General features: G+C 41.9%; 2 protein-coding genes across 8 annotated transcripts; one reads left to right on the top strand and one right to left on the bottom strand.

Annotated features, from left to right (window-relative positions):
* Positions 1-2,314: 2,314 nt before the first annotated feature.
* VWF (von Willebrand factor) lies at positions 2,315-148,767 on the bottom strand. The gene is made up of 52 exons (XM_074901829.1): positions 148,646-148,767; positions 147,081-147,135; positions 146,355-146,513; positions 144,600-144,702; positions 144,306-144,514; positions 134,493-134,617; positions 127,250-127,466; positions 125,028-125,150; positions 122,384-122,495; positions 121,355-121,401; positions 116,239-116,375; positions 114,701-114,839; positions 114,011-114,111; positions 110,801-110,996; positions 109,554-109,769; positions 102,903-103,143; positions 101,993-102,087; positions 100,522-100,682; positions 93,403-93,506; positions 88,040-88,178; positions 86,199-86,333; positions 83,018-83,164; positions 82,224-82,364; positions 80,470-80,589; positions 79,712-79,868; positions 78,996-79,154; positions 77,621-77,756; positions 73,643-74,979; positions 72,694-72,813; positions 70,357-70,500; positions 61,238-61,381; positions 60,169-60,333; positions 57,853-57,896; positions 53,280-53,457; positions 49,078-49,298; positions 47,878-48,070; positions 46,897-47,238; positions 40,021-40,226; positions 36,231-36,333; positions 36,047-36,121; positions 35,407-35,511; positions 34,726-34,931; positions 33,165-33,314; positions 24,602-24,712; positions 21,594-21,777; positions 20,672-20,712; positions 15,644-15,760; positions 12,126-12,224; positions 10,652-10,780; positions 8,889-8,928; positions 4,181-4,278; positions 2,315-2,656 (listed from the first exon to the last, which is right to left on the bottom strand). The coding sequence occupies exons 2-52, from the start codon at positions 147,133-147,135 to the stop codon at positions 2,468-2,470; spliced, it is 8,415 nt and encodes a 2,804-aa protein (XP_074757930.1). The 5' UTR covers positions 148,646-148,767; the 3' UTR covers positions 2,315-2,467.
* A 28,809-nt stretch (positions 148,768-177,576) lies between these two features.
* Positions 177,577-197,835, top strand: CD9 (CD9 molecule). Of its 7 annotated transcripts, XM_074901823.1 has the most exons (10): positions 177,578-177,776; positions 181,254-181,268; positions 182,532-182,552; positions 188,915-189,017; positions 191,848-191,945; positions 193,152-193,226; positions 194,159-194,255; positions 194,847-194,932; positions 196,727-196,810; positions 197,492-197,835. In XM_074901823.1, the coding sequence occupies exons 1-10, from the start codon at positions 177,678-177,680 to the stop codon at positions 197,555-197,557; spliced, it is 744 nt and encodes a 247-aa protein (XP_074757924.1). In that variant the 5' UTR covers positions 177,578-177,677; the 3' UTR covers positions 197,558-197,835. The 7 variants fall into 7 exon arrangements, with proteins under 7 accessions (XP_074757929.1, XP_074757924.1, XP_074757926.1 ...); XM_074901828.1 differs by lacking the exons at positions 181,254-181,268; positions 182,532-182,552 and having other exon boundaries at positions 177,577-177,743; positions 188,969-189,017; XM_074901825.1 differs by lacking the exons at positions 181,254-181,268; positions 182,532-182,552 and having other exon boundaries at positions 177,580-177,743; positions 191,851-191,945.
* Positions 197,836-238,381: the final 40,546 nt, after the last annotated feature.

Below are 238,381 nucleotides of genomic sequence, written 5' to 3'. Positions count from 1 at the left end.
TACCTCGGCTATGAGTTTGATCCTATAACCAAGCAGTTTTCCAATAAATAATCTGGACCTCCTTAGGAAAAAAATACTAATTGCTATGGTCTGAAAACCAATACCTTTATTTTAATCCATTTCTCTATTGAGACACTTAGAGCCACAAGATTTTTTCTTGTTAATTGAGGTAGAAGAGATGAAAGCAGGAATGCTTGCCTTTTTGTTGCACAGATCTGTCTATCCGTTGCTGATGGAAAATACTCACGGTGTGTGTCTGCTTTTCAGAAGTTCTAGAAAACCGTGGCTCCATCTCTGCCCCTGTGGATGCTCCTGTGTGTCCTACCCATGACGATAGGCTGGTGCCTGACTCATACAATTATCTGATTAGAAGACCTTCTGCAGCCATGAAGCCTTAGGCTGCAACCCTGTCAGCTTTCATGAGCTAAGAAAGGTCAGTAGGATGAGGTCAACAATGGAAACCAAGGGGCAGTCCAGCAATGGTAAGGAGGAAGACATTGCCTTTTACCCCTTATCCACTCCTTTTCTCTCATCCTCTCTGATGTTGCAGGCTGCTGTTCCAGGAATTGCTCATTTGCAGCTTCAGATGAGCTGCTATGCAGTTGACTGAGTGACCCAAATCCATCTGTCAGGGAGCTTAAGAGCCAGAGCCAGCTACAACAAGGAACCAGTGCAATGATGGACGAAAACTGGTGACAGAGATTTACTGCAATAAGTGAGGCTGGTGCTAACTAAAACTTGTTTTCTATCCCTGGGGTTCGTGTGGTCCAATAACAGGAGAAACAGAGATGCATAGAAGGCCTGCACTTCTCATAGCACTGTCCAGCAACAGAGGATGTCCTGAATGAATAATAAGGGCAAAAAGGGGCTACAATTCAATACGTGTTGAATTCACAGCTAAATGGCAAAAGAAAAGAAGCAGGAATCTACCTGGTTCTTCTCAAAAAGGAATGCAACTTGCCTTTTTAGTTGAAAGCACAGAGGGAGTTTTTGTTTGCACCCAGAGGGAAACATTCATGAAGATGGGGAAGTGTTTTGACCCATTTAATCAAGAGACATTGGCATTCATGTGAGGAGCAACAGCTCATCATCTCAAAAATTTCCTCCCCAGGGGACCGTGACCCAGGAAGGAAATGTCCTCTGAAACGCCTTCCATTTCTAGAGATGCCAACCTAAAAGCTGTGCAAGGATAACCTGATTTCCTGATCTTTTCTGTTAGGCTTCTCAGGAGCACTCTTACCCTTCAGAACTTTTATATATGCTTTTCATTAGTTCAAGAACACTTCTGCTAGAGCTGGAGAAACTATGATTTTTTTCACCCATAACCTATTGCTAAGCCTTAGTGAATCCATCAGAAACATATGGAAAGTTTGGGGTTGCCTTTTTTTTTCCCACCCAATATACCTCCTATATCTCATTAATATATTTTATTTTTTAAAAAAACGTTCATTCACTGAGATCTTTAAATATTTTTTGCCTTTCAAAAATGCAAATGGGATTAACAGTTTTCCCTCTTTCATATTTTTGAGAAATTAGTACTTCCCAGTGAACTGTTTGACTGGCACTAGATTCTACCAGAATCAATAACCCTCTGGAATATCTTTGGATCAGACCAAGTGGAATTTAAATCCTGCTAAATTTACCCCTGGTAACAGTAACCAAATTAAACCTGTCACTGACAATTCTGCATTTGAATAGCTTTTGTAGCTAATGCCACGGATGAAGTTTGGTATCTGGAAAGAAGGGAGATCACTGAGGACCGTTGTCTTCAAGTTGGTCTGTGGAAGTGCTGAAGTAAATAAGTAAGAGCAGTCCCTCAACGCCGTTCACAGGTACTGAGGACTTTTAGAAGTTACACACCCTGTCCCCAGCATGCAATTTCTTTACATTCAGCTTCAAGAGGCACAGGTATCTGCATTGCAGAAAGATATTTGGTTGCCTGAGCCATAACCAGTACTGCTTGTGTACTAAGAACATCACCCTGCTATGAAGTCTTACGCCATAATTATTGTAACCCTGACTGGGGAAAAAGAAGACCCAAAACCTAAAAAGTCCACAGTGTGTCACTAAGGTCTGAAGTAAGGAATGCAAGTGTAATATCTCTGAAGACAATGCTAAGTGCTTTGTGATATGTTCTTTAAGTAGAAGCAACTGTTTCCGTTACTGTGTTGTGGGTTTGATTTTTTTTGTTGTTGGTTTTGTTTTTTTTTTTTTTCAATAATGTGGCTTATTTTCCATGGTGAAGATGAAGGGGAACAATACAAGCTGCACTATCTCTTCCATAAACCACCCCAAGAACAATCAGAAAATGCTCTGTTGTGCTAGTAAGTTTTATTGTTTGCTGTGTTGATACAATTAGTTAGTCAGGATTCTACTGGATAAAATGGTCTACAGAGAGAAAACGAGGCTTGCACTGTAAAGTTCCTCCATCATAACAAGATTAAACAACTGGGCTTCTTGGAAATATTCAGTCTGTACACTTCCGAGAATAGCATTCACACTGAGAGGCAGAAGGGATGTAATACTGCACCACCGTCCCATTGGCACACTGGAGGGGGATCGTGACCATGGTTGTCTGAGTGGCTCTACAGCAGCTGCACAGGTCTTCCCACTTCCCTGTCTGAACAGAGTATCTGGTATTGCTTCTGCACTTGCCCTGAACGGAAAAAAGAGATACCAGGTTTGAACAGTGCCAGGACTCGGTGCAGTCAGAATCCAGGTTCTTCCCTTCAAAACATCCATGGATGAGTGTGTGCCTGGAGTTCTGTGCTCTGCTGTAAACCACGAACTCAGAAACAGGTATCTGATTCTGGAGTGGGGGGTGCCGGTCTCATCAGCATAAGCATAGCAAAGGACAGGTAAAGGAACTGGTCACACACAAAAAGCCTAAAATTAAAATATCATAAGTAATGTCCAGGGTTGTTGCTTCTAAGCACACATGGTTATCATCTCAGCTGTATGAGATCATGAATTCAGAAAGTGCTTTAACCCACATGTTGCAAGCCACACATCCGTTGTTCTGCTGGTTGCTATTTTTCCTTGTTCTACTTGCCTGTCCACTTCATTAATTTAGACCGAGCTGTCAATGCCTGTAGCTGTATGCTTTCATGATATAAAAACAAATGGTCCCACATGAAACTGTCAGAGTCCATTTCTTTTTTGTGGCTCTGAGCTCTTATTTCTGGGATTAATACAAAAAAAATATTTCATAACATTATCAGGGAGGACTTTGGAAAAACTATACTCAATACCAGCCATAGCAGAAGTATTTAATTTACTCGGTATATGGCCAGTTTCACAAAGTAAAATCTGTACTTTTGCAGAGGAAACTTCAATACATATGACTTTATGGCTAAAGAACTGATTATGACTTTGTGGACAGGACAAGAGGTCAATAATTATTTTTTTAATGAAAGGTAGGTAGTTGTGTTGTTGTTCTTAAAGCTTCCACTCTTAAGACTTCTGCAGCTAATGAAGGGCCTTCACCAAGTAGCTATCTGAAAAGCCTGGGCATGTATGCTCTTTATACTTCTTGCTGTTCTGATTCTTTCCTCAGTAGCCATGGGAAAGAAACACGCATTTTGACTACTGCCTTAACTAAAGGGAATAGTCAAGGGGCTGGGCACAAGCCGTCTTCTTGACTGCCATCCTTGTATGCCTTAGTTTGGATTGTGTACAAGGGCTGTATGCAATCCTTGCATGAAATGTGGTTGTCTCAGCTTGAGCAGTTGTCCTGCCATAACCTAGTCTGGGAATAGAATATTGTCATTGATTCCCAATCTCAGAGAGACGGGAACATCCAGAAGGGAAGCCATGCCCCTCTTCCAAATGGAAGTTGCTCTATAAGGTGTAAGCAGCGATGTGCAGGAAATACTTTTAATCTGATTATGGAAGAAATGCACAAGACATGAAGAACACAACAGCTTATTACGCAGACTAACAGAGGGGTCCCAGAGCTTATAGAGCACAGAAGTAAATCATAGCGCTCAAGTGTAAATGTTGTGTTAAAGTATCATGCATCTAAATAACTATTTACACTTTCATAAATCAGTTTCAGAGCCTGAAGACAGATATGTGCGCTTAAAGGTAGACTCAGATCTGAAAATCAGCTTCACTAATACTAAGGACAGGTCTTGGCAGGGACGTGAGGGGTGGGAGGCTGGTTGCTTTTGTTATTTACCTCACAATGAGAAATAGGCACCTCCTTTTCAGCCACACATCCGTTGATATTTTTATACTGCAGTCTGGTACTTACTGGTCGGCATTCCACTTCCACACCTACCAAGTTAAATTAAAAAAAAAAAAAAGTGTTTGACAGTGCTGACAATTACTTTTTTTAACTGCCCCTTATTACTGTAATTGCTGTTAGTGAGATGTCATTATGGTAAGATCTCTAGCAAGAGAATTAGGTGGGTCTCCTTAGAGTAATTATTGTAGATCTATGTGCCCATATCACACTGCAGCCCTAAAATTCCACTGAAGAGCAGAGTTTCCCTCATGTTTCTTTTAAAGTAACTGCTTTGGTTTAAAGCCATCTTGCCACCTAACATCTGCCTTCTGGGTTAGATAATTCTCCCTTTAAAGATAGATCAATGGTACACTGGGCAAGCAGGCACACAGGAAAAAAGATGACACACGTGAGAACCCCAATAACTTAACTGGAGAAACGGAGCACCCTGACCTGGCTCTTCCTGGGACTGTCACAGAAGAGAGATCCCAGTGTCTTGGGATGATGCCCTTCAAGATGAGTCAGTGGGAACAGCTCTCCAGATCACCTTACAGACTGAGGTGGGTCACTGCCTTCAGGACTATGTGGGACAACTTGTGCAATGTTAGGGAAGAACATTTCGGGATTCTACAAGACTGACTTTTCATGGGATTTTTAGGGGATGGACCAAAAGTGGGGGAAGAGATAGATTAAGGTAGTTTGAATAACAAGCATGGAAAAAATGGATGGATAAAGGCATAAAGGTGGCTAGTTTCATGTTGAACAGCTGCTGGTCCATACTTTTGTCTCACCTTGACCTATGTTTGATCACTGCGGTCTGTCCTGTCTTCTCATTAAACTCTTTGTCTAACTACTTGTGCTGGGTGATGGACTTTGTTCTGCGTGGATGTGTGCGCATGGAGGCATAAGTGGAGTTGGATCACAGGTCATAGGGCCCATGAGTCTAAGTTAGCAGGGATGTAAGACCAGTTCCTGGACAGAGCAAGTGCCTAAGACCACTAAGGACCTTCATCCTGATCAGCCAGAGAGGAGATGTGGAGAAGAATGTGGATGCTTTTTGTATTTGCCAGAGTACTGAGTTCCTCTGTATGTAAAGAGTGTGTGTGTGTGTGTTGTATACACGTGTTTGTGTGTGTGCCTACTGGGATACTGCTCAGCCTCACTGTTGCCTGGACCTGGGGCCATGGAGTTGTGGCAACCTCACCTTAATCAGGCTCCTACATTTGACAATTCCTAACAGTCCTTGCACGTGGGGAAGGGAAGGGAAGGGAAGGGAAGGGAAGGGAAGGGAAGGGAAGGGAAGGGAAGGGAAGGGAAGGGAAGGGAAGGGAAGGGAAGGGAAGGGAAGGGAAGGGAAGGGAAGGGAAGGGAAGGGAAGGGAAGGGAAGGGAAGGGAAGGGAAGGGAAGGGAAGGGAAGGGAAGGGAAGGGAAGGGAAGGGAAGGGAAGGGAAGGGAAGGGAAGGGAAGGGAAGGGAAGGGAAGGGAAGGGAAGGGAAGGGAAGGGAAGGGAAGGAAGGAAGGAAGGAAGGAAGGAAGGAAGGAAGGAAGATTCTGCAAAAATCTAACTTTGGGTCAACGAGAACTTTTCCACCATCTTCAGTAAGTCATGAAAAACTCTGATACTTGTTTTCCAACACTTTTTGCTCTTAGTGTTAGGTAAAATCTCCCTTCTTTCTTCCATCTAACGAGAAATCCACACAAGATCCGGTAGATCTGGATTTGTTATGTGTGGAGGGTGCAAGCTCAGGAAATGTGCTGATCCCTCTTTGTGAAGTGAGGTTGGTTTGCTATGAACTGTTAACTGCAGTAGTCGACAGGGACTCTGCTCCTCCACCTTGGAAGGGAACCTCGCCATTGACATGCTCAAATACAGACTAATCCAGAATATTTTGTTCTGAACGCTCTTGTCTGTTTTGGTCCCTATCTAAAGACTTGTGAAGGAGCTAACGCTTTTTAAAGTGGATATTGTATGCACTGCAAACAGCAGTTCTTCGTAGCATTAATATAGTGTTATGCCTCTGTGTAAAGACAGGCTCCTACTTTTACTCATTTCTAGGTAACCCATGGAATTTCTGTCAGAATACTGGACTATTTTTTACATACTACACAACATCATTTCAGAGACCAAAAGGAATTCAGCTGGCCAACTGCACAACTAAGTAAATACATAAATTGAAGAGATATGTATTCATCTTCCTAGCAGCAAACAGCTTTCAATACCTTTTCCATGGGAACATTAGTACCAAATTGGCTCTGTGCCTTGCTAAGGCTTTACATTTCATTAAAAAAAAAAAAAAAAAAAAAAAAAAACACCACACAACCAAGCTTGAAGAGTATTTCTGGCTCCAGCACTGGAGCTGCCAGTTCTCTTTCAATTATTTCATCATTTGATAAATCTTGTCCACCTGGAAGGAATACACAATTGTGTCCGCACAACTGAAAAGTCCAAACAAAATAATTGTCATCAGACTCAACACAGCTTCATCACCTTTTTTGATCCTGACTTATCGCCTTGTTCTTGAGTTATTTTACTCCTCTCATTTACTTTTTGTAAACTGTGCCTCCTTTGCAAAGGCAAGTGCTTGTAACTTAACAAGCCACATGCAATTGAGATCAACAGGGAAAAGAGGTAAGAAGTTCTTTGTTAAGTGGGAAAATAAGGAATATCCCTTGCAAATAATGAAGTCCTTTGCTAGTACCACAAAAATCTAATGAGAAAATGAACCTGTTCACTTATGTGCTCCTACACACTTAAAACTTGGAACCATGCCCTCAGACACACTAATGAGCTCCAATTGCCAAGACATGACATAGAAAGGGGAACTGGCTTCTTAAACAACCTTCGCTCAAAGCCACACAGGACTCTTCTGAACTAAAGGCACCATCCTGAACTGTGCTTTGAACTTGAGAGAACTTCTTTGCTCAGTTCTTTGTGGTACCGAGGTATATGAAAGACAAACTCTCTCAAGACCTGGGAAGGCAGTGTAACCTCTATCTAAGTCTCTGCATTCATGAGAAACTGATTATTCTCATATCTGACTTTTACGAATATTTAAATTACTCTGGTTTTACAAGCCTCGGCGTTCCCTGTAGAGTATGTAACAGACTGCATGTTGCTACTGAGTGCCCTGGTGGAAAAAATATAAATACAGAGGGGAAAGAAAGTTTGGTATCTAGAAGTATCTGATTCAAAGCTATGTGTTAATCACCATCCTTTAGCTGGTAACCCATGCTTAGCTGGCTGGATGCAGTATGTTGGCCTTTTCCTTCTGAAAGGCCCTGAATATAGAAGCGACCAGGAATAGCCCTGTAATACAGGGCTTTTCAGTTTTGATCTATATCCACACAAGCATCAATTGGAAAATAAGGGTTTGAAGGCTCATACAATATGGGTGGTTTTAGGCAGGTGATATTTCCCTTAGAACTGTTTGCTGCTGCAAGAAAATATCACTTTTAAATTACTATAACAAATAAATAGATGTATTGACCCATTTGGAACTGGGTTTCTCCTCTCTGCCACCCTGCCTTTTGAATCTTAAAATCTGGTTTTGTTAATAAATTATTTTCAGTATTCCTTACTTGAAGCCTGGTAGATTAACACTCCCCTAACTAAATTGCCTGTTTGAGCCATTTGATGACAGTCGATCTCAATAGCTTTCTGGCTTCTATTTCTCAAGCTGGAACTCAGTGATTATACAGACAGGCAATGGCTGCAAACCCTCTCGGAGTTAACGTCCTTCATCAGGGGTATTATTACAACAGTTACTGTACCAGTGTGGTGATGGGCTGCTGTGCTGGCCATCTTTTATTTATTAGCACATGCATAGAGAAAAAAAAAAACAACATATAACTGAACACAGGCAAAATGTTGATAGTCTGACCTTAAATGAGAATATCAATCTTTTGTTACTTTCTTTTTTTAAAAAAAAAAAAAAAAAAAAAAAAAAGAGCCACAGTATTATTAATTTTTTACTTACAAAGGAGAAAACTGAGCGGTTGTCTGTTCACAAAAGCATCAGAGATTCATTTTAGAAATGAGAACCCAATCCTGCAATCTTTCTTCATGTAAGCAAACCCCTCCTACGCTCACAGCCTGACTGACATTTGGTTTATCTACACAACGATGCATGAAATTAAGAGTTGCAGGACTGACTCCTAAACTGATGAATTTAAGGTGCAGGCAGGGAATGCACCTTTGACAAACATTTTCCCTACCATTTTTTGGTTATTACATTATCAAAAACCCAATCCAAATGACATTACTGCCACCGGAGTATTTTGGCAAACTCATTTTAGGTTGATTGGTTATTCATGAAGTGGTTGCCTCACATATTCAGTATCAGGTTATGTGACTTGTCAACCAGTGTCTGCAATACTGTTCCTGTTATCTTTAGATGAACAATAAAATAAAACATTCATAATTAACATCTGCATAAAATGTGGAGAGTATCTATTTCTTTCTAATCACTTGTGAATACTGTCAAAACACGTGTTCTAGTGGACAAACAAAACATGACAGCAGTATCCCAATTAGAGGGTAGACTTGTTCGATGGTTTATTTTAACCACATTGTTTAGCTCTTACACAAAATATACCCCCTTACCCAGTAGCTTACACTCTCTGCAATTTCCACACAGGATTTTTGGCTTATTTACTTACATGTGTCACAGCAGGTATTGCCAATCTTTGCAATTCTGCCCTAAAACGATCAAAAAAGAAAAATTCTATTTTGGCACAAGTAATACATATTTGTTCTGCTGGAAGAATACAATGGGATATTTAAAACAGAGTATTAGACAACAAAAATGGTATTTCTATATGCTACAAAAATATAAATCTACATTAGTAATCACCTCTTTATCCTTTTTAAGGTTTTGAACTTGTGATTTTATCTGTTGTCAGCTGACTTGAAACAATTGATTACACCAGCAAGTTCAATACCTGAAAATATTGCTTTCACCTTATATTAGGAGCTTTCTAAAGTAAAGACATTGAATAAATTTCTGGGAACCGGAATGATAAAACCACTAGCATTCTAGTCTTATGTCTGTTTAAGAAAGCAAGTTAAATAGTCCCTCACGATTTTTTTAGCAATATAGATGAAAGCATGCTTATTCCACGACAGCTGAAAACGTATAGGCAAATCCTTGTTAAACAGTACATCTGCCAAATGAGTTTTAACAGACAAAAAATTTATTTTTTCTCGTTTCATTACTACTGTGTAGAAAATAATTCTCAGAAATATATGTACGGTGGAAAATTACTGAAAACCCATAGTGAAAGGAAAAATGGAGAAATATTTATGCTGCAGGGTGATGCCATCATTGCATCGAACACTTGAACTTACATGCAAAACTTTGGAGGCTTTTTTAATTTAAAAAAAACCCTAAACTTTTTATCTGTAACTAGATGAAAACCACTAATTTTATACCTGAAATAGTTCTTTTTTTTTTTTTTTTTTTTTGGATGGCAGAAAAATAATTGCAGTTTGGGAAGTTCTGGTTAAAAAATGAACAATTCTTCATTGGTTTTCAAAGACGTTTAGAACATGATAACCCCAAGCCGGTAACATAATGCAGCATTTTTCTGGTTCTTTGTTTGTACAGCAAAACTGCGTGCTGCAGTGATTTCACAAAGTGAAAAATGCACCGTAGAAGCTTTGTTCTTCCTGCATCGTACGTATCAAATCCTCCATTTGCTTGATGTGTTTGTAGAGAGGGGCTTGGGCACAAGCCCTCTTAAAGGTTTCCAGCTTCCTGTTGTGCCTAAGAAAATGGGGGCAGGTGGATATTAAACACCTGCGTGATAACAGATGAGCAAAAGCAGGACCCCGTGTGTGACACCCCAACCTGCATCCTGTTCCTCAGTGTATGGCTAACCTCAAATCTCAGGAAAGATGGGTGGACCTGTTGAGTGGAGGTTTCATTATACCATTACACCAAACAACTCCAAATGTGGAAGCTTTTCTTATTGCGTTGTGAAAATTCCTTTCCCTAACCTCACAAAAAGACAGAGATAAAATGTCTTAGCATTTCATATCCATATTTGTAGAATAAAAGGGGCTGATCTGACTGTGTTCTCAGTTTGTGTAATTACCCACACAGTTTTGCTCTGGTTACCAAACTGAAAACACTGTTAGAAGAGGCGTTTTCTTATGTCTGCTGCTTCCTATGGAACAGAATTACCGCAAGCTCAGCATCTCCCCAGCAGTATAGTCCCACATAAAAAACAACATATATTTTAAAATAAAGAAAACTTACATTTCTCCGAATTTCAAAGAAAGTTCAAATTCAGTTTAGCCAAGGTGCTGGGAGAGGGTTGGGGTTTCCCACCCTAATACACATAAGGTACCTATATACAGAACCATAAACGTGACAGAGTCTATTAGGAAACCTGGAAACAGGACCCATTTCACTACTTACTCCTTCAGCCAAACATCTTCTGGAATCAAATGGAGGACAGCCAGTGATTCTCCTTTCCCAGATAAATTCTCCTTTCTCATTTACTTTACAGGAGTGACTATCACAGCCATCCTGAAGTGATTCGTTTGGCTATAAAGATTTAAGAGCTGTTAGCTTTACAGGGAAAAAAACACGGGACAGTAAGTTTTCAGGATACTATACAACCTGACTGTTCCTTTACCGATATTTCGATTAATGTACCATTGCGGTGAAGTTTATAAAACATGAAAATCTTTACTAAACAGACTTGTTTATCAACAAGATCGTCTTCTATTTATGTCCATTACCATATTGATTACAGCTCAGTCAAGACCGTCAAAACCTGACATAGCTCTTAACAGGGAAGAAATTTCCATTAACTTAAAAGAGAAACTAGTCTAGGTGGGAAACTTGGGAGTTTGGTTATGAATTGTCTTTTAAAGAGACAGGTATATAAATATTTAACTGCTGGCTGAGTTGGGAGCTTCTTTCAAAAAAAAAAAAAAGTACATAAAACCACCCCACTGTCCCCCACATAGAATCAAATATTCATTTATGTTGGAAAAGACCTTTAAGATCATCAAGTCCAACTGTAAACCTAACACTGCCAAGTCCACTCGTAAACCGTGTCCCTACGTGATGCATCTCCACATCTTTTAAATACCTCCAGTGATGGAGACTCAGCCACTTCCCTGGGCAGCCTGTTCCAGTGCTTGACAACCCTTTCAGTGACTAATTTTTTCCTAATATCCAATGTAAACCTCCCCTGGCACAACTTGAGGCCATTTCTTCTTGTCCTATGGCTTGTTACTTGAGAGAAGAGACAACTGCCTCACTACAACCTCCTCTCAGGCAGTTTTAGAGAGTGATAAGGTCTCCGCTTACCTTCCTTTTCTCCAGGCTAAACAACCCCAGTTCCCTCAGCTGCTCCTCACAAAACTTGTGCTCTAGACCCTTCACCAGCTTCATTGCTCTTCCCATACTCTCCCCATCTAAAACTTAGCTCAGGAATGGAATAAATGAAAATGTTTGAACCAGAATGTTTTAACCAGAAAAATACCCACTCCTGTTTAAGAACCTATCATACTCAAGAAATTTTTCAAAATCCACATTTTCAATTTAAATTATCCACTTCGCATTTAAAACGAGGTTTTTTGTTTCCTCTAAGTATTTGTTTGAGCTCATATTACATTTACAGTTCCTTGACAATACTCATGCTTCCAGGTGCATCTAGAATGTCCCTCTAGAATTTTGAACTGCGGTATGAAGTCTCCCTTTTGTCATTTACAAACAACAACAAAAAACAATGAACTTTCTTGAAAAATCATTCTGAGATATAAAAGAAAAGGCACTGGTAATACCATGCTGCTTAACCAAAAAGGAGATACTTTCCTTGGGTTCACCAGAAGCTATTTACATTTACTCATAAACAAATGAAAGAGTGTTTAAAACTTACCTGAAGGTATTTAAGCCTTCCATCTCTCAGCTTGACACCACAAGATGTTGGCACACATTTTCCACAGCAAGAACCAGGGATTTCCTGTCTTCTGTAATTCTAGAATGTAAAGGACATTTTTCTGGGTCTATTTTGTTTTAAGATTGCTTCCTACACTTATTTGTAGAGGTGGTGGGGTTTTTTTTTAAAAAAAATAAAATAAAATCAGTAGACAAAGTGATAGCCAGCAAAATGCTTTTTAAAACAGTAGGACTAGATTAGCTTAATCTAATTAGTTGCTTTTTTTTTTTTTTTTTGGTAAAGGCTGGCATTAATCCTTGTACTGATTTATTATACAATAGGGAGAGAAGATTATTTCCAAGTAGAAAGCCTGCTGTGTCCACTGAATTCAATATTCTTTGACTGTAACAGTTGCAAGGTCAGGTCCACTAAACAACACATGACAGTAGGAGAAGGTAAGAAACTTATTTAAATGATGTTTTGAGTGACAATTCGCATTTGTGGTGTCCAGAAGCTTCTCTGTAAAGGTCAGGAATACTACACAGTGTAACTTGGAAAAGTAGTTTGAAGTGCTTAAATGAGGAGAAAAGGGCAAGACAACCAGTAAGCAGTGGGCATGGAAAGGGAAGAAAAACTGAAGTAGAAAATTTGGACTATGCAAAGATAAAGAAAATTGGCCTCATAAAATATAATGTAAAAAGAGCATCAGAGAGGTATGATATAATAAAATGACGAAGGAAGGACGGAAGGAAGGACGGAAGGACGGAAGGACGGACGGACGGACGGACGGAAGGACGGACGGAAGGACGGACGGACGAATAATGCAGCCCCACAAATGGCACTGGAAGTAAAAAACAGCAGCAGGGAAAGGACCATGGGAGAATGAGCAGCACTAGATGGAGAGGGAGGGAGACAGGCAGAAAGACAGACAGGCAGAAAGACAGACAGGCAGAAAGACAGACAGGCAGAAAGACAGACAGGCAGAAAGACAGACAGGCAGAAAGACAGACAGGCAGAAAGACAGACAGGCAGAAAGACAGACAGACAGAAAGACAGAAAGAAAGAAAGAAAAGAACACAACACAGAATGGGCAAAACCAGAAAGGGACTGAGTTAACACATGAAGTGTCCCACAGTAATGTCTCCAGCTGCTACACATAACCAACAGCTGCTTATGATGAGCTGAACATTTTTAAGACGACAAACACTTTCTGGTTGAGTGAAGGCATGCATGTTATCCATATGTTTTTTATAGAAAAAGAATTTAGGAAGGGTGAGGGGTTACTATTAAATCAGTGGAAGAAAACATAGTTCATTGTTATTTAGGTGAACTTGCTCTACTGGCAAAAACGTAAGCACCTAAAGTAGGTCATAAAATGACCAAAGCAATGACCCTGATGAGCAGAACATGCTGCAGTTGGCTGCACTTCAATTACCAGTGCATTTACTTTCACAGCTTCAGCATCCAGTAGAAAGCAGGTGCTCCTGAGAGAGTATATACTCTTAACCCATCGTTTTATCCATTATGAAGGAATTGCTTTTAATCTGGGGATACCATGAAATCAGTGACTGAGACAGGAAAGATCCCGAGTATGTGTGTGAATCCCACTGGCCTTAGGGGGATGAAGACATTCTGTATCTTATTTGATTTCCCCCCCCCCAAAGCCCCACAGACTTATTACAACGGCTACAAAGGGATACATACACCTAGACCTACAACCTCCCTTGGGTAGCTGCACATCTCCTAAACACAACTTCATAGTGCTTAATAAGCCCAACTGGAAATTATCCTTTCTTCGGGGTTTTTTTGTTATGGTCTGTACTTTTGGGTCAGGTGGGGGAAAGGAGCTGTTTGGGAATTGTGTGGGTGGTGAAAGAAGCAGGAGAAGAATGTTTCCCCATTTTTTTTTTTTTAAACCGTGTATTTTATTGATTCCTCTACCTTTAACTTCTACAGCTGGCTTCTTGCATTGAAAAGCAAGAATTGATGTTTGTATATTTTTGTGTGGGAACATACATACGCACACATGTTTCTGGCCACAGATCATTCTAGTGTATCTGGGATTTTTTCATTGATCTGCCAGGTTACATTTTGAGGAAGTGAGGAGGATGCTCAGCACTGAGTTTGACCATTTATTTCCTTTCAAAAGCCTGAGTCTATAATCATACCTTACAGAAGGGATGATATTAGGGTCCAGAACCAAAGTATTCCACATTTTCCCTTTTGTCACAGGCCACATCCATAGCAGCAAATAAAGGGGGTCAAGGCCAGTTTTCTGGCCCTGCAGAAAAGTGGAACATGTATGTTATGTCTAAATTGAATCTTCCTCACAGAACAGGCTGGGTTTGGCTTGTCCTAACCACTGACCTGTGCCTGGGCGTTATTTAAAAGCTCGGTAGTTAGAACAGGCCAGCTGGGACACTGCTGATAATTCTTCAATGTAAGTGGTTGCAGAATACAATTTGAGCCTGCAGTCTTGCTCTGGTTAGTTTATCGGTACAGATCAAACCACAGAAACTTGACTTACTACATTGTCATTTCCAGTTCCACTTAGGGATGGAAGACTCATCCAAAACTCTGCTTCTCTCTTTTTCAGGGACCCTAGAATCCTCTCCTGGATATCAGCTGGGAATCCGATATGATCACGTTAAAGATGTTGGGGGTTTTTGTGCAACAGCCACTGCTTGCCCAGGCCCTGGGTTTGGTTGAGTCCATTGGGTTCCATCCATTATGCAGGGAAAGGCAGAAGAAGGGGCATTTCAGCTTTTTCTGTGAAATTTAGCTGCTGCCCTGTGCTTTTCAGACGTGGGGCGGGGAGGCACAGGATCAAGCCAGGCTCTGCAACTTGCTTAGCTCTTCTTCTACCTGAGGTATTGGCACTAAGAGAGAAAACTACATGACTGAGCAGTAGTCAGGCACTCCAGTCACACTGTTGGTCAGTGGAATAAAAAATAGGAGCTATTTGCCTCTGGCTTTCCCAGCCAAGTTCATTCCTTGCAGATGATGGCAGCAAAGCAGCAGCAAAGATTTCAAAAAGGCCAGTAGAACTGATGAGGACAATCACCTCAAATCACCTAAGGCATGGCTGAGAACCAGACAGAAATATTATTGACTCCAGCTTTTAGACAATTTGGAAGAGTCATAGGAAAGCCCTGAAGCTGCCAGTCCCTGGAGGGACAGATAATACTGTAGGAAAGGAGACACAGCAGTTCCTATTGCAAATGATTTGCTAAATCTTATTTTGCCCTACAGGTAAGTACTGTAAAATACACAATAAAATATGCCTGTGGACCTGAGTACTGCGAAAAGTTACCTTTTCTACACTGTGTATTTAGACCGCATATGGTATGTTGCATAGAATTCAGAGCAAGTAGAACACAGGGCCATGACTTCTCAGGAAAACTTTAAGACAACAGGTTCCAGAGCTGTACAGAACATAAACTGGTGGATACAACGAAGAACATGACCTTCTCATCAGACACATTCTTAACCAGAACATCCAGACCACTTGCACTTACTATTGGGCACGGTTCACAGGTTAGTTTTGTACACGTCAGAGTGTATTTCCGAGATGGTATTAGCTCCAGGGAGCAGTGGCACGTTGTGCATTGATCCACCATCAGGCGTCTCCATGGCTGAAACATTAGAACCAGTTGGTAAGTCAGTGACTGTCTCTTCAACAACACTCAAATAAATGAGCAATTTTAACTAGGTTAAATCTCTTCCATTAAGTCTTGCATCGCAAATCTTTCCAGGAGAAAACAGAGAAACAATGCCCCCCCACTTTCCAGAGACCCAAATTTATGCATCTGTAATTCCATAAACAGCATAGCATGAGCTATTCTTCACGTAAACCCTTTAGAATTCCTTAGTCCACGAAATAGCAGTGGCATTTCTTACTTTATTGCTTACAAAGCTAGCAAGCACGAAAGAATCCTTGGAAGTGGAAGATTTTACCACAAGCTACCCTGACTGCGAGTTAGGTGGTTGCCACCAGCTCATTTTTCCCCGAGCGTAAGTGAAAATTGCTTTGCCAACAAGATTCTGTTCTTGAGCCATGGCAGACCACAGATCATGGGCAGAAATTGTTACTGCTGTTGTAATAATACTGCTTAGAATCTCTAGAGGCCTAAAAGCTTAAAATTGAGAAAGGAGAAAGTAAAACAAAACCAGAAACAGAATTACTGAGTGAAGAACTGGACTTGTCCAGAGTTATAAGAAAATAGGTGGCTGAGCCGGCACACAATTCCAACTCCCTGAGCTCTTCCCCAGAACCTTGTTTGCTGGATCCCATCACATTTTTAAAGCAAGCAAAAACATTTAAAATGTAGAGCAAAAATGCCAAACTATTAAATGGGAAACAAAAGGATGTGGAATTAGTAACTGGATTCCTAGCACTGAAAGGAATTCTAAATACAAAGACTTTCTGCCTCCCAAGTGCAGAGTCTTTCATTTCAACCCCAAAATAACAAACTGTGGTTGAAGGGACAACATGGGAGGAGTGCAGTCAAGATTTTCACAAAGAACTTCTAAAACCTAATAAATAAGGTAAACAGACACTGAATACTACTAGATTATAAAAGCTTTGAGTTGTGCTTTAAAAGTCGACGGAATGTCACTGTTGACTTCATTTGGAACAGAAATTTCCCATGCTACATACTATGCATATCCTCAAATTCCTTTTTTTCTTGTTCCACAGTAGTAAACACTCATGGAGCAAATGGAGCAAAACTAAGAAGGTGGCCAGTGTAAAGGTAATGCGTTCATGCCTAGTTCAGAGCCAATACTCCAATATAGACGCTGAAGGATAAATGTTCTGGTTAAAGAATTTTAATTACATTCTTACTCTGCACCCCAGCACAACAGAGGTCTTCAGGCCTCAGTGTTTTTTCTATAAAGCACCAGCAATACCAATGGTCTTTTTCTTGTTTTGTGAAGGTCTAGAAGAAAGATCCTCCACATACAACATGATGGAAGTGGTACACCAAGAGGGAGATCCCTGTCTTTTAACAACTCAACTTGAGACCTCAACACAAGATTCTTCAGCTTTCTTGGTTTAATATTTTATAGTGTGTATCAGATCATTAATCTGGAGGGTTAAATGTCCTCAATGGATGCAGGCATGAGGACACACTCATAACATTTTCGTGTGGGAGAGAGATGGATAGCAAATGTCAGATGAAACTCCAGACTTCTTGTTTACTCTCAACTTCAGAAAGCGTTCAGACACCGTCGTGATAGCTCTAGTACAGCCTACACGGCTTCACAAGGGCATTCAATACACTGACACTAATATTGCTCTACCAGTTATAGCTCCACACATGCATGTGCACACAAAAGCTTTGCAAATTTGGAAGATGTGTTCACCATGATGACCTGTTACAAACTATGTTTGGGTTTGTTCTGTTTACTGTCATAATCATACTTAATTCAGGCCCTCTAAAAATAAATGCTTATCAGAGAATGCCTCAGTAGCTCTAGGCTTTCACACCATGAAGAGTCTGTAAAGCCACAACCGATATCACAATTGATATCCTCGTTGGATCTTCTAGTAGTTCTAACATTCCAATTAAACATAAAAAATATAAAGTTGAGTTTATCGTTAAATCACTGCTATGGGCAGGAACATAGGGCTTACTAGAGACATGTTGAAACAAAATCTTCACAAGTGCCTTGAACTTTTGGAGAAGGTCCTACCTTGACCCAAGGTTTGCATCACACCTTAGTTCTATATTTACTTAATGTATTTAGGGATCAGCATGCAAATGCCTTTAACAATGGTTTTCTGTGAACAAATGTAGCTTCACATGACAGAAATGAGAGAAATAATGGATCGATGCATCTTTTTCCCTTTATATAATATACCTATCATGTTTTCTTGGCTAACTTAGAATGAAATGTCAACATCTGCTAACCCAGTGTTAGTCAGCGCAACTAAAATAACCTGCATAAAGCCCAAATCTACTCAGATCTCCTTCAAAAATGCTACTCAGTAAAAGCCTGGGAAAACAGATGAGTGATATAGATAATCCTTTTGGTAAATACAGCCACCTGCTTGGAAGTCTGCTGTTAAAGCCCACAGCATTGTTAAGAACAGCAGAGTGAATGCAATACACCAAATTACTGGAATATAATATTGGTAACCAGATACAAGACAAAAATGTAAAGGGATTAAGGGCACAGTCAGTTAACAGAACTGCAGTAAAAGACTGAAAACTTGGAACTATTCAGTGAATGAGTTAATGGAGCAAAGTTTTCCCTTGATATAAAATGAAACTTGAAACCTGTTCTTAAAGGACCCAGAATAAAGGTTTTGAAATCCAGGAAGTATAAACTTCTGTGGACACCACATCTTCCTTCCTGACCAGAACTCTGGAACACTCATTGAAGTAGAGAATAGTGTAAGACAAAGTTGTAGTAACACCAGCTGCTCAAAAGCTTTCAGACATATAGCTAATTAGTTTACAATAAATCATTAAATGAAGCTAGTTTAATTCAAGTTCATTAATTTAACACAAGTTCTAATATATCTGCTCTACTTTTTTTTTTTTTTTAATCAAAATGGCCACTTTATTTAGAAATCATCCAAGATTATATCTCAAGTCGAATTTCACACTCTCCATCCTGAGAAAATATTTTGGTAACTGCGTTGTTGAATGTTAACTTCAGTAACGCTTGACATTTGCGACAGCAAGAGAACAGAAGTAACGTAACAGCTGGGGCCTACCTACACCCTCAAAATCTTGCACAGGCAATGTTTGATAAAATGACCAATTGTCAGGAAGAACAATAATACATTTTAGAAGCTGTATTAAAAAAAAAAAAAAAAAACAAAAAAAAAAAAACACAACAATATTTTCATGACAGATTTTCTATATACCCAGACAACAAATAAGAATGAGTTAAAAGGTGGTTCTGTGTCAGCTGAAACACTTTAGGAATTCACTCCAAACTGGGAAACTTTTATTAAGATGGGATATTTTTTTCAATAACATACAGATGAAATAGTTTATCTTTAAGTCTTCAAAACACAGATAATTCTGATTTTGCCTTCAACATGACATTTTGTTTCCAAATTTGCATATGCTTCACTTTACAGTATTTGAAAATATTTTATAACACTTGAAAGTAGAACAAAGATTTTACCTGACAGATCAGGTAAACATTTTGTTGGAAGAGAAAAAAATCAGTTGTTCATGAAAGAGCAGCATGCAACTGGAAAGACATTCTCTTTTTGTAACATGGAATATATATTTTTATATATACACACACGTTCATATCCTATATAACAAGAGGAGGCAGGAACTAGCAATTACTATACTGCATGACATTACCTACAAGTACGATTTTTATAAAATGCCACAACTAGTTTTGACAACACTACTGAGGAGACAAATAGAGAAATCAAGGAGAAAACAGATTATTTCAGATTTTACCACCTTAAAAACCTTCTCCCAGTGTTTTGACAAGAAAGGCAGAGTTATTCCTTGGATTTAATTCTACAGGGAAGTAATCCCCACACAATGATGGATGCTTGATGACAGGGCTTTAGCTCTAACAAACTGATAAACTTATGCCTATTGACTATGAAAAAAAAATCAAATCCAGAAGAAATAGATGGAGAAAGTTTCTCTCTGCCATACCTCAAATGTCCAAAGAGATTTAGGTAAACTTACCTTTTAAATAAACGAAAAAGAAAGACGTACATTGACAATGCAGGAATACGTAGGTTAAAAGTTAGGTTAAATGACTAAAAAGGACCTGTTTCCCTGGGGAATGATGAGAATATTTAGAGCTCCTTGACACCAGAGGTGCTGCCAGAATATGGATTTAGGGAAACAATAGACAATTGACAGAGCTCTCCAAAGATAAATTCGGCATAAATGAGATCAGATGCTTAACTCCCATCATTCCCACTGTCATGGGCTGGGTTAAATATGTCTTAATCTATCCATTAAATATGCAGTTGAGAAAAAATTTCCTCTGAGGGCGTATCAGCAGGGATCTTGAAAGGGGACAGAGGTCAAACAGTGAGAAGCTCAGCTTTCCTGTCCCTGCTAATAGCCAAGGAGGGATACCCGTCCTTCCACACAGGTGGAGCAACAGTCTCCATCCTTTTTTAATCTGCCTTATCCTCTAGGTAGAATACGGGAAGTTTTTCCTTCCCTGAAGTGGGCAAGGATCATTTCTGAGATTATCCCTCACAGAGAGTTTCCTGTGTGTTTGGTAGCCTGCAAGTCATTACACAACACAGATAACCAGAGTTCCTAGGCAATTTTCTCAAGCACTCTTTCAAGATAAGGAAGCGTTACTGTCCCCATTTTGCAGAGATACTCATTGTCATATAGGAAGACCGTGGCAGGTTCATGAACTGGGTATACATATGCTGAGCCCCTTGCCACTGCTTTTACCCCAAGGTCTTGCTTGCAGAGATTCTGTCTGAACAAAGCTGCCCTGTCTGCTTATGTGTATTCTGGCAAGTTTGTGTTCTTCAAAAGCTCATTCATATATCTAAATCACAGCAAATAAAAGGAATCGTGTCTTACCCCAATAACAGTGCCATTCAAAAGACAACCATTCAGAGGTACTGAAAAAGAAGATAACATTCCATTTAGCATTACCATTATTATGACATTACCAAGATTCAATAAACCACAGGTATGCTTTTTCAACTTATTAGAGTTCCAGCTGAGGACATTTAGATCCAGTTTCACTGTAAAGAGGCATATCGAGCTATCTTACATTATACCTTGAAAGGTAGCAATTTGTCAGAGTTATCCTGAATTCCATCTCCGAATATCTCTTGCTGAGCTGTTTTTTAACAAGTACATGGCACAAAATAATTGTTCCCCTCCAGTTCCAGCCTCACACTCTCAGAAGGTGCACTCACTTATAGTTATAGTGCACATTTCCCCTCCTCCTGCCACTGCTCACCCTGTGGTTGCGTATATACTGGTCAATTAAACATGACTGGGAGTCTTCCTAGATGGAGGCAAATTAACCAAATCTTCTGATTTGCACTTTTGACCCAAGACTATGCTAGGAAATAGCCACAGCCACAACGCTCGGAGGCATGCAGAAGACAGGATGGCTACATGCAAACTCCCTGTTCATAGCAGGCATTGGGGAGAGTGTTGAACCTTCCTAGGCCAAAAGTCTCTCAAGCCCTCTTTTAAATGCTTAAAAAATGCAGGTTAGAACTGTAGAAACATAGCCTGATATGTCTGCATGAAGCAATGCAAAAATAGCTTCAACAGTTAGTAGTTCACGAGGAGACAGGGAACATCAGTTGGAAAGAGAAAGTAATAGCAGCAGGTGCTATTGTACTCAGCGTCTAAATTATACAGGAGAGCTTAAAAGTAGTACTATACTTGCATAACATGCACTTTTGAAATTGCTGTTGAGAAACTGGAGATCAACATGAGACACATTCTCTAGTAATTCCATTTGTCATACACAAAACCTTACCACATCTGCAGGAAGGACAGCAGTCTATTATTTGGTTACAACGTAGTTCAGTTCCCTCTGGACAGTCAGGCACATCCATTTGAGCGCAAGAAAGATTCTTTTGCTGCACAAAAACCTCATTGTTCACCTGGACACACTCATTGATAACGCAGTGGTTGAAGGGGGATCGCCACTCTGTGCCGACCTGATGGGAAATTGTTAAAGGATTTAAGGTAGGCAGCAGGATTTGTGCCACTGGTTAGAGGGAAGACCACAACAGCCAACACGCTGGTTTGCAAAAGCACGTTCACTGCCTCAGGAATGGTCTGTTACTCAACAGTTCACAAATCCTCACTGCAACAATCAGTTTATAGAACAGTCTGCTGCTTGGCTTGAAGACTATAGGAGTTACAGGAGTATCCTCAAGGTGAAAAATAAAGGGGCAGGTGAAATAACGTGGTGAAGAAGAAAAAGTACTCTTAACTAAATTTAAATCTACCTTTGTTACCCAGTAGCTGGCTGCATTGCGTTGTGCTGTAGCCAAACTGACCCTCTTTCTGCTGGAACCTGCTCCAGACCAGCCCAAGGGAGGCTTTGGCGATAGGCTCTAGACCTGAAAATACTTGAGAATGTAGAAGAGATCGGATCCTGTTGACAGTCCTAATGATTATGATCACCCATGGGTCAGACAAGGTGGGAATTTCAAGTGTTATTATGGGAAGAGACATCACCACAGGCCAGAAAGAAGATGCTGTCACAGTTCAGCCCTGGGAGGAGCTGATGACTGCTTTGAAGATATATGCCCCCATTGTTAACACTCTTTGAATAGACTTCAAGAACAGTGAGAGTGAAAAGCAGATCCCCAGCTCCAGTACATTCAAACAGCTTTGCTCAGAAAGTTAGGGAATACTTCTCTCTCATGTGTTAAATATTTAGTTCTTTGTTAATGGCAAAAGAGTTGAAAGAGGACACAGCAAGAAAAAGACAGAAGGAGTATGAGGATCTATTGCTCCATTAGGAAAACAAAAATCAGTAAGACACAGTGGGACATTAAAATAGGCCGTCTGAAGGCTTGTTTTATGAAGCAGAGAAGAATATTGATCCACATTAAGAAACACGCTTGGTAGAATCAGGGAAGAGGCAGGCTGCAAAATGATACATTAACATTTTTTAAAAGACAGCAGCAGTCTGCTGTAAAAGAAGCAATTTTAAAGTTAATATTAAATATGCGAACATGAGAGGTAGATGAAAATGCAGACACATTATAAAGAACAATACTTAGGGAATAATAGATGGGGAGAAGGTCTATTATCTTAACCATACTTAGCTTACACTTCTTGTCTTTGTTAAATCCAAAACTCTACATAAGATTAAGCAACTTAATGCTACTGGGGCAGGTAAAGGCTTGCCAGGGGGGTTTGGCTTAGGGACAGAACAAACTGTCTTATAAATATAGGCAAGAAAAGAAACAAATATCCATGGAGGTTTCCAGACTGGTAGGGTATCTTCAGTGCATTTTAAATGACTGTTGCATGCACTCACTCCCCGTTGGGGTTTTTGAATCCTAAGGAAGAGGTTGTGAGGAACTGAAAGAAGTAATGCCTTAAGCATTAATCGACACAGAAAACCTCAAGGACAAGCAGTGGCCTTTGTGATTAGTCTAAGGAATGTCACCCAAGGAAGAAGTGTATGGAGGGATGCACCCCCGGCTCCCTTGCAGTTGTATTGACAAACTCCTTAGATAAGACTCAAAGGGGGGAAGCCGGACTGAGTGAAACCAAATGTTTCTCATCAAGCCCAAGTACCGCTAATCACTGGCTCTATTGTGTAAAACAGACACAATGCAGGCCTTGATAATAATGACTTTGTGCCTTCGCCATTGAAGAGGTGACAAGAACGGATAAGAGATGATAATTTCTGCCCCAGGAGCCAGATGACTGCTCAAGAAGCATGAACCCAGCAAAACTCTGTGGAAACAGAGGCAAAACCGAAGGTGGGCAGTGAGTACGACCACTGACTCAATTGGACAAGGGGTGGTGCACCCCATTTCGCCCGCAATGCATGTGCAGAACCCCTGCTCCACCTTTTTTCTCGTCTCTCATGGACATGAGTTTCTGGAATACCTTCCCCTCCTCGTCTAGTATGCTAATCAGCTGATAAAATTAATTTTAAAAGCGACAGAAAACTTTGCTGTATGGTGCACCCACCACCCAGGATTACCAGACCTGAGACAACACTGGATCCAGGGGCGGTGATTTTGTATTTCTTTGACTCTCTTTCTCTCTTTGTCTTTCTTCTCCTTACTTTTCTTTCTTATAGATTTATAAGAGACCACATTGCTTATTATCCTTTTCCAAGTTTAAATTGTTTTCTACCGCAAGTAAAACATTTTAACCGGTCATTTTGTGTTGTTTCACCTTAATTTAACCTGAGGGGATCACAGAACCCTTGTGACTCTCTGAGCTTCCAGTCCAGGTCATGTCAGAGGCACACTCTGAAAACAAACTATTATTTCAAGCAGAAAACAAGTGTGGCCTGGACCACTGCTGTCTGATCTGACATGCAGCAATCATCTTTAGCAAACGGAGAATAATTCACGTTTCTATCCTCATTTACTTCCTGATATTTCAGTGTGTACCAAATAGGATATCCTACTTGAATGGGATTGTGAAATTCAAGCAACCCACTACCCCATCTGCCTGCTGTCCCTAGAGCAATACAAATTAATTAGCATAATTTAAACAAACGGCCTACAACCAGAGAAGAATCATGTCCCACTAACATTCTTCTGAGCTATCATTTGTGAAATTATTAATTTTACACAAAAATACTGCTCCCTTAGAGGCCAAAAAGGGTGAGGAGGCTTTGCTTGTTAGAACAAAGCCAGATGCCCCTAAAAACATTGTTTGGAAGCGCTGCTAATGTATAGAAGAAATAGTTTGTATCTTCTTCACCTCCCTCCACGGAACACAAAATAATTCATGGCACTTCTGCTAGAAGAGGAAGTGTCCACACAACCACCATCTCACCTCATGCAAACGAGTATCTGCATCACCTCGGGACCAGAATAGCTGCTCCTCACAGGCAGTCTTCTGGCATCTCCCACAACACTCTCCTTCTTGTACAATATACTTGTAACCCTGTAGGAGAAAAGAGGAGGACTGACTGATCCAGGAATAGGAGACAAATGAGGAGATTAATCCTAAAAGAAAACACTTTGGAAAAATGCTTAATGTTAACAACTTTTTATGGAAAAGGGAGTTTGAAAACAAAACTGCAAGGCCACACGCTGCTATTACACAAACAAACAAGTGGCCACCCAGCTCAGCATCCTGTTAAATGGTTAAAATTATCTGTCAGAAAAAATAACTTAAAATGCATGCATTAGGAGCGGAAATTCTTATCTCTTTAGTTCCTACTTAATATATATTTTGAAGACATATTCACTTCAGCTACATGAACTAACTCTAGGTACTATCTTTGCTCAGGTCATGCTAACTAACTAACGAGCCTTCTGAGGATATCAGCTTCTCTAGTGTGGTATGGAGCACAGAAAATGTTGATGGTGCCTAACATAAGAAAAAAGGAAAGAAAGAAATCTGAAAACACCCAGAAACTTCTTCGTTTTGCTAGGATTTACTCAAATATATAATAGAACAAAGATTTGCCACAAGACAGAAAAGAACAATGATATAAACAGGCAGAAATGGAAAGGGAAGAGGTAAAAGAAAAATGCTTTGAGGGGACTCTGAGCCATTTCAACATCATTAAACGGCAGTCATTTCCAAATTTTAGTTTATTGTACATGAGCAGTTTCTTTTACGCATTAGCAAATTGTAAAGAGCAAGTCTTTCCAATAACATGGACTTACAGAGGCGTGCAAAAGGAAAAAGTAAGTCCACTTCTAAGGGTGATTGTCAGAATTGCTATGCTATTCGGTAGACTGAAAAAAACCTATATGTGAATGTTAAGGATCCAGTTTTAAAAAGCTCACTACATTAAATCACTTCTGCTTTTACATACAAATCTTACATAATTATGAGAACTTTTATTTGGTATTTAAAAAAATCTTTTACACATATATAAAATAGTATTTTACAAAAAAAAAAAAAAAAAAAGTAAAAATTGTTTTAGTGGCATCTTGGACATTATCAGCACTCACAACTTCTCTTCCCACTCCTGAGAATTCAAGGTTAGGATTCAATCTGAGCACATTCAGACATGTGAGTGCCCTGTGCTGGAGCAGAATGAAGGGGTTGGTCAGACATGTAGTCCAGGGACCAGTTTTTGACTGACAATTTCATCTTTTCATCTCCTGTAGCAACTAGACAAATATTCAAACATTGAAGTAGCTAAGGGAAAGAAAACAAGGAGCTTTAATCTAATTAGAAATAATATATTCTACATTTAATAGCTAGGCAGTCTCCAAGGAGAAAAACACAAATCTGATTTCAGTACAGAGTTGAAGATGTTCAGCCAAAGAAAATGCTGTTCATGTGAAAAATGTCAATGAAAATAAGCATCATTTTATTTTGGTCAACCCCTTTAAACTGAATTGCTGAAGTATTCCCAACTGCTCCCTCCCTCCATGAACTGTCCTTGGTTTGCAAGACGAAGCACATTAGCAAACCTCAACAATCAGCAGACTTTCATATGGAAGTGCATTTTGTGTAATGTCATAAAACGTAATACCAGAGTTTGACCTAGCTTGGTGGAAAAAGTTGTGCTGTTGAACATTTAATTTTATATGACTTTTATCTACTAAAAACGTGTCTGAGGCATCTGAAGTATTGGATACAACTTTTTATTTGTGTGGCAAACTCAGAGAATTAAAATCCATGAGAATAAAGCAAAATCCAGCTGCAGGACCCAAATTTCACCAAGTTGGTTTGAACAGAGACCTCTAAAGTACAAAAAGGTCTTGTGCAGCAAACTCCAGAGGTGATTTTCACCCTTAAAGCACTGAAAAACATGTTGGTTTTGGACAGTTAGACCTGCCTGAGTGGCCCTTTTGGTCCTTGATGTGTTCAAAGTCTGGGGGCTCTGACTCCTAAGGGGGAGAAACACAGGAGATCACAGCTGCCAACCTCAGCACCTGCTGAGCTTCTCCTAGCACAGCCCCTGAGCCACCACAGACGACAAACCTGCAAATTCTAGCAGTCTACAAGCTCCTCAGAAAGCAGAGCATCCATCTGTACTTAAGGAGTAAGGTGGACAGTGATTGCCCGTTGTGACAGACCCTCCATGATTTTCCTCCATATATTCTAGCATGAGAAATATTTCACCATCAGAAAACTCCACTCTATGTACCTCACGCCACAGGGAATTTAGGTCCACGGGAATAAAGAAAGGTTTATTAGGTTTAATTCTAAAGGTATCAATGTTTAAGGTTATATCTTAGAAAAGAACAATGTATTGTGAATTTTGAGGTGTTTTTTTATTGTGGGATTGTTTGGCTTTTTTTCCAGTTAGATGACTTATGTACAGAGTGCATGCTACCAGAATTATTCCTGAGCTGCACAGCCTTTGAATGTGAACATCTGACAAGTCTCAGATACTGTGCTGTTGAAGGTTGTTGGACTGAACCAGGCAGAGTAAGCAATATCCATCTCCTCCTTCATTATATTTAATTTGCTGGCGTATAGACACTAGCACATAGGGATGCCAGCGTTTCCCATGGTTTGTTCAAGGATCCACTTACAGTCAGTATTTTGCTCATCCCCTGCTTTTTCTGGACTGGATCTGCCGTTATATTCCTGCTTTTTTTTTTTTTTTTTTTTTTTTTTAAACACAGACTTCAAACTTCAAACGAGGAATTAAAATTCAGAAGCAGCCCTCGGTATGTGTCTGACTGTCTGTCACACTGAGAGGTAAAACACAGTCTTACAGGACTAACATAAATAAATAAATAAATAAATAAATAGATAAAATCACCCCACCCTGGCTGGTGAGGGATGAGGCAACACGAGGCACCCCTTGCATTCAGACAGGTGCATGGGAGCGATAACCAGCAGCTGTGACAGAGAACCTGACAAGTGTGCAGTTATGCTGCCAAATCGGGCTGTTTTATCAAACACAGAGATAAAGCTGATCTCCCACGCGGAGGGTGAAAGCATACGGAATAAGATATGTTATGTTGGGGGGTGGAATTTTGTGCGCTTTTGAACTGGAGCTTGGCTTGCAACAAACAAAAGAGGAATGCAGATTAATTCTGTAACATTCATAGACACACATTTTGGTTTCAGAATCACAGAATCATTCAGGTTGGAAAAGCCCCTCGGGATCATCGAGTCCAACCCTCAGCCCGACTCTACAAAGTTCTCCCCTACCCCACATCCCCCACAGCTCATCCCAACGGCCCTGAAACCCCCCCAGGGATGGGGACTGCCCCCTTCCTGGGCAGCCTGTTCCACTCTCTGACCACTCTTGCTGGGAAACATTTTCTCCTCCTGCCCAGCCTGACCCTCCCCTGTGGCAGTTTCCAGCCGTTCCCTCTTGTCCTGTCCCTGATCCCCTGGGAGCAGAGCCCAGCCCCAGCCTCTCTGCAATGTCCTGTCAGGAGCTGCAGAGAGGGATGAGGGCTCCCCTCAGCCTCCTCCTCCTCACACTGAACACTCCCAGCTCCTGCCCTGCCTCCTCACAGGATTGATTCTCCAGCCCTTCCCCAGCCTCGTTGCCCTCCTCTGCCCTCGCTCCAGCCCCTCCAGATCTCTCTCGGATTGAGGTGCCCAAACCTGGACACAACCCTCCAGGTGTGGCCTCACCAGTGCAGGGTACATGACCTACTCAAGGCTACAGGAGGGATCTGCAGAGTCTGTGGCTTGGCATATTTGTGCTCTCCCTCTTTTCTTCTAGTGTTGCTCAGGATACACAGTTCATCTTTTCACAGGTGCTAAATTTTTGGCTAGAAAACTCTGTCAGCTGCTTTTGGCAACAAGGCAGGAAAGAAAGAACAAAGATTATTTCTCAGTGTAGAATTTTTAAGAAGGCTCCAGTATTTGCCTTTTACATATTGAGTACATAGAGAGGGTTGGAAGAACCAGAGAGAATGAAAATGGCAACAGTAGACCAAGATAAACCCAGTAGCATGGATATAAATCAACTTGAAACGCTGAAAGCAAAATATTCAGTGGCAATGAATGAGCACCATTCTAGAGATTTCTCTGGAGCTGCACTCTTTTACCCCAGGTGAGAACTTAATTCTCCGTTTGCAAGTCTCTAGAACGTTAAGGTATCCTTTCCTAATTTCCATAATAAGTTATGCTGTAAAATGAAAGCGGGATGTTTGAAATCACCTCCCAACAAGACTTTCAGAGTTTTTAAATGAGATGCTGCACTTCTAATATGCAAACAACAGTCTTCCTTTTACATTAATTCCTTTCACCTCCTTAAAGTACACTATTAAGCTATCTACTACCCTGCCTTACATGCTAATTCAAAGGAAAATATCCATTTGAAATAATGGAGATTAAACCCATAGAGTTGGTAGTCAGCATCTATTGCAACCATCATTCACTATGCCTTTGCACGTAGGGTGCAAATGTTATTTATTTTAATTGCATTAATCAAGAGGCTGGAAAATCTAACTTAATTAATTTACACACACTTAGCCAAATGGCTTTCTCTTAAACACTTACCCCAGAAAATTATGCTTCATTCTTCTCATAATCATTTAATACTTTTAAATTATCCAATACTTTAAACCACACTCTTTTATATGATCTACAAAGTACCTAAATCCAAGAACGTTGACAGAAATTAAGCAAGTGCTCCCTTCACATTAGTATACTAGAGATTTTAAGGTGTTTTGAAAGCTGTTATTCACTTTATCACTATGATTCTCTGAAGGGATGTACTGTGATGTACTCTCAGATAAATAATTTCTGAAGAAGCTCCAGGAGGGAGACACCACTCCTCCTTGTGGCACATGCAATAATTGCAGCAATTATCTGCTTGCTTTCTCCAAACTTTGGTGAGAGATAGAAGAGGACAGAAAAAGTGAGACAACTATAACATACAAGGAAGCAAACCCACATCTGGCTTGCAAGCACGACCAGTGTATTTGCTGTTAACCTCCTCAGAGAACTGTGGGATTGGTTCATTTACATGAAACATCCACTCTTTTTTTTTCACATAGCATTTCTTTACACTCTAAAACTACAGATAGGATTTGAGTTTGATTCTGTCATGCTCAGGAGAACAGCAGCACTGATCATCCATCAGGGTGAAGGAGCTAGTACAAGTGTTACAGGTTTTTTATCTTTTTTTTTTTAGCTAGATAAAAAATTTTAAGCTGTTTTCCCAGACGTCGGATGACACAGTTGACAACGATACTGTACAACTTTAAGACCTGGCAATGGAATTAGTAGCCATGAGCAGCAGAGAGTTTGATCATCTTAGTAATGATTCATGATTAAAGATGTCTTCAATGTCAATACAACTTCAATGCCATCTAATCTGAAGTGAAGCTTTAAGGCCAATTCAAACTGGATTACAGATCTTCTGCTGTCCTTGATATGTATATCCACTGAATCAGGAATAAGCAAAGGAAAAAAAGAAAATCTGAGCTAGTCAGGTTCTCAAACAGCTACAGTTTTAGTAGTACACCTTTGATAACCATTAAAGGAACAAAAGAACTGGCAGATCCCCAAAAGGAACTGTCATGGCTTCCACCAAGGCTTGCTGTTTGTTTCAAAAAAAAGCTTTTTGACACTGCACTGCTTAAGGGTGATTTGTCAAGAAACTGGAGCTCTGCATTAATGACACCTTATTAGAATAACAAATTATTGGTAATGTTATGGCTATGAGCCAAAGCATAGCCAGATACTTTAGATGTAATGTTTCATAATAACTGTCATACTGGAAACAAGTCTCTTCTACAGATGGAAATCAAAGGGATTCATTTTCTTGCAACAGCTGAAAGCTCTCTCATCTGCTCTCATGGTTCTCACTGCTTTGGGCATCCTCAGGCTTTCTCACCAAACCCTACACTTTGCAGAAAGAGCACTAGTTTGGTTTGGGTTGGTTTTTTTTTTACAATGTTTTCGTTCTGGTCCTAGGGAATTTAAGACACAGCTGAGGAAAACAATATTCAAAGAAAGTTTATATTTTGTTCACACCTTCTCAAGTGCACATACATATATGCTGTCCAGCCTTGTTCCGATACAGGGGCTGGAAGTTAAATGATATTGAAACATAGTGGTATTAAGGCATTTGAAATTCTTTGAAAACCAAGGCACTATTAGGTTAACAGAATTCAGAGAAAAGACTTGCCTTTCAGATATTGGTTTGCTTAACTGAAACGTTCATGGTCACACTTCAATGCATGATTAACTGTTTTAAAATACATATTAGTGTAAATTCAAATGAGAATTTAAAACAAGTCAGATAATGCAAGTTTTCTACAAGAACGTTAACTCAGTTGTGAGGTGCTGCACGTGCCCTATGCCCAAGGTCAGTCTTTGACTCCCAGACACATTATTAACGATGTCTTTCCAAAAGCAAAAAGAATATCTCTTTACTTCTCATAACTGCATATACAAGGTTTGCTAATGAAGAACTTTCTTCCAAATGTGACTGAAAAAAAGCAAGGAGAAAGAAGAGATATCATGTGCTGATATGTCTTAGCCTCTGCTCCGAATGCAACTGCAAAAGTGAGACCCATAAAAAAAAAAAAAAAAAAAAAAAAAAAAGGGAAAAATCAGACCATAAAATGCTTAAAAGGTTTAGAAAGAGCAGTAGGAAAGAGTCTGCAAGGATTTAGAGACTGGGCAGCGGAAAGGAATGTGTATGACATATTTGTTTAGAGATTTCACTGTATTTCCAGCAAGAAGAGAAAAACCTACTCCTGGAGCAGAAATAAGCAAGTGATTCTCGTCTCATGCAGCACTAGAAACCCCAGAACATCACAGTAGCATCCCAGTCAGCCCAGTGTATCAACCACAGAAGCAGCACCTGTCCCTCTGAGATAGAGGGTTCTGCAGTTATTACTGCAGTGTGCCCTCTGCATTTCCCACTGACAAACTCCAGCTGGTTATCTGTAATGACACCACGGCAGTGTCTTGAGTCACAGGCCAACATGCAGACTTTAATCAGCTACTGAAAAAAACAACGTTATGACACACATTTGGAAACACTGCTTGGTCAACTGTTTGAATTTTGTGGGGGTTAATGTAATATATAGCCCAATATAAACATTTTAAAAGCAACTTGGAGGTCTGAATAGCATTAACCAGCTCATCTTTGTTCTGCACTGAGGAAAAAAAAAAATCAAATTAGCTTCTTCTGGGCTTCAGTTCATGGTTCAGGGAAGAACAAAGCCATAGGGAAAACCCTGGGTCAGCAAAAGACCTGCAGAGAATATTCTGAATCCCAGACAGACACATGTAGTTGCTCCACACGGAGCTTGCAGATTGTGAACACCCCAGAACATGGACTAAGGAAGAGCTGCTTCAAGTCAGATATGTCTTTTCCTGAATGGAATTGGCTAATACTATCAAGAACAATCTTAATCGTATGCTGAAAGCTTTACAAAGAGGTAGCATCTGACGTTTGACTCGCAACTCCTCTGATCACACAGCAGTTGGGGAGGGGGGGGTGTCAGCACATGGCTGGGCTCAGCAACCTGTTCTGCCTTCTTCTGCAGACTCAAGGTGTGCATTTCCACTGTCCTCACTGACTGACCCGTCCACGTTAACCTCATGAAGCAAAGACATGGGAATGCTCCGGGATTATGGATACAAGGTGCTAGATACCAGAGCATAAATGAAACTCTAGGGCATGACAGTTAATTTTACAGTGATTTTTTTCTACTTCCTTATTCTCCACATTATGTTAGGTGATGAATGTTAATTGAGTAGTTTAAAGGAAAAAAAAAAAAAATTTTGATCATTTGCTTGCACAAATCATGTTATGGTCAAAGTCATTTGATCTATGACCCTAGCAAGTGCTGCTGACTTTTAACCTTTGACCGTTCTAGAATTTTTCTACCACCTTTTTGTACCAAGTATCTATCTCCTCCTGTTGACCAGCTATGTCGATATAACAAAGCACCTTACACTTCCTTTGTGGGCTTCCAAAAGTGGACTACATAATTTTATAGCATGTAGCAGATGTCTGAGCATAATAAAGGCCACAGCATGTGATGTTATTACTGATATAATGGGCAGAGCTGTGCAATAGACACATCTGAAATGTTCTCTTCAGAAAGTGAACTTCAGCTATGACAGTCATTTGAAATTGAACTTCAGACATCATGACTACTTATTGTGGAAGTGGTAAAGTGCAAGGAGTAATGTGCAAGTGCAAATGGTAGACGCTTCAGGACGCAGTTCTCCTTTAATTGAAATATAAAATATAAAATAAACTTATCGCTGATTTCCTTAGAAGCAGGATATGATCCTAAAACAATAACCCTAAAATAAAGTAAGTAATGCTCAAGCCCTCTTAGACTCCGTTCCCAAGATAATTCGTTGCTACAACACTTATTTTCTATTTTTCTCTGGTTTCTCTAAACACACAGGTTTAAAAGTAATCAGTTCAGATCCCCATCAGGGCTCTGCTGGCTAATGCATTGGTTTAAATGTTACTCACCCGAGAGCAGAACGTGTTACACGCTTTGTCATGACACTCCATCATCTGAAGTCCTGTAATATCATCCCTCATACTAGTGCAAGAACATTCTCTGCAACCGTCTTCCCAGGTTGTCCCAACGGAGTAGACTATGTTGTTGTGCACGCAAACCTATTGAATGCAACAATTAATACATGAAAGAGCACACCCGCTGCTGTAAGGGCACACTGCTGGCTCCAAAAGGCCGCTTTTTAAGATGTGAAATCTACCATTAATTTTACGGAATATTTTGAACCCAGTAGAAATGCTACAGGTCTTAAAATTGTGGCCACTCTATTGATGAAAGGAAAATAAGTGCAACGAAAGATGCTGTTTTATAAAGAATAAATTAGAGAATCTTGTCTGGTGGAATTGCCCAAGGTCTGACTCAGTTTCCCTGGAAGTATAATGGCACCTAATATTTAGAGATAATAAACAGTGAATCCTGTAGAAGGAGCTGTGCACACAAAACATCTTCCAGCTAAATCAGCTGATCTGAAAAAGACCCAACTTTGACCTACCACAGAAGTAGTGCTATCTCTTACATTGCACTTACTAATAGAAAGTTTTAGAGCATGTTATTAAAGAGATGAACATTATTTATTTTTATAGATAGGGCAAGTACGTCACAGAGACATAAAATGACTTATGCAAGGTCATGAACTACTTAGCAACAGAAAATAAAGGCCAGATCTCCTGAGCTGAAAGACAGCGTAACCCTATGTTAAGTTGTTAGGTAAGGTTGCTTAAATGAAAAGGTTACATTGCCTTGCAACCTTCTCCTTTAATCAGCCTTATCTTGAACGTTAGGATAATATAAGAACTTAATAAAAGGTTGGCAAAATAAGGAAAAATATATCCTGGTGAAGCTTTGATGGAGTCAGGTGTTAATTTGGCAAAAATTTTAAAGTGGCAATATATTTCATATAAGCTACAATGCCACCTCAGGCAGAGGCAAAGCTAATCAAGGGGCACAAGGCATTTAGGTCTAAGGTGTCCCAAATATTTCAATAAAGTTAGTACAGGATTGAAAGAATATATAGTAACTCTACTGATCCAAAAGCATGTAACTCTGTTATCCAGAAACAAATCAAAAATTTTAAAATCACCTCTGAAATTCCTAATGCTTGAATGATCTTGAAGTTTCAAATGTTTTTGCTTTACATATATAAATATAAAATATAAATTTATTTATTTTATATTGGTATAAATATAAAATATGATTATATCAAAGGCACAAAAAGGTTAAAATAAATGAAATATAAGTTCATTATATTAATATTTATTTTATATTTATATTAATATAAAATATTATTATCTCAAAGGCACAAAAAATGGGTTGGTTATGTCAGAATAAATGTCTGTAATAAAACAAGCAACAGTGTCTTTCTGCCAGACACATTTAAATTAAAAATGCCCTGGTATCGTGATCCAGTAGTCTCACTGGGGGTTTGTTAACACCTAGCTACCCACTTACTTTGGTGCCGTTACTCCACGTATAAAGACACTCTCATCCATGGAAACGGCACTTCACTGCTCTTACCCTGCCTGGAACACAGGTGGTAGATACGCAGCCGCAGTCATTGGTGAGAGATCTGGATAGATATCCCAGGGGGCAGCTCACTGTTGAGTTTGTACAGCTGCAGGTACATTCATATTTATCACAGCACTCGGTCTTCTTAACAGTCAGCTCTCGATGCGGTGGGCAGGAAGGTCTTTGAATTAAGCTGCACGCTTCTCTGTTACACTCTAGCAGAAAAAGGTAGGTACCATGTCAAGCACAGGGCATTTCAGAGTGATACGAGTAAACAAGACAGCTCTCTGGCAGCAAGACTCTAATTGCTACTGCAAACTGTCACAAATCTATTCAAAGGCTAAGTAACGCAGATATAAAAGACCCAGGTCAGGGATTGTGCTGCAGGTTCAGGAAAAGTTCCTACCCTGCCAAAAAGTCTTGTGTCACATACAATCAAAAGATTTATAAAATAAGCATAAGGGTCAGAGCACACACGTCCAAAAGTGTTTTTTTCCCCTAATTCAAAAGTATACTCAGAAAGTGACAACCGTACCCTTCTTCTTCCAAGTCTGTGAAATAATTATTACATGTCCGTTGGGCTCCAAAATTAAACCTTTCAGAGGGAAAAAATAATGTCTAAAGGAAGTTGTCAGCATTGCTGAAATGCAATGTTCCAGTGTCACTCCCCGCTAAAAAAAAATATCTTACCACATGTGTAATTTGGTCTGCATTCTCCAGGGTTGGTCAGAGCAAGCTGCAGGCCAAACTCACAGACAGGGACAGGAGGCAAATCGCAGGAAACCAGATCACAAACTACGAAGAGAAATCGAGAGTGTTTAAGACCAGACTTGACTAGCTAGTCCTCAAGAAAAGACACACGCATGCATGCATGTCCTCATTAAACTTTTTTCCCCTACACTCACTTGCTATCCTAAAATATGAAGTAAGTTATTTGAGTTCAGCAAGTCAGGGTTTGTTTTCAGAATAACTTAGGGAACAGTTCAAGCTTGGGTTATGAGGATTAAGGTTCTAATATTATATTTAATGTGCAATTATAGACCATGCAAAAATAGATACTTCAGAAAAGACCATTCTACTGTCATTTAGACAAAAACAAATTGCTCCATTCCCTTCTTCATCTCTTACAGAAAGGGACAAAGTCAAACTGGAAGTGAACGGAGACTCACATCCTTGCGAGTTGTTTATTTTTCCACACAGATGATTGTACAGTCATCCCGTGGTTTCAAAAATGTAGCACTGCATTAAATAAAAAAACGGGATTGTATACCTTTGAAGCATCTGGTAAAAATAGGGACCAAAAAGATTCCAAGAGTTTATGAGAACCTACCGCACTCATACTCAGGGCAGCACTGGCTGGGGTCCCTGCGCAGCCGTGGGACTTCACAAGGACCACACTGAACAGCTGGATTAAGAAGAAAACATCCATAAAACAAGTTTGGATAAGTACTAGGAAACTAGCTAACAGAGACATCAATTCAAGTCCAATCATACTTAGAGCTAAACCAATTTACATTTGGCAGTAGGGCAAGGTTGGACCGTGCAGTTTACTTTCTTGTTATCAAGACACACGCAGATCTTGCAAGGCTCCTTGGTGGGAATCCATGTTTCCATGTACTGCATGAAAAAAAAAAAAAAAAATAAAATAAAAACAAAAACACAGAAAAACCCCACAGATTGTTAGAAAGAAATCAAATATTCCGGTCACTGGTGTGTTAGTGATGGGAATGTGTGATTTGGAAAAACAGAAGACTATGCAGGGTGGATTGGCTGCTCTGTCAACAGTAAGAACCTAAGGAGATGCATAATTCTGAAATGACTGTAGTTACCAATTTAGCAAAAGATGTAAAGAATGCAGAAATGGGATGAGGAATTACTATTGTTTTAAGTGTGAAAAATGCTCAGATGTTATAAACGCAACTTCAGGCTATTGTGAGTAACAGTGGACTCGTTCAACTACATACCATGATTAGATGTGCAGTGGTAATAAGGGAAACACATAGAAGTGGCTGCTTTCCCAAATTAGTAGTACTTAAACACAGAGAAATAAGCTGCGTATTTTTAATTATGAATATGTGGGGTGTCATCACTTGATTTCCCAGTGGACTGAAGAGTAGAAAAGCACTACAGCAACCCCAAATCTTAAACCACCACAGTGGTAATTACCTGGAGGTAATAAGCACAACCAGAAACTGCCAGTAAAGTGTATCACTATTCAACAACTGCTCCTTCTCAAGAGAAAGAGGGGAATCACTGATGTTAAAGATGTAGTTGCCTAAAAATAGCTATCAACATTTAACACCCATGTGAACAGGGAGTGAAAAGATGCACTGTGGGAAAATAATGTTAATTTGCACAACCGATCCAGGTTCTGGGTGAGAACACGTAGAGTAGGTCAAGATGCCACAAAGGGAAAAGTTGTCATCCAGAAAACTCTGTAGTTTAAAAATAACAGTTTACTGCAACTTTTGGTAAGAAGAAGAAAGGAAGGAAATATCTAAGCATACTGCCACCTGCACCCAGCGATATCGATGTATTTTAAGCCATCACAGGAGTCTGAAAAGACAGTTTACTTTCAAAGGTTGACAGCATGGCAAGAATCAGACACCAGGCATGCTAGAACAAGCCAACCAGAGGTTTAACAAAGCTTAGGAACCAAGTCACATAGGGTCAGTTAATCCATAGGAAATCTATTTTAGTCAAAGAAAGCTTGCACAGATGTATTGCTAGTAAAGAACATTATCTTAGGGCTTGGAAAAACAACACGGAGCCCTCTGCCAGAGCGTGTAAAGGCCTCAGGGTTAAAAAGTGCTGAGAAGGCAGCTGATAGAAAATGCCTACATATGCAGGTGGTGATGTGAAATGCAGGAGGACATTTCAAAACACAGAGGAAGAGAATCACGATTGCTCTAACATTTTCAGCAGCCTTGATTTTTACACAGGTTTTCTTTAGTGTAAGGAGGAGTCTAATCCTAGAAGAAATGAGAAGACACAGCATGGTGTTAGCAGAGCTCTATACGGGCGTTGGTGCTGACAATCCTGTAAACCTGAGCATGATCCAGGGTAGAAAGGAACAGAGGAATGAAGAGCAGAGGGAAAGAAGAGGGTTAAGGAAATCATAACCCACCACCACTTGCACTGCCTGTTGTATCGCTCACACAGCTAATCCTGCAACGGTGGAGACGCAAAACGTCTGTGTGAGCTGATCCTCCCCTGCCCTCCACCTCCCCATCCACACAGCAGCTGCATCTAAGCCTGGCCATTGGGGTACGGACGAGAGGTTTTCAGAGTTAAAACCCCATTAAGGGGCATGCAACAACCCAGAATTTCAGAACTTTAGCGGAAACAAGCAAATATCACCGCAGACATTCTTCCCAAGATGTGTGCTGAGTTTTTCCTCCGTGAGGGCTTGAAACAATTATTTAAATAGAAAATACACTTCAAAGCCTGAGGATTCAGGAATTTAAGGCACACAGATCCTAGACTTTAATCTACATTTGTAATAACCATTTCATATAGAATGATAATAGAATAACCGGAGTTGTCAGGGTCACAGAGTTGTGCACAATTGATCTGAGTTTAGGGCAGTGATTACATACATTGTAATTTTTTTTTTTTCTTTTTTCCATCAAGAGATATAAGATTTTTTTCTATTCCTTTTACCATAAAAATTACTGGTGGGTTGGGGTTTTCTTCCATTTTACCAACTCTATAAGCACTACAAATCGAGCGATACTGTATTTAAAACAAAGATGTAAAACAGAACACAAGGAAAAAGAACATGGCCATATGTATAGCAAAACTGTAAGCTTAAAATAAAAGATAGTAGAAGGTCCGTGTGCTCAAACCTTGAGAAAACTCTAACCTTTTGTTTGGAAAAACATCATTTGGATAATGCAGTTGTGGAATGAAAGAGCACATTTCCCCTCTTGCCACAAAAATCCATAGGGTATGTACCCCTGAGGGTACACCATAGGCTTAACGCCTGTACCAGCCCCTTGGCCAGGAGTAGGAAACCCTCAAAATCATATTTAACAAGTACTTTTCCAGTGCTTTGACAGTACCAGTGGTCAGCACTAAGGCACAAGCCCTAGCAAAGCAGGATCCTCAGACCCGTGTGGGCCTGGCCTGTGCAAGGGGAGGAAAAAATACTTTTGTCATTATGTTAATCCATGCAAACAGTATTTAAAAGAGATGTTTCTGCCACAAACAGTCTTTGCTTCCTTTCAGTTTAACTGTAACTCCTTAGAACACATTTCCTGCTGCATGAAATGTGAGCCTCAATTTTCATGTGTAGAATTACATTATTCAGAGTACATACGTTCATTTATTTTTTTAAATCTACCTTTTTTACTTAAAGAATAGACTATCCACATGCACACAGACTTCTGTTACTTACAGAAGATCTATGTTACAAAAACAATTATGTCTTTAACAGCACGTTTGGTGAGTATAAGACCATCCAAAAATCTCATTAAGAATCTGAAGCCCATAAAATACTGAAATTAAAGCCTCTTCTTCTTAAAGTCCCATAACAAAACCGTAGATTTAAGAGGACTGGCTGACTTAGATGAAAACTCTCAGAGTTGAGTAGCTGGGGGTGAAGAGGAACAACCCCTGTTACTTGGACCAGGGGATACAGGGAGGAGCTTGCGCACCCACTGCGCGATGCCAAAAGGGGAATCAACAGTCTCATTCACTGCAGTCTGGCACCCAGTAACCGTAGGTCTTCCCAATCCCATTCTGCCACAGAGATGTCTGATTTAGCTGAGGCAAGTGGGTTTTCAGTAAAAGTAAAATTATTAATTTCAAAGGAATGATTCTCATCCAAAAAAAAAAAAAAAAAAAGGGATGTAGGCTAATATGACTTGATACAAGGTCAGCTTGGTCTCACTGCTGCCCACCAACCACTGAAAAAAATCTTTCAGTAAGCTTTGCAAAGACAATACGATACATTTACGTAAGGGTTTATTTACCACACTGTCATTACTGGTAAAAGCTCGCTGAATGGAGGTGTTTATCTTGGTAAAAGTTGACTCGCGCCTTCCCTCTAGCCCTCCCTCCACACAAATTTGTCATGCATTTCCGGGTCCGTACAGTCCCAGCTGTGAATTTTATATCCGTCCCAGCCAATTTCACACTAGGGGAGCTACATGGGGCTGACAGCCGGCCGGTTATTAGGAACTGAGCTAGAAAATAAAGTATCCAAAGGGGAAAAGAGTTAGACTTATAAGACGGATTTACTCGCAAAAGGATGAACCCCGATCACTCACAAAGGTAAGCTGGCAAGCCTGTGGTTGTTACCTGATGGTGTGTGCCATCTTCACTGATGCATTCTGTGCAGACTTCTTCATCAACACAGCTGTCATTAAAAATCACCTGTCCGTCTGGACAGAAGCAGCCTTCTGTGGGATAATCCTTGCAGACACTGAGTTTGGTACTATTCTCACAGTGCTTTATGCAGGCTTTGCGGCAGTGATCATATGTCAAATATGTGGGACATTTCATTGCTGAGGAAGACAGAAAAAAAAACTCTTTAAAGAGATCTGAAATGCAGATAAACGTTTCCACTCTCACTTTCTTTAGAATTCTGTTCAGGTTTTTTAAATCCATCATCTGATGAATGTATTTGGTCCTCTGCAGTCACTAAATTATTTGAAAACACATTTTTAAAACTAGCAAAATCCACAGTGGAAAGCGATTGAAGGCATTTCATTAAGTTACAGTCCATGCAGAAATCATCAAGCTTCATTTTAAGGCCACATGAATCAACAAAGTATAATTTACCCTAATAATGACACCATGGCTTACATGAGCTGAACATCTTGCCTAACTTGGTTTTCAACACTGGGCAAGAGACATAAAACTTTAGAACAACCTTTACGTGTATTAGAGAAGCACTGGTAACAGTGCATGGTCAGGAGATATCCATGACAGACTAAAGTATTCAACAAAGATTTTTTTGACAATTTGATAGGCAGCAGTGTTCCCAAGCAACCAAAGAAGCTAACAAACAGAATATTTAGGTACTTCAAAACTGAACCCGCTGGATTTCTGCACCTTATTAACCGAATTGGCTTCTTAACAGAATTAACTGAATCAAGGAAAGTTGCATTGCCCCCTAAGCCAACACATAAAATTTTGAGTGATGAGTTGTTCCCAATACTGAGGGTATTTTCTCCAAAAGCAAACACAAAACTAAGGCTACGGCTATTTAAGAAACTTATGGACACAGCTTCTATACTGTGTACTCCCTTAAGCCTACTTTATTTTTCTCTACAGCTTCAATTAGAAAAAGTGTTTCTTATTTCCCAGTCTGTGACTGCTGTGAGGTTTATAAAACTTCTTTTTCAGTCCCCTGACAAAAAACACTGAAGGAAAATTACTCAGTGAAGACCTGAGCTCCCAACTAAATAAGCATTCAGCAGCTGAACTGTCTACACACACCCTTCTTAGCAGCCAAAGGAAACAGAAATGTCTTTAACATTAACCCTTTTCTGTTTTGAACCATGCTAAATTCAATTATTTCTGGTGTGTTGGGGTCTATGGCTGTGTGTGTATGTGTGTGGATAACCATCACAGTTCAGCAGATGCAAAGGAACTTGAAAAGCCACAGAAACATGATGGGGAGTCCAATTCCATCGTAAAATGCTTCGGCTGGATTCTGAAAACACAAAAAGTTCTATCCAAGTAAAACAGGAGAAATCACCTGCTTAGAAACCTGTACTAGCAGGTACCCAGACTATGCTGTGTTTTCCAGAAAAACTCATTTCCACAAACATTTCTCTAAACAAGGTGCCTTAGAGTAAGCCCCAGGGTTTATTGCCTGTGATGGTCTCATGTCAGCTCTAATTAATGTGTAAAAATACATCCACAGAACCTCTTAAGGTAGTGTGGAATTTACTTTTTTGTTAGTAAATATATTCACTACATTGGCTTTCATCTTGCTTACCTACCGCTAGCCCTAACGCAAATCTAGCAAACCTCCTCTGTACAAAATTAGGTTAATTTATTTTAGAGTTTAATGCTGATGCACATCAGCATAGAAACTGGACAGCTCTCAAGCAGAATGAATACCAATGCTAAAGCTTCTAAATGTACTTAATATAACAGCCCCTTCTCCTCCCTCCTCTTTGGCTGGTGTTAAGGAGCCAAGTGTGTGAAAAATGCAATGAAGAACCATGCCCCGCACTCAAGAGATGCTAAAAAAGCCTGTGTGCCTGTGTAAAATGGCAATGTTTTTTTTCAAGGAAGGAACGAAATGAGGTTCTTATGTTTTGCAAAGGAAATATAAATTAGATCACATGAATGCCCTTGTTTTGAAGCCATCTCTGTCCTTGTGGATATGGGAATAAGATGTGCATAAGCAGTGCCAAGAGATGGGATAAACTCCAAAACCTGGAAAATCTTCCTAACCATCCTTTCATCCTCCTGGCACAATGACAACCAGGTGATTGTGGAAAGCCACCTCAGACACATTGCTGCCCTTATGATCCAGAGATTTGGTCAGGTCTCTACATGTTACAGGTAACTCTGCTTTTTGTAGGGAAACTTCTGCCCGAGGTATGGAACGTGAGGAGGCATGAAGGACTCCCCACAGCCAGCCTCAAACACAAGTATTTCAACAAGCCACCCTCCTGACTGGTATTTCAGTGCTCACCTCAAATGCCTCTTGTTTCTCAATGAAAAGGAAAAGACTGTGGATATTGGCAAAAGAGGGAAATAAGGCTGAAAAGCAAGTAATAAAAGAGAAATTCTGCCAAAGCAGTTTCAAAAGAAATCTACGTCAAATACTAGCCTGTATGATGTTACTATGATCATGTATTAATATTGTACTCTGTTTGTTGGTTCCATTAAGACATGACCTTTTCTTTCAAACAGAGAAGAGAAGCTGGGGTGGGGGGGAACAAAAAAAACCCACAACAGTTTCCTGTAAATTATTTCAAAGCCAATTTAAGTACTGACACTTCTTCAGCTGCTTATTTTTCCTTTAAATTACAGTAGCTATTCCTAGTAGATACTGGTTGGGAGAAAATAACCTCTGTGAGGATCTACAGAAGGTGCAAGTCCATCAAAATAAAATAAACCACTTAACAAATTCAGAGTGAAAGATCTTGTGAGAGTTTGCACTGGGATTCACTCTGACTTTGTGGGTCAAACACCTGAGACAAGACAGAGCATCCCTGCTTGAAGGACTAAATGGATAGGGGATGGATGTTTTTCAAGCCTGTGACACCTGGAGAAATGCATACATCTTTTCCAGTGACAATGCCACTCCTTTCTTACTAGTAGTATAATTTAACACTCCTTTCTTCTTAGTAGCATAATTTAGCAAAACTTAGCTAGCTCCTGAGGTCACGTACTGCTGGCTTGCCTTTTGCCTCACTGTACCGTCGTGTGCAGCCAAAAGGACAATTAAAACCCCAGTGACAAGCTGGAGTGAACACTTCACCAGGGCCAATAGCTCATCAGCTGCCAGTCAACCTCCCTGCATTGCTCAGGCATAGTTTTCCTAAACCTCCCTTAAGGGTCCTCTTTATCCAAAGGAATAAGTTTAGAAGGGTTTTTCTAATGTTCTTGGGAGCGGTTTCAAGGCCACGTTAAACCAACTTGGATCAGTGCTGCGGATCAAAAGGGGCAATCCTGTCCCTTCCTTAATCTCTTCACCTCAGCTGTTCTTTCCTGCTGGCACTTTTTTTCCCCTTCTACAGCTAGTTTTCACAGTTCACCAAGCAGCAACGAGAGGACTACCACCAGCACAGAAAAAGGAGTGGGAATGCATGGCTGGAGGTGGAAAAGGAAGAGAAAAAACTGTCCCAGATCAGCTGTAGGCAGATGCAAAGCCACCCCCGTACTGCTGATTTCCAAGTCATGGTTTAAATCCTTCAGCTGTTATTGTCCTCACCAGAGGCACGCCCTGCTCGCAGAGTGAACCAACAGCAGTGGATAATCTCAGAGTAGCTCCACTACACAAATCCTTCCGTAGCAGAGGTGCTTTAAAGTTTTCTTGTATCCCGTTGCTTCTCTCTCCTCCTCCTGACCCTCATTCTTGCTTCTCTGCCAGATGTCACTGCCCCTCAGTTGAGCCGGCACAGCCTGTTACACGTTTGCTTTCTAACCTGGGCCTTGCAAAAGACAAAACATAAACCCCTCCAACAACTAGAACGGCTCATGAAAAATGTTGTTTTCAAACAAAATACTTTTCCAGGAATCCCTGCAGCCTCTGAGTGCCACTGGCATCCTCCTCAAAGAGCCACAGCTTTACTGAGCCGTACCGAGTAGAGGATTGTTTCATACACCACGCAAGCATCAACTACCTATCGAAATACAATTCATCTGCAAGCTAGGATTAGCAAGTGCCTAGAGAGCACATCCACACTGCACACAAATGAGCTTGAAGAGCTGCTGAGAAGCACTCATGGAAGCATCAGCATATGAAGATTAACAATTGCTGCTGTTGTCATTTATCTTCTGAGTATTTCTGCTTTCTGAGCAAAATTTGCTGACTGCTACTGTTACTTGAGCTACACAGTTCAAAGCTGACTTGGTCACCTCCACATCAGCTGTAATTTCTTTTGTAACTGCAGAATTAATAGATATCAGCCCATTCATTAATCACTATATAAACAATCCTATTTCCAGGTGAATAAAGCTTCCTTTCCACTGAATCCCAACATATGTCAATATTAGTAACGCAGTGATTTGTTAGAAATTCCTATGATCTTCCCATTAAGTTAAAGCCTGTACTGTCATTGAAGTGGAAACCCTATTCAGCAGGCATTCCCTGTGAGGGGGAGCCTGCTCAAGAGGGGCATATTCTATGCCTCAGGATTATAAGGCTATCAGTGGAAGCTACAGGCTGCTGCAACTTAAGTCTGCTAAGTGTGGGGTTTGGTGACAGGGTGGGGGAATTTAAAAAAAAAAAAAAAAGATCTTTTTCACTTGTGCATTCTTACCCTGGAGTAAAGTTTCCTTCCATCCATTGACACAAAGCTGGCGTCTACCAGATACCACTCAACACATCCAAAAAGGACCAAGGAAATCTCAGGCAGTGGAAGTGAACAAGCACAGGATAGAGAACAAGCCCTGTCTTTATCAGATATTGCGGTGAGTACACTCACCCATCCAGGCAGAGCAGTCAGGAATGACTTTTACTGCTTGAAACGTCCCAATATGGCACGACAATACGCCAAAACAAAGTTTACAAAAATGACAGGGATCCACTACAGTGGGAAGAGGGAAGCAAGGTATTCCAGAACCACACCATTGTTATTAAACATGTAGTGGTGGAGCGATTAAGCTGCACTCTGTCTATTTAGTCATTAATGTAACTTGTATGACGTCCCTGTAATTGCAATTTTATTGTTGGCAGTTGCACGCACGCACCTGTTTGAAGGAAGATGTTATTGTTAGGACTAGGACACTAACGACTGGTTTATGTAACTAAAGTTAAAATGGGCGACTCTTTATCTATCCTTGTACATGCTGTGTAACAAGATGGGAATCTGAAAACTGCAGAGTTATTAAGGTACTCCACAGACATTTGGCCTTGGACATTACAATTTGCAAAAGTGTGACTGAAGCACTGAATTTGGAAAATGGCTGGCAATATTCTCCCTCTGTTTTCTATGACTGTACTCCTAATGGACTATGTTGGATCTTACAAGATTCAGTCTGCAACAGTAACATGTTCTTCAATAATTTATCCTGGAAAGTTATTTTAGACACTAACTGGAGGTTCAGGCCAAGTTCACATTCACGTTCATGACCTCTTATCCCATCATTCCCTCTAGGTTTAAAACATGAACAAAACAAACACATGTAGTGAGTTTTTGTGGTATCATGCCTTTAGGATGCTGGTCCTCCACTTCTGAAATGAAAAGTATCTGGGCAGCAAGAGGGAAAGAAAGCAAGACAACAACAAGAAGTGACTAAACTGGAGAGGCAGCAGATGCAAAACCAACTGGGATATCAAGACACTACATGAATGGCCTAGCTGGGAAAGAAAATGTCTACATACATACACATCTCAGATGTGTTTCTGACTAAACCAGAAACACTCTGAGTGGATAAATGAATGTCTGTAACCATCACTGCAGACAGGCTAACAGGAGAAGGTGTAGAAGAAGCCACCTCAAGAGTTCCTTATTTGTACTTAACTACATGTTGCAGTTTTGGAAGATCTTTAGGTATGCCTCATAATAGGGCTGTCAGGATAAAAAAAAAATAAAATAAATAAAACAAAAGGAAAAGCCAGGAGGATTGAGCAGAACTTCTATAAAAATTTAGGAGAGTAGGTATACCAGGTGACAACCATCTGAATTTAGCATTGGCATGCTTGCCCTGCTTCTACTGGGCTCTGGGCAGTTTGCAAGACCCACACCCTGCTATACTGCTTTCTCACAGCACAAACTCTTCACCTTCAAAACACAAGAAAAACACAGCCAGAAGGAGACCTGGATTTGCAAAGCAAATTACACCTGGTTTGATTAGTGTAGCTGGCATGTTCTGGCAAGAAAAGACAGCACGGAGAGTGGCCATTCTCCAATTTTTCACTGCAGTAGGAACTTAAAATCACACTACCTCTTCCATCACAGTCTGAAAGGTTTAGGCTTTGGTTGAAACATGGGGAATTTGTGGAACTATTACAGAGAAAAGTCTTATTTTATGCCATTATGTGCAGTTACGACAGTGGTAGATTGGGAAGCAGTTCCACTAGTCCAAATTATGAGTTTCCCTGTCCGCTTTGTACAGATCCTCAAGTTTCTGTACCAAATGATATTTGCAGCTAAAACTGCCTGGCAGAATCAGAGCTCAGACTCTCAGTCCAAACCTGGCCCCACGATGGTTTGGAGCTGCAGAGTCAGGTGCTGTGCTTACCCGTGCACAGCTCTCACAGTATTTTTATTTCATAGGTTATCCGTCTACCCTTGCATAACTACCTTGCATTTTACTAGTTAGCAGCTTACTAAAAAAACACTTTTTCCATTATAAGCAACTTAGCAGCAGCAGAGTTATTAGATCTGTAATACGACTTGTACGGGAAACTTGATCTGGAGCTTCTGCCTCATTACAATGGCACTCAAAAGATAATATCACACCAACAAGATGGTCGTTGTCACCACCATCACCAAGTAAGGTAGTTTCTGTAACAGTTGTAATGGAGCATAAACGCCTTACGACAAAAATCAGGTGTTCTCCAGTCTATGCAGATCTCATATTCCATGCAGATGTGAGCGTAGGAAGTTATCATCTCGCAGGCTTCATCCTCATAGCAGCTGGTCTCTGTGCAGGCCTCGTAGAACATGTTGGGGGATATTACCCTGTGGCACTGTGCAAACCGATCAGAGAGCAGAAGGCGGCAGAGGCTCGTTGCGTGCTCAGGGCATCTGTCTTCTCTCTGGATTTCACAGATCTTCCCCGGCTCTTCCACTGTCCAGTCTTGGATAAACACGCTGCTGTCAGGAGTGACAGAGCCATCACGTAATGTGAAGTCATTGATGTGGTTCTGGTCACACACCCCTAGGAGGGTGAGTAAAAGGAAAGTAAAAAGTCTGAGTATAGTCAGCAATAAAATAAACCTAGAGAAAACAGGCACAGGACAGACAGAGCTGGTTGGGGCTGCTCAGTGAATGCCAACGGGAAGAGGAATGAACAATATCCCTTATAGCTATTATCAAGAGAGGCATAAAAACCCTGGGTCTTGTTTCCTGTTTCTTTATTACAGGAGGCATAGGTTATGCCACAGAGGTATAAGCTCTACAATAGATTCTACCATTGAGGACACCATAGAATTAATTCTCCCAGGTAGTAGTACCCCTTACAAACCTTCCACCTCCACTGCAAGCGCAGGTCATGTCTCTCACATAAATGTATTATGTAAAGAATGTAAAGTTAAAAAGTCTCCTTCAAAAGTTAATGTGAAGTAAGTAAAACATGAGTGATGTCTAGCCTGTTCTTTCTGAGGTATTACTGGAAGTCAATTAGCTGTTACATTGATGGTCATAGTAGAAAAACCTACATGGATTAGCAATGTGCCAGCAATGGGGGATCTGTTCAGCTAGAGGGTTTACAGGTTCAGGGCCACACAAATTACAATAACATAAATAGCAGTTCAAGCCCAAGTAGGAAGCTATTAAAATTACTGGCTTTCAAACTTACCACAAAGCCCTTGTGTTCCTGAAGAAAAGCTCTTTGAATTAAGTTTAAGAATAAATTCGTTGTTTCTTGGAGTAAATGTGAGATTATGTCCAAGATGGGAAAACTTGATTTCGTGCATTATTGCTCCATAGACAGTGACTTCAAACAAACTACTAGAATAGGGGATATGAACCCTTTCACCGTTAACAGCCACCTGTTTTCAAAAAAAGGCAAGATCATCACATCAGTTCTAGAGCGCAGTTAAAATCAACCCAGTCTTACAGTTGAGACGCATTTTGACATTTGACACAAGTACTTGAAGATCCAGCTGAATCTGGACATAAGAATCAATGGTGCAAGCTGAAACTTGCTGTTGAATCTAAAAACATACAGAACTAATTGACCTTCATTCTGTGTGTTATATGAACAGCCCTTTCAACATTTTCTTATATGAGCGCATTCCTTCAGCATCACATATTTACAGATGAGCGATCTAACGCCATGAAGTTAAAATGCTGCCTACAGACCCTGATTATCAATAAACCTCAGTGAAAGTCAAGGCTGTCCATCACCATGCAGAACTGGGTGCAGGTGTTTTCGTCCATCCTATTTTTCTACACCAGTCAGAAGAGATCACCTTTCCAGGCTAGCCAACTCATTTATGTCTGAAGAAGAGGCCAGAGACTGAAAAATGTGTCACACTGAATTTGAATACTTTGCCTATAAAATAGATGTAATGCATACTAAGCTGGCCCTTCTTCTAATACTGAGATCCATCTGCGCACAAGCTAAGAACCAACTCCCTAGCTCTTCAACTAGCTAGTCACGCATAGATTTGTGAAGAATAGACTGCTCTTCCATGCACCAAATGATAACATTGTTTAAAGGACCTGTGCCAAAAGAGAAGAATCAGAGTGCAGTATGTCCTGTCTATAATCCCTGCCTTTCTGGCAGAAGCATCAGGGAGACGTTGCCAAATCCCATATTTTTGACATTGTCATACCAGCACAACGGGGAGAATAAGAGGAGAAACATGCCTGGCTCATTATGTGAATGTAGATTGTATCATGAAATTGAAACAAGTCTTATGCTCAGAAGCCTAAGAATAGGCTGCAAGGGGAACAGAAACTGGATAAAGGGGAAAAAAAATTGTCCTCAGAACCTGAATTCTATAGCATGAGCAGACAATGCACAGATCACACTTCATTGCATTGAGCTTACTGCCATGTCACTGAAGAGCTGAACAGATACGCCACGATGTTTCACTTCAATGGAGTCCATGCAGTTCATCTTCGGCGTTGCTCTGCATGGTCCTTCATGGAGCAGAACTTCAACACCATGTTGTAGGTCTTTAAACAAGGTGTAGGAGCAATTGCCAGTCAGCTTAAAATTCAGCCCATCAAAAGTGACAATATGTCGAGATGAACTTCCTATGCAGACACCTGCAAATCAATGGGAAAAAAAAAAAAAAAAAAAAACAATATAGGCATTTGCTTTTGTTCGTATCAGACTATTTCTCCACAATCATTATGGGCATGTGGAACCAATTAATTGAGAGAGCTCGGAAGGTAATGAATTGCAAATGCTGCAGAAAATCGTTGATAAGAAACTTCGATAAATACTTCATCACATGGTTTTTTTGAAGTATCTTTGTCTGGAGCAATTAGTATTAAAAAAGATTTGGATAAACTCATAGAAAATCCCTTTCCATGAAATTATTCATATTGAATGTAATTTATTAATACCTTTGTTACGAAAAAGCAGGGAAAAATCCCTTCCATATTTGTAGAAAGACTGTAACATACTTGTTTTTAATTTTTTGCATTGCATTTTTATTATGGTACTGCATTTTATTCTGTACAATATTACATTTGGAACAAAATAACACTACTTCATTCTTACCAAATACATGTCACAAGTCGATACCAGGGGACATTTTTTTTGTCATCAGGGGAAGAGGGAAAGGGCAGAGAAATAATATGCATAGGCTAAACCAACGGTCAACAGACAGCCCAGTGTCTTGCTCATTAGGTTATAAACACTTCCTTGTCTTCACAGACTGGAAAACAAGGAGGATTATAATCTTACAAGTACCAACATAAAACCTGAGCAAAAGGATGCTTCTGACTCATGCGTTTGCAATCTTTTGCTTAAAGATAATAAGGACAATGAAAGCAGTATCAGCTAAACATGGAGGAAGAAAATTCTCATCGTTAATAATTCAGCTGCTTGGGTTCTGACTGAGATTTGAGAAGAATTTTTTTCCCATTCATTGACCTTCAAGCTTAATTTCCCAGGAAATTAAACAACTTCCCAACAAACAGCAACTTGTGCTTCAAAAAAGAAAGAAAACACACACACAAAAACAAACAAACAAACAAAAAAAAACAAACAAAAAAAACAACCAACCAAACCAAACAAAAAAAAACCAAAAAACAAACAAAAAAAAACCCACACCAGAAAGCACGACTATCTTGTGTACCGTCAGGCACCAAACTGTCAAGAGATATATTCCTTTGGAGCACTGGAACATTTTCAGATAATTTACTGTACTTGTTTACAAAGTTCATGTACAAACAACAGTGAAACAAGTTCACGATAAAACAATGTCTCTCCATCTTTTTTTATTCATGGACATCTGAAAAAATTCTAAGGATAATGGGAATTGTTTTAAATTTCTCACAGGTGTTCTGCAGCACAAAATATATTAATGTAATCCATGTAGACCAAACCCACCAAATAGCCATGAATCACACGTTGCAAATAATGTTACCATAAAATTTGTAACTAGTTCAGCAAGAAAGTGCCTTTATGGTGAAACTCCTGATCTATTTTCTGAACTCAGTTATATGACATAAGAAGAGTTTTTCAAGTGCTTCCTCTTTGCACAGGCGTTTGTCATATCATCTGCACTATCAAATAATTGTTTGAAAGTGTGCTTTGGCTCTCTAAATAATTGAATACTACTTCACTGAATCGTGAGGGTCAAGCCCACACTGTCATGCTCCTGCAGCCTCCATCCATAACAGCAAAGAGATTCTGAAGCACACTGACCTCCTACTAAGCACCTACTTTGCTATGCCCGTCTCCAAAGTCTATGGATTGCTGAGAGTTTCAGCTCTGACTTCAGCACATATGGCATCAGAACCAGCATCACCCTGGTTTCGCTGTGTAGTCATTGAAACAAAGGTACTTTACCCACAGGGTTTTGATCAACTGTGTGGGATCAGGGATTTTTTTATCCCCTCCTTCTATAACTTATGAAAATTTACTAGTTGTCCCTCACAAGCTGTAACATCTTGGGAGAAAAAAATAAAAGGTATCATGGCTGATTAAATTAATAAAGGGTTAGACAATTGTTAGCTCTTGTAAAACGGCATCAACCCCAAGTTAACTATAGGTCTTTTCATGATAATCAGCTAACGGTACAAATGGTAATTTTCATTTCATCCCTTCAGTAATTTTTTTATGAAGACATGTTTTGAATGCCAAAAGCAATGCCTTCATGTCGTTCTCAATGTAGTTAGAAAATTATTACAGATGCACTTCTTATAGGTAGGTATCATTAAGAGTATCTTTTAAATATTATAAAATATTTATGATTATTCAATTATAATCCTTCTACCTTTTTGAAGTACTTACATCAAAACAGAAATGTTAGCTTTAAAGGGCTTGGATAATGTGAAATGCTAAAACTTGGGGTGTTAAAATTTTGAATGTCTAACCAGCTCAGGTGTTTCAAGGAGTGCTGTGAAGAAATTTTTCTGCAAACAGCTAGTTCAGCAGAGGACATTTTAGATTGAGATTATACGTTAAAAAGAGAAGATATATATATAGGGTTTTATGGAACAGGGTTCTATAGAACAGGACATAGACCTGCTCAAGTGGGTCCAGAGGAGGCCATGAAGGTCTTGATCTCTGACCTCCCCTGTGAGGACAGGCTGAGAGAGTTGGGGGGTTCAGCTGGAGAAGAGAAGGCTCTGGGGAGACCTTAGAGCAGTCTCCCAGGGCTGAAAGGGGCTACAGGAAAGGTGGGGAGGGACTCTTGATCAGGGATGTAGGGATAGGGTGAGGGTAACGGTTTTAAACTGGAAGAGAGGAGATTTAGATTAGATAAAAGGAAGAAATTCTCCCCTGTGAGGGTGGTGAGACACTGGCACAGGTTGCCCAGAGCAGCTGTGGCTGCCCCCTCCCTGTAAGGGTTCAAGGCCAGGTTGGACGGGGCTTAGGGCAACCTGGGCTAGTGGCAGGGGGGTTGGGACTAGATGATCTTTCTTCAAGGTCCCTTCCAACCCAAACTGTCCTGTGATTTTATGAATCTGATTTACTTTTAAAAAGTAATCATATGACTTCAGATGTAAACCAAATTTTCAGAATTATGTTGGGGAGTACAGTCCTCTAATGCTCAAAGCCAGAGAGATTGAGGCTCTGAACATCATTTAAATGCTGTAACACCTACATGTTCCTGTTTTGGAGATTTCTGCAAATTTTAGCTGTAGTAGCATGCACGATTGGACTGTAGAAATGCATTATTTGCATAGTTACAACCTTTAAGGGTTACTGGACCTGATCTTTTTGACATCTAATTCAAAATAAACATTTTGACTAATTTTTCTGGAAATCAAGTATATGACTATTGTGCATTTGCCATGGAGAGGAAAGAAGACCCTGTCCCCAAACTCAGGCTGAGAAGACCCAGCGGCTGAGCCTACACCTCATCTGACAGGGCATCTGGCTGAGCACCGGGGCAACCTGGAGGCTTCAGCTTGTTTTTTTCTGCTTGAAATCATCATTCTTCCTTCCTCAAGTCTTCCTTTCACATATGTGGGATATTTCTAAGGTATCTCTCTTTTTAATAAATGGCTGAATCCCTCCACCCTGTAAATGCGAGTGGAGGCACTTAATTTCTGCCCCTGTCATCTCAGCCAAATAACACAGTGTTTACCACTTCTGCTCAGATACTCAGTGTCAGATTTTTATGGAGGCAGGGAACATTTTTTGTTTCTTTAATACATGTGCTTGACTGAGGTCAGGTCAAGCCCTCAAGCCTAGAGGTGGACCACGAATACATAACTTGCTTACAGCTTGCTAAGATAAATTTGTTTTCTTCCATGCATCCTCCTCACTTCACACAGCTTTGGAAATAGAGTGTGAGATTCTCCAATGAAACACTGCAGCTATGCTAATGTAAAAAAATAAGCTCGCAGTGGCCCTGAACTTGCAAATAGCATCACACATTCCAGGCCTCAGTGAGAGTCTCACACTCCCAGCTGTTTGTTTAACCAGCGTACAGCACCAGTTCCTCCCACCTCAGTCATCTTTGATGTGCACAACGACTGAGAAGCTCCATTCGGCATTATACATCTGATAAACATTTCAAGTGATGGGGAGGCAGAGGCACACGTGCAAAGATAGATACTCACATGGACACATCCATCGGCAGCCACAAGTTTCTTCAATCTTTACAGCAGGAAGATTACTGTGACATACTGGTTTTGGCATCCTCTCACAGTTAATTTGGTGACTCTCCAGAACTGTGTAATCTCCTGGAAAGCATGTCACAGTGTGGCACTGGTCCGGTAATGTCCATTTATCACCAGGCTAGATAGGGAGACATGGATATTGAAAAGAACATGGGCAGAGGGGAAGAAAATGCAAAACTTGACTGCTGCCACAATCCTACAGCTAGCAAGTAAAGTGACACTGACAGCAGTGCTACTCAAATTAGCCTTGGATAATTAAACAATAGAATGCAGTGCATTAAGGACTTCATGAGGATAAGAAAGTTTAAATTAGCAACACTGTAAGAAATAGACTCTGAAATTCCAAGCAAAAGATAATAGTCTAGAACAGGAGATGTTTTGTTACAGCAGAATGAAGTATCTGGTACTCCATCTATTGTTAGCTTAGCCATCCTACAGCATGCATGGATAGCATAGTCAACAAAGAATTTCCCTTAGCTTTTCTTTAAATGTCAAAGACTTCAGTTTTCATAAGCCATAAAATTATTTTAGAAAGAGCTCTGAGCACAGATGGTCATGACACAGCAGGAATTAACAATATTTGTTCCAAGCTAGAAAGGCGTGGAATACTCTAGTTATTTTATCCACAACTCCAAAACTTTAAAACAGTTCCTCCCTTCCCGAAGGGAAACTGTTCCTTTACCAGATTAATGTTATTAGACATACATAGTTGTTCTGTAAAATTAAAAACAAAATGTAAAATATACTCATCTTCTAAAGGACAGTCTAAATTTTAAGGCATCGGGGCTGCATACTACTAAATGACAGAGGAATAGATGTGGTCACAATCTGGAATATCTCAAGATTCATATATGCAAAAAGCTGAGCTCCCTGGCCCCAATCCCGCAGAGCTCTGAAGTCCATAAATAGGCTCAATGAATTTCAAAACAGTGTTCATCCCTGAGGTCTGCATTCCCAAGAACATCGCCAAATGTGGGAAACGGCCCTTTCCAGATATATACAGAGGTGAGTCCAGAAGCACTAGTAAACAAGTGAGGCAGCGGATCTATGAACTGGATAACATTTCTTGATATTCACAAGCAGCAGCATGTGGGGAAGAAAAGATGATTGTTATTGGGCAAGGTCACTTCCCATCCTTTTCTTTTCAGCTTACCCATCATCCCCATGAAAGAGAAGAGCAAAGTGATAAAATACCCAGGTAACCACAACATAACTCACAGACTATTCTTGGCACTAATGTGCAAACCAGGAATAGTGATGTGGAATTAGTGCTCTGTATCTCTGAGCTATGTGATACCATCAAGTCTAAAAGAGAACTGCCAGGTTTGCAGCCAGAAAAATTTACGTATTAAATATGAGTTAATTTACTCGACCTGCTTGTATGCTTCAGGACTTTGAGAAGGCAACTTGTCCTGAAAGAAGCTTAATACATTTCAGGCTTGTGAGCCTAGAGGAAGCTGTGAAAAAGCAACATGAGGAGCTTTAAGTATGGAAAAAATATTTAGATAGGAAGAAATTGAGTGTTTTTTAATTAGAGTTGTCTCGCCTACAACTCGCTGGAAGTGGAGCACCTGGAAGGGTACATTTACAGCTGTGCAAGTCTGGCAAAGAACCCTCTGGCTTCCACACATATTTAATTGTTTTCGCTTCACTCCTTAACAGGACATCTATTGGAAAACATCTAAGAGCTGAACAAGAAAAGCAAAGCACAGCACATTAAAACAAAAATATCAGTTGAAGGATCCAAAAAAGCCAGGAGTCCTGGGGCAGAGGAAAATGCAGGGACTCCGAAGACAAAGAAAGCCTAAATCCCAATTGATATGAAATCGTAGGAGTAAGAATAGGACAGAAAGGAAAGCAAAAGCAGAAGTTTCTAAATCGTGAAGGATAAGTCTGCTGAAACTGATGAGCCTGCCAGCACACCGGAGGAAGCCTCAGACTTCCTCTCTGAGGGAGCTCTGAACCCACGGACCTGGACTTGCACACGCTTTCTCTTACTGTGCATCTGCAGGAGGGAAAGCCACATTCCTCGACCAGCTTCATCAGCTGGCACCTTTTAATTTAGTCAGAGGTTGGTTGGTTTGTTTGCTCTTCTCTAAAGCAAGTGCTGAACAAGCCTAGAAAAGTCATGTTACAGAAACTGCTAGTTCAGGAATGTGGGTTTTACCACCATACATAAAGTAGAAATGCAGATCTCTATACAGATCTCTTCACGACGAAGTGCTACCACTAGAAGACAAGTACCTACACTTCTATTATCACCTTTATGTATGCTTAAAAGCATCAAAACAAGACTACTAATGAAAATGAACTACATCAAAAAACCCCTGTAATCTATCACAATCATTCACATATTCTGTCAGCCGGCAAATTCAAATATTAAAAGTGTTTCTTGACACAGCCTGTATTTAGCACTATTGGAACTCCTTGTCACTGGATGAGTACTAAAAACTTACATGGATTCAAAGAACGACTGAACAAATTCATGGAGGAGAAAATTATTGAGAATATCAAACCCAAAAAGGTGCCACTCGCAGCTCAGGGTGTCCCTGAGTCATAAATCGTTCAAGTCTAGGACAGTTCAGGGAATTTTCATATCTACTTACTTATGTTCTTCCCTGACTTCTGGTTTTGGCCACATAATACATGGGATTGCGTGGATTTTGGGCCTGACCTAGCACATTTGATCTTTTGTCCTTCTGCTACTAACAGTGACCTTAGCCACGAATCTTCCTCCAACAGTCATTTCCAGGGTAGAGGTAGGAACAAAGAAAATGTAACAAAGCATATCACTTATGAAACTGATAGGATTTAGGCTGAGATCTGCGATCCTGAAAACTCTGATTTTCTTGCAAAATGCAAAAGATCTGTTCTCACAACCTCCAGGTGCGTGACAGACATCCCACTTGGGTAACTGAGCCTCCTCCAGTAACTCTCCGATCAACACTTGAAATATTATGGATCCGGCGTAAGAACCTGTGTTTTCTGAATTAGAAAAGACCCTTGATTCTTCATCCCTGGGGATGTGAGGCAGCAGGGGAGCTCAGCATGTGGATGCTGAACACCAGAGGCAGAACACTTCCACAGGGTCCTCAGGCACCACGGGATGCTCAACAGCCTGCTCCAAAAGGCAATGGCTACCATGTTGGTAGTGTCTTCTAAAACCTTTTTTTTTCAAGCTGACAGAAAAGTTAAAACAAAATCCACCTCAAAGCTACCATTTGAAAGCGTAGTTCTTTTTTATGTGGACTGGAACCTGGCCTCTTTTCTTCCAAAAGCATTTTAGCCAGAACAGAAATTGTGCTTTAAGTTTATCACCACAAAAATGGAACCTGCCATGTCTGAAACTCAAGTTTAGCCTTGCCAGCACTTATCTACATGTACCTGTGTCTGCTTCTAGGAGCCCAGAGGCCTGGATACATGCAACTCAAATGAATAAACAACAAGAATCTGATTTTTTTTTTATTTAATTGGGACAGATTTTTAAGTTTAGTTTTTAGCTGTTTTTTTCTTAATTAGGTTGTCAGCGTCAAAGTCACCAGGTTATACCTAGTGTCTGATCTAGCTAAAGCCTTTCTGTGTTCTGGCCAGCTGAGTGAGGCCAATCACGTCAGGCAGCTTTGATATAAATATATTTCCTGTGGCTATACAATTCATAAGCATTTCTTTATTAGCCACATCCTTCCTTACGATCATGTCTTCACAAGGGAAAAATCAAAGGAATATTTTTAACGTACTGGAAGTTCGAGATAAATCCTAGGGTAGAACTCGTAACTGAACCCCCTACTAAAAAGCATGTAACAAGCTTATGCTAATATTTTTAAACGCATGAAGTATCATATACACTCAAAAACCTTGCCATTTCACCTGAGATGAAGGAACTGAACCACTTGTAACAGCTACATCATTCCTTTCTTAGAGTGGATCACTTCTGAGAGATCAGACAGGTTTACTAATATTTCTGACCATTTTTTTCAGGATTAATAAAAGATTTTCTGCAAATGAATATTAAGAACTTTGATTTCATTACTTAAGAGATGGTTTTCTCTAGAGGGATGACTATTACTCAATTTCTCTAGAGGGATGACTATTACTCAATTACTCAAGACAAGGTGCTTGTATTTTTAGCAGAAAGAAAGGATCTGGACAATGATGTTGCCTCCACCTCTACATGCACCTTTCTTTTGGTCATGTTTAGCTTTCCCAGAATTTCTTTCACCAGGAGATGGAACTACATTTTTGTTTGTCAAGGAAGACACACACTGTCAAAAGTTTTGGCTCTGCACTGCTTTCAATAGCATTCAACACACTGCAAGATCAGGTGTTGTTAGAGAAGGTCTCCCTTTGTGTGCAAAGTTATCCCATCAGTTCAAAAGCCAACATTTTCCACCTCCAAAATAATTCTTAATATTGTCCAACACTTTTTGTTTCAGATTCTCTATGAAGGTATTGATGGTCCTGCATGAACTTTGTAACTTGAAAGCCAGGTGGATGACCCAGGCAATACACTTACTTTCTTTTTGTTTCCATCCTCATCTATACATTCTCTGACAGGGTCTGAAAGAGAAACAGACATCTTTTAACCATCTCACTCCCTTAGCCAACCATTAAGTGCTGGTCACCAAAATACAGATTGCTCACTTAAAATCATGACCTAGGCTGCAAGGAGATTTTTTTTGTGTTAAAACATGAAAATCCCTACCTGAAGACTGCAGGCATCTGTCAGAGCATACCAGCTTTGTTACTATTAGCATTACCTGACTTCTGCAGTGACGTTGGTCCCAAAACACGCTGTGAGCAATAATTAGGCTGCAATAATACCGAACTCCTTGTACTGACATACAGCTCTGCCTAGATGGTACCTAAAAGATCATGGCTTTAACTCTGAGGCAGGGCCCAGCCTTACTTCTGAATCTTCTGATCAGTTGAGAATATTTCTGGTAATTATCAGGTAATGAGAATATACACACTCACGCATACACACATTTATTAAATGCAGAAAGATAAATCCAGTGAGTAACACCAAGATAAGATCTGTCAGCAAGTAGCATAGGTATGAAAATAGCTGCAATAAGAATACTCAGATTCAGTTTCCTTACATTCAAGCATTACTATGATGGACAGGTTTTTATAGAATCACAAGGCACCCACTGAATTGCAGCTTCTATGTTTACGTGCTCTCATAACACACCTAAAGATATATGAAAAGTAATTTCATATAAGTACTATGACATGACAATGTGATAAGCACGTGTCTAGGAAATTAAAACACTGACCAGCAAACTATATAATACTTGGCTATGCTAGCATCTATATGCTAAATTCTCTGTCTTTTCCAGGACAAATAATGTATTTTGAAAGCATTTAGGAAATCTTTTAAACCTTTTTAATAGTATTATTTTTGGTACGCTTCCATACATAAAGTAAGACTCCCTCCGTACAAAAAAATCCAACTGTATGAGTCTGGAGGGAAAAATTGTACTTTACAGATTGTAAGAAACTTAAGTAAAACAAAACTAAAATCTTAAAGAACACCAAAACCCAAACAAAACACAAAAGATAAGAAGATTGTTTCCTACCCTGTAGCAAAAGCTTTACCATCAGCAAAAGGGAGAGCTAAATTTTTCAGATCCAGGTATCTAAACTAAGATACCTATCATCCAAGTTTTTAGGCATAGGCTTTGTGCTGTTGGAAAAGCTTTAATAAAAATACAAGATTTCATCTCTAGTACCAATAGGTTATAGCACAGATTGCAATAAGAAAATAGTGACTGGTTTCAAATTCCTGTTCCCCATCCTATATCTTGGATCAATGTAATTTAGGGCAAGGACATCACATATTTTACAGTGTGAGGAGAGGAAATGCATCTTTAAAAGCTTATTTTAAAAGAAAAGAAAGAAAATGGCAGCTGTTTAAATCTAGAAAATGGCAGCTGTTTGATGCTCTGGAGAGATTTTAAAATGCCAGAAGTGATCCCAGTGGAGACTGATCGGATATCTCTAAGCTGGACTGTGCACACTCTGCAACTTCCTCATTCTTAGTGGTACTTGGCTCCGCAAAAAAGTCCACTTATTTTAACGGAGACGTAACTAAGCCCTTGTAATGCTGGTAAAAACCTGTGCAATGACTAACACGATGAGACAGTGGTTTGTGGAGAGGACACATAGATGCTATTGCAATATAAAAAACTACAACAATACGAGTAATAAATTTCTATATGCACAGAGACCAAGGAGGCAAAAGTAGTCAAATACTGGCCAGAGTTGAAGCAAGTTTCCTAAATGGGGGGCATTGTTATCTACAAAGAAGTGAATGCTTGTTTAATATATTTTACTCTTTTTTTCTAGTATTTGTTTTCCAGGAAAAGTTAATTATTATTTTTTTTCTTTTCTTTATTACACTTTGGCTGAATTCTTTGTGGACATACATGTAGCAAACGTGTTATTTAAAAAAAATATGTAATTTGAGATTTTTACTCGCAAGTAACTTGTAACATTCCTGATGCATGCCCTCATTCATTCATGACAGCTTGAGCTTTCCTGGTGTCCTTCAGTTAATGACCAGCACTGATTATTAATAAGACGGTAGCTTGAAAGTTCAGGCCTAAGCACTTTTTAAAATCTTCCTGAAATTTGGTTGGTCAGAATGGTGGTTGGCTACATGCTGGAAAGGGCTTAAATTTTGTTTTACACCTGTGATGGTGGTGGTCTAGGTAACACTAAAAAAGGAACATTGGACTGACCTCTCAAATCAAGAATCGTCGTGGGTTTGGCATTTCAGGTTTGGGGTTTTGCTCCAGTTATGAGGCTATAACTATATTGGACTTACCCATGCACACTTTTTTGATAAATTCACTATTCAATGTGATCATAGTGGATAAGTCTTCAAAATTCTGAAGCTTCATGATTCTGTTAACAGCTGATGGTCCAGCCAAAGTTCTTAGATGCTCTTCATCATACCTGTTTCCAACTCCAATTGGAAACAGGGATACCCCTAGGAAGAAAGGTTTTAAATAGGCAATGCACAGGAGAAGGAGGTATTGTTTTCATTTCCAACATGGATTACTTGCATCACTCCCTCCACATAGGCTAAAGGCAATTAAGGGCAGAAACAGTGATGCTCTAATCACAGTGTTAGCTAAGATGAGCTCTATTAGTCCCAAGCATAATAAGATCATGCATGGTCAACAAAACTTCACTGCAGATTTAGCATTATCATCTTCACTTTTTTCCAAATGTAAAAAAAATCTCAATATGTTGTTTTCTTTCTTCAATTACATGGCAACTGGATAATTTTCAAGCCATGTAAATTAAAAAAATAATATTTGATAGTTGTTGTTTTACTCATGGCTTATTCAATAGCTCCCAAAGCAACCTACAAAGGAAGTTGATGTTCCTCAGCTGAACACCTGAGGAAGACGAGGTACAGAGACTACAGCCAGAAAACTTGAAAAAACATCATGCAGCACATACTGATAGCAAAACAATATTCCTGTATAGGTGAGCACAGAATCTGATCAAATCCTCTCCCTGTTTTTTAATATTACAGTGAACCTTTCACGATCCACTGCAACAGTATTGAATTTACAATATTAGATCACATTTCTGTCATCCTTGTCTACCCACAGAACCTTGGAAAATGAAATGCCATTAGATTGTGAGGCCTATGGAAGCTGTCCAGCTTAAATTGCGGATTGCTCCTGAATTTACCAGTAATTCAAAGGCATCTTCAACTGGCACATTTTGTTCAGGCCTGTTTCTTACCAGAACATTATGCACAGTAAGTCCTGAACTCATATGAACATAGCAGTGCCTTAATTTCTCATCCTTTGTTCTACTGCATTACTTAAAAAAGCAACAACTCTGCTTGAAAATTATGACAGCAAAATGAGATTTACTGTTCATTCTTGCAGAAAGTGCAGCAGCCTCCACAGTGTCTTCTGATCTCCCCGACACGATGACTATCGCGACCTTTGATGCGCTGGGTCTCCCTCCATAGGATTCCGACATTGCATTCTGAACTACAAAATCAATGGCTTTTCCTAAGAAAAAAATGAAGAGATAAATGAGATATATGATAGAAAACTCTTAGGAGGCTATAAAACGAAATCTTACTTTTTATTAGTAGGTTATACAGTCTGGAAAATACTTATTCTTAAAGGACTTAATGTTTGCTTTATTGCTGCTACATGAAAGATCTTGGCTATTAAGAACATACCAGTACTATTAATACATCCCAACGCAAGAGGATCATCTTTAGCTCCCCAGTCTCTTAAGTAATGGGAATTTTACTACCTTTCCTTAACCACGAGGATGAAGTTATGCTCCTCGCTGTAGTAATTACCTTTTCTGGAAGTATTACCATTGGGTTACATGAAAGGAAAGGAGATATTGTAGAAGAACGGGTATTTATTTCCAATTACAGAACAACAGTGACATCCAGTGGCTATCTGATCTACAACTTCACACCACCCTGAACTGTACACACAAGTTGCTCAGCTCCCAGAGAATGATCTAGTCCTTCCCTAATTTAGTCAACTTTTCTACGGGTGTGAAAAGCGTATCTTGCCTCCTCACTACCAGCAACCTCTGTGAAATCTAGACTCAGACTAGCCCATAATATAAGTGGGAGATCCATATTAAAAACAAAGCAAAAACAACAAACAAAACTCACCAAACCCCACAAAACACAAGAAGAAATTCTACTTTAGCTAACAAATCGCAAACTGGCTTACGTGGGTAGCTGCTGCCCTTTCATTTAACATCTGTGAACACTCAGACAAATTTCTGTTTGAAATCATGACCTCAGCAAGAGAGCACTTTGCTAGTACTTGTATTTAGATATGTATTTGCACAAATATTTATACTGGTAATCATGATATGCAGCTTTCTTAAAAGCTCCTTTGAGCTTGGAAGTTTCAGGTCAGGCCAATGGTACCATGTGACTGATGTGACATTCAGGGCAAACAGTGTACGGTGAATAACAAATAGTTGAAAGACTAGTTCCTCTGAGTAATCTGCAATAACTGTGGAGCAGAAATATGTTTGCCTGAAGAATTCACTGAGCAATTTTAAATAATTTGCAAAACACTGGAAGTCAGATCACACATAATTCACCAGCACACCCCCAGAACACCTTAGCACACACAAACACTTGGCACTTCGTGTCTTCTTTCATCGTATCACCCACCTCATTTTTCACTAGTAGAAGCAAAGATCCTATTCCCAAGCTGCCGCAAGCAGGGGCAACCTCTAGGAAGTTCACTCAGCTCATTGACTAAACGTGGCAAGAGCAATTGGGTACTCTACAAGACTTAGGGTTTCAGGAAGAAGTTATCCCTTGGAAGAATCTAGCCTACAGTAGGTATCTGGAAAAAGCCCAGATGTTTCCTTTGCCACAGTACTGGTTTGGAGGTGATAGTCCCTCCTCAAACATCGTTGCTCGTACACCTTACAGTCCCTGGCTGACAGCCCCATCCCACCTTATATGACCACCTCTTCTTCCCCATTAGCCTATTAGCATTATTTCCTCCCCAGAGCCTTAGCCTCATCTTCATCTCTCCACACAGGTGCCCACAACTAAAATAGAAGAGCTGAGACCCACTAGGAAGTGCTGCCAGGCCCCGTCAGACCTACCCCACAGGAATAGGATACGCATCAATCTCTCCTCCTATAAGCCTCCCTCTCCCATGTGTCACTACCTCCACTAGCAATCTCCTGTCTAGAGAGGGTCACATATTTTCCCAAGTGCTAATTTTCAAGCAGAAAGATGTATGTTTGTTTAAAGCAAAATGTTTTTTTGGTAATGTCAAGTATGACCAGATTGGGAAAAAAAAAAAAAAAAAAAAAGAAAGAGAGAAATCAACAGAAAGCTTTCAAAAGTATTTAAGAACAAAGTGGGATGTTTCTCTTCAGTTTCTTGCTATGCAATGATTATCTTTTATTTAGTTATTCCAACTGTGTAGATTAATTTCATTCCTGTAATTTGATTTTCATTCCCACTGTAATTCTGAATTACATTTTACATACAAAATGAAAAAAAAATGTTCAGTAAAACCTCAAAATTTTGAACGTTTTTCTACTTGCAACAAAACAGACTTCAAACCATTATTAGTAGTTGGGTGATGGTGGTTCCATTTCACAAACTACTATTCCTGATCAGAAAAATTAACTAAACCCAAGTATTAACTCATGTACTATACAGCCATCTCATAATCATCTACAAATGGTTTTGTTGTCTAGTAGTTACTCTATATGTCTGTAGAGGTAGATGTTAGATGCAGAATGAATTGTTAGCTATAAATAACTAAGGGACAAAGCAAAATGCAGAAAATTAATATTATATTCCAATCCCTGAGATTGCTCCAGGAGGGTCAGTGTGCCAGAAAATTGACTCATTTCCCTTTTGCCCTATAAATAATTACTTTAAAAATGTATTTCAGGTTCTAACTTTCAAATATTTTAGGTCAAACTTATACAAAGTAAGAATCACAAATGATTTTTCATTTCAGTTGTGAAAAGTACTTGGAATTTCTGTGTTTGTCTTTTTTTTTAATGGCCCTTTGGCTTTTGTATAGTTGGGGTGGTCACCAGCTGCTCCAGCTCCATTTTTCTTTCTCCCATTAATTCTGAAAATTTTCAGAAACTTCCATACATTTCTGTTAACTGGAAAATCCATTATTTTTATAATTTCTAATAAAGAAATCAAGTTCCATTGTAACAGAACCAGGGACTATTTCAAAGTCCCCAAAAAACAATTACTCGATTTAATGGATGGAAAATTTGGTTTAGTTACCCAAAATTCTTTGGATTTCACCTCTTATTTTGAAGCCAGCTCTAGAGAAAAGAGCCAGGTGTCTGAAGATATGATCAAATGAAAACTTTTGCCCTGATAGAGGGATTCAGAAAGTCACTATCCCAAGCTGGAAGCTGTCACTTCTCAGCTGTTTGTCTCTACATCCCACCAAGGAGGGAAATACCAAACTCCTCAGAGGCCATAATAAAAAATACTGACTGCTAATAAACCAACCACCTTGAACGTATTCTTACTACGAGACTGCAACGTAACAGCAATCTGCCGTTTTCATACCAATAAAAGAAATTTAAAATGTTTACACTGAAATAAATATCACCAAGCCAAGGCTCTATTAAGACTGGAAAGAGGGTGCATAGCATCTTGGACATAATTAAACTAGTTTTAAAATGGTCAGGTCTGAGCCACACAGGCCTCAGCCTTTATGAGACCACCTTGTGTCTCGTACACCCCTCCAGCAGCTGACATCTGGGCCACTGCTGCCGCTGGCTCTTCTCCAGCTTGCTCTGACCTATCCACACACATCGCAAATGCATCTCAGGCTGCGTTGGTGCTGCCAAAAGCTGCTGCCAGAAGGACGTGTTGGTTCCTCCAGCAGCACCAGCTCCCGGTCCCCTGGAGCCATCGATGCTGCCCACCCGTCCACCCAGACGGTTGCCTTGAACGAATCACCAAGCCTGAAAAACAACTTTTCTAAACAAATGAATTGTTTTCAGCCATTTTGGCCCTTCCTTTGGCTTGCTGAAGGCCCAATGCACATCCCTGCGTGCAGAAGGAAGGCAGTGCAAGCGTGCAGCACTGAGGTGTCGGGGAGCCCGGCGCTCCTGCAGTAGCTAACTCTTGAATCTGTTAAGCTGTATGGGACCACACCATCAGCTATTTATTTCAGTGATGGACCCTAGAGAAAAATCAAAATGCTAATAGAAAATACCCTCAGTCTTGCTCCATAAAACAACAAAACAATTTTTTTTTGTCTTTAAAGAAAATCTAGCAGTGGCCAAAACATCATTTGTTAGCATTGACCAAGGGTATCACATAAAACCCAGTGAGGTGAATGAGAGGTTTGCTATGGACTTTAAGGGTTATATGTTTTTAAGAATTTTCTGTGTTTACATGTGACCCTAAGCCCAGAATAGCAGCCAACATGTTCCCACATACTGAACACAGGAGTAAATCATGTTTGTCTCATGTATTATTGTTCCAAATGCTTTCTGTTTCTCACATACACAATGTGCTATCAATATGAAAAAAAAAAAAAAAAAAAGGCAACAAATGGGCTTTGGAAGCAGAATGACTTCTATACTCATATGTATTTTAGGCATTAGACATACAACCCATGAGAAATCAAGATGGAAGTCTTAAAGCCAAAAGCCTTCATCACGTACAGGAGAATAAGTGAGCTGAGAGCAGCGTGACACAGTAAAAAAAAAAAAAAAAATCTACTCTCAGAGGCAGTAGGTCTGATGGAGAATGCATGTCTGGTCGTCTGTCTCTGACCTCCTGCCCTCTCTTCTCCTACTGCCTCCTAACACATTACACTTATGCTGGTCCTGACGGGCATAACTGCCACAATTGATTTCACACATGCACACACACACACACCCTTCCCAAATTTGACCATCTAAACATTTATCTGGGTAACTGAACAAAAAGGCCTAGCTTGCAGAAGCACTGAGCCCCCAGCAGCCTTTCAGCTCAGTCAGTAGGGCATGATTGTTTTCCTGGACATGTCTGGGGAAAAACCACAAATAAATAAAAAGAAAGAAACAAAAACCACATTGATCTATATAGGCTACTTTAAAAAGGGTGGGTCAGCCATTCCAAAGGCTCCCACCACAGCACAGCATCTTCTCCCCATCTTTCAGTGCTGACACACTCCTGACTACACTATAGAGTCCAAAATAAAAGTCATGTTATTTCAAATAATCGTTAAAGTTATTTCAAATAATCATTAAAGCAAATGCAACAGAAGGTGTCTTACAAAGACAGAGAGAAAAATGGAGAAGGGATGGCATCACTGCAGACTTCTCCTCTCAGCTAAGGCTATGAACATCTGATGAACTGCAGTCAGAAAAGACTTTGTAATAACCTTTGTCTGGTTGCCTTCAACAAGACTATTCAATAAAAACTAATTAGCTGAATAATTTTTTAATTTTTTTAAAGTCACCTGATGCACATTCAAGCCAGACTAGACTTGTATCCTGAAATAATAATTCAGAATGGTTCATGTAGAGGTTCCTGAAAGGACTGAAAGCTGATTAGATGGACATAAACAAGCTTTAAGGACAAAAGACAATCTGTTGAGTGGGGTTGGAACTGTTTACTGGGAGTCTACAGGGAATTGAACTAGATTCTGCCTTATTAAATAATTTCATTAATGATTTGGATAAAGGAGGGAAAAAATGTGTAAAAAGGCATGCTAATCTGAATCACAGATATTAGATTGGGAGCAATTATGAACATCATGGAATGAACTGAAAGAGCACAAGGTGCCCTAGAAATATTTGAAATATATCCAAGAAATAAAAAACAAGATTCATCTCAGAGTAAGCCAATCTGGAGGAAAATAAACAAATGTACAGACATTTAATGATTTGGTGGGTGCCTCAGGGAAAGCAGAAACTTCCTAAAAAGCAACCTTTGCAATTATTTTCTTTAATTTTGTCTGAAATGAGGAATAAAACGTAAAGCCCTTGTGAGGGTCTGCGGAGTTGTGACAGACAGGGGATTCCAGTTAGGCGGAGGTTCCTGCCGGGAACTTGTGAATCAGCGCCTTAAGTGGCCTCAGTGGTTTCACTAACACTTCTGCAACATCTCAACCAAAAAAGAAAAAGTACTACAAGAAGTCTTAATCACCCACATGTACTGAAAGCTGCCTGGGAAAGAAGCAAAAAAGAAATGGTTCCTCAGCACCTGAAGAGATAAAGAAAATGCCAGCACTATCTGGACCGTGGACACCTCTTTAACCAAGGACTTGTCTAATTAGGAACAACCCTCTGTGATGATAATCCTGAAGCTGGTCTTTATATCTTAATTTAGGGTCTTGACTTGACATTGAATTGAGGTTTTTAATGGGAAATAACAGTTTCTTTTAGTTTTGAAACAAATTAGCTATTGCAAACCAATCCCACAGATCGATGCTTTAAACAGTCAGTTCTTAGCACATTGATATTCTGGCGTTAACATGTGCCAATTAACAGAATGGCTGAACTCTTCATGACCAGCACAGATCTGGCAGTCCAGCAGCCCACCACCACTGAAAGGAGCAGGCTACGAGGTTCCACATCCTATCCTCTGCTGTCTCGGCTCTGCAGGTCACAAATCCTGCATTTCTCTTCCCACCAAGGGGTTCTGATGATGCTGGGCTCCACCAGGACCACATTCAACTCACAGATCTTATAAGAAATGAACTAAAAAAACATGCAAGCAAACCAAAAAATCCTGCCAGGACAGTGAATTAAAATAGCTCAGGGAAGAGACTAGTAGGTACCCAAGACTGGCCTCAGAAAGGAGCTGAGGCCACCAATTCAGGAACAGCAGTGGGGGAGCAAGTGAGGAAGATCTCTGGCTTCCAGTGGATGGGAAACCCTTAGATCAGGGCAGCTGCTTGGGTGGGTGATGGTGGGGCAAGATTTTGAAAATTCAGCATAGATCACATCACTCGGGGCAGAGATCTGAATAAAAAATAAATAAATAAATAAATAAATAAATAAAAAAGTGCTATGTTGGGCTTTTGTTTACTAAACCAAAGGGGATGGTTAGAAAAACAACATTTATACCTTCTTAATCGTGACAGGTAAAGCTGAATGCTACTATTCCAATGTTAGTAGCTATAGAAATTTCCAGTGAAAATATTTAAGATTTCTTTCATTAGGGGGTGAAGTCCCACTTTTTTTTTTCCCCCTAACAATGCTTTTAATACAGTTGAGCCTTATGGATCATACTTTCTCCACATTTTGACTCTGAGGCAGGCAGTGGGCATGGAAAACATCAGCATAAATGAGCTACTTTTAGTAAATGTATAAGCAAGCAAAATCATGTTTTTATAAAGTGTTAAGCGGTATTTACTATAGGGATTGCTCAATGACTCTCCCAAATACCCTGAATGCTAAACAGAGGCATGTTTATGTGATTCTCAGTTCTCTTGCATTCAGTCTTTTAGCTCAATGAAGTTTTACACAGTCAGCTCTTGCCTGCAGTTAGTTTTCTTTTTCCCAGTTATTTCTTATGTGAAGTTGTACATAATTTCACGATATCTGAATATCCCCAGAGCTTCTTCTCAGCAGGTTACTTGAGCCAAACCTTGCCTGATGTTATCCTATTGCATAAGCATGGGAAAGGTTTGTGGTATATGCTGCTCTTTTTTTGTTCTCTCTTTGCCCACAAATACCCTGTGGCTTTTCATTATTTACTAATAAAATGTATCGTTCTCCTGGAGTTCACTATGGTTAAAATGAAACAGAAAAGGAAACCCTTTCTGTGGTAAGAAAGCCTACTGTTGATCTCAGCTTTTTTGACGGAGATTGAATGATTTGTATCAGCAAAGATTGAATAACAGAGGATTGTGTTTCTACCATAAGGAAGACAGAACAAATGAGAAGAAACAGCGCCAGTCTGATGGTAACGATATTTTTGATAGGTAAATCCTGATCAAGCCCTCGGTAGGCTAGAAAAAATTCCCAAAGCTACCTCGGGAAGTGTATCATGCAGGCTGAGCCATCTACACTTTTTAAGAAGCCTCTGTGTTTCCAGAGGCTCGAGCACTGACAGAATGACATGAATGACCATGCGTTTCCCATGGATGCTGGGTCTCCTACACAGTCAGCTGAATTCACACACATTACAAGGTGCGGGACAGGACCACAGTGACTTATTTTCATTACTTCATTTGGGAGGAACTACTTCTACTCTATTCCATTTTGGTTCATTATACCACATCCCTCATCACGGTCTCTGAGCATTTTCCAATGAGACATAAACAAATCACTAACGAGTCTGTCATGTGGCTGCCTCTCCCATTTCATTTCCCAAAGGCCATGTTTTCTCTGTTTATCCTGTAGTTGAGTGTGGCTTACTATACACATTACATGGAAGGCTTCACAAAACTTATCTATTTGTACGTAACAATTTATCCCACAACGAGCCTATAGAAGTCTCATCAGCCATCTGGTATTTTTATTTCTCCAGGCTGAGAAAGCAATCATGGCTAATCCTCCTGCGAACTATGGAAGTCAGGTTTTATTTCTCACTTTTCTGTACCAATAACTCTTTACAGTCTGAAGTAGGCCAAAGACCCTAAAAATGTGCGTACTCCTCAACTCTTATAGGACCCTAATGCTAGGTGGCTGCCAGAGCAAATGTATTTCCAATCCAGAACAACAAATTTCTCAGGGTATCTGGTGAAAGATCAGATACACCGTAGGAGAATCATTTTTTTGCTGAACCCTACAACTGATACATGTGTGTGTACTGACTTTCCACAGACCCAGTGGGAAATCTGTGTTATGTTTTAGCACATGAAAATTGAAGTGGACATGCTTTTCAGGATGCAGTTGTCTGCAGCAGCAGATGATGTTTCACATGTAACTCTTCAGCTAAGGTGCTGCCTTAGGCGATCCTCGCTCCCTGGCACCACCCCCAGCCTTGTGCCAGCCCAAGTCCTTGTGGGATCATCACAGCAACTTGGATGAGGGAACTGAACCACCCAGAACACAACTACTGTTTTACTAAGCTATTTTTCAACCAGATCGGTTAGACTGGCTGAGCACAGAGTAACAAACACCTGGTGAGGACAGCTATTGAAGTCAGCCTAAGTAGTTCTGCTGTTAAATGTCCAATCAACTAATTGATGCTGAAATGTTAATGATCAAAGTCTTTACTTCTTAATTACGATTTGCTTGCTTGGAAGATAATGAATGCAAATCCTGAAAGTTACTTCAAGGCTAAAAAGAAACCAGTCTTTTTCTTTCTAAAAGACATTAAGATAAACCCTATTTCGACTAATTTATGGACACATTTTAATAGAGGAAATTGAATCTTTACCAGGGAATGCGCATATAGTAAAGATATAAGTGAACTAAAAAAAGCCATGTCCTACTGCAGAACACTATCACATAAATTGGTGACTGGGGCCAGACTTTATTTAGCATTTCTGGGTTTTTTTCCCCCTTTTGTTTAAACATCAACATCCATATAATTACTCACCTAGTCTGGTAGGACCTTGTTCCCTTTGTTGAATGGACTGCACCATCTCTACAAGCTTTTCAGTCTCTTGAGGCGTGGTCCATGGAATTTCTAGATTATTTTCCCTGGCATACTGGAGAACTGACACATGAAGTGAAGTATTGCCTGAAGCCGAAAGCAGAAAATAAACATTTTAAGCAGTGCATACAACTGTTTAAAAATAAATCTAAAGAATATGTTACGGTTGCGTTTTATATTGAGCACAACTAGACAGTGATTCTTCATCAGCATCTGAAAGCTGCATTTTCAATCAGATCAAAACTGAACTACTCTCAAGTGAAAAAAAAAATGCAAATACCGCTAGAAACAGTTGCTCTTCTGTAAGGAATCAGCATTTTACCTCATATCAATTTGACCACGACTGGTGAATTTCACTTCATTGATCTCCAAATATTCCCTTTCCATTTTAAAATTGTCTAAACATCGTGCTTTTTTTTTTTTTTTTTTTTTTAATGTGCACATTGTTTTGCAAGAGTGGTAGTTGGATGCCCCATTTGTCTGACGGGCCAAGCTTCTCAGATGATTACATTTCATCCAAATTTCCTTCTGTCATACATCACTTGAGTGACATACATCAGGCTGCATCATGGGACATAATGCACCTAGGGAGCATGACTTGGAGCAGAATTAAGAGAAATTCCAAGTTCTGCTATTCTCTGACATCCTGGATCTCCCTGTAAGGAGATCATGTAAGATGTACATCATGTAAGAAGTACAAATAAAACTATTAACAGAGGGTCGATAAAGATAGCTAATAAATATCAGACTTGCAGAACTGAACTGGGCAATAGATTGCTTATAATGATCAACCGGTCTTAAGTCTTCTGCTGTATACTGAAGATATGTACATAGCATATTATTCTTTATCAACACTTTGTAAAACATTTATGAACGAAGTTAATGATAATTGGGATTTCATGTATTCAAACGTTGCAGCCCTATATTGATATTGAACAGGTTACTCATGACACTTTACAGGTTTCCCATGGTTGTCTTAGAGATTTTAAAACCAAGGCTGTAGTAAGGAATCATTTCATAGCTCCATTATTATTATCCTGTTGATGATGTAACATTTGCTATTACAGGCTTCAAAGATTGGTTTATTGTTTAATTTCACTCGGCTTGCTTCTCTATATCGTGCATGTACACAGTTATCAGAAACAGTGTCTTCCATGTACAATCTCTAAAAAAATCTAAGTTATTGTAGACATACAGAAATGCTACACTTTCCCTCTAGGACCTCTCCAATTAGTACAGGTGCTGCTAATCACTTCTTCTGGAAGCACAGATATAATACAAACATGTCAACATCCAGTGGGAAACACCAACAGCAGTTGCTCCATGGAAACGGTTTAATGCTGAATTGAAAAAGTACAATTCTGATCAAAAAAAATCCAAGTTTGTTAGAACGAGTGCTACTGGGAAAACACAGGATCCTGTGCAGCCCCTGCCACGTGGACGGACTAGGTGCAAGGGCACGGTGTCCTAACTTACATGTGCCACGTGGTCCCTTCATGTATGTGCAGGATATATGGCGCTCTGCCAGGGTGGCTGCACTGATAATTTCTGTGCTGAATGACCTAACCAGACGTGTGCTTTCCATCAGTACGTACTCCGAAAGCTCAGTGAGTCTAGCACTCCCAAAAAGTGTCTGCCATCCAACACGGGTCAGGAAATAAAGCTTAAAAAGTCAGCACCCTACGTGAGCCAAAAAGGGCTGGTCAGAACCAGAACCTGTTCCAATGACCAAAACCTTGCAGTCCGTGATCCAAAAACCCTCTGAATTATCCATTCTTATTTGAACCAGAACTGAACTGGAACTATTGTTTTCAAGTCTGTTGAACCTAAGGCAGAACTCAAACAAAACCAAACAGGTATTTTGCTTTTCTGCCACAGAGTAACAGTTCAGTTCAATCTCCATACCGTGACAGGGACATCTTTGCCTGTTTCACACACACCACTTCTTATGTCTAGTACAGCAGTAAGGGGAAGTGCTCATCAGAACTATTCCTCCTCACACAATTCCCTGAATTGGATGTCAAACCTTTATTCACCTGAATCAGAACAGCTTGGCTTGGGAGGAAACTGAACTGCATCTAAACCAAAAGCTTTATTAACCTGATTGCCCAATATTAACTGAAATTTTTTCCGAGGCATTTAAAAATAAAAATTAACAAAAATTTAAAAATAAAAATTAAAAAAAAAATAATAACAAAAGCCTATACTGAGAAGTTATTTTGTCCTGTAAAAGCAAAAGGATACAAAACATCTTTATGTGTTTGAAAGACAGATACATACTGGTCGTAACACTTTCAATAAATGCCCGCACAAAGTTTTTCATTTCCTCAAACTCTGATGCCCCAATATTGGAACTTCCATCCAGAAGAAACATGACATCCATTGGTTTGTTGCACAACTCTGAGAAGCAGGGGGGGAAGAACAAAAAAAAAAAAAAGATTATTTATACATGATAACCAGAAGTAGCATCTGCTAATCTATTGATAGGAGCAGAAAGGGCATTTTGGGAAAACAAAGCAGGAGAATGACCAGTTTAAAAAAAAAAAAAAAAAAAAAAGTGATGTTCCTTTAATGGAAACCTTGAGATTTATATTTGGTGGGATACATGGGTATATATTCAGTGGGATACATGGGTATTTCAATTTCTTTTTTTCTACCAATGCTATTTTACTCTCAGGAGACTAAAACAAAAACAACAGCAAACAAACCACAAACCAAACCAACAACAAAACCCCAACAACACACACAAACCAAACAAACAAAACCACCAAATACACTACCACCACCCTAAGAAAACCTACAAACAACAACAACAACAAAAAACCAACCAAAAAAAAAAAAAAACCAAGGGGGAAAAAACCCTACAAAAACAATGACGTCTCAGAATAGAGGAAGTATACTTTTAACTTGCTTGAGGCAGGCAGATGAGAATAACTTTTTCTCTTCTGTCACCCTCCAACCTATCCAAAAGCTATTATACTTTACTGACAGATGAATCCAAGGACTTCTAAGCCTACAGAAGTCTGGCTGCAGGTCTGTGCTAAGTTCTGCTAAACTGGGGCAGCATCCTCAGCCTTCAGTGAAGATAAATGGTCCTTCCTGGGCATTTGGACAACAAGATACCAAACGAAGATATGGGAACGCTTCAAATTTCCGTGACGTGAGAGGGAAATGAAGGAGACAGGACAGAGGAAAAAAGAAATTACACAGAAAATACATCCAGCTTTACCTGAAATTTCTGTCCAACGTTTAGGGGAGCAGCACGATTGCAGCACTAGTTCGGGTGCTTCTTCAATAAGTGTGCTATAACTATGCAAGATAATTGGGTTATTAGGCTGACTGATCTTTCTGAGCTCCTGGATATTTGCATTGGGGGTTATGCCTATGGGAATAACATTTATGCTGCTGGGAGGTCGTGTGATGACATCAGTGGAAGGACTGGATGACACCATATATACCAAGTGAGGAACGTCTTGCCTGCCCCCATTCACTTCTGTAAATGTGTGCTTAGAAATATAATCAAGAGCATTTCCAGTGTTGGTAGCCTTCCCTCCTTGGTAGGGTATGCTCCTCACCTTCTCAATAATACTTTGCTTTGACTGTATTTCCCTAAAGGAATACTCCAGAGTGACAGTCTCTGAATACTGCATGACCGTAACATGAATATCTTCCTGGCCCACATTCATCTGTGTGATCACCTTCTCAAGGAACTTCTTGACAATATTGAAATTTTCCTCCCCTACATGGTCAGATCCTTCCACAATAAAAGCAACGTCCAGACTTCTGCGAGTGGGGTTTTCTGAAAAGGGGGGTGGTGCTGTGAGTCCCCACGGGGGAAATAAGACACTGGATATGGTTGGAGTGGATGTAGTTTGTAACAGAGAGCTTTCTTCAGGTCCAAGATCACACAGATGATCAATGAGGACATCCATATTATCCATTAGCTCTAACACATTGTTCATTAGGAAGGCTCTATTATCTGGTGACTGCTTTTCAATGAACCTGATTTGCTCCAGATAAACATACGGTCCAATCCCCACAGGTGTTACCGTGATTTTTTTATTCTTCAAAGCTGTGAGGATGCTGCGGAGTTTTCCTGGAGACTTGCTTGCTATAAATAGCACTGCAATTCTGGCAGCATTGGTCCTTTCTGCTTTTCCAAACACATGAAACACAGTGTATTTAAGGACTTCAGCGGCAGACGCTACTTCATCACCTGTGTATTTTATGTTTTGGACAATTTTTCTCATCTGGGACTGTGTTTTCATATCTTTGAGGCCAAGATAGATTGTGGGGCCAGCCCTATACACTAGAATTGACACTCGGATTTTCTTCTGGGAGATGTGGAGTTTCTTCATCATGCCAATTATGAAAGTCTTCAGCTGTTCAAAGTCCTCCTCGGACAGTTTATTGGAGCCATCCACTAGGAAGGCCAAGTCCATCATCTTGCTGCATGAGTATTCGCTGGGTGGCAGTTCAACGTCCTCCTCTGTAGCAGGTGTTGGTGTTATGGTGTTGTCCACTGGTTCACAGGGTACACAGGTTAAGTTCTTCCCTTCGCAGAGACTACAAAAATCACAAAAAGTAACTGCAAAATACCAGTGCTTATAATAACACTTCACCCATGTCTAATAAAAGAAGGCCCAAACAGGAGCAGTTAAATATCTCAAAAGCACAGCAAATCCAAAACACGACGTGAGTGATTTTTTTTCCCCCACCATATCTCCCCACAACTCCCCACAAGGTATTGTACAGCTAAATCTTGCATGTTCATACACATTTCTTTAGATCCAGGAAACATATGACAAACTGTGACATGTTTGTCAGAGAAAACGATCCTTGTAACAGCCTTTGGCAGAATGTGTAAAATCTGTGGAAATGGTCTAGAAATCCACCGAGCCTGAGCAATACAGCTACCTACAAGCCACTGGTGGACTGAACTGGCAGATCTGGTTTGCTTCACAAGGAAGACAAAACATGAGGCCAACTGGAGGCAGCTAACACAAAGTAGAAAAGGAAAGATGCTTTTAGCTCTGATACGACCTAACGGACTCAGCGATGAGGCTAGGTTTACCTCGGTTTTAACCTTAATGAAAATAACAACCAGCTTTTTTTCTACCTCTAAAGTGTATTACTTTCCTTTTCTTATTCCTGACTTCATTTTGTTTGGAATACAGCTTCGGCACATGTTCGTCCTCCATTTTTTCATGTCTCCTTTCTTATCTTCCTCTTATTTACTGTGTTCCCTGTTTCAGTCCCTTTTCTCATATCAAATGATGTATTTCATTTATAGCTGTTATCTCCTTCTGGCTCTATTTGTCTTGCCTTAACATTTCTACTCACCTCCATTAGTACATTTTTCTCTTCCCCTTTCCATCTCAACTCCCTTTTTTCTTTTTTCCCCAGCTCTGCCTTTTCAACTATTCATCCTTCCATACCACCATGAGATTTTTTTCACCTCTGTCACCCTCCACCTTTTAGGGACTTGTTTATAATTCATCTCTTTCTATCTTTAGCAAGACTTTAACACTTCTGCCCTTCTAATTCCTGGTCATGTCATACTCTTTCCTTCACTTATCAGTGCAAAGAACGTGATTGTGCTCACACAGAGTGGTACAGACTCAGTCAGTGTATTTTCCTTGTCTTACAGGACAGTCCAAGAAATAGAATAGGAAAAGCTTATGAAAGAGCAGGGACTTTAAAAAATGCTTGTTTTCACTGCCAGAGAAAACCCAGGATGCACAAACTAAACAAGTCAGCACTGGAAGAAGGTGCCATTTTCAAGCAAAAGACTTCACTTTACACGTGGCACCTTCATTTAAGTTCTCCCAGCATTATATTCTTTTCAGACTGCCTTTAGCGTCTTCCTAATTGAAGAATGCACAGCTACTTTTGGCATTAAGGTATAGCCACAGAAGATTTATTATTTTAATCCGAATATGAACGAGCCTCTTCTAGTTTCCAATTTCCTTTGGATATTTGCTATAAAATTCATTTTTGTGCAATATTTTCTATTGTTTGTACAGATGGTGTAGGCATCTAAATTAGGTGACAGCTATGCAAAAGGATGTTTCCCTAGTGAGGTAAGTTTTCCTAATGTTCTGAAATCTTTTGTGAGCAGCAGCCAGCGTATCAACATTTAAGATAAATTATTATTACGGATTACAAAAAAACGGGGAACGGAGACTCATTTATGAAGACTCTTTTTTGACCTCTTGATGGAATTCAAGGCTCTTTGTGTATACTGTTAAAAAAAATTTAAAAATAATTGAGTAATTAGCTTAACAGTCTCATGCCCCGGGTTTATAGCACAGGCATACACTAGCCCTGGCAAGAGGACAGGAATTCAAAGTTCATACCCATTCAGAGCTTCTGTGAGGTTCAGGGCATATGGAGCTAAGGTGCTAGTCTGGGCTAATAGTTGCTACAGTTTTACAACTCAGTTTCTATTAAATACGGTCAAATTACAAGATGGAAAACTCTCTTGTATTCAAAGCGTTACAAATGGCTAGTGAAAGTATCCAGCAGAGGTCTAGATATCTGAAGAATACCAAAGTTTCAGATACTACAGGCCATGGTATAATATGCCACCAGGCAGTATACAGAATTAAAATTGATACTATTTAATTCAGTGTACTGAATTAAAATTGCAGCACTGTGCACCCTGCCATTGATTTCATCATAGCTGGAAATTCAAGCTTGCAGGATCAGGCCACGGGATATCATCTTAAAATCTTGGGGAAATTGGTTTTCCAATAGTAGTACACAATTCCAACTGCTAATAATCTCAGCAAGTTCTAGACTGAGCGCACATTCAGACCTTGCGCTATACACAGGATTTTTTCGTACTGGCAGAAGAAAAGAGTCTGATGGCTTTATTGATGTTGAATCACACCTTACACAAAAAGAAGTGGAACATCTGAAGCCAGCAGGGCCACCTACACTGGGAAAAGGCCTTTTTTGAAAGGAATTTATGAATTTCACTCGCTTCAATTCAGCTGACATCCTATAATCCTTACTGTCACTGAAAAACTTCAGCTTCAGATTTTATGTGAAGGGATACTGACATAAAAGATGGTTTCCAAGCTTCATCTTCAGTGGTGTATTTAAAGTTACATCCAAAAACTTATTCATGTGGATGTGCTTCATCTCACTGCCTTCATCTGACTCAACACGCACACTCTTTCACTGCATAAACCCATCATACCAAGACTGACAGTGCTGTGGATCGTCTCTGTTCAAAACTATTCTCCTTCCATGCAGGATCTTGACATCTCCAACTGCACACACGGGACAGTCTTCTGGACTGACACAATCCAGGGACAGTTCATCAAGTATTTTCCCTGTTTCAAAATAGCAAAGTAGTGTAAAGATGCCAATTTTCATGAATTGCAAAACTAATCATCCCATTTACCCTGCTACAAAAAAAAAAAAAAAAAAAAAAAAACCACCACAAAAAAAACATAACAAGGCTTCCAAGTTGGGCTCAAGCATTCTGAATACTGTGCTTGTGTTATGGCCACTGCCAGCTTGACACAGAGAAGTATTTCCATCCTTCATAACACTTTTATTTAGATATTGGAAGCATTTAACCCAGTGTATAACCTGCAACAGCCAAAATTATACAGAACGTGACTATATCTTTAAAACAAAACATTGAAGATGACAAGAGAAAATGGCATTTTCCTTTTCACATGTATATTATTTATTTCTCCCAGTATCCCCTACCTCACTCTGATCAGAGATACCAGGACTCAGAATAGCTATTTTGGGTCTTAAAATACCTTCTTTCTTTGCCTTCATGTCTTTTCACTCTGTCTTTAGGAGTCCTTTATTCATCTGAGTTTTGCTTGTCTTTTATTCCTTCCCTTTCTGTCTGTCTTTCCTCTCCATACCCCATATTTCCCATTATTTTTTCCTATCCCTTTTCTACGAGATAGCTGCTGGAAACAGTTAAGCTGAGAGCTCAGGCTCACAGGGGGATGCCTGCTGGGCACTCTCAGGATTATCAGAGCCCTGGAGGGACTAAGCAGGTCAAGGCAATGGGTTTCCCCCACTGCAGTTGTTGCTCTGAAAGAGAGCATTTGTGAGTGTCCAGCACAAATTCATACCCTACTTTAACCACATAGTCAAAATCTCTGTTGCTACACAGACTCTAATCCTCCTGTCTTCCTTTCTTACCACCTTGTTCACATTCTCTCTCGTTCTTGTTGTCAGTGTTTCTTTCATTCCTCTCTTCTAGGCACCATTTCATGCTCCCCACACACAGTGCTCATTACACAAACTCAAGCCAGGATGTCTAACCACCTCCCTCCTTATGCAGTAAGAAATTGTGGTGAAAAAGCATCAGTAAGCCTGGTAAAGAAATAACTGCTACATCTAAGTCTTTTGTAATCTCCATGCCTTACAAATCTGTGAATATTTCTGCATCGTCAAACCTCTTTCCATGCAATAGGAACACTTAGGATGTTAAAAAAACCCAAACAAACAAAAAAAAAACCCAACTCTACAGCAATACCTACAAGTACCAGGAGCATGGCTGAAAAAGATGAGTAACTGCTTAAAGCCAAAGGTGGACTTACCTGCAGGACAGTGTACATGGCATCCTTCCACACAGTGCAGAGGGCACTCCAAAGGCTGTGGGTGCTGGCATGTTACAGGACAAGCAGGTCCACAGCTATTATATCGCCATTCACACTGATAATCTAATTCTTGTTTGTTCAGGTCCTCGCAGCTTTGTGCTATGCAGTGGAAGAATCAAAGTCGAAAAAGTCAAACCAGAGAACCAGAGTGTATTCATCACATCTCTCAGAACTGACACCAAACTTGCTATAAAGCGGACCACATACACATAGAAAGATTTCCATCTTTAAATTTAGGTGTGGGTTTGTGGGTTTTTTACTATAACCAAGGTAGGCCACTTCTTCACCTTTAGATTTTTTTTCAAATAACAAAACAGAGATATTTGGTTTTGATTTTTAAAATTGCAAAAAAACCCAAACTTTAAGCTTTAATTAATATATAGTATTACAGAAACCATTTCTTTCTCTAGATTTTGTTGTACCACAGATTATTATAGCCCTTAATGGAGTGCATGGTTTTTCCAGGTATGGCTCTGAACGTAATTAGAAAAGGGAGTGGAAATGTCACTGTGAGCTGCTAACCCAGTCCTATCAAAGTGAACTTTTCTGGACATCGGTGGGAACGGAGCTGGATGAGAACAATCTATCTGAGCCAACAGTTTGATCAAAAGCTTGAACCTTTTCACCTGCTTCTTTCTCATCTACCCTGTACTTACGGCACAGAGCTGGTGATCTCCAGTGAACAGCAACACCTTTTTGTGCACAGACGTGTGCATAGGCTGCTATAGCATCACAGAAGCAAGCGCAATCCCCAATAGATTCACAAGCACAGGTGTCATACATGCAAATATCTATGTAGGGCTCAGGGTTCACCTACAAAACAGAAATACTGAGTACACTCAGTGATTCCCTTCATCTCCTTCTTGTAGACAAACTTCAGATGGTTTGGCTGCTCCATTTGCTAAGAGTTGAGGTGCCACATAAATTAGTGCAGATCTTGCTGCTATGTCAGTAACGACTCGAATTGGGCCACATTCTCAAAGCTGCTATAGACACTAGAATTCATTGCCCCTTAATAGTCAACATATGGATTAAAGTCACATGGTTTTGGGCCCCATAACCCTCTTGTGCAGCAGCTTGGGTAGACTGCAGTCTGAACGGCATTATATTAGCTCAGTTCCCCCTCCCCTCAAATCTCAGCCCTTGTGCTTGACTTCATATGCCAGTCTCGGGGCTTTAGGTTAAAATTTCCCTCGAGCAAAAGTTATTCTACAGCTTACTACTAGCCCCTATCCTGCATTTTCCCATGAAGGATCAGCTACAAGACAGAGTCAGAGATGAGAATGCCAACTAGTCAGCCTCCTCCAAGTCCTGTGTGCTGTCAGCACAACCATACTTTTCCCTTCAGCTATAATCAGTGTCAGCACAGATCATGCAGAATTGAAGAACGTGAAATACGTGACTCAATACTCACAAGTTTCTTGCATTCTTCAAAGAGATCCCCAGACAAAATGCTGCATGACGTTTCTACCATCATCTGCTTCACTATGTTTCCATTACACAGCGGAGACATCGAGGTCTGTGCCCAGTTGGGCTTAATATTGTAAGAGACAAGCAGACATTTCATTAGATTTGCCTTCAGGACCTCAGCACTCCACAAACTGAAGTAAGAGACTTGCTAGCACTAGAAATTTTTCATGACAAAGGAAATTGTTTCTTTGAGTAAAGTTTCAACCCACTGTAGGACAGGCACAGCTCCTGCCATGGCAGAAATCAGAGTAGAACAGGCCATCACCTACATTTTCTCCAGTTCTTACTTATATGCTGCAGTTTTAACATAGGCATTCTGATGACAAAGTCCTACTGTACCAAACATCCATCCTGAAAAACAATCATTCACGGCTCTACACAAGGCCCACGAGACTCACAGATACGATCAGTCTTCAGCAGGCAATACCCAAGGCCGTTTCTGAAAAAGAATGGCTCAGTAGTCTCCCCTTCTCCCGTTTAATTTATCTAAGAACAAGAACCGCTAGTATTGACATGGCATTTACCATGGAGACAGTCTGCAGGTTCTGTCCTGTGCCTATAACACTGAAACGAGAAGCTGCTCCTTCTCAGTTTTACCCTGCAGTCGCCTTCATTATTGTGACTTCTTCTGTGCTACAATCAAGTCATATCAAAAGCAGTGACATTCAGCAAGATAACGCTGTGGTTATGTCACACTCGCATATAATTAGCAAACTAGCCCAAAAGATTTCATGTGATCAAAGATGCTTCATTTTAATTTCTGATAATGTAAATCTTTAAAGGAAAGATCTAAAAAAGGCCTCTCCTCCCCTTTCTCTCTGAAAATTTAGAGGAATTTGAGAGAAAATTTTCAGCCCTAAAAGCATCACTTGAATGAAATGCTTCATTTTACAGACGGAAGAACAAATTGTCTTCAAGTTTTTTCCTCACACTTTTTGATTTGAAAATACTTTTGGCCACAATTATTTGTCAGCTCAAGACAAATTTAATATTCAATTTCATTCTTTCAAAACTCTGTATTTAGAAAAGAGGAAGTATATCTCGTGTGTAGCATAATTAGTACACCATGATATCACCTAATCTCTGGCACCAGGTCATAGATAAACACTTTCAGACAGCAGGTAACCTCCTCAAAATTCAGAAGCAGTGTTAGATGGCAATAAGGCCTGACATCTCCTCCTGTATCTTGCCTTTTCTCTTCAAGCCTCCCCAGTCTGAAAATAATAACTGAATGCTCTTTAAAAAAGATCGAGAATTATATAGAAAGAAATTAACCTGAATATTCATAAATGTTCATAAACGGACAGACTAAGATCTGGGATATAGAAGTTTGGATAGGGAAGCACAAAATTTTTATCTGAACTCCCCGTCTGAATGCTTCAGCTGTTTTTTTTAGATTAAGCTCTAAAATGAGATATCCAGTTATACCTGGGTTTCAAGAATCTGGGCTGGCAAACTCTGTGAACAGCCTTTACCGTACAGATTGGTTATTTTAACATTCATCTGAAGCCAGGCAGCACAGAGACCTTAAATAAGTTAATTGATCTTTTACCAGATTTCAAGAAATAATATTATTTGGCAAAAATACGGGGGAATTAGTTAATTTCTATTCATTTTTATCCTTTCAAACCTCTTTGCCCCCTCTTGAGTGATACTGTAACCCTTATTAATTACTTTTCACAGTTCATTCACAATCACCTTTTCAACATCAGCACAGTATGGATTAACCTTCCAAGAATTCCCAAAGTCAACTGGATCTACTTCAAGATGTTCATTGCTGCTGGTCAAATCATTGTTTTGGATTCCATCAAAATTTCCACACAGACCACACACTTGATCCTTGAAGGGAAAGAAACACAAAATACATAAATCTTACATCTGTAGACTGGCTTAGGGTTTTGTTAAGAAGTCCTTTTAGCCTAGTTCTCTAATGGCACAGGGTTTAAAAACTGAATTATCCCTAGTCTTGCCAAGCTCACTAAAATAGACATAGTCTCTCACAGAGGACATTTAGCTCATATTCCCATTCTACATAGCTGAAAGTAGGACAATACTGTCTCCAACGTCTCCAGGAAGCAAGACAACAATTCTGATCAGTGGTGCCTGTTGGCTCTGTTTGGAGTATATCCCTCCAATCCCATTGTATTCCTGGAGTTGACTGTCCTATCGCAATCACTAGTACATCTGGCTCCTTATACTGCTGCTCCTGAATACAGAAGAAATCACCCAAGGCATAATTATTCTGAGGCACCACAGCATTCACACTTTCTGTCATAGCTTGTCTCCAATGACCCAGAATTTACCCCTTACATTTGAACGACCAGGGAAGTAAGCAACCCTTATGGTATAAAAAAATCCCTTCGTTTTCAGTCAAGTGCCTAATGCTCCATGGAAATGTATCAGCATGTCTGCATAAAAACACTGCTGTTCTCCAGGGACAGGGTAAGTGCATTCTTTAGTGAGAATAAGTAGTAAAGCAAAAAAACACTTACTTTGAAATTGCCTTTTAAGATAACTGAGACTCCCATGGCCAGATCCCAGGTCACACTGATGCTTTTGCCCAGTAAAATGATGTAATAACGGCCAGACCTCATGACTTCTACATCACTGTCATCTCTAGGAGGTACCTTGATGTTTACCTGAACAAGAAAAGCACATTGTGTTATCAATCATGCCTCTACTTACTATTTCACGTCGGTCACTTTCCCACTGGGATACATGCTTATAGGTTGACAGCTATTTTCAAACACTGTTCTCCAGAGAACAGAGTCCCCCCACACTATGCAGATACTCCAGAGCACTTTCAGAACTATAAGCAAGGTATGGGGAAGGAACAGTTTACAGGATAGTCTCTACTCTGAAAATTTTCTGTAGATAAATTATTGCCTTAGAAACAACACTTCTGAACAGAAAATTAGGATACAAGTACAGCACTTCAATCACATCATATTTCCATCATTTTGAACGTGTCAATGTCCCTTGTGCTCCCAAGATGCACGCACCACAAATGCTGACACACAAAGCAATGACTAAACAGAAGGAGGGCTGATAAAGAGGACAGGGTATACCAAATTAAGGATCAGTTTAGTATTCAGTCAGTGGTTCACTGAGTAATCACATTTTGGTTTATTTCATCTTTTTTAAGAAACTAACAGTTCTGTGCTCCTGAGGCAGGTAGCGACAAAAGGGCTGCTTAGGTTTAAGAGTAATGTCAACTGGGAGAACCACATTCATCAGTGGCCCCTGAAGGACCAGAGCCTGATTCTGAAGTCAGGAAGGATTTTCTTCCCAACCAGCTACACCAACAGGAAGAATCCTCAGAGGTTCATTTCGGTGTCTCTTCATTTTTCCATCCTTTTCACTTCCCCCACGTGCCTCTTTCTCTTTCCATCTGGCTGCAAATTCACTGCCTCTAGCTACTAAGAATTTAAGAGATTAATTTAAAATGCTTTCTTTCACACCATAATCCCCTTTCAATGGGAACTCTAATAGGTTTATTAACCACATTTGGAGAGGAAGGTCTGGCATGGCTGTTACTTTAAGCACCATTAATGCTTTAACTGAAAACTGCTTACTTGTGGGAGAGGCAGATTAAAACTTTCAATCAGTACAAATAGTGATTAAAGCAAGGGAGAAAGAGGTGCCCACAAACCATTCACACACTCCTTAGTTTAAGGGCAAAATATTTCCTTATCCCACTATATTTTCTTGCTCAATTCAGTAAAAGCTCAGTACCATAACTCAATTCTGTTCATCTCTGGGTTATTATCAGAAACCTTTATCCTCAGAGAAGACAGTTTACAACTTCCAAGGATCTCCTAAACAATGCCTTCAACGTCTTTAGGGAAGAATATTTTAAAAGGAAGCTTTTTATCTTCTCCTATGCCCAATGTATCACTATACAGTCTAGTCACACTTGGTCACGTCACTTCTAAATATAGTAGTCTCTGTTTTTCCAAACTCAGGCAAAAAACAGAGGAAGACAAAGCTGAGATGGGAGGTTGACCAGAATTTGTAAGTTTATGGAGGCTTTTTGCCCAACCATGAAGTCATAAACTTTTGACCTTGAAAACTGGCAGGTTTATTTGTTTTAGAAAAGCAAAAATTATTTCATGGTAATTTGTTTTTAATATGAGCCAGAACTGTAACATGCAGATACTTCAATTAAGCCTCCCTTTACTCTAAAACTAGAAACTGCTCTCAAAACAATATCATCTTAAAACAATGCTGCTTGGAAACATTTTAATGACAAAAATAGACTAGATTCTCCTGCTTGCTTCTAAGGATTCTTGTGGAAAAAGAGTGTAGGAAGTAACCACTGGGTTAGAATTTGCCTAAGTCTTCATATCAGTTGATTTTCCCCAATCTCTCCTTTGGTTGCTGTTATTCCTAAGGAAGCATGCTCTAGATATTATTACACTGAGCTTTAAACTCTCTAGAAAGACAGCTAAAAGTTCAGACAAGGTCGTGTGGACAGCCTTGAGATACAGACCTCGCTCTTGCAAGGACATACTCTCCCAGGAACCAAACACCTGCTGCTGTGGTTGCTGGGTGCCTGATGACCTCCTCTCTTTTCTAGCCTTTCTTGAGGTGTCCAAAGGAATCACGGTTTTTCTGAAAATCTGTCACCTACAGAAGCTTTCAAACAAAACTTGGCTCTACAGTATTACCCTGCACTACTATTCACCCTCACCCGTGTAGGGGATTCTTTAGCAGCAGAAAAAAATCTGGTTGGGCAACCAGTATGTCCGAATGTTCGTTCCTCCAGCAACCAAAAGCCTGCATGGTTCTATGCTGTCAAGATGCACAGAAAAGACACACTTTATAAAGGTCATGTTTTACAAGTTCCTGTTAAGCATCAGTGGCACACAGCAATCCGCAGGCTTTGCAAAACCCGGTACAGCTTTGTCTGTTGACCCAAACAAGACACGTTTCACTGGGAACATTTTTGCAAACCTCTGGTCCAGATACTAGTTCAGAGCACGGTACTTCTGAAAAGTGAGCAATTGAAACACTATAATCCACTGTAGTTCTGTAATGTTTGAACACAGAGACCGTCTTAATTGTCGCAGTGCTCAAGGCAAAGAGCTGAACTTCGTCCTTTGGAAAGCTTTTTTCCTGCAGTGGAGGGATATGGGAGGTGGAAGTGATTTTTGGTCAATTCTTCAGTGCTCATTGGTAGGAAATGGAGGGGGAAAGGAAGAATCCAATCATCTGAATTTTCCATCTGACAGTTTAACAGGGGAAAGGATAGTTGATATTTGCTTCTGCACTATCAACTTGTCTAAGCTATGACTTCTTTTTTTCCTGTGTGCTCAGTCCTTCAGATGGCTAAATTAGGTCTGAAGCTTTACTAGTCATGGGACAGGAACTCTTCTTTGCACTTCACATAGCTTAAAATAGACTTAGACCTCCCACGTTCCGGAAGGGCATTCCTCATATGAGCTTGCATTGAACAGCATTCTTATCTGACATAGATTTGCTGGCATCAAGCAGAAATACCAAAATGTCATTATACTTCTGGGAGCAAAATGGATAATTATAATCCTGCTAATCTGTTCATTTTATCAGGAACCACTGAGCATGAGATCATTCATGCCTCATTTTACTAAACAACCTGAAATTCTTTTCTCAAAAAAAAAAAAAAAAGGAACGAAAGAGAAGCGTACGTACGTTTCCATTAAACAACTCTATTTCCCCATTTTCATACAGAATGATAACCCTTTTGGTGCACTTTTCTCCAGTGAAGCCACAGCCTTCATTTGAAATTAGTATTCGGAATGTTCCAGAGTTATCCTTGCAGAAATCCTATCAGATGAAAATAAATGAATGAGTCATTAATGTGGAACGTTTAAAAAACACACACAGATCTACAGAGAAAAAGGAAGTCTCAAATAATACCCTCTGTAATCTGTGGCCAGTATGTTGACATGCCAACTGTTCCCATGTTAATCTATTTTGTGCCCAGCCTTTGATATTCATGTGGTCCACACCCTTAAAGAATGACACACGCTCTGCCCGCGACACACACGTGTGAGTATTTTGCAGGGTATTTTGGGGCAGGGAGAATCCATTCTATTACAGTATCTGTGATATTTTAAAGATGTACAATTGGCACAGTACACCTCTTAATATACAGATATTAATTGATTTAACAGTGAAAACAAGACTCTGCAGCTTTAACGGTAAAATAAAAACATAAACCTAGAAGGTTATGTTAGAAAGGAGGCTTAGAAGGAAACTTGCTGCGCAGTCTTGAGCAAAAAGTTTGATGCTCACGTTTTCCCAACTGCATATGAATAATAATTACAATAATGTCAACCTATTTCTTTGGGAGCAATTATGTAGTTTAATGTATTGACTTTCTTTTAAGATAAATATTTCTGAGACGCATGGAGAGTTAGTAGTGCATTTTTATGATGACTCATGACTCTCAGGCCTTTTAATTTTTTGGGTTTGTTTTATTTCCAATAAAAGACCCTGTCTATAGCTGTCCATTTTTGTCATCCAAGGAAAACAAATTTTAATTTTAAACAGTTCTGTAGTACTTTATTCTATCACCACCCCTAAAACCTTTACCCAGAGCTCTCGCTAGTATCAGAGCAACCATTCTTCTAAAGTAATCCAGCTGGCAGGTAATCCAGGTGGGAGCGTATTTCAAAGACCTAGCCAGAGACAGGTTGATCACACTTTTCTGCCCAAGGAGAACTGCAAGGAGAAATGTGCCTCATGAAAAGGGTCTGTGGGGAAAATAGTAGCCCACCCAGGAAACTTGTCCTTTCATAACTGCAGAATACTTTTGTTATTAATTAGTGGTGGATCCATTTAATGTTAGATCAAATTTTCAGACAAATCCTTCTTTTGCGTGCACATTTTTAAATACACGGTGATTTGCACCTGTAGATGAGCATTAATCTTATTCAACTCTGCAATTCTGGCTGCTCACAGAAATCACAAGCTGATGTTAGCGTGCTATGTTTTTATCCACCTCTCCCCTTTGCTGCAAAAAAAATGGATATTGTCAGTGTAGTCCAAACAGGTTGGTACACCGAACAGGATGGTGAATTTTGCCAAAGTGAATGAGCAGAGTCTGTGCCCTGGATGCGTTAAAGGAAGGTTCATCCATCACTCCTTGTGTCACTCGGTCAGGCAGTAAGCCATCACTACAGGACAAAGAGGCTAGTGGGGAACGAGGAAAGAGGGATTTATGGGTATCTACAATTCCTTGTTAGGGATGAGATTCAGAAAGCTCCTCTCTGTACCACTCTGCTATCACAGGAATTATGACTGCCAGCTAGACACAGGAAAACCCAACTCATTTCTATAGAACACTTTGCAAGCTTCAAAGTTCTTGAGGCATCTTTGAAATCATTAATAAACCTTGTTGTCCTCTACCATACACCTGGCTTAGTAGTTAAGTTTACTGTGATTTATCCAAACATTGGACTTCTCTCCTGGTGTAAAACACCTTATATATCATCAGACACCTTCCTTGGCATTTGACATGGTCTTACCTGAACTAATACATATTGACAGTTTCCTGGAAACTTGTATTTCAATCCATCAAATGTCAAATAATGAGCTGTGCCAATAACAGTGCAGGTGCCATCACACATATTTTTGGTGCATTCCCACTTTCGACCATGGCACACACTGTAACACAGAAAAGGAGTCAGTGACAGTTAGCATTATTTCTAACGTATATAATAAGCAAGAGAATGCAAGGTGCTTTAGGCAAAGCAAAAGAGCAAAATTTCTGCCTCCAGGAACTCATGATTTGAAGACTCCCCAAAAGATACACAAGAGGTGATAAGCTACTATTTTGGCTTTTTCCCGAGCCTGTATCAGGGAGTAACCACATCAGCTGTGAGGAACCTCTGTGGGTGTCTGTGCTGCTGTCCATCCTCAGGTATGTCCCCAACAGATCCTCAGTGTTTGGCCTTAAGAAGATACTCTTAGAGGTCTCCATGCCTGGGCTGCTGGAATCCTTCTCTAGGTAGACTTCCATAACTATGTTACACTACTGTGCACCAGTTGACACCCTCGCATTAACATAAAGCAGCATATGTTAGCAATGGGTGCATAAAGCCAAACAGTGCACTAACAAGTGAAGTGAAGAAGGACTGTGTTTCCCTTTTTTTTCCAAGCTGAACGTAGGACTATGTGCTTTTTGAACTTCCCTATTACAAAAAGAGGCCTGGACAGAGCCTGCTGGAATATTTCATACTACTATTAGTATTTTATTTTGGATATGCCGCTGTGCTCTGAGTAGCCATTTAGAAACACATATTGATTACCCTCCAAGGACCATTATAGGATAAAGATAAAGTATAATATCAGCAACCCTGTTTTTATTTGCAGTACTATCCATTTTTCCCCTCATTAAAAGCCAAAATAGTAGTAAATTTAATATCCAACTGGTGCCAAAGGACATGCGCTTGCTCTAGCAATCAACTTCTGCAAACAAGTAACCAGGACCGTAATTCAGTCTGCCCAGTGGGTTTCATTCAGATGATACACTTCTGTATAATACCACTCTTCTCCCAAGAGGTCTCTCTGTTTTTAAATTAAATTCATTCTTCACGATAGTTTATCTGCCCTAGCAATGGACAACATTACCTCACAGTCTGACAAGAACACACATATGGATAGAAGTATTTCTTTCTCTGTACATAGGTACACATCTACATACACACTCTGAGCAATTTCCTAGCGTGTGATACTGTCCCCTGAGGTCTCCCATGGTGATCAAACCAGAACACCTGCCCTACAGGAGAATTCAAGTTTGGTGACATACAAATAGGCATAAACTAAATCTCAGTTTACGTGACAGGAGATATGACAAGACTCCTGATCATGAAAGGAGAAAGTGGTTCCCTGCCTGCACAGCTTGCAAATGGTGTTGAGATCACCTCCTAGACTTACTCTCAAGCACAGAATATGAAAAAAAAAAAAAAAAACCACAAACCAAACCACAACAGGGGGACATCCTAACATGAAAAGCAAAACAAGATGCTGCCTTGGTTTTTTTCAGGGGGAGGGGAAATCTGAAGAGCAATCAGACATAAGGTTAAGGTCTTGATATCATTATACCCACATTGTTGTAGCAGCTGTATTGCACTGTCATTATTATACAAAACCAGGGACGCCACTTATGAAAGGGACAGCATTCTCTTTTTTCACTCCTTTTGCACTCTTTTTGCCTTTTGTTCTTTGTTGTTTTGGCTTTGGGTTTGTTTTAAAAAACAAAACAGAATGAAATGAAGAAAAAAAAAAAAATATGGTAACCATCTTCCAAGGGGATATTCAAAATGAAAAGAAAGCCAATTCTCTTGGTGTAACTCAACAGGTTTCAGTATAATTATCCCAGTGTAACAGACAGCAGGAAAAATAGTAGGGCTCCTAGTCTTCATGATGACACCAAACCACCCACATTCAACACCAATCATTATTAAATTTCTGAGTTTCCAAGAACATTTGTATCCTTTCATTGGTGTGATACATAATAATCTAAATCTCACATGGTACTCCGATAAATAAGGCTCAAGGAGGTAAATATGCTCATGTTAAAATGAGGGATAGAGAGAAATTGAGAAATAAAGAGGAGACTTCAGAGCATCCACCCTGTCCTCTTGCCCTTTTCCAGAGGTATCCTGGAGAACCACACGCCTTGCTACAGAAGCTGCATCTTTCCTTTGGCATCCACATTTTGATCAGTGAAATAAATCGATTTGCTAACTAGCAAGAGACTAAGTAAACAAAATAAAAACCAAAGTCAGTGAAGTGTAATCTACTCACTCCTTTGTTTGCTATTAATATTGGGGAGATAGAATAGCATCTGACCCCATATCTAATGATCTAATCTAATAATAATAATAATTAATAATCTAACAATATTTTGCTTGAGGTTGGAAAAACTTTTATCTACTAAATGCTTTATGAATGCATATGGACACCATCACTACCCCAGGAATTTTCTAATCAAGCTCGATAAGGACAGGGAAAGGGGAATTCTATCCCTGCTTTACAAATTTAAAAACTCAGGGGTAAAAAAAACCTGAAGTACTTTCCCAAGATCAAATTGCTAAACATAGAAAACCTGGCTACTGAAATAAGTTCTCTAATAATGCCTTAACCCAAGCATAAGCGTTGTTTAATCTTGATAACACCTCACAGTATAATAAATATTGTGCAATACATTTTTCTTCAAAGAATGAAATTTCAGTAACGTGGAACCTATTGCACCCTCTGCTATTAAATCTCTGCTAATAGGTAGAGCAAGATCAAGATTTTGTATATACGTGCACAGACAGATTATAAAGCGTGTGGTGTAGCAAAACTCAGATTAGCAAATTTCTGCTGTGTTCTGCTTCATAAATGTTATTCCAAATTTTTCACTGAGCTCTACAATGAATTCCCAATACATAACATAACAAAAGTTTTGCCACTGGCTTAGACTTGGAGACATTCCGTTGTTCATGAATTAGGGTCTCCCATATGTCAAGTCGAATGTAAACGCCAAATCTGACACCTCTGGCTCATATATTGCGTTTGCAGGTGTTCACATCTGGCTAAGAACAAGTGAGAATGAGAACTCCTGCAACAGCAGTACAAAAAGCAAAAACAAAAGAAAAGGAAGATCTGACCTCCAAAATGCAGACTCTCAATTCTTATTAATTCTCAAAGCAATAGTAATTTCCTATATCACTTTCTAACTGACATTTGACTTGATATTTGCGGAGAATTATCGTGAAACTTTTTAAATTCACATAGTTCAAAAAAGCCCCAGCGATATTTTTGGAGACCTTATTTCCAATTTTACTTTCACATTAAATAAAAATATCTAAAATGAGAGGAAGAACTTTTTATCAATGAGAAAAGGCATGATTTGTAACATTTTCTTGACCCTGATATTGAAGAAAATTCTATGTATGAGAGGAAATGTCACTTACAATGGCACTGCCAGAAACCAAAGGGCAGTTACAAGAACGAAGCAACATGGTTATGATTATTTTAAGATTGATGATTATAAGAATGACTACAAATAAAAATGATTAAAAATTGTAAGAACGACTGCAAATAAAAATGATTGAAAGTAAAAAAAAAAAAAACATAGTGAAGAATCTTGCAAGTTTCACAAGAATGCCTAATTTTGCACCTTACTGTTCTTGTTTCAATAAAATTTTCATTGTGTCTGTTTTTCAGCTGAGTCACTTTTACCCAGATGTGATGTAACCAGGTTATAGTATATGCATCTATATAAAAACATCAATTTTTCCTCCATCTTCCTCCCTTCAAAACTGCTTTTCCTCAAGTTCGATTACAGTATATGATTCACAACGTAATATGTAGCTACAAAGGAAAAAAAATGAAACAAAACGCTGGAAGGTCAACATTGCCATATAAAACCATAAAACTTCAAGTCAAACTTACACTAGTTAGGAGCAGTCCCACTAGTTTAAAAATACAACATTTGAAATCATTGTTGCTGAGAGATCAATGCACAAAACAAAAGCCAAACTCTTTAATGGTGCTGATTCTCCGATCCAACCCCACCCAGTCATACCGATAACAGAAACACCGCTCCAGGGGGTGCCACAGAGCTGGGCAGGGACATGCCAGGTAAAACAGGAGAAATTCTGAAGTCTAAATTCAAAGAGAACACAGTTTCCACGCTGCTGGTGGCTGGGTGTCCTACACCTTGGACTCTTGGGGCTCTGCAGAAAAGAGCCACCAGTCCCTCCTCAAGCACACACGGAGAGCAAAGCACCTCCAACTCATCAAGCATGCTGTGCAGACAGAAGCCAAGAGTTATCCAGCAGGTAAACACCCTATTCCTTACCCAAAGCTGTGCTGAGGGCTTCCCTCCATGCAAATCTCACAGCCCAGCACTTGCTTTTGAACCTACAAATTCTTTTTCAAAAACCAAACAGGATGAATAGGGATGTGGGTGAAAGACACGGAGCATTTACTCTTTTCTTCTAAGTAGGTATCACCAACTCCCTCTTCTCTTTTCCCCTCTCTCTTTTTTTTTTTTTTTAATCAATGGACTAAGCACTCATTTGAGATGTAAGAGGTCAACTCTGTTTCTGCCTGATTCTTAAACACATTTCCTGAAGAGCTCCTGTTATATTATAGTTGGCATATCACACCCCTTGCTGATGCACACTTCTGGCTGAAAAAGACTGATTTGAAGGGCCCCGGACAGCAAAAAAAAAAAAAAAATGGAAGGATAACAGCAGAGCTTAGCAACAAAACACAGGCTCCATTCCTCCCACCCCAAATGAGCTCCTGTATTGTTATCTTGTGTTGCAAAAGCAAGCAGCTAGCTCTCCAGCTGAGAGAACCTGCACAAATACATAAACTACTTTTTTGCAAGGTACCAGGTACAGTTTGAAAGAGTCACAGAATCATTCAGGTTGGAAAAGCCCCTTGGGATCATCGAGTCCTACCATCAGCCCGACTCTACAAAGTTCTCCCCTACACCACATCCCCCAACATCTCATCTAAATGACCCTTAAACACATCCAGTGACTCCACCCCCTCCCTGGGCAGCCTGTTCCACTCTCTGACCACTCTTTCTGGGAAAAGTTTTTCCCTAATGTCCAGCCTGACCCTCCCCTGTTGCAGTTTAAAGCCATTCCCTCTTGTTCTGTTACTAATTACCTGTGAGAAGAGCCCAGCACCAGCCTCTCTGCAATGTCCTTTCAGGTAGTTGAGCTGGTCTTTACGCAACATGTGAAGGCAATATACCAGTCTGTGCAACATGAGCATTACTACACTTATTTATATAAAATAGATCTGTTAAGAAAACGTTTTGTTTCAAAAGAAACATGTTAGATGTCCTAGAGAAAAACAGAAAGTTCTAGTGGCTCACCAGGTGTTGCAGTCATTAGTCACTCTGTCTCCCTTGGCATATTCTCTCCCATTGTGAAAACACGGGCATCTCTCAGGAGCAACACACTTGTTTTCATGTCGCACCTAAGCAAAACACACAGTTTGTCAGCATGAGGGCCTGTTGGTATGTGCCAGTACACAGAGGAGTAGGCACAAGAACATGTGCATAAAGAATAAAGAAAAGGATAGATGGAAAGGTTCAAGACTATCTGAGGTAAGAAAGGCACAGCATCGATAATATTTTTTCCATTAACATATATAGATCTATAGGTACATAAATCACAGTCTTGCTTCAGCAGCTGAACACCAGATCGAACTGCTAGGAGAACAGATTAGATTAGAGAAGAACGTTGTGATGAAAATGTCCAATCTGGAGAAAATAATATAGGCTACTTGTATATGACAACCGGGTGAGAGCTTCCCACACAACAAACTGAAGGATGGCCTAACAGAAAAGCAGCCAAACGCAGGGCTCAGCTGGGCTAAAATCTGAAATATGAACACTGAGGAAGAGACAAGGAGCCGCAGTGCCAGAAAAAAACCCATGTGCAAATGCAAGTTCTATTGTCACAGACAACAGCACCCCAACAAAGCCCACCCCCACTGTTGACTTGTCTCTGAAAATTGCAGTAGTCACTCATTTTCTTCCAAATCTTTATTTATTTCCTAGAAGGCAGGATAAATATCAGTCCACTAAAGTCATTATTTCACTCTCACAGGCTCTGTTGCTGGGAAATAGGTCATTATGTTCGGTCTACATTTTTTTTTTTCCAGTTTTACCCTACTGATTTTAGTTTCGCTTTGTATAACAACAAACAATTTACAAAAATAAAGCAAACAAAGAACCAACTAATGCCTTTAGACTGATCAGATTTTTCCATTCCTTTTCTCTGTTTGGTTTGTTGTTTTTTTTTTTCTCTGCGATTATTCCCTTTCCATTTTGAAGACAGACAGTTTTAGAAAATCAAGCAAAACCAAGGCTGGCTATGCTGTTTTTCACTTGGTCGTGGTTCGGCAAAGCCAGGGGTAGGTTTGGGTCTTGCTTCATGGAATGCCGAAATGGAGAGTGCTTCCCTTCCCTCTCATTCAAAACTCACAAAATATCACCTTCCCACTTTCAACTCTTTCTGTAAAATCATTAAAATAGTTTCTTTCTTACCATTAAATACAGGCCAATGAGATCAATGTAGTCTGAACGCCAGGTTAATAAAGTAGAACAGCTCTGCCTTTTCCTATGGGGATCTAGAACTGCCACAGGGAACTACTAATAAAACGGATTTCACAGCCCTGAGACCTTTCATTCATACGCAGCTCCACATGCTCTGTGGCTTATAGAGAGTTATATCATGCCAAATAAACTCACACCAATAGAAGCAAGATGGAAACAAAGAAATGCTTTTCTAGTTGATAGACCTGGGGCTCTTCCTCAGACTTAATCTCCACAAAGGACGGGGAGAAAACAGGCCAAAGAAGACCATATGTTTATGGTCTTTAGGGTGTTTAATTCCTTCCTTCCTTCCTTCCTGGTGGCATTCAGGAAAAAAGCAATACATGACTTCACACTCATGGCTACATTTCTGATTTTTTCACACTGTTCAGCAACACAGTTCACAAAAGACTTGAGGGCTAGTCTCTGGATATAAAATTTGGGATTAGACGTGTGGTTAGCAAAAGGAGGATTAAGACCTCTTCCACTTGCTCCCTCGCACATTGACATGAAGCTAGCTACAGCCTATCCCCAACTCTAAAAGCTTAATAGACCAGTATTAGTGTTTCCACCACAAACGTATGGCCACCATGAAGCTACAGTGCAACAACTGTTAATTCACTGGCAAAGAGGGAAGACTGCCTTGTATGAACCCTGCAGAGTGGGTGAGTAAGATTTAGAAAGCCAGACATAAATACCCAAAGTGGACTTTGACCAGAAGACTAATTACTTTTGCTGCAAAACTCAATGGATTATGATTTCGTTAATACTTTCACACAATCTACTGGTCGTATTGACACCACCTCCAAAAGGTGTCATATCTGGCAGACCGATGCCGTGCTGTGTTAAAAGTCTGCCGAGCACAGTACCATGTGGTACTAAAAGACCAGTGGCGTTATTCACCAATAGCTGGACTTTCCACAGAAGTGCCTCAACCCATCAATAGATAGCACTTAATACAGGAGATCTAACAGTCCTGAGTGCCTGAGGTGATGGGAGGCATGAGTGTTGCGAAGGCAACCACAAGGAAAGACACGGGTTTGTAGTGAGAACAGATGCTGCTCGCACCATCTCACACCCTTATGGTGATGCTCCTGAGAGTGCATCCATGGGATTATAAATGGTTAACTAGCTGATGATCCCCCCTCTACTTGGGGATCTGACAGAAATGTCCATCGTTTCCTTGCTCTGTCTTATTAATTTCTAAGCCTTCACAAATCTTGCAAAAGGCAGGACAATATTACAGATTTCAGAAACTTTAAAATTGTTCTCCCCTAAATTCTGCCCTGATGAGGCTGAATTTTAATCTCTCCCGATCAACGTAATTTTGATGAGTATTTTACTGCCAAGGGAAGCTCAGATTTTCACTCTGTTCTTCTTGATACACCTGAGGACTTCAGCAGAAAGTCAGTCAAAGGCACAAAGGAGTACGGGATTAAGTAAAGGAAGTGGGTCAAATTAGAACCCCATAGCTGATAGGTTTTAACAGCCTGTCACCATTTCTGTGCAAAGACAAGTCAAAAACATGCTAGGACACAGCACTCGACACGTGCTGGTTTACACTCAGATTTTCTTTCTTATGTCAGCTGTATGCTCCTTCTGTTTGTTTTATGAAGCATTATCCTTGGGCAGATCCACACACCAGAAAGCTGGTACCCACCTCCTCATGAAGACTCTGCCATGCTGTTATACAGGATAAACCTACACTGAAGAATATACAACAGAGCTAGCAGGAAAATCAAAATAGCACTCTATTAAGTTTCTGTTGAAAACAGATTGGAAGAAAAAAAATATTTCAAACTATACTGATTAAAATGTTTAGGGTTTTTTTTTTTTCCTTTTTCTACTAACATATCATAGTTTTAGAAACAGTTTTATTTCATCAGCCAGAATACAATCAAATGTTTCATTTCAATTTTAAACCTTAATTTACTTCAGTTGTTGCAAATTGAAATAAATTAATTTTCTAGTTTTGAAGTGTCTGGATGTTCTTTCTGATAGTTCTGCTCCTCTTTTTTTTTTTTTTCCCAGAAAGGTGGTTAACACTCCATTTGTACATTCATTAATATTTTCTAATGGGAAAAACCTGGAGTGCAATAAACTAATCTGAGAAAGCATATTTTTCCCCACACTTCTGCACATATGTTATGATTTATCTTTTCTGCTCTGCATAAGGGTGACAAGTATGGAGAATTTCCCACCCTCCAGATGATCAAACACAGAAAAAGAAGAATTACTTTTCATGACATATTGAACATTTTTATTCTCAAGAAATCAAAACAATATCAAATACTAAGTCAAGGTGAACTGGAAAACATTTTTCAGTTGAAAGAAATTAGTTTTCATTTGCATTTTCTGATCAGCATTTGCCGATCTGATTTGCATTTTCTGATTGATTGGCAAATTCTCAACCCAGCAAATTTTCCCATCCAAATCTAGGCAACTGCAGCTTCATGTTCATGAACCATCCTTGATTGTTTTTTAATTATTTTTCAGATATGTAATTCAAAATTGGCAGACAATTTGTGCATACAGATTTTAGACTACGATTTCCTCTGTTTAAGACTGATAACTCAGCTAACTGATCTGTAAACATCTCTTCATATATGTAGGGATAACACTGCACTTAATTACATATAAATTTCTCTATACACTTGCAAATTGTACTTGAGAGGTTTTTTTTCATAAACTACATCCCATTGACTGTGTTTCCTGATTGTATGAACCATTTCAGAGCCAAGCAACAAGATTAATTTTTTTGTTAATAAGTTATCCATGACCATTCATAATTTTTATACGCTCCTGCACCGCAAAAGAAAAAAATCTTCAGTAAAATGGCAGAATTTCTTCCAGAATGATATGTGCAAAAATTTATTCCCAGAAACGTTCATTAATCTGTTACTTCCCACAGACATTCCTACAAACAGTAGCTCACCTCCTTGTAAATTTAGCAGGATTACAGAACACCAACAAGGAAGACCGACGAGCAAAATAAATATTAATACCATTTTCCCATCCCTTTATTGCTCAGCTCTGTTGATACAAGTCTGGAAAACACAGACTTCATGACTTTGCAGTGTTTTCCCTCAGCGTGCTCAAAGTCTTTAAGGTAGAGAGAGGCAGGATGGAAAGGAGAACCTGGTCATCACCACAAATCCTTTCATTTTCGGCAGCTGATACTGGGGGCGCACATTGCAAAACCAGAAATAGGGAAAAAGCCTCCACCAAGCCATCCTGGTTAAGTACCTACTGGTGATGAGGAGGAAACTGCTCTTTGATGTCAAGCTGGCAGGTCCTGGGGAGCCACACACCAGGAGGCCAATGCGTGGCAAAGGGCACCCATATAATGAAAACACCGAGCTTGGTCCTGCCTTTGCATGGCCATCCTTCCACAAAATCCTCTATTTACTGGCCTCACCCATCGTGGCTTTGAGAAACTCTAATCTCTCAATTGTTATTCCCTGCCAAACAGGAAGCCAATGAGAATGATAAAATATATAGACTGACTTTACTGGAAGATTGAACCATACTGTCATCTAGTGGACAAAAAACTTACTTAACTAGTTCTAAAAAAAAAAAATAAATATATATATATATATATATATATATACACACGGGGGGGGGGGGGGGGGGGGGGCGATTCTTCTGTCCAAAACCCGACAAACCATCTTGTTGAATTCAGGGGCATGATTCCCATCACTGCAGAATCAAGTGGAATTTCCAGTTCCAAAATGCCAAAGGTTGCTTCTCCTGGCAAGAATTTTATGAACCAATGGTTTGAATGATAGGGTGCAACCTACTGAAAAGGAATACAAAACCCTGAACTAAATCTGAAGGTTAATTACTAGGAAGGAGATTTAGGGGAGGGTTTGGGTTTGGTTTTGTTAGGAGGGGGTAGGGGGGGATGTGTGTGCCCCCCCTCCCCCTTTTTTTTTTTTTCCTGTTGAGTAGTTTTCATGATTTGTTTTCCATTAGTAGCTCCAACATCTACTAATATGATATTCTAGGCCCGAAACAAATCTCAAGCCCCTTTCTGATTGTTACATACAAAGACCTATTCACATTGGAGCACTTGGAACTTTACACATACGCAAACTTTTTAAAGTTTTCTTACCACATTACTATTTAGGAAAATTCTTCTCTAAAAGGAAAGACACGTGAAAGTAAAAACTGAAAAGTGAAAAGAAGCAATGCTTGTTTTTAAAATTGTGGTGAAAATTTGCTCAATGTTGACATGGATGCCTTCAAATTCTGTTCTGTGTTTTTCACTTTGTACCTATAAAACACCTCACAAATTTGAGTTTTTGCCTACGACTGGCATTTTATTCTGGAGTAGCATCTGCTTACATAATGTGCGTTTAGCAGCAAAATATGGTAGCAATGTTCAGAAGACAATATTAATTCTAGAAATTACTGTATTATGAGAATTCAAAGGGGTTATTGTTTCTAGTAAGACAGTGGAAGGAATCTGGGGGGAGAAAACACCTTTATTCATACAGAATTAAAAACAGCATGCCTTTATAAAAATACATGGTTCCAAATAAAGTTAACTGCTTTTAAAATGGAATTTAAACTAGCGATTGCAGTAAATTCATTAGAGCTAAAGCCTAAACATAAACATGCATCTCAGCCCTAAAAGTAATAACCCACACCTTCATTTGCTAACAGTCAACATCCAGTGCCTATCAGACCGAGCCTGAACCTTGAACAGCTATAAAAGTTTAAAAAAAAAAAAAAAAAAAAAAAAAAAAATTAATCTTTTGCATTTCTAGAGTTCCTGGGTTGGAGCATTTGAAAAGATCTTGCTTTACCATATACCTGAGTCAGAAAGCTGTACCAACACATCTCTAAGCACCACGGGTATTAAATAAAGTCTCACAGCTGTATTTTAGCCCTCAAACAAAATAAAGACACAACTTCAGCTTTTTTTTCTACATGCACTAGGTATGTTCATCTGTACTTCATGCACTAAACATCACAAACTTCTTAATCCCAGCAGTTTTCCCGGACAGAGATCTCAAAAGTGTCATTTATTTAAACTTCATAAAGAGTGTAGCTTGTGCTCCACAACTATCTTATCCACATGATGCCTGAGACTATACCCCAAGCTAAGATCCTGTGCAGAACTCTTCACCTGCCCAGTGTTGCACAGCACTGAACACATGCTTTTTTCTCCAGCTCAGAGAACAGCAGCAAACTGCTGTCTATTCTACTTTATCTGCTTTTTATCAGGGCCCTAAAGTGATATTGAGTTCAGTCACTGGCTTAGCAAATAACTATTTGCTCTATTTAAAAATGACTAGATTAATAATTAAATTTGAGGGTTGCAGGGGAACATAACCCTGGACTTCAGAAAGCATTTTACCGGTGAGAAAAGCGTGCTCAGCACACCGCCTGCGACTCCAGTACACCCTCTGGCATCATCTTAGTAAGTTTTGTGTCCCACGTTCCTTCTCACAGGGAACTCTCAGTTTAGTAGAACACAGAGGAGGGCAGCAGCAGAGATGGAGACTTGACAAGGAGGCAACTAGTATCAGGAGGAGGGTTTGGCTGGAAGCGGGGCGGGTATCTAGGGTATGGGAGTCTATGTACTTCTGTCTCTCCGGCTGGGGAAGTTCAACAAGACTGAGGAGGAGTTTGGGAGGAGAGTTGAAGAAAGGCATAAATTGGTCTTAAAAGCACGTTTTGGCTTTTTGATTCTCAATAATATTTACAAGCCGAACTTCATCTTCCATGAAGATACACTAATGTGTAATGTAATGTAAAACACATGTATTTTAAACCAGCCATAATTTAGCAGAGTCAATACTTCACAACTGCATGTTTCCAAGTCACAAGAAGACTGCTGGTAGGAAAAAATGAAGGCAAGAAAACAAAGAGGAGCCTGCTTACCATCCCTTTTGGACAGAGGCATCCAGATATGCAGCCATGGCTGACGCACTCCAAGTCATAATTCTGGCAAGTCTTGGCACACTCCAACCCTTCAGCTCTTGGGTTGTTTGCGGGACAGACAAGTTTTTCCATGGGGGATCTGCATGTCAAGCTCCTTTTTACTTCAAAGAAATAAAGTTACGAAAATTGCAATCAGAACTCAAGTCTTGTTAGCACAGTATTTTTCTAAAGGACGGGTCAACATTTTTATTAGAAAACTAATTTAGGATATAGAATAGAGCAATGCCACCACACCACTATGCATGACATCGTAAAGGTAACAGTTCCCACTTCTCATGAAGTGACCTCAGTTAGGCTGTCCTAAAAGCATCTATTCTAATACAGATGCAAAAGGAGCTGCATGAGGGTTCAATTCTAGATTGCCCTAGAGCTACGAGCACACTTCAGTGTGAAAAATATTTCAACCTGTAGGCAGTCTACACTAGCCATGTCAGCACAAAATTGATGTTCTGAGAAGCAACAGCACCATATATTATTGTGGTTAGACTCACTTCCAACACAGAGTATAACTACATGAGTGACTGTTTAACAACAACGCCCTTAGCTTAAACACGAAGTTTTCAAACTCTTTGAGAACTTAGGTTCTGATAGATCAGGATTTCCCAAGAAACTCGAGGTTATTATTTCAAGCAATGCTAGAAATAAGCCTCTCTTTAATTTTGTAAGTCTTCACACATTAGTATCAGGAAAATTACGTCTTAATAACATTACAGCAAGAGTTTGGTGAGATATACACCTAGAAGGCTTCACCTGAAGGACAGTGGGGGCCAACCAGTGACACTGTTACTGGTGACCTACCAAGACACCCCTCTCCCATCACAATCCTCTAAGCTCCATCCATATATCAGTGGGCAACCTCAAAAATTCCCAGACCACTGATGCTCTATTTTCTAATGCCTAGCTCTACATGGCAGCTGCTAGTCTCCAGGAGGTTTTATGGTAAGATGTCTAGTGGCTGGCAGCAATCTACCCTTCAAGCCACAAAAAGCTTCATCGGCACCAGAAAGGAGAGCTTGCAACCTGCTGGTCACAAGCAGGAGGTATAAAGCTGGCTAGTTACTCATGTCATACGATCTTCAATTAGCAATTGGAAGTCTCAAATGACCGCCAAGGAACCCCTTCACCTCTTCAACTAAAGAGAGACTGCAGTGACTATACTATAGTCTATAGTTATAAACTATAATTTTGAGAGGTGGTTCACCATGAGCCCTGCACTCTCCCATGCAAACATTTTGTTTCTATCCTGTAATAAAATAAATTAAAAAAAAAAAAAAAATTGAAAAAGATACATCACCAGCCACTACAACTTCTGGTACGTCTTTCCTATTCTAGATTACCAAGAAACTGAAGAGGAAAAAAAGAAAAAAAAAAAAAAAATCGAAAATACACAAATTTTTTAAGGCATACTAACTTCTGGCAGATGGCCTCTCATCAGCGAAAGCATCTGGCAGGAAGGCACCAGGAACTCTGTTTGTACTGCAGTGCATGAAACCATTTTCACAATAGCTAAGAAAAAAAAAAGAAAAACAAATAGAGCTTATATTTAACCAAGTGACATTTAGCTTTCACTCACACTGTCGTTTTCAGACAGGACCACGGGGAACTTGTCAGTGCACCAAAATCACACCTCTCATCGGGGCTGATCTTTGCTTATCAAGCTTAAAGGCAAACTTTCCTTAAGATAGTTGCAGTGAAATACTAGCACGATAACCCAGCCGCATGCTAGCCCTGTCCCACTGAATCCAGTGCATCTACACAGGCATAAAACTGGGCAAGATCAGTCAGGTCTGCTGCAGAGAGATATAAGGGGCCAATTAGTGCCTGCAATTTATTACTTCTGTGTTAGAAAAGGAGAAGACACTGTTCCCAAACCTGGGCTTGCCAGGAGCCGCCCAGCAATTACATTCCTACTCTCAGTGCATCGCTACTCAATTCAACAATTAGAAGTGCTTTTTAATATTTGTATCTTTAACAGAGGTAAGTAGGTTTTAACATTTAAGAAACATATCTCAGCACATTAAAGTGATATTTTTAAAGCCTTCAAAGTACCTATTGTCAGTAATTAAAGTCCATTTCAAACTGGCAGGAACTCTTCATGGAATAAGGCTAAGTATTGTTTGCTACGGTGGCATTTGAAATGATATGGATAGAGATGCAACAGTAAAACTCACCATTTGGTTTGTGGAAGGAAAAATCTTGCCCTCTTTTAAACTAATTTCAGTGGAGGCATAGGAACTGAGGAACTGAAGCTGTTAACCACTCGTACTATCCGTAAATTTGAGTCACAGAATGTAGGGATGAGTTATGAACATTGCACTTACCACATGGTGTAATGATCAGAAAAGACATCCTCTGGCTGGAAGATCTCACCATCGTAGTAACAAGAGCAGTGGGACTTTGGCACGCACTGCTCGTGTTCATCCAGGTAGTGCCCGGGTGGACAGTAGCATCCTTCTACGCAGAGTTCATCGCAGTCCTCATCTGGGTAGGACAGAGATCTGCAGGTCTGGTTGCACGGCGTCCCACACTGCTGGTACACTTGGTCTTTAGGACAGGTCATTGCTGTTGAATGATGTGCACATCAGGGAGACTGGCATTTCATTCAAAGCCAACTAAAGGAAAAGCTGCCTAAACCAGACTGGGAAACTGGGGATTAAAATGTATTTACTTAATTCACACTGTCTCTCCTTAACTCTGTGGCACCAGTGAAGCCTAGGGCACTGCTTACATATACAAAAGCAAAACCTTATTATGTGCAGCTCCCAATAAATGTCAGGACTGGATTGAAGCCCCTGCAATGGAAATCCATCCACAGCATTTCATCCAGAATGAAACACACAGGCTCTGTCCAACCTCCGTTATTACTTGGATCTACAAGTTAAGAGCATTACAGGTGTCATGCACACATTCACACTTCTCTTTCTTTGCAACTTGGTTAGGCACAATTTGGTCAAATAAGTAGAAATGTATGTTTCTGCCATGATAAGCAGGGGCTGCAGTAGTTTAAAGCCTCGCATCCCAGCAGCTCTCAGTGATTTCTGTGGAAACAAGTCCAAATAATGAAGTAGTGATGGTGAAGTCAAACCTTGGGTACCAATAATTTTTCACAGAAACACAGAATCATTGAGGTTGGAAAAGCCCTTGAAGCTCCTCCAGTCCAACCATGAACCTCACCCTGACAGTTCCCAACTCCCCCAGATCCCTCAGCGCTGGCTCAGCCCGACTCTTCAACCCCTCCAGGGATGGGGACTCCCCCCCTGCCCTGGGCAGCCCATTCCAACGCCCAACAACCCCTTCTGCAAAGAAATCCTTCCTAATAACCAGTCTAAACCTTCCCTGGCACAGCTTGAGGCCATTCCCTCTTGTCCTGTCACTTGTTACTTGGTTAAAGAGGCTCATCCCCAGCTCTCTGCAGCCTCCATTCAGGTAGCTGTAGAGGGCGATGAGGTCTCCCCTCAGCCTCCTCTTTTCCAGACTAAATAACCCCAGTTCCATCATTTTTTTATTATTAGTTCATTTTTATAGAGACCTAATTATGGTCTTTGGAGATATTTTGGCTTCTTTGTTTATAAAACTTCTACTTAGTTCTACAGCGCTGATTCTGAGGCAATCTCCTCTGCATACATTAGCATCGGCACTAGATGGCAGCTATGACAACATATTGCAGAAGACTGGAAAACTAGTGTTATCGAAGGCTTTTAAGAGGCCTCCTGGCCACTAGGATTTACAGAACCTCTCGTTTGTAGCAGCCTTCCAAATCAAATGGCCAGAGTCGTAATGCGATAAGTCAGGATGTTCAGCAGAGTGGGAGAAGCAGCTGCAAATAAAAGTTGGCACATTTGTACTGTGCTAAAACCAAGATCAAGGGCTTACAGACAAAGCTCTTCCTCTTGTCATCCCTGCAGAATGATCTGATAATCCCTACCCTCTCTTCTGTGAGCGCGCACCCCTGGGAACTGTAGCAGCAATGGTAGGAAAAGAAAAACTATAGCAAGGCTACAACCTCACCCAGCTGCTAGCAGGGCTGAACTAACGCTAAGGCTAACAAAGCAAGGCCTACATACTAATGCTTACCTTCACAAAATTCTTATGAGATGAAGAATTACTTCTACTCACTGAAGAGAGGCACGGTTGCCCCAACATCTCCCCAACTTCTGTTGAGGCCCCTGAAGTACCATACTCAGGAGCGTAAGCCCCTAACTTGAGGATCCACACCAGAGGCATCTAAGGTGACTCGAAGCCTTCTTCAGAGCAAAGTTCTCCCAAGTCTGGGGCTTGTGCCAGAACTATTTAACGTACATTTCAAAACACAGCCTAAGAAATTTATGGGTGCTCATCAACACAGCAGGCAGAGTAAATATCTCCGAAATAAGTAGATGATAGATTCACTCACGGTTATAGGAGTCTTTGGCAGCTATTCACAGAACAGTGCTACTAATTTACATAAACACAACCTTTGCAGTAAATCTTGCAGTAAAATACTGAACAGGGACAGCCCAGGGCTGAGGACCATTTTAAGAGTAACTTTCACCACTAAAGGCATATGCAAACAGGACAACCACGAAGCCTCATCCAAAACCTATGATTTGCTACACAGGAACCTCTGGAAACAGGGAACTGGTTTGGCAGATTTCAGGCAGCTACACCAGTTGACTAGTTTCAAGATTCAGTAAGGACAGGATAACTGAGCCCAGCATCCTGCCCTACTTTCTAGTCAGTGGTAACACTCCCTGTCCACAGGGACAACTTTGCAGTGGATCCATTTCTTAGCTAAACCTTTGAAATTCATCTTACCTGCCCATGAACTTCCTAAGATTTTAGAAACATCCCCCATTTTTCCATTTCTCCTACCCAATGCTGTATTCACACTCCAAATTCCAATGCACTGCTCCATCACCTCCCAGAAACATCTGTTTTTCACAGCAAAAAGGCAAGACAACTGACCTAGGAAGGAACTGTTTGTACACTTTCTAATACACTGCCACAAAAAAAAAAAAAAAAAACACCACACCCACATCCTATCATTACCAGGAAAATGAGAGATGAGAGGAAAAAGCAAGGCTCATCTACTGTCTATGGATGCCCATTATAAAACTGAAGCAGTTGTGCTCTGAAGCTCATCCTGTCCCAGGGATAAGATGGGAAGTAGTGGGAAAACACTGGAAAAATGTGTATCCATCACACATTTCATCCAGCTTCTTGTGGGTGAGTTTTCAACCCGGAGTGAAAGAAACATAAACCCTGCTTGGTTTCTCAGCTAGTACAAGGTGAAAACACAATCTCACCTAGGTCAGGAGCTCTGGGTGAAGATGCACCCTGTGAGAATTAAATTTAACACAGCTACTCCACCAGCACCAGCTGGCATGCTGAGCCTCACCATGCTATGTAGCCATCCTCAGATGCTTCTCAGAGCCTGCCCTTAATTCCCTACTGACCACTCCAGCCCTCCTGGATTTACCCCATACAAATCTACTCACAGAAGCCATGCAAAGACAATAAACTACCCCAGCACCTTCACATTAAGGAAAACAGCAGGCTCATCAACAGGTCCTAAAACCTGAAGAAAGATCTAGGGAGCTGTTTATTGATTGCCCTTTGCTGCGAAACTATAGATACATACATACATACACACAGAGACAATCATAGAATCATTTAGGTTGGAAAAGGCCCTTAAGATCACCAAGTCCAACTGTTAACCTAACACTACCCAGTCCACAACTCAACCATGTCCCTAAGCACCACATCTACAATCTTTCAAATACCTCCAGGGATAGGGACTCAACCACTTCCCTGGGCAGCCTGTCCCAGTGCTTGAAAACCATTTTGATAAAGAAATTTTTCCTGATCTCCAATCTAAACCTTCCCTGGTGCAACTTCAGGCTGTTTCCTCTTGTCCTATCACATGTTACTTGGCAGAACAGACCGATACACACATCACTACAACCTCAGGTAGTTGTAGAGAGTGATAAGGTCTCCCCTCAGCCTCCTTTCTCCAGACTAAACAACCCCAGTTCCCTCAGCCACTCTTCATCAGTCTTGTTCTCTAGACCCTTCACCACCTTCATAGTCCTTCTTTGGACGTGCTCCAGCACCTCAATGTCTTTTTTGTAGAGAGATGCTCAAAGCTGAACACAGTATTTGAGGTGCGGCCTCACCAGTGCTGACTACAGAGGGACAATCGCTTCCCTAGTCCTTCTGGCCACACTATTTCTGGTACAGCCAGGATGCCATTGGCCTTCTTGGCCACCTGGGCACACTGTCAGCTCACATTCAGCCGGCTGTCAACCAACACCCCCAGGTCCTTCCCCACCAGGCAGCTTTCCAGTCACTCTTCCCCAAGCTTGCAGCATTGTTTGGGGTTGTTGTGACCCAAGTGCAGGACCTGGCACTGAGCCTTCTTGAACCTCATACAGTTGCCCTTGGCACATCACTCCAGCCTGTCCAGATCCCTCTGTGGAGCCTTTCTACCCTAGAGCAGATCAACACTCCCACCCAGCTGGGTGTCATCTGCAAATTTACTGAGGGTGCAATTGATTCCCTCATCCAAATCACTAATAAAGATATGAAATAGAACTGGGCCCAATAGTGAGCCCTGGGGAACGCCACTTGTGACTGGCCACCAACAAGATCTAACTCCACCCATCACCACTGTTTGGGCCCAGATACCCAAGCAGTTTTTTACATGCATGTGCAGGATAGACAGCCCTTCACGGTAAAGTCTATCTGCTCCTTCCATGCAGCACAAAGGGATTGGCTCTGTTGTTTATTCATGGTGGGCTGCAAGGGTACAAGTTAGCTCCTAAACAATCAAACTGCAACTGAAGTAATTTCAAAGACGTGGGAGATGAATGCCCTTGTTAGCTTGATACGCAGCAGAAACGCTGTGCTACGTTAATGACTTACCTCCCTGCCACTTATCCACTTCAAATCAAGCAAACCGGTTCTGTCAAGTCATTTCCCAAGAAACCGAATCTCTGTTGACCAAGGCAGGAGTGGAGCACGTGTTCAGTGCACTGGGCCATCAACACAAATTACACAACCTGCACATTCACGTCTCAAGCCCATTAAAAGAGGGATTGTTCTCCTTCATGTGTCAGGAGATGTCTAGGGCATCAGGATTATTTAATGGGGGCTGATGGATCTGCAATCAGGGAAATCGTCACTTTATGAGAGCATAAAGCGCTCTGTAATGCACAGAAAGGAGGAAGCAGCTCTGCACTATTAAAGATTAATTGTGAAAATTGACTTTTTCAATTACAGAAAGAACGATGGTGCATTATCGCTGCTCTTTCTTTCAGCCTCCAGACCTGCACATTTTTAAAAGGATTTTTATTACATTACTGTTCTACTATCTGAACATTTACATAAATTAGGTAAAATATTATGAAACCATACAGCAGTTTAACATAAATTGGTTTTGTTCTCATTCGCAGTAAATACTCTCCAGCCTGGAGAAGCTGTAGTCACTGACCTTACAAGTACAGACCCTACTAGGTGGAAGGCCAACAATCTCTCTTTCTCTCTCTCTTTTTCAGCTTCCACACAGTCAGTTTATAAATGTTTTTCCTACCCCCTGTTTGGGAAGAAGTAGCAGAACAGATCTGGAAGGCTGCCAAGCATACATGCTTTTCCCAAAAATTTTCAATTGTCTTCTTTCCTTATTAGCAAAGTTGCTCAGGAAAATGGAAAAACATCCATTTCACAAATATTTATGGAGATGTTCCATCAAAATTCCATTGCAATGGATTTTTTTTCCTACCACATTGACGTAACAGAGAAAGAAAAGAAATAAAAGATGTTGGCCGTTTCTGCTCCAGCCTCTTAGAGGTTTGGCTATTAATCTTGTACTGCACTGATCTATGTAAAAACATCCTATTCTTTCTGTCACCCCACCTCTGTAAACCAAAACCTGCAGTCTGAATTTTCATTCTATCTTCTTGCAGCATCTTCATCTTTTACACTGTAAGCTTTTGAACAAGGGTTGCCATTTATTACAGGTGGCATCCTGCAAAATATCCTCAAGGGAATTAAAAAGTCAGCTCTTGCTGACTCTCACAGGAGTTAAATGTCTACACAAAATGTCACAGACAAAGCTCTTTTTTGCCTAGCACAGTGGTGCCACCCACAGCATGTTGATCAAGGTTCAGGATCTCATCTTGAACCAGCTGACACATCATAACAGAATTTACAAGGAGAAGGAAAGGAGCTCGTATGTGGTTAGAAAAATGATATACACCATGGAGCTAGTGGGTGAGCATGAAGTGAGATCTGACACAGATCTCAGACCTCTGCATGGATAGGGTGATAATCCAACTGCTAAGAGAGATAGATGCCAGAGAGATGGTGCGATCTCCATCCCTGGAGGTATCCAAAACTTGTCCAGATAAGACCCCAGGCAATCTACTGTAAATTAGTCCTGCTACGAGCAGGGGTGGTACCAGAGATTGCCAGAGGTCCCTTCTGATATGAATTTGTCTATACTTGTATGATTGTTCTGTGATACCACTTGACTGAGTACCTGCCTTTGTGCTTCCTCCATACCCTCAATTTCAGCTAAAGTCAGGACTCACTGATGAGATCAGGAGCTGGGAGGCTTGGGCCTTGAAAGAAGGAGGTACGAAAAAGAGTAATTCACACACTGCTACAAATCGCCTGGAGATTCCTACCCTGAGATATCCAGAAAATTTCCACGCGAGTAGCTGAAATTTAAATACAGCTGAAAATGGAAATCCAGCCAAAAGCTCTGCTGAGGTATGTCAGACAACTGCTTCTCTCCCCCAGTGTTAAGCAGTCTCTGTGAACAGGTTTTGCACCCTTCTAGAATGGAGAAAAAATATACTCATTCATCATTTGTCATAAGAAATATTTGGCACCTTGTAGAAATCACCTCATTCTAGATTTCTCATCTGACATTGCCAAGAAATTCCTTCGAGACAAGGAAACTAAATGGGTTTTAGGAGCTTTTCACTTACAGCAGAAGTCAGGTTGTCTCCACTGGACCAAGACGTTCTTCCTAGCACAGGCTGCTGCGTAATTAGCAATAGCAGAGCACAGACAATCCTTGTCGTTGGAGCAGGAGCAAACGTCAAAGCGACAGTTCTTCACATAGGGAGTGGGACTGACTTCATGGTGACAGGGTTCAAATGCAGGAGTCATCAGGACTGAGCAGGAGTCCTCAGCATATTTGGCTAAAAAGAGAAAAATTATATGCTTGCAGCGAATCAATCAGTAGCTTTCAAGAAAAGCTACAAGAGCCACAGTAAGCAGTTTCTTCTGGGAAAAAAAAAAAAAAAAAAAAAAAAAAAAAAAAAAAAAACCAACAAAAACAAACCACCACAAAACACCACACAGGAGAATAAAATAAGATCAAAATAAGATCAAGTCAGCACAGATAGCATCATAGCTCATAGGTCATGAGCTCCACTAAAAGAATAATGTTTCACTAGTAAAACAAATCAAGGAAAAGCAATGCTTTTATATTCTGTTACCGCTGTTTCTGGTGCTGTGCTTCCTTTTGCAGGGCTTCTGCTGGTTTTTTTATACCTGCAAAATTAAACCTTCTGGGCTGCCCTACACTCACAGTTCACCAGTGCCTGCTCTGATCTACATCTATAAAATTTTCTGTGTGCTTTCTTCTCCCAGAAAACAGAGGTTGCTGTAATACCTGGGACAAGAAAATTGCTCTGAGAATTTCTCCCTGTGTCCAAACAGGAGAGCCAAGCAGTATAGAGGGAAAGAGGAAAGCTGTCTGTTGGGATGCAGTATAAGAAGGGAGACAAAGGATCAAGAAAAGTGTTTAAGATGTAAAGACAGAGGGGTGAAGACGACAAGTGTTCTGCACACCCAGAGGATAAACACAGTAGAGTTATCACTTGTAAGAGTAGTTTCAGTGGCACAAGTCTGTGCTGTGGCTGTGATGGTCTGACTGTGGCCCAGACTGAACAGCAGCATGATCCCACATAACTGGTTTTTGTGTTCAATTTTCACAAAACTTTACATTTTCCTTAGGAAGCCTGTATCAATCAGTATCTGTCTCTGAGCTTTTTGGTTTGGGTGTGGGGTTTTTTTTTTTAGAACAGAGATTACAGCCACCCCGCTGGTAATATAAGCAATACTACCTTCTCTCTCTTTTTCTTGTATTTACTTTTATTTTTTATTGTTATGTAAAATGTAAGATCACAGTTTACTATATGTGTTAATTTTGGATGGAGTTCAGTACCTAAACGAGGATTGAGATTGCAGGGGTCACTGTCTTGTTTTAACAAATCTTGACAGTCTGCGTTGAGCTTCCAGGAGTTTCCAAAATCTTCCAGAAGAGTTTCCACCATGCCAGAAGGTGTAAGAAAATCATCCCCTTGGTTACCATTGTAATTTCCACATAGCCCACACATCCTTTCAGAATAGACTGGAGACACCTAAGGGATTAAGACAGCATTACCCTGGTCATCCTCCAGAATCAGTCACCACTGTATAGCAAGATTTTTTTAAAGAATGAACCATACGCAATTCAACAATCAAGGAAATGCTCAAATACACATTCAAATACTATAGACACCATTTCATTGTACTACGTTTTTAAACTTTTAACAAAATGCTACTATTAGTACCAGCAGGACAATTTTTGCACAGTACAGTGATAATTTCAGATGGTAACTGAAGGTGACTAGGATAAAAATGGCTTAATTTGTGCCTTGATTAACACTCCAGTTTAGTCTCCCCGTTTTTCCTCTTCATTCACCTAAACAAACAGGATGATGGGTGTGTGTGGGTGTGTGTGTGTGTGTTGCATTTTTTAACATAGCGAGATGAATATATCAGCAGTGGTAATCTGGGAAGAGCTACTGCAACCTGAAACCATTTCACATTTTAAAAGAAAATTTGAAGATGAAGACAATTTAAACAGATCGCTTTGTCACAAAACAGAGGCAACATTGGAGGAGTTGTTTCCCTTCGACATTAAGGACCATTAATAAAATAAGGAAGAGATTACTACTCTTAAAGCTACATTACCACCCATTAGAGCTCGAGAAACGTATGATGCACTAAAAGCAGAATTGCAAATAATCCACATAGCAGATGTATTTTTCACCCTGCCTTATTCTTGCTGCAAAATCAAGGGACAGCTGAAATGGGACCCTAAACTCTACAGGTAAACAAGGGGAAATGTCCTAAGCAACATCTGCCACACAAAGGCGCAGATATCTTTTATTCTAGTAGGAACTTTCCGTTTCTGTTAGCAGATCTGGTACATCAGAAGTACTACCAGCTGTCCTCGGGAGCTGATTTGGTGCTTTAATGCTACAGTAGCACTCTGTATGCATTTAGTAAAGTGCTACTTTGGTCAGATTGGCAGGAATAACCAGTGAAAGAGAACCAAAAAAGCTAGAAAACCACTTTTTTTGAAGAAAACTGGTTTTCTGTATAACTAAAAACATTCTCCAAAACATAACCTAATACTACCCTCCCTTTGAACACAGTGGTCAGAGAGTAAATATAGAAAACTGAAAGGAACAGCCATGAATTATTAGAGGATACATATCCTTATGACTCCAATGGCCAAGGAAGCTACTTTTTCCACGTACGCTGCAGACGGACAATGACTCATACAAATCCCAATTCTGATGTGTTTTTGATTGGAAGCTCGAATCACAAATATCAAGTGGTCAGAGAAAGGGGAGCCTTCTTGAGAAACAGAAAAATTTTTACCAGAAGTCTGGCCAAGGTAATGGAAGTGTATCACTTCCCCCAATTGTCAGAAATACTTGGCAACAGGTCAGTCCACAAATTCAGCATAAATTAACTCTCCAAAAGCAATTAAAAAGATGCTTTAGATACCCAGCAAGAGAAGGAGCTCGGAGTGGAACTGAATAAATGCAGACAATTGGAGAAACTTCCACTGCTTTTATGGGTAGAGGATCTGGAGCAGAAAATTAGATTTGTTTTAACTGTAAGAGAGAATTTCTTCGGCTATATGGGTTTCTGATCTGGCAGAAAAATACTCTGAACACTGAGGAAAGCCAAAACTTCTGCGATGTGCCAAGGGACTGAACTGAGTTATCCTCAGCCCCTAAAGAACTTCTAGAACCCTTGGAGCACAGAGATACAGAATAGATTGAAACAACACAACAAAACAACCATGGATGCTGTCTAAAGTCCTCAACCTTTCTTCTCTGTTGTCTTTTCGACTCTTGTACTCCTGAACTAGTTTTCATGGACTTTTACACAGTGCCAGACATGACATTTAATCCAGATTTTGGGGCAGGCAAGGAGAGTGCAAAAACACCACCATGGTTCAGCCAGGGCAGCGCTCACTGCTCAGTAGAAAACACCGGGAAAACTGGGTTTCTTGGCAAAACTCTGCTCATTGAGCAAAACCACACAGGGCCCAGCTGCAGATCCCCTGTTACAAGCGGGGCTCAAGTGCAAGGCTGTGGTTAAGCACCCACCCATGCAAATATGGCAGGAGCACACAGGTCCGCAGTCACCCAGCATCATGCAGGAGCACATCACCCTGACTCAGCACCTGTAGCCTGCAGGTCATCACACCAGGAAGCCACACAGGCGGCCTCATGCTCCTGAGGGAGTGGATACACCTTCAGTGACAACACTTGCAGTCCCTGCGACCTAGCAATCACAAGAAAACAGCCTCTTGTATGAGCAAAGAGGGCAACAGATGGCTTAGCTGGTGAAGCTGTGATGGTTTATCAGCTATCAGGAGACTATTCCATAGTAAATAATCTTCCCCTCTTCCCTCACAGGGTTTTCTGCACTGCAAAACTTTCTGCAGCTTATAACACACACCCAAAAAAATGGCTTATGTAAAGCATTCTGTTGTTGCAGCTAGACTTCTTTCCTTACAGCTCATTCCTTTTAAACCTCGTTTGGGTATTGCTACACTCCGCTGCTGTCTGCAGCACAGACAAACCCTAATTGTTAATTAAGGGTGACTTTAAACATTCCTCACAGTAGAAGGAGCATGCAACATATCTTCTATGAGATAATTGATTTTTCCTGGAAATTATGAGTAACTGTGTCCCTGGAGCCATGTTCTTCCCTTATTTTAAGTCATACAAATCCATTGCTTTAGACAGAACAGTCAAAGCGAATGAAAGCAAAAATCCAGTTTGGAGGGTATCTGCTGAAAAAAACACAGAACTATTCATGGTTAATAATGGCTGTCACTGCACACACACACACACACAAAAGAGAGAAAAAATAAAAATACCAAGCTGCTGTAGGATGAAAACGTTTGTTTCTGGAATACAAAAGGACCTGTATATCTCTCCGGGGGTAGCCAAAGAGAATGGAATTTCTAACATGCAACACAAAGCAATTTCTCACTTCAGACAAGAAAATCTTTGTACATGTTTGGGTGGGATGAGAGAGGGGGCAAAAAGGCAGAAATAAAACAAATGGAAAGAAAGAATACCTTCACTAGGAGTTCACCGTGACCATCCCAGTCAATCTGCAGATCTTCCCCATAGGTGAGGCGAACCGAAGTCCTCACTGTGCGCTGGATACGGAGGGCACCTTAAGACAACCACAAAGTGTCAGTCAGTCAAGTCAGGATGTAGGGTGTTCCATCGCCTGGGACTGTTGTGTCCTGCTGAACAGGCCCGAGTGGCTGCCACAGAGCAGGGGGCTTGCAGGTCTGCCAAAGCAAGGGGTGCCAGCAGTGTCCAGCTTCCCAAGCTTGGTGCCTGCTCAGCAGTTTACATCTGCATGAACTTGTCCCTAGGCTCTGCTTTCAGACACTCAGAAGCCCTAGAAGAGGATACATGTGCATTCTGCAAAACCTCAGGCATTAACCGGGACATTTTGCAAAGATAACCAGAGGGATTTCAAGCTTCTGGATAAAAACTAATTATAAAAAGCATAGAGCAACAGTGATTTTCAGGATCACAGCTCACAAATCCAGACCAGCTTAACTTTCCTGACTTTAGAGGAGCTGAGCCAAGATGTGTCAGCTGCATGGAGAGAAGCTGAAACGACAGCTTCTAGAAAAGGCTGCAAGTGCAAATTTGGTATTGAAAATACTTTTTGATTGAACTGAGCGAAGGCAGGCCAGAAAACACTAGTGAGTAGGACCCCTTCAGTGGGTTGGCCCACGAGAACACACCTTGTAGCAAAGGGATCTGTATGTCTTGCCCATTCAGTGAAATCCCTCCTCCGTGCTTCATTTTAATGAGGCTGTTGTCCATATCCTGGATTCGGACAGAAGCTGAGCGCGTGCACACGGCATCGGGATCATCTGCGCACTGCAGAGAAGGGAAAAAAATTTGCCTCAAACCTCAAGCTTTCACTTTACTGGCAGCTTAGTCCCAGGCCCCCAGAAAGCATTTCGGCATCTAATTCGGGAGGTGTTAAGTGTCTCGATGGTTTTACGGATCTAGTTTCTGCATCCCGCAAACACCAGGCTGGCAGCTTTTCTTCCATTATCCCTGTAATCACACACCAGGGAGCTAACCGCAGCTCCTCGTCTGTCTCAGAGCCTGGAAAGCCATCGGCAGGCATCACCCCAGACCCCCGGGAGCGGCCCATGCCAGCGCCCAGCCCCACCGGCTGCGGCAGGGGCAGGAAGGACACGCTGCCCTGCACAGCCCATCGGCCTGGGAAACGGCTGGTGTGTGGTTCACGCTGCCCTAGACTCTTGTGCTATTTATTTTCCCTGGCTGCGGGTTATGCAGATGACGAAGAGGGATTGCAGGCCCCCTTGGTCTCCTCCCTGGTTTCGAAAGGGAAGTTTCAGTGGAAACCCGTTCTGCAAGTTCCCAAGAACAAATGACCTCCGAGCTGCATTATCAGAGCTTTCTAAGGCAGGTTACAGTCTTGGATGGTGCATACAACCAACCTGTCACACCCTGTTTCTCCAAAGCCTGTGACTTCTCTGTTTGTGTCCTGTGAGGCAGGAGGATACTCCCCTTCACTCCTGTCAGTCTCCTGACTCCATCGTACCTCTCCCTGCCTCCAGTTCCTCTGTCCCTGTCCCTTTTCTTCCCCTCTGCTTGAATCAGTACACTTTTCAGTCCGCAGGTTCGTTCACCTATTCCCATGGTCAACTAATTTCACGACCGGGTTAACCTCCCCGTGACACTCCCTCCAGGATCTCCTTCCCTCCCGCGCTGGCCTGGCTCCCTTTCCTGCCTCTCTCCAGCTGGCTCTCTCACATCCTTCAGCAGAGACGGCGAAGGAAGCCTGGAGCTGATGACGGGCTAGCGAGTGACGGAAATTACCAGCCAATATGACTTAATGGAAAGCAACCCAAGGTACTACCCTGCCAGCGCACCCCACTCAGTGTCTGAGGAAATGTCTTTTCCCCAGGCATTAGCAAGGCACCGGCCCTCAGGGTGCTTTGCAAGAGGTGCACCCTCATCTCATTTCTTTGCTCAGCTGGAAAAGAGGCAGCGAGGGCTCGTTCTCCAAATCTCATTACGAATCTCAATCTCCAGGTAGGCTCCAGGGAACGGCAGCAAGGAGAAGCAAAACACTTATTAACTAAGGAGAAAGACTGCATCTGTTATTTAAACTAATTATTTTATAGGAAAATTACTTCTGTTGGCCTGCGCATCTGCAATTCATATCATACTCCCACAGCCCTTCCCGCTCTCTCAAGAGCATGTGCAGAGGCCCACAGGCGCCAGCCAAGGCTGCTGTTACCTGCACAGTCTCGATGATCAAAGAAAAGGAATTTTCCACGCAGTCTTTGGCAAATAAGTACTGACAAATCCCGCTGAAGGTGAAATACCTGTTGTCAAAGCTTTTGAAATGGGACTGGCCGGTGACAGAGCATTCTCCTGAAAAAAATGTAGAGAGCCATGAATCACCCCCGTGCCAGCTGTGAGCAAAATCCTGCCCATCCTCCCCAAGCCACCGAGGGGGAAGAGCAGCCCAGGGGAGCAGGTTGCACAAGGTCCAAGTTCCCTGCAGACCAGACAGCACGGGTGAGATGCTTATCTCACTGTTTATTCCTGTAAGTCATTACCAGTAGTAACAGAGGCACCAACAAAATCTGGGGAATATGGTATAAATCGCACTCAAGAGCTGAAACTCATGCCTAGGGGAAAGCCTATATAATGTTTCAAGTGGAGGGTCATGAGGACGTCAGCAAACGGCTCAGCTCTCTGCCTTGGAGCAGATTTGGTTCTTCTGTAGTATATAGCTCAGCAGCCCTGGAAATTCAGCATAGTCACTCAAGCTCTCCGCAGGCCAGGTCATACCTAGTACCTAAGCAATGGGTGCTGGCAGCACTAACCATTTTGAACAGCAACCCACGCCCTCTTTTATGTAGGAATTGTTTCCCTCTTCATACCATGGGGAAACTAAGGCACAGAAAGTGGAAGTACTGATGCCTAAGACTGGGAGAGCTGGGAAAGACACTCAGGATTAGGCAGTATTAGTCACATACTTTATACACTAGGACATGTTGCCTCTTTACCCCTGTGCAGGACCTTGCAGCATAAGATACTTCGAAGCCCTTTTTGCTTAGCCCAGTGGAGCACATCTGCATCTGTGGAGCTGGCTGCAGAATGCAGGTGGTTTTTTTTACAGAGTTAGCTGAAAATCAAAATTTGCAACTAGATTTGTTGGACTCTCACTGCCGCTCAGCTCTTCTGCAGAGGTGCCTCATTCTCAGTCTGTGTGCCACAGTTGTGTCTTGGCAGATTGTGAGCCCCCTCTTTGTCTCTCTGCTGGTGTTTTTAGATCATTGCAGTATGGTTTTATGAAGGAAACAGTGTCTGAAAGCCTTCTTCACAATGACCTCCTCGAACACAGCTCCCAAAAAGTGTCAATCCCTTTGTTGGGCAGCTTTGAATACCAATGTTATTCTAACATTAAAGTGAAAAGACATTATCAGAACAAAGACCTAGAAGATAATCACTGTTGGAGCTCTTCCAAGGGTAGAATTTATGCTGGACTTTACTCTAAACCATTATCTTAATTAACTAGCATAAAGTTAAAAATAATTCCATAGTTACAATAGCTACATCCAAAGTCCTTACAGAACAATGTGAAAGTCTGGCTTGCCCACCCTTCCACTACAAAAAGAGGCTATTTAAATGTATCAATATCTTAAAATATTTTGGTAAATCGTGAAGTTTCATTTCTGGGAAGGCAGTATTCAGATGCCACAGCTGAGATTTAGTATCCTTTTATGCCAGATTCTCTGCAAACACTCAGGGAGGCTCCGACTCTACAGAGCTTGCAAAGAAATTCTTTCATATGAGAAAACTTAGAGATGGTCCCACAACAAACAAGGTCAGCAGAAACCTCCTTGTCCAGAGCAAAATTCAGGTGCTGGGCCTACGCTGGAGATCCACTGACAAAGGATGGCAAAAGGTTAAATGTTACATGCTGGCAGGTGAACCCCAAGAGTTATTCTCTCTTCATTGCCTTTGAATCCCACATAAGTTCTGTCTAATGAACATCAAGTGGAAATTTCCCTCCTCAGCATATTATTCACTGTTAACCATCTTAAACCAGCCCGTGCTAAAGCACAACCTCACAGATCCTGAGGATTCTCAGCCTTACACGGCTCTGATTTGCCCTAAGAGAAGTCCAGCACCCACTGAATGTTTGCCAACCCCTGGAGAGTAAGGCAGCTTATTATTTTCTAGCTCACCCCAGAAATCCTACTTTCTGTTCAATTAAACTTGGACAAAGGTAAAATAAGTGCTATTATATTCAACTTCAGACCCAATTAACTGGCTATCAGATGTGGAGAACAGATAAAAAAAAAACCTAGGCATAATCCACCACGTGCAGTTTGATTTCCAGGGTGTTCTCTGCAATCAGGAAACAGAGGACAGTTTTGCAGCATGGGGAGCCAAGGGCTGCCACCCAAGACAAATCCCAGCCCTTTGGCATTGCTCCTGGAAGGGAAATTTCTCCCCTGCAGCAAAGTCTCTTCTTATGGGTCCCTCTATCTACTCCATTTGGTGTAATGCATCCCATGAGATGTCCTGAAACCTACCGCCTTCATAATTAATTTAATTATGATATCAGCTTGAGAGCTTCTTGCTAGTGCCAGCCAGCTATTGCTAGTTGGCTGACACAGCACTGCTTTCTGAAGTGCTGCCTCCAGCTGGGTACCCAGCTTTATCACCAAACTTACAGCTAGGCAATACATTCCCACAATATAAAACCTTTCCTAACAAACAGCTTGGTAAAAAAAAAAATAATGGAACTACCTTGAGCTTATGTGAATTTAAGTACATAATCCTTCTGTGACACATGATTTTAGAAATAATTGTTGTGAAAATAACCAACCAACAATAAAAATATGCTGCAATATTTCAAAATTTTTCACAGAAAGAGTGGTCAGAGAGTGGAATAGGATGCCCAGGGAGGGGGTGGAGTCACTATCCCTGGATGTGTTTAAGGGTCATTTGGATGAGATGTTGAGGGATAGGGTATAGGGGAGAAACTTGTAGAGTAGGGCTGATGGTTGGACTCGATGATCCTAAGGGCTGTATGAAGTTGAAGAAAACTCAGTGCCAGGTCCTGCACTTGGGTCACAACAACCGCAAGCAATGCTACAGGCCTGGGGAAGAGTGACTAGAAAGCTGCCTGGTGGGGAAGGACCTGGGGGTGTTGGTTGACAGCCGGATGAATGTGAGCTGACAGTGTGCCCAGGTGGCCAAGAAGCATCCTGGCTTGTATCAGAAATAGCGTGGCCAGAAGGACTAGGGAAGTGACTGTCCCACCTTGGCCCTGGTGAGGCCACAGCTTGAATTGTGTGTTCGGTTTTGGTCCCCTCACTACAATAAAGACATTGAGGTGCTGGACCACATCCAAAGAAGGACAGTGAAGCTGGTGAAGGGCCCAGAGCACAGGTCTTATCAGGAGCAACCGAGGGAACTGGGGTTGTTTAGCCTGGAGAAAAAGAGGGTAAGGAGAGAACTCCTTGCTCTCTAAAGCTACCTGACAGGAGGCTGCAGCAAGGTGGGTGTCAAGCGACAAGTAACAAGCGATAGGACAAGAGCAAACGGCCTCAAGTTGCACCACAGAAAGTTTAGATTGCTTATTAGGAAAAACTTCACTGAAAGGGTTGTCAAGCGCTGGAACAGGCTGCCCAGGGAAGTGGTTGAGTCACCATCCCTGGAGGTATTTGAAAGACTTGTAGAAGGGGTGGTTAGGGACATGGTTTAGTGGTGGGCTTGGTAGTGTTAGGTTTACAGTTGGACTTGATCTTAAAGGTCTCTTCCAACGTAAATGATTCTATGAGAAGTTAACTTGGATGTACTGGCAGAAGGTACAAAAATAAGTTGGCTTTCTTTTCAAATTTGCTGGTTCAACACAGCTTCCCAACTCAGTAAAAGGCAGCAACTCCCCCTTGCAAAGTTGTATATCAACATCTGTTTTCAAGCCTCAGTACCAGGCTTATCTTCATTTCTGTGATCACTATGAAGAAAACATGGCTGGAGATGAGGATCAAAATTTGGTCCACATAATATTCATAGTAGCCCAGAAAGAAAGAACATTAAGAGCTATAACCTAGATGAAAAAATGAATTAGAAAAACACCTATTTCTTGTTTGTAGACATGTTGCTGCCCATTAGCTAAAAGACAAAACAAATCAGCTGGGGCTGTCCTTGATTTTGCGTTTTAGACAATGAGATTCCCTGCACTTGGAAATATTTCTAGTGAATACCTCAAGCATGGGGCTTCTCACAGTCCTGATGAGCATAGTTCACTAAAAATGTCATTTCTATTTTGAACATTTGCTCTTTCAGTCTAGAGCAGGAGGAAGTGGAGCAACTGATGGGACAGGCTAATAGAGACAGACTTTTTGATAGCCATTTTAAGACTGTTTTAATTCTCCTGATTTGTGAGGATTGCACAGTTTCATCTCAAAAAAAAAAAAAACCAAAAAAAAAAAAACCAAAACAAAAACACCAAACCCAAAAAACCTGCTTTCTTTTCCTGTCCTGCCATAATCCCAGTCTCCTTTCCATCCCTTCCACTCTCAGTTCCCAAAAGCAAGGGGAACAAACAAGATAAGATCCGTACTGTCTCCCTGCAGAGTTCTACACACAATGCAAGCAGAGTTAAACGCTGTTTCAGGTCAAGCAGGCCTTTCCATGGCTGAACATACTGGAGACAGGGAAAGAACGACAGAACTAGGAGGAAATAATGAAGGCAGCACTTTGCTGGTCAGTGAAAAGTCACATGCCCCACACAGGAAAAATACTATGACAGCAGCCACCAGTACTGGTGAGTTTGAGAGGTAGAGTATGAGGACGAGGAGCAAGAACACCTGCAGAGCTGTCTCTCCAGTCTGCCACCACGCATGGAAGGCAGGGCAGCCACCTGCTCCCTGGGGCTGTAGCTCCTTCACCTGTAACATGACTGTTAGGACACAAACCCAGGGGGTTTTAAGAGCAATCCAATCTACTCACAGTAGTGTAAAAGCCCATCAACAAAATTATGATGATACAGACAATCAAATAGGGAACAGTACCTGGTTCCTCTACCAGAAAGTCAATCCTCTGAACATACGGACTCTAATATCTTGATATTCTAGTAATCAAAAGAGGAACCATTCTTCTCACTAAGCAAGATTTTTCATTACTACACATAAACTGTATAGCACAATGTCTGGCTTGTCTCATGAGAAGAATTTAGAAGTATAATCCCATCTGGATTGCACTGGAGCCAGTAAGAACAAAGACAGATTCACTTTTGAGCGGAATAAAATCTAAGTGGGATGTAAGTGGGAGGTATGTAGGCAAGACTTGCTTGTCAAAACCTGAAAAGATTAGAGCCAACATACCTGGGCATTCCCCATTGCTGCAGATCCAGGTGCCGCGCCGACAAATGCTACAAAACATATCATGACAAGTTAGGCAAGGGTACATGAATTCAGATCTTCTGTTGCAACTTTTTCCCAAATAATTGAAATACAGGCTCCTGTTTCAGGGAAATTAGACCAGTCCCCAGCATCCTTTCCACTTCCCATAACCTTGTTTCTTAATATATCCATTCCTTTTTACCATCATTCAGCAGCAACTACTGGTAATATGAGCTGGAGTGGTTGCAACACTCAAGAACTTCTATTTCCCTTAGCAAAGCTCTGTGTTTAACAGCTTGCAAAAATCAGAAAACTTCTGATTAACAGTGATAATGCACAGATGTCTTTCTTCTGCATACGGTGGCCTTCACTGTGTCTTTGTTCTGTACTCTAACTAGAAACATCTGGGCACAGATTTGCCTGAACTCCTTCCACAAATATGTTCACACTTACACAAAACCAGATCAGGGACACATTACTCATCCTCCTTCCTTTCTTTAGGCAGCTAGCCTTCCCCTTCAGGTTGGCATTCATGAGTGAAAGAAAAATTGTGAGCCATGCAGCTGGGAAGATTCATTAGCTTCATAAGAGGTTCCAAGGACATGCCTGAGCTAACTCCTCTTGGAAAAAAAATGGGGTTTAGAGGTTAAATAAATGTAGGAAGTCAAAACAAAGGCACCACCACTGATACTAACCAGACATGGGAACCTGTTGGTCATTCTTATCCACAGGAAACAGGTAGTTCTCTACTGTTTGAAGGAGTATGACCCTCACATTGTTCTATCAGACCAAATATCCCTTTAAAAGCGAAGCTGATTTTGTCTTTGTGAACAGCTCACTTCTTGGAAGGGGCTAGCATTTCCAATAAGAGAGCAGATCCTTTGCCAATGAAAGGAATTTTTTAAAAAGGAGAGAGAGAGAGGTTTCTAGAAAGATCACTAACAGTCACTAACCAACACGCAATACTTATCTAGAGCAACAGCAACCACACCAGAGCAACACAGAGTTTACCATGAGTTGCAGTCCTGGGAGATGGTGAAGCCAGGAGGATAGTGTTTTCCAGAGTGGATGCAGGAGCAGTCAGAGCTTTCAATGCAATATTCACCATCAAGGAGCTTCCCCTCTGGATAGACCAGATAGCAGCAGATACACATGCCATAGACACACAGGGATACAAACATAAATATAATTTGATTTTCTAGTTCTTCATATATTTTGGCAAGATTTCATATGCATTATTACCCATAGTTAGATACAGACAGCAATAAAAAGAAAAAAAAAAAAAAAAAGAGCTTTGCCAAAAAGCCTCATGGGAGCTGTTGTCTACTTTCCTTCTAGTGCTGCCTCTCTCTCAGATGTGCTGAACAGAGCATTTCTGGTGCTCCCAGAAGAGCTCTTTGCATAGCAAGTCCCCAAGTCCAGAACACACATATTGGAAAATACAGGAGTCAAACACGGGGAGCACGATCAAGGTTGATCAGAACTGGTCTAAAAACCTAACGGTTGGAAAAATATATGCACTTCACTGACTGCAGTAAAGGGTATCCAGACAGGGTTGTGGGGTTTTTTTATTATTTGTTGTAAAAGGACAGAAGAGGAGACAAAGTAAAGGAATGAAGAAACAAAGTTGGACACCATAGAAGTCTATCAGAAAGAGTCTGAGAGAAAGAAAGTTTATCATGTAGAGTTGTGGTTTCTCTTCTCAACTTCTGCAGAAGCAGAAAGTGAAAGGGCCAGCCTCGCAACTTGGATCCAACTCTGGGTTTCCGTATTACACAACTATAATTACTTATTTTATATAGAGAGTATTTTATCTTACAAAGATAAGCGGAAGCACAGAAGAGTTACTTGCCCAAGACTGCGCTACAAGCTAGCAATAGAAAAAAGGACAAGTTTCTCTCTCTTAGATACCCCTGTTGAGAGATGGTTGATACTAGTCCATTTTTAAAAGAGCTGCTGCAGCAAAACATTTTGTTTGCTGAAAATCCCTCTCCCTCCTCTTTGAGGGACTCCTTCCAATCGCCTGCAGAAATTTTGGCCCTTTTCCCTGGCGGTGAGATACAGGTAAGTCCCCTTTCTCCCATTCTTCCCACAGAGCTGCCAGGAAAGGTCGTTGCTGTTGAGAAAATCCTTCCAGTGAGAGATATTCAGAACAATATCTGAGCATTTAAGAGTGGTGCAGCTCTCCAGAGAGCACAAGAAAACAGAACGTCTGCCTTTTTTCCTGGCAATAGTAATTCCATTTACAGCAATTAAAAGAACTGTGGTACATTTAAGGATAAAAGACACATTTGTTCAACAGTTCCTTTTTACTCTTGGAGCACTGGAGGGAAGCTAAGCAAAGGTATAATCACCCTAAATCCCAAATTCCTCTATTCATCTGTCAGGTTCTCTCTGTTAAACTCAAATCAAAGTTCTTCCCTGTTGACTGTGCACCAAGTAACAGTCAAAGTTTTGAACAGCTGGTTGTTATTCCTTTTCATGCAGTTCCTTCTACCCATCTACTTGTTCCTCATGCAGTGCCCTTTCTGTTGACCTCCTGTTTCTCTGTTCCTGTCCCCTTAGAACTTCCCTGTGCTGAACTGACCAGTGCAGTTACCAATGAAAGAATATACTGAGAGTCCCTGTGTAGTTAGTGGATTCATCTCCTCCAGCTTTTCCCAACACCCCCAGGACAGCACAGACAGAATAGCTAGATCCTTCACAACAAAATATGCTCCTGTGTCTAGTCACATCGCCCGTCACCCTCCACGTGTACCTTCCCAGGCCCTGCCACAGTGATAGCTCTGACCCTCCAGCAAGAGACTGGCAGCTAAATGGGAAACTACTAAGCTCTGAATGCAATAACAGCTCCTCAAACAAGGCTGATATTATCATCACTGCCTTGTTTTAGAAACCAAATTATGTTCTCAGTAAACCTCCATCCTGCTTGGTATCTTGTACAGGGGGTCAGTAAATACCTCTGTGCATTCGCACAAAGTCCAGATTTGAAGCGTGAAACAGAGAGATATTTGTATTAAAAACAAACAAACATAAGCCCCGCAAAAACCATCTAGAAATGGAAGCCTATGGAGCTTTGCAGCCAGGAATAAAACTCTCCTCCTGCAGTTGTCTTAACTACAATAGACAGAGGAGGAAGACTGTGGTGGTTGGGCTGCCCCCTTTAAGCCAATCAAATCTCCTCTACAAATAATTCAACAATAAGCGAAATCGTTCATGTAAAATCATGAACACCTTTGGAATTATAGTGCGAGCTCTACACACGCTCTTTTTTCTGTAAGAAACTCCTGCAGTATATTCTCTGTTCTTTCTTTCTCTAACTGGATGCTCCGAACCAAAAGCAATTCAGAAGAAATCTAGATATGTCAATGGTAAGCAGCCCCTCACCAGGAAAGAAAGGAAATCCTACAGTATTAGATGGTGCTAGTTTTCACAGAAATGCTTAATTTTTTAGCTGGGTCTGAAAAATGGCCCTTTTATGGAGTGAGCATACAGGCATTATAGAAAATGGTTTATTCTAGGGCATGGTCCCAGAAAAGAGAAGTGTTTCTGATTTCAGGAAAATTTAAGGGAAGACACAGCTTTCCTTCTTTTAATAAAATAGGTAGCATCACTGCCAAATATTTCTCTGTAAACAACCCAGTAAATAAATTACCAGGGCAGCTGCAGCCATCAACACATTGTCCGTGACACACTTCATTGATATTCAGGCTCTGGCAGGTTTCGGCACAAGGGGATACACATTCCTTATACTCCATGCCAACTGGACATCTTGGCCCTGAAACAATTAAAAGAAATTAGAAATGCAAATTCCTCAATAACTCTTAAATAAATAAATCCCTTAATTATCAAAGGCTGAACCACAGAGACACCAAAAAGGTCATATCCTCTCCAATCAATGATTTCTTTTTCAGAAGCAGAACATTTAAGAAACACTTGATTTTCAGTTTGCTGCAATATCATGATCTGTCAGGTTGTGTAGTAACTACTTAAGAGGTTAAAGACAATTTCTTTTCTAATACATCAAATCTTAATAACTAAAACCAAGTGGATTAAGAACAATCGAGCTTGAGAAGTTTTGCAAGAATATCCAAGTAATTTGGATAGACGACCACGTTCTGTACCTTTAAACTACGCAGTTACTGCACTCATTTGTGAAATTATACTGTTTCATGTTTCCAGAGAGAACTGAAAGACGGTTAAGACTCTGAAATCCCATCCTCTTTCTTCCAAAGAACTGCCAGCACAGGATAACACCCATGCTGGGATATCTTCACTGCTGTCATTACCTGGGCTAGGCCATTATGTAAGCACACGCTATAGCTATTCCTGAATTTTGATGTATAGACATACCTCGCAAGACTGTGTGGGCATGGAGTAGGAAGAAAAGATTAGAGCCTGCCCTTTCCCAGCAAATCCTCTATTGAAGGAGGTGGGAGGATAACAAAGAAGCTGTCTTGTCCTCTGTGGCTCCAGATCCTGGGCACTAGCAGTGTGCCCAGCACTAGAGCCCTTCCAGCATCCAATGCAACTATCATCATCACCTCCTGAGAAAGCACCATAGCACAGATGAAGAGTGATGGAAAATTAAGCTCCTGATGTGGCAGCAGGCCACTTCTCTTTTCCCTGACTCAGAGAAAATGCGGTTTGTGAAGTCAAGGGTTAGAAATGAGCTCTAAAACTCCTGGGAACAGAGAAGAGTTCATTGCACTTGTGGCTTTAGTTACAGACAGGCCCAGCAAAAATGGGTTCTCTGGCTTGCACCTGAGCAAGCAAGTTTTCATCAGATCTCTTTTATGTCCCAGTGGAAAGGTAACAAATTGCTGCTAGAAATAAGACTCTCCTCTGGTGTACAATCCCTTGAGCAAGTGGTTGGCAGTATCTTCCTGCCCTAACCATAATCTGAAGGCACCATTTCCTTTAGTGGTGGCCAAAAGAATATCTTTACCAGAGAAGAAAGTGTTGTCAATACAAATCAGTCGGTTACCCCATGAAATCAATTTGCATAAACATCTTGAGAAAACTGTCCTTCTTGTGTAATGTAAAAACATGAGGAAAATCATTGAGAACATGATATTAGAGAACTGAGGGGTTTTTTTAATTATTATAATTTGTGTGCTTATATATTTAACTGGGGTTCTCCAGTTGGAAGGTATGAAGGTATATCTATATATCAACAGTGGGTGCAAACATGACCTTTCCTCCATAAACACAACCCATCTCGGTCAATCTGTGCACTTCCTTGTTGCAAAATCTTATCAGAGATGCAATCAGAGCCTCTGACCTTGGCAAAACTGGGCTAATAAAGGCAGCATTTCAAGATGCAATCGGAATCTCTAACCCAGATAAACTGTGTCTTAAAAAAGGCAACATCTCAACTTCAATGTAATTGGTTCAAGAAAATAAAGGATGAAACGATCGTCTTTATGAGAAAATGTTTAAGGAGAGCCTTTCACGAGGATGCTGACTTACAAGTACAGGCTGGATGTTGTGACAATGTGGACCATATATAAAATAGCTCCTAAACATCCCAGTCTGTACTTTTGTGTACCAAATGAGTCTCCACTGACTTTGTATACCATGGTGGGACCTGTAACAGCTCAGGATCTTCTTCATATACGGTTTAAACAATCCTGTCTTAGGGATAACAACTTCTAGAAAAAGGTGAGTGACGGAGAGCTGAAAGGAGGAGCAAGCAAAGGCACTTCAGATAGATGGAAGTAACAAGCACTTCAGATTTTAACCTGCCATGCCTGAATCAACCTGAATCAACATCCTAAAAAAGCACCAGTTGCTTTTAGCTGCAGCACATAAATCAGCAAAAGAGGCATGATCTCATTTGGGATAAGCAGCTTAGGAATAATCCTGTCAACTTACTGCATGAGCTCTCTTCAGTCCACCCGTCCAAAATCACTCCTTCATGAGCGCAGCTTCTTGCATAATCAAGGAACGCTGAGCAGTGGCAGTCCATGTGCTGGGTACAGGCACAGAAGTCTCTTTCACAGAGATCGATGTACGGCTCTGGATCAACTCGATGGTGGCAGCGGGAGAAGATCAGAGATGTTCTTAGCAGCTGGCAGGTTTCCATGATGCCCTGAACGACAAGCGAGGAACACGGGTAGAAAGAAAGAGAGAAAAGGTGACAAAAAGAGTTACTGAAGTCTCAGGAAGAAGAAAACCCCACTCTTCCAAACACACTGTCACCACTGTTGTTAAATAACATCATGGTTATTAACACCATCATGTAGTTAAATAACATCACAGTCAAGAGCTAGGAAGTGAGCTAGATCCATTTATTCACCAAATCCATACATACACAGACATATATTAATATATTACTATAAAATAGTGTCACATAAGGGATGTTTCAGTCAATCGGTCAGCAAATGGAGGGAAACAAAGAACTGATTCCTACCCAGTGAAGATCCAGATGGTGTCTGGAGTGCCAGGAAGACACGCACAGCAAGGAAGAGGAACTTACGATGGAGGCACTTAGGAAGAAGAATGACCAGACTCTCTTTTGGGTAGTGAGGGAACAGAGCAAGTTTCAGAGTGAAAGATTGAGTCTAACTGGAATGTGAGGAATCAAATTTGTTTCCCAATTCTGGCCACATGTTCCTGTCGCTCCTGCTGGCTTGTCCAATGCACGACAGGTCAATTTAACTCAGATAAATGGCAGAAAAATAACCCAGGGAAGAAAAGCTATTTGTTCTGCTCTTCTTGTGAGTTAAATCAGTATGGTAACAGCTAGTGTGAGGAGAGGACTGCACAGTGAGGGGGGAGGGAAGGTGTCCCAAGACCTCTCAGACAGCAGCGAGCTAAGATGAAACTTAGTTATACATGAAACAAAAGCTAAGGAAAACTTAGTTTATGGCTAAATTCTCCAAAGGAGGCTCCCAAATAGACTTTCTCTTATGTATGCATAGTGTCACAGTTCAATAAGTCTGAGGTCCTCAATGCAATCTTCTGAAAGGATGACACCGAGTTTAGATAAGTGGAAAAACAATTTTCTGACACAACCCTATCACCATTGAAGCGTAACTTATATCTGCTTATATCAAACACTGACATGCTGTGTATTTCAGGTGTTATACATAGGGTGGGCAGGCATGTTCTTCAGAGTAGTTCACATTAATGAAGTGAATACCTGAACAGGTAACTGAGATTACAGCACATACAAGTTGCTGTGCTAAAAACAAACAAATAAATAAATAAATAAATAAATTTTTTTTTAAAAAAAAAAAAAGAGAGAGAAAAGAGACAAAGTCTTGGTTTTGGTTTTTGAGAGATGAAAAACAGGGAGCAAAACCACTCAAGGAGTTCAGCAGACATCTAGATGTCTCCTCTGAATGGCAGATCGTACACCTCTATAGGAAAACTGCTGAGTAGAAAAGACATTTTTGCTAAAGGGTGTTTTGTCCAGGTGATCAGCTAAAGCACATGGCTGAATGGAAAAATAACTTCTTGCTTATGAAAACAAACCAACCAGAAATGTCTGTCCCTTTAGGAATACATTCAGTTTAGCAAAGTGCTCAGTCAGCAGCCACATACAAAAAGAACTTTTGAGCTTTCTGAGAAAGGCCTCAGGGAACGGCATGTTGAGCACCATTAGACACCTGAACATTATTGTTCTCCAGAAAATCAGCTCCAGCCTGGAATAATTCTGATGCCCTGATAGCAGCCACCATGATGAACAAGCTGGAAAAGAAAACTAGAAGGAAGGGAGCAGGAACTGCTTAAATGGTGGTTGTTGCTGCTCTAAGACTACACAGAGGTATAAGAAAGCTGAGAAAAAAATGCCCTAAGGGTGAAAGTAACAACAAGAGAAGCGGCCAAAAAAAGCTTTTAAAGCTGTGGTTCAAGATGAAACTGATACAACTGGAAGCGAGCTTAGAGCCTTTCAGAGGATGAGCTGTGCAGCAACTCCCAGATCAAAGCCTTGATCCAGATACTATCAAATACAAGAGAAAACCAGTATCTGCAATAATCCCATTTAGGGGCTGTCTTAGTGAGTTTTCCTAACAAGGTAATAACCTCGTTAAAAAGGTAATACAACTGTTACAGTGCAATAGAACTCAGACACTGTATGTGCCACTAGACAGTGAAACTAAAAGAAATTATCTTTTATCACCATGTTTATTACATACCAGTAAATGTTAGATGTGAAAAATAAAGGGGGTTCCACACACACACACACAAAATTAAACCCTTTTTTTTTTTTTTCCTATAGTGTTCTTTGGCCTTGTTCAATAACAACATACCTAATGACTGAGCTCTAGCTGGTTATCAAGAAACCAAGTGATATATATATGTCAGAAAGCAACACACAGTTCATTTTCTCTATGTAAAGGTTCCCTTGCCATTCAAATTGCTTAAGATTTTCCAGCAACTTTATACAAGAAATCATAGCTGAAATTTTCCATCTTTTAGACATTATCTCAACTATTGTGATGAACTAATGGCCGTAAGCTGAAATATGGGTAAATACAATTAGATTTTGGAAAAAAAATGTCAACATAAGGATGGTCAAAGACTGGAGCAGGCATTCAGAGAGGCTGTGGAACCACCATCCTTGGAAATACTCAAATTGTGAGTGGACAAGGGCCTGAGTAACCTGACCTAAGATGGCCCTGTTTAAAGCAAGGGGTAGGACTACATGACCTCCAACGGTCCCTTCCTTTTTTCTTTCTTTAAAACTCAGTGGTCAGGCTGAACTAAGAGATGTCCTTGGTCTTTAGTTTAGGGGACAATGCATATACATGGAAGCACCAGATGTTGGCAGCCTCACCCACTGCTGTAGCATTCCTGCTCATGGGGCAACAGTGCTGGAAGTGGCACAAAGAAACATCTAAAACCAACAGACCAGGGAGTGAGGCCTCAGGCTAAAATAGTCCTTAGAGTACAGGTGGCTGTAAGATTAAAACTAGCAAAATCGACTGCAGTATTCAAGATATAGGTGAAGGTCTTGAAACTTCTCCCTCGATTGCTGCATGAGTTCTATTTTAAGTTTTTCTTTAAATGGGTTGGCGGTGTCCTGGCACTAGCAATGATCTCAAACTCTCTGACCTTCTTTATGCCCCAGTCCCACCACACAGAGTTGTAGGTGGAATTTTGTACATTCTTCCAATTTCTGTGGCATTGTCTTCTGCAGCAGCATGAACTGCATCTGTCTATTGCTTAACAATTGCCATTAAAGAGATAAAACCTAAAAAGTAACAGAAAAAGCAGAGACACCTTCTCATTCCCTTGATTTTAAGCCCTATGGTATATAGATACACAGAAGTGTTTCTCCAGATCGTTCAGGAGGGGTATATTTTGGTGTCATAACTAGGTCTAGTTTTTCCAAATACATCTTCTTTTGGTTCACTCAGAGGCAGAATGATTTATGCTCCCATCTTTCCAAGTAAAAAGCATCCAAAGCCAAATGCCGGCTGTATATTTGAACAAACACACTAACAACTGCCAGAAGTCACTTCACTTGAATGCTGGTTGTGACCTGTGTGTTTCAGGAGCAGAAAAATTAGATTTTAAATATAGTGAGCTTCATTTTCACCCCTAAAATGTATTATAGTATTGTATGTCCATGTCTTTGATGGCCCTGCTTGTGACCTCTACTGTTACAAATTACGGTCCAAAAGTTGAAAACCTCTCCCACTTGCTTTCAGATGTGGGGATAAATGCTGTTTATTTATTGCATATGGAAGTACTGCATGGGAATATGAATGGGACTATTTCTTACTCATCACAGCAAAAGCCAAATTTCAGCAAAAGCAGAAATCAGTTGAATTCTAATTTCAGTCTTTTTCACATGTAACATGATATAGGTATAGCTTTCTAATAAGAAAGAAAAAATAAGAAAGAATACAGTGAACTGTGGCCTGCATGCCTCCATTTCTGTTAGAGGTGAAATCTAGAAAATAAAGGTAACATCTAAGAACGCATAAATAAATTGCAATGCTTTAAAAGATATACACTTTTGTTTTCAAGGCTGCCTCATTACCGCAGTTATCCCTGTCAATTCATTTTCTACTTCAAGATCGATGTTGCCCATGCTGTTAGTCATCTGAGAGGCTATTAGTACTTCATTGAACATGTAGCCTAAATCATCACATCCAAGTGGTAAAAAAAAAAATGGATCTGACCACACAGAAAAGATCTTTCTTTTTGGTAACTAAGCAGCAGACGGAGAGGGTAGGGCATGGTATGGAGACAGTGGCTCCCTCCCTCCAACACTGCCCACTTTGTCATGCTCTCCGGGTCACAAGGTAGCAAACAGGCAGCTCCACTGTGCAGCTGCTAAGATGCCTCCAGCCCTAGGAGGGGAATCTGTGTATCTGAGAAGAAATCGTATCTGCAGGCAGAGCCGTAGTCACACACGTGTGTGTATGTCTTTCGGAGGGGCAGGGCAGGAAGAGGCCCAGAGCAGCAGTAGGGTAAGAGTGTGAGCTGGGTCAAGACCTTCAGCTGATACATGGAGCCATTAATCAAGACAAGAGGACAAGAGCTCTTCCTCATTAAAGAACACGAAATTGCCTTCATTTTCTAAGATTTGAAGATAAAAGATCAACAGGGCTTTCTGGCTTCACCGCATCTTGCAAAGAAATCAGAAGCCATCTCTCCAAGGATGCTGTTGTGGGGGCATCAGAGAGGGCAAAGAAAACCACAGATCTACCCTGAGGTGTGGGGACGGGGACGGGAGGAGAGCACTGAACCAAAGCTGCTGTTTTCCTCACCTAGCAGCTGACTGCCTGGCAGGGAGGGAGGCTGGGAGATGGAGGAGATTTACATTCCTGAAGTCGAAGCAAGCAAACAAAGCCCGCTATTAAAAAGCCCTACATTCTTCAGCAGGCGCTCCTTTGGCTGGACTTCTATTAATAGCGTTGTGTTTATTCTTGCACAGCGAATAAATTAAGCCAATGTTAAATGCTGTGAGCTCATGAACTCACACGAGAGAAGATAATTTCATCCAGTTTGCAGGAGAGCAAACTTTATCCAACAGAACATGAATATTTAACGTGATCTATACAAAACTCTCATTAGTTGTGGTCTACCCATCAGACAGGATTTCACCCTGCATGCCACTCCCTGGCCTCAGTTGCAATGTTGACATTTTCTAAACAGTAAACTTGCCCGAGTAGATAAAATTCCAGCAGCCACAACCAGTTACAAGCACAAGCCCTGCTCTAGAGCTGTAACCAGGTTTAAAACTCAGTCCTGTCCCGAGACACCTCAGCCAGGTTGAAACCCCTCACGCTTGGGTCACACCCTTGGCACCATGCACCATTACTTAAGTCAGGTGTTCAACCAGTCCCAACCCTGACAGAAACGCCCCGTGCACACCAGCTCAGCTCAAGCAAGAAACATAGGTTGGAGATTTCCAACCTGAAATCACTGCTGTGTTTTTCTGGCCAAGTTTGCAGGCTGCGAGGCTGAAGCTATGGTGCCAAGGAGCACGAGCATGCCTCACAATTTCAGAACGTGTCTAATATCCCTGTTCAAAAGCTTAGTGGAATTATAAGTAGTCAGAACTATGCAAGCTTGTCCAAGTCTTAGTTAGCTTTTTCCAGGTAACTAGGAAACCAGAACTCATAGTAGCTGTAGAGCAGATATGTTCCAGGAAGTGCTACTACTCTTGAGAAAGTATTTGAGCCTGGTTTAATGAGTATTGGTTTACAGGACTTGTACAACAAGAAACTGACAGTTAAATTTTGCCCTAAGTTACTCTGGTGTAAATCTGAACCTGGCACCCACCAGATCTTTCTGACTTACAGCAGAGGACATGAGATCAGACGCAAACCCTCTGTGGACGAAGGTTCAAATTTACCGTGACAGTCACAACCTGCAACGCCACATGCAGGCAGTATATATTCAAAGCTACTTTCCTCCCTGAGCTGGTGACCGTCCCTGTGTCTAAGGGAAACAAAGAACATGTTTATACTTGTAAAAGAGGAGAAGAAAAAAGGTTGATGCAGCAAAGGGGTCACAGAGTTGGCTGAGACAAGCAGTTCTATGTTTCTTCAACAAATCAGAGCCACTATTTATATGCATAGCTGAAGAAACCTCCTCCTCCTCCTCCCTCTGGCAAGGGAAATAGCCTGGTGGCACAGAGCCTTTGTAACACCTACAGAGAGCATCTCCTCAGTCAAAAATATCCTGGCTAAAGCATCTCCCCACTCTGGTGACTCTCAGGTATATGAACTGCAACACATTCACAAATCCTATTTGTGCTGGTGGTTCCCAGAGTCTTCAGCGCTGATGCTTCCCTGCTGGCAGAATAAGAGAGGGAATCAACTACCTCATTCTACAGGCACTGCCTAAACACACCTTTCCCAAGTAACACCAAAGTTACTTTGGCAGCAGCTCACACTTCAGGCTCAAATGAGCTGTTGGTTTCTTTGTTTATCTCTTTGACGTTTGTGTGTTGGGTTTGGAGGGGAAAGGAAGGAGCGGTACCTACGTACTACAGTTTGAGAAAGAATAGCAACAGGCAGGATGCAGTAGGAGAGAAAAATTGCGTTCACTAACTAGTGAGTAAACTGTTCCTTTCTCAGCACTGCATGTAAATAAGACATCGGTCATAACACACAGCCTCTGAGGTCACTTTTCGATAGCACCAGGCAGCCCAGTGCAGAAATCCTCCTGCTAGCACCAGCCAGAGACTGCAGGGCAGGCACGTAGTTATCAGCTCAGGAACCACAAGCACACAGCTGCATCCTGTGCCCAGCCCCACACCAGCTCACACAGGGGCCAGGAGCAGCCGCAGACAGTGCAGGCATGTGCTGAGGATGTGTCGCTGGTGCTTCCACCTTCTACACCACCGCAGGGACCTACACACGGCCACTGCCAGCCCCACGGTTCACTCCTGCCAGCTGGATGAGGAGTTGTGCACTTTGTTCCAGTGCAGCAGCAGCAGCGCCCAGTATCGCTATCTCCGACCACACTTCACCTCAGAAACCCAAAATGGGCATCTCCTGCACCTCACACCCTAAAGGCTTGCTGAGGGAGGACCACATTAAGGACAGACACAGATTCAAGGAAACATTTGTGTTCTTCTGCCAAAGGGCAGGCAAGCTTCAGGTAGAGGAGGACCGAAACCAGAACAGTATCTTGTGGCACCAACCTTCTTCGCAATATCAGATGAAATGTTGCAGGTGTTGCTTGGAATCTGCACTCTCTTGCACCGCTTGTTTTCGCTGTGCAAAGCCCAGGAGTTCGCAAAATCGTAACTGTTTCCCACAAGGGTCCCTGTGAATGAAGAAGAGGTGAAGCACGTGGCTGTTTAGGGTTTTGAGCGACAAGTGGTCATTACTGCCTACTATCAGTGAGATAGTCTGCTGAAAGCTGTTGTTAAAAATAAAAACTGTCGTATCAAATGCATTTCTATTCCAAATAGATTGACTGTAGAAAAGCCACTTTTAGTGATCTGGAGCGACTCCTGCAGAAGACCTCTCCAAGCTCAAGGACAGACTAAAGCCTGCAGAAGGCAGCTCCCAGCACTCTCATGGTAGGAATGATTTTCTGGCCAGCTATAAACTGCAGAAGTCTAAGCACACCTACCTATTTTCCTACTATTTAAAAGTTGTCAGTAAAACACAAATCGTATTAGAGAGGCAAACAAAATGAAGCTGATCTCCATAATCAAAGAAAATACTGGCATTCCTGAGCCCATTCCTCCAATCCGAAACTAAATCTTGTGTGCAAAGAAACTTAGCATACTCCATTACTGCTTGGGTCCACGATCTTACTCTGTAAGCTGTCCTGAAACATGCTCCTTGGTCCTATTACAAGCAGCTCCTGGCCCAGGCTTGGCAAGATTTATGACCACTTTGCATAAAAGCAAAACTGGAATTAATCTGTATGGCTGCCACTTTCTGGGAGATGCAAGACTATCTCTGCTTCTCTTGATCCATCCTTCTGAGACGGAGGATCCTCCCAGAAAACCTCCTAGAAAAAAAAAAAAGTTCCCTTCTCCCCCTTTTGCCTCCTATGGCCCAGCTGATTTGAGGACTACCTCTGCGTCCTTCTGTGGGTACCTGCTACAAAACAGTCAATCTCATGACTCTCAGGTCTGTAACTTTATCAGACCTTACTGTGCTGCATGTGAGAACATCAGTTGCCACTGTTAATGCGTTCCCAAAACCTTACTCAGAGAATATTTTGAAATGTGACCCTGACCCTATTTGGAAAACAAAATAAATTCTTCCCAAATACACCTGTATACTATTTTATAAAACATATATATGTATCTATAATAAAAATTTCATTGAGCTACCTGCTGTACAGGTATAAACACACGGAATACACTGAAAACGAAAACCGTTCCTAAACTAAAGGATAGTCGTGAAAACTACACTGAGAATGCTAAGCTAGGTGTAATAAAGCCAGTAGCTAACAGACGTTTTTGTAAACTAGAAATTAGGGACTTATAAACGTAGCATATGTTAGGCCCACTGCAGAACACAGGAAAAACAGCAACAAGACCACAACCTTGTATCTTACCACAGATTGTAAAGATTAGAGTAACGATGAAATCTGATGAGAAGCAAGGCACCAAACTAAATACATCCCCTTTTATTTGCACTAATGCAGCTTTACACTAACAGTTACACAACAGGAGAAGGGCCCTGCTCTGAAGCAGTGTTCCTCTGGCTCTGAATGCACGTCCACGTTGAGATTCGTACCACCAGATCTGCATTTACCCACGAGTTAAGATCTGAAGGTTGGGACAACTGCTGGCCCTGAAATGATGGTCACCTGTTTTTTCCTTTCTCCCCCTCCGTTAGATTTTTTTTCTTCTCTGGTGCTTGTAAACTTACATCTCTTACGTAGTTCTTTTACGCGACATTTGTATTATACTATTTTAACACTTCTGCTGTCTTCTATGATTAACACTTCCAAATAAATTTTTTATCAAAATAATTTCAAAACTTTTGTGTTGTTGTTCAGGGTTTTTTTTGGAACTAGCTCTTCAAACCCTCTTGTTGCCAGCACCTGTCTCTATATTAGCAGACCATTCCACAGGCAAGAGCAATTTGCCAACAACTTGCTGGAGCAGTTCTTCCTCCTTGCAAAGTGGAGCCCTTAAACTAAGCTACAAGCTGTTTGGAACAGGCAATACTAGATTGATTTGGGTTTGCTCCATAGCTCAAGATCCTGCCCCTGGTAAGCCTCCTCAACATAGAACAGTAAAAATCTAGGATAATAATGAATTGAGACATCAGCTGAGAGTGTTTTTTTCCTGTGATGTGTCCAGTGTAGCCTTAAGTGACCTATGGCAACAGGTAAAGGGCTGGAGAGGCACTATGACTTTAAAATGAGAGTGCTGCAAAGTTTTGCATGCACAATTGCCAGCCTGCTTTTCCCCAGAAGCTTTCTCCTCAATGATAACCAACACAGTCACTAAAGATGCACAGTATTTCACTCAATATAATTAAATTATATTTAAATTATATTATAATATTCATATAATATTTAAATTATAGAATAATATAATATAAATAATTATATTTGGAAGCTATTGCTTCCAAAAATACAGATTCAACAGAACCTGTATTTGCAGAGTACTTGCATTTTTGTTGAATGAGCAGCTTTATACACACAGAGTACGATGCAATTCACCTGTAAAAGTGAAAAGCAGCTGGATGTGAAGGTGTCACTGGCCATCAGAAGAGCTCTAACCTGAAACTATGAAGTGACTCTAGTGCCACTGAGCTACTTAAACTGGGGTCATGGGGATAAGTTATTTCCGCAGAGGGCAACGTTGGAGAAGAATCTTCAACCTTCAACCTACTCTCTGCGCTAGATGCCCTCTCGATTAGTGTCGTGATTCTCAAACATTTCATCTACTCGATGAGGCTTCGGGAAGAAAAGCAGGGAGGGAGAATTATCCCTGGCACATCTGACTGCTTTGGGCAGAGGGAAGAGCAGCCAGCACCTCCGTTGCCTTTCACCCCACACCTCCATTTCCTTCAGCTGAAGGACTCAAGGGAATAGGAAAGGGAAGCTGGTGGAACGGACAACATGACAAGAACAGCCTAAAAAACCCTGGGGTTTAAGTGTGCAGGTGATACTCTTAACAGAGCAGCCGTTCAGCTCAGCTGCCTGCTCTGGCACTGCCCACCCACCACACAGTGAGACTGCCCTCCTCTCCTGCACAGCAGAGTTTTGTTTTCCTTCTGTTCCTTCCACGTTTGTTTTTTCTGCTTTCTCTAAGCAGCCAAAAATCTGGAGAAACAACTCCTAGCCAGGACTCATCAGAGCCCTACCCCCAGAAACCCTCCATACGGCCCAGGTGGGATTTTTGCTAAAGCAAGTTGTTTTGTCTAAGTCTTGAAGGAAGCATGTTGAAAACAGATGCTGTCACAAAATGTAACAAAAACAAAGAATTTGAACACAAGTGCTTGAAGAACCAGTGCCTGATGGGAACCATAGTACAGACTGATACCGGCATGCAAACTGGCTGCTCAACAGCCGAGACCCCCTGGCAGCTAGTTGGCGTGCAGCGTCCTTTTAGGATGCAGGATGGGTTCAGGAGGCACCTGCTAAAGCACAACCCAAATCTCACCTCCTCCCTGCATCCCAGAAACATCCCAGCACTTTGATGACCCTCTAGGAGAGCACCACGAACCAGCCTCCTGAACAGCAGGTAGGAACTCCAGGGCCGTTCTGTTGGACTACGACTTTAGTGCTCAAACTGCTGCCCTCACATCTCTGTCTCTTTGGAGATTAAAACAAACAAAAAAAAGAAACAAACAAACCAAAACCACAAGCCACACTGACATGTTTGGGGCAAGACTTCTCATCCCCGCTCATTTGTGTTGTTTTTTTTTTTCTTTCACTTATCTGATTTTTAGATAGATGATGTTCACGTTTGACAGAAAACTCAGTGTTCACTACTTATCTGGGTCTCAAAAGCCACCAGTTCCTTTTGAAATCTGAAACCAGTATGCTTCTTGTTTACTTTGAGACCGGTGTTCAGGCAAGACGAAGCGTTTGCAATAACCACCTGGCCCTCAAGGCACGCGAGTGGGAGGCAGGAGCCCTGACCTCCCTCCCTGGGCCTCTTGCAGATTTTCTATATAGCCACAGGCCCATCAGGTCAACTCTCCCAGGGTCTGTTAACTCATCTGTAAAATATATGCAAGAATTTGTTCAAGGCACTACCACACTGGGAGTAGAGGTGTGCAAACTTTCACGGTTGGTTATTTAACAAGCAATCGTTGTTTTTTTTTTTCTTTGTTAGGGGTTTATTTTAAACAGTTTTACATGGGTTAGTACATGGTTCCAGACAAGCAAAACTACTGGTGAGGTTGACCAAAAATTGCTCCATACTTTGGACCAAATTAACGACATGAAATATAGATGTCATGGGCTATAAAGTCTTTCCTCCTCTCTCTGGTTCAATGAATACCAGATTAATAATATTAAACACAAGAGAGAGAAAGAACCATTTCCAGAACTCCACAGCCCACAACGAAAATGTCTCACAAAGCAACAACAACAACAAAAAAAAACTCAACAAAAATGCCTAACTTTGATTCCAAACTCTGAATAAAGCAGAGTGGGTTACAAATGCAGGTTTCTGGCATCTCAGACAAGTGTCATATAATGAAGACAGGTACAAAGCAAGTCTTCATCTGTACTGTTTGCAAATGACAGCTAAATTCCCTTGTGAATCTATGTCTTTCAAGTTAAAATGAAAGAAAATGAGATTGTTTACTTAAGCCAAACAAAGCTTTTAAATTGCCTAAAATAAGGTTATTGATATCCAGTAAAATGCCAAGAAATTTGGATTTCAGAATGACCAAAACTTCTGTTTATTTCTTTAGGAAGAAAGATTAAAAAAAAAAAAAAAAAAAAAAAAATAGAAAATGCATCCTATCTGCACTACCATCACTGTGAATTTGGAACATGATTTAAAAGCTTCTGGTAAAGGTACCACACACAAGGAAGTTGCATATTCAGTCATAGGAGTTTATACTACTTCTGGAAAAAAAACATTACTTGAAACATGAGATTTTTTCCTTGCATATACTGTCTGCTTTTAGCCATTTAACCTATATTTACTCGCCAGTGGCATCATATATTCTGTATTTCAGCAGCTTAAAAGGCTGGGATACGTTGCTGACAGCTGGGACAGGATCAGAATATCAAGCCTTTATCCAAAATTAGCCATGCGTATTGTTTTATCATTAATATCTTTGTAATTTGGAGACAGATTTCCAGAAAAACACTTCCTACAGGTGCTAAGTATTAATAAGACACTGGATTAATTTGCGTTGGGGGTTTTTTTCTTCCAAAATGCTAAGAGCGTGCAACATGCACAAATAACAAAATGATGGATTAATACCCCTGTGTTGCACTTGAATGAGTTCTTTTGCACAAATGAACTGTAACGATGACCTAGATGTGCACCTATGGCAGCAATATCACTGTGAGACAGCTCCACGTTAAGAGCACCAGGCACACTGAGCCTACAGGCACATAAAGAAGCTCCGTGGACTAGTGCTTCAGCCTCTCTCATTGGGGAGAAATTACCTTCCACTTTCTGCAAAGTAAGACCGTGCCCTTGACCACTAGCATGCTGCAAGGCTATGGGGTTTTGGCAACTTGCTCGTGTGTGCGTGCCCTGAGGAGATTTCAGTGTAAAGTTGCCTGTGTTCTGTCTATTTTCCTCTGCAGTATTATCTAAGTTACCTCTCTTGGCCTGTGCTTTGGATCCCCAATTGCAAAATGCTCATAACAAGGACCACGAGACACTCGAATGCCGCAAGCTGAAGGCTGCCAAATCGATATCTGAGCATCTAGGAAGGGCTCAACTTCATGTTTCTAATAAGAGCAAGGACTGGCAAGCAGTTAGAAGTGCATGATGATGTCAGAAAGCAGAGCCTGTGCAATTATCAAGTCTTGGAAACGTTCACAGGATGGCTATGAAGGACCAGAGCCTAGCTGGCACAAATAAGCAGAGTAGAAATTAACTCCTTCATTAGGATCTAAGGGAAAAAGAAACAAACAAAACCAAAACAAAACAAAGAAAAAAAACAAAGAAAAAAAAAAAAAAAAAAAAAAAAAAAAAAACCCAAAACCACACCAACCTGGAAAGGTTCCAAGAACTTTCTGTCTCTATTTTAGTTATGCTTGAAGCGTGAGAATGAACTCTGAAGGGGCAGCTGGCTTGTTTTTACTGACATATCCAATAAACAAGCAACCCTGTACAATATAAGCAATCTCGTTTGTCTCGACAGGATACAAACACTTCTCTGCAGGATGAGCTAGTTTAGTAACCAGCTGCATCACCGAGAGTGACTCAGCACCCCATCCTCTGTCTGAACGGCAGTGTGTGTCTGCAACTCTGAAACCTGCCCGGGAGACTTTTTTTTTTTTTTTTTTTTTTTTGGTGAGGTTCAAGAGCTACAGACTAAGGCCACTACCTTCAAAGCTGGGTCCTACCAATGTGAATTTGTTAGCTTGAGCCACATCACTTAGACCTTCAGAACCTCAGTAACTGAGCAGCAGAAGCGTGTACAGAAGCAATGTGTGTCATCCTCTCAAGTTTCCACACCAAAACAGTGAGGAGTCATGAGTGCCATGACAATAACACATGACTGGATGGATTATAGAACATGAGCATAAATATATCAAGAAAAAAAAATTTAAAGTTACACTGTTCACTAAGTTTAAACACGCTTTCCTTCATGCCTCCTTTATTTACTTGCTCTAAGTGGCAACGTCCAGCAAAACAGCAGGTGCTTTACCTCTTATTTCACCACCACCAATCCAAACATAACCAATCCAAATATAATTAACGAACTTCTATATCATAATCCACTTTCTTAGGAGCAAACCAAACTAATCCTCTGTGTTATTAAACCACAATATTATATTTTTTCTAAAATAAAGAAAAATAATATTTTCATTTGTCTTCAACATAAAAATCGCCTTTTTTTTGAAAGCATGAAAAACACGTGATGCTACATGGGCTAGATTCTATCTATGACAACTCTGACTTCTGCACTAATTTGGGATCTGGTCCTCTGGTGCCACGAAGATGCCCTAGAAATGGGCCATCAAGTCACATGAGTCTCGTCCTACACAGGCAGATATAAAGATGATACAACAGTACTGCATTAGCTCTTAAACAGTGCGAGCTGCAGCCTGTGAGAAACCAGAAGAAAACGTTTCAGACCTCTTTCCATCACAGCGGTTCTTGCAGGCTCCCCTCCTACCAGACACGGACTGTTAGCAATCAGACAGGTTTCCTTTTCAGTATAAATCAAAGCAATTTAAACCCTAATACACCTTGAGGTGCCTGCCCAGCCTTTAAAAAACCTGGAGGAAGGTTTAACAGATCTCAGCTATCTGACAAGCTCATTGGCTATAGCGCAATACCCGACGCATAACCTCTAGCATCATCTCTCCTCCTTTACCTCTGACATTCAGATCTGCATAGTGCTCCCCAGGGTTTCCAGATTAGAGCCCATAATCTTGCCAACATTAGATCGTTATCTTTGCCCTTTGCTCACTGTGCTTCCCTCGCCTATTATTCCGAAGCTCAAAGATCTTATTGTATTTATTATCAACACAAATCCAGCCCAGAAACATCTCTAATGGATTAGAACTGGAAGCCTGATTGGATAAATCAAAATATGCCCAGATTTTAACAGAAAGCAATGGACACAGCAACAGGAGAATTCAGTCTGCCAGCAACCTTAAGGTAACCCTTCAATGCCCTCAGATTGCTAAATCATTACACCGAGCTCACATCCTGGGTTGGGTTGACTTTTACGAGATCTAATCAGGCTAAAAGGAGAGCAAATAAAAACTGTAGGGGAAAGAAAAGGGTAAACTGCTTTACAGGCCACCAATAGGCTGCCTAGATCCTTTGTTTAAAGAATGTTACCTCTCCTAGCTGCTTGTGTTGCCCCTCACCTGGAAGTTAGCTTCAACTATTAAAAAAAAAAAAAAAATCTGAATTAATCAAAAACTGGTTTTACATGGAGTAAGGTAAAAAAGACTCATATGAACTGCCCCACCAGCAAAGCTGCCAAGAAGACAAACATGTGGGTGCAGTGACATCCCTCACCAACACAACAAATTCAATTCATAAAACATAATTAATTCTAATTCCTTCTAAATTAGTTTAAATGAAAGGTCTATTGTATCACAGTAAAAAACTGGCAGAATCACTGAGATATAATTCTGTTCTTCAGGATAAAAATCACAGATCTATATGTCCATGCAGGTTACAGAAGTCAGGGCTTTCCTCGTATCATTAAATGTTCTCTGTCACCTTCTCTATTATTTTTCAGCTCTTCCAGGCAGTGACCCTGTCACATACGTCATTACATTCGGAAATCTGTGGTTGTGAAAACACTGTTTTTTGCAAGAGGGCGGATACGGTCTCCAGCATGTTAAACAAATACAGCATGAAACATATTTAAACACAAGCAGCAGAAGGGAAGTCTTCTACATTTGAACAGTCCAAGGCAATACAGTCTTTTTTTCTGCTCCTGCTTTTTATAGTAGCCTCACTCCTATTTATCGTCTCAAAAAAAAGATGCAAACCTCAGATCCCAACACATTCAGACATCAAGGTATCCAAGCCCTGCCAAGCAATTCTGTTTATTTAAAAACCAATAGCTGAGGGTTTTCTGTATTATTTACATTGCTGAAGAACTGATCAATCATTTCAACACACTATGAAATCAGGGTTTTTTCTGTACATTGAAGCTATGCTTATGTTTCCCAAGTGTCAATAAGGCACATCTCTGGAGCACTGCCAGGCTCTTCTCCAAGTTGCTTTGTCTCCCTTTCTATTTTCCGTATCATTTATTTTTAATACATACTTTATGTTATTAATTTAACGTATTAATGTATTAACTAACTTTAAACCTTTCCTCTTCAGGTAAGTGCTAAGAATTAAAAGACACTCTGAAATACCACAAATCAAGCTTGGTCCTGCAAAGCCATATTCAGGGCTTCCCCAAAACTCTTGGTCTTTACCCACACTGGCAGACTTTGCATAAAGGTGTATAGAGCAGCAAAAGCAGTCTTATCTCTCCCTCTTATTAGGAACTGGTGTGATATATATAAGGTGCACCTCCAATCCAACAGCCCATATAGACAGGGAACTGCCATTAAAAGGTAACCATTTATAGAACACTATTCCAAGCCAAATCCAAGTAGAAACCTGCCAGGAACAAACCCCAGGATATAATAGTCTGTTATTGCAACAGTACCTATTCTTACTCCCACTTGTCTAACTCATGAAAAATTAGACGTTGAATCAACAAGTATTCCTCACATCTTTTTTGCTAGGCTTTCTCCTAGTTGATCTCCCCATACACTATATATTGTACATTATTTAGCCTGTAGGTTTATCTTTGTATTTCAAGAGTTAAGGCTTCTAAAAGGATGCAATTCGGAGGGGAAGGGGAGAGGGCGCAGGAGGGGAAGGGGAGAGGGCGCAGGAGGGGAAGGGGAGAGGGCGCAGGAGGGGAAGGGGAGAGGGCGCAGGAGGGGAAGGGGAGAGGGCGCAGGAGGGGAAGGGGAGAGGGCGCAGGAGGGGAAGGGGAGAGGGCGCAGGAGGGGAAGGGGAGAGGGCGCAGGAGGGGAAGGGGAGAGGGCGCAGGAGGGGAAGGGGAGAGGGCGCAGGAGGGGAAGGGGAGAGGGCGCAGGAGGGGAAGGGGAGAGGGCGCAGGAGGGGAAGGGGAGAGGGCGCAGGAGGGGAAGGGGAGAGGGCGCAGGAGGGGAAGGGGAGAGGGCGCAGGAGGGGAGACAACTTGATCACACAGCTTTTCAGCACATCAAGATGAGGCACCTGACAAGTTCTGTAGAAACATTTTGCTGCATCGGCAAAATCTTTGTTGAATCACCCACCAGGAAAAGCGTGCAGAGCATACATTAGGATGCTATCCGTTAGTTGTAGTCTTACCTTCCTGAGTTCTGAAGTCATCTTCAGCAAATTTATTAAAGTTGCCACACAACCCACAGGTCTTATTATAGTGCTTTTCTTGAAGGAGTATCTGAATATTCCCGCTGATATCAATCTTCACCACAAAGCCATGCTCATCACTGGATATTTTATAATAACCTGCCTCCTTCTCTATAAATATGCCATTGGAAGCAAAAGGTATGGAAACCCTGTGAAGAAAAACGGGGATTTTTCAGAATATGACATCAAAAAAAAATCAGGTTGTTTCTGCTGAATGTTTATTCCCACAGGTACCTTTTGTCATCCTGCATCACAACTCCATCTAAAGAGAACCGGAGATTGAAATATTCTCCGAGATACACAGAGAAACCAGTTTTCTTCCCATCCTGGTAGTCACCTGAAGAGACAAGACATAAGGAAATGTTGTTAGTTCTAGGACTCAGGAGGACAACTTGTAAGACCATATAGCAGGGTTGGGAGGGTATCATCTAACATTATCAAGAGCCATCCATCTGCTTCATCCCGTAACTCTTTAATGTGACACGGATGGATAGTCCCAGGATGAGTGCTGGCATCAGCATAACCTGGCACTGGCTGTGGACTCATGCTCTCCACATTACTGACTCTAGCCCGTGAATTCTCCATCTACCATTCTCCATGGCAGCATGCACATTGGAGAAGTTTCCACAGGAGACGTGCCCAATGATCTGCCTTGCTCTTTCCCTTCCTAGTTTACTCCCAGGAGCAACCCATAACTCAGTGCTAAGAGAAGGGGGTTGAATCCATTGAAGTGATGGAAGAACAGAGCCTGGGTATCTTCATTCTTGATAAACCCTCTAACCATCTCAACTAGTCTTTGAGGGGTAGATGCCAATATTGACTATCCAACTGTGGGGGCAACTCACTCTGAATTTTTCAAAAGGAGCAGCACAGAGATGGAGCCACCTTAAGCTCCAAGAGAGAAGGGAGGGAGGGTGTGGCGGGGGTGTTTTCAGACATGGTCCTTTCTCTGCTCTTGTCCTTATCTAGCTTTGACTTTACGGCAGTTCCTTGCACAACGTGCTACCTATACTGAACCTCCTCTTCCGAGGTAGGCAAGTGTGCCCAGACCTAGATTTTACTCAGCAATGCAGACTGCCCTTCACAGCCATGTATCCAAAACCGAAACAAAGCCACACACATGTACTAAGACGGGAATCAAAAACACATCATGCCACGCTTATGCGTCCAATATAGAGTATCTGCTCATGAGGGGGGTGTTAAGATTTAATTGATCATAAAATATGGCAACCTGTTCATACTTCACATATGCTGGTGGGTTCTTCTGTGTACAAAAAATTTGTACCAAGTTGTTCAAATTGAAGAAAATTATTTAAATTGGTATATGGTTCCTTTTCAGAGTGATGGGATTAGTATACTCCAATTTACTGTAGTCAGTAAAAAGTCATCTTAAACTATGATTAATACAGAAGAGGTATTAGTGAGTATAAGAGTATCTACCAAAAGAGTTTGCTATGAAAGTAATATACAATTCTGATTATCATATCATCTCTTTCCCGTCCCCAAGAATAATGCTGCAGAGGCTCATGCTAATTCAAAAGCCTTTTGTCCTGCAGGATGAGATTTTTCTTACTGGGGTGATTTAGCATACAGGTAAAATTAGTTCTATGGGGTCATATAGTTCTTATTCCTGCACGCAGCTTTAACAGCCACATTCCCCTAGCAAATTCAAAATTAATAAAGGTCTCATGTTCGCTCTTTGGAACAGCCAGTAAGAAAATCTCCATTCCTTGGCAGCTTAGTTATGTGTGAGTTATGTTACCAAGGGATAACAGAAGCCAAAGTGACAGAATTTCCTCAGAAGTAATACTACTTCAAACAAACAAAAAACCAGGAAAAAAAAAAAAAACACCAGAAAGTAGAACAAAATCCTTTTATGCAGTGGTCCATCCTATCTGACAAAGGGCAATTATTTGTCTTTTCCAGTGCAATGCCACATCCCTACAATATTTTGCATTTGTTACTTCATGGTATCTTGCTCAGACTCACCTAAGAGTGTGAAGGAGCGCTTGTGACAGTCCCCAGCAAGGAGGTAACTGCAGTCCCCAGCAAAATTGTAGAAAGAATCATCAAAAGTTTTGATGTGATCGTTCCCAAAAAGGCTGCAACGGGAAACTGATGACTCCCGAAGCAAAGAACCTGATGATCCTGGATATCAAAACACAACATAACTTGCAGTGTAAAACAATCATTTTTCAGTTCAGGAATTTGTCTGCTGGAAATTATCACCATTGAGCATGGCGTGTCCTGGACCTTTAGCTCTAACTTCTAGGCAGACTGTATGTCTGGCTTGACAGGCATAAGGATCGAGCACAGATTTTTGTATTATACACGTCAATGAAACTGCTTTTTTACTTTATTTCTGCTGGCCTAAACCTCGCATGGGTAATTGCCACCCTGATCCTTTGAGGAATGCCATGTGCCCATTTATCTGTGCCTGCCTGCAATCCCATTAAAATCAGTAGGGCAGTAGCAAAGCCCCGTAGTTTGTTCAGCCAAACATCGCTGACTTCAAGGAGTCTTTGCGACTCGCAGTGCTTCTTGCAAGGTAAAGAGCCAACAGGAGCAACTTTATTGATGTCTCTAGCATGATGAGAGTATTGCCTGAGCCAGGAGTGCAGAACTAGATGGGCAAAAAGCAGGTGAAAAAAAAAATCTCACAGAAGAAACAGGGAAAACATATTATAATTCCTATGAAAATAAATGGGTTTGTACCTGATATTACAGTGGGCAGCAGTAGGCTTCTTAGCAGCACTGCCAAGAGAAGCATCTGTCAAAAATCAAAAAGAGAGAGATTAGAACATTCTTAGTTTGGGGTGTTTAGCCTGTTTCACAAGAACACAACATTTTCTGCCCTTCCCTTATAAAGTTATTTTTGAGGTTGTACATTTCAGAAAGCTGTAACGCATGCCACACTAAATCAGTTTACCTATTTAAAGAAGCACGGGTGGGTATCTAAGAGAGTAACTATTCTTTGTTCCCATTTCCACTTTTAATTTCAGGGAAATGTGGGCTACCTCCGCAGGAGATGCAACCCAACATAAACACATATTCCAGTTTACCTGAGTAAATACATAGCACACGTGAAGCCTTTCAATACGCAGCGTTATTTAACAGACAACCTGACATGAAGAAGAACACCAGGCTGGATCAGACAACTTGGCGCCAGTAGAAGTCAACTCTGCTGCACAAGATTTGCATCCTGCCCAAACATCCACGAAGGGAAAGAATATATAGGTTTTGCACCAGCCAACGGGTCTGGCTGGCAGATCATTAAAACCACACGCTCATAAATCCACTGATTTCAGGGTGATTATATGCTCAAGATAAGGGGCAAGAAGGGAGGAAATTGTGCAGAGCTTAGAGGCTCAGGGTGAAAATTCCCATTCAGCAAAAGCAGTTTTAGCATTGTGTCTTGCTTTCTACAACCAAAAACTCTGCCTTTGTTCTCCATATGTCTATAAACTACCTCCTGTAACACCACGCCTTTAAAAATAATAATAGGATTTGAGTGTCGTGCAGATGGTAAACTACAGATGTGTTCTGTGGCAAGACATTAGCAGTTAATGGATGGAAGGTGTAGGGAGTCCATTTAAGTGAGTTAATTTAATGATCATATAAGCAACTAGAGAGGCTTAAATATACCATACTTAATATATTAATGCCAGGAGACCAGACACACCTTTCCCTAAAGGAACCCTCCAATTAAAGCCTAGAATACATTTTGCAAGGACAAATTCTGATTTCAGTTTACATTTTTTTTATTGATGTCAGTTAGGTAGGTCCAATTCACAGCCACATGAACAAACACTGAGTTTGCCTTATTTACAAAAGATGGGAAAAGAATGATCTGTTACAAAATTCAGTCTAATATAATTCTTCAAGTGTCAATCTGACACAAGGCTGTTAACTGCTGGAAGACAGTTAAGAAGTGGCAACTGCATGGGAATGTGACTACAAAGTAATGGTAAAGAAAACAATAGGCATTATTCTCAGATTACACGCTTGCTAGTGTATTTTTAGTGCATGCACTGCGTTACTGTGACCAAATCAGATGTTCCTTTTCTTTGTTAACCCTTCAGTTTTACAAAGCAGGCAAAGAAAAAAGGGGTATAAAACCCTTTTCTTCAGCCCCATTCCACCTCTCAGTTTGTTCTAAGCTGCAGACTTGAAGTTTCCCCCAATTCTAATAGAGCAGATGCCACTAACAAATCAAGTAAGATCTGCCAGTATAGAACCCTCCATATTTTTATCGCTGGCTTAATTAAAAATGAACGTACCTTCTTCTGTGCGAGATTCCTCTTGCACGTGAAGAAGCTCCTCCAGTCGTTACCTATAGCCTACAACACCATTGTTCCCATGTCCTTTCCGAAGACAGGACTGGAATGGCTTTGGTCTGAAATTTCTTGTTTTTGTACAAGCCAGGAACTCTTGTTCATTTAAAAGGAAAGATAAAGACCAAACGTCACATCCGTCTGATTCTCAAGACAATAGATAAAATTGCTATCGTGTAAATCAGTAGCCTTAATTGCCAGAAAGTTACAATGAGGGGAAATAGTTTTAAAAACTTACATGACAGATAAGTCTTTGAAATACATTTTGCATGTGTATGTGTGACAAATCTCACTGGCAGAGCCAATAGACAGCATATTTATTTGAAAGACTATTGTTAAAGAGAAATAGTAGGATGCTCCAAACCTCAAAGACCACAGAGCCATGTAGTATTTTTTTCCTACAATCTGCTTTAAAAGAGGAAAAAAAAAAAAAAAAAAAATAATCAGAGCTAGTACTGACCTGTTATTGTTCTCCAGGTGCAAACACATTTGATTTTTGTCACATTTTCCTAGATCAACACATTTGGTCCTTGAATTTGCAAACACTTATAGAGGTACCCTCTGGAACAACACATGGTAGCAAGTTAATCATGCACATATTTATTTACAGAGGTGGGCACAAGCTTTATGGGCATATGTACAGCACTGAACAAAAAATGCAGAGCAGATGACATCTTCCTTCACTTTCAGTGTCTCATGCTTCGTATTTTCAATAGCAACTAGTAACAACAAAGGGGTTAGAAGGCAACATGTTTCCCCATAAATCATATTTTGCCACTTGTTCATAGAATCAGGCCCTTACTTTAAACCAAGAAAAACAATGCAAAACAATTTTTAAAAAAACGCCTCCTGAGAGTCCCCAGCACAGCAGGGTGTCTGTCTGGTGCACAAGGAATTCTGAGAATGAAGTTCTCTGCACACAGTTCTTAGAAAACAAGAACAATTTAAAAAGCACATGTATCATCATCATTTCTTCCTGCAGGGAATTTCACTCATGATTTCTACAGACAACTAGGTTGATAGTTGCAGAATGGCAATGGCTTACTTTTGAGACAGTTTAGGTGATGAGCCTGCTTAGGTTGAGGAGCTACAGATAATACAAATACTAAATTGTTAGCCGTACTGACTTTGTATAGTGGCATCTGCGTGTTAAAACGCTGTAGGGCTGTGCTACAGCTACCCAGCGACAGAAAGAAAGAAGCACAGACCAAAGTGTTTCTTTTGTCTCTGTCAAAAGACAGAGAACACGAATTTAAAACGAATGCTGTCCGTCAAGGTCTTCTCAACCAGGTGCTCCTGCCTTTTCTGCAGCAGCAGTAAGGTTTGCCCTGTTCATGTTCAGGACAAAAGGCCCACACTTGAAAGCAGCTGGGAAGATCCTGGGGAATGTACAAGAAAATGTCCCCCATGTGCAGAAACTCGAAGTCCACTACAGTCACGACCTTTGTTGTGCTCCACAGACATCCCTCCCGCTGCAATAAAGGGCCCATAAAGGACAATATCGCATCTCCCCAGCTTCTGCTCAAAGTGCTCCTCTGCATTTGCAAAGGAGTAACATCTATGGGAAAAAATACACGAGTCCAAGTTTTAAAAAGAGTTTCTTTGGCATTTTTTGCATTAGAGCAACAGCAAAGCTGGGAACACCTAGATAGAGGGACCAGTAAGTGTGGAGGTTCTGACAGCGCTGAAATCTGCAGGGCAGGGTTTTACCCAGTCTAAACCTGACATGACTAAAGAGAAGGGCTAAAAACATTTCACGTGAAACCGCCTTCAAGGCTGATGCTACAGCTGAACAGCACGCAGAAATGAGGCAACAGTGAAGACAACAGGCAAGATGCCTCTTGCTTTTCCTCTTAGTCTCACTTCTGCTTCTGGTTTCGTATGAAGACAGAAGAGCAGCGCTGGCTGGGAATCATTCTCTCCTCTTCCTCCGAGCTGCCATCTCTAAGCATGTCCTTTGTACGTCACAGTGATCACAGAGAGATGTCCTCAAAAGCTTTCATTACAGAAACCCCAGTATAATTCATGATATGGGGCACAAGATCTTCTATCATCACGGTCTTTTGTCTTTTTCTCAGTTTTAATCCTTTCAGTGCCCCATGTAAGTCGCTTCATTTGCTAACTTCCTCTTGCAAATCTAAATCTAACAGGCAGCTTTGATTCACACTCTTTTTATTTAGCACGTACAGAAGATAATGTGGGAGTCCCTTAAAACAGTCCTTAAAAATAGAAACATTGCTGGGTTTGTCCTGTAGCGATTTCTTTATCGTTATTATAAAAAGGGGCCAGTTCTTCAACTGTGCGGGATTGTTTAGTCTGTAACCATGATGGACGGCTGAGGTCTTCCTTAATGAGCTTTTGTGGCACTGCCTTCACACCGTGACAAGCTTTATCTGGGGCATCAGTGAAGGAGAGAGCAAACCACACAAAAGTCTGAGCCCATCAAAAGGTGCTTTGGAGAGGAGCAGGCTGCAGGTGGGCAGCTCACTGAACTTGGACTGAGCCTCTGAAGTCCACAGGCACCCGTCTAGAGTCTTGGTCTACGCTGGGGGACATCTTGTGACTCGCACTGCCAGTATTTAATAGATGATTCAGATAAGTCAGACATCATGACATCTCTTAAGTGTCTTAGGGACCTTAAGGGACATAACAAAGAAAATTGAGATAGACACCCAAAGGACAAGCTTCCTTTTTCCCTTCTGTCTCATTTTTCTCAAAAAAAAAAAAAAAAAGGAAATTGTAATTAAAGAGCACATTTATTAGCTGATATTGTACATTGTTCAAATATGAAGCTTAGAGATGCTTGGGTAGATCTGACATGTCATTTTTCAAATCATACACCTGAGACACAGGAGGAAATTTATAAAGGACTATGCACTGTTGCTGGAAAGGCCCCTATAGCCAGTTCCTGGAACAGAATAGGAAGGACTTCTGAGAAAAATTATCCATAATACCACTTTTTATTGCTTTGTTCAAATACTAGGTCACATACAACAAGTCCAATGATTCCTAACAGTTATATGATAATAAGTCCTGAGGCGTTAGTGTGCCACGTTCGTCAGAGTCTGCTACACAAACACGCAGGCAAAGCGTCTGTATTATGAAATCTGAAATGCTGAGTGCAGAAATAGTGATGAAACATACAGGGCCTGAACAACAAAAAACAGCCAAACTATCTTGATGGAGGTAAACTGGAAAATTAAGCCTAGCAATACTGAATTTTGATTCTGCCTTAGGAACTGGCAAATTAGATTAGGTTATGGATGCAACTCAGGATGTCACCTTAAGACTATCTGAAAGATGCACCTGCTGTAAGGAAAATATACCAATATATCATTCTTAAGGAAAATATACCAATGAGGTTCACTAACGAAATTTTCTTTAAAATTGTTTTTTTTAAGAGGGAAACAAGCCAATCTAGGATGTCAACATAGATCTTAATAGTGCCAAATAATCTGAAGATTTCAGCCTGATTCTGGCCCTGCATGTTGAGTTCAAGGTACTCTACTCTGGATAAAGCTTGTTTCTGTAAATATCACTTAATTTCTATAGGCAAAGGCATTGATTGATTTTCTGAGGTCTAAAAAGCGTTCTTAGCATCCTGAGTAAACCGAAATCCCAAATGCCACATCCTCAGATGCCACACACACACACACAGAAAAAAAAAAAAAAAAAAAAAATCAAATGAAGGACAGTGTACTTTGAAATGAAGGAAATGTTGGAAGGCATGCCTTGTGAATCAGCAGAAGGGCTTTAAGCAGAGACTCATGGGGAAGGAAGCCATGCTGCTTTGTTGCTCAGAGTCAAAAAAGTGAAAGAATTACAGGAAATGGGTAAGGAAAAAAAAAAAAAAAAAAAAAAACACAACCCACATCATTGTGCAACCATAAATACAAAGTGCAATTTAATCTTAGATGTTGCCCTGTGCTTCTGGACAGTCCATCTCCAAAACAGTGAAATTCTTAAGGTTAGAAAAAGGAAAGATAAAATTATGATTAGAGGTATGAAGCAATTTCTCTACAAGGAGAGGGAACTTCCAATCTTAGAAAAATCAGAGAAGGAAAGCATGAGGAGTATCTCCCGTATCGCAAATGGCACAGGGAAGGTAAAGAAGCAGTAAGGATTCATCATTTCTTCAGTGTAAAAGCAGGGAGCAATGAAAGTCTCAGGAAAATTCTCAGGGAGTTGTCTTTAAAGCACATACCTGGAAGGCCTCAGCACAGGTCATTATGTCAAAAAGGAGGCAGACAAATTAGTGAAGGGCTGGTCCACCACAGGGATGGATCAAATCATGGGGATAAAATGATGAATCAGACCTTGTGGCTTAGGAAATCTTTACCCTGTTGAGTGATGGAAGCAGAAATCCCATCCTTCGATGTTACACTTAGTTTCTTACAACTCTTTTCCTAAGCAACAGCTGTTAGCCACCAGAATCCTACTTTTTGATCAAAAAAACCAAGATAGTTTGCTTTATCCCAGTCTATGGGAAGGAGTCTCAGTGGTTTTTCACAACTGAGATTCACATTAAATTTTTCATTAGTGACCCCACAGTGAAACTCAGCATAAGCAATAATGAATAAGCTAAAATAAGATTCATTGCAAATAGTTCTGAAAATAAGAGCATCCCATGGCAGTTTCCGAAAGCCCAGAGCAGCAGGCCAAAAATAACACAGGGCACAGGCTTACCAAAGTTACTTCTGCATCCCCTCCTACCTTCCCCATGCCCAAGAGAAGAAGAAAAAAAAAAGAGCCCACAAAAGACACAAATAAAACAAACAAAAAAACCCCACACGTGAGAATATCAACTGGCAAAGCCCACATAACCCTGTATTTCAACTGTTCCCCTTGGAACATGCAGGCCACTGCCTCCTTCAAGGAAAAACCCAAGGTAGATGAACAACGTATGCTCGTACTACAATGGAGTATTGACCTTCCCCATGCAAAAAAGCCTTGAATGAGATTTGTACTGCACAATTATTCACTGACATATTTTAAGGGCATAAGTAAGGGTAGGGAAAATAAGCCAGTTACAGATATTCAAGAGAAAGGAGGACATGCAGACAGCTGTAGGGGCTGAAACAGCAAACTGGACATGGACTACCAGCACAGGACAGCACCAGAAGTAAGGGATGCTCATCGGGGATGCCCAGAGAACTGCCCTGTGTCCCTAAAGTACCAGTGCCTCTTTGCCCCTGAAGCTGCACATCTCCCCTCTGCTAATTCTTTGCTGTGCTGAGCAACTCCCCAGCAAGGCGAGACGGATGGCTAAACTGCATCGTAACAATAAACCTGGAGCCACAATCTGTCCCCGTGGCAGCTGCCCAAACAGGACTGTACTTGTTGCACGGAGCAGCGTGAAATAAATTCCAGCAAGTAGCAGAACACATTTCTTTGAAATGACCAGGAAGCCTATTTGGAAAACTAAGCAGTGCCATTATCTTTAGTCCCGTAAGAATTGCAGGGGCTTCAGTGAATTTTTGGGGTCATCAATGCTCAGTTCCTTCTCCTGGCACAATAATGATAGATGGCTTAAAGAGAGACACTCCTCAGGGAGGCACCAACCATCCACATTTTGTATTTGTAACTCCTCAGCCTCTGGACATGCACACGCTGGAAAGTTCACAAGGCAAAATAAATAATTGGGCGTTCTCCCTCCTAACTATGCAACTCACCAGAGAAGGGCATTACTAAAGGTAATCCTTCTTACTACCAGTTGAAGTTCTTCCCTGGTGGCAAGTTCATGGAATTTCCAATTTTGCAGCCTCCCTCGGGGTTATCCTTTGAGTCACCTGAGCCTAGAGACCCCGGGCTGTAGCAAGGGAAGTAAGGCCCTTTGGTGCTACCCTGTATAAAGCTCTTCAGCGTAGCTCCCACATCTCCAGACTACAAACCTGCCACGTAGCAGCCTGACACGGGGGCTTCACGAGCCAAGGTGCATCCTGTAAACTCAGACATTTGCAGCCCAGCATCAAAGCAAAATACCTCCCCTCTTGTACAATGACCCTATAATGTCTCCAGGAAGTAAGAACACTGTAGCTGACGGATGATATCTTCAGCTGGTGCCAACTGGTACTGTACAGACTCTAGTCTGTGCTCACTGAAGAGCCAAAAGCATCATAAATTTGCATTACATTACAGAGAGGAACCAGAAACTGAATGAAAGGGAAGGGGAGAGATTCTTTTTCTGCAGGTCTATGGACAATTAATGTATCCCTTATGTAAGTTAGGTGTCACCCTGAGGACATAGGCCTGACCCTACCTTCTAGACAGTAACACAAGTCCCAGCATTCCCAGGAAGGGGATGCTCCCCCGACAGGACACCACAGCCCTGGAGGGGATTGCTCATCTTCAGTCTCCCCCTGTAAGTCTGGAAGCAGCTGCTCACTGCTCTTTCTCTTTTGCTTGTTAATGTCTTAAGCCTCCACCCCTGTGTTGAAGTTACCTGCATACAGCAAGTCATCCAAAGCCAATTTAACTATTTTCCCCCTCCCCTGGAATTGTAGTTTTCATATTCTCTTTTTTTTTTTTTCCCCCCCCCAAGTAATCAAAAAGGGTATTTACAGGCATAAGATTTTCTCAATAGGGCACCCAATGCATACATGCTGTTCACTTTACCAAGTCCACAATTACCCAGTGGGATGCTTTCTATTCATCTAGCCTATTCCAGATAGAGAAAACACTTCACCACCCTTGTCACACCTTAACCTCAGCACTGACATCAGACAGTCAACCACCACAGTATCACCATTAGGCTGCCGAAGAAAAGAAAAAAAATACATACAATGCGAGGGAATTTTTCCATTAAGATAATAAGAGAAAATGAGAGGCTGAATTCCACATGATGTCATGCCAGTTTTCAAAACCCATGTTTTAAAAGCAGTTAATCCCTCCCGCTGGGATTAAATTTGTCCAAATGCCTGGCTGCTATAATGCCTTTAAATGAAACCATGAAAAATATGACTAGCTAAGACTTCTGGGCTGCAGGCCTGTAAAAGAGTTGTAGTAACAAATTCACCTTGTAACACCATGTATACAGTAGAGTAATTCGTTACTAAATGACCCAAAGTCATCCTCAGGTACACACCAAGATCTCCAAATCCCATTTAAATGGAAAATGTCCTCAGTTGGTCTCTTACCTGGAATACCTGAGGTTTGGTGAGCTTCTAAGATTGACAGTTTAAAATAAATAAATAAATAAATAAAATCACCCTTGATTGATGATCCTGGAGCGAAGGCTGGAGGAGACAAATGGAGGAGCTCTCCATTCAGGCAGGAAAGGGGAGAATGAAAATCCATTATTAACCCTAAAGGGATTAAGCACTGTGAATGCGTGCATGTACAAATATACACCAATATATGCACCCACTTGCATACACCCATCAGCTACATCTGTTCTGACAGGAAAACATCAATGTACTGAGAAAGAAGTAAACAGGAAGAGCCAAAAGGTGGGAAATACCCTCTTAGGGTGGGTAGACAGTTGCAGAAAAATTTTTAAAAAAGCAAAAAGGAAGTGATCTTTCTTACAGTGTGTGTTTTCTTACAACTAATGCCTTGATTTGTCAGTTCTTGCAACTGTTGTGATTTTGAATCGCCTATCTTGTAAGTGTCCCTGCTTTTGTTCTTAAAAACCAATTGCCTGTCAGTATAAATCCACTTATTTCAGCAGTTAGGACAATAGAAACAAGAGCCACAGTTTGCCAGATGAGATTTAAAGAGCGTTAAGCGGTTATTTTTGCAGTGAGGCCTTGCCTTTACAGAAGGGAGCAAACAGAGACACTGTGCTGCTGCTTTACAGCTTGGGAGGCAACTTCATCCCTCTCCCCTTCTGTAGTAAGGCAGAAACAATCCTTTTGTATTTGCATTCCAAGTGTGTAAGCAAGGATAAATTATTTAATGTCTTCTGCTCCACCCACACGGCTGGTCTAAGGTTCCTAGGAGGTTTATTAATGATGGAAGTTACTAATGACAGGCTTCCTGAAATGCTCCTGCAAACGCACAAGCTTCCATCCAAGGTCACGACTGTTAAACATCTTTCCACTGCCCAGCTGAGCCAGCATCAGAAACCAGGTGGAGCTTTTGTGTTCAAGGCTGACCCCTGTAGGATTGTCCTAAATTAATTATTTTTTGAACTAGAATACCATCAGGGTTCATTTCACATTTCAGCCCGATACAACTGTTAGCAAACTGTTTCAACAATTAATGCCACGTTAAACATACACACTGTAACTTGGGTTTCTGCTAGCCCAGGCCCACTCTTCAGACAGTGGATTATAGGGAAACTTAACATTTATTCCCATGTTTTCTCCACAGACCTGCCCAGACAGGGACTTCGAGACAGTTCTCCACCATCCACTTACTAAATTAAATCAACTGAGCTCCCAGATTTTCTCCTTAAAGCACATTTCTGCCCATTTTAAATGGTTTTCATGGCTCATCTCTAACTCTCTCCAGAGACCAAAACTAGAGCCAGGTTTAAATATCTAACACTGCTGCTACCCCTACAAATACAACATTGCCTTTGTGGTCCACATCCCTCCCTCCCCAGCATCTTCTACCAGCTCATCATATTAAATAGCATCTATCTCTGCCTTATGCTATCAAAACACAGCTGGAAACAAACCTTCTCAGCTTATCATTTGGCCACATAATCAGTTTGATGAGCACTTAGTTGTTGGGATTTGTGGTCTTTTTTTTTTGTATCATTCCAAGTTTTCTAGTCACCCAAATGATTCTGTGGTAAATCTTAAGGGTGCCTAAGTATGTTGTATTAATACTATTTGCTGAAGCTGTGATCTCACTAAAGATTTATAAGGTTTGTTAGACATTATCTGTTTTCATAAAACCACCAGAATTCATAAAAAGCTCAAGGAGCGTAATGTAGCTACTGTTCTATCCATATCCTTCCACATTTATACCTTAAAGTTATTTTGCCTTCTTCTTTAAAATATCCAACTTGAATTTACAATGACATTTAGCAGCAGAATGCTAGATGTTGGCTGCCCTTGTAAGTAATAATAAAACTTAAAAAAAAAAAAAATCATATTATAATTTCCTGATGAAAACTCTTCATATTCAGAACAAGTTATTTTGACATAAAAACCAGGTTATATTAGTGCTGTCAAAGTACAGGTGACCAGAAATACCAATCAGCAAGGGGCATCTAATCCACTAAAATATTTTTCCATCTATTTCAACTTTGCTGGGACTTTAACTTTCATATCTCTACCAGAGATACAATCACTATACTCACATTGGCCTTCATTTAATAAAATATTTATACATGCTTTCAGGCTCATTGACTTAATTCTATTTTGAATATAGGTTACAAAAAGGAAAATTCTCTAAATGCTACTATACCCTTTCTAGTGCCAGAAAATTTCTGCACAGAAACACAACATTTGTAAAAGATTGGGAAGGGTGCTATGAATTAAACCAAATCATATGGAGATGCCAGTTCCCATTGAGCAAGAGGTAGTTTCTGAAGGTCTCCACTAGGAAGAGTAGTCCCCAAGATGAAAGTCTTGGCCCATGAAGGTTCATTACACTGTGCCAAGGAGAGCCAGGACTTTATCTTAAATGTTTATTCCATTTTCTTAATCACTGTTGAAAAAGAAAGGTTATGCCTGGATGTGGCTTTTATTTAACTCGGTTTTCTAATGCCAAGCAAGAAACAGCTCTAATAATAAGCAGATCGTTAAAACAAAGTCACGTGTTTCTCTTTCTGAAATGCTGATTTACCCTAGTACAAGACAGAGCATGTTACTCATTGTGGAGGACAATTAAGTCGCAGAAACATTCACTGCTCCCTGGGAACAATTAGCACCATTATGCGATCAACAAATCTATGTCTTGTGTGCATTCCCCACCACCACCCTTTTTTTTTCCTGCAGTCATCCAATATAAGCACGAGGGATGGGGGGATGTGGGGGGGAGAAAAGCTCAGATTGTGAAATTTGCCTCTAGCTCCTGTTTTTTCTTCACATACAGGCATACAGTACATATCCTAAAATCACAAGAGTAATACAAGGACTATGAAATTCTACAATAATAATTGGTTCATTCTCATAATGCTTTTTGATTATTTTTTTTTTCCAAACATCCAAGATAAGCATTTACAAGATTTTCTTCAGAAAGATGAAAGGTAAAGATTCACTTCAAGATGAAAAACAAAGCTGAGATATTCACAAGAACTCCTAATCCCTGTATTTGGCACTCTAAAGATAGAACCCTCCAAATACTCTAAGATTCCAAAATATCATTGTGCAAGTTGACAATGCAGATGCAAGGATTGGAGGGTGGGGTATCAGGGGTCATATGTCTCCCACTAGACTGTCCCAAAACTTATGGAATTTTATATAAATTGCATTAAAAATTAAAAATATTCTCCAAGTTTAACTTCAGCACTCTGATTTAACAAAAAGCCATGGGTCAGGAAGTCCAATATTTTTCCATTTGGAGCAGGACAAAAACTGTGCAAAAAATGCATTCTCATAAAAGTTTAGGTTTTGAACAATCTCAAAGTTGAGAGCTACCTTAGGCTTACTATTTTGTGAGCCCATTTCCAAAGATTTTCTCTTTAGAACAACAACAAAAAGACTGTACCTTGCTTATCTATGTTTGATTGCTTGACATAATACCGGTAATAAATTGTTCTGAAAACACAAAACGGTTAAAAATTGTGCTTACTTTCTGCATCAAACAAAAGTAATCAGAATATGTTCTTTTTTCCTGCCCTTGCTTAGCAGAAAAATGCATGGTATTTAGAAAGAATAGCGCCTGAGGATTTAAGCAAGCAGAGATAGATCTGTGGGTTTTTGTTTATTTTCTATTCACTTTTGTGCACATCTTCCTTGTACTTTGTTTTTCCCTATTCACAGCACAGGCTCAGCACCCTCCTTGCTGGTTTTCAAGATATACACAGAAACAGTTCTGGAAATACTCAGGTCCCAAGGCACATACAAAACTGAGCTATTGATCCCAGCAGTCTGACCTGCTTTCTGGAAGGTGAGATTCAAGCATGGATATATAGAGATCTCAGGAAGGTTAGGGCAGATTTTCTAGCATATATGAAATCAGCAGCAAAAGGAAACTAATTTAAACCTAGTAGGCTGAGATAAAAGTACACCCACCTTCCAGTCTTGGTGTTCAGATTAGCTACCACGGTGCTTGCAATGTCTTTCTCCCTCTTTCCTCTTTCACCTTTCAGCACAGATGAAATCATCTTCCCTCAAATTTCAATCAGAAAATTAATGGCAAAGGTTTCCAAAACTTAACTCACCTTCGGCCATTTTACTTTAAGACAGACTATTTAATTAACATGCATTCTTTTACATACAATCATGGTTCCATGTATTACTATTTTTTCCTCTCCTCCTTCCCCTGATTTGAGAAATACATCCCAGGTCATGTCACCGTGACAGACTCTCAGACTCTCGGGGGAACAGGGAGGCAGAGATGCACAGTAGGTATTGTTATAACAGGTGCCACTACTAATTGCATAAAGATTATTTTACAGCAATTACAGTGATGGCAGAAGTGCCAAAACTGATTCCAGGGAGCTTTTTTCCTCATTTATAAGCAGTAAACAACCACTACTTTAATTAACAGTGCAAGTCAAATAAATCGTTTCCTTAGCACGTAGAACCATCACTTACTCTATACAGGATAGTGGCAAAAATAGAATAACTTCTCTGTAAGTTAAAAAAATTGAAAACATTTTTTGTCTATTATAAAGACACATTATAGCATAGGCATTTCTTTGCTGAAACAAAACCCAACTTTTAAATTATCTAAAACACTGCATTTTAAATCAGAAGCACAGCCACAGCTCATTTATTAAAAGACAGCAGGCAACTTAGTCCCTACAAGCACATACTGATTTTCTTCCAGAGTCAAAAGCATTGAACCGATTACATACAACTAGAAGTGGAAACACATGCCACAGCAAGTGTTTTATTTATAAGGAAAGAAAAAGACTTCCATTATAGATCTCCTAGGAGTACCTATGAGACCACTCACGGACCAACGTCCCATTACGTTAAGTACTGTACAAAAACAGGACAAAAATCTCTGTCCAGACTCAAAGCATCAGTAGGAAGAGCACAGAAAGAATGCTTGAGTAAGGCAGTTATACTGGAAAAAGACCTTAGCATGGTTTGGGAGTTTACTAGCTTTACAAGCAAATTCAGCTTTAAATATTTTAACACTACTTCTAGCTGGCTGTAGCTTCACAGTCTAAAATTTGGAACTCGTGTTAGAGCAAAAAGGCCTGTTTAGAGAAGTCAAACCAAAGGAAGCGTTCTGCAAAGAAAAGCTGAAAAGCACCGAACACTGAATTTCCAATAACTAGAACTAGCGAGACTCAGCCTAGCATCAGTAACTACAAAATTACAAACATGCTCTAAAACTCAGATTTGCTCCCTCCAGAGACATAACAATAAAAATCTCTGGCTGCCATATTTTTTTTAAGCAACAGAAACCAACTTGTTTGCCATGTTGATGTGTACGAAGCTCTGCATTACCATTAAACTATGGACAGGCTCTGCCCTGAAGCAGTGGTTCTCAGGCACTGAACTGAAGTTATCACAGAATCATGGAGGTTGGAAAAGCCCTTGAAACTCCTTCAGTCCAACCATTAACCTCACACTGACAGTTCCCAACTCCCCCAGATCCCTCAGCGCTGGGTCAACCCGACTCTTCAACCCCTCCAGGGATCCTGGGGACTCCCCCCCTGCCCTGGGCAGCCCATTCCAACGCCCAACAGCCCCTTCTGCAAAGAAATACTTCCTAATGTCTAGTCTAAACCTTCCCTGGTGCAATTTGAGGCCACTGAGGTTCATGCTGAGCTCCTGCCCATGGGACCAGCCTCTTCCCAATCTTTTGGCTCCTAGTTGATGGCTGGGGATTAACAGCACTGGAAACAATTCAAAGTTTCCTAAAGGGATGTACTTTAAGCTTGGTTTTCGGCCTGGTTTAAATTTTATTTATGTACATATTTGAATAGACATTTAATTTTTCGCCAGTTTTAACCAAATCATGTTCTTACATGTTTAATGAGTATTGGCAACCTCACATGGCAGGGAAGGGGAGAATACTGTCCCCAGCAAAGGAAAAACTGGAGCACTCGCTCAGTAGTTATCAGCATTGCTGCAACTACAAACCAGTCAATGCTTTGTCCCTGATGGTAGTTTGTAGACACAGGAGGAAGCAGGAAATCCCTGCTCTGTGGGGTGGCCTAGGTGACAGCAGGAAAGGCAAAACGTGGAGGTCAGAGAGGGGAGAGGGAGGAAGAGGAACTGTGGTTATTCCAGCGGGAACAAGACACAGAGGCAGAGGGTAGAGATCTGTAGCTCTTTAACTCTGCTACTCCTAATATTCCAAAAACTATTTCTATATGTATAGACGTATTTTTTTAATATTCTATCTGGAAAACCTGACAGGGGATTTGCAAAGATTATGTCCTGCCTCCTGACTGAAACAATAGTACAGAAGCTCAAAGCCTGGAAATCCCTGTAAAAGCCTGTAAAACTCCACAATCTTGTGATAACTGAGCTCACTGGGAAATAGCAGTTTTGCAGTTTGGAAAATTCTTAACTTCCAAAAAGTTTCCATCCCAGATTGGGAGGCTTCCTCGATGCCTTAGATCCCCACATTCCACAACAGTCTAAGCAAGCAGTGTGCTGAAAAACAAGGGAAACGGGCAAGGGGACAGATTGATACGTAAACCAAAGGTGCCACAGGCACAGGGTATCTTCTGATGAACTCGCGTTTTCCAGTGACAATGCTAGAAAGCCTCTGACCCGCTGTACTGAAAACCCAAGAACCAGAGCTCCTGTCAAACAGTACCACACTGCCCCTCCTCATCAATCAGTTTGCCTAACGGGTAACACACCAGGAGAACAAGGAGGCTGTTTGAAGGACTCTCAGTAGAGACAAAGGAAGGCTTGTGAACTTACCCAGAAATGTCCCTCGGCCACACAAAAAGAAAAACTTGACAAGGATGTTCTGGGCGGAATAATGCTCAAAACAGTTTGCAGTCTGGTTTTATCTGGTCATTGCTGAAGAGCACAGGAGCTGAGCAGTTCAGTGGTATAAAATAATGTGTGTACTACTGACATCATTTGTCCTGACAAAGATTTAAAAGCGTGATGGTAAGCTGATCTGCTACAGACCACCACCTTATCAGGGCGCCCATAAAGAACAGAACAGGAGCTTGATGGTGGCTTGGCTACAGGAACTGCGAAGGGCATGGCCAAGGATGCTGACCAATAACGGTTCACGAATTTTTGTGCTCCTCTTGTCTACAGGCAACTTTTGTCTCATCTTTTACATACACAGTAAACTATTTGGAGCTGGCACCTTGTTACTATTCTGAGTTTGTACAGCACTTAGCAAAGTGGGGACTGGGTCCACCACTCTGCATTACAAATAGCATCAGCACTACACCAGAAAAAAAAAAAAAAAGAAAAAAGAAAAAAAAAGTCAAAACTGAGCTCTACCACATGCACTGAACTTGTCGAGTTTAATCCCACGGAACGGAGGGAAGGTAAAGCCTTTGCAAGTGATGAAAGACACATTCATATCTAGGCTAGAGTTTACAGCCATCAAGGAGCTAATCACACAATTGACATAAATCCTAGTCTAGACAAAGCTTTGTACACTGAAAATACGGGGCAATGGCATGGAAGACAGCTTCACACCCTTCTGGAATGAAGGTTGAGATAATTTCAGCTAAGGCTAGAGAAGATTTTAAACACCAGAGATTCATGCTGACCTACACTGTCTTAACATTTTACTGTGCCTTTTAAGCACACAGGCTAAGTCCAAATCCCCTCAGATATGGATCTACCAAACCCACACTTCTTATTTACAAAGATCATTTTGCATATTTTGGCCCCAACTGATGCCAGTTGTTTGTTAGCTACTGCACAACAGTGAGAACATGATGGTACTTAACCCTGTTTTCTGAAAGTCTTCCACAACCTCGTGCACCAGGCCCCTGATTTGCGCTCCCTCTGACCATTTTAACTAATCTGCACATCCTACAATGCCTCGTGTGGAAAATAACAGAAATGGTATTGCACTAGATCAGAAGAGGGAAAGCAGGAGATTAAGAGATGGGGAAAGATGCAGCCAACGCACTGCATGGCCCACACAGTCACTACCAGGAAGCCAGAGACTCCAAAATCTTCAGGCCAGGGTTAAATGCGCATCCTGAAAAATTACTTTAAAAAACACACACATCCATACAAACAGTAAGTTTTTAAAATCATTGTTCACTGAAAGGTAACGATGTGCAACAAGGACTTGTTCTCAGCGCTAACTGCGGTTAAAGAAATCTCCAGAAACCAGGACAAATGAGATAAGGCAGTATAAATGCAAACTGCTGAGAAGTGAGATATGCCGAGTTAAAGACGGTTTTGTGAGGAGGTGGATACCTTAAATCCATCCTGCTCAATGCGAGGCGGGAATAAATCTAAACTTCTATTGCTGTTGTTACACAGGCTGCCTAGTAATTATTTCTGGCCTTTAGAACAGACCATCTCTACCACAATAAGAGGATGGAGCAGGAGGCAGGACAGTCGGCACCGTGGTGACTCCAGCCCCAAGCCCCAGCTGCCCGGTGAGCTGGGTCCAGCTGTGTCCACCAGCAGAGGGAATAACAAGAGAAGGCTGGCGAAGAGGAGCAAGGGGGTGTGTATCTTCCAAAAAGCAAGCACGCTGTGTTTCAGTGGGGAGTTATCTTCTGATGGCTTTCATCTGTCAGATGCCAGGACTTTTCTCCCCGCCTCCCCAGCTTTCCTACTCCTCGGCACATGTATTACTCCTCTGCAGCTTCTGCTGTCACAGAACAGTCTTGCTGTGGTAAGTATTTTGGCAGGTCTTCAGTTACAAGGAAAACATCCTTTCTGGCAGGCCCAACCCCCTGAAACATCATGAGACCAAGTACAGAAAGGGCGAGACTAAATCTAAGGTTTATTAATACTGATTTTGGGAAAAGCCTCTACCCAATATACAATACTAACTTTTCCACCTCAGGATGTGTCAGGGTGGGGTTGCGCTGAAGTATTTGCTATAATCCCAGATCAGATTTTAAAATAAAAGCATCTTCAAACTTTTACATTTATTTCCAGTACTGATTCAACACTGCTACTAGTATCACTGTGACAAGAGAAGGGAAGTTACATTATCCTAACTGTGAAAAAACAATTCAAACCGTTTGTCTCTGGGAAATGTTTTCTAGGCACTTTTAAGTGTGGAGACTCAAAATTACAAGAACACACCTGGATTTGCATCCAGTGGGAAAGTACCTACCGAGCTGCTGCTATATGTGATGAGGGGCCCTTGAAATGAAAACAAACCAACTGCAAATCACACTAATGGGAAGGCTGTCACTTCTGGATTCAACAATAGAAATGAAATATAATAGGGGAAAAGAAATATTGGCTTTATTCCCAGACACAAAAAGTAAATCATCTGCAGAGAGAATGACATTCCTCTCCTCCCCTTCATCCCAAAGCAGATATTGGATCTATAGAAGTGAGTACACAGAAACTTTCCCACCTTTTGACAATCCAATTTAGAAAAAAAAAAAGAAAAAAAACACTATAGAAACTATATATATAGTTACATATGTATAGAAACTACACATATCTATTAAATACCCGATAAAGTTATCTACAAAATTTAACAGCTTCCTGAAGTTGGACAACAAAATATGTAATCTCAACAATGCCAGGAATCCCAGTTCCACAGGATCCTTGAAGAAAATGGGGGAGTCCACATAGAAGGTTATCTTGTGAAATTATATATATATATATATATATATATATATAAATAAAGGTCTGAGGACTGAAATAGTCTGAGTTTCCTGACCTGGTATCTCAAGATGGACACTTAAAAATTATGAAGACTCATTACACCTTAAACGCCCCCCCCCAGGCTCAGCAGCTCTTTGGGAAGCACAGACACCCCCAATCCCTCCCCCTGACCCAGCCAGGTCTCAGCAGCCAGGCAAGGCAAAGAGTTGCCCCCTCTCAGTTGTGTGGCTACAGACCTTTAAAGGGCCAGAACATACTAAATGGGAAACAAACCAGTAATAATATCCATCACAAATATCAAATAACTGGTTTAGGGGGTTTTTTTGTGGTTTTTGGTTTGGTTTTTTGTATCGCCTAATCCCAGGCTTGAGCCCATGTTCCGGAAAGCCCAGGTAGAACCAAGCATTTCAACACCATGTATTTGCAGTGCCCATTCCTATGTAGACACCAAAATGAATGACCTCAAATGAGAATTTTGAAATATGCATTTCTAATCCAGGTACTCCAATAGCATGTGGGACTTTCCTAAAAGCTTTGCTACCAAGTGGAAGACCCAGCTTTCACACGTTCATTACCTCTGTGGTCAGAAAAGAGTAGTTGTGTACTCAGCTCTCACAGCCCTCTGAAGAATATATTCCAGTCCCGCAGAGCTCTGGTATCTGGCAAATTTTCAGTATCACATACTTGTTGACTGCCCTAGTGTGCTCCAGGATAATGCTGAATTATGAACCCAGCCCCCTGTACAAAGTGCTCCCCGTATTCTTTTCAAAAGGCTTCCCTCCTCCACCCCGAAAGTTAAAGAAGCAATTCAAGCCCTGCAGTGGAAATACCAAATTTGTGTTTTAGCTAAGAGGACTGCAAAGCAGGGTGAACAGAGCTTTACAGAGATCAAAGGGACAAGCCAGCAGCCCTGGTGAGAAGTTAGAGCGGGGAGGGTGCTGAGGCCACATAGAAAAAGCCATGCCTCTCATCCTTTCCGTAAAGAAGTGAGAGCAAAATGATCAGGAAACTACAGGGATGAGCAAGAGAAGCTGGGTCTAGAGGAAGCAAAAGAACTTGAGGTAAGAAAGTATGTAACAACTAGGTTAAAAAAAATAGATTTTTTTTTTTTAAATCACATGGATCAACAGTCAGGTGGAGAGTTACCACGGTGCTGAGTCTTACAGGCTGAGTGATACCTGCTGTGCCCTAAACTGTGACTTCAAGCCATTAATGGCTCAGGGTTTTGGCTTTAATCTTAAAATATACCTGCTAGCCACCCGGCCCATTCTTCTCTGTCATCTCTGCACAGGAGATAATGTGAAGGATGCTATGGGTGCTTAAGTCAATCGTGTGAGCAAGAAAAGGTTTTTCTGAGGAAATTACTCAGCTGGAAGGGAGCAGGGGTCAACCCTTGCAAACCCCCCAGCCCTTGCAGGGAAGCAAGACAGCGCGCAGAGCCAGTCTCAGACACCTACTGCTGGTGTGTGATGGAACGGGGCGTAGCACAGCATCAGCTCACCCATGCAGGATAAGAGGGTGTCATTCTGCAGGTGAAACATATAGATAGTCTCTTCAGGTCAAGGCTCAGCCACTGCAATTCCACTGCTACTGCTCGTGCCACACCTGATAGACCAGAAATCAATTTCCATTCCTGTCAGTCCAGCATCTTTTCTGACTATTGCAAGTAATTTTAAAGGAAAAAAAAAAAAAAAAAAAATCAAACACCCCTTTCTGATTATTTTCTGTGAATTCCATTGGAATAAAGATACTTGGCAAAATCTTCAAACTTAGCAATTTAAGTTAAGCACTTAATTCCAAGTTTAGAGACTTCAATACAGATATCCACACACCTTACTGCTGAACATTTATAGAAGAGCCTTATTTTTAAGGAGAACAAAACCCTGGGAGGTGAGGACACTGAGAACATCTGAGAATTAGAGCTTAAGTCAACACTAGACTTGGAGACTGAACAAAATCAACCCTTTCTTGTTTTATATATAGCTGACTGGTTAGCAGTCTCAGCCAAACATTTCCTCAAGTTTCCATAATGAGTCATACCAAACATTGGTTAGCCTCATGGCAACAAGCTTGTATGCAAGGAATGGAAGGTTAAAAAATAATAAAAATAATATGCAAATCTGCAGCATTTATGCAAGATCTCTATCCACACTTAATATTAACTAGACACGGCAGATTTTATACCACATCAGAGAGCATACCTAGACATGCAGAACTGACATTTATTTCACGTCGTGTTCGGGTTCAGATACATGACAAATTATTAGCAATTTTTAGGAACAAGTTGACTTACTATAAATCAAACTCTAATATCAGTGCAGTTAGTAAGGAACCATACAAATCACACATAGTAGCAAAATTATAGTATTTTGTTAGGAAGGTGATTTATTGTTTGGCATTTCTTGAAGTTTTGGGGCCATCAGTAGAATAGTCACTTACCAGTTTTGAAACACAGCATACACAGTCTGTCTCTGCCTACTGGCATTTAAAGATTGGTTGTTAAAGTTAAAAACTCTACTCCTCATTTCCCTGAGATGCTCTAAAAGTTTATTCCTGCTATTTTTTTCCAGCTATATATTATCCAAGTTAGTGTTTGCTTTACTTCAATCTCCTACCCTCCATGTAGCTGGCAAAAACTACCCCTCCTTCCTCCCAGAGTCTTCACAGGCTTTATTAATCAGCTATAATCTTCTGGAAAAATAAGATTACTTAGCCTCATCCTAAGAAAGCATACCTTTAGATATCTCAAAAGGTTTCTGAAGAGCTCATAATTCCCCCATCCTAGTTCAATGATGCTGATTATTAACACTTTTCCTCTTCAATTTGGAGTCAAAATCAATTCCCTTCTAACCAGACTTCTCCAGAATCAGATCTTCCTTATACACTCACCAGCTTTAGAGCACTCAAAACTCCCAGAAAAAATTACAAAACTTTTTGTAAATGCTCTTTGTTTACTCCAAGGCTCCTTTGCAGTGATTTGGAGATGAAGTCATTTGTTCCTTCAAAGGAACGCCAACAGTGCTTTAAAGCCTGAAAGCCACAAGGTTGCCTCATCAACTGCAGAACTGAAGTCACCTGTTATCCTGACCTAAGGTGATGAGTTGCTGACACAGGAGAAAAATTGGTATTACTTACTATCTCAATAGGGTGAACCAAAGTTATAGATCCAACACATCTTTTGAGTAGTAGTATCTGCTATTACTGCTATGCACAGTACAAATATAATTTCAAATTTAGTAGTGAGATGAATAAGGTAAGGTCTTAAATCAAAACCAAAGGATTTTAATGATGTCAGTGCAAAACGAATCAAAATAATATGAAGATGTTTATTCATCATCCCTTCAACTTCTCGTGTGAAGATTTATTTCAGAAAATACTACATAAACAAAACTTAAAATTTAGAAAACCTAACGCTGCCCCCCTGAGAAGTATGCAGAATATCCAAAATTGCACAAACCGAGCCCCTTTTCTAACGAGGTTTTCAATCCTTATTTCATGACTTGATAGGTATGGGAGAGATGATTTTCAGTTATGCTCTACCTTGATCCTTGTTTTCATCCACCATTTTCATCTGAATCACAGAACCCACCAGGTTGAAAGGACCTTGAAGATCACCTAGTCCAACTGTTCATCTAGCACTGACAGTTCCTGAAGGAACCTGAGGTTCATCGGAGGAGATTGTGTCACTGGTTAAGAGAAGCTACAGTTGTTAGTGGCCAGCACAGTTAAGCTCACCTATGGGCTGACCACGCAATCATAAGACCTACAGCTTCGCTCCACTACGAGAAAGTTTTGCAAGTTACGTCAACATGAGTAACGCCTATGTCTTTAAACAAAGATTGTCAGTTTAACAGAAGCAGAAGCTGAGATGGGAAAAAAATACAATGCTATGGCTTTAAAAACGTCCCTTACTCTTTGAAAACCCAGCCTTCCAATGGAAACAAACCTTCCTGGATGACACCACAGGGCATGTTCTGGCCCAGATTTCTTCAGGACGGTTTAATTAATCATCATTTAATTAATGATAATTTGAGGAGCAGTTGGAGAGATGTATGCCCATCACTTCAAGGTGGTGTGATTCACAGGAAGAAATGTGGGAGAACAGTTGTAAGATATGAAAAACAGCGCTCCTTTGTTTTCCCCACCACATCTTGTCTTTGACGAGAGGCTGTTCCCTAGCTCCCAGTGGTGTCATATGGAAAAGAGAAAGCACGTTCAGCAACCTGCTCATACGGAAAATCTTGCTTTGCTCCTGGATTTAATGTAAATACAGCCCTGTTTGGGCACTCACTGAAAGACTAGGCACAAATTCGGTGGGACCTCCCTCTTCTAAACTGAATCACAACATCCAGAATTTCCCCACCTTAGCTTTTGCCTCTCTTTTACCTGTTCTAAAGGGCAGGCCCCAGTAGATGATGCTTTCCCACGCTATTTCTTAAACTCTGCTTTTTTTTTTTTCCAAGAAAGGAGGAACTTGTTTCCATTTCACAACGCTTAAAACACACACGCAGATTGTAGCAGCCTTATTTCTTACTCTTTCTCCTGAAGATACAGATTGGTTTGCCTCAAGCTGGTGTTCATGCTTCTCTGTTTCCATCACTAAAATAACGTCCAAGTAAGCACAGGCACCAAAATAATCCAAGCAGATAAATTTCAACTCCCAAGAACACATCCATCACCTGCACAAGTCTCCTACAACAGCTTCCCAGCTGATTCACGTTTGACGACAGCGGTTGAGAGTGGTCAAAGGCTTTGAACTGCTGAGGACAGTGAGGGTATCCCTGTCAGGCTTTTCAGTAGCAGCTGTAGCAAAATAAATTACATAACGTGTTGCATCTGATAGCTGTATGCCTGCACAATGCTTTCACAACATAAAAAAAATAAATTAAAAAAGTCAATATTGCAAAACATTGGTATTATTTTCCAAAGCCTGAGGACCTCCTGGTAGTTTCAGAGACAAATGCTCATCTGCACTTTAAAAGCTGTGTCCACTGGAAGTACATTTCAGGTCCCCGTCAGTTGATTTTCAGGAGCAACATAATGTAAAGTAGGTGACTTGGTTAGATGACTTCCTTATGTAAAAAGATAAGCTGCAACCCAGCACTACATTGGCAATTAAATTCCTGTTAAGAGTTTTCCTAAGAATTATAATAATAGGCCTCCTGTGACACCAGCTGGGATGACCTATACACTGTGGTATAAAGCAGCAGTTCCCACCTGGGGGCGTTGAATGTTGTTCCAGGTCTGCAGGAAAGATTTTATGAAGTAAAAAAAAAAAAAAAGAGAGATGCTGATTTAAAGGGGAAGTGATTTTTTTCACAGGCTTTCCGAGCTATGAAGCAATCTGCAGCGTGATCAGCAGGAAATGACCACAAACGTCATGATGATACTAAGAGTCTGTAACCAGAAATATTTAAGAAATCCTGTTCTTGATCATTTGATCGTGTCACAGAAAGTAGGAAATTAAGTCATGCTAATTTTCAGTGAGAAAGGAGCTTATGGAGCCTTTGGTCGATTGTAAGTTTCTAATACTAAACCTCTACTGCTACAAATAAAAGCCACATGATATTTTTTATTACTCTCATGTATGATTTTTTGTTGGGTTTTGATATAGTTTTTTGTTCTTGTCACTTGCATAAAGAAAGCTGCTTTTCTTTCTGAGCAGACAGTGGGAAGAATCTCCTGGAACACTTCTCCATAACTGAAAAATCAGGGGGAAATATCCCCCCTTTCTCCATTTTAAACATTACTTTTCCTTCTTTCTTAAATTGAATGTAAGTTAAACCCCCAGGATTTTAAAGCTCAGTCACATAACTCTAATGTTCTGAGTTGTGTATGAAAAATATCAATACTTATACATACAAAAAGATTTATAAACACGGTTAATTGAGATTCTGCCAGAGTGCTCAGACTGCTTTGCATCAGAAATTTAAATTGTAAAATTTTTAATGTAACCGCGAATCTCAGATTAAAAATAACTTTTTGGCAATTTCCCAGTCAGCCACCAAGCAGCACCAAGAAGAAAAGCCCAAGTATCTCCCTAACCGGTGCTGTGTGGCTCTCCAGGAGATGGATCATGTGTGAGAGGGACACTGGGACTGCCGGGGGAATTTAGGGAAAGCGCTTGGAAACCTTCCTCTGGCATCTACCTCAGAGCATCCCGGCAGCCTTCCCACGGAGTGGGCGTGGGGGAAGCCCTGGTGAATTTGCACCACAGGGTGTTGGATGCCAACATCTAGGAAAGAGGCCGAGAGGAAGAATGGAAAGAAAGGAAGAAGCAGAGGGAGCGGGGGGACCAACAGACCCAAACCCAGTGTTGGGAGCCCAACGTGAACCAAACACCTGCCCCGCAGCACCGCCACTGCCTCAATCCACACCCCTTGAACTTTCTCCTCTCAACTTGGTCAAACGAATAGATGTAGCTGACATGGGCAGCTCAAGCCAAGCACACGCAGTGAACATGTTGACTACCACAAAGAGACCCATGAAAGATTACCAGCTCCTCATGGAAACAGAATAAAGACCAGAAATCTTTTCAGAATTGGGTCCATAGCTAGTAATCATTGGACCATGCCCTTAATACCATGCTTTAAGTTTTGGTCAACCCTGAAGTGGTCAGGCAGTTGGACCAGATGATCGCTGTCGGTCTCTTCCAACTGAAATGTTCTAGACAATTCTATTCACTTTATTTTGAAGTGGGGGCTGGGGTGTGGGGGGAGCAGAAAAAAGCCTCCAGACAGATGATTAAATACAGGCAACAGTTAGCTCGTGGTAAAGCACTAGTTTGAGTAGCCGTGCTGCTGGGGCCGCTGCACAGCACTGAGTAAAGACTTTGTGATCCATTCTGTCGATATTCTGTTCGAAATACACACTAGTAGCCGATATATAATGTTCACATTTTAACTGAAAGACTATTAAACATATGCAAGTAGTTGCTTGTCAATCCAGCAGCGTAAAAGGGCTAGAGAGCAGCCCCGGGGCAGCAGCACTTGGAAGAAATCCCGGATGTTTTAAAAGCTGCTTGTGTATGAGTTATTCCTTCCACTGGACACACAGATGAAAAGCAGGGACAGCTTAGTGTGAAGTACAGAATAAAAATTGCAAGAAAGAGAGTAGATATCACCAGTTTGTGCCGGTCACTCAAAGCGGGGAAAGCGTTTCTCTTTAGAGCAACAATTTAATTTATTCTAAATTGCGCCTTGTCAGACTTGCACTCAAGGGATGCGGCTTAGAGTCAGACACCTTTGGTGGACATTGGCATCTGCCCATCAGAATAATGAGAAAACACACTGTGGCCTTTTTTTACTTGACTATGAGACACAGACCTTGAGCCATTTCTCTCTCACGTGTTCAAAAAACCAGGATTTTTTTTTTTCCAGTTCGTTCCACAAAAGTCCTAGATGACCCTCAAGTGGCCTGATTTTTAAGCTGACATCTAGACTTGCCCCAGGTCACCCCACAGTGCTACATTACAGCAAAGGAGATGAGGCACATTGTGGGTTCCTGTGCTCAAGAAGCCACCAAGCTGCACACACCGATAGCAGCCACAGCCTGTGGCCCCACTTCTGCCCTCTGGTCTTAAAATAACCTCACCTATACCAAGAGGTCTGACACATACAGACACCAAAATAGCAGTTAGATGAATCACACTTAGGGCTGTATATGTGTTTACAGTCATGATTTCCAAAAAGGCGTTTTGCAACCCTTCATAGTCACAGCATTTGTCACTACCAACAGGCTCCTGTTTATTAAAGCTCTGGGCTCCCATCCTACAGACACGAGACTGCTCGCGTTTTGGAAGCCAGATACAAGTACTACTATCTGCAGCACGAGGGTCTGAAACAGTAATTTCCCTTGAAAGGGAGTTAAACTGTAAGCTACATATTCCATGGTGTCAAACTGCTTCTATGAAAAATTAAGGGGCATCAAGACTATTTTTTGTATTCCATGACAATTAAAAAAGCAGGTGTGTTTTCTTTTCCCTAAGTAAAACTATGACATGTTCCACTTCCTTCCTGAAATGACCTGCTTTCATCATTGGTAGGAGTAAGAGAGAGTCTCAATTATTTGGAACTGGTGCTTATACTTTGGCTAAAAGTTTAAACAACCGAGAACAAAATAGTTTTGCTTTTTATCCCATGCATTTTTTCCTGGAGTTTGAAAATTATTATGAAACTGATTATGAAAAAATCCTGTAAGGCTTCCTAAGTTCACACTGAGATCTTCCAGTTGCTGTCCTGACATTATCAGTACTAATGTATCGTCCACACAAAGGACTCATGCCAAATATTTGCAAGGATGTGCCTAAATATTTTTTAATCTTCTTCAAGTCCTGATTAAAAAAGTGAATTAAAACCATAGAACTGAAGATGTCTGGCTTCAGGTCTTTACTTCCAGCTATACTTGCAGTTATAGAGGAAGACCTAATTTCTAGTGAAATCCCAAGGAGCTTTGTGGATTCTTCAAAGCCTTTCTCTGGTGGCAGAAAGCAGACGAACTTCCAGGATGCACAGATTTACTCACAGCATGAGGTCTTCCAGAATTTACTGTTATGGATACCAAACACCAAACACTTTTCCTCCAGCAGTGGAAAAAGGCCAGTGCCTTTGACATAGTGTTATCAGCATGACTGATCCTATGAGTCATTTTTTGCAATGGAATGAAAATCTTGACTCTCCAGCTCCAAGACCAGCCTCTCCCTCGTGGCACCAAGTTGTGAAAGCCAGCAGGAATCATTTACCCATTACAGCTCTCTCCCCTATATCACACCAAATTATTGCTGCATTAAAAAAAAAAAAAAAAACAAAAAAAAAAAAAAAAACCCCAAAAAAAACCTAAGTACCTGCAAAATTTGCTTGAAAAGGTTGGACCAGAAGAAGTAAAGCACTTAACCTGAAACTTCACGGATGAACTTGGGGATGGATAAAAAGAAATAGGAAGCCACAGACCTACGCCGGTGTCATTTGGGTCATCTTAAACTCTCAACTCCCTGACAGCAGAGAAGTGATGTGGTTGTACAGCCCTTCCCCTCACTGGACGGCTGCATCCAGCCCAGCAAAAAAAAAATTCACTGAAAATAAACCCAAAGCAAACCAACCTTTTGGGTTTTTTTTTCTTTTGTGACTGGCTTGTACAGCCAAAGATGTTGTCTCCCTACAAAGAAGGAAATTGTTATTATTTTTCCCCTCTAATCCACACTTCTCAAGAAACTCTGTTAATCCCTATCCTTCACTGGAGAAAGCTTTGTACTTTATCTCTCTGCGGTTCAAATCGTTTATGCCTGGCTGTTCAAGAATGCTGAAAGAAACGTTTTAAAGGACCTGAAGTTGTTTATGCAAAGAAGGCTAAAGGCATCCAGCTAGTTGACACTAGTCCTTCCGCATATTTGTAAAGGTAGAGATGTGGGGAAAACGGGTCAAGGAGGCTGTGAACCTCAGTACTTCTGCAATACTTACCAGTGGTTCCCAACACCCTTTAATACAGTTAGGAGAGAAACTCCTTCTCTGCTTTGCCTTGCTTTATGAATCAAAGGATCAAGGTCCTTTGGATAGCGCGGTCTGAGGGGAAAACCTCAGGAAAATTAGAAGCAAACACTTCTCCTTTTCACTATTGACACAAACAAGACATTTAGTTTCACATTAAAACAGGAAAAAATGTTTCAGCTTATCTGTATATGAAAACTAAGTCAGCGTCGCGTCTAGATGATTAGGAAGGTAATTTTAAGAGGCTTCTGGTAAACTCAGATTTCTTCTTATCAGCAATATCCCAAGTTTGCTCTTCGCTGTTGCAGGGAGACAAAATAACACTTCAACCATCCAGTACAGTTTTAAGTGCAGATAATAAATATTTCATGCAAAAAATTTTGGCCTATTATCCCAATTAAATACAAGGTTTTAAAATAATAAATCATTCTGAATTACTTCTACAAGGGTCATAAATTTCCATTAGTGATTTCTATTATGCAGAAATACAGTTGATTACTATCTTGTTCCAATAGTCAGAGAAGTTCAGGTAATGCTCAGAGAGATGCATCTACCAGATCATCAGACTCTCGAAGACCAAAACACAAGTGTTCTCTCCGGACCCTTCATATGGAATGAAAAAAAAAAAAAAAAGCCACATAAGCACAAATTCTAACTATTTTCACTCCATGTTCTTGAAAATACTAAAAATGCACAAACAGGTTTCACTTCTTTATCATTTGATTCACCGGGTGAATGCGGAGAGTTTAGCGTTAAGTAAATACAAACTCACTGGAGGTTTTGATCCAACAGGTCCATTTCTTGCCTCTGATCAAAAGGCTACTGCCCAGAATTTTAAGGGGAGTTGCTTTAACAGTGTAAGCATAAAAAGCTTAATAATACAAGGGCAGGAGGAAGGTATCCAAAGTTTTTCTTTTATCCTTAACTTTGGGAAGTTATATTACTTATATAACTTTTATTACTTATATTACTGTTATATTACAATAATTACGTATTACTGATATTAACGAACAGGCATAAATTCTTAATGTCAGAGTAAAAAAACAAAAAACAACATCCTGAAAATCAGTCCCAGCTCTAGACTGGAGACACAGGACTTTCACTTGCCCAGTTTACCGTTACCACAAGAGTTGAGTCACGTGCACTTACTGATCTCAGCTTTGTTGGATCTATATTGTTGTCACCAGCCTCCATCCCTCCCGTTCCTTTTACTGACATATAAAATAAACCAAAATTCTTGAGTTTGCTTCGAGTTAAGCGCCGTTCGCCCTCCTCTCTGGAGTCAAGCTCATCTACAGCCAACCCATCTAGAGACCCCAAACCCAGAGCAGCAGCAAACTTGCAGTGGCATCCCTGAACATGCTGCGGCTCCTCACTCTTCACCTTTCAGACACTCGGACCCTGAGGCCACTTGGACGCTTGGCCACAGCCGCGAGCGATCCACAAACAGCAACACCACGGAACCTTCCCCAGACTCTCCTTTTCCGTTCATACCTGCGGTGCAGAGGCCTCACGGTTCGACTACAATTGTGCACTCAACAGTCGCTTTTGAATTTCTCCAAGCTCTTTATTGTCCTGCCTCGTTTTCTAATGGAAATATATTCACGTTTTGCAACCTGCTCTGGGAAACAGCTCCCCGATTCAACATCTCCTCCACCCTATTAGCTCCGGAATGTGCTCTATCTTATCATTTATTTTGGCAACAATAACTCCGACATGATTTTATTTGCATTTTAGCAAGTCTTTTCTGTTCTGTTCTGCTTGGGGTTTTTCCGACTCTCGGTAACTGCTGAATTTCTAGTCACGCTGTGTTAAATTAAGGTTCAAGCCCTCAGTTTTCATTCCTGGAGCTAACAGACTCCGAGGCTGAGCGCTGAACATCCCCTCAGAACCCAAAGGAAATTTTCCAGTGAAATTGAGCGGGTTTGTGTCGCAGCTGGGCTGACGGAAGGGCACGGTGGATCAGGTGGAAACTTTCCCCCCCACACCTGATTTTTTTCTAAAATCGCACGCTTGCAACATCGTCCGGGTGGATTTGAAAGGTTAAAGCGGTTAAACCGCGCTGCGTGTTTACCTGCTCCGGCAGAACACCCGTTGGGGCCAGACTGACGCCTTTGGGCTCACACCAAATTTACGCCGGGGCAGGTGAGGCCTCGGCCCGGACGCGGCCACCACCCACCCGGGTTTTTCCACGTTCCCCCGTGACAGCAGTGAGGTGGTTCCCGCCCTCCGGAGAAGCACGGAACCCCCCGGCTCCCCCCACGGCTCCCCCCACGGCTCCCCCCACGGCTCCCCCCACGGCTCCCCTCCCGCCCCACGCCGCGCACGGACCGGCGGGGCCAAGGGGAGGGGGAGGCCGCTCCCGGGGCGGGGACACAGCAGGTGAGGGGCGTGGCGGGAGGGCGAAAGCAGCGTGCTTATTGGTTGGTCGGGCCGAGGGGCGGGGAAGAAGGCGGGGAGACAGCGGGTGATGGGCGGGGAGTAGCCGTGGAGGGAGCCTGCTATTGGTCAGGCGGGCCGTGTGGGCGGGTCAGGGGGCGCGGCAGGGCCGGGGCGGGGGGAGCCGGGCAGGGAGCGGGCTCCGGGCGGATTTAAGGAGAGGCGCCGGGCGGAGGGGTCCCCGCGCCGCCGTCCCCGCTGCCGCCGCCGCGCACCCGCCTGCCCGCCGCCGCCATGCCCGTCAAAGGAGGCACCAAGTGCATCAAGTACCTGCTCTTCGGCTTCAACTTCATCTTCTGGGTGAGGGGCCCGCGGCGGGGAGGGCGGGGCGGAGTGCCGGGAGCGCTGCTTTGGGGTTTTTTTTCGTTGTTTGGTTTTGCTGATTTTCGTATTTTATTTTTTTTCCCCCACTCTCTGGGGGGAGTGTGGCTGCGGGCGGGGACCTCTCGCCTGGCGGAGCTCGGAGCCGCGGGCGGGAGGGACGCGGTTACCTGTTGCGGTACTCGCTGTGCCGGAGCGGTCTGAGTAACATTCACACCCGGCTCAATACTTTTTTTTCCTTTTTTATTTTTTTTTTCACTTATTTTATTTCGGTAGGACCGTGTTTAGCATGTGTCTCGCCCTGTTAACGTGTCCCCACATGCGCTAACAGATGCCAGGTGTGAAGGCAGCTACCCCTTCTTCCAGCAGTTCATACGCTTTGCCCAGAAACTCCCTGTTGCCGGTTGTATTTCTCGGTGGGTTTTTTACGATGCGAAGGCTGTACCGGGGGGGGTGACGAGCCCCTTCCTCGCACGTTGGTGTTAGTTGTGGGGTACGTGAACCCCTCCCAGTGGGAGCCCCGGCTGTGGAGCTGTGGCTTCAGCCTCCCACCTCCCAGGCAGCATCTCGTAAAGGAAAACCTAAAATAGTTTAATCTGTAGGAGCGCACCACCAGCAGACGTAGAAATTGTGTCTCCGGTGCAGTTTTCTGGCGTGATTATTTCTTGTTTGCCAGGCGGTGTCGGAAAGCCCAGGGATTACAGCTGCTTCCCAAGCACTCGGGCCCTGGACATCTGAATTTAGTGTCTTTTTTGCCTTATGGAGAAATACACGGGAAACACAGTACAGCTGCCAGTGTCCCGAATGGATAGGTGTCAAGTGTGAGGCTCAAAACCCAATGAATTTTCTTTTGGCTACAGTGGAGAAATGCGTGTGTGGCTCCTTTTCACCCTCTGATGTGGAGAAGTTAAGTCGGAGCTGTGGAAGGAAACTTCTTCTGGAGTCGGTGTTGGGGAGGGGGGGGGTGACTGGAGGAAGACATGATGCAGATAAAATACTTGTGGCCTCTCAATTAAAAACGAGTTTCAGCGAAGTAAGAAAATGGCATTGGGTTGTGATTGAGGGAAGCTGTGCAGGGCGACTTTATCAGAGCACAGAAAAGCAGATATTGCCACCAGGGACTTGCCAGGAGGGTGAGCAGGGGAGGGATATTTGGAGGTTTATACCTGGTAGAAAGGCAAAACCTAACAAAGCCCTGGCTGAAACCTCTGAATTAGTGAGATGTTAAACTTCTTGTTGAAACAGGAGGAAATATTCATGGTTTGGTGTTTGTGGTTTTATTTTTTTTTTAAAAGCTACGGACTTCCTACAAACTACTTTATAGCACAAGAATGCTTGTGGCAAAGGCATTGCCTCAAAGACACTCAACATGAGCATTGCTGCTTTGCTCTGGGGCCCAGGGCTGAGGATAGAGACCATCTTTTTGTTTAGCTCAGGAGGCATCTGTGGCTTTGGGGGTGTTGTGGTAATAAAGCTCAGAAGCTTTACTTGCACCTTGGGTTGCCCAGTAAGCTCAGGTGCAGGCTTGACCTGTTAAATAGGATGGAGGAGTGGATGAGTAGTGATGGGGATGGGGCTGTATCACACACAGGCTGGTACAGCTGCCCTGCACAGGGCTGCAACCCAGAGGAGCCATGAGTGTAGCTCTGAGTGGCCTTAGGGGTCAGCGGTGACCAGCTGGGGTGTAAGAAAACTGAAGGAAAAGTGTAAGAAAAAAGAATTTAAGGGAGGTGAATGCTGCCTCATCTCTGAGTATCCCAACAAGTGGCAGGAAGCACCAAGAGATAGTAAATGCAAGCAGCTTGGGTTAGCCACAGAAGTATTGGTAGACCAGCTGGAGTAGCACTTGGCTCTCAGGGCTCACTGCATGTATCTGTTCCCTAACAAAACTGTCCAAGAGGAGTTTCAGGTAGGGTATTAGTAAGCCTCATGTCCTCTATGGGGAAAAAAAATGGGCTATTTTAGACTGTTAGGTCTCAGTGAACAGTGTAAAAAAAATAAGGTGTCTTGGGCCAGGCAGCACTAGAGGGCAGGAACAACCCTAATAAGAAAGAAGGCTTTAATGTTTCTTATGACATTAGAGACATGGAAAGTCTATTAAGGGAAGGAAGTAAATTGAGAAAACTAGTGTGCCTGAGTGCAGTCTGATGCTAAAATTGAAGACAAGTCAGTGAGTGGCTTTTGGCCTTGGGAAGCCCCCGCAGGAGGAGGAACAAGCCTTTGCTTGCTTCTGAGTGGCGTGTGTGTGGTCCTGTTGCCCAAGTTCTACTCCGGACTGGTGTCAACGATGTAGTTAATTTAGTGCATCTCCTGGAGCAAGAGAAGCAAAAAGGTCGTGTAAGTCTGTGATTGAATTTACACAGTACTCTCGTCTTAAAACAAGTTGCCTCAAAAGGACAGGTGAGGAATTTAAATGGTCTGCAGCAAATCTGCAGGTGTGTGTCGACTGCATGTTAGGTGGCATATTTGCCTCCAACGGAGGCTTGAGCGAGGGCAAGAGGGAAGCAGAAAGAGTGAAACAGCTTGGTACAGGAGGCTATTAAAACAAAAATTGGGAAACTTTCAGAAAGTTGAAGCTGTGTCCAAAGGAAGGAGATAAAAGTTCATAAATGGTGATGGGTCAAATACAAAAAATATAGTAAGGCTAGCCAGAGGAAAGCTTTAGGAATAGCTTGCCAAAGCAAACCCAGATAATGTATCCTTCTTCAGACACGTAAGGATCAGGGAATCCTTCCAGACAGTAATACGTCCAGGTGTAAGAGCATGTTGGGAGTGGTGTTCTGTGGCATTTTTATCTTACTGGGGGCACTTGAGGAAGACCTTGGGGAAGTTCTGTGCTACAACCCGTCTTTGACTCTGTCACGGGCTTGAATTGACCTTTTGATGAAAAGGTGGTGAAACAACAGTAATACTGATTAACAGCTTTCCAGGGTCACACAGCAGTTACTTCAGAACTATAAATATGTTGTGATTAGGGAAAAACACCTGCTTGCCATCCATCTCAATGCCAGGGGGTTGGAATGCGGTGAATTTGAGGCTGGGTTTTTTGTTTTATGTTTTTTTCTGCGGTGTGTAGAGTGGCACACGTGATGCCTCCGTAATAAGCAGAGGAGGAGATTCTTTAAAAAGTTCGTGCACATGTGGAGATGTGACACGGGAGAAGCGAATGGCTACTGCAAGGAGAAGTACGACTTAATGAAGCTGTTAGCTTGAAGCTTTTCAAAGCCTGAATCCTGGCGAGAACAAGGGCAAGTTGGTGTTAGTTTACTTGTACAGTGTCTCCTGGAAATTCCAGAGCTTTTAGGGGAAATAATCAGTCCTGGAGTAAGATCCTGTCAGGGATGAAATCACTGACTGAGCAGAGGCAGGGCTGAGATGAGGTGGAGAGAACCAGCAGAGCTGGCATGCAGGAGCAAGCCGTGTGGTGGTCAATATGGTCCCACCTTAATCTGGAAAAGTATCTGAGGTGATGCTTTGGTGCTTGAGTAGTGTTCATTATTTGGAGTGATGAAGATGGGTGCATGCTGACATAGCAGGCTACGTAGCAAAGCAGAGTGACGCTGCCGGAGGTAGGCATTGACTGATGTCTGTGGGAGGCAGGAGTGGGAAGAAGCCTGGAGTTACCAACTAGTTGGTTCAGGGGCAGCTGCTGCCACAGAGCAATGAAATCTTGGGAGAAAAGGGTCTATGACGGGGTTGCAAAAGCTCAGCAACAACAGAGGAAAACCAGCTTCACAAATGAAGGACCTAGAGAAGAGGAAAAATGGTACCACTGCATAAATCCATGGTGTGCTCGTGCCCTGCAGTGTTGTGGGCAGCTCTGGTCTTCTGCCTATCTTGGGAGGAACATGGTGGAGCTTGATAATGTTTGAGAAAGGAAGAGGAGGGCTTCTGCTGTCAGGAACTGTGAGTGAATTGGGGTTCTTAAGCTTGGAAACAAAGGAAAGACTCGTGGATGCTTGCTACAAATGCTTCTGAAGTCTGGTGAACCACTGCAGTTGTAGGGAACGGTTTTTACTGCTGTACTTGAATAGATCAGTACGTTAGGTGGTGCAGTCCCTCTCGGAGGTGTGAGAATGAGGGCTGGCTTTTCCTTTTGGTTCAAGTATTGCTGCAGACACCAAGCTCCTTGCTGCTGTTGTGCTGCTCTTGTTAGGGCTGGGTTTGCATACAGCTCTTCTCTCTTGGTGTCGCGGATGCTGGCCCTGGAATCTTTGGGCCTGGGCTGTAGTGAAAGCTGTACCCGTTCAGGTCTTTGGAAGCTTGAGGTTTGATTTGGGGCAGGGGAGAGAGAGGTGTTGAGGCCAGTACAGAACTAATACAAAGATTCTTTTCCACCAGGCTTGGAAAGAAGTCAATGGAAACCTCACGTTAGGTGCCTTAAACCTGAGTGGTAGAGTGGTCTTACCAAAGCTGCTTTTCAGCAACCTTAGTATGAGCACATGCTTGACTGCCTTGGGTTGTGCAATGAGTGACTACCCCTCTAGCTGAGCTCCCCGAGCTCGTGGGGTTTGCTCAGGCTTGTTGGCCCCGGTGACAGTCTTTTCCCAGTAAAACCACTGGCCCCTCTTAGCAGCTCGGTGCACATCGGGCAAGCGCCTGGCATGGCCACACATGTGGGGCGTGTGCCTGCGTGTTCACCCGCCGGCTTTCTGCTGCTGAACAAAAGCAAGGGCTCATGTCCTTAAACTTAAATGCCAGGTTTTTCCCTCGTGAATTTTGTGGAATACAAAGACATCTGCTGCTGATATTTATAATTTAATGTAGTATAGGCAGAGACGTACTGTAGCATACCGTCAGAGTTCATGTTGAGTCTTAGCAATAATTTTCTTGCTTCTTTACAAGGCAACTGTCTTGTCCTGCTCTCCACACTTCAGGGTGTGTTGTGTTTATATAAACAAATGCATTTGTCTGTGGGAGTGCCTGCTAAAGTAGGATTAGGCCTGGAGGGCTCTTTTCATTCTGTAACTTTAAAGATAACCAGTGACTTTGTCCTGAGCTGTAATATCTGCTCAGGCTGCCCCAGGGACAGCTGGTAGCAGGTTGGTGCCCTGACTTCTGCAAAGGGTCTTCCATGCTCAGGTGGAGAAGAGGACTTGTAGGATGGGCAGTGTGGCTGTACGTGTATATATATGCACACGCATACAAAAGGAACAGAAATTAGTTGTTTTTGCTTTCTGTAATTAACCAATTTAGTTGCTGACAGCAGCATGTGAATCCATGCTGCTTGGGCTCAGCTCAGTGTATTTTAACTCCAGTAAGTGCTGGGAGGTCAGGAATGGAGTTGGAGGGTGTTGCCTTGAGAAACCTGATGTGGAGCTACTTGTACTTAGAGTTCCAGCAGTCCTAGCTCCTATTTGCAATTTAAATTGTGAATACAGTAGACTGGCTTCTGAATAGGAACTTGTATGAAATGGGCACTAGTCTTGGCAGTGCTTCAGGAATCTTGTATGCTGCTCCTACTGTACTGGAGCAGCATTTTATTGAAATAAATGCTGTGACATTAACTTAGCCCACAGCATTCTTGAAACTAGCTTAAGCAGAAAGAAAATACTTCCTTACCGATCTCCTTTTTTTTTTTTTTCTCTCAAAGGAGTTTGGAAATAGCTGCAGTTTCTTATATAACTGCTAGCACTCATTGCACATCTGTTAGGAAAGCTTTTTTTTCCGAAGTTTGAAAACCTGTACTGTTGTGGATAACACTAATCCTGTAATTAAGGGTTTAGAGTGATGTTGAGCCTCATCTGTACTTACTGTTTATGGGGTTTTATTTATAGAGTACCAGCAAGTAACAGGACAGAAACAGACAGTTCTACTACTGCTCGTAATATTCTCAATTCCTTTGCCTCTGTACTTTGCAACATTATATATCTGGTCCTGCCTTCATTAGTCCAGTGTCTTGCACAGTGAGGAAACAGTTAATTGTCTGTCTTAGGCAGAGGAAGATCTGAGTCAGATTTTTGGCTAAAAGTTTTTACGTGTTTATGAGGAAGGGAAGATAGTGGATTTTTCATCGTATTCTTGACAAACCCTGGGTAAAACCTATGTAAGGAACAGTCATATAGAGCCTGATGTACATCCTTTCTTCAAGAAAAAAATTAATAACAGTAATCTGTTAGATGCAATACTGAGCTGACAATGCTGAAAGTAGTATTTACTTTTGACTGACTCTCATATTTCCACGTAGTGACTTATCTTCTGCTGGAGGTAGTCCCATGAACTTGATAGAAGTTGGTTAGAAGCTTGGCCTGAATGTGCTAAAACAGTAGAACCTGGAGTTTCCTGTACAGGGGCTTTTTTTACAGGCTTTCATCCATATATCTGGAGTTCTTGTAATGTCTCATTTCTTCCCTATCCTCTCCCTCGTGCTGTGGAAGTAGAGGAAGGGCTGGTAGTAACCTGGTGGCTACTGAGAGGGATTCCCCCTCTCCCCAGGTTTTATCTGTCAGCTTTAAGGATGTGGTAACTTGGACCTTGAGCCCTTTGAGAGGCAGTTCTGTCTGTGGAAAGGTAAGATGCTGTAAGATGTTTGCAGCAAGTGGGGTGCTTGCCTGGGGATTGTCCCTTCTCAAGATGATGAGGTCAGAAGGGACTGAACAAAATGGTCCTTGCAAAACAGCAGTTAAACTAGCAGTAAAATAAACTTTCCAGCTTCCCAAAGTAGTGTCATGCATTGCTGTATCATGGGATATGTTAACAAAAATTGGAATTTCTATTTTGAAAAGCTCAAGCTTTTAAGTGCTTGCACCAGTATCATTAAATCTAATGATTCCCTGTGCAAACCTTCTGCTAGGAGACTCTGCCTGTGAAACCTCAGGTGTTAAAGGAAAAAAATGCAGTGGAAATGGCTTGATAGCATGCTGCAGCACAGAGTACTCCCAAGTTCATGGTGAAGTTAGCCAAGTGTGGTGAGGGGAGGAAGGCAGAGTGTTCTGTATGGCTTCTGCCTCCAGGACAGATGGGTTGTTCCTCATCTCAAGTATATCAGGACTGTCCCCTGCAGTGGAACAGATCTGCTGTCGGTTATCTCTTGTCACATGGAAGGCTAAAAGAAAACAGCCTGTCAGACATAAATACTGGGACACACCCTTAGATATGCTCAGTGGCAAAGCCAACTAGTTTGCAAGGGAGAGACCAGAGCAATGGAAGTGGCTTTGGAGAAGGCACTTGTTAATGTGGGACTGGGTAGGTGGGAGAAGGCAAGTCCTGCACAGGAGGCTCACTAGAGAAGGTGTGGGGCTATAAAAAGATGAAGACAGACCAAAAAACTTTTTTCCCCTGTTGCAACAGGCAGAAAGGTGCATGCAGGAGTAGAGCCTCTGAGGTAATGGGGGTATGTTTGCATGTGATAAGAAAAAAAGCGCCTCCATAGGACTAGAGGAGTAATGATCAGGTATTTTTATTCTTGCTTACCATATGTCTGTTGAAGCCATAGGACAGAGCCAAGTCAAGGAGAAATGAGCTGGGACTTGTAAGATGCTCAGTAGTGGTTAGGGGAAGCATAAGGAAGCCTCGTTAGCTTGAGCAGGGATGTCAGCAGCATCCTTGTGCCAGACATGCTGTTACTGGAGACTCACTGCCACAAACTTTTCCAATACAGTGAGTGAGTAGTACCCCTTTAACTTCACATTTTGGTCAGATTGGTAAAGAAACCTGTTGTCTGAATTCCCTTTCCTATATGTGTTACTACAGAAATATACTACTTACATGTTTCATAAGCACAATAAACCTGCTCTTTTCTCAGTTTTGTAGGCTTTTGTACAAAGTGACTAGCTTCAGGAAAACAGTTTTGTTCGTTTTCTGTTAAATTTCTTTTTCAGCACAGGGTAGATCTGCTTAGAAATATCCTGTATTACTCAACTCTTATGACAAAACAGGTCTGTTAGGCTGTTAGATTGAGAAAACACTTGGGTGAAAAACCCAACACCCGGCTCTTCAGGGGATCTGCTTCTGTGCAGCCCAGGTTGGGGGGGGGGCTTGCACCCATTTCCCAGGGAGGGAAAGCACATCTGCTAAAACCACTGGCTGCCAGAACCTACTGGCACATCATTGGTGAGCAGAGGTGGCATGTACCAGCCTCTGGTGTGCCAGATTGGCCTGAGATGCTGCCAAGTGCCGTGGGTACCCATGGGGCTGTGCTTGCCTCTTCCTCCGAGGCTGGTGTTGGTGCCCTCATCCCTTGTTGTTTTGATGGAAACTTGAAGCTTCAAGTTACTCTCTTGCCTTGTGCTTTAAAACTGCCTTTTTTTAGTTCAGTGGTCATTGTGGTTAGGAAGAGCACAAACTGAGAATACAAGTCTGTTTTCCTTAAGAAAACGAAACAAAAAGTCACTTTCTTGCAAGGAGGAGCTGCGTTATTTTTCTTAGTCCACCACAGAGAGAATTACCACTTTATTTAATCCTACAGGGGTTTTTTACTGTCATGGAGCAGTTCACTGGCATTAAGTATTATCCCTGTTCTGTGATCCTATAATAAGTCTCTTGCCTTCTTGTGATTAACTTTCACAGAATGACTGCTTTCCTGAGAGAAAACATAGACTTAACTCTAGGTGGGGAAGGGTTAAGTTTCATGTTTTGTTGTTGGGGTTTTGTTTTGAAAGGAGCCATGTTAGGTATGTCAGCTCTCCCTAATGTTAACCAACCAGTTTGTTTCTGAGGAGATCATTAACTGAGCCTTCTGCTTTGCTTGGACTTGTAACATTAGCTACACAGCTGTAGTATGGCTTAGTTTTTTCACAGTTTAAATACTCTGGCCTTAAAGGTCTGCTGGGGGATCAGCTCTGGGCTCTAGTTTTAGAGTCTGTTGTTGTGCCCCGCTCCAGTTGCAGTGCTGCCCCCGAGCTCTGTACTCGAATGCTGAGACCTGTCAAACCACAGACATAGGTGGGTGTGCTCAGACTCCTCCTGGCTTGGCAATTTGTGAGTTCCTAGCTGAACAAGCAGGGGCTGTAGGTTTCTTATAATGCTGCACACTGGGTGCCTGTGAAAGCTGGAGACCGATCCTGCAAGGGGAGTCTTGGACAGAAAATTATTAAATACTGGGTGACTTAACTGTAGGCTAGAAGTGCGTGAGAGTTTTCATCACTAAGCCCTTCTGGCTTTTGAACTGAAGTGAGATGAGACTGCAGATGGGTTTTGTTTTTTTTCAAGTGATGCTGTAGAAGTGAGCACAGGTAGAGCAGCCACCCTTCTCTCAGCCATTCCCACTCCTGCACCTCTCCCTTCCCCTGGGGTGCTGCTGTGCCACAATAAACTGGAAGTAACGACGCTGTTGTGACATACTGTGGACTACCAAGGTTCTTAGGCATGACTTAAAATTTTGTCAGCGTAGCCCTAACAAGGAAAGCGGCAGGTATGTGCAGGCACTGTTCTTGCTGCATGCTTTGTGAGTAAGCCTGTGCCTACACACCCCTGACACGGACCGAGTGCCTCTTGCATAGGTCTGGAAACCTCGTTTGGGGTTTGGCTCCTTCTGTGTTGCGTATCACTTCATCTTTTTCCCAGCTAAAACCCTGCAAGCTCCTCTTTGAGGCAGGCTTGGGAGTCGGGTGTCTGCCATGCAAGAAATGCTGGTTTTTCTGGCATGGCTGGCCTCTCGCTTTTCTTCACTGATACCTCAGCCCCTTTGGGATGCTCTCTGAGAAGCTACAAGGGATACACCTTCCCTTAAGTCCTTGCTTAGTGCCGTCCTCGTTCTCCTGTGTGAATCCTCAAAGCTTTCCTTATTATTTTAAATTTTTTTTTTTGGAGGAACTATCCTAGGAGGTTAGGGAAGATGGCCATGGGCAGCAAAGCTGTGCCTGCCTTTGAACACAAACACTCCCACAGCAGGGAAAGGGGCTCTCGGGCTCCCCATGGGGAGAGCGTGGGGCTGGGGCTGTTGGGCTTGGTGTGGAAGGACTATACCCACGGGTGCTTTCTGTGGGAGTGCCTTCTGTATGCTAACTAAAAACTGACATTAATTAACTTTCCAGTTTCTTGGAGGTGAATCAAGAATGTTGTTTCCTTCTAGAAGGAATTTCTTATCAGAGATAAGGCTTTGGGTTTTCTTTTCATGCATACTTCACCCCAGACTTTCTAAGCTCATTGCTCACTCTTAAGTTTAAATTTTTTATGTCTGCTGCAATGTGTGGTATTTCTGTCCTCATCTCACTTCTGTAGAGCTTTTTTTTAATAGTTAAATGGCCTTCAAAAGAAGAGAAGGAAAAGCAGGGAAGCACACACTCTAGCTTTCTAGTTCGTCCTGGTTTCTTTTTCTTTTCTGCGTGCAAGATGACCCCAGGTTTTTTTTTCTTTTTAGCAGGGAGGATTCAGTCTGTTCAAAACAAAATGTTAGCCTTTGCCTTACCAGAGTGCAATTCCCTCTTTCTTGTAACACTTCTCTGATGCCTTCTGCCAGATGTTTCATCCAGAAGCTAATTTATACGCACAACGAATTGCCACAAACGCAGGCACCGATATTAAGAGGAACCTGGAGGCTGACAGGCAGAGATGATAATCAAATAAAACTAAATATTATCCAAAATTTGATTGCGTTGTTCCAAGTCAGCGCACAGCAGTGTTGCTATTTCAGCAGCCTGTATTTTCCTCTTCCTGCCAGTGCGGTAACTTATTGGATTGGGTTTATTCTGTTTTGTAAGAGAGCTCTCTTTCTAAACTCTATGCTGTGGTACATGGAACCCTTACCAGCCTGTTTAATAAGTTAAAATTTTTACCTGGCCTTACAAGGTGCTTTTTCTTGTGATACCCTTGTCTTTCAGCGTGAAGATTTAAGCTGAAAGCCATGAACTGTCATTGCAGTCACCCAGAATAAAACAAAGGGTGGAGGGGGCAGTGGAAATACTGAAACTTGGCACTTCGGTAAACCTTGGGTATTTTAAGTAAAGAACAATAATGGCACTGTTCTTGTGTGGCATTGTAGTTTAATATGTAAACACGTCTGTCAACAAGATGCTTCATGTCAGGAATAAAGTTTGTTCTTGTTTTGATATCCCCATCCTTTTAAGCTGGTTCTTTATCACCAGTTCTTTAAATAAGAACTGTATCCTGTGTTTACTTCTAATGCTAACTCAAGGGTGAATCGGTGTTTGAATCCTTGTAGTATTTATTTATAATTGCTGTTATTTAACAAGGTTTACTTGTCCTTACAGCTTGCAGGGACAGCAGTTCTTGCAATTGGACTATGGCTTCGGTTCGATTCGCAGACCAAAAGCATCTTTGAACTGGAATCAAACAACACGACGTTTTACACGGGTAAGCTGGGAAGTCTCGGGCTGATAGATCACACTTTTGCACCCTGATTTCCAGACTGCTTAGAAACCTTAGTTTTCCTCAAAGGCTAAAGACAAAACAGCCCTAAACAGCCTCGGTGGGGCAGAGAGCATCTTGCCCTGGGTGGTGGAGGGGGCCAGCCTCTGTTGTGAGCTCTTGTGCAGGCAGCAGCAGTGTCACACCAGCAGGTTTTTGGTTATCACCTCATCTGTTTCTCTGCAGTTCCTCTTTGCATGCTGTTGGTATGTGTCTTGTAATCCTGGGGACTACTCATAGACACTGAGAATGTCTCTTCCTGATGCTTCTCAGTGACTCAGCAAAGTTTCACTCTAAGCTAAATGAGTACTCACAGATGACATGAATAACTTTTTTTTTCCTATGAAGAGACCAACCTGAGCTCCCCCAAACCACAACTCCATCACCTTGTCTCTCAGAAGGAGCACACATATTATTGTTTAACTCTTACAGCCCCATGTATGCTAATTTATACTGAACATAATGGAGAGGATGCACAAATATCTTGGACTGTGTGAGCAACTATTACAGCCAGCTGAGATCAATGTAGCTTTAGTTAGGCTAGAAGTTATTCCTTGATATATTCTGTTTTGCAAAAATTACCAGTTAGGGAGCACAAACACATGTTTTTAGTTTGTTGTTCTAATGTTGTAGGAGTTCCTAATTTGAATAGGATTTTATCCTAATTGTAAGGTTTTGATCTCTACACTCACTTTCAGGCTTGGGCAGAGGAATACATGCTGCTTTGGTGGTTGTCACCAGTCAGTGCTTAAACGAGTTTTGAATTCAAGTAGCTGTGTTTGAAGACCTCTAACAATTGGGAAGAAAGCAAAATCAAATATGTAGCTTTCTTATTTCAATTTGGACAATCCTTTTACATATTTCCCTGTAGCCCCTGGATTTGCCATGTCCTGTACAGTATCATTTGTTAGCCATCCACAGTGTAGTTAGGTTGGTCTTTCTCTTGCCAAAAAAACTGGCTCCTGTGGCGAGCTACCCAACCTGTCACAACACCCATCTGGTCTCTAAAGACTGTGCAAGGCTGACTGGGAGGTATCAGTCACCTTGTAGCCTTACCAGGATAGCCTGTGCCTACAGGGACTGCTAGGGATGGTGAGTTAGTCTTGTTAGAGACCGTAGTTGGGAATAACGTGCAACTTGACCAAGAGGCCACAGGAATGCAGCAGTTTATCTGTGAGAAAGCTTGTGTTTTACCCTTGATATGCTGGTGTGGTAGCAAACTGGGGGGGGATTTTTGCAGCTGCCAGGAAGATTTCCAGGTGCTTTTAACTGGACTTTGGAAAAGGAACAGAAATCTACACTTTGCCATTGAGCTGAATATTTAACAAGTCTTACTTTGGGTAGTCTAAAACACTTATTTCACCTCCTAAAACATAAAAGTTTTATGATGTGATACTTAACCTACTGGCTGGATGCAGCCAGTGAAACCTACTTGAAACCTCTGTAGGTTAAGCTGAGTTTTAAAAAGTTCAGTAGAAATTACCTGGTTTAACATATTTTTCTGGGAGTAGCTACTGACTGCAGTTTCTAATAGGAATTTGAAAGAATCTGTCAATTTGCACCTAGTAACAAAGCAGATTACTTCAAAAACTTTCTACACTGCTGAAAATAAACTGAAATAAGATGTTCTGATGGATTCTTTTTTTCAAAATGGGAAAAAGTTTAAGATGAGGTAAAAAAAATTGGTGCCAGAATTTCCTGCTGATAAGAAATGTCAGGCTTAATCGCTTCTACTTGAATAAGCATATTTTGTTTTGGCAGCTAATCTTATCAGTTTGCATCTAGAAAATATCATTTACAAATGCTTACGTATGGCTTTCTTTAAATAGTATTGATTGGGTCTCTGAAGGCCAGAACTGTGTTTTTTGTCTATATTGATAGAAACGTCATACTAATTCTACATGCTTTGTGCTGATTCTTTGTCTCATGTTTCACCACCCCAGTACTTCTTCGCCATCCTTTGGGAGTTGTTTTGCTGGCTACATCTTCCTGCTCTCACCAGCTAGCAGCTGCGATGCTTAAACTGGCAGTTTCCAAGCTTAGGAGGAAAGGATTGGAGTCTTTTAGCCCAGAAATATTTGATCTTTCTGCTCCAACACACTCACTACCTGATTTCTGGGGAGAACGGTCTACAGGCTCAGCCACTTGGTAGGGTTTGAGGCATTTTCTGCTTTTGCAAAAGCAGATGCTTCTGAGGCTCTTGTAGCTAGAGAGACTGTCAGGCAGCTAAAGTGTAAACTTGCACCACCGGGACTAGTGGAATAATTCAGTGTTTCCTGATGGAAAAGCAAGGTAGGAAAGCATTTAAACATTATAACAAATGATTATGATGGCTTTTAATACCCATTCTTCTAGAGGTAACACACTTCAGGAATTCTCAGATGCTGGTAAATCACTAGTTCCAGATGTCTCTAACTGCAACACACTCTTCATCTGATAAGTTGATAACTCTGGCTCTGAGCCAGATTTAGAATCCGTCTTAGTTTGTCCTGGGTGGCTTTCTCTTTCCAGTTTTTGAAAACTTGTGAAGCTGCACTAATGGTACGCATTAATTGTTAGAAGTTGAACTTTTTATTTATCAGTACGTTTCCCCACAAGTTCTGAGATGAGTTTGCTTTGAAAATTAAGCGTGGCCCTTCTCTTGCTCGCAATGCCTCCGTAAAGAAACTTAAACCTTGGCAAAAGCTACAAATACTCTTTGTGGAACAACTAATTTTATACCTTGCTGCTGAGATCTGGACTAGTCTGTACACATGTTTGTTTTTCTCCTCCCTAGGAGTTTACATCCTTATTGGAGCTGGTGCACTTATGATGCTGGTTGGTTTCTTAGGATGCTGTGGTGCGTTGCAGGAATCTCAGTGTATGCTTGGCTTGGTAAGTGTTCAGAGAAGCATTTAAACTTTTCGCAGCACAATGAGAAAGGAAGGAAAAATATTACTGTGCAGCTAAAGGGCAGCAGATGCTGATTATTTTAGCTCCACAACGTTTAAACTCATGGTCCCCTACATAATGCTGATATGTTATATATTTAATTTCCATTTCTAGCCCTAAATCCATATGTCCACGTTGTATTTGAATACAGAATGACTTCAGGAGTTAGGGACATATTCAGACATTAAAGTATCAAGACTAAGGAGTATGTGTGAATCCAGAACTAAAATGTTCATAAGAGGAATGCTGTTTATTAAACAGTTTGTCCTGAACTCTGAAGGCTGTGCAGTCTTAAATTTTTGAGACTAGATCTGTGGTATTTGATCCTTGAAACAACAAACCTCTACTGTTCATAATCACAGGATGAGCTCTGCTAGTTGATAACTGCTCTGCCAGTCAATTACTGGAGAGCAACCTCATTGTTTTCAGACTGGAGGGGTCAGTAGAGCTTGCCGGGTTCATGCACATCTGTACAGTTGTGGAACTGCTTATCCAAATAACCAGAATACTTAGTTAATGAAAGACTACTACTATAGCTGATGGCAGAACAATTCCCCTTCTGTGTCATGGAAGAAGTTAATTTCGTATTTCTTGCAAAATGATACCTCTAGCCCTTTGTAATTCTGATCATCTTTCTTTAAAGTGCTTTTGAATGGTAGTGGTGTTTTGGACCTGGTAGTTGAACACAGAGATGACACTTGTATTTCTGTTTTATGGGATGCACAACAAAGTGACCCTTAGTGTTCTGGGAGCTGGTGGCAAGCTAGGTATTAAGTAATAACTCCTAAAGCAATAGGAGTGACAAACCAGAGAAAAGAATTGGTGTCAGCTGCTGTGATGTGTCTGAGTGACCTGGGCAACTTCAAAGACTGAGTTAACAGATGATTGGTTTTAATTAACTGATCAAAAAGGAGGACTTCTGCTTGGAAAACACTGCTGGGCTTTCTGACGCTCCTGAGAAGTGCTGACCCAGTGCAGTGTGTCCTCTTTCCTAGTCTTACCAGTGTTTCAGATCTCCAGCTGGAATCTGGTTGAGTGACAGTCCCAACAAGGCTGGACACTGGGGACCAGACAAGCTTGCAGTATATATATGTGATGCTGTTTTGTGGTGCTGTGGTCTTAATAATGATGTGGTCTTTCTTTTTTTAGTTCTTCCTCTTCCTTTTTGTGATTTTTGCCCTTGAAATTGCTGCTGCAATCTGGGGATTTGCAAATAAAGAAAAGGTAGGTTGCTTTTAAAAGTTGCCACAGTGGTGGGATGCTGGAACAGGTTGCCTGGAGAAGTTGGGTGCCCCATCATTGGAAGTGTCCAAGGCCAGGTTGGACGGGGCTTTGAGCAACCTGGTCTGGTGGAAGGTGTCCCTGCCCATGGCAGGAGGCCTGGACTAAATGATCTTTAAAGGTGCAAACCTTCTGACCCAAACCATTTTGTGATTCTATGACTGTGCCAACAGAAAACCAGCAGTCTGCTGAAATCTATATCAGTACTAGTCAAATCCTGATTACCCGAGGAATTTGGGGGAGAGGAAGATGATGCATTCTAGCAGAATAATACAAGAAAGTAAACTAATATTTAAAAATTAGACTGTAGCAGAGAAGACAGAATCTAAGATGCTGTTGCATGCTAGAGATGCACTCCAGGCAGTACCTGGCTGAGCTGTGAAGGAAAGCAGGCCATCAGTGAAGCTTTACCACCTTTGGATATGGGCTGAATGTTTCTGCATCTAAAATGTGACTTATCTGAGCTGTCCCCTCACAAGCAGACAAGATTTTGTCTTGTTTAAAAATAAGATGCTTTGTGATCAGGGTTGCTTTTCTGCTTGTATTATACAACAGGGAAATATAGCAACTTCTGGGGTACAGAAAGGAGTAGGGAATATTTTTGTGTAACCAGTGGGCAAAGACTTGGTTCTCTCACTCCACCTAGAAGCTCAGAGCTTTGGAAGGGAAACAATCTTATCTGTTTAGGTGTGTCTTTTAAGGTGAGTGTACCAGCTAGGCTCACCTGTTCAGCATGAGAAAAGCTGTCCACCCTCTATTTCTACATGTCAAAATGATGGGTATTGCAGGTTGCAGAATTTTTAATGACTGACTCAAGTTTTCCATAATCGATAAGGTAAGACAATAATACAGCACAACTCTTTGCTGTCCTGTAGGTTATTGAAGAGTTAAAGGACTTCTACAAGGAAACCTATGAAAAGAGATCTCAAGCACCAGCCAAAGAGACCCTGAAAGCATTTCAGTTAGCTGTAAGTACTTGGTTATACTTAACTAGACAGGAATGCAGCTTGTTGACGCTGTTCTCCATGTCATCCAGTCCCCTGTACGAGTGTAGTACCTGACTAACTAGAAGAAACCAAAGGAGTGTTAGTAACGCATTGCAGAGAAGATCTTTTTGTATAGTATCGGTGTATTCAGCATGCCTTTTTGTCTGTCTGAACCTCTGAAATGCATAGAACGAGCTCTTGTTTTCCTAAACAAACTCAGAAGCAAGCTGGGACACTAGATCTGTGGTATTGATCTAGAGGCACCGTGCTATGCACACCTGCATGTCTGTGAGGAGTTCATCCTTGTCTCTAAGGAGTACAAGCTGTCACCAAAATGAATGTGTGTCTACTTGATGAGATCTAGCTCTTCCTGTCAGAATCTTGTCCTTTAATACAATAAAGGCTTCTTAAAAACTAAGTTTATAGCAGTTGCCTTGGCAGGACTTCTAAGCAAACTTGCGTAATGTCTGTAATAAAACCTGATGTCATCTCTTTCTTCTTTTTACCAAATACAGAGTGAAAATAAGGATTATTTAACCTGGTTCTCTTTTTTTTTTCTTGTTTTCTTTGTAGCTAGACTGCTGTGGTCTTACGGGATTCCTTGAGCAGCAATTCATGGACACCTGTCCAAAGAAGGCCGTGCTCGAGTCGCTTACTGTAATGGTAAAGCATGACTTAATTCATTGACAGCTCTGCCCAATGCATAGAACAAGAAAGACGTTTCTGAATAAACCCTTCCAGTCCATGGGAAATTCCCACGTCATGCTTCCTTAGCAACCTATCTCTATAATCAGTCTGGTTGTGGAAAATCAACGTACTGTTACTGTGGAAAGAACAGGCGGGGTCAGCAGGAAATGTGCAGGCTGTGTCACTAGACTCGCTGGCTTGATGGACAGCATAAGGCCCAAGCTTCACCTAAAAAAAAAAAAAATTCTCTGTTCTCCTGGCTGCTCTGATCACCAGAGCACCTTCTCGGTGCTGCACGGGAGCTGTTGCCTCACCTCTTGGTGAGGAGGAGCAGAGCGTGGGGTGGGAGTGTGTCTGAAATTTGAGTGAGGAAAAGAAGAGGAGGGTGATGCATGGTGGCCTGTTCAGGTGAGTGTGTCACTGAAGCCAGTTCTGAGTCACATTCCCCTGCTGAAATACTGCTGCAGAAGTACCTCTGTGCCACAGGTACAGGAGAGGCATCTTGGATAGTTCTGAACTACCCTGTTGCCTCTTTTTCTTACAACTGTCTTGTGTTCTTGCTTCATACTCCAAGACAGCCTGTATAAATCTTCCCATAGAAAATAACATTTTTAAGGTGCAGGTATTCAATTAACAACTTGATTTTTTTTTTCACATTACCTGTGCTCTTCCTTTCATTACAGATGATTATGTGCCCCCACATATCTGACCACATGAGACATTTCAGCTTGTATCTTTAGTCCTCTCCATACAATCTGCTAGGAGTTATAGGGGAGTAGCTGAGACAGTATGTAGGTTTTATTGTTTATTTTTATTCTAAGTGTTCTAAGGTCATCTGTTGACTTGTGATGTGTTTATGGCCTGGTCCTAACTCTAGAAAAAACAGTAGATGGACTGCAAGATTAATGGGATATAATGGTCAGATCTGTGTGCCTCTAAGAAGCAGTGCTGTATTGATATTCTGATTTTAGTGATTAATTCATGTTTGGATATCCCTTTAATCCTTGAGTCAGTCTTTCTGAACTGGATAAGGAACAACTGAAGGAAGAAGTTTTTAGCAGCTCACTGTAGTCTGCTGCTGGAATAAGTAGGACAGGAGTTAGGATGAGACTTTGACCTCTGTCAGGCTCTTAAAGATTAATAAACGTTCTTGTTCTTTTTCTTGTCTACCATGTGTCTTTGGGGAAAGGACTGTATTTAAACTTTTGTTTAGTTGCAATGGTAATTCTTTGTCCTGGGAGCTTCAAACTGGTACCTCTATGCTTCTACCTGTAGCCTACCATGTATGTGTGCAGCTCAAGAAATCCTGCTATTCCCAGGCACCGTGTGTTCATAAAGTGTCTGCAAAATTGCAATTTGAAATATCAAGAGTGGCTTCAAATCGATTTTAAGAGGGGCTGAGCAATACAGTGGCTTAAATGCTGACAGCCGTTAGTAACAAGCCTGGTATGACTGCTGTTAGTCCTGAGCTACCTACAGGTGTTGAGAAGGGAATCTGGCTGTAACCAAGGTGCAGTTAGGAGATTTAGATACTCGAAGAGTAGATTTAAACTTCTCTGCCACCTTTTGTGTTGGAATGTCCCGGGCTCTCTTTAAAGATGTGAAAATAAGTGCCAGTTCAAAGCAGCTTTCGAAAGATGAGTCTTCATCTCTAGCACAAGTAAACTTGGTCAAAGGTGTAGTGTCAATCAGCAGACTTGATCTCAAACCAGGAAGCAAACAAACCTTTCGTATGTACGAAACACTAATGAGCAGTCTGTTTCTTTTCAGTCATGCCCAGCTGCCATTGATGATGTCTTCAATTCAAAACTGAATGTGATTGGAGCAGTGGGCCTCGGCATTGCTGTAATAATGGTGAGTTTCCAGATTATTTAGAGGGTACCTGTATGGCCAAAGGACACTTAGAGCAGCAGTCTGACCAGTGCCTGGCATGGCACTCTAGAAGGCCATTCCACTAATAACAGCTACTACCAGGAGCAGGGTGTGTGCTGCAGGGCCCCCGAGGCAGAGCAGAGGGTGGTGCCTTGGACCTCCCTGCTCCTGCTTTGGATTAGGATCTGCCTCCTTGGAGCTTTAGCAGGGATGAAGTTGCATTGGCAGTGCATGTGTGTACATAGAGAGAAGATGCATTGGTGCCTGCCCACTTAGTATCTCTTGGGGATCCTTGCTTTTGTTTCCTTTCTAACAGTTAAAGACTCTGCTAGAGACTGAAGTAACAGTGCTAGTAAGAACACTTGTGCTTTTTTTAACTTCTCTGAAGGATGACATGGATGCAAAATATGCTGGAATGATCAACGATTTCTTAGGAGCTATGGCAGGGGTTTATAGCTGATCTGTTTTGAAGTATTGAGGGTGAAGGGGATTTATGAGAATGGACTGAAATCTGCAGGGGGTCAGGGAGGGGCAGGGGCACAACCTGCAGAGTAAAGTGTCAATACAGCCTCTGGGCTGGGAGGAGCAGCTATGCTTGTCCCTGTGTTGATAGAAGAATGTGCTTTCGTGCCCCAGTTTCTAATGCATTTGCTTTCTTTACAGATTTTCGGCATGATATTCAGTATGGTTCTCTGCTGTGCTATCCGCAGAAACAGAGAAATGGTCTGAGAGCTAAAAACCCAAGACTGCTGCACTATAAAAATCTTTGTCATTAACTTTAGCGTTCTGAAAGCATTTCTAAAAAGTTATATATTTGTTACCTTTTTAATGCTTTATTTGGTACTGATGTAGGTTTGCTTTTTGTTATAGGTTAAAATTATAAAGGTATATCTGACGCGAGACAAATATTGTACATAAAATATCTGACTTTCTTGAAACTTACATAATTTGGATGTAATTTATGTTGGAGACAATTTGATACTTAATAAAGAGTAAGATGTATTGTATGTTTGTGGGGGAGAGGAGATTTTACTATGCTTATTAATCATGCTGCTTGATGCACAACACGGAGTTGAACTTGCAGAATGTGTGAAGTGTTAAAGCACTAGGGCTTTAGTATAAAGCAGGAAATAACTCCTCTGGCAATGCCATGTTTGAAGGGAATTCCAAGGAGTATGTTAGGGGAGGTGGTGTCACTTCTTCTTTCCTTGGTGTGTGTGAACAAAAGCAGTTCTTGATTATATTCCTAAAATACTGCTGTAACGCTTTTCCTGTCATCTTCATCCAGGGTGGCCGAGGATGACTGTCAGACTGGTGATAGGTGGGCCATGGTACTTTGATGCAGAGAGGCTGGGGTCTACTCTGGAGCCAGCTGGGTTTTCTTACATCAGCCTGGCTGCTGATATAACCGTCCCCTGGCATCTGACACGGCCTCGGCCCCTTGACAAAGCAGATTTCCCATTGTGTGTGCTCGGGGTGTTTCTCGGTGGCTGGCTTTGTGCTTTGTTTTTCCAAAGCCAGTGAAGTACAGTCTCAAGGGCTTACAGCATGTGTGCCAAATCTGAGGTTTCCAAGTAGGGAAAAAAGAAAACCAACAAGTTGCATGTAAAATTACTGTACAGCTCTGCAGTTGCTGCTTGCAGCAGCAGCTAGTTGTGGCTATCCTGTTTCAGTTAAAAAATGCTTATGGGAGAGAGCAGAGAGATTAGCGTGGAACCCTTAGCCTGAAGAATTACCAATTTGTCCTGTACTACTCCAAATTGCTTTTTAAGTGGTTTGGGGTTCCCCCCCCCTCTAAAATACCTTCTGGTGGGAGCTACCTCTGGACTTGGATCCTTACCAGCAAGTTGATGTGCTGTACCTGTATCTGTTGTTCCCCTGCTGTAGTATCTCTAGGAGCTCCTGGTTTTTGTCCTCTAAGTTCTACAAATGTCTTAGTAGTACTTGCTTGTTCCCACCTTTCTCTTGAAAGGAAATTGGTATTTATTATGACAAATATCTAAACTGCTTAGGGCCAGGCTCTGCCTGTACCTCTGGACTAATGCATGAATGTATTGCCCACCTTTGTGTTCCCCGTTGTCACTTGTCTAAGGAGTTATACAAAGCATACATTTCTGCAACACCTTGTGCTATTCTGTTAATGGGGCCTTTTTTTAAAAAAAAGTCTGGATTTCAAAAAAAAAACCCAAAATAGTAATCATGCTTTTGTGTTTTACAGAGACTGGAATGACTCCAGAAAGGAGTTGATCTAATTTTCCTTCCTGGATATACAAGAGAGCCTGGAGGGGAAAATTTAATCTTATATGGGAATTTGAGACCTACCCCTCCCTGAGCTCTTGCTGGACAGATGTAGCATTTTTGTCAGCATTTTGTCTGGGCATGAGACTGAACCTGGCACCTGAAAGAACTGGGTTGAATTAGCCAACTGTAGGGAAAGTTTACTGCTGACTTTAACTGCCCTTGGTTTTGTTGGTCCGTGTTGGTGCACGTTGTTCAGGTTACCAATATCCAACGTGGCTGTAGTCCAGCACTAGCAGTGTTTGTCAACATCTGAGAAAACGCTGTGTGTTGTAACTGGGGTACTGAGGACTAAGCTAGAGGCTCAGCACCTCAGCTCAGGAGATGAGTTTGGGTGACAGCTATGGAGGAAGCTCTCAAAACTGGCACCCAGGTCAACTGAATATACAGAAGATCTAAGTTTTGACTTTCCACAGTTGCCATCTTCTACAGAAGCTGGATGGGGCCTTCCTGTGTTTTTACCTTGCAACGCTGCTGCCTTAACCACGGTGTTTACTGCAACATTCATGCCTCTATCTCCCCCTTTCCCCCCCATATTTTTCTTTTTAAGTCCTACAGACCAATCTTTGGCCCTTCTTTGAACATTCTGTGTGTGTAGGTTGGTGTTTTCCAAGTAATCAATAGAAGGGCAAATTGTTTTTTATCAGAGAACTACTCTTTATTACTTCAATTTTACTTTCCTTTTATCAAGAACACGAACTACAGATGCAAGACCTGGTTGCAGTCTGCAAGCTTGTCTGGAATGAGTACTTCTCAGTAATGAATATTGGTGGGTTATATGATAAGTTTTACTCTTCAAGTAGCAGTTGTGACCAAATTTCCTGAAGAATTTGGTTCCAAGCAATGGCAGCACTAAAAGTTGGTGTGTGTAGCCCTGGCTGTCCAAGCAGGGAGTGAGTTCCCCTCTCCAAATGTGGTCAGGATTGTCACAAGGAAGCTGGAGCCAAATATGACTTGTGAAGTAATGTGTAGAAGCTCAGGTGTACAAAAGGGATAATAGAATTTTCTGGGACAATGTCAGTGAGAAATTTTTTTTCCATTCATGTGCTGTCGCAGGAGTGACTAATGGTGGTGTAATGCTTGTGAAGGGGGAGGGAGAGTGAAGTGAGTCAGGACTCGGCAAGGATCCCTGTTAGGAAAAGATCTGTGCTGGTTTGGGTCAGCAGAGGTGCAAGTACTGATGCTTAGAAAAAAATAGGAGTAGGAAAAAATTATCTTAGAGGTGGGATGTAATGTCTTTTGGGAGAAATAGGATGAAGGAAAGCATACAAAAGTAAAATACTTCTTTGTCTTTTCCCTATCAGCTGGCTATCCCAGTTTCCCCATCAGTAAACAGAAAGGTGTAACTGTGTTAAAACCTTAAAGCCTGCCTGGAATGTGAGAAACCACTCCAGAAAGGAAAAGAGCTTAAGCAGCTTTATTTCCAAACACAACCAGGTTTCTTTGTTAAACCCAGGTGCTGCTAATCCTCTGCACTTAAATTTGTCTAATGTAGCTGTGTTGTGGCCAAATGTCACTCTATATTGTAAATCTATGGGAATTGCTTTTGGATAGCAAAGAGCTGTGGGATCAGAGCAGTCTGGATACTTGCTTGGATTGGGATAGTAGAAGAGATGATAACTGGTAATGGGAATACATCCTGTGTTAGACACTAACACAAAACACCCTCTGAAACACTGTTAGACAGGTAATGTTATGCGAAGATTTTTAGAGCTGATGAAATGGGCGGTGAAGGGGCTGAGCACAGGTTGCTGCTGGGTTTTGGCTTCTGTAAGTGGGGAAATACTGGTGGACTCCGCACTGTAATTCTCTGAGGCTGCTGTCAGGAAAACAAGGGAAGATAAAGCCAAGCTGCTGAAGGATATGGCTGTTTATATGTTGTAAAACAGACAAGGACAGTAGGGAAAAACAATAAGAGCACATGCAGAATATGGGAATTTTGCACCAGGAAATGGCATTATCTGCTGTTGCAAGCTTAAGAAAATAAATGTTTGGCTAAGGAGCAAGCACTTTTATGTAAACTCCTAAGGAGTGCTAGATTCAGCTGTCTACAAGGTAATTATTCCAGAAGAAAGATTTTTTTTTTTCAGACTGCAGAAAATGAGAGGTAGCCTGCCTCAGGAACAGAGAGAGTCTTGGGCTAGATGCACAGTCAGCAGTGTCAGAAAATGGTGTGCCATAGCAGGGAGACCCTGGTTTTCTGTGAGGACAGGGGGGTTTATTGCTGGAAAATAGCTTTCTCCTTAACGGTAGAGCTGGGAAAGTCTTCTGTGGTACAGCGTGTTGTCATTTTACAGGAGCCCTAGCACATTAGCACCGTAACTGAGTACAAGGGAAAATGCCAGCAGGTCTGTGGGATGTGGGAAGGGTGTGGGATGCGGGAAGAACCTGGCAACAGTGGAAAGAGAGGTGTGAGCCTAACGCATTTTGAGGGGGGGAAATAAATCCTGTCCTCACAGACACTTAAAATTTTAAATCCATCATGCCACATTCTGACTACATGTCAGCAATACGGGCTTACTCGGGCTTACTCAGAGTGTAGAGAAGATGTGTTTGCAGAAGGGGAGAATGCAGTTACCTGCAGGGTGACTTCAAAAAGGGCTCCTAAAAGAATTGCTCCAGTAGACAGAAAAGCCTAGATCTACTCCGACATGCTATCCCAGTCAGGACTATACTTCACCCTCTCCACTCTTCAGCAGAAATATTAAGTGTTTGCAAACAGGTTTTAGGAATTGCCTGTATGTCTCCACTATTGTTTTCCAGCTGAATTTGTAAGTCCAAGCAAACTTTGCTGTAGATTGGCTCAGGGATTGCTCTGAGGGTGGAGGAGAAAAAAAAAAAAAGTGTTTGGGACAAAAATCCCAGTGCTAAATGTGAGTCAGATGCAGTTTCCATGGGGGAAGCTGAGCCCTGCCCTGTTTTCTTAGGAGCTCTGAAGACAGGCGCTCGCAAGCCTTTGCAGAGTGATGTCACGGCTGCAGGCAGTAATACAAGCAGGGCAGGGTCTCTCGACTTACCACAGCAACTTTTTTTGTCCTTTTTTTTTTTTTTTTTCACTGCTAGCCTGCTGCTGGCAGAAGGCTGATAAGGCAAAGGCAGGTGAAGGTCTGAGCACCCTGGGAGGCCGTGGGTGTGCAGTGGAGCCCAGGAAGCTGTGCCAGGAGCCGGGTGCTTTGCTGTGGAGTAAAGTCTGTGCAGAAACAGAAGAAGCAAAAAAAAAAAAAAAAAAGCTGTCCTTGAGGGACACCCATCAGCCCCAGGAGGGCTGGGGGGCTGCTCTCCCTGGCTGAGAGTTGCTGCCCCAGCAAAGGAACACAAGCACTATCTTAGCACTGCCCAAGCTGGGTTGTGTTGGGTTTCTATGTTTAGGGGGTGGTTTATGCCTAAGGCCACTGTATAATTATAATGATTATAAAATAGCCACCCCTTCAGTTTCTGCCTGTTGGCAGCTCTGAGAAAATGACCTAATTTGAACTGCCAGCACTGAGGACCTTGAACCCTATCAAAAGTCACTTTTAAATGAACCTAGAACATGTAGACAGTTGCAAGGCTTTGCTGGCAGTGATAAAAATAGGTTAGTGAGATTTTTCCACTGCGGGACACAGGCTTCCACATGCGTGGCTCCTACAAACTGAATCTACAAGGCAGCCATTCATGGCACGTTGAATGCTTCTCTTCTCTAGCTGCCGATTTCGTGTTCAATAGATATTCAGGCCGTGGCTGAGAAGTGACCTTTTATGCCTTGTTCTTAATGCTGGTGTTTAGTCCTGAACTTGCCACGCACCGAACTGCTGCGGTTCTGCTGCTGCGTCCCACCAGCAAAATCCTTTGAAGCTCAAACGCAGGGCAGGTCCTGCTGGATAAAAGGAGTTTGCATCTCAAGATGCTGCTCCGTGCCTGTGTATGAGGAAGTAGTAGAGCGGAGGAGAGCTGGGGATGTTGCACCACAGGACAGGTTTTTCAGCTTTATGCTGGTGCAGCCTGATGCAAACTGCACCTTTGGTTTACACCAGCACCGCCTCTGCTTGTGGAAAGATGGGGGAGTGCTCGGGAGCCCTTTCCAAGCCTACAGTCTCACCTCAGCTTGAAGTCTGTAATTAAAAGAATACCTTTGAATATCCTTGACGCTTCTTTGTTGCTGAGATTTCTTGGTCCCTCTCCTTGCCTTGGTACCCCAGTGTGTGGTTATCCTCCCAGCGGAGATGCGGGGCAGAGCGAGTTCCCAGGAGGGTGGTGGATGTCTCGATATTTCAGGTTACATCTCACCATCAGGAACTCAACAGGGCCAGAGGAGAAACGGGGCCAGTGTTCAGCAAGTCGTGATTCATGACTTGGTCTGCTCGCAGGCTATTCAGGGCACAGCGTAAATGCAGACAGATGTTAAAAGTGGCAGTGGGCATTCAATAAAGTTACTGTTTTGCCTCTTCTTGTATGGGACTAGCCATTTCAGTTCAGTTCTCTGTGACCTTATTTTGCATGAGAGTGAAGGCAGAAAAATCTTTATTGTTCAGGGCTGCCAGTGGGGTCTGTCTCTGGTTTTGGATGGAGCCTGGTCCCGTAAAGCCCCGCAGCCCTGCTGTGCTGTGGGGTGGGTTGTTTGCTCCGCAGCACTGTGGCTGCCTTTGCCAGGCGTAGGAGGAGAGGAGAGAAGGGCCAAAGTCCATGTTAGCCACTGCCCCGTGCCTTTCTTTGACTAGCTTTATTAATATAGTGAGTTTGAAGAAAAAAAAATTCGTATCATAAGGGTGAGCAGGGACCTATCTCATGTTTCACCAGCCAAGATGAAAACCCTGGCTGCCCTTCTGTAGCCAGTCACACTCTTACTGCAGCCATCATTGTACCTTGTTTTACATGAGAAACAACTTTATTTGCAGCATGAGTTCCAGAGGCAGCTTCTCATCCCACTTCACAGCAGCAAGAGACGTTCCCCCAGGAGCCTCTGCTCTTTCAGGGTGGCTGCTGTGTAGCGTGGGAACATTATGATTTGTAGACCCTCAACCATCATCACCAAACAAAATTATTTTCGTTGTGGTTTTATGTCTATTTTCCTTCTTTTTAAAGTTTTCCCAGAAGCCGTGTAAGCAATCAGCTTTTACGTGTGGCACAGAAAGGGACTTTTTCCCCCTCTCTCGTGCAGTCTGTGGATGCAGCCTTTGTCCTCTGTGCCAAAGTGAAGGTTTTTGTGGTGTGCACACCAAAAATGCTCTTAAAATGAAACCAGGGTGGCAAATATGGTGTAAATAGATGGAAGATGGAAGACTTGAGTCAAGTCCCACCCTCAAGATGATGCAAATCATACTTTAATGGCAAGTATGTGAGGTGAATGAGTGTGGCCTGTCCCTGTAGAAGCAGAAAGGATGACACACTGCATGCTTTAATTTTTAAACCAGAGACACTAAAAATCTCCAGGGAATGAGGACAGTAAAGCTTAAAGAGACTTAGGATCATAGGGTCACAGAACAGTTCAATTTGGAAAGGACCTCAGGAGGTCCAACCATCCAGGTCAGCCATCAGGTCAGGTCAGGTTGCTCAGGATTTCACCTAACCTGATCTTAAAAACCTCCAAGGATGGAAACTGCCCAATCTCTTAGGGCAACCTGGCCACTGCTTGGCTGATGTCTTGGCAAGAAAGTTTTTCCTTATGAGTTTGGACTTCTTGTGTTTCAACCTATGCCTGTTGTCTCACCACGCAGGGCAGTGAGGGGCCTAGCTCTGTCTTTTTGGTTATATCCTCACAGATACCTGAAGGCTGCCATTATCCCTCCACCAAAATCTTCTCTTCTTCACGGCAAAAAAGCCCTGTAACCCCAGCATCTCCTCACAGGGCACATGCTCCATCCAGCCTGCTCACCATCTTGGTTGTCCTCCACTAAGCTCAACCCAGTGTGTCAATGCCTTTCTGATGCTGGGGGGGACAAAAACTGCACACAATGTTTTGGATGCAGTCTAGTGAATGCTGAAAAGCTGGCATAATCACTTTCCTTGATTCTGATAAGTGATTATGCTCCTGTTCACAGAATCATCAAGGTTGGAAAAGACCTTGAAGATCCTCCAGTCCAGCCATTAATATAACACTGACAGTTCTCAGTTCCAACCAGATCCCTCAGCGCTGGCTCAGCCCGACTCTTCAACCCCTCCAGGGATCCCGGGGACTCCCCCCTGCCCTGGGCAGCCCATTCCAACGCCCAACAGCCCCTTCTGCACAGAAATCCTTCCTCAGAGCCAGCCTGACCCTGCCCTGGGCAGCTTGAGGCCATTCCCTCGGGGCCTGGCGCTGGCTCCTTGGCTCCAGAGACTCATCCCCCCTCTCTGCCCCCTCCTGGCAGGGAGTTGCAGAGGGCCAGGAGGTCTCCCCTCAGCCTCCTCTTCTCCAGACTGAACCCCCCCAGTTCCCTCAGCTGTTTCTCATAAGATCTGTGCTCCAGGTCTGTTAATACAGCCCAGGATGCTGTTGGCCTTCATCATTGCTGGGGTACACTCCCAGCTCATATTCAGCTTGCTGTCTACACAGCCCCCACCCAACTCCACCCCAAGGGTCTTTTCAGCAGAGCTGCTCCCCAGCCTGGCAGTCCCCAACCTGTACTGTCACCATGGGGTTATTTCATCCCAGATGCAGGACTTTGCAATAATCTGTGTTGAATTTCATAGGTCTCTGTTGGCCCATTCCCCCAGCCTGTCTGGCTCTCTGGATGACAGCCCTGCTCTCAAGTGTATTGACCTGCAAACGTGAGGAGAGTGCACTCCATCACCTCACTGAGATTATTGATAAGGATGTTAAACAGGACAGTTCTGTGCAGACACCTGCAGTGCCCCAATTATTTTTGGCCTCCTTTAAAATGAATGTCTCTTATTGCACACCCGAAAACTTGTCCCAGCTGTGGGCTACCTGAAGGTCCATTTCTGACAGAAGCAAGTAAACTAAATGTAGGGAAAATACCTCACCACCATCCTGCAAAAATCCTCAAGACTTGTCTTCCACGTCATCATAACCATGGCTTTTGTTCTGCTGCTTTCTGGGAAGTCTATGCCCTTTGTCTCTCTATTGGGACACTCTGGCCCGTTAGTAGCCAAGGTTAGAAGAACTATGCTGATGAAAAACAGTAAGCAGTTTCTTTGGTACTTTATGGGTTTGTGAAGATAACATGTCCATGCTCAAGGACTTCATTGTGGAAAACCAAGGAAAACTGAAGGTGGAAATGGGGCAGATAGCTGAACAACCAGTAAACATGCCACTTGGCAAGTTGTTCCCATCAAGGACTGCTAATCCCACGTGCCAAGGTCCACTAGAAAGAGGAAGCGTCTCCTCTCTGGCAGGCTCCATCCTTGACTTGGAACTGCAATTAGTAAAAGCTGATTTTTTTTGCTGCTATCAATTCCCCTTCCTGAGCCTGTTGGCGTATCACATGAGCTGCTTCCTCTGCTTTTCCAACCATGTGGATGCAAGCAACTGCATCCCTTCCCAGAACAGCAAGCCCCTTGCTTAGTGCTGAGGGCATCTCGTTACCCCTTGAGAGGACCTCTCCTCCCTCTGGCTTGCTGGAAAAGCGCCCATCTTACTCCTGGGGAAGATTTCTATTGAAAAAGTTCAGTTTTCCCTTCTATAAGCATTTTGTTTTACAAAACATGTCACATTTATCTGTAAAATTAGCCCTGCAGCGGGTACTAGTTATTCCTCCACGCTTTTTGTGATCAGACCCTGTTATCATCACCTTATCGTCGCCAGAGTTCAAGTGTCTGGGCTCAGACTTTCTACGCTGCCTGCCTCAAGTTGAATGGGTTTTGTGTTATGTACTGAAATATCAGCAAACAGGGTTCAGTTATAGCCAACAATGAGCTGAGAGGAAAAAATGTTGTTTTGCCAATGTTTTTTAAAAAAAAAAAAAAAAGTTAGAAACCATTGAACTGTAGTACAGAAGTACAGCTTCTGCTTTGGAGGCAGCGCCTGAGAGTTGTGGATTGTTTCTGCTTTTCGTTAGAGCTATGCCTAGGGCTTTTTAGAAAGGAAAAGAACACCTGTAAGTTTCTGGGAGACACCATCAGCTGTACAGTCCTGCTAGACCTGGAGGCGAAGCCACCAAAGTAATTGAGCACCTAAGCATGTCCCTGGGACCAACAATGCAAAGCTCAAAAGCTTCTCCTATGCTTAGTCCCACACGCACCTAAAATCCATAGATAGTCATCAGGCTTTTCCTGGGAACAAAGCTGTGCCATAATGCAAACCAAATTTTCTCAGCCTGGTCAGAGCTGAGTTGGGTAGCTCTTGCCTCGGGCTGTCCCCAGGAGGAGATGGCCTCACCTGCCCCCCTGGGAAGGTCTCTGCTGTGTGGGAAGGGCTTTCCTAGATCTTAGGGACATCTGCGGTACACCTGTAGGATGGGATGCTGTGTAAATACTCTGGAGGCAAATTTTCTCAAGGGTACGGATCCTTTTATACAACAGACTCCCTCAGGAGCCCCTTCTCTGCCCAGGGAATGCAGCCCACCATCCTCCATACCCATCTCCCCCGATGAGAGCCCAAATTACTTCTCCGTGTGCTACCAGTTGCCCGCTGGGTGGAGGAGCCCAGGCTTTCTCAGCCTTCTTGAGGTTCTGGTTCACCCAGGCCCCCAGCACACCTCTGCCATCAGCTTCGTGCAGGGGGGACACATCTTCTTCTGGAGGGAAACCACGATGAGCTAAAACCTGAAAGCTTCAGACGTGGCGCAGCCCAGCTGAAGGCTGCCACGAAGCACCCAGGCTACTGAAACGTGTCCTGGGGTACCAGGCTTTCAGACACGCCTGCAGATAGCCCTCTGCTCCAGTTTGCTGCCACCCTGCAAATTTGCTGGTTTCATTCAGATTCTCCTGGTCTTTTCCCCTGCCACCCCCAGGCTTTCCAACGAAACACAAACGGAATGTATGCAGCAAAACTTGTCCTTACGGGGAGCGTGGGAACACAGGGTTGCAAGTGTAGAAATCATTAAAGGGAATCCTGGTCGGTGGTTAACCTGCCTTAACCTTCCCCAGTGCTCCCAGCATCTCCTGGCTGGGAATCACCCAGTGCCCAGGCATCGCCCTGACCCTGGTGTCTTTTGGAGCTATAAGGCCATCAAGGGAAGACGGATCCTTACTGGTATCCCAAGTGCCCAACTATTCATTTCAGGAGACGTTTCTGCTGCATAAAACCTATTGATCTGGTTTTGGGTACCCTGGTAGACAGCCTTCAAGTTTTATCTCTAGTCAGACCTCCTGGTTAATTGGTTCATATTAATTCTCTCAGCTTCACACTAAATCCTCCAGGGCGGACTTCACAGGGCCGCGTTGTGAAAACCCGCTGTCTTGGATGTGTTGCCAAGTTCCTGTAGAAACTGCGCGGGACACAACAGCAAAACGTGCCAGATGATGCGGGAGCATCTTGCTGTGCTGCAGCTATCAGAGCAGGTTTTCTCATGCCCACACACCTTCATTGCTGTCCCGGTGTTACAATATTCAGGACAGCTCGATGCTCGGCAAGACGCGTGAACTTTGCAGCCCGGGGGTTGAGGCACTTCTTGGAGTTGGGAGAAGAGAGGTAGCAGTTCCAAGAGCGTTTGTGCATTTTACACAATGACCTCTTTTATAAGGAAATGCTTAGCACAGCCAAGCCTTGGAACCTCCAGAATGGTACAAGGAGGGTTATGCTCCTCCCTTCAGGACCTTTTTGATTTTCCTTGGTTTGTTTCAATGGAAAAATGAAAAATCCCAGGGTAACCAGTGACTTTTTTTTTTTTGTGCCAATCCTCAAAGCTACCAGGCACTTTGGAGGCACTTTTTTTTGGAGGCATTTCTCCAAAATCCTGGGGGAGGGCCCTAGCCACCGTCAACCTAAGTGGACAAGTAGGGGCTGAGGGCTCCACAGTCTCCTTCCACCCCAAACTCCCCTTTCTGGAGCCATTTTGGAATAAAGCAATAAACCATTCCTCGTGTTTGCTGGAAGCAGCATGGAACGCTTCCCCCAGGTTCCCTGTACTGTCACCTGGAGCAGGAGGAGGGTGGTGCAGAGAACACGGTGAGACGTGAATCAGGGGAAATGAAGCTGGGAAGAGGAGCTGGAAAGTCACGGAAGGGAGAAAAACAAGGGATGGAGGAAAGTGTCAGCGCTAGCAACAGAATGGGGAAGGCAGATGCAGAGCATAAGGATAAAAATGAGCGAGAACAAACTGTAGGGAATGACAGGAACAAGTAATATCTGGGAGAAAAAGTAATGGCCCAGGTATAGAGCCATTACTAAAGACACAAAGGACTCTTCTAGCCTGAAATGTTGGCACTACGGAAGGATCTATCAGCTGGCTCTTTATCCCAAATGATGAAATCGAAGACTCCAACCTTCTGATCATTGTATGGCGGTATGACCATGAACTGATGCCTGGCACCATGAACTGATGCTTTTGCCATTTATTTAAAAAAAACCAAAACAAAACAAAACCCCAAACTCCCCCCCCAAAAAAAAAAAAAAAAAAAACCAAAAAAAAACTGAAAGAAAGAACAACCAAGAGCAGAAAATAAATGAAAATAAATGTAATTAAGACTGCAATTTCAGGTGATGCTAGTGGGAAGAGCAAGGAGCAAACCTCTAATACACGTGCACATACATTGTGATATAGATGTGCAAGATCTGTGCTTCCCTTTTGGCAGGAGATTGGAGGCTCTAATGAACAAATTGAGGAGCTTAAGGAAGAGAAAGAATGGTCTTGTCGTGAAGATACGCTGATGTCCTGCTTCAGGCTCAAAGTGATGCAGGGCAAGCCACACAGTTGGGTTCTTTCTGTATTTCTAATTTTCTGAGTTTAGTAGGTAAAATATTTTTAGTTGGGTTCTTTCTGTATTTCTCATTTTCTGAGTTTAGTAGGTAAAATATATTTAGTTTAGCTGGGGTGCTGGGCCCACATGGCACCAGCTGAAATCTGTAAGAGCTGTGGGCTACAAAACATTGCACCTCCTGAAGAATGATGCCTCTATCGTCTCAGTCCATTACCACTACCTATTTCTGAGCTTGAACATTTTTATTCCTGAGCTCCCAAGCTGTAAAACAAGGATATAGAAGGATTCCTACTATTCCTGCAGGGTGTTGTGTGAATACTTCCATGTTTGTGGAACCCTGACAAACAATACTGATGAACATCATCAAAACGCCACGTGAAGATTATTAACTACTCAGAGGAATTAAAAGACCATGAAGTAAATATGGCCTCAGTCACACACTGGCTGCAAAGAATTAAAAAAAAAAAAAAAAAAAAAAAAAAATCCAAATTACTACCTACCTACTTGCTGGCTGAGACAGAGGGTCTGAGCTAAAAATAGTCTTTAATTACAAGACCGTGTATGCATAGGCACAAAAGAGGTTGAATAAAAGTTGCACCTTCATAGCAGCATTTCCTAATTTTTGAATGCTCAGCTCTATTAACTGAAGTATTTTTCTGCATATTTTTTTTTTTGCATTTTTCTACATTTATGCTCTTTAAAGTGCTGATCTACCCCCTGAAAAGTGACTGCTCAAGGCCCTGTTACTGCTGCACATCAGCTACGCTCTGTGTAAAGTCTCTAAGTCAGGTTTTGTTTCCTGCCTGCCAGCTCTGTTTCAAACAGGATATTTTCCATTTTGTATGCAATTGCCAGTGAAAAAGTCCTAGAGAATTCCACGCGTGCCTCTGCACCCTCTCCAGATAGCAGCTCCTTTTTATGTTAGTGAAACTATGTTGTGGGTAATTTTGTGCAAATACCTTTGAGGGCAAAAGGTACGGCTGAACCAGGAGCTTAATTTAGCTGATGATGTGTGGGCTCAGAGCGCCTTGCTCCTTTTTCCCCTGGCTAGCTTGGGGTTTGCAGATCCAGTAAGTTAAACAATTCCTATTTCAGTATTTTATTTGGCAGCATCATATTTATACAATCACTTTTCAGAGTAGAACAGGGAGTTCCCTCTCCTCCTCCTCCTTCTTTTTTTTTTTTTTTTTAATTTTAATTTTTTAATGTGCTTCCAGTCCCTCAGCCTGGGCGGGACGGAGGGAGGGCGTTGGTCTAGACCGTGTCCAGCACACTTATTAACCAAGAGCTTTGCCTACAGGAGGAGTCTTGCCTACCAGACTGGAACCTGCTCAGGCTCCAGAGCAAATGCTCCTAAAAACACCTTTCACTAAAGCCAAGCCTGATGAACAGGCCACTGCCAAAGTCAGCAAAAAGATGCTTTAAATCTCCGTAGGACTTGGCGATCTTCCTCCGGGCCAGAGGGAGGCACCTCCCTCCTGGTTTTTGCACCTTCCTCTTGGAGCCAACGATACTGCTGGGGACCTTCTAAAACAGCCAAGTATCCTCTAGCAGAGGAAGGACTTCACTGCATCTCCCACGGAGTCCACACCTACACCTCCAGGCTGCGTGCCCCATCCACCCAACCAGGCTGGCTCAGGCTTGGGGCAGAAAGGATTTCATTTCACGGGGAATTAAGCCCTTTTCTCACTGCGCTGCTGATTTGTCACCACCTTGACCAGACAAGTCCTGTGCTGGGACACAGCGGGTGCTGACAGTTCTAACACAACCCCGGGGGTCCCACCAGCCTTTCCCCCTGCCCACACAGCAGCCTGCTATGTGTTGAACCAGGCAGCACCAGCTTCCCTCTCTCCACCCACCTCTGCTCTTCCCACTTCACCCTCTCTTTTTCACCCTTATTCATTTGTAGCCGCAGTAGAGATGCATATTCCTGCAAGTATTACTCAGTCTTTCCCCCATGCAGAGGCTCTCCCGTGGGAGCAGCCCGGCACCGCAGGGCAAGCCTCCCCTATAGGGAGTCAGGAAGATGGAGATTCCCTTTCCATTGCCTCCCTTTGTGCCGACAGAGTTTAAAACAGTGTTTTAAATCAGTTGAATGACTCAGTAAAGCAGCTCTGGCAGGGTGGGGAGCCTAGTTTGGGAAAAATAAAAAATTTAAAAAAAAAAAAGGAAATTAAAGGGCAATGATTTTGGCTTTTATGATACATTGGCTGCTATTCAGTCATCAGTACACAAAGGGCTTTTCTTCCTGAGCCATTAACTAAGTGAATCAGCAGAGAGCTGCCTCCAGATGCATCGGACAGTGTTCTCCAGAGTCCCATCTCGCCTGCGCTGCGCAGGCTGGGAGGGCATCTATTCCTCTGCCACGGCGGGGCCAGTGCGCACACAGGAAGGTGCTTTTCCAAATGGAAGGTTACTGTAAAAATAAACCATGACTCTTCTGCAGAGAACAGAAAACAGAAATTACAGGAAATATTTTCAGCTTTTGTTGCTGCAAATGGTGTGAGTGTAAACAACCCAGCCACCAAAACAGGCTGAGAGCGTGTGTGGGATGGTGGGTAGCAGCAGCCTCCCCGCACGCCAGCTCCTGTTCACGCAGCCCCCAAAGCCACGGCAGTGCCTGAGCGAGCTGTTGGCTTTCACGGAGCATTTGTGCTCTGGTGATGAGAGGACACGAGTCCTGGCAGGTGGAGCTGGCGGGCGTTGGGGTGCAGCTCCTTGTGACAGCCTGACGAGCTCCCCGGGGCCGTGCTCCAGCCAGCCCACCACTCCCACACTGGAGCACAGAGCCAAGGCTCGGGGTGGGGACACCCCCCTCTCAGTAAGGGTCTCCAAATAACCTTTATTTCAGCTCCTTCTTCCCCAACAGAGACTCAAATTAAGCAGGTCCCCAGAAGCCCCGTTGGCTTACAAGAAGGGCTGTGTGGCTTCAGAGCAAGGTGCTCCTCAGTGAAAAGCAAAGGTGAGCTCAAAGGATGGGTATGTAATACCTCAGCATGCCCAACCCAGTGTGAAAATCCAAAAAGGAGGGATTAAAAAGGTGGCCAGCGGCCTTGTGGCCCCCACTGGCCCTTCTGCCAGCACAGATGGCTGCAGGACCGCTGGGTAGCCCGGAGCCCACAGGTCACTCCTGGAACAAAAGCTTCAGGGGACAGCAGGAGGAGATGCCAGGCAGCAGCGGCGCTGGCAGAGGGGATGTTGCACGGACACAAACACATTTATAACGAACAGGAGCTGTTCATGGGCTCAGGGTTCCCATCACAGCCCTTAAAGCAGACACACAGCAGGTCTCTTCATATCTGTTTCTCCTCCCCCTCTTTCTTATTATTTCCTCTCCTTGGTGCTTAGTTTTTTCTCTGACCTCCTCCCATCAGTGTTTCTGCACTCCTCAGAGGTTACAAGCTCGAAACAGAATCCCAGAATCATTCAGGTTGGAAAAGCCCCTCGGGATCATCGAGTCCAACCCTCAGCCCGACTCTACAAAGTTCTCCCCTACACCACATCCCCCCACAGCTCATCCCAACGGCCCTGAAACCCCCCCAGGGATGGGGACTGCCCCCTCCCTGGGCAGCCTGTTCCACTCTCAGACCACTCTTGCTGGGAAACATTTTCTCCTCCTGCCCAGCCTGACCCTCCCCTGTGGCAGTTTCCAGCCGTTCCCTCTTGTCCTGTCCCTGATCCCCTGGGAGCAGAGCCCAGCCCCAGCCTCTCTGCAATGTCCTGTCAGGAGCTGCAGAGAGGGATGAGGGCTCCCCTCAGCCTCCTCCTCCTCACACTGAACACTCCCAGCTCCTTCCCTGGCTCCTCACAGGATTGATTCTCCAGCCCTTCCCCAGCCTCGTTGCCCTCCTCTGCCCTCGCTCCAGCCCCTCCAGATCTCTCTGGGATTGAGGTGCCCAAACCTGGACACAACCCTCCAGGTGAGGCCTCACCAGTGCAGAGCACAGGGGGACTGTCACCTCCCTGCTCCTGCTGCTCACACTATTTCTAATACAAGACACTCTCCCCCCTCCTCCTCCCTGATAACCACGGATAGAGATGTTTTGATTTCACACAACCTTCTGGAGCCACGTGTGGTGCAAGGAAGAGCCTGGGCACAAATGGAGGACAATGAGCCTTTGCCCGAGGCCTCAGGCAGGCAAGCAGGTGTGACTTCACACAGCAACACAACTCAGAAAAAAAAAAAGAAAAAAAAAAAGAGAGCAAAAAATAATCCCACCCAGCTTCCCCAAGCAGCTGGGTTGAAGAGATGCGGCCAACCAATTTCCCTACTAAAGGTAATGGAAAAAAGGCAAGGATGGAACCACCTTCCCATAGAAGAAGAAAGGGAGACCAGTTCCCCTCCCCAAAAACTGCACAGAGGCTTGTGCCTCAGCCCCTCTGTTGCAGCAGGGAGTGCTGGAGGAGCTGGTCTCCCCTCTGCCCCAGGACCAGAGGCGAGGTGGGCCTTACTCTATACTCTTTGCAGGTAGAACAGGCTGCAGCTTTCCCTCTTAATCAAACTTTGCTCAAAATTCCTGAAAAGAAACCAAGGGGAGAGCTTCACCCCCTTGTTCTGGGTGCTGTAAAAATATACAACAAGCAGAGAGGGCACAAGGAGTATCCCAAGAGGATGCTTATATGACTGTCTGTAACTGGAACCTTTAAGCTCCTGGCTATTCACGCTGCCTTGCCGTAAAATCAAACACTTTTCCACAGTTCATTTCTGCAGCACAGCCCTTAGCAGGCTGCTTGTCACGACCCTGCTCTCCATGAAGCTGTTGGCTTAACGTTCAAGATTTCCCAACCCTCGTCTGACAGGATCACACAGACGTGGGCACACGGGACACACAAGAAGACTAAACAACGTGTCCCAGAGTCCCTCAGTGTTGGTTTTGATGACCTACGCTGTGCATCTGATGCTGTGTGGTCTCATCTGGCAGATTTATTATCAGTTCTGAAGGTATGATTGTCATTAAGCTAAATGAGGTATCCCAGGTGTTTCCATGCTTGTCAGCATTTAGCTATGAAGATGCACAGCACTATCAGATAATGGATTTGGCTTTGGGTTTGTTGTTGCTGCTTTTTTTTTTTTTTTTTTAATGCATTGTTCTTGTGCTTAGCACAGCTACGTGAAGAAAAATCGACATTTGCCATTCAGCAATAGATTATTTTCTCCTGAGATTTGTAGCAATCTTTATAATAAGCAGTGCAAAAAAACTGCTTGGGAATTTCAACTGCTAAACCGAATAAACGTTGACGCTTTCAAATGTATCCAGCTTTACAGAAATGAAGCAGCTTGTAAGAAAAGATTTCCTTTTTTGACTAAAACAGAAGTTAGTCCATGAGGTTTTATGTTCTCTCACCACATAAAACAGGACTTGTTTGTAGAAAATAATGTCTGCTCGCTGGCTAAGGCACATAGGAAAAGGTTATATAACAAATTTACCTGTTTATACATGAGTTATTTAGAAGTAGCAGAAGGTTAACAATTTAATTATGTTAAAATATGCAATATAGAGGATAGATATGTGTATGTGAGTGTGTGTGAAGTGTTCGGCTGAACAGTAACACTTTGGGTAACTTGACAAAACCTTACAGATGCTTTTTTTCTGTGGAAACGTGCTTGCGGCAATATCCTCGCTCTCGTTTCCAGTCTCACACCAATGGCACTGGATTAGCCCAATACAAATACACACATCCACAATTTGGCTTTCCACTCATAAAATCTCTTCATTAATTAGAAAAAAAAAAACCCACACAGTAATACTTGCTAATGCACACAACTATATCTGTTCGCGGCAAGGCTGACTTAATTTGAAATTCTGACAACTTGGTGTAGCTCTTCCAGTTAAAAGGATGATATAGAGGCAAAACAATTCTTCACTGGAAAGAGGAGATACCACAGTCAGAAAGCCATGGCGTTTTGAATTTTGATCCTGCCTCTCCAGTGAAGTGAGACTTTTTGAGACTTGAAGTGCAACGGAAATACCTAATAAAAGCACACAGGGGCCTAAACCCAGGGTGCCTGTGCAAGTAAGTCACAGCAGGGAGAAGGGCACGAGGAGAGGAAGGAGTGATGTGATTCCAGGGGATGAGAGCAGTTTGTATTGCGGGTTCACACAACTGTGCAAGGCTCCTCACCATGGTGGTGACCTGGCACACGCTCAAGGGCTGCTGCTGCTTCTGCCACTGGTAGCACCGGGGGGAAAAAAAAAAAAAAAAAAAAAAATTGGAGGTACCTGCAGAGCAGATGAACCTTGGTTTAGCTCCAGCAAAGTCAGCAGAACCCCAGATGGGATGAATCTGGCCATCTGTGTACCCGCAGATACCCACCCTTTCCTCCAGCTGGTAGCAGCGATATGAAAGAAATCTCAGTTCAAAACTTCAAGCCCCATTGAACCTGGCAAGTTTAAGGTAGAAGAATGGAAAGGAATCAAACCATTTCCAGAGAAGCTTACATTTTATCCAAAAGCCTGAACACAAAAGGTTTTCCATTTGAAAAAAATTTGATGGTGCTCATTTAATCCCCCAATTTTTTGAGACTGTATCACATAGGACTTAGTGATCCTGAAAGTCCAAACGACATTTTTATGGGAAGTGTCACAGGCAGAATAGGCAAGCTCGCTGCACGACTCTGCCACCAGCCAACACCCAAAAGGTCTGTTTCTGAAAATAAAAAGTTTCTCAAAAAACACCCTAAATTATTTTTTTCTTTACTGTAAGAGAAGGGGCAGGTAGGGGCGGACAAGCGAGAGTTTTGTTGTTGGTTTTGTCCTCTTCATTCCCTGGACGGCTGGTTTTGGACCCAGGCAAGATTCACAGCCAGCCCTAGCTCTGAAGAATTCTGCTGTCGTCACCACTAACAGCTCTCAGAGCAGGCTTGTAATTGCAATGAAAACTCCTATTCACACCTCTTGGAAATATTGGTTTAGGCTGTTCAGCTGCGGATGAGTGAAACACGTGTGAACTAAGGCATATTCCCCACCAATTCTCAGCTTGTTACAGACAAGAATAAATTTTTGCTCTAGGAAATGAAAATTCTAGAATGTCTACACAAATCTGTACATTTGTGATATAAATCCATCCCTGACTGTACTGCTTAGTCTTCAGCAGTCTTCAGTCAGCAGCACTGACATAAAACAGTGTTTTACAAGACACAGGAGAAAGAAAAAGAAAAAAAAAAAAAAAAAAAAAAAGAGTGGAGCAGCAGCATTCAGCTCCTGCCAGACGCTCTTTATGAACAGACTGGCGAAATTGAAACAAAAGACCTGGTAACACTTTTTCACGAGGTACAAGAGGGGCACCCAGATCACTGTAAATACAAAAATTTTTCAGGCCTTGCCTTGTGTCCAAAAGGCAGTGGAAAGACTCGGGGTTAAACACAGAAAGTATCAAAGGAAATGCACCTCCAGCTTCCTCTAACAAAAGGTCTTTGTCACAAGGACATGGCCAGAGCCTGATGTACATTTTAGCCACTCGCATTATGTATCCCACACATTCAGGTGGTTAAAGCTCATTTGGGAACCAGGTCCCATCACTAGGGACTCCATCCATGTGTTTATGCACCGGAGGGAACAATCTCCTCGCTTGCGGCCTCCCTACTGCTGCTGACAACTGATTTCAGGGATGTATTTGATCTGTTTCCCAGGCTGACAGTCCCAGGTCGAGCAGAAGCTGAGACTATCAAGCCAAGATCGCTTGCTCTACTAAACTACTCCTGCTAACGCTGCAGCCTGATATTCCCACCATAAGATTTGAGGAATGTGAGGGAAAAAGCCAGTTATGAAACATCCCATCAGATTAAACTGCAACACATCTGAACAGGATGCAGCTCTGAATGCAAGGCGTACCCCCGTAAGCCATCCACAGTTCCTGTTAAGTGAAAAAAGCAGCAGAGAGCTTAACCCCTTTGGAAGCACCTGCGCCACCTCAGCAATAAACTGTTGGGTCCTTCCCAGAAGATGACGACCAAGTAACTCAAGAAAGCAGTACCCACCAAAGACTTAAGATATCAAATAATGCCTAAAAATTTTTAATGCAACAGTCACACATCCAAACCCACCTACAATTCAAATAGGGTGCTAAACAATTAATAACTGATAGCAATCAGGTTATATTACCAGCATTTATCGTTACAGTTTTGCTGCCATTTATTGTTACACTTTTATGTTCAAAATAATTTTTTTTAAAACTAATTCAAGGCTAGCAAACACTAAACCAATGGTGGACTTCTGATGACACTTCTTTCACTGTCTGGAATCCCTGAAATTAAGTGTAGTTGCTGGAGTTCCTCTCTGTTTTGCAAATGTCTTATTCTTCCTGGGCTCTCTTCCCACGTATTCCAGTATACCAGCCACACCTTCCGACTCCTCCTTCACCATCTGGAATTTCCACCTACCCAGGGGACTCTTGTGCCTGTATCAGCTCTTTCCCATCTGTGCTCCTCAATATTAGAATTCATTAAGAAGAAGAAAGTCAGGAGTTTTGAAAAAAAAAAAACCCACAGCTCTAATTGATTGAAACTTCCCTGCTTCTTCCCTCAGCAAGAAAATAGTCATAGAGGAAAAAAACCCCACCCCCACCCCCCCCCAAAAAAGTGCTTATGTTGCAAATAATATTATTATTCTTGTCTATCTCTTCTTATTTTGTAGAGTTTAAAATAGCAATGTCTCCTCTTCCTTTAATTTTCTTCCTCAGTGCAGCACCCGTTATTATTTTCATCTTGAATATCTGAAGAAAAAACAGATTCATAAAAAAATGTGATCTCACATGACACAGAATACCTTGAATTTGTTTTATATTTCAAAATTATATATACACTCCCCCCCCCTTCCCCCCCCCATATATTTAAGGCATATGACACCTTTCAACAAACCTAGAGTAAGGTAATTTTTTTCCAAAATAAAAGTCTGAAAATGGAAATCCAAACAGAACTTTCTCCCTTCCCTTTCCCTTTTACCTTCCCCCTCTTCTTGCTCAAGAAGTTCTGCCTTGAAGAGAGGAGTCTATGTCTCTGGAAATCTTAGAAATAATCGGTCCTGTGTAGCCACTCAGCTCACAGCAGACAATGTCTGACAGAGGACAGAACCTTGCCATCTATTTTACTGACCTATAAGTCCCCATTCTAAAAATAGATGAATCTGAGAACTAGATATAGGATAATGAGACTAGTCTTGGACAACAACACAGGAAAAAAATAAAGTTCCATTCCCATTCGTGCCACAGTTTTGATCCTGCATTCAGAGGAGCTACTGCTGTCTTGGAACTCTTTCCTTATCCCTCCCTTCTCAAAAAAAAAAAAAAAAAAAAAAAAATCAGATAATCAGATGGCCTTTTAGTTACCAACAATAGTCTCTCCTTTCTTACTTGTGTACTCTGCTTCCTCTCCTTCATCAAATGATGTCAACTCTGTCTCTGTTTGGAGGTTCTGGTATGAACTCTGGTCTGGTGGTGTCACTCCCTTTTGTTTTCCAGTATGTGGCATGTATCCCAGTGTTGTTCCATTGGGCACTTGAAGAAAACATGGACAAGAGGGCACGCAAGGTGGCTGAGTGTAGCAAATCTGGTCTGTGAAGTACTGTCCTCCCACTGTGCTAGAAAATGGCATTTGTGAGCACAGCTGACTCGAGAATGGAGCTTCTTGCATATAGAAATCATTCCAGGGAGCAGCCTGATAGGCAGGGATGCCTGCTGAGGAAAAAGCAACAAAGAAAGGACAAAAATCATTAAAATAAGGAAAGGAGGATTAAAGCTATGTACGTGTAAAAATGCATATGTTGAGCTTAAGAGAGCACGCTCAGTGCAAATACAGTATTATTATTACACCTGAATGGTTACTCCAGCAGAGCAGACGCTGCACATATAGGAAGGTTAACTCTGCTATTTACATTGCAGTGTATTTATCCAAAACATTGTTATCAAAAGGAGAAACTTAGGAAGTGCAGAGCATTGTTATAATCTAAAAAAACATGATGTCGCTTCGGTACACATCCTGAGTGTATGTGATGATATCAGAGACACGTTCTGCTGATTTTTTTTCCTCCATTCCTATTTTCCAAGTTATTTCTGCAAACCATAAGTTGGCTGCTTAATCTTCACTTTCATTTATAAAAGTGGTAACCCAGGAAGTAGGAATATGTTTTAATTAATATCTATCATTCAGCTAAACTGCTCACTTGCTTACATGCTGAAGTAGGAATTATGGGTGTGCCTAACTGACAGGCTGGTTCCCTCCCCACTGCACTGCTGGAACCCCAGGCCCTGGTTGTCCACACTGGAACAGCCACAGGATCCCCCCTCCTTGAGCAGAAGAGCCACACACTGCTGGTTGTGCTCCAGGCAGAATTATGGAATAAAACAACATCAACTCTACCTCTGTTCCTTCAACAATCCTCCAACTTCATCAGTCCTAACAAGGCTTGTCCCTTTACACTCACACGACGTACCCCAAGGCATGCAACACACACTTCTGGCATCACGCTATAAAAACGTTAATTTGGTGCACTGGGACACAGCCCTCTCATTACTTCTGACACTTCAGACTGACAAAACACAGAAAATAATAATTGCGCCTTGCAACCAGAGAGGAGAGCCAGGCCAAGCGTGCTGCCAACCTGTTTTGGAGGATGTTAGCCACGAACAATGTGAACATGAGCCAGCTTGCACCCCTCAGCCTGTGAGTCAGGCTTCTCTCCCTGACAAGTTCCACAAAAACTGTACAAACACAGGAGCAGCATCTATGGTCTGAAGGCTCTTCAATTTAATTTGATTTAATTTAACAAACCCGACAGTCTGAGCAAATAAACTGCAATAGTTTATCTTTTGGTTGTGCTCAGGCTTTAACAACTTCAAAATACAAATCCCTGACTCAAAACAAGACCGACAATGCCATTTTACCTAGTTACTTTTTAGAAAATTATGCTGAAGTGCTTTAAATCAAAGTCATGTTGCAAATTCATGTCAGAGGAAGAAAAAGAAAGAAACTATACTTTTGTCGTCCCTGTCCCTAACTGTCTTTTTTTTTGTGCTACTCCAAGATATGTAACACTCTTTCTAAGTGGTTTCTGCAGAAGCCCAGCAGTTAGAAGCCTGATTTTCTTTCTGTCTCTAACTATGCCATCTGCTGGGGCAGCTTTTTCACTTTGCACACTCAAAGGCATGTTAGTTTGCACAACAGTACACTCCTAAGTAAAAAAAGAAATTATCTCTCCACTCCAGACAAAACTATTGCACCACCTGACATATTTACGTGGTAACACTCTGATATGCAGCCTACATAGTAACTTTTGATTCAAATTCATGGGTCGCTCTGCACTTAAAAAAAAAAATACAAGGAAATTAAAAAGATGGGCAGCATACATATATTTGTGCAAGTATCTGCACGTTCCTTCTTTCTATCACAGCCCTCGGTAAACCCACTGCATTTTTCAGGGTGTTGTTTAGTTACTTCAGAGGTCTGGGGTGCCAAAAGCTCTCAGAGATTTACCCAAGTTTCCGCTCGGCTGCTGTAAGAAGAACTGTCCCCCCACGGGGTTCTGTGCGTAGTCTTGTGTGGCTCCTGCTGCCCCGCAGGTCATGACTCTGCTGTAAGCAGGGGCGGCGAGGAAAGCGGGCTGGGACTCAGGCAGTGTCATGGGAGTGAGGCCGACACTGGGGAGGACGTTGCTGGCCAGGTGGCCTGGCAGATGGTGGAACTGGGAGAGCTCGTGCTGCTGGGGATAGTGGGGCAGCTGGTAAATTCCAGCCTGGCTGCTGTACTGACAGTAGGCGGTCTCTAGGTTGCCTGGTGCCTCCAGCTGCTCAGGGTAATTGCAGGAAACTGGTGAACTCAAGCTGCAGAGAGAGGAGAGATTCAGAGATCAAAGTAGGGTCAACAGCTACAGCAACCTGTACAGTAAACAACTGTTACATCTTCCCCTTGACAGCTGCTCCAACCCTGATGATCTGACCCCAAGCCCTCCTCCCAAACGCCAGGCATGGGACAAGGGTGACAGGAACCACTTGAGCCAAGTGCTTTCACAGCAGGATTCCTTAACGACGCTCCTTAGTGGCGATTACCATTCCTTTAGTTTTTCCTGCTCTGCAAAGCACACCCCAATGCTTAAAACATCCTCTCTCAAGGATTCCTTTTCAACGAACCCCACTGTCGCTTGACAGGCATGCAATTCTGAAAGCGCTCTGATTAAAGGTATCACTTTTCTGATAGCAGGTGCCCCCTCTTACTACGGGCATTATACACCTTTTCATACTCTATTTAAAGGACATTCTCACTCTCCTGTCTAACTTTTCACTTATGTTCCCACCCATTTCCTTGCCTCGTGTTCCCCCTTCACCCTCCCAAGGTTTCTCCCAGGGTTCAGCTTTTTCATCGCCCTCAAAGACAATCTCATCCGTTCCTACCCTTGATTCTGGATGCTGTAAGCGTAGGCCTCCTTGAAGCCATTTTCCTGTCCGGACAAGCTGCATTCACTGTTGTGAGCGTCCATCATCAGGGGAACGATGTAAGCCTGGTTGTTGAAGGACAGATCGAGGGGCAGGCTGGCCCTGCGGATGGGTGGAGGGCTGGGGAAGGGCTCCGTCCCGCTGGAACTGAAGTTGAACGGTGGTAACGCCTTTGTCGGAACTGCTTCACAAGATGCCCCCATTCCTGCCACTGAAGTGAATAAAAAGAGAGACTGTCAAACTGTGCTGTCATACTGAAAATAAGGAGGAGGAAGCAGATGGAATGACAAGAGTGGCACAACAGGCAAGCAAGATGTCAGTGAAAGAGCGGAGGTTAACTGATGGGAATAAAAGTAAACAAGTACCAGCATTGCTGATGGGAAGCAAAAGGGAGTAGTAGCAAGCTCTCTGGAACAGAGGATGATGTTTATTGGTGAAATAAAATTACCTTCATGATTTCAGTCTCTGCACAGTGGATTTATTCAGCTCTCAAGAAGGTAGCCAAATGAAGCAAAGTACTTCCTGGAAAAAAGCCAGGAACAATCCCCCAGCCATCTTCCATCTCTACTGTCCTCCGGGAAGAGTGTACTGCACAGATCACCCTTTTGAAAAATTAAACTGTGCTTTGAAAGAAACAAAAATGTGCCTTTAGAGATCAGATGTTTAGGCCATTTTTTAACCAAATTTTCACTCATGGTTAGGCCTCTGATGAGTAATGAAAAAAAAAAAAAAAATTAAAAAAGAAGTGTCGGCTGAAGGGTCTTGGGAAAAAGAAGCTGGGAGATGCAAAAGGAAACCAACACCTTTTGGTTGCTAGAATCTTGTTTGGTGACCCGACTCCTGGTGACCCATTGCTGTAAAAAGAGAGAGGAACAGTTTCCTACAGAGCAGCCTCTGTGGAAAGAGGACAATATAGGAAACGAGAAGGTCAGAATCACATATGCTGGTGATCCAGAGTAACAAGTACACACAGAAGTTCAAGAAGTTTGCACGTGGTGCAAGAGAACAAGATTCTCTTTTATTAAGCCAAATAGCAAATTATTTCTCTCTTGAGATGTAACCATCAGGTATGCAAGACACAACGTGAAATGATTTTTCAAGTCTAACTAGGCTGAACCAGTACAAGGATGAGGCAGATATGAGAAAATACCACTGACTCTTCAGTTAAAGTCATTCTACTCCCACACATTGTAAAGCATTCAGGGAAAGCTAGTAGCATGGACACCTCACAGCTGTACTGCACCCTTGCAGGCGTACAGAGTAACACCAGATGTACTCCACCAGGTGTGAACCGAAGGCCTTAAGCTTAAAAACCTAAACATAAAGCTGCCACAGCAAGCATGAGCAACCTTTAGAGAATTTCTGAACGTGTGCCCAGAGAGCTGGTAAGGAGATTCTGCTTCAAGGTCTTGCAGCACCATTTCTCAGGCTCCCCAGCGTGCTGTGCAATTGCATCTACCTTACTGCATCTTCTTCCCACGTCAATTTTTTTTCAGTTTGGAAACTATGGAGAGAGGAAGTCATGACACTTCACTGAAAAGTTGAATAGCCCTGATTTTGGGCTCAGTTAGAAAACTAGAGCAAGATCTAGGATGACATCTCTAAAGGATTCACGTGCCCAGGCAATTCTCAGTGGTCTATTTTTTCTATTTGAACACATTATTTCTCTATGTCAGGCAGCATGTATGATGCAGCAGTCACATTCCTGGGTTTTGACACAGCACAGATCTAGTCCCACACAACAAAGCACTAGTCAGGATGACATTTAGTTTCCTCACAAGTCAAAATGGCTTAGCCAGAAATGAAGCTGAAGATCTCTTCTGGGTTTTGGGCTTTTTTTTTTTTTTTTTTTTTTTTTTAAAACCTTCATTTGCACTGGTTCTCCTAACCATTCTGTCTCAGAATGTAGCAGATCACACAAACATTATGAAACAGCAGACGTGGGGCACAACTTACCTGAAAATCAGTCTATATCTAGATAAAGCTTTAGTTCAATAATGACAGCAGGATTAGCTAGTCTACAGATGGCCTTGGTCTTGCTCAGGATGAACACAAACAGTGTTAAAAACATAGCCCAGGAAATCACTTCTAAACCCACTTTCACACCTACTAAGAATTCAGTTCTGGGTTTTGAAATATTTGCAACATTTAGTGCAGATAATCTTTGTGGATCAGGGCAATAGGACTCACAGGCAATGAGATCATGAAGAGAGCATACTCCGCCTCCAAAGAGCTGGTTCAGCCTTTTCTAAATTTTCCTCTACTTCTCTATCCTTTCAAAGAAAGTCACTGAATTTGTATCTTCTGAATAAAGTCACAAATGCAGTAAGAACAAACAATTCCCAGAGCAGTAATATCTGCTAGATCTCATACTATATTTAGAGACACTCCAGCATCTTGTTTGATGATGAATTCTGATCACTGATTTGAGATAATACTTACATTTTACAATTCTATTGCTCTTCCTGACATTGATGTAGAGAGATAGATAACCTCAGAAGGCTTTCCAGTGAACATGGGAATGTAACTATAGGAATTTTGTTTATTACACCCATTATTTCTGGGTTTTCAGTCCATGAGACAACCTTCGGAATTTCTGGAGAGCAATTTAGTAATTTTCAACTTCAGATCTCTGTAGTAGTCCTGGTCACTTGTCTTAAGAATGGCTATTCTGTGTCTTCAGCTACACAACTGTCTTCCCCCTACTGTAGCTGTTTCCTCAACATCCTAGCAAGAGTTAAGAGACCCAATCTTTAATGCAAATAGCTTCCAATGAATGGGACAGTCTTAAATGAAAAAGAATGGATGTGCATATTTTTGTCAGGATGACTGTGACTTTGGTCTTTCACCAGGCTTGAAGGAGGCTGAGGCCTATTCTAGAGAGGTGTCCATCAGCTTCAAGGTTGGAACTGTGAGACTATATTCTAGGAAGCTGCTTTCACTGATTTTAACAGACCAGGTGACGTGCACAAGACTTTTTACCCAAGTAAGTCCTATGTGCATCGCAGCCCTTCCTCTCGCCATCAGCCACACATGACTTTCTTAGTTAAGCACTCATTGTCTTGACTCTAAAAGGCCTTGGCATGAGAGCCTGCAATGATTCTGCAGTTAACTGAGCAGCTGCTCGCAGACTGTTTGGGAGGCTGGAGACAGCGATTGCAACTGTTGAACAAGCCCAGTGTTGGGCACGACGCAGCTGATGTTGTTTACAGGCTGAGCAACCAGTCTAACCTCAGATGGTCTACTTGCTAGGGCTGCTTTCTCAAGCATCAAATCAAGAGTGCAGCAAAAGGCTCTATTATTATGAGTCTCTACATCATACACTATCCAAGCCAGTTTCTTTTAATGAAACATGCCTATGTAATTGCAGCATTTACTGGAACATTAAGGGTCATCACAAAGCTTTCATAGATACATCCTCTTCTTGAAATTATGAGAAATACATTTCTCTTGTAAATGACATCTTGAAAACAGACAAAATATTAACCAAGTTTAGGAGCAGCAGCATTCTTCATTTAACCGACTGAAGATCAGTAAAGCAACTTCAGTCTTTAACTGCATTGCTTTGAGAAGTCCATCAATCTGACCGTCTTTTGGATTTTCAGGAGCCCAGAACCTACCACTTGTTTAAAAGGTGTGACTCTTTCTTGCCGTGTCAGCTACACATCATCAGCTTTAAAGTAATTGGTTCAAAAGCTAGAATCCTATAAGTGAAGTCATTAGAGCTTGTCATTCATTTACTGCTCGTTGACAGATCACAGCTAACTTCAACCAATTGCTCCCAAGACTTCTATTTCAATCCCACCTCTGCCACTGAAGAATCATCTTGCTATCTGCATAAGAGATACCAGCATAGGCTGGGCTCCTGACAGCTGTCCTCAGCAAAATAGCCACATGAAACAAAATTATTTCCTGCAGAAGCACCAGTGGGGCTGAAGAATCTCCTCCTGCAAGCCAGGGGCATAGAAAGTAACTTTTCTTTCTAAAGGATAAACTCTGAAGAAAACATAAGCCAGTGTTTTAAGTCAATGAACCACAGATATATATGTCTGCAAGAAAACTGAGACAAAAAAAAGGAAAACTTCAGATAAATACAAATGTAAAAAAAACCCACAACAACAAAAAAACCTCCATTAATTTAAAGCAAGCTACCTGTCTAGGAAAAGTAGTGAAAAAAAAAAAAATAAAATTTTAAGATCAAAGCAAGCTCAAGATTGAATTTTTGAAGCACAGAAGTCTTTTATGGCAAGCTGTGTAGCTAATATCAAAATCAGAAGCCATAACTGCCAGCAAGGTAGAGAACATCTCAAATACAACTTGCTGGCATGCTTAATCAGCTTGTTTGGAGAACTGTACAAAACAGGAGGACATAAAAATCCCCCAAACAAACCGACAGACAGAACTACTGGCTAGAGCAAGGAAAAGCAATGGAAAAGGTGGCACTGAACCCTCTCCAGAGGTGTCAGGTAACAGATCGTACAGTTCTCATGCACTTTAAGTCATTCACTTGTCCTGCTGAAAGTGGTCAAACACACTGCTACCAAGGAAAGCACCTGAAGAGCCACTCGACGAGGCCATGGGCTCTGGGTGCAGCTCAGGTCACGGATTGTTTTGCTGAAACCTGACATGAGCTGTTTCCATGAGGGCTCCTTCTACTGAGCAATTAGTTTTGCCTTGTAAATCAATGACCTTTTTTTCATTTGTTCCCTCTTATTTTGCTTCTGTTACTTTGGATTTTACCCTATCCAAGTTTCATTTTTTGAGACATGCTAATAAAAGAAAACAGGTGGGCCCTGGATGGCCCTATTTATCGACAAGCTTTTTTTTCTGAACAAGAAGGCTGAATGAATTCAAAAGTCACGTTGCCTTTCATTTTTTTCCCCATTTCATTTTCTGCTTTCATTCTTAGAGAGACAAGTCTGCCTGTGCAATGCTAGATAACAAAAAAAGCAAGTTTCATTCCCCATGGCTGTGTAATCCCACATCTAGTAAGGCAAAACTACGACTGGAGCTTTTCGTGTGACAGTGCCATGCAGAGCTCCCTTCTGTGAGGACTCTCTACACCTACTAAGTCTTTTCCCTCAGAGGGAGCACTGGCTTAGGTCTCTACTCTGCCCAAGCACCAATTCTCCCATGACTTGTAGGAACATAATTTTTAGGACTTCCAACTTCCGTCAAATTTGATTAAACAAATTTGGGTGGCAGGATGGATTTCATAAACAAAGAGAGTGTGTGGCTCATTACACACAACACATTCCTCCCTTCCCTCAGGACACCAGGTTAAAAATCAATCACTAAATCTCACAGTTTGTCTGCATTAGCAAAACACACCTCTTTTCTGAAAAGTGATTTAGAAAAGGTATTATTTTCCCCCAACAGATCTGTATCTGGAAAGTATTTACCAGTCTTAGATGACACAAATAGATTTCATTACTTCTTGCCCAGCATGACTTAAAGAGAACAAGGGGAAGCTTGTTCCCTCCCACAGATCTAGAGAGTGGAGCACATTCTCATCTTCACACGTCCTTAACACTGAAGATATGAGGGCTTCAGACAAGCAGATGAAGCATGTGTTTCATAAAAGCTAGATGCATACACAGTAAAGGCAACGGTCAGCAGCAAGTTCAAAGGATTCAAGGAGTAAAAACCAAGCTATCTTTATCACTCAGTTTCTCACATACCCAGTCTACTCTCAAGGAAATTCGTTTGCCCTTTTTCTTCCTTACACATTGCACAAAGAATTCAGACAGGACTTTTCTTTCCTATCAGAAAGATTGCATCCCAGTGTGAAGATTCCCAGCATGCAGAAATAAATTGCTCAATACAGACAGATGACAAGATCACATCCCTGAATGAAACTATTTCTCTAACAGCCACGTCTCTCTCTTGACTAAATAACATGTCTGCAGATGTACTTTATGAACCAGGAGAGTTTTGAATACAAATGTATTATGAGGATGTTTGCTTTGGTTCCTTTAAATGAATTATTTTGCAAAATCTTGGTCTTTATTTAATTAAATACAGGACTCAACTGACTGCACCACTTCATCATTCTGGGAAGCAGAGAAACATTCAAACACTTCCACCAAATTTATTCCACTGAAGGAAGAAGTGGAAAAACTGGAACTAACTGAATTACAGCCATATTGGTTGAACAGATCATAGAATTGACTACCATAGTCCTTGCCTTGAGATGGTGACAGGCAAATTTGAATGACAGAAATGCTAAATTACAGCATCAAGAAAGTATCTCAATTAAGTGTTTTAAGTATACGTATCTATTTGTTAGTATTCTAAACTTATTGATACAATCTCATGGTTGCTTTCTACAAAGCCAAAATACTTTCAAGGTGTCAACACTATTAAAAATATGTTAAAGGCTTTGAGTCATTATTAGAAAATGACTTGCACAGAACTGCACTTAATACTGATAACTCTGTATATATTTAGAATAAAATGACAGGGCAGAAATGATGGCATGAAATTCAGAAGAATTAATTACACCGGGAAGCAGGAAAATAGGCACAGTAGTACCACATGTCAGCACATCTATTGCTTGGGATATCCATCCTCAAGGAAGAAGTGAAATCCTCAACATTTTGGAAATGTTTTCAAGTTGTGCCAACTTGGAAAAGTAAACATATTATAGGAAGTGCTTCGGGGAACATTCCTGATTCTAGGGAATGCTCTGATACTCCACACGTGAATACAGAGTTGAACAAAACCTCTCTTTCTTGTTGTCATTAATCTTTAAAGTCTAAGTGGATCTCAGGTAGAACACTGGTCCAAGAGCACACCCCACTGACTTTCAACAACACTGCAACAGCAATTAAATTAGGCAGCATGCTTAAGAACTCAGCTAATCTCACTGCCTCAAGGTCTTGCACGAAATGGAAAATTGCACTGGCTGGAGAAGTAAAGGAACCTCCTTTGGAGACTGAAAGGCACGGAGTACCTGAGGGAGGCTCTACAACCCCGAGTGATACAATGCACCTGCCTCATACAGATCACTGGACTACAGGATGTAGCCAGAATGTTACAGTCTAAAACAGAATATGGGACGTCTGTATCTGCCATGAAGAGCACAACAGAATAATGTTTTCATCATCATGATTCAGAGGAGCAGTGTCAAACACCTATAAGAGAAGAATGCCCCAATCACATATCCTTATGAAGTCATATTGCTGGCTTGTACCAGGATGTGAATGAGGACTGCAAATTTGTCTCTGGCATTAGCACAGAGGCATCACCGTGCTGGTACATAGCTGGTAGATACTCAGCTAGCAGAGAGCTGTTAAACCTGGCATCAGTTCTTGCACTGACAGCATGGGGCTCTCATATCACCTTCCCTGAATTGTTTGGGAACCTATCAGCACCCCCCAGTTGCTGCTGCAGCTATGCAAAATGCTTGTACTGATGGGGGTCTCACCTGAGGAGGAGGAGGTGGTGAGTGGTGAAGGAGGTCCACTGAACAGGCTGGTGTACTTCCCAGATATAGTGTCTACACTCAGGGTGTCAGACGAGTCGTGAGCATTGTCAGACAGTGGAGGCACCCTGGAGGTATACACAAAGGGTATGAGCACAGACAAGACATTACAACAAAATATACTCAGTGTTCTAACTATACTATGATGGGAAAAATCTAGATCACTAGTGGGTGGAAAGGGAAAGCACTGGCTGACTTGTGAGTGCAAGCAGGAACAGTGCAAGGGACGTTGTATCAACAGGATGTGGGGAAGCGGCCCCAGGTGACTAGCGCAGAAATCAGGCAGGTGGTCTCCAATCTTTCACTTAAATTTTTCTTTTTTTCATTCTGTTTTCTTCACAGGAAGACCCTCCTTCCAGATTGGTATAAATACCTCCCTGTGGAGACTCCCTCCCTCCCTCTTGAAAGACCACCTATCCTTTCACATAGTCCCTTTTCCCACCCCCCAAGAAACATCCCCTGCTCACCCATGAAGGGTGCTAGCTTGTATTTCTTCAGAAAAGCTCGTGACTCTGTAAGACTGATCTACACAAGCAGCATTTCCATCACCAAGTGAAAATCCATGGAAATGGAAAGCGATAGTGGGAGAAGGACTCCGATAAAAGAATTCCCAAGTGCACACAAAGTGCCTGGCCAATGCATTCACAGAAACTAAAAGTGAAGGGGTGATTTCACAGACCTTTTCTGTCTCATTCTCTGCTCTCTACACAACTTCAGCAAGAGGGATTTCAACAGTTTTATTCAAAACAGTGCTACAGGTTAATCAAAAATGCTCTTAAGAGGGCCCACTACAATTTGCCCAGAAATCAGTCAGGCTGGAGAATACAGAGGACAGGCTACTGAGGTCCAACTCAACAGTCAGCTCTCCATAGCTTAAATGTAAAGGGGAAATGGCAAAGGAAAATATTTAATGCATGAGGTATCGTGGAGAAATGAGAAGACAAAGTCTCTCACCCATAACCGTCTGACCCACGGGGGACTGACAGAGCTGGTGACCTTCGATATTTTTTGTTGCCTTTCACACGTAACTTCTCTGATTTTCGCCACTTTGCCCTGCGGTTCTGAAACCAGACCTGATAAACAGAAAGAAAGGATGTATTCAGAGAGGAAACCATCTACTCATGGGGACACAGGCAACAAATCAGCAATGGCTGTCTCCAACATCACCAGGTGACGCCAGAAACCTTTCTTCCAGAGAAAGGAACCTCGAGAAACCCTCATTCCTGAGAATCTTCAAGATTCATTGTAATCAGAAAGAGATGAGTAACAGCAGAAAGATACCCCCAAACACCAGTTTGGTTTGTTGCCCACAATCTTCAAGATAAAGATATTAACTCCAACCTCCTTAGCCTCTTTCGCCTACCCATTAAGCATCTCATCTTAGGAAATGGGAAGAGATGGAGCACACAACCACAGACTCCACTGCCCTCGTGGGTGGGGTAGTTTGTTGTGCAGTGTCCATCCCCGTGGACTCTCTTGTCACCAGTGGCAGGGGCAGGCTCTATCCCATTGCTCACGAGCTTCTCTTTTCTTCCTACTCAAACTCCTCCTCCCTGCCCGGGCCCTCTCCCTGCCATTTTTCTGCACAGAACCCACAGTCAGCACCACTGCCCACACAGGCATTACCATGATACGTTGTGGCGTTACACCAATCATAGCAGCAATCTCCTTCCTCTTCTCACTGTCAGGGTAGCGGTCTTCTTGGAACATCTTCTCCAACTCTTCTAGCTGATCTAGAAACCATGCATTGTTCAAAGAGAGTGAGGTGGGGGTTACGTGACAAGAAAACAAAACCAAAATAACCCAAAGGAAACAAGACAGGAGAAAAACAAAGCAATTTTTAGCATACTTAGAAATATATGAACAACATAAAATATTTTTATGTTTAAAAGTAAACCACAAAAATCTCCTTGCACAGTAAAATTAACAACATCACTAGTGATACTTGGCAAACTTTATCTGAAGAAGTTTTCACACATCTAATCGTGTGGAACACATTGCAATACCAGTTAGAGCAGTTTAGCTCCCCCATGCTGTATCTGCAGGATGATAAAGGAAACATCAGCACCTACAGGTGCCACCGTCTGCCAGAGAGTCCCCCATTACCTACCTGCACTATAGAATGTGCGCGACTTCTTCCTGGCTGGTTGTAGAATTTCTGGATTCTCGAGAAACAATTTTCTCCCCTTGCGCCCATCAGGGCTACTCCCGGATTCCAGGACTGAAGACACTCTGTAGGATTGCTGAGCGGCAGCGCTGGTTGAGGCACGTTTGGATGATTGGTGAGTAGCTGGGCCACACACATCCTGCTTGCGGACATCTCCAGGGATTCCACTAGATGCTTTCTCAGTGCACATCCCACTTCTGTCAGTACTTTTTTTCTTCTTTGCCTCATTTTCAATCCCATCAGAGTAATAACCTTCACACTCTTCATGTGACCATGACTCATCTGAGGGCTCCCTTGCAAAATCAACCACAGAAAGGGGGGTCAGAGCCTCCATGTCACTGTTGAAACCTGACAGCTGCCCGCACACTGAGGCAAGGTCGAACTGGCTGTCAAGGGCCTCTGAATCTCTGGAAGTCGACCCCGTTGCTTGCAGGGTGCAGTATCTTTCATCTTCCTCCTCCTCCTCCTTTAAAAGGCTGAACCCGTCTTCTGCTCCCAAGGCATCCTCAACATTTTCCTTTATAGCTGTGCTTTGGAATGCAGATAGCACACTGCTCCCTGTATCATGCCCATCGAAGTCTTCAACATCTACCACAAAGTGCCCGGTATTCAGCAACATGTCCTCCTCGTGCTTGTACTCTACAAAGGAAAAATGAAAAACACCCCTCACCTCACATGCACAGTGTCTAAGCCAGATGTGCCTGGATGGCATGGGGGAAAAGGGTGTGCCTGGATAGGATGTTTCAGTTATGGGAGAAGGAAAACAGTACAGATGGAAACCCAGAGTGAAAAGAACTAGAGTTCAAAATAAACGCTGTCATCAGAACAGGGTACTGCTAAGAAAGCAACAGCAGAGAATGCAATACGGTCAGTATGGGGATGTTCAAACATCTGAGATGAGAAAAGTCTCATTTTGAGAGTGAAGAAGCCTGCAAAAACAATCAGCTGTAAACTACAGGAAGAACTATACCCAGATAGATAATAAAGGGAAGGTTGCGTGTTGCTAACATAGTAGGAGGAAAGCAGCACTAGGGATAACAAAAGTCTTTGGAATAAGAAACAGAACAAAAATAATCTAAAACAAAAATCAAGACACTAAATGTCACCTCATTAAAATGAGCAAAAGACAAACACAAGCAAAATTCTGGTCTGCTGTGTCAGCAGTGATTTTCTGACAAATGACATCACTTTTTGATTTATAGAAGTTTCTATCATACTGCAGCTTCAGCCACAAGTATGAATAAAAGACTTACAAGATAGGGAATGAAGTAGCTAGCTGAGGACAAAAATAGGTGAAGAGGTCTGACCAAGTTTAACAAAAAGCACTAACTGTGTTACACTAAAAGACTGAATAGACTAAGTGAGACTGTATAGTAGAAGACAGGTCAGAAAGAACACAGCAAGAGAAATAACTAAAATAGACAACAGAATCATAAAGAAGCATTATATTTTCCCAGCTGAGATATACATTTCCAAAACAGGAAAACCCACTGATTGTCTCAGAATGTGCAAATCTGTGATTTTTGCTACTTAAAAAAGAAGAAAAGTGTGAGTATTTCTTAAGAATAGAATGTAGAATAATAAAACCCAAACCATGTGTTTGCCTCTGTTTGGAAAGAGGAAAGTTTGAGCACATGGTTGGCAGCATTTCAGTTGTGTGTGCCTTCAGAGAAATGTGGTTAATAATTCAGGGGGAAAAATATCTAAAACAACTTCATTTCACTCTGTTCTACGTTTGTTAATGCAATGCCAAAATAAAGGTCTTGCTTTCTGCCTCAATGTTTCTTTCTTAAACAATTGTTAATCAAGAAGGAACTCTATACCACCAGTCAGATGGGAGAATCTTCATGGAGGTACAAGGGGACACCAGGCTGCTTCCGAGACCTTCGAATTTGCCTTTTTACAGGATTAAGAGAACTAATTGTTTCAGGGGAAAGAGACAGAAGCAGGAAACTGTGTAACTATAATAACTTGATCTTGTTAAGCTGCAACAGTTTCCACTGCTGTTAGATGACATGAAATATCCTGACAGGGAGGGTTAAGAACTGAGCGAGGCAGAAGCTCGCTGTGTTCTATGTAATTCCCTTCTCCACCATCCTCCTCACTGCCTCTGAGCTCATCTCACTCATGAGAAAAAGCGAATATTTTCACATGTCATCCGTTCTGTCACTCACCCTCTGCTTCAAATCAAGAACAGGATTTTCAGTTTAGTACTCTGATTTGAGAAGGCTTTTTACTTATTCTTACTTTCACGCAAACACCAGTGCATGCTTACATCACAAAATACATTTCAAAGTCTGGTGCATATACCTTGTACCTGCAGCAGAGAAAGAGATTGACACCTGGGTTTTGTATCATCTACAGGAATATTTCTCCAAGAATAACTAAATGATGGTCTCTATTTTTAAAACATATAGCAGAGGTGTGACAACAACTTGGGACTGACAAAGAAAAGACATGAAACAAAAATAAAGTTTGGAGAGAAAAACAGGACTTCACAGTAACAATTGGGGAGTTGACAACCCAGTCCTTTCTTCCAATTGTTCATACGGCAAGAGACCAGACCGAACATCACTTTGTCCCCATTTTAGATAAACATAACCTTAAACGGAAGGGATTTTAACTGACTAGGAACATCACACATATAGAGTCAGGAACACCTGAGCTGCTGAAGGTGCACAAGCAAGAAGCAAAGCCCTCCTTTTCTCTCACAGCTGTCTCCTGAGACATTTCTTGGAACAAGGCAACCACTTGCACAGCAACAGCAAGATTTTGAAGGCTGCTTCGAGCGTTTGGTACAAAGCAACCTGAACACGTGTACAGGGAGAGACATCAGCTTTGCAGGTCCACCCAGGCAAGCTCAGAGAAGGAAGAGGAAAACCAGACAGTGGGTGAAGGTGGTCAGTGCCAGCAGCCTAGAAACCCCAGGGGCAGCAGGTACCCCTCAGTGTGATAAAAAAGTAAAACCACCTGCCCCTAACCCCCACGCCAGCTCGCCGGGCGCTGTCACAAGCCAGGTGAGACGAGGGAACCGGGCCGAGCAGCAGCCCCTCGGCCCAAGTGCCCCATGGCGCTCTGGACAAAATGGCGGCTTCCCCCTGAGGGCAGGGGTAGCGCAGACCCCCCTGCCTCCCCTCGGCGCCACAGCCCGCACGGATAACAGCCTGGAGGAGGCGACAGGGTCGTTATCCTCCACCGGGGCTGCTCATTAGGCTCATTGCCGGGTGCCTCCGCCCCGGTCATTAATGAGAGCCGGCGTCCAGGCGGCCTGGCCCGGCCCTTACCCAGCCCTTCGGGCTCCCGCTCCTCCTCCGTGCCCGCCCCGTCCATGCCGGCGCAGCGACGGCGCCTCCGCCCCGGCCCGGTTAATGTCCCGCCTCGGCGGCAGGCGCCGTGCGGGCTGCGGCCGCCAGCCCCGGCTCATCAAGGCCACCTGGGCCGCCATGAGACCCCCTCCGGGCTGAGGTTACCTGACCAACGGCCGCCTGGCCAGACGGGGGGGAGCCATCCCGGGGCGGCTGGGGTGCCTCGCAGGGCGGCTGCGGGGACCCAGGGAGCCAGTCTCCGAGCGGGGAGAAACCTGGTCCCATCCCGGAGGGTACAGAGAGGGTCTTGGCACAGGCGAAACATCCTGCTTCGAGAGCTCTCCCGTCAGGAATGCGTTGCTATGCCGCTGGTCGAACGCCTTGGAAACGCAGATGCTGACGTAACTGCATGGGGCAGTATGGGAGAGGAGCTTTGCTACCTTTCCTTGGGGGCTGGCAGGAAGGATTTTTTTATTTTTTATTTTTTTTTTTAACGTGCTCTGGCTGCAGTTGTTTAGCAGTGCTTATGGTTCTCCATAAACTACTGATTCCAAGAAATAAATGGTACTTCTTGACTTCCAGGCGCTATAACTTTGTGTCCTTTCAACACTTATCAATGCTTAGAATAAACAAGGCTCCTAACAGAGTGGTACCAGGCAGTTAGTGATGGCACACTACTACAAGCTCAGGCAATATTAAAACCAGCTTTGTGCAATTGCAGGTGTCTACACAAAAGGAAGGGCAAGAGTGAACCAAGCCCTGGCTTTTCTGACTTCTTCTCCTGTACAGTTGGTGGAGAGACCTGTGCTGCAACTTTGGTCATGATGGTTCCAGAAACCAAGCCCTCTGCTCTCGTGTCCCATCTACTTCCTAACCTCTGAGTGAAGCACCACCAGCTGTAAAAGCGACTTGCTTGTCTGAGAACAGCAAGGACAGTGCTTGCTTGAAGGATGTCATTGGCTTAACTGCAGTCTGCTGCACCAAGACAGAACATCCTTCATCCTCATCTCGGTTATCGGCTCAGTAACTCATTGCTGGTGTGACACCTTTCTACTGTGCATTTCCCCATATGCCTTGTCTTTGTTTCAAGATTTGTTCCAGCATCCAATGTCCTGCTTCTGCAGATGCTTTCACCTGAAAGCACTTTCATTACATTAAATAAATGTAACCTGAAACATGTGTGCCAGCATTTTGAAGACTGTAATTAGTCTAACAGTACACCTGGTTCAGCCACCAAATGCAAGACATGCTGGCTGGAATGTTACTGCAGCTAAAATGGCATTTAATTTGTTAGCAGCATTCAGCTGACAAAACACAACTCCGATCTTAGAGGGGATGGGACCTCTTCAATATTAGATAAAAATCACTGTGTGCTTCATAAGTTCCTCTCTCTGAGCAAGGGTGTTTATTTACTGAACTCTGCTCCTAATGTCAGATTTTTCTAGTATTGTGAACATGAATAAGAACTGTGGAGAATGCTTTCATTTATTTCCCTTTAGGAGGGACCAACATAGGTCGCCAGGGCTCTGACCGTTTTTTTAGAGCCACATATATATTTTTATATATGCTTTTTTTTATATGAAAAAATGACAGCAGTCATAGTATTTAATTTTCAGATAAAAACCATGAATTTCTTAGATTCTTGAGAGAACTGTTTAAATGTAGTTCATTCTTGTATTTCACTGCTGTTCTTATTAAAAAAAAAAAAAGTGTAACTCATGGAATTACTAATAACTTCTAGAAATACTCTTTCTTTTCTCCAGCTATGTTATGTATCAGTCTCTACAGATTTTTGTGGAAGATGATGGTTTCTTCATGCTTCCATTTACAGCTGGCTGTTAAAGATACACTGGCACCTCACATACAGTGTACCTGTTCTGTGGACCTTCTTTGGGGATCATACTAGAAAAGTAGAGGGACTTGGCTGGCAAACTTTGCATTTCTATTTGTTTAATACTGATTTGCTGGAAAGTCAGGTTATCCACATTAGATAACGCAGGGAGAGATCCTGACTCATAATTAACACTGTAATAGGATTCAGTGGATATTCTGTCAATTTGATTTCTGCCTCTTGAATGTGCAGAAGTAAATGATACAATACTAGTTTGATTAAATTTGTACAAACCAAGATGATGTTAATCAGCTGCAAAAAGCATGAAGCATTTCAGTGCAGATGTATTTATGGATTTTGGTGGCAGGATGGTGCTGGGGCTAAAAATTTAACAGAATAGTGAGAAGTTGAGGCCTATCTGAAATGTAAGAAATCAAAGTAAACCAGAGTAAAAACATTCTTAGAAGCTGAACTTTAAAATGTTTAACATACAAAAACCTGACAACAGGAAATAAAGGCTGTACCTGTGACAGGGAGAAGTTAATCTTTGATCTCACTAGTTAAACAGTGTAGGAGTCCTGTCAGCCACAACAGTAGTGGCCTTGAAGTTTCCTATCTTAACAAGAATTTTAACAAGAACGTAAAGAATTTAACATGGAAACCATCGTGGGAAACTCTAATGAACAACACTGTGTGTTTTTGAGAGCGGAAGTTAAAAGAGTAAAGGATTCCTGACTTTTAGGATGTTTAACATGACTTGTGATTTAGAATAGCCTGCCTCCTTGTGACACACGTAGCAAGGATGGAGCTGATCTGGATATGGGATGCCTCAGAGTGCCTGTGTGAGACAACCTGACACGGGCACAGATACTGATCCCATGGCAGTGCTCTGTATCCTAGTTGAGAGACTGCTGGTCCTGATGATTTATGTATTGCATAAATTCATGACAGCCTGGGACAAGCAGGTATTTTGGATCTCTGAACATTCATGGCTCTTGTTGAGGATTATATCTCTTCTTATGCCACTTATTTTAGTTTGAGGTAGGGCTTTGCTTTTGTTCTTAGCTAGGGACCAGCTTCAGTTCTTCTAGGGGAAAAAAGGTGTAGGCAGACTGTAGTCTGGAGCACAGATTAAAAGACAATCTAATAATTGGATCCTGTGTTACTGGTATAGGGGACTGGACTCCCATCTTCTGTGGTCATCCCTTTAGCTCACCTTGATATACTGATGACTAACACCACTATGGAACCTGCAGCAGCTGTC

The sequence above is a fragment of the Athene noctua genome, chromosome 3, assembly GCF_965140245.1.
Source record: "Athene noctua chromosome 3, bAthNoc1.hap1.1, whole genome shotgun sequence".
Taxonomy (NCBI): domain Eukaryota; kingdom Metazoa; phylum Chordata; class Aves; order Strigiformes; family Strigidae; genus Athene; species Athene noctua.
This window is presented reverse-complemented; position numbering and strand designations above follow the sequence as displayed.

Excerpts from the sequence above, each read along its gene's own strand:
- VWF (XM_074901829.1), bottom strand. The coding sequence starts at position 147,135 with ATGCTTCTCTTGGCAGTGCTGCTAAGAAGCCTACTGCTGCCCACTGTA. Across the intron at positions 82,365-83,017 it reads TCTTAAAAGGCAATTTCAAA|GATCAAGTGTGTGGTCTGTG; the intron begins GTAAGTGTTTTT and ends TTTCCCTTCAAG. Across the intron at positions 57,897-60,168 it reads TATCAAAAAAGTGTGCATGG|ACCCTGTCAGAGAATGTATA; the intron begins GTAAGTCCAATA and ends TTTCTCTTTCAG.
- CD9 (XM_074901823.1), top strand. The coding sequence starts at position 177,678 with ATGCCCGTCAAAGGAGGCACCAAGTGCATCAAGTACCTGCTCTTCGGC. Across the intron at positions 189,018-191,847 it reads CAACACGACGTTTTACACGG|GAGTTTACATCCTTATTGGA; the intron begins GTAAGCTGGGAA and ends TCTCCTCCCTAG. Across the intron at positions 191,946-193,151 it reads CTCAGTGTATGCTTGGCTTG|TTCTTCCTCTTCCTTTTTGT; the intron begins GTAAGTGTTCAG and ends TTCTTTTTTTAG.